The sequence below is a fragment of the Cheilinus undulatus genome, linkage group 1, assembly GCF_018320785.1.
Source record: "Cheilinus undulatus linkage group 1, ASM1832078v1, whole genome shotgun sequence".
Taxonomy (NCBI): Eukaryota; Metazoa; Chordata; class Actinopteri; order Labriformes; family Labridae; genus Cheilinus; species Cheilinus undulatus.
The window spans coordinates 31645964-31934321 of NC_054865.1; the positions used below are offsets into that span (position 1 = coordinate 31645964).

Below are 288358 nucleotides of genomic sequence, written 5' to 3' on the forward strand. Positions count from 1 at the left end.
CAGAAAAAGGATCTACTCTTGATGGGGTACTTCCTTCACAGATATGGGGCCTTGATTGGCATGAGTAATAGGGACTTTTTTATATCTACTTTCATATATTTTTTGATTTTAAAAGAAAAAATGCTAAGGGGCCTCTAATTTGATTTGGACACTTTAAAAAAGTTTAAATGTATTTATCATAGATTTTACAGCAATCCAGCTTCAATGGGTCACATTTTCAATTAGTTAATTCAATCTCCAGACTTTAATTACATTCATTAATATATTTGTTTGACCAAACAAGGTCACAATAGTTGATTAGGTAGAGAATCCATGGCAAAGACAAAAAAAACTCATTAGGAAAGCATTGATGTGGATATTTGCACTCTTGTTTTGCGAGACAGTTTATCTCAATGTCAATGAAGACAGAGCAGTCATAAACTTATTTGTTTTGAGGTGGTCTTTGATTTGTACGTGTCAAAAGAGTGATGATGACCTTGCACAGTTGGCTGCCCCAATGAGGAAGCAGGACACTAATTACCTTTGTCAGTGAAGTGTACTTGGGACAATATACAATCAGATAACAATAATGGAGTCAATAATTTGTATTTACTCTGAAACTTGGACAATGTCATTTCTACCAATTAATACAGCCACCCATGCATTAAATTAGTTTTTTTTTTACCTCACCCAGGAAAAATAATTAGGAGTCATTGTTAAGAAATCAATCAATCAGTAGAGTGAACTGCCAATGAAGCGTGGTCAAAACTAAAGAAACATGTAACACAGATGGCTTGGATGCACCTAACTCTCAAGGGCCTTTTGCTGTGCAGTGCAGCCAAACATTACCATTAAGACAGGGGAAAATGTGTATAATTTTCATGTATATTAAGATGCCCCTTAGTAGCTTTAAGTTGTTCTTTGTTAACTTTAAAACTAACTAGATAATAAAGGATGAAAATATAGCCTATACTGTACATCTTGAGAGACTGAGTTTACATGTAAGGCAGCTCTTCTGAGAAGAAGAGCACATAAACTGAAAGAAAACTGCATTGACTTTTGTGTTATTTCACAATGTTAACATCCAAATTATTGTAAAATATAGATTTTTTTTAATCATTTTTAAATTTAGGACAGCTTAACATGAACAATGATTCTAAAAAAAACAAGGAGTATAAAGGAAGAGATAATATGAACAATGTACAAAAAGCCCAGACATTTGATTTTAATGTAGTCTGTACACAAAATTAAAGGTATAATTAATTTAAATCACAGCTTTTTTGTAAGCCAATTAGCCTACATCACATTTGGATATTAACCTTCTTCATTCATTACTTTATTTTATAACTTTATTTATTTTAATTCACATTTTTAAATGGGATTATGTACAGATGAGAAAAAAATATTAGCCTGCCTATAAAATGTGCAGTTTTTCCCAAGTATTTCCCAAGTGCTGTTAAACAGAGCTAGGAATTTTTAACACAGCTTTTCTGAACATCCTAGTTTTTTGGATGCTTACATTCTTTCATTTTGCACAAAGAAAAAAAAATTTTAAAAAGCAAAAACTACCAGGGTTTAAATAATTAGCCACCCCTGGTGCTAGTAGTCAGTTGTGTCTCGTTTTGCTGGATAACAGCCTGCATTTGTTGTAGCGTTAAACAACTCTCCTGAGGAATCCCAGCCCAATCTTCCTTACCAAACCTTTCCAGCTCCTCCAGATTTGATGGTCATCTGGCATGGACCTTGGTCTTCAGTTCAAGGGGATTCAGGTAAAACCGTGTGCAGGCCAGTCAACAACAGTCACTTTGGTCTTCTGAAGGCAATATTTCATCAGGAACCAGGTGTATTTTGGGTCGTTTTCATGTTGGAAGACAAAGCGACAACCCAGACTCAGTTTTGCGGCTGAATGCTTGAGGCTTTCTTTCAAAATTTTCATGTATCTTCCTTTCTTCATGATTCCTTCCACCTTTACAAGATTCCCAGTTCCAGATGCACTGAAGCATCCCCACACCATACTACCCCACCATGTTTCACTGGGGGGGACGGTATTCTTTGGGTTATACGCCTCGCCCTTCTACTGTATCTCTGAACATAAATGACATCTCTATGGCCAAATAGCTCTAGATTGGTCTCATCTGATCAAAGGACATGCTTCCAGTATGCACAATCTTTCTGAAGGTTGTCTTAGTCTCTGTCTTGGAGGTGTCTCTTCTGTAGAAGTTGAGCTCTTCTTGCCCTGCAACCTCTCAGTTTATTCCTATGCAGGACTCTAGTGATTGTCTTCGTTGAGACTACCATTCCTGACCTGGCTTAGTCATTCACTAGTGTCTTGGCAGTTGTTCTGCAGTCTTTAAACACATCTCTCACTAGTTTTCTTTCCAGAGTCTAGAGAATGTGCAGGTCACAACTTGTCAACGACAGTGTTTTGGAGTTGTTGGATTGTGTATTTGATGAGTTTGATGAGGGAAAGCTGGAATACCGTCTGCTTACATTGAGTTGGCACAGCAGGTCCGAACTCAGCAGCAGCCGATCTAAAAACGGCTAGCACCGACAACTGAAGGTAACAAACCTATTACTAAGACTATAGGGATTATGGCAATGGACGAATTTGCCAAAATGTTGAAGTATCCCTTTAACTTGATTTTACAAGCTTTGATGCTACAAAGTAAATTACATCATTGCACAACAGTGGCTTATGCTATGGCTGAACAAAACGGTCAGTTTTAAATAATTCTGACCCTGGTAGTTTTAGATGTTTGTGAAATATTTTTGTTTTCTATGTGATAAGTAACATAACGTTAGCATCATAGACTGTAGAAAGAATTGGACTTACCCCGTGTGACATCAGTCGTCTGCTTACAATAGGCGGACTCAAACGGCTCTTGAAGCCAATCCGTGGAGGCTTCCACATTGAAATTGCTGTCTCAACTGAACTTTGGATCAACCTAACGCCCACTAACGGAGCCTCTGCCTGCTGAGCTATCTGTCAATCAAATGAGACGGGGCCAATCAGCTTTCATCCTAAATACAATCCAAATGATTGTGGTCCAAAAAAATTCACCCCCATACAGTGGGAGCACAATAAGACACTAGCTAATGAGACACTTTTGGTGTTTTGAACCAGGCTGTAAGCCAGTTTATTTCTAGTGTCAAAACCAGCTGTTTATCATGTGTCCAGACAGGACTTCCGGGGTTCCTGCGGCCAGCCTCAAGTGGACACTCGCGTCACAGCAATTTTTTTGCACTTGGCATTGGCTTCATTTTTTAGGACCAGAGGTTGCCACTTGGTTGGCATCCAAAATACATCTAGGATGTTTGGAAATCTGTGTTAAAAACTTTGCTATTTAACAACATTTGGGGAAAACCTGAAATTTCCATAGGTGGCTATTCATGTACCATTCACTTAGGCTGTTTACTTTTTTGTAGGTGTTTTGTTTCACAAAAGTCGTAAAAAAAAAACTAAAAATATTTTGAAGCAATAGGAAATGAATTTGTGCCTCAGTAATATCAACACTGCAGTGAAATAAAGAAGGAGAGCTCTGCCAATATTCAAAGCAGACATTTTGGCATAAAACACACAGGTGTAACATACAACTCAGAGAGTTCCCTTTACATAGGGCAGTGATAAGACCCGTCTGTTTATTTTTTACATGACAGCTCAGTGTGGTGGTTTAAAATCAACTTGGGATATTTTTACACATGTGCAGTCCTGCTTTGAACAATTAACACGACTTGGGGCTTAATGTTGGAAAGAATAACCTACAAAATACAGACTATATCACTAAGGTACAAGCATTTCTTTCTAAACTAAGAACGGCCGTCTGAGGCGGCAGACCCACGCCTCAGCAGCGCCACCGAGGAACTCACACTCCCATTGATTACTGTGGTGTTCAAAATTAGAAGTCCGAGAAAGACCGAACGGGTGAGCGGATCATCACCAAAATCTAATGGATTCTTCCCTGTCACTATCCCAATATTCCCTGAAAGTTTGGTGAAGATCCGACTTTCCGTTCTGGAGTTATCTTGTACACATACAAACAAACGAACAAACAAAGATACGGAACCCTTTACATAACCCCTGCCGATTTCATCGGCGTGGGTAATTAAAGCGTTTTCATTGCAACTTACCGTTCATATGACAACCACTTCTCCATCAAACACCTTTCGAGGTTGGGCATCGTTTTAATGACAGAAGCGCCAGCGAATCAACAGCGAGGACGTTTGACGCGTACGCCAATGACAATCCTTGTTCAAACTCAGTAACGCCTCTCATTTTTCATCACGGTAGATTGAATTCCGGTTTGTGTGACCGACATTGGTGTCTGTCAAAGTATTTATACAACGCTAGCTGATCCTTTTCTGGATATTTACACCAGGAAACACGTAAAAATCCACGTTAAATAGATTTTAAAGCTTTCGAGCAAACACGGTGAGTAATATTAATGAGCTGTCTTACGTGCTGGTGCTCAAATTAAAGGAATAATCCTGTTGTTAGCACAAACAGGTCAGCATTATAGGGTAACGTTAACGGCAACGTAAAGTAAGTTGATGCAATCCGGCGAAACAACTTTACTGTTGTCAGACATTAACTGCAACCTTAGCTCTGTTAGGGCTTTTCAGAGTATTTAGTCAGATCCGAGCCCTCAATTTAACTAGCTTAACCTAAAGCTGCTCCGTAATGTTTGCTAACGCAGCGTTAGCACAATAACTTAAGATTGTCCACTGACACTATAACTCAGTATCCTATTTCTGTTTAGAGGTGCCATAGTTTTAATAGTAAATTAAATTAGGGGTTAGATTAGGGTCTCTTTTGCTACAACCACACCATAGCTGACAAAGGCTAGTGAAAACTACTTTGAGTGTCGACGGTAGAGAAACATTTAGCATACTTGGTGAAACAGCCAGTATAGCACGAAGCTAAAACGTCTCTTCCTGTCATTTTATAACACTTAATTCAACATTTACATGCCTACCAACTATCTTGGTAACCGTCACATAACTCAATAGGTAGCTTTCGGGTTGCTGACATGTTTGTAGCTTCAGTGTATGAGAAATTAAATAGTTTTAGTTGCAAGTACTTGTGCTTATTGTTTGTGTTTTTTGACCTCATACCTCACTGTCCTCTTTTTTTTTTTTATCACAGCAGCGGATGGCCCGGACAGCACTTGTCGTGGGACCGACATAAAAGGAGGGACATTAGTCTGAACCTCTTAATGAGTAATGAACCTTAACCCTTTCTGGAGCATGTCTGCAAATACAAGTCGTAAGGTAAAGTTAAACACATGGTACCAAATGTGTTCATCTGAACAGAACCGAGAATTAAACATTGGAAACACTTAAAAAGCCAATAACATTAAACTTGATTATATTATGTAGAGAAAGTAAGACCCTTTTCAAACATTATACAACCCAGTACTGATGCTTGAAGCCAATCTGATAGCCAGCTGATTCAAAATAATATCAAGCACTATTAATTCATCCATCAAATGGATCAGAACAGTGTCTTGAAGGTTTTAAAGTTGATAATTCAATTCAGCCAAAATCAAGGCTTTTAAAAAGTCTAAAATTCAAGACTATAAGGTCTTAATTGTTTATTTTAATCATTTTTATAGCCCATTTATCTAAGAGGTTGTAGGATTCTTTTCTGCCTAGGTTTTTTCTATATTTAGATTTAATCACACATAAAATTGTTCAGAACTCTGTTAGATCTGATCTGAATTCTTTCCAGACTTATGGAGACAAATTATTGGAATTTATACAACTCAATTATTGTGACCTATGGCTGGTCAGCTGTAACAGTATAGTGATCATTGACACATAAATGTTTTAAATTCAGAGTAAAGATGGTAAGTATCCTGGAATTGGCAGTCATACCTTCTTTTTTTTTTAAACCTTATTGTTGGCTGTTCAACTTTTTAGTTTTTATCAAAGTGCTTATAAATAGTTTTTTCTAGATTGTATAGTATAGCTACCTATAGGCTATTTGAGTTAAAAATAAGACCTTCTATTTGTCTGCCTTGTGGTATCAGGTTATTTTTCTCATAGTCTATTCTCTAAATGCTCTAAGAAAGGTCTATTTGCAGACCACAGTAAAAATACTGCTGACATTTTCTTTTCTTTTTGTCAATCAGACCAAAACCAAGTAAAAATCATTGTTACTGGTTAGAAATTGAAGATCACAGGTCTTAACTTTACAATGAGGGTATTCTAAAGGTCTTAAAAGGTATTAAATCTTGTGTCAGATTTTCTGTCTATAACCTGCATAAATGTGCACTGCATTTATATACTGACCTGTAAGGATTCTTCAGAGGTTAAAATGACATCAAAGATAAAGTTTCTAATTTATTTGAAAAGTGAAGGGAGATCAACTTGAGAAATGGGACGGGCTTTCTCTGAATTAGGGATAGGGTAGTTTCAAACAAAGCATAAATAGGAAGATAAGGTGTTTGTATTCAGCCTTCACAACATTGTTTCAAGTTCCAAACAATAATTTAGCATTTGTGAAGCCTGGCTGTTAAATAAAGTTTACACCTGTTCTCCTTTTATTTTGTAAACATTCAATGTTTTATTTGTCTTCAGTCTCTTACCTGTTTCCTGGGAATCTCAGTGTACTGGAATTTCAAGGACTCAATTTAAGGGTGTGGTCTTTTGTTTTGGAGGAGAAATTCATCTTTAAAAGAGACAACTTCATTCAAATAATTACTGTTTGTCCTGTAAATTTTGCTATCTGAAAAGTCAGTGCATAGAAAACTAGTTAGTCCAGTGTTGGTGGTTATTCCATTTTGCAAGTGCTGGGCTGACTTTTTACAAAAACAAGAAGGGGGTAAATGTCACATGGTGGTGCAACTCTGATGAGGCAGGGAGGAGGCAAACAATGCATTTTGAGTATGGGTGTGAGTAAATTTTTACCTTCCCAGTCAGAGGAGCACCCCAAAAACATTTTGTAGTCAAGCCTGACTTGAATACACGTGAATGCTAGATCTGTTGCATAACTGCTCTAGTCACTGTAAGCATTCCTGACATACCTGTAGTAGTCATCAGCAACTTTAGCTGAGCTTTCCTGCTGCATTCCTGGCCTCCTGCTGATGTGGTTGGTGTGCGCTGTAACCCTGTACAGTAAATGCTTGTATCAGTCTGTGCAGCATCAAAAGGTAATGATGATAGCTGTGCATATACTTGTCTAGACGCTGCTTCCTGATAAGATGAATACTAGATGGGATGCATAACCTAATAGGTTTGTCTCAGCACATGGTCACTACCCTGGGCTATGGGTCTGCTCTGAGTGCACACGATAGCTAACAAACACTTGGCTCTGTCTGGCTATTAGGGCTTTCTCTATGTCTTCCTTTAAAACAAATGTTTTTTCTTCATTCTTTGCTGATGTGTTGATATTCATTCATGTTACTCTTTCAAATAACAGCAGAGATCTGACAACGAGGAACAAAGCGGGCACGGGGAGCAGAGAGCCAGCCCTGCCCGGCTGCCCTTCGGCAAGAAACAGCTTCCACCTATTCCTAAAAATGCCACACCCATTACCAAGCCTGCAGCAACTGGTACTCCAGTCCAGTCTGCCAATGGCACACATGCCTCCTATGGCCCCTTTTACTTGGAGTACTCACTGCTGGCTGAGTTGTAAGCACTGGTCCAGTTTCAGATTTAAACGTTGTCATATTTTAAGAATTAAGATGGCACACAAGTTAAGTGGTTGTTAATCTATTGTATATTGATTTTTCTTCTGGTGACCTGTAGCACACTGGTGATTAAGCAGAAGCTCCCTGGAATTTATGTCCAGCCATCCCACAAATCAGCACTAAGTAAGGACCCCTTTTGAAAATCAACAATTTTTCTTGTTTGCACTGACAAGTCTATCCATAGATTCCTCCCAGATTTCTAAACATCTGCTTAAAGAAATTACTAAAAAATATGTGCATTTCTAGTGCTTTTGTTCAACATGTGCCACATCTCTGCTGATATGTACTGCTTGTTCCCTACTGTTTAGTGTGGTTTGGGGTCATATTCATCAGACATGGCCTGTACCAGGATGGAGTCTTCAAATTCACTGTGTATATTCCAGATAACTATCCAGATGGAGAATGCCCTGTAAGTATTGTGTACTTGTGTCAAATTCATATAATCAGATCAGTCTTTATGACATGTGCTGTTCACAAAACAGCTCCAAGAGCCTGGGTGTATTTTTCGTCACAAGAAGAAGGGTTATGTCTACAACTGTGAAGCATCCCTGTATTTGCTCAGGGTTGTTAGGGTCTTATTTTGAATTTTATGCAAAAGGTCAGAAAGAAGCAGATGCATATTTTACAAGTTGCATCAACGTTTATCAAATAGACTTAAGTGTGGCTCCCCGGAGCTATCAAGCTGCTCTTTACAGTGATATTGGAAACAAAACCTTATTTACAGAATAGTAATAGTTCCTTATGCTTTGTTTCAGAAATTAGTATTTGACATCCCAGTCTTCCACCCTCTTGTTGATCCTGTGTCAGGAGAGCTTGATGTCAGAAGAGCTTTCACCAAATGGAGGTATCTTTTCTACACTCTGATGCTCATACAATGCACACTCCTATCCCCCTTATTCTTTCTGATACAAATATTAAGCTTGCTTTTTTAACTGCAATGTATGGTTTTCAAATCCAAGAGGGAATAGTGAAAAAAAACATGATAAGACATTAAGTTACACACATTTAATTTTTCAGAACAAGGTTGAGAATGCAATTACAATTCAAAAATGGTATTTTGTTTACTTGTTAGTTTTGATTGTTCTCTCTTCTTTGCTCTATTTACATGAAAGGGGGTCATGTTAGAGTTTCTGTTGGCACAGAGAAATGTTTTATGGTGTGGTCAACTCTTGTTTTCTTTTAGACGGAATCACAACCACATCTGGCAAGTCTTGATGTACGCACGTACAATTTTCTACAAGATAAATACCACAGAACCACTCAACCCAGAAGCTGCAGTGCTGTGAGTGTCTGAGCATCCTTGAACTTACTTTTATTCTAAATGAAGGTATAAACCATAAAAAATGAACATGTAATGCTGTGTGGTGATTACAAAAAACATGTTTAATGGTTTGTTATGGACCAGAAGTTACTTAGCCCTTAGTGCTCTACTTTTCTTGCAATGTATAAATTCAGTTGTCTTCTACTAAATTATATAGGAGGACGATTAACAGGCTTTCAAATCAGCCAGAAAAATTGTTCTAATCTTTTGTAAGAAATTCTGTCTAAAACTGTCTTTTTTTAAACTTTCAGATATGAAAAGGATGTTCAATTGTTCAAAAGCAAAGTGGTGGATAGTGTGAAACTATGCAACAGTCATCTTTTTGACCAGCCTAAGATTGATGATCCCTACGCAATAAGGTTGGTGAACTGTTTCAATTTAACATTGTTTAACCTTCAGGACTACTACACAGACAGTTCTTGACATAAATGCACTCATAAGGGGAAACATTTGTAACTACTCTTTTCTCTGATAGTTTTTCTCCGTGGAACCCTGCCGTTCATGAAGAAGCAAAAGAGCGAATGTTCACATACAAAGTGAGTTTTAAGTTTTTAAAATGGTTTGGGGGTGGGGGGTGGTTACATCTTATATTTTATTTTTTAAACAAGCTACATAAGCAGGAGAGTTCAGTCCTCTGCAGTTCCACCTCTGAGAATTAAAACCCAAAGGGTTTGTCTAAGGCTGATTGGGTACTATCTGCACTTTGATTGGTTTAGCTGTGCCTGTTATGTAACTGCTAATTTGCTTTTCTTGCTCTAGAGACGGCCTGAGGATCACCACAAGGGAACGCAGGTGTCAGGGTTGTCCTGGGTGAAGCCAGGATCGACGCAGCCTTTCAGCAAAGATGACAGTCCTCCCCAGAGCTGAACCTGCAGTGTCCTTAAAGCAGCCACTAGGGGGATCCACATGCATCAGATGCCGAGCCATTGGCTTGCCTCAGCTGTTTATTGGGAACTGGGTCCTTGAAACAGTTGGCAGAACTATGTTAAATCTCCACATTATTGCTCAGCTTTAAAAGCTTTGTAGGCATCTCTTCAAAGAGCTTTAGAATAAGGAAACAAAGTTTGTATCATATGTAAATCAACGACGACAAATGGATGTCTCAGCAACATCATTTAGGCTGTGATGCAGTGCAAAGAGCTTTCTCATTTAGATGATCAGATCCATGCACATTTTGGACAAAGTGACATATAACATGTTGTCCCAAAAGGAGCTGAAAGTATGAGAATAGCAATTTGCAATTGCGTGGCAAGTAAAGTGGACAAAGTAATCAACACTACAAGCTGAAATTGGCTTAGGACTGTTCAATGTTTCAGTTGCAGATATGTGGCTAAAACTTCCAAATCCACTCCACACTCTCCCATCATTCACTTTTATTGGAATATGTTTTATATTTGCTTACGATTGGACTATGATTTCTTTTTAATTCCACCATGTAAACTGTCTTACATAATTCTTAATATATAAAGCAGAGCAGGAAAGTATGGATCTTAATGAGATGCTAAATAAGTAAGCTCCTGTATTTTATTGTCTGATTTTATTTCATTTGAATGTTTTATGTATCATTTGTTATTAAAGGTTGATGTGTAAATACTGGATGCTGTGCTCAGCTTTGACTTAAGATGTGTCTGCATCAATGCTCGGGTTCTTTAGTGAATGGCTTTGGTTACTTAGCTGTCCTTGACATTGTTACCTAAGTTTCTTCAAAGATTTCATTCAGATAAGTTACTGCAGAATTTCTTCATAGGTCTGAATGAAAACCATGTATAAGATTTAGTTTTGAACTACTTAATGGACAGCATAAAACGTGAGTCTTTGTTCAGCCACAGGAATAAACTTTTTTGTTGTGCTGGACTAATGTGCGATATTTTGATTTGTAGCGGGTTCTGGCTTAGACAACATGATGACAATATTTCAGAAGCATATTTGATATTAAACCTGTCTATTTTTAAACGCAATTAAAGGCAAAAACAACCAAATCTCAGCGTACTTCGCACTATTTTTTTGGCATCTTCAACCACGAGTAAAGTGGCTTTGGTTTTGAGCCAATCTTTCTCAAGTTTGTGAAAGACTGCTACTTTTATATAGTTACAGGATTAAATACTTTTCTCTGAAGTCAAAGAAATGAAATAAATGTGCTTAGAGTCTGTAAATATCAAGCTGCACAAGCACATAATGTATGGAAAAGCACAATTTAAAAAAATATATTGGCCATTAACTTTACAAAATTTTACACACATAGCTAGCAATAACTGGAATAATTCTCATAAACTTAATTTTAGAGGGAAACAACGAAGACTTTTATGTAAGTCCTTGTTTCAAATTCGTTTTAAGGTGGCCTTGCAGAATGTCTGGAGTGTTGTCAAAATTAGTATTTTGTAGAACCGTTTGAAAAATACTTTACTGCCACGTAGGATAAAAAAATGTCACGAAGTAGATTACCAACACATTCAGTGATAGCAAGAAAAATTGCAATAACTGGGTTGAGGTCAGTCAACAAGACAGCCAGCAGAGGTCGGCATGTACCCACGGAGCAGAGCAGCTCTTTCACTCCTGTCATGTTTGCATTGAGGAGAGACTCCGGTGCATGTGCGAAAGTAAAACCTCCCTGGATTGGCTCTGGCTCATACGCGGCCATCTTATGCACTCTGTCAACATAAGGACTTTACACACGAATACCTGATTTTATCAGCTACTCTGTCGACCTGGTTCGGGGCGGAGCCTCCCCAAAAGTATTCCTACTTGAGGTGCCCGTTTCTAATTTAACAAGGAGAGGTGAAATTGTTGCAAATTGTCGTCGGTCCAATCACAGAGAGTGTCACTTTTATGCAAATATGGTGTTATCAGAGTCACGTCAGCAGCAGCGGTAGAGCCGCTGTGCCGTGGTCGCCAGCAGGAGTACAACTATCAACACTGTCACAACTTCGCCGATAACACTCTCCCTGTATTCACGTCTGGACTTCAACTCTAGTGTTCCTTTCAGGTAAGGACTAACAATTCTTTCTGTTCCTCTTGACAGATATTTGAGACTCGGAGAGTTAGGTTTTCATTCAGGCGAGGAGCTGTCAAATGTCTGACAGTCGGTGAGTGGGGCTCGCCTCAGCTGTCTGATGACACACCGCCTTGCTGAATGTGTATCTTCCTCGCAGGGATAAGACCGTTGACTTGCCAAACTTGTCCGCACTAGTTTTCCGTACGTTCTCACTTTAAATAGCATTTTTCATTGTTCTTTCGCGAAGTTTGCCGTCCGAATTTAAAACGCGCGTGACTTAATAAGTACTCCTCCTCGGTTCTTGGTACACGGTGGTCCTGAACTGACAGCGACCAGCTGGGCTCAGTCAGAACCGCACTAGGATTTTGCCGCTGTACCTGTGAGCCGGGCCCTCATGGCTACTTTAAATGAAAAGGAAAGTCAGTCAAGCACCAAGTAGTAGTAGCTTATTATCATGGACACCGTCACTGTCGACCTCTCCATCCATCTCCGGCCTCCTCCCCCTCCTCTTCCCCAGTGTTGAAGCGTCACGACACCTCTTGAATCCCGTGGCTTTCCTGAGTGAAGCTCCGGTGAAGAGCGCGTGGAAGACAACCCGACTCGGAGGAATTAATTCTAAAACCAAATGTCCCGCGTACATTTACATTTGTTTCCACTTGGCGAGTAGTTGCGCTCAAAGTAGCGCAACAAATTGCCGCCTCGCTGGCTTATCAAACAACGCGCTGGCAAGAGCTGAAGCCATTGCTGGTTGGAGATGAAGAGGATGCGACTGACTTCTGAGGTGAGCTCGACGTATCCTTGGTGAAGGCGTTATTACAGCTAGAAAAAACACGAAAAACCTGTTGCTGAGTGTTAATTGACACTATTTTAACTACTTTCACCAATAAGGGCGACGTCTACCAAATACAATGCGGCACAGCAACAGTTCAACAACTTTTATGTAAATGTGACATACTTCACGCAATTTATTCTTTAGCTAGACTGCTGATACAACTTTAATTGTCGTTTAGTTTAAACTTGCCGCTTTAAAACCATGAACTAAGGTGCTTAAAATTGGGTGAATGTGTAATTCCTAGGATGCAATGGCGGCCCAGGTACAGTTGAGTTCACAGGTGGTGTTGATATGAGGTTTGTGTTGCACGTGCTTGGATGATGCAGACAACGCCACGATTATGAAGGAAACAGCTGCACAAGTCTGATCCTCAAGGCCAGATTGGGGGGTGTTGTAGAGGTTAGCGGGGGCTTAGCTAGCAAATTCAGGGATATGCCACACTAGTGCATTTTTGTCCTAAAATGTAATATGATGAACGTATTATATCTAACATAATAAACTCTTGTTTTCATATTTTGCATAATACCTTCCCCTAGTTTACCATGTTAGAATAGGTAGCTGGGAGCATCCAACATTCCCTGACTTTGTTACTTCTGTGCAGCTGAGTCTCATACTTTATATAGCTATGATTGAAATTATAATTTCTTTCAAATAAGTCTTCTGAATTATTTAAAATAAAACAAATAAGATGCATTTTTTTTTGTAGATTAATGCATATGAAATTTGCATCATACTTGGTCTTGTTATTGGAACAGATGAAAAATTGACTCAATACAATTGTGAACGCCTTAATTTTGTAAAATACTCATTAGTGATGGTTTTTATCAGCTAAGACAACTTCAAGTGACCATTTTCTATCATACTCAAACTGTATTGGAAATTTCATTCATCATTCATGCACATTTGCTCTCTTAATTCTAATGTAAGACGCATTGTTTGTCTCTCGTTGGGCAGTCGTCACTTTTCTCCTGTTTTCCTTGTCTAATGTAAAACAAATCATTCCTATGAAGATAGCCATTCAAAGAGGGAAACATGACTTGACAGAAAGTCACATTTCAGGAGTGTCATGATTCCCCAGTAAACCAAGCAGTAAACAAGCATGCAAGTCTGGAGAAGACTACTCGCACTAAAAACAGGACAGACTTCATGCCTGTGTGAGATTTTTTTTATTGGTAACTAATGATAATGGTGTTGTAATGGTGCAGTGTGTCAAGTATTGCATGATTGCATGAGATATCTGGAGTTTGGCCCACTATCTGTATTGGCATTTTAACTTTAGAATAATCAATAAAATTAATGATTTACAATTTTCATTACCTTTGTAAAAAAATGTAACAATCAATTCTAGACAAAGCTTGTTGAAATATAGCTTTAATCATATCAAATTAGTATTAAAAGAAGAAAATAAACAACAAAAAAGGGGGTTGAGTAGATATGCATCCAAGTTACTTGATTCAAATAAATTAATTAATCAAAAACTGCTCCAGTCACACAAGTATTAATGTGAAGCCTAAGTACCACTGACAATGTGAATGTACGACATCACTTCCCTTTTTCCTGCTGCGTTGTTGCTCAGTATTGTATCTCATGTTGACTAAGCTAGAGCTGAATTGTTCTTTACTTTTCCTGTTACTTTTGTCATTTATCAAGTGCATTTTATTTATCATTAAAGCATATTGATTCAAAATACAGATTATCTGTCTCATGTACTACTAGTGATAGTGACTCTCAGCCCTAAAAAACATTTCAGTGAACCCAGGCTGATGATACAATAAGAGAAAGCATTTCCATCTCTTTTGTGGAGTTTGTGATCCAGGTTAAGTTGAGGCTTAATTTTTTTAAGAATTGTAAATTACTGAACCACAATCTGAATAAACTGCTGAAAATTAAGTTAGAGTAGTTTACCAGTATGAATAACTTATGAAAAGAATAATGACAGAGAACAGCATATTCCTATCTGAGAAGTGCTTGTCAGCCTTCCTTTGATATTGGTCGCCAATGTTATGTTGTGGATGTCTGTTCATTGGTGCTTCTGTGTGCCTGGGTGCATAGCAAGTCAGCGTAATGACTGACCTGGGTAAGCTCCTGTCATCTTCCGCTGGTTTGTGGTTGGAGAACACACATACACACACTCAACCACACACACTCTGACTAAGGACCTCATCCGCCTGTGTCCCTAGCTGTTGAAATTCTATCAGCTGTCTGCGCCTCCCACACGTTCTGCAGTAGCAGGGCAGCTTCATTGGTTGTGGGGGTGGGGGTTGAATTCAGGGTTTGTGTGTATCTGTTAAATAGGAGGGGGTACAGGAAGAGGCACCTGCTGATGGCTGGCGGTTGGTTTGTACCAGCTGCTTTGCTGCAAACATGAAAGGCAGTGCTGATAGATAATTGACAGTTCCAAATTTCTCTCACATCTTTTTGACCCAGCGTTTACCTGCCATTTGAAAGCTTTTTTTAGCTGACTGGGTGTTCATGCATTAGTTTTAGATAGCAAGCAATAAGGAAATTGATTATTTAGATGCAATTATAATGAAGAAATGTATATTTAATATATGTCATTTAAATGGAAAGGGTTTGTGTATTGTGTGTAATTCTTGATTACAATGACTCATTTGATCGCAGCCTGTGTTCTGATGCTTAATATCTACTAGTACACCAGTGATTATCAACAGGTCAAGTCTCAGGACCCACCACCTCCCCCTTGATAAGAAATGACAACTCATATTTCAAAAAAGTTTCAACCACTCATATTGAAACAAAGTTGTAGTTTGGACCTGGGAAGAACAAAACTTAGAATTAGAAAAGGAGTTGGAGGAAAACAAATGTGTTAAAAAAAAGTACATCATTGCAGATGCTAGGGGGACATGCATGCATTTTAATCTACACAATTTTCCATGATAACAAGCACATTTTGTGTGTTTTCTGGGGACAAAATCAGTGTTGTGATCACAATATAACGAGAAGAATGAGTCTGTCTCAAGAAAACAACCAACTAGTTCTCACAGAAAAAGAATAAAGAAAACACATGGATTATGGTCATTTAGCGCTTTCATGCATCATACACTTTAATCCACATTTTTTATTCAACCACACTTCCCCAACCCACTGAAAATGTTGCTGTGACCCAACTTTGGGCCCTAACCCACCAATTAGAGTCGCTGATCTTGACCACGCCTTGATTTAAACGGAAAACCACACACACTTACAGTAATCATTTTCTCAGATCAAAGCTGTATTTTAATGTTCTCTTTTTCCCTTTTTGCTAGGTGCACAACACAAAGACCATGCTGTAGCTTTGGTATCAGTGAAGCTCATTGGGACCAGCTTGGATCCAGTGGAGTTTCAAAGGTTCCAGCTTACCTCAAAGCTCTGCCATGGACTTCTTTAATGACCCCAACCTCTTTGTTGGAGGTTTGGAAGGGCTGGATGAGGATGGCTTCCCCTTAGCTCCTTCACTTGTGGATGAGCTAAACCTTAGTGCTGAATTTGAGCCCCTCCAAGTGGGGCCTCTAGGTTCAGGAAAGCACCAAGACATAATACCACCAGTGTCAACCCAGCAAACCATGCCCGTTTACAGTGAGCAGATGGGCCACTACGTTGGTGTCAAAGGACAGAATCCTATGGGTCAGCCATTTTCTGGTCCAGGGGACCAGGGTGGTGGTGGTCGGGGTATGATCGCAGATCAGCACGGCCAGTACCACAATGTCATGAGCCAAGTACCTCAATCCAATGGGCTGTACTGCAACAGTAGCAGTCCAATGTGGGGGAACCAAGACCAGAATGGGAATATGTACCACCAATTGTCTCAGCAGCATCAGCAACAACAGCTTTGTCATCAGCAGCAGCAATTGCATGTCCGACAACATCAAACACAGCAGCAACAACATCACCCATGTCATCATCCACAACAGCGACAGCAGCAGCTGCATCATCAGCAAAGTCATCAGCAGCAGCTGTTAAACCAGCGCCAGCACCAAATTAACGCACAGACTTTGTCTTTGCAGCAACAGCAGCATCATAATTTCTCCTTTCACCAGGGAGGTCAGTCTCAAGTTCACCATACTCAACAGGTTCAGCACCAACTGTCTGCAGGTGGACCCAGGTTCCATTCAAGGGCTCTACAGAATAAACCCTATTTGGATCAGCAAAACACCTCTTTAAGTGGGACGTGTATACAGCCACCGCAGCAGCAGGGTAGCTACCAGCTGCCCAGGGGAGGTCAAGCCTTCTCTGGATCAGGACCACAAGACCCTAACCTGCCCTTTCCCATGCATTCATCATCTATGGTCCATTCTCTGCCCACATGTTCTGTCAGTTCTGCCTCTCCTTACCAACCAGCTCAGTACCCAGCCTACCCTGGAGAGCCTGAAATACCAGCTCTCAGTCAGCACTCTTTGTCCAGAGCCTCAGAGTCAAGGCCCACCACCATCAATGCACCTCTCACTTCTACAATGCCTGAGCTACCAGGGACAGCACATCAGTTTCCACCTACAACTGCGGTGAGTCAGCAGCTCACCAGGGCCCCTGTCAGTCAGGCAAAGGAATGTCCTTTCCAGACCCTACGCTGTTCTGGGGAAACACAGGAAAACTGCAAGCAATCTGAGTTGTTTGGAGAATCTATGAGTTGCTACCCAAACACGACCAACCACCTGCCTTCTGAGCAGCCTCAGAGCTGCGGGGCCATCAACACTAATGGATACGAAGCACCGGGAGACAATATCCTGCAATCACAAGAAGGAGACTTGGAAGGCCTAGAGCCTCCTGACCTTCTTCCTGACCTAATGCCCCAGCTGGAGGCTGCTTTCAGCCAACAGGATGAATCCAACTGTTCCTGGGTCGAGTCCAGCCAAGAGGGGAACGATGAGGAAAGGAAACCCCCACCTGTTGAGTTCAAAGATGGGAAGGTAATACAATGCAAAAGATTAATATTTGTTTTATTTTTATAAAATTTGAGGTAATTTTAGCCATACTGCTCAGGGGTATTCATTCAGGGGAACTGTAGGAGACTGAAGTCTAATTCAATCAAGGATTTAGATTTTATCTTAGCATAAAAATCTGCTTAAGTGTTGGAGAGCATTTCTTTGCTGACTTAAAGCTGTTTTATGTGTACTTCTCAGGCTAACATGGCAGAGAATCTGGTCATTTCTGTAATGTTTAACTAACTATCCCAGATAGCACATGTGCCTGTCTGGTCGGAAACCTGCAATCAGTGGTGGAGAGGGGGAAGGAGGAGCAGCAGCACCTAGAGCCATCCCAGAGGTTTCTGAAAATGATAATGGTCTATCTAGACTGGCCTGTATCTGCCCTGTGTGCCGACAGCAGGTCAGGCCTGATTAGGCTGAGAGTGGCAGGAGTGTCTTCAGGACTTAGCTGTAAGCATACTTAGGGCTATATCAAGATGTGGGTCAGGGCAAGCCAGAGGCACTTGCACACTGCCTCGCTGGAGTGTGGGGGAGGTTGTACACTGTTGTGGAAGCTGCCATAGTTTGTGTGTCTGTATATGTGTGTTTCAGTGCACGTGCACATGTGAGAGAGCAGGCGGAAAGAAAAGAGTGTGGTGGAGGAGAGTGGTTAGCACTTCAGGGAGGGGGAGGGGGTTTGGGAGATGGAGAGAGCAGTGGCTCATGGAAAAAGGGAGAGCTTATGAAAGAAAGGGAGAGAAAGAGACAGAGAGGAAGAGCATGAGAGGGAGCAGAGGAGAGGGGGAGGTTGGGAGAATGCATTAGCTGGCTGTAACAGGCTTCAGGCAGTTCCTGGACCTCAGTCGGATAGTAACCTAGCAGCATCCACACAGCCTCCCGGCCCACGAGTGACACATGACCAGCAGCAAAGCAACAGATGATTCTTCACAGTCTGCCCACCAAAAAGGCCTGCAATTTGACAACTCATCATTCTCCTTGTGTATCATAACTAAAATCTTTAATCAATATCATTACTAGAATAGCATTTGTTTACTAACAATAAAGCATTAGCTGAGTCTGAAACGTATTTCAAACTTGATTGATGTTAATTGCTAATGGGTAATTTCTTATTTATTAGTAAGATTTATGGTTTCCAATAGACAAATATTGGAAAAGTGCCAATAGTCATAATTGTCACTAACAACTTAAGGTTGGCACGACACTCAAATTTTAAACTTTGATATGATACAAATAAAAAAAATAGATATTCAATATCTGTTTCAATACCATGGCAAAAAATAAGTCCTAGAAGAAGGATCTTTTTAATTGATTATTTTTAATAACAACCTGAAGTGCTGATACAATGAAAGTAACAGAACATTTATACTTTAGTAGAAAATAGACTTCTAACTATTCTTAAAAGCTTTCACGTTTTATAAAATTAATGATAATTTTTTTTTCCTCTAGCGTTGTTTTTTTAGTTAACACAGGAGAACAGAGCACATGCAGTGCTTTTTAGAATAATATATATTGAGTTTATTCATTGAATAGCTAGGATGGACCCGTAAAAACAAAAGCTCTAAAAGTAAAATTACAGAGAACAGCAAGGCAGCTTAAGATTGTCTATTGATAAGTAATTTTACTGTAAAGTTTTTGCAATCTTGCTTAATCGACACAAGTGCTACCCTCCTTGATTATAATCTAGTGGTGGTAAGTGAGTTTGCTTTTACGGCACAAAACCACCACAGTTCATGTGGAAATGGTCAGTGCCTACCCTCTATCCCACCCATCTCTTGTCTTGGGGTTTTAACCCTGAACCAGACCTTGTTGGCTCCTCATCTGTTACTGCATGTGCCATCTTAACTTCACTATCATCTGTATCATTATTAACCAACGTGAAAGCTAGCTAGCTGGATAACTAACAGCAGCTTTTCCCAGATGCAAAATGACCTCTAACGTTGTTGATTGACCCCCAAAGATGTTTAACCAGTTTTATCATGAGAGACATTTACTGCAAAAATGTTCATTTTATCAGCATGACTTCAATTCAATTCAAAGGCTTTGATGGCATGGAAATGGTGCAATTTCCTCATACTCAAAATATTGCCCCAAAACACTTTTGTCATCATATCCATCGACATTACTTTAGAAGTCAAACTTGTCTTGCCTTATTAGCTTGCTTCTTATTGTCAAGTTTTTAATTTGTCTTTCTGCTTGAATCTTTGAACCCGGTCATATAATGCTGCAGCTAAACATCAACAGGTTGATGATCAGTTAATCTCTTTCCCTTGCATTGATTTTTGCTACCTTGGGATAAGAAATCTGATTGTAGACCTGTGTTTTTTTTGTTTGTTTTGTTTGTTTGGTACTTTTGGTACTATCAAAAGTAAAATTTAGTGTTTTTGTATCATTCCAGTAAGTATTGATGTAGCCTAACTTTTTCTGACAGTGTTACTGACAACAGGGTTTTTTCTTTGGCATCTCCACAAACCCACCTTCTCAGTCAAAATGTATACATGAATATGAGTGCTGCACAATAATATTGGCATGATATCGGTGACGGCAGATAGTCACAATCGTACTATGTAGCCTGAGTAGTAATCATATGATAGTGAACAGTTGACAACCAGGGCTGCTGTAATTTTTTAAGGCCTTTTTATAGGGATGCACAATTATTGGCATACTATCAGTATCAGCATATATCACCTTAAAAAGTTCATTATTGCTATGGGCAGATATTAGCATTTCTGACAATATTTATAACCAGTATATCAGCGGTTAATATCAGGCGATATAACTTGTAAATTTACGCTTCAAGGACAAATAAATTTTTGCAGTTTTAGGCTGGACCAAAAGAATTGTATCAGCTGAAGTTATTTTCTTTGTTTTATCCCTATTTCCTTAACTTTATGTGTGTTCTAAGGACTGATTTTTAAGCTTTTAACTACATTTCTTTATCGGTATCAATACCGATATCAGCTAGAATGAATCTGGAAATATTGGCATGTCCAATATCTCGAAAAATCCAGTGTTGCGATTCCCAATAAGAATCAGCTTGGGTGGTCAAGTATGTGTACACAATTGAGAAATTTGGCTCTGGTTAACCTTGCTCTCTCTGGAAAAGTATTAAAATGTAATATTAAGCTAGGACAAAACTAAATATTGACCATAAACATAATGAATACGCTCACATAAGACAGGGGGTGGTAAGAGGTGCAGAAAATTTACAATATTTTCCATTAGAGGTACTCCTTTACATCTCTCTCAACAGTGTCATCATTTAAGCAACAGACACATTAGTCTCCTCACACATCTGAAATGAAACCTATTCCCATGAGAGAAAACATAAGCTGTGTGGTGAGTACTGCCTATTATCACTCCAGCATGCATCAGGATATAACACAAGTGGTGGTCTGCCTAACAAGAGCTCATCCACACTGGCCATTTGGCCACTGCAGAGGTCCTTGATTGAAATGAGGCCATGAACCAAAGGTGTACGAGCAAGCCTCTCCCTGTCTGTGTCAACATCCAGCCCTCTGTTGATGCTTACTGGCTGACTGTGCTATTCATGTGCACTGATGTGTGAAGAGCCTGCTGATAGTGTGTTTGCTGAACAGGCAAGGCATCAGGGGATCTGCCCACTCCTCACTCCCGTGGTGAATGCAGCTAATTAGGATTTCCAATGGTTTTAATGGTCAGCTGCAGCTGTGATAGGAACACATGGTTCAAGACTGAAAAGCTGTCCCAGGTTGCCATATTTGAAGAATAATTAGGGTAAAAATAATGTTCTTTGCCATGGATCAAATGAAGAGATGTGTGTTGAGCACTAATAATGATTCCAGCAACATGTTGTGAAACCCTAGATGCAGGTTTTTTTATGTTTAAATGAAGGGATGCACTGATTTATGGGTTAAACCCTGGTATCAGCCCTGGTAACTTACATAGGCCATAGGCAATTAATGTGGTATACATAGGTGTCAGAATTTATCTGTGTGGATGTATTTCAGACAGACGCTACTGCAGGATGGATCTCTCACCGTAGTTTGCCGACTACATCTATGTCTTTATCTGTATATAACCACTGTATGAGATTGTTCATGGATAAAAACACCACTCGTTATGGCTGAGGTAGCGAGACTGCTGTCTGCAGCAGACCGCAGATATACAGAGAAGGAAAAGTCTCCAGTGATACACTGATTTTACATGGCCATCTCACATTAGATTTATAATGAAAATACAAGCTGTCCAAACTTAATGTGGTTCAAGCAGGACAGCTGTTCTCTGTACACCCCCCACTCCTCGCTCTTGTTATGAAGCTGCACATCACAGGAGCATCTTTTACAATAGAACTTTGCTCTAGTATTCTGTCTAACCTTTCCATTTATTAAAATCATGGTTGCAATAAATAAAACAATGATAATCATTATATAACATAATATGCCACATATTTTACTTCATTTAAATCTCATAAGGTGAATAAACTACAAAAATAAACTATCTGCCACATTAACAGGCCCCTGTGTAAAGTATGAAGGGCTGATATAGAGCAGAAATATCTGTGAAGTCCACATGTGTGGAAATAAGTTTAAGAAAAAAATCTAAAATGGGAAGACAGGCCAAACATTTTGATCATTATTATAAAGGGTAGCAGAAAAAGTCCATATTGGTGCTTTAGAGTGATCTGGGGATGTGAGGAAATAAAATGTTTGGTACTGAAATGTTTGCTGTTTTAAATCAGTATGTTTTAACACAAATGTGCATAATTGTGTTCCTAATTTAAAGGCACTGAGGGGTAATCGGGTCTTTGTTGTTTTTGTTAAAGAGATATTTTTAGTAAATACAGAGGCCTGTCACTAATTTAATTGCAGAAATTCTTTTTTTCTGTAACTTTGTGAAATTTTTGCATAAAATCACCTGATATCAATCATAGGCCTCTATATCAAATCAAATTGAAATCGTATCATGGCAGATTTCATGATATCAGAAAATATTGTATTGTTGTCCAAAATATCAACATCGTATTGGGACGAAACTGGTGATTTACACCCTTAGTTATTTGTGTATGCTAAAGTAGCGAACAAAAAATAAAATCAGACCATTGTGAAATACATTGAAAATCAATGATTTTTGTGTAAGCAACAGGTAATAAAAGTGCAAAGCTCCTTAAGGTTGTCTATGGACAAAGGTAGAACATTTCTGTGCTTTTGAATATGCCCAGATAAAAATGAGGAGTTTTCTTATTTTTCCCAAAAATGTTCCTTAGATGCCTGGAAGTGGTTTGGTCTGACCTGTGTCAAACAAATTACCATCTACTATAAAGTTTGTTGTAGTTTGTGCAATCTGAAGCAGCAGCACCATTTTTTTTTATTACAGCATCGCTGCAAAGACTGGCAGCCAATAGGGAGAAATGTGTGGCACTGTGGTTTGCACAAGACAGCTGAAGCCTGTAAAAACTTGTTGTAAATCCTATTACATAGCAGCATGACATCAATTCAGACTATTAATCATATGTGTTGTGTAAAATATAACAATTTAAGTTATTATCATCTTTCATTTCTTTATGGATTTTTTTCCATTCAATCTACCCTTTGTTATCTGATTGGAGTTTGTCATCAGTGGCAGATTTGTCTTTCTTACATTTTATCCTTGATCGAAATCCCTCCAGATCTGTTTGAGCTATATAAAGCTGCAAATTAAACTAAGCCCCAAAGGCAAAGAAAGTGGTTCTGGAGATTTGTGGGGCAACAGTTGCTCAGTCAAAACACCTTTTCACATCTTACTCAAAGAGGCATCCTGATATCAGTGAACCTTTTGGTGCTTTGGAACCATCACTTATATTTAAATCTAACATGGGCCATTATGTGTGTTTATGTACACGAGAAACCAGGAAGTTGTTCTAGACTAGACTGTATAACTAGAACCTGTCATATTTAAGGGTGGAGGTCAAAACCTGGAGTATGTTAATAAACAGTTCTGGATTTTCTCAAAATGTGGGAATCATAGCATTAAAGTTTATCAATACTGCTATCAAGTCTTATGGGTTCAGAGACGTAACATTATTTTATCTTACCATGCAAAAACATACATCAGTTTTTGCAGAGGGGAACATAAGCTAAAAGCACATCAGCATTGTGCATCAAATTATCCAGAATGTGGTACCTTTGACTGTTGGCTTTAAGATAGAAGACTGTAGCCGTGCCGGGAATAGCATGTAATCATGACACTGGCTTCAGCTGCTACAGGACAATTTCTTACTCATCTGCTCAGATCAGCGATGAACAGTGTTGCCAGACTTTGCAATAAGTCTCCTCAGTTAATAATGTTTATCCAATGTTGGAGTCTGTGGTAAAGTTAACAGAATAAAGTTTATAAGTGAACTTAATGACTGGACATAGTTATATTCGGATGTGTTAAAGGCCAGATCAGTAAACAAAGTCTGAATGTAAATATAATGCCATGGTGTGTTTACATGTCACATCAAGAAAACAAAAAATTCAATTTTTGATGCAGTACAGTTGTGGAAAGGCGGATTTGTTTTTCTATTTTAGCAGTATAACATCGATGTTTCAGATGGAATCATGGCATTTGTAACTTTATAGTTTAAATCTCTACTCAGGTTAAACCTCTGGTGTTAGAAATATATTGTCATTTTGTCTTCCCAACAAACAACGAAAAAAGAATAATCGTGGTATTGATAAGGACTCTGAGCAATAAGGAGTCATGATAAGGGTATTATTGTAAATAAAAATTAATGGTCCCTGGTCATATGGTCGTTTCTCTTGAATAATTTTACTACCTTCTACTATGCTTTGAAATTTTGTCTTGAGGCAGGTCTAGGTGTGCTGTGGGAATTTGCACAATTGTACCTCATTATTAATACTATGCACCAACTGAAGACAATGTAACATATTAAAGTAGCTTTTTTACATGGATACGAGTAGGGATGCACAATTTTAGGAGCAGGATATCGGTATTAGCAAATATTGGCTAAAAAAGTGAATTATCGTATCATCAGATACCAAAATTTCTAATGTTTTGTCAGTAGAATTCTGCCTGCATCAGCTGTAAATACTGGCTGTGTGATCAAATGAGTTAGTGGAGTTTTAGGCAGACCCATGTCAGTTGAAGTCTTTATCATCATTCTTTGCACTTTAAAGTGTGTTTTAGACACTGAAATATGTTGATCTGTTCATCCTCCTACTTTGAATTCTTTGTTTTAAGGACCTAAGTTTTAGGTCTGGGCTACATTTAAATATCAGTATTGATATCTGCATTGGCTTCATTTGATTGTAAATATCGGCATATTAGATATTGGCAAGTCCAATAATGTGCATCTGTAGATATTACAATGATGTAGCTTGAGCTTTTTTGTGTGATCTTAGGTTGCTTTGGGCAAAGAAGTTTAAAAACCACTGATTTAGTGTGCACTGCAAATAAACAAATGCTGCTTAACAGCGTTGTTGAAATGAATTAATTTCTGTGATGCTGTGACAGAACATAATGGATTATTGTGTACTGCTGTTGTTTTGAGAATTGCCAGCCATGGCTCAGTTTGCACAATTAGCTTATTTTGGTCTTCAGCAGGCGTCATCAACTACATTTGTACGAGGGCCAGATTTTCTCTTGACAGGCACATTGGAGGCCAGACTTTTAAATGACCTTGAACAAAATAAACAATTTGGTCTAAATAGCATTTTATTGCCTTAGTATTTATATTTTATTTCAAAATGTCAGCAATTTGCAAGCATTAACAGAGATCAGTCCCTGTTGCATATGGGCAATGAAAATATTTTAACTACATATTTCTAGACTGCCATGTTGTCCATCACTAGGTTTCTACCCTAATATGCTTTGTCCTGATTGGGGGAACAGATGGAGGAAACAGGTCTTTTTTTTATTGTTCTCATGCAGGACAATCGTACTCTCCAAGGCCCTAAAGTGAAAAGTTGACACAGAAAACTGCAGATTTAGTCAGGACTGATAAGTGCATGTTTATCATACCTAATTTTTACTTATAATAGCCAACAGGTGAATTTCTGTTAAAAAAGAAAAAAAAAGAAAAGAAATCGATCAAGCATAAATTTATTCCTGCTAATACTGGGAGCTTTTGGGGGCCTTATATGGCCCATGGACCACCAGTTGATGATCACTGGTCTACAGTGTAAGACATTTATGTGTTGACATTGATTTAGAAAGTATTTTATATATAATAGAAAAAGGAGGTCATAGATCAAACTGCTTGTCCTCATTGATTTTCTGCAGCAATCTAGGAGAAGGAAGTTGCATCCTATTGTAATGCTATAGGATAATGAATCCAGTGAAATTGTTGACAGGATAATGGTAATTAAATCCAATTGTGAGGCCAGTGAAATTGCACAGCCCCAATGCTTAAATAAATGTTAAGATAAAAGTTTGTCTTTATTGCCAGTTGTCCTTGCTGTCTCAGAGTTAGTTGTTTTATGTGTGATATGGCATTAAATGTTATTCTGTATGTCTTCTGGTAAATTTCTTCATCTTTCTCTAGCCATGCTACTAGCATTCTTAAGAAAGCTTCCTCAATGATTTGTTGTGCAATCCTTTCCTTCACTATTTACCTAAAACTACTGTAATTGTCCTCAGGCTCAGGCTTTGGATAGTGCAAATAGTGCTCTCCCTGAACAGAAGAGAAACAGAGATGGAAGTGGAGCCTGATGGATACTGATGACCAGGGTTGCTCTAGCCACCACAGGCCCCCTGGCAGTGACACTGAGCAGTAGCCTCCTCCCTGTCTGCTTGTGTTGCTGGGTTAGATTTATTATCTGACTGGGTATCACTGCTCACTGCCTGTACCCTGCCTTGGCCTCTGAGCTGTGTCGCCAGTAAAAAAACTTAGGATATATTTGTTTATGTGTGTGCACTTGCAAGTAGGGTCAACAAATTATTGGTGGTTGATATACTAGCTTTGTTGCTTTCTGACCTCTCTGAGGTTTATATAACTCCTAACCAGACTGGGCAGGCAATGCCATAATCAGCCCTGAAACTTGACACCATGCATCACCCCGTCCTCACCCCACCACCCACATGCGCCACACACATACACATTTTGCACACTCAAAAAAAAAAATAAAAGCCTTGGGAAACCTGCTGCTTCAGTAGCCACATGGTGATAGGCTGTGTCATTCACACACTTTCTCTGATCACCTCCCCCAACATCCATACTCTCTCTCTCTCTCTCTCTCTCTCTCTCTCTCTCTCTCTCTCTCTCTCTCTCTTTCTGGTGTGCTCGTTCTGTAAAGTGCGCTGTCTGTTTGCATGCAGCCCCATTGGCCTGTCTGGAAGCCTGCCAAATCAGAGCAGGAGGCGGGGGATAACGAAGGGTCAGAGGTAAACAGGAAGTCAGGCGGTCTCTGCTGTGGGTCGGAAGGGGAGGGCTCAGTGGAGGAGGAGCTGGGGCGAGAAAGAGGGAGGAGGGAGTTGTACTTGGATTGAGTGTGTCAGGAGCATGTGGGAACGCTGCCAGCTTAAAGTGCACAGTAGGTCTGAATTTAAAGTATGCTCTTTTATTCTGCTTTGCTGTCTTTCCTCTTCTCTCTTGCCTTTTTCTCCAGGGATTAGATAGCTTTGAATATATTTAACCAGTGATGGGTGGGTGAGTGTTTGCCCATTAGTCAAATGTGGAGGTTTTTTTTTAAGTATATGTGAATGATATGTAATATTTTATTGGTTGTAACATGCCACAACCTTCTTTTACCTGTGCTAACTAGTAAAGAAGCTGGAGGGTTAGACCATAACAGTGTCTCTTGATTTATAAAAACTTCATATTCTCTTAAGGAAGATAACATGAGAACCAGTTGTACTATAGCCTCTGTCTAGGGTGCAACAGAAGGCTTTAAACTTGAAGAAGTACTCTTATGACCCCTTTGTCCTTGTGGTTTTAACTTGCACAATGGTTTTCATCTTGTTGTGTGAGGAAGGACTCGTCTAAGAAAATTTGTAATTTATAATCTGAAGCTTTATTGAAAGGTGAAATAGGGATGCCAGACTAAAGCTTGTGAAGCCTGCTTTCTGTTCCACTTGATTTGGTTTTCTTTTACACAGTTTGACTTTGACAGAACTTAATGTCACATTGTCAACAGAGACGACGGTTGGCCTACTGGTTACTGATTTCTAAGTTCAGCAAACAGGTTCATGTCAGTAGGAAGTCATTAGCTCGTTGCCATGGACGCCAGGGTTGTAAGTGGAGACTTTGTGTTTTTTGAATGTTGTGCTGGCATTTTTTACAGTCACTTTCTATTTACAGAGTAATTGACTTGCTCACTTCATTGTTAACTTTAGGAAAGAAAGGTTTACTTTCAGGACTGCTGTGTCCATAGGTTTGTCATCACTCTTTTTGACTGAGTCAAGCTACCATTCTGTCAACTGACAAGCAAGGTCCATTTAATAAACAAAGATGATGTGATTTCAGCATTTATTTCCTATTTATCCTAGTCATCACGAACCTTTATTTGAATCTCTAGGATCATTGAGGTTTCTGTTATTTACAGTCAAATGTAATATAGTTTCCTTGTCTTCGCAACCTTTTGGAAAAGAGTGATTGCTTTAAATCTTAACAAAATCTCACCGTATGTCCACACAGAAGTAGTTCTTTTGAAGGGTCCAACTTAATAACCCTATTCATGTGCAGGTCTTCTTTACTTTGTGGAGTAAAATGGGCCTTGGCCTATCATTAGTGTAACCATACACCATTTCTACCAGCACCTGTTAGCTTAATGTGACTTTTGTTTTGTTAGCATGAATCGAACAGAGCAACAGATCTAAAGAGCACCATTCACAGAAGCTACAGTTGCAAGGCGGCAACCAGAGGCTAGTAACTTTAACATCTTCCCGCTCTTACAGTGTTGGAAAATGAAGACCCCACTGCTACTTCTTAAGAAGTAGGCATCTCAGTGGACAGGTATTTTGCACCTTGCCATATCAGGAATTTCGCTGTGTTACCATTCCCTTTAGCTATTATCATTACTTTTTGTTGTCACATTTTTTTTGTGAATAAGCTAATGTTGTTACCACCCAGAGTTATTTATTTGTTATTTGTTTATTTGTTGATTGATTGATTGATTTTTAAATAAAAGCAGGATTTTATCTAAAAATGTATGGAGACTTTCTGAAGTAAAAGTTAAAGACTCCAACATTTTGTCTGTAGAGCACACTACATTAAAGCCGGCTTTGATTTTTGGCCCTATGCAAGATTACGTGCAACATCTCCCCGTCCATAACACTGTATTGCCTTGCTACTCTGAGTGCTGTCTCCTTGATGGGGGCAACGCAGACTGAAGTCCCTTGTGGCTAACATTACTACTATTACCATGTACCTTGTACCACCCATCTTCAACAATGCTGAATTTCTCTTTAAGGCAGTACAATTTCAAAGTAAAAGCATAAAATAAGCTTGAGAAAATTGCTTTGTAGTCCACCTTAACTGAGGTGCTTAAGCAGAGAAAGCAATTAAACTGGAACCAAGCTGTAAGCATGCTGTCATATTAACCAGGGATCATAGGACACCAGTGAGTCATATTGTACTTGCAATTTCTTAATGCATAACAGTGTTTAACACTGTATTCATAGAATAAACCCTTTGAACTTGTCTGCTGCCTCTAAGTCATGGCTTAGTCATGCAGTACTCATTTAAATGATAAATATAAAGATCAAGATCCTAAAATATATCTCTTTGCATTTATTTGAGTCACAGATTAAGATACTGGTGAGAATTGTTTCATTTTGTCAATATGGACTTCAGAAAATTTGTTTCACATTTTAAATTTGTGATTATAACTGCTAAATGCTACATAAATTCATGAAAGCTTAGCCCTTTGTTTTTCTGTCGTTATTGTTTGGCTTCTTTGAACCTCTGACAAAAAATGAGATCTTTATTTAATTGATCTTTGTCTTAGAAATTCATACATCGAAAAGTATTTTCTTATTTTGTCATCAACTGTTGCTTATTATCTTCTATGCGTAACAGTGCAGCAGTCACTCTGATCATCTCCATGATTGGCTGCACTGACATGAGGGGATTTAAAAGTATTAGCAGCTACAATTGGATGAAATGCAGAAACTCAAGGATACTGAATCAATCCAGTCCACCTCTGTCAGCTTTCTCTTTGTTTAAATGATTATAGGCTACAGTGTCTTTATTTGCTGCTGTCTGTAATTACAATAAGACTTCATACTGATTTGGCTCACATCACAAGGGAACATGTGGCCTCCCTCTTCATTCATGAGCCCCATGAGTTAATCTCAAATATCTACATTTTTAACATTGAAAAAACACGGCTTTCAAACTGAATTGCAGTACATCATGCACAAAGACATAAAGCTTTAGAACAGGAAAAAAGGAAGTATGCCTGAAATAACTGATTACTTGTTTGTTTTGGTCTTTGCAAGAAGTTATATATTTTTCTGTTTGATTCTGTAAAACCACTATAAAATGTTGCTATGTATTTTTTCCTTTTGTTGGATTAAACTAAAGGTAACTTTTGTCTACTTTATAGCATCTTACAATTTACAAAAAATTTGCTTCTTTTGGCCATGCTCATAAAAATAAATGTTACCCTCTCAGTAACCACTTTGCCCATCCTTGCTCTGCACCATAATGGGATGGATTGTCTTTGTTTCTGTTTTCATTAATGCAGCAGTTTGCCTAAGAGTTGCATGGCAGAAAGGTCAAATATATAAATAAAATACAGCACAACATTCCTCACACAAGTCATGAAGCTCACAGTTTTATCTTGTGTCACTATTTTTCGTGTAACTTCCCCAAAATATATTTAATAGATGTTTTCTGTTCAGGATTTCCTCTTTTTGTTGTAAGAACCCACTCTAAAGACACCTGCTGCTTGCTAAGCAAGCGACTGAAATCAGTAGAAGAATCCTTACTTCATCATATCCTGAAGGCTGCAGGCTGATTACTGACCAGCTCAGTGTTGCTTGTTTGTGGATGAACGTAGCTGTCTCTGTGTGAGTTCCCTTTTTACGCAGGCATTGGCCCTGCTCTCACTTTGCACTGCTTCAATAATGAAGGAGTTGTAAAGGTCTGGCAGTCAGCCCCTTGCTGAATTCACCCTCCCTCTCATCCCTCCCGCTTCTTTTTCCTCGCTTACGGTCTCTGTCTGGCTCTCTCTCTCCCTCACATCCTAAGGAACCTCCTCTCAGCTCCTCTCTTTAGTTTGCACCAGTGTTCCCATTAATGAATGGCATCATCCGGCTTGCTTGTTTTACAAAATTCAGCATCACTTCACTGCCTGGTGTCTGACCTGCTGTGCCATCTCTGATTCAGAAAGCACTGCATCATTACTCAGATCATCCAGAGCTATATAGAAGAAGGTTTACTGGTACTGTGACACAGCATGATAAATACACAAAAACTGTGAACTGTTAAATATGCAAAACACTGCTTTTCCTCAGAGGAAGATGAATCATACAGCACCTGCACAACTGTCACTACTTTGAAGGCCAGTGGTACTTTCAGTGTCATGTTATCAGGAGAAGAGTCTCATCTGAAAGGAACACTTAAATTCTTTAAATAAGTTTTCTATGGCGTGAAAATGTTTTAATGAATAGAACTTAAGACAAAATTATTACAAGTATTTTTTTTGTACACAATGAGTCAAATTTCATATGTTTCTGCTGTTACTATTATGGTTACTAGAGATGCTCAATACTTTATTTTTGCAGATATCCTATATGCTGATATTTACAATTTCACTTTAGATGATAAGATATATCAGCGTAATACAGGCTTAAAACTTGGGTCCTTCAATGAACAAAGAAACAAAACTGTAGTACATGAAACACACTTTAAAATTCAAGGGACAAGGATGAACAAGATAAAGAAAAATTGATGTAGGTCTGCTGGTCCAGCCTAATCTTCACAAACATATTCATACATACAGACGATATATTGGTGACATACTGATATATAGTAAATTATGGCAAAGATATCCACTGATACCTCCTTTTTAATACTTTAACTATTTGATGATGCCAATATTATATCAGCAATACTGTGCAGTCCTATTGATAACACTTTAATGTTTTTAAAGAATTATTATATCTTCCAAGTTGCACTCTTTAAAATATTACCTCCAATTTCCACATACAATGGCTGAGGTGATCTGGAAGCAAATTGTTCTGTGGAAAAACATTCCCCCTCTAGTCAAGTGGCAAAATTCCACCGCCTGCGCTTCAGTCCGGCTGGGGCACGTCCTAAAGCGTCACTCTGCTTCATTGTAGATACGTTGCCAGTCTACTTTCTGTGCTGGCCACTGCCAAACTGCATCAGTCCACATAGAGCAGATCAATCCAAATAGCAGGAAAAATATGCAAAATATCCAGTATACTTCAAATATAACAAGGGCAGGGATTCCTGATCATAAATCGTCACTGTATCAACATCACCTCTCATCATTTAGCACAAGGATAAGATCATTGGGAGGTCAGTGGGTCACAGAGCTACAATGGCACTACTGACAAGGACACAATAACTTTTTAGGTAAAAAGCCACCAAATTTTACATGAAGTCACAGATTCTTTGTAGCAAACATTGACCGTTTAACTTCACAATGTACTCACCCATGGCAGAAGCAATAAAATCACAGAATCATGTTGAAATGAATGGCAAATTAACTTCAAAAAAGCAACGTAATCCGCTGTTGGCATACTATTCCTGTCTGAACTCTCAGTTCCCTGTTGATCTCTGCCCTCTTGTCTCAAGCTGATAAGCAAAAAGTTTGGTGCTGTGGAGCGCAGCCGGTGTAAGTGGACATTACAGGTTATACTGCCCCTGAAATCTGACTGTATCTTTTACTCATTTTCAACATTTCCTGCTGCCTTCTGACATTGGTTCAGGCAAACTTTATGTGGAAATTTTACTAGCCATGTTTTCAGTAAAGTGAAGGTGAAAATCTGACTGTTTAAAGATGAACAAACAAATTTCAGTCCTTAAAATGCACTTTAAAGTTTCTGAAATGGCTCTAAACAAAGAAAAAGACTTCTGATGATGCAAGCATTGCTCCTGCCTAAAACACAAGAAACGTATTCATACAAATAGCTAATATTTACATTTGGCACTGTCCAATATTCACAGCCGATATATATTGGTTGTAAATATTGGCAGAAATTTTCACATCTGCTGCTACTGATAATTAACTTTTTAAAGATAATATTTGCTGATACTGATATGCTAGTAATACTATGAATCCCTATAAAAAGCCATTGCAAAATTGCAGTACCCCTTGTTTATTGTTATGTGATTGCTACAGAGGCTACATAGCACCATTGTGACTACCTCAGAACATAAGTATGTCTGTGTTTCATTTAACTCCAAAGAGGCAGACAAATGAGTCATTATGGGCTGCCTGCTGATGTGTAACTCAGGAATCACCTTCTAATGTGATGGGGTGCCTCATTAGATGGATGGCCTCTTGCTTTTCACTTTGGCTGATGCTCACTCATTCTTGCACACCGTGCTGACCCCTAAAATATCATCCTAGATCTTGCTGAGTGACTGCCGTCTGAGCTGACACTTAAAGATGCAAGAGGGCAGTTGCCCTAGTTAAAATCACTGCTCCTTCTTCTCAGTCACTGGCCCTGACTGACACAGAACAAGTACAACGCTCAGTATTCTTTACTTTTTTCAATTTAAGTCACTGCTTCTGTTTTGGTGGCCAAATTGAGCTTCATGTTAAATTCCAAACTAAATCACAAGACAGAGATTAGGCTGGATTACTGATTTACAACTTTCCAGATCTTTGTGTCTTTATTTTTCTAACTTCCTTTTTGTGTATTTTGATTTTTATAAACGGTATTGTTCAGTAATGATGGTAGATGTCTTCTCTCCTTCCCATGCAGTCCTGCTGTGTCCTCACAGTCACCCCCTAGTGTTCAATTCTGTCCTTGCCAGATGTCTGGGTACAACATGCTGCACCTGTAAAGCCTCTCAAGGATCTGTCTGCACTAATGAACCTTTTAGTTTACAGTGGGAAAAACTCTGCTGAACTTGATTAACATAAGGGAGTTAATTAGCTACATAAACAATCAGGAGCTCATATGCTGTCTCTATTAAAGCCTGTTGGATTAGAGTTGCTTTAGACTTCAGAAGGGAAGTCATCCCTGCTGAAAGTGTTGTACAAGTGGACTTGTATTTACTATACTGTTTATTTACATACAGTTATTCAGGTGTCAGAATTGTTACTGAGTGTGTGTGAGTGTGTGAAAGAAAGGGGGTAGGATACTTGGTGTTTGAAGTAAATGTGATGCTGTTTGTCTTTGGAATTAAGATCCTTTGAGCTTTAGCTGGAAACACACTTCTGAGATCAAAACATCTCTTTTACTTTTCTTACTTCCTCTTTTTATCTCTACGATTTAATGCATGGTTAACCCTGAAGTCACATAAGTATGTATAATTTCTCTTTTCCCTCACATGAAGTTAAACTAGGCCAATACGTAGGTGCAAGAGGGTAAAAGATCCGAAATGACTACACTGAGAAGTCATCACTTGACTTTTTATTTCATTCAAGTTGTATTTTTATGATTTGGGTTCAAAATCGTATTTTTTTTTAACTCTGTGGTTTAACTAGATTGTGATTTTTTAATTGATTGAACATGTGGACATTTGTTTTTTTTAAATTGCCTAAACTTATATTGTCGAGCTTTTTGTGTTTTACTTATATTTACTTCTTAAATAAATCTCACCTCTCAAAAATTACTTTAAAAGTATTTGGTAGGGCTCAACCAATATTGTTTTTCCAGGGCTGGTTGTCATGAGACTGATAACCGAAATGTTCATTATGATGTACAAAATGTTCTTAAATTGCATGATCAATAAAATGACAAAAAATGAACAATTTAGCCCTAGCCTTATCAGCATTAAAAAAGAGCAACACATAAGCATCAAGAAAACAGGTAGTGATGCCATATTTTCAATGTGTTGGTGGCACCCAACACAACTGAATTTTTATCTCATTTTAAAAAAATCCTCTATGAATGCTGTAGGGCTGCAGTAATTGATTATTTTTGTAATCGAGTCTTCTAACGATTCTTCTGTCGATAACATTCACTTTTCTCAAATGATGGTTTTTGTTAGTTAATCCACCATCTCCTATCCTAGAGGGCATTTTAATGTGTATTTTAATGTGTATTGCTGCTGGTATCTGATATGCCGGTATTTACAAATTCATTCTCATACTGATGAATTCATAATCAATACTGATATACATATAGTTGTAGTTAAGACAGACATAAAACTTGAGTTGTTGAAAATCATTTTAAAGTTGAAGAAATCTGGGTGTACAAATAAAAAGACTTAAGGTATTGTAGATGTCTTGGTCCTACCTTAAACTCCACAATCTTACTTGTACATACAGCTGCTACAGCTGATATTCATAGCCGAAATATTAGTTGTAAATATTGGCAGAAATTTTTGTTTCTGGAAAAACCAATGACTTTCCATGCCATTACCAATATCTGGCTGATAATATGGTGCATCCCTAAAAAAAAAAAGGACCCCTCATCCTGCTATCATAAACACAAGATGATAGTCTTTCCCCCCTTTTTGTGTTGCACATTTCTCCCTACACAGTTTGTCTTTAAAACCAACCTAGTCACAGTGGAGCAGACCAGACATTAGTAATAATACTCTGTTAGACATACAGCAGCTTCTCCGGAGGGCAACATGCTTAACCCAGCTCCCCTTGGCCCTGAATAAAGGATCATTAATGCATGGTGCTGTATTTAATTGGTTGAGGAACCATTGCTGTGCATCATGTCTCCTTTCATTTATCAACCCTGCCACTGCCTTGCACTCCAGTGTGGCTGCACACTGGCCTGTAGTCACAGGCCTAATTAGTAGGGCCTAATACTTTTTTTCTCTGTTTCACACAGTCTTAACAGTTTTATTAATGAAGCCATAGGTATGAGATCTGGTCATGAAGGGGTCTGTGATATTATTGTTTGTTGGAAAGCAAAGTAAAATCTAATGTGGTGTTTGTTGGCAGTTCTGAGAATTATATTGTAAAGTGTGAAGGGTGAGGGATAAGTTCAGCAGAAGTTTAAGGTGAAGATGTAAAAACATACTTACATGACCTACATTTTTGATATATATGTTGTTTTTTGTGGAATTGAGGAAAAAGGCCTTATCTCACGTGAGCTCCAGCTTTGCAGTTTATCATTAAGCTTTTTTACCACTGGTTCAAAGTTATCAGACAACATTCAGGAGGAAAAATCCTTCTGATCGCTTGAAGGCAGCATTGTGAAAAAAAAAAAACAGCAGTGTTAGACATTTGTATTATCTACTGCTTTGACATTCAATTTATAAAGCCAATATTTCCTTTCAAACCTATTGATACTATATTACTATTATTTCCCTCCCTGGTTGGAACAGTAGCAGGTGTAGACTCTGAAACATACAATACAAGCCATCTTGTCATTTTCAGTCACCGCTACAGCTCAAAGCTTTCATTTCCCTAATGGTGAGTTAGTGGAGACGCTCAGAGTGGTACAAGCATGAAACAAGAGCAGTAGTTATTAGCTAATACAGTCCCTTTGATGAGGAACTAATGGCGTGTTCAGAGACAGACACCTGTGTCTCTAACGCCAGCCTACCTCTTTACACATGCACTTCGGTGCATACACGCATATTTTTTTTCCACTTGCTTCCTTTTACCAGCACTGCTTCTCCCCTCCCCTTCCTCCACTCAACTCCCTCCTCTTTTTTCTCCCCTCCCTCATCTATTCTGAAAGGAAGCCACACCCCTTCATACAGAGCTGCCAGACTTGTTTGCATATTAACCGTTTAGTTGCCAAGTGGCTTTATGCCATGTGACTGTTAGAGCATGTGTTGACTGTTATTGTCTTTCTTTTTTCTTTACTTTTTTTTGTTATACAAGCAACCGGACTGTTGTAGAAGAACAGTTTTATTGTCAACAGTAGCAGCAGATGATAAACAACTCAGACTGTTTAAAACTACGTGTCATCAGACTCTTTAAATGTCTATCACTTGCCTGCTTGACCAATCAAATACTGTTAGCAGTCGAGAATGTTTAGTTGGATTTTTGATGGTTCATTATGTGCCCTAAGCAGAGCTATTTCTCCACCTTTACAGTGGAAAATCCATTTTGTTCTGTTGTGATTGAAGAGCTTACATAATCAAGTACACCTAAAAATGGGCCCTGTTTTGTTTTCAGTTAAACTGTTTATGACAGAAGTCCATGTGTGTACCCTGCTGGCCTCTGTCTGTCTGTTGATTTGTTTAGTATAGAGAGGACACTGTTGCTCAGCTCCCTGAAAGCATGTGGTCTACGCTAAAGTCCAAACTCCAAGGCCTGGGCTAGCAGGTGGATCTGATGCCTGCTGCTGCTCACGTTTGGGAAGAGAGGCCAATGTTGTGATCACATGGCAGTCTCCATCTCTGTAGGAGATACAAACCTGTAAATGTAAAACCACACACCTGGAGGTGACGGTTAGAGCGCTTCCAAAGATCACACCTCTATATCTTAAAACAAGCACATTTAAAATGAGGCTGTCCACACCAGTCCAGTTGGTCAGTGACTTCAAACTTTATTAAGGTTGTCTGTGCAGCAGGAAATTTATAGCCATATTGTGTTGTAGCCTACACAGCTCACCCACATATTTCACACCAGCATAGTTTACTTTGGGAATGGAACAAATAATGTTTTACACAAAAAATAAATGAATATGAATAGCACATGTTCCTCTCTGGATGTCAGGCCCTTGTTATAAAAGCAAGACTTGTTTATGTTTTGAAGATATTATGGAAGGATTTTGTGTTGTGTTGCAGTTATTGATCAGCTTTATCTGTCAGAAGCTAAGTATTAATATGTCTTGGTTGAAGATATGGCATCAAAAGCACACGCTTTTCTAAAATCTTGGTGCATGTGCATGTCTTCAGTACTGATCTCTAGGACATACCTTACAACATGTGCATCTGCATGTTAAGTGCACAGCATGGTGAGTGGGAAAGAAGCCTGTATGGCTGATTTTGCAGAGCAAAGTAAGATTAAAAAGCTGATGGGGTATCTGTCAGTAACTCAGGCCTGACCCAGAAGTGCTGTGCTCTGTACCTGGCTTCAGGCCAGCCCTGTGTCTCTGCATACTCCCAATACCATGTGCCAGCCGGTGCACATGGCCCCTGCATCATGGTGTCAGAAGTCCCCTGGGAAGCTGGCTTGCCCCTCCAAGATCTCTTCTGAGGTACATGGAAGAGCTGCATGTCCTGGAAACATCCCAGCGTTTTTTTGGATGACAAAGCCTTGACCTCTTGAGGGCTTGAATCCGAACTTTAGACCCTGGAAAGTGTGTCTGATGGAGTTCAAGGGAAGAAAGTCTCCAATATACTGTTAATTTTCTTCTCTCTTCAGCTCTGTGTGCTGAGAGTGTTGGGATGCCTGTGGGAATTTGTTTATGTATTTGTTTATAGCCTTTCTCTTTTATGCTGTTCCATAAATAAGTCAGAAAATCATTGGCATTGACCTTCATGGGTACGAGAAAAGCATCAGTGTTGACAATCTGTGGTGTGAGAGAAATCCAGTACTTTGGGGGTTAAGTTGTGAAAGTTAATGTAATAACTGCTAGCACCATCTGCTGGCCTACTTCCCTACAAAGAGAGAGAGAGTGAGAGAGCGAGCGAGTGAGCAAGAGAGAGAGTGAAAAACGAGTCTGGGTTTTAACGACATCTCTAATATTCATGCTGATGCATTTTGCTGCTTTGTGCTTTCATTTTCCGCCGCTCTGCCTGCCAGAATCTCGAGCTCGCCATACACGCCCCAGCCAGGGAGAGGGGAGGGCAGCGAGGAAGAAGGAGGAAAAAGACTAGTGGGGAAAAAGGAGGAAAAAACAACCGGCCAAACTAGCGAGCAAGCTAACACAAAAGCCTTTTTGTGTCTAATAAATGGAGTAACCTACCTTATCCTGGCTGGTGGAGAAGACAAGTGAGGCGAAAAGGGGAAACGGCAAAGCAAAAAAGAGCAAGAAAGAGCAAGAAATACAAGGAAACGGCTCAGAGAAAGCAGAGAGCGCTCACGAAAGTCAGGCGGAAAGAGGAATCAATGAGAGGGGAGGAGAGAGGAGGCAGGGGAAGGCAACTCTGACACACACACGCACTGATAAAGTGAGGGAGACTTGGATGAAGCCGGACGACGGCGAAGCAGCACGCAGCAGCAGAATGAGAGCTTCCTGGACTGCCACGCACCTCCTCTACCGCCCACAGCGCTGCTCCCTCATCACCCTGTGAAGAGACAAACCAGGGCGAGAGAGAGAGAGAGAGAGAGAGCTCCCATGCGCTCCTCTTGAGCCCTGCCCGCTGGGGGAGGAGGAGACGCACGGCTCCGGCGCTCTCGCACTGCCTGAGGAGAGAAGCTGACCGGGGAGGAGGAGGGGAGGCAAACCAGGAGAGAGGGAGGGGAGGGGGGGACAGCCACGGCTCTAGGAAGAGTGAGAGAAAGCGACTGTTGAAAGGGGAAAAAGAGTGAGAGTGTTTGGAAAGGGGAAAGCGGGAACAAGCAACTAAGAGAGGAAAAAACCCGGCGAAAGGGCAAGGCTTTTGTTAGCCGGCTGGAGAGGGGGGAGGAAAGAGGAAGAAAAAAAACACCATGTCTACAGTGAAGAGGCCAAGAGGAAGGGTAAGTGAGCTGCTCTGAGAGCTGGGAGGGAGGAGGGACGGAGGGGGAGGAGGGGCCCGGCAGGAACTGAACAACCTCCTCTGCTACTGGCTCATGCTGCACTGCCGCCATCTTGAACTCATTGCTGCTTTATTTTCCTCCCCTTCATACTCATTTGCTCTTCTGTGCTAGACCTTATCAAGGCACGCTTTCTCAACCCCACCCCCACTGTCTGATCATTCCATACATCCCAGTACTGTACTCTTTTGGAGTCCACTCCCAGAGCTGCTCAGCGCTCTAGTTTACGTACTGAATGGTGTGTGTGCCTGAGCGTCTGTGTGTGTCCTCCATGAGTTGAAGCTGTCACTCAGAGAGCTCACTACATGTGGAAATGAAGGGGTGAGAGCATGGCCTGAATGGAGCTTACTCTACCTTTTCATGGGCTGTAATGGTCCCTACTGTTTCCATGGGACTACGTGCTGCTCCAGAGATTGAAATCACTGCAGTGCTGGCAGGCTGTAATTTCAGTTATTTATAGATGTATTACACAGCTGCAGTGCTCTCACATTTGGTGCATTTTATCTTTTCTCTCCCTCTCCCTCCCTCTCTCCATGTGATAGGAGCCTATTTTCATATTTTTTCTTCCTCTCGCTGCTTCTTTCATGTGCTCTCATGTTCTTCCGCTCTTAAGCTTTACTTTCAACCCCTCCCCCTCTCTTTCTCTTTTTTTTTTTTTTTACCTTTTTACTCGAATGGGAACATTCCAGCAAACATCTTCCTAATAGCCTCAGCACTGTTGCACACGTGAAAATCATAATGCAGGTCTTGTGTGAGACTGTTTTTGCCCTTTCCTTCCAAATGAAACACTACTTATTCATCTCCCTCCCCCACTTTGTTGGTGAGGTAAAAAACTAATTCTTTTACTAAGCTAGCAATGTAGGAAAAAAGCAGCCGACTGTGCCTGTGCCGTGTAGGCATACACAACACATTTTTAGATTAGGTCATCCATTTATGGGTTTCCTCTTGCTGGGCTCAAGGCCCACCTCAAGGCGCTTGTGTAGGCATAACTATAGTCACACCATCTATTATTCACGTATTATCATGTATCAGCCAGGCTGGATTATTTATGTCTGCGAGGCTCGCTGTAACCTGCCACACTGAGTTGGTGTTTACCCTACCTTTTGAACAGCTCACACCGAAAAGAATTTCCCTTGTTTCACATCAGACAGCGTCAGAGTTTCCAAGTCTTCCTGATCTGATCTAAATTAATTCTCGCAGGTGCTCTCATACTGAAAGTCAGCCTGTAGTGTTACACAGGAGAGTGAGAGGTGAAATGAGCATCATGTGGAGCTATGCAGGTCCCCCCACCCACAGAATCAGAGATGGGGACAGCTGCGAGCTCTATTGTCTGAGAGGTTGACACAGCCAGCAGTAGTTTCTGAATGACTGATAGTTGTTGTAGTCACATCATCAAATTTTATGGTAATTGCGTGAAATGGAAACAGTGGTTTAAAGGGTGTTTTGCTTTAACAGCGAAGTGGCATCTCAGGACCCTGGCAATATTTCCTCTATTTGCATGTATTACTTACATTATAGCTAAGCTGTATGGCCCTATAGTTGCTTCATATGTTCATAGCAATCATAAATAAACTCTTTTGTCATTATACCTGTCTTTACTGTCTTTACTGGATTTAAATTACTTATTTTGCTCCTCTGTATGTTGAAAATGCACTTACAGACTCAGCCTTGTGCAGCTGGACTGATGAGCTGCATTATTTGGAAATACATCTGGGTAAATTGAGTTCAGTTTCATCGTTTGCACCTATTCGTCAGCTTTTGTAAAACTCTGCTGTAGTGCATCTTCCTACGCTGTGAGCTCCAGTCACTCAGCTTTGCTTCAAAGGGCAAGTGTCAGTTTTCTAGGTCTGTGTGTTACTAGGTCCTTCTGCAGCAGAGCCCTGCATCTTAGTTTGGATTGTGTCAACTACAATAGATGACATCATGTCTGTAGTTTTTATGAGATATTTGCCTTTAAGAGGGCCACGGTTCTAGATGCAAAGTATTATTTTGTCTTTCTCCCTCTTTCCTCAGCCTCGAAAAAATGCTAACGGTCCCAGCAGCCAGGTCCGGGTTCTCAGTCCTCCAATGAAGAGCAGCTCATCATCCTCCTCCTCTTCCTCATCATCTTCGTCCTCATCCAGCTCTCCAGCGGAGAAGAAGACTCAGCGGAGGACGCATCATCAGATGGAGTCAAATCTACAGGACAAGCAGGAGAAGGCCAACAGAATTATATCAGAGGCTATTGCTAAGGCCCGGCAGCGTGGGGAGAAGAACATCCCCAGAGTTATGAGCCCCGAGAGCTTCCCCAGCTCTTCTTCACAGTACAAGAGCCACCGTGACCGCGAGCACAAAGGAAACGGCAAAGCACGGCCAAAAGAGAAGGCCTGCAGGAAGGTCTGCATTGTACCCTCATCCAAGCCCAAGCAGAAGGCCAAGATCGGGTATGTAATCGCAGCTGTTAATTCTGTTCTGTAAAGCTCTGAATGCTTGTTATTTTTAAATATAATCCAGTAAGTAGTGCTTTGATCAGGCCCTTCCCTGCCCAGAGCAGTGTAGAAATTCTTTTAACACAACCAGAACCTAACCACTGTGCTGTTTAATGAGCCTGAATAAAAAAAGTGACATATGGCACTGCAGAGGGTGAACCCCCTGTCACTGTGCTAGCATACCTGAGGTGATTTACTCACATTCAGCCAAACATAGAGCTGCAGTAAAATTTTATTTCTAAATGTTGGAATAAATTGCTTTAAGTTTTTGTCAACCAAATAAGAATAATAATGTGAATATAGCACCAGAAATACACATTAAGGACACAAAATGTAAGCCCTAATTTTAAGGTGAGCAATGTTTTCTGAATGGATTAAAACCTGAACATTAAACAGTAATTATCAATCCACCTTTTTACTGCAGACTTTTTCCCATAAGAATTACAAATTCTCTCAAAGTCTTCAATTCATCTGCATCCATTTTCTGGTTAATGTCTTAAAAAGCATGCTTTAAGTCGTCTCACGTAAAACTGAAATCATAGTTTTATTTTGTTTTGTTCAGTTTTCTAACACCTGATGCATGCACAGTTCCTGCCTTCTGATTTCCTCCGCAGTGTTCTGCTTGATTTTGCTGCTACGTTATTTACATTGGGTACATTTGCTGCCTGTGGTTGTCAAGATGGAAGCTCAAAGTTCAACAGAATTTACTGCACGCAATAACAATAAAGCAGGCTCTGTCACCAGCATAAACATGGGAGGGGCAAACAAAGGCTGCATTTACATGTGAGACACTGCTGTCTAGTATATTCATGCAAGTAGTGCTGATGTAAAGATACCATGATCCACCTCCCATCCCCCTGTTTAAACTGCTATATGCAGCATGTAGCTATAAGCCACACCCAACACAAGCAATTGAAATATCAGCTGGTACAAATGTGAGGCCTGACGCAGGGAGCTAGAGAAAAGGGAGGGATGTTAAGGTGCAAAAATGTCAAGAGTTTTCTGCAGAAAAAGGTACATTTATCAATTTACGTTTTTGGGAGGCCTGTGGCTTTTGTGTTATTTTATTTATTTATTTTTTTTTTTATGTAGCGTGAGCGTGATTGACAACGGTCAGCAATGATAGCTGTCTGGCAGCTGTGTTGATTAATAATTAGATGAGTTAGGCAGAGGGAGACGAGCTGTTGCACATAATGGATTTGGCATGCACTCAATGCGTTTGATAAATGAAAAAGTTGAGGCAGTGTTGATGTTTGAGAGAATATTGAGATGATGGCAGCCAGTCATTGTGATACAGTCCCACAAGCTCCAGCTTTGGCTGGATATTCTTGCTCTGTGATGCTGACAGTAATCCAGGCCTGTTAGCTGTTTGGTTGGAGTTGTTTGGCATCTCTGAGTCCACTTGGTTTTTATTTTTTAAGTAATATGATTTCAGCTTGATAATAGTCTTACCCTTTGGACAGAAAGACTTTTTGAAAGTTTCATCTGTGGCTGTTAGTCCCTATTAGGCTTTCTTAACCACTTTTCAGTGATGGAGACAAAACTATGTGCCCTGAATCAAGTGCAACACTTTAAGTAGTTTTACGTTAAAAGCAGCTGGCAACTGTACTAAATTATGCCTTCAAATTTTAAACTGACAATAGGTAATGTGCTGTGTAACCCATTTTTGTTCACGGTAACCATACTTGGCCCGCTCAGAAAACACCCTAGACCAGGATAAAACATAGCCCTCTTAAGGAGCCTAATATTATCTCAGTCGACCTTTAATAGCTTTCATTACATCATGCATTCCAGACGTTTTGAAACATTTTAATCATTCACTGTGGTCAGATGAGGGACCCCCTGAATCCAACAAAAAGATAAAATTTCAAGAGGCCATGGCCTTTATAATTTACTTGTTTGCTACCTATTTGGCTGTATTATTTTTCTCCAGTACAATTGTAGTTGTGCACAGTCTGTGAAGTTGCAAAAGCTGCTTTATGTACATGACAAGCATAGTGATATGAATTGGATACATTTGAACACCATGTACTTCAGGTGTATTGATTTTTTAAACATGTTAGAGCTGCAGAAAATCTTTTTTAAACACAGAACGGTGAATGTTGGTCTAAAAATGTAGCAAATTGGTACCCATTTACAGGCATAATCCCCAGCCAGCTTGTCCATGGTGACTAATATTTTATGATCAAATGAAGACTGCAGTCTGCAGAAACTGAGGGAAGAGATGCATTGGTATTGCAGTCTGTACAGTATTGTCTGATTTGTATTTGTCCCAATCTGGAGGATTTGTGCCAACTGTGAAAATCTGATATGCTCAAACTTGGCACATTTAAATGTGAACATGTAGTTTGTCCTACATAATGAAACCTGATGCTGTGATGCTGTAACTTACACTTCAGTGATTACGTATGTGTCCTTGAGACTCATGTCACTGTGTTACAGGATGTGGCTGTAGTGATCACACATTTTCTCAGTTTGTTTTAATTGAGAAAAAAAGTTCAGTTTTTTTCAGGCCTTGGTGCAACGTGGCACTGATGTATATCTCTGTATAAGACAAGAGGCTTGTGGGAGTGTGTGAATATTTCATTTGAGGTGTGAAGATTCATAGCTGGCAAATACTCATGCAAACTGAGCTGCTTCTTTTCAGTCAGACACTGAACAATAAAGAAGAGACAATTTGGAACAGAGTTTTGTAAAGAGCTGTGTTCATGGTGAGGCCTCTGGCCTTAAAAATCAAGGAAACATTACTGTTTATGATCATTATATTTATGTAAGTAGTTGAATGACCATTTCTCTTTTATTGTAATTTTTCAATCATATAAAAAGTAGAAAATGACCCTCCCTGTGTTGTGTTCCTTAAATGACAGTAATGTTGGCGTGTCTTTGCACAGAATCCTGAGAAGTAAGAGCCTGAACAGTCACAGGCTAATGGCACTGTAATGTAAACATGAGCACTGAAACATAAATACTACAGATTTTGACACCAAATGAAAATTGCATTCTCCCTCTTTTTTTAACAGTCTTGCAGACTATTCCCAAAAAAGGATGATTTCCAGTAAACAAAGTAGGCAGGTGTGCATTTAAATATCATTAAAATATATAATCACCTCAAAAATGACAATACAAAACAATTTTAAGTGAAAGTGCTCTCTCCAGAAACTGCTGGGACAAACACACCAAGTGATTTTTTTAACATCTTCTGTGGTAGTGATTGCGATTTGACATGTGACGACAAGGAAACGATTGCTAGACTTGCAGAACAAACATTTAAGCAGTAATACAAACCTGAGTCAGTGGATGCAGGTGTAACAATCACACTGTTGTAGCAACTCACTCAAGCCACAGGGAAACATCTGCTGTTGATTTTGATTATAAGATAGCTGTTTATGTTTCACATAATTTCCTAAAAGAGTTTAATTCATTTTCTTACATAGAGGCTGGGGGCTTCATGCAACATATTTTAATTACTATATATGATTGCTTTTCCATGTTTTTGTACCCGTTATGCTCATACCAGTACCTCCAGTTTTTACTTCTCAAGTTGAGACAATGCCATCTAAGTGATGGAGACCTGGTGCTGCTCATATCCATGTCTGTTTTGTCTGACTGTATTTGGCTCTGAACCACCAGATACAATGAGAAATGGTGTGCTTATGTGTTTGTGTAGATTTTTAGTGAAGGATGGCTTCTCAGTTGCTAATGTGAGGTGATGAAGACAGCCTGCCTGCATGATAGATAACAAAAGAGCCCTGGGGAAAGATGTGTACTGCAGGAGAGTCCTGTTCATATGCATGCACCACCCAGGATCTCCCCATACAATATTAATGCAGCTGAGCTGCAGAGGTACTAACCTTCTGCTGGAGTCATTACTTCACTCTGTACAGAAGGTTTTCTGGCCTGTATTCACAAAGCTAGACGGTTTGTGTGTGTACTCGCTGTGTGCTCAGTCTTGCGTTACATCTGACCCGTCCTTAAGCAGAGAATGGGGTCTGAGATAAGACTATTATCCTAATTGTCTCTGTACTTAAGGGTCTGCTTCTCTGAGACCACCATGCTGTCATTACTACCTGTGTTTCTACTCGAATCATCAGCTCCATTTAATTGCTAGTAAATGCCCTCTGGATTACTTTGCTGGTTTACTCTGCCAGTCGCCTGGCAAGCAAGTTAGGGGTCAAAATATTATCATATGGAAAAACTGTCTGATGGATGAAACATCAATGAAAGCAGCTGATTAAAATATGGATGCAGCAGCCGCTTTGACAGGTGGACCAGCAATATGACACATAGCCAAGAAAAGATCACTGACAAAAAATAAATAACATCTTTACTTGGATATTAAAGTGCTTTAATATTGAGCTCCTGATCTGGAGGCCTTTGAGGAAAACACAACTACATAACAAATTAACGTTTCTGTAGTCCCTGCCGATGTTTCATTTTGTTAAAATAAATGAAATGCATTAAAGTCAGCTTGTGTAGAAAACTAGAAACAGCTTTAAATGTGAATTTTAGTTGGTAATATTCTTTATCAAGAAATATATTGCTGGGATGAATTCTTTGTCAAAGCTGACACGGGCTCTGAGATTCAAAAGCCTTCTGAAAAATTAAAACATCAACAAAAGAAGGGGAATGAACCCTGGGGAATCACTCAAAAACATCCTACAAAAATGCACCTGTCTGTCTCCTGAAACTTGTAATCATCTCAATTAGATAATTTGTCACAAAATCCAAGCTACTTTTTAACAGATATGCACTAAAGCAACAGCCTCGGTCATTGTAGACATTTTAAGTTGTTACTAAAGTGTATGTTTTTTAATTGCATGAACAGTATTTGAGGATGATCAAGTAATGAAAGAAAAAGCTTAGTTTTCATGTGTTAGATTGTTTTTTGTACACTATCAACATTAATACAGTGTGCATTGATTTATTATTGACAGAGGAGGGGATGATGCTGCAAACGTCAGCTCATATGTCAGTGACAGTGACCATAGCTCCTGTGTTTTCTTTTGTTCAAATGATGATCTCTAAAGCACGTAGTTTGTGAAAACTGCAACAAAGGCCTGATAGACTTCTCCTTACAGGTACATGCTGTGGATTAATAGATTTGCCAACAAAATCTACCCTTGTGCAAGGCAAAGGGTTATTTAGCAGGCCAGGCTTCACTGATCACATCACTCTGCAGGCTGGAATTTGCTTTTCTAGGCAGCCTACCTGCTGAAAAATAACCTCAATGTAATCATGAGATGAAAGCGCTGTGCCGCTCATTCCCTTTTTTGTTTCTCCCTCCCCCCTCCTCCTGTACATTTTTCTCCCCAACATAAATTTGGATCCAGCCTGCTCAAAGCAAGTGCATCAAATATTTCCTGTAAGCAGGCATGTTCTAAATATGCTGATACTACAAAGCAGCAGGGTTGCAGCAAAATATCAAACAAAATGGTGCTCGTGAGATCAATTACATGATAGAAAATGGAGGTCCAAGTCTGGCGTATATGCTGCAGTATATAGCTGTTCATATTTCAGTGCTGCCTGCTAGCCGTCTAATCTCTTTTCCCCCAGTTTTTCATTAGGCAGGGCTAAAGCTGTTATTTTTAATTGAGTGTTTTCCTTGTTAATCCCTAGCAGGGTGTGTATGCGTGCATGTTCACACGTGCGCCTGTGTGTGACACATTAACATGTTTGTGGTGGTTTGTGTTGCATGTCTTTGTGCTGAAAGTCATGCACATGTGCACACTCTTGTGTGAGAGTGTTTGTATGTTTGTGTGTTCCCTATTTTAAAGTTTTTGCTGTATAAAGCAGCAGTCCCCTGTGTGTCCATGTGCGCTGAGCTGATAGAGTATTTGTCTCTGAGAGGAGGCTTGATGGTGCTTTTACTACTGTCTCCAGTTGTGTGCTGTGTGGCACTGAGATTATAGCCTTCCATTCATAAGAAGGGGGATTTCCTGTCAAGAACCAGCGCTACTGTCTCAATAAGCCCCTCAGGATGAGAAAATACACACAGACACACCACACTTAGTAGCCATTTTCAAGATGACTCAGTAGCACACAATCAGAATTTCTGAGGTGCATACACTTCAAGGCGATGAAGACTGCTCCGAGATGCTGAAGCACCACATTGCAGTCTTGGCCCCCAAAGCACTATCATAACTTGAATCTGTTCAAACCAAACCCTTACACACGTACGCACACACTCCCAGTGGCATCATGCCAAGTAGGGCAGGACAACACTGGGGGGACAAGGGATGGAGGTTATTTGGCACAATAGGAGGATGGGAGCCAAGTGAGCCTCCAGCAGCAACTAGGCTATCACTCTCAGGGAAAAAAGGCTAGCATAAGCCTATCATCGAGAATCGCTCTGTAATGTCAGAGTGGGGGCAGGTGTAGTCTAATTAGAGATGCAAGATTGTGTCTGTAGGATGACCTCTTTAAGTCCTGCTGAGAAGGAAAATAAATCATTTTCCTCTTCATTAGTAACAAACATTAAGGTTCCATCAAGGTAGGAATTCACTGCACAAAGAAGAAACTAGCTGGTGTAGAAGGGTGTGCGGCTGTGAAATCGTCAACATCAAGCGTGCTTCTTAGAGGTCAGTGATGTCAGTGTGAGTGAGAACTAAAAGATGATATTATGCTTATTCATACAATTATAAATTAATTTGTTTCTATAATTTTGTATAGGTTTTAGGCATGTATGGTGCTAAGGATTCATCACTGGCCTGATGTGCCACAACCTCCAATTTCAGAGGAGGGAAGGCTCGACAAATCTCAACACACATATGTGTCAGTCACCAGCCAATGTCAAGCTTGACAGCATTTTTGGGCCTTTTCACACCTGCTAATACAGCCAGAGACTGCCAATGGTTTTACGGCCCTTGGGACATCAACAGCATGACTAGGGGCCTGTGGTAATCCTAACTATTAGGGGTGTAATGGTTCACAGAGGTTAGGGTTCGGTTTGTACCTCGGTTTTTCCGTCACAGTTCAGTACAAGTTTGGTTCATTGATAAAAAAGGAACATAAAGTCCCAGATTTATATTTCTAGAATTCCCTAATTTATCATTATTTTTATTATCTTACTGTTACTTCGAACAACCTGTAATAGTTGATACAGTCTGTGATGTATTAAACATGAGACAAAAAATATGAAAAATAAAAAGCAACACAGAAGTGCACTGCCTTTTATCTCCTGATTTGAAATAAAATGTAAAATGTAAAAAAAATGTGCATTTTAGAGCAGTGTATCTTATTTGTTATTTGATAAAGTGTGGTGTGTGACGCTGTTGTTGGTGAATAGCCAGTGCAGTCGTAGACTGTCTTGGGCAAAATCCTGCTTCATGTTTGCCAGTGAAGGACTACAGACAAGGTGATACAAACCCAGGATAGCAGAGTTTTTAAATACACACTTGTAGTCAGTAGTCTTTACTTACACAGGTCAGTGCATTACCTTTAAAATGTATTAGCATTTTAGAAACAGCAAAGAGATGAAGAGAATGAGCACAAGCTGGCAGGTTGATCTGCAGCTCTATGTACAGGAGCTAACTTTTCTATTTCAGGTGTGTTTTTTTACCCGCTTCTTTTTTGTCGGTTGCTTAATGGCGTTAAGCTAGGGCTTGGCAATTAATTGCAAATTAGATTAAATCATAATATGGCCTACTGCAGTTTTAAAATCGTAGACAGTGCAATATTTTTTTATCCTGAAATATGTCAAAATACCAATTTGATATGATTTTTGCAGCAGAGATTTTATGCTGTGCATATTATGATACAAGTGTCTTTTTCAGAATAGTTTACTAAAATCCTACTTTTCCTGTGCGTGTATATGATTTTCTTAATCATATGAGAATAACATTTAAAAAATTATTATCCCTTATGTATAGCAATCGATATCAAATTTGCTATGTAAGGCAAAATCACAATTCGATTTTTTCTTTAATATTGTGTTGGTTATGATATGGAATGATTTATTGTGTATGTTTGTTGAATAATGCACAAGATGAGGAACATAAAAATAATTGGATATTAAATCGCAGTTGCATTATTGGGGAAAAAATCACAGTAAGATTATTTTCTCAAATCGTTCAGCCCTACGTTTAGCAAACACAAAGAAGATAAAAACTGTGGCACAAAGTCTAAGATCCAAGCAGCATATACATTTTATTTTAAGAGGTTTTCCTTTACACGAGTATATTTTAAATGTTTTCTCAAGATCTAAACTTTTTAAACTACTTTTCTGGTGTTAAGAAAACAGCTTTTCTCATTTAGTGTGTTAATTTATCATAATATCAAGAAACAGCCCAAATGTGTGCCTTACTATGGGGTACGGAATGAAATACCTTGTATTTAAGTTTGTCAGTGTAGGGTTTCTATTATGACATGCTTGCCCTGTCTCTTTGTTAAGTCGTGTTTTGTTCCATGATACAAGCATCACTACTCTCTGTTAAATAAATTTAAATTGTAGAACATTTTCAGGAGTTCAGCTCATGATTGCTTATTTCGTGATGGTGGTGGGTCCTGACGCTAGACCAGTTGAGAACCACTAACCTAGGCCGTACTTATACACCACATCCACCCCTAACTGTGCCCTAAAGTTGTAGACTTGTTGTAGACTATTTTCCCATGCCCCTGATACCATGCAGAGACATCCAGAGCACAACCTGGATTGTGTCAATCCTCTTTCCTGCCTGATGGTGCCCTCAGGCAGCTTGCTCGCCATATCTAGGCCTCATAGCAGCCTCAATTTTTGGCCCAAACATGACTCAAACTTATGCACAGTACTGAACAGGGTAATTTTATCAAGGACCAAAAGATAAAATAATAGCATCTGAAAAGCTTAAAAGAATCTAAAGGACAAGTTTTTAACTCCACAATTTGGTTCCAAAGATACTATTTAAATTAAGATATCATTATATTATACAACATATAACTGATTGTTCACCACGCAGCTTCTCACTGATACTTCAGTGCTGTCAACACTCCAGTCTCCAAGTGTCATTCACTGTTTTAATAATAGAACAACTTGCATTTCTTGGCTTCCTATCATAAAAGACTACTTCAGATGTCCACAGTTGTATCAATGAATCATTAAACATGTGGTACATCATTACACAGAAAATAGTGCATTTCAAACTAAGTATTTCATCCAAGTGTTGCACATAATATAGCTATGGCATGATAAGGATTTAACATAGTTCTTCTCCACCACTTTTAGTCGTGGAAGGTTACATACACTTTGCTTATTAGATCATTTACATGCAGCAGGATTACAGTGGATTTGTATTATAATGATCCATCACCTAATTTTCCTTTTTTCTGCTTTTTATATTTAATGTAAGGATCAATATGCTGTGTTTTCTGTAATGCCTTTGCATTGCATCTCTGACAAGAACTGGATAATAACAATTGTACTCTTTTTGTTTTATTTTGATTCAACAAAAATCACACAGCAGCTGTTGCAAAGCTCCTTGCCAAAAATGGTTTGGCATTAAATAATGTGCCTGGTGTACCCAAAAACAGGTTTTTAGCAGGCTTGCAAGGGACATTAGCCTGTTACAAAGGCAAACTTAAACATTACCCCATACTGTTGTGTAGTATGGGTTGACTGGGGGAACAGTTGAAGATTATGCTGCAAGATATCTGATGCTCTAAATGTGTTGTAATCCAGAATAAGTCCTGAGTATTTTGTGCAGAAATATGGTTGTTGTGTTTACCGGGTACAGGCTAATGACTGTTTTGTACTTCCCACACAGTTTAATTTACAATATGAGACATAACCTCATTTATATAAATAAAAATGACTTCTTGAACAGCAGTATTTTTGGTCTGTTTGCGTGCAGTTAGAAATAGCTGAATTGTTGTACCAGTACGACTAAAACTAGACACCTGAAATATTTGTAAATATTTTAGTCCAACCAGAGGTCCATTAGTAACTAGCTGAAAGAGGGCATATCATAGTAGAGTATGACATATTTCTGTCTGTAAATATTTTTTCTCTGGTGCTTGTTCCTGGGACAAGGGCAGTCGTCCAGTTAAATATCCTAATCGAGCTATAAGTGTAGTTTAACTTCACTGTGAATGTAATATATGTATATCGTTTGATCTTCCTGTGCAGACGCTCTTTATCCAGTTCTTTACATGAAGGAGACTTGACTCTGACCCTGAAGGCTAGAACTGACTGCCTCTTTTTGCAGTAAGAGGATGATCTGAAAGACTGCGTTTCCTCCCTGTCATTTGAGTTAATTTATTCAGCTTGTGGGGAGGCTACCCAGTCGAACGGAGCGTGTGCATTAGCTCTGGCGTTAGTAAACCCCTGGGTGGTCCTGTGTATCAGCCACAGGCGGGTGGAACAGGCTGTAACCATCACTAAGATGTGGCTTATGCCTTGTGAGTTTCTGTGCATGTGTGTATCCAGAATTTATGCTTTTCTTCATATTAAGCTTTGACTGTGCCATGTTGCTCTCATAAACGCCATGCTTACATGCAATTAATCACAGTGCAAAGATCCACCTCTCCATCAATGTTCTATGTCTGTAGTGGCTAAACTGATCATTTCACAGCCTTCAAGTCTCTTGTTTCACAGTCCAGGTTTTCCCATATGTGGATCAGAGAGATGCTGTAGCCCTGTTATATTCTGTTAGCTGCTGAGCTGCTGCCTGGTAATGTGACACTGTTATTCTGCAAGGCCTGTTTCCCAGCCAGCTTTTATTTGGTAGAGGAAGAACATTGTGTTTTGTGCCATTCAGCTGCTTATAATGTGTTTTTTTTACTCTATTCTTCTTAGTGGCACAGCTGGGTTTTTTCTTTCCATTGTGTCACTCTCTGACTTGGCACATTCCTCGGCCATTCATAGTGTGTGGACATATACCGGTGTTGTTTTTCCACAGGAAGTGATGTCACCATGCACATTACCGCCCACATTGCTAAAAACCCTCCCAAGGGCACGTTGCATGGCAACCATAAAGTGTCATTGTCAAGAGGATTTGTGAAATGTAATATCATCCAGAGGGGGAGGGACAGCAGAAGGATTGTACTCTGTTTAGCGCAGTGCTGCTGGAGGAATTCACTGTTTTATGATTGTATTAGATGTGTATGACTTGTGTGTCCAGAAACGTCTTTGATACGGACTGCTTCTCAGCCTGCTTTATGTTTGTTTCTCCCAGTCAAACTCTTTTGCCGATGGAAACTACTTTAATGTGAGGAAATGTTGAAAGCTACAACAGGTGTTGCTACTGATCTGGTAACTGGTTATTTGACAAGCTGGCATGTTTGAAGTATTCCCAACCAAATATCTAGGAAATGTTGGCAAACATATCTCTGTGAATTTCTACAAAACAATCTTTCAAAGAGAATAAAAAATAATCCTGTGCAATTATTTCTAATCTTTCTTTTTTGCTAATGCATGGATCTGGTTCCATCCACATAATTATACTTATCACTTAGTGCATCTAAGGGGTTTTAGATGAAACAACTTCAGCAACATTTGCACAGATTTAAAATTATATATCCCTAAGTCAAGATTATAAGAATGTATGGTATTAGATTTTTAGTTGATATCTGATATATTCAGATTTCTTTGTGCTTATATTGATATCAATACAAATACTTACACATGTAGTTTAGACCTGAAACTTCAAAAACACTTTAATACTTCTTTCTGGGCTGACTCTCAGAAAGAGAATTAGTGTTTTCAGTTATGAGGAATGGTAAAGTTTATCAATAACCATACTTGCTGCATGCTGCATGCTGCAGCATGCACATTTAAAACCATTAATAGTTTTAAAAACCTTTAAATTTATCTTAACCCCTTTTTATGTGAAGTTTAGATGAAGTCAATAGGTGCCTGTTGGTAATTTGAGGCACTTAAGTATTGTTATTTTATAAGCTCCCTGTAAAGTAACCTTGCAGCTTAGGAGAGCTCACCATTGTTGCACAGTGCAGAAATAAATAACATTTAAGGTCCATCTTTATCTGTATAAAGCACACAGAACAATACTTCACATTCCCAGATCCCATGATAATTTTAACCCTGAGAGGGAGGGAGGGAGGGAGAGGGAGGAAAAGAAAGCACGAATGTGTCTTTGACGGAAAGTACAAATCAAACTTCATAAGATCCTTTGTCCTGATGTAATTCAGTTTACGTGAAAAGTGTGCAAACAGTTCTTCAACTATAAATCCCTTCCTGCACTCCTGTAAACATTGCCTTTTGAATGTTGGGGGGGTTTCTGTTGCAGAGGAATTTTGTTAAAGGAATGAATGAAGCACCTGTAGAAGCACATGCTCTGCTTGCTGTGCTTGCGCCTGCATGCTGGCAAGAACCTGTTTAATTTGGTTTCAATACAGTCACACCGTTTATTCCTGTAAAATTTGGTTTGACAGTATTAAAAAATGAATACTGTCCAATCCAACATATGACCAATATTTATAGCCAATGTAGGCTGATATTACACCAATATATCTACAGTAAATATCTGCAGAAATATTCATATTGATATTTACAGTTTTTTTATCTAGTTTACTGATATTGAGCCAATATTAAGCAACCCCACTAAATTACAAAGGGATGGACTATATACAGCAATCAAGTGAGATAAAAAGAGGCCTACACATTTGACATAAGATCACTTTGAATAAATTCTGTGCTTTTTTAAATAAAAATACAATTAATTTATTATGGTTTTATGTATTGCTTTGGTTGTGGCTAGTGCTGAGTGATTAATTGGAAAAAATAATCTGGCACAGCATCATAGTCTTGTCTATCCCCATATAGTCTAATTTGCCCCACTAAAGTCACATTTTCATAAGGCTGGTGGCCTGCTCAGCACTTGTGCATTTTGAGAGCCAAGTACTGGTGTGTGGGTGCTTGTATTTACACTCATGCTTTTTAACAAACACGCTGAAAGACCTGCAGCTCCAGGCATCTGCTCATACAGTCTTCTCTAAAAATACAGAAAGATTCAGAAAGATTTAGTCTGTCATAAAATCTTCAATCTACCTCTAAAAGCTGGTCTGTATCCAAACAGGGGGAGTCAACCATAGTGTAATACAGTAGAAAAATCCAAAAATGTCACAAAAACAATTTAAAATGCAAACCAGTAGACTTTTAAAATTCTGAGATTAATTGCAATTCAAAATTGTTATCTTTTAAAAGCCCAACTTATTAAACATCTGACACAATCTGTTTCACTGGCATCATCATAATGAAACATAAATATTGTCATCACTGGTGCCATTGTCACCATCTTTGGCACCAAACTTTATTAATGTAGAAGATGGATTTTTAACATGGGTGTTGATTTGAAAAATAATTAGTAAAACCTTAATCTTCCAGTGAATTTGGTTTCTGTTGATGTCCTATCTGATAATTGAATTCACTTGTGTCATGCGTAAATCTGGCCATGCAGTGGAGAGACAGAAAGCCTGTAAAACACGTAAAAACTTCTCTCCATCATGTGGCGCTAGTGAGTTGCTGACTTGCACAGGAGGGGGCTGGAGCAACAACAAAGGCTGTGTTTACCAAAAGGCTGCTCATACCTTGTCGAAGCGGAGACAAAAACCTTAGAGTTTCGTTTTGTTTTGAAAAAGTTTTCCATAAATACGGGATCGTTTCAGGAAATGTCCATGTAAGCTCGGAACCACTGAAAACGCTGTAGTACATATGCCAAGCCTGTAAGTGGCGCTGCCACAGAAATACACCAAAAGAGAGAAGAAGATTACAGAAAACTGCCATGAACTTTCTCCTAGTTGCCCTTCTGGTTGTTCTCTGCGTCGGATTTAAGGACATATAGTGTAAGTTGTTCACCGTGGTTGTAAAGGAGCATCAGATTTTGTTGTAAAAGCCATTATATGCTCAATAGCTTCTGCAGCACGAACACAACCCTGTAATCAGCCATTGTTTTGGTTCGACATGCGCATGTGGCATAAGTGGGCTACGCTATGTGTGACGTAATTGTTTCAAGAAAGATACGGTTGGCTGTCTACACGAAGATGAGATGGTAAGCTGTTACAGATTTGTTCACTCTGGGACGCAGTTTCAAAAAGTAGCATTTACGACCCCCCAAAATGCTGTTTCAATGTGGATGAAACACCAATACAACAAAAAACTTTTGTATATACTCCTGAATTCATCTCTGTGTGGACGGGGCCTGAAGCCTGTAGGACTCAAAGAATATATGACAGTTTCAGCTACCATTGACCACCATATGGAGCTGCAGCACCTGACATATTATTCTCCATCTCCTAAAAATGATACACATCACCTAAAAACAAAAGAGTATCTGGGTAGAATTTAAACTGGAAGTTTAGGTCATGTTGGAACCTTCTACAGCATGCAGACTTTATTTAAATCACTAAAATCAGAGACATCCCACCTAGATCTTAGTTTCAGTGATGTTTACAAACCCTTCTCTTTACACTGCAGCTACCATGAAAGTCTACAAAAGTATGGCCAGTTTAATGTGTTTGGGTTGATAATGCTGCTGTCTGGAAAGTGAAGGGCCAAAAAAGCCATCATCCTTAAAGCATAGATGAATGGATGATAGTTGGATGATATTAGCTACTTTCAGTTATTTGTTTACAAATTATAATATATAATGGTTCAATAATTATAATCGAGGTAAAAATTTAAAAAATTGACTTAATGGTGACTTTGATTGTTGCCATTCTCGATGAGCCCTCGTCCTAGCTAGAATTGAATTCCTTTTCTTTATTTTCACAAATGCCAGGCAGGTCTCTAAACTACCCATGTGTAATTTTAGTCTTCTACTACTACTAAAATATGTAGAATTGTAGGAAATAATTACGGTCTGTAATAGTGGCAGGTTATTTAACATTAAACCCTGCACAGTTGGCAGATGCTGATTTTATTTGATGTTATATGTCCATACAGTATGAAGACACATAAGAGAAACATTAAAAATCAGGGAAATATCTCTATCAGTTTTTTCTGCATTTTACTAGGGATGCACAGATGAATCAATTTAACTTCAGTATCAACCAGTATTGGGCCTTTCGACAAACACTGGCCATTGGCAAATGATGCAGGGATGAACTGATGTCAGTAATGGATGTTTATTAGGGATGAGTATCAAAATCCAATACCAACATAGCACTGGTACCAACACATCTGATACCTAGTGTACCTAAGTACATGACAGATTTCAGTTCTTCATGTAACAGCAAATACATTATGTAAGAAAGTACACCTGTTCCCTTTACTTATATATCCATGACATCTTATGTTTGAATCATTCACTATACCTAGAACGCTTTTATTCAGCTGTCGACTATTAGGTTTCCTCTTAAAAGTATTCATTCAGGCACTGTTGAGTAGAGGTGGGAGTAAAAATAGATCCTTGGATGCCTCGTGACATGGAGGTTGAAGATGGTGAATCAATATAGAAATGTCTAATAATCAATAATAATTGGTTATTTAAATATTTAATACTGTGGAATCGTGGGAACAAAAAGACGGAACTCTGACACGCAGTGCGTAACAGCAAGATTTCGATTACCGGTTGTTCAACTGTGAAAAAGGACATTTTATGTTTGTAATTTTAGATAAGTTACTAGGAAAGATGCTGCTGCCTTTGGTTCAGTGCAGTTGTAACTTTCAAATTTACACACATTTCCCATTTGAGGATAGTGGAAATTTAAATGATCTCTCTTTTTTAAAACACAAATGTCATGTTTTTATTGTGTTGGACACAATGAGAACAACAAAAATGTCAGAAAAAAACCAAGTGCATCAAAATGCATCAATAATTGATTAAGAATCGAATCGTAGCCCTATGAATATTAATCTAATCAAATCGTGAGGTGCCTAAAGATTCCCACTTCTACCGTTGAGGCACTGGCACCTTTTAAAAACACTAGCTTTAGCAGCCTCAGGAAGTATTCACACAATACACAACCCTACTCTTTATCTGTTGTGTCATATAGGGCCGGACGATTATGGCAGATCTCATTAATACATGCATAGCTTAGAAAAGGGGGTAAGAATTCTTTTTATGACAGCGGACTTGTAACCTTGCAAAGCAGATGGATCCACCAGTTTCCGTATTTCTCACTGGCGAATCTATCTTGCAACGCTCCCATCTGAACTGTTTGGGTCCAGATAGAAAGTGACAAGACCAATCAGCTTTGAGGGGCAGTACTTTCAGGCGTGGCGAAGTCGTGACGTAAGCGAGCAGCACCAAGAGGCCGGTGCAATTATGGTGGAAGAGATTAGCGTGGATGCTGCTAAAGTGCCAGCTTTATCAGAACTTGACAACATTTCTTCGTTTAAAGAAGAACAAAGAACAGCAGTGAGTTGTTTTCTTTTCAAAAACGACAAAAGTCATGTACTGACATACCTACAGTCACCATGATTCGCATAATGTGGGATGTAATGGAGTTTACTCCTTTCCTCACGGCTACGTCACATGTTTTGTTGCTCTGATTGACCCGTAAAGATGTGACAGACAGAACGTTCATCCAATCACCCTCTGAGTTATTTTTCAAAGGCTCTGCCCTTTCCCAAACGCTGTGTATAAGTGATTTTCCAGATGGATGTGTGAAACATCCATCATTTGTTGTTCTGCGGGCTAACATCCAGACAAGTTGGCCCACTTGGTGTCTAGCATAATGACTTGTTGGCGAACAGAAGAAATATTGGCTAGGGTAAGAATCTTTGTTCTGAGACTCTAATGTTATCTCATGTGAACAAGCCCCACAGGGGCATCTTTCCCACTGGAGACATACCTTTTCATGCACAAGTATGCCTGGGATTTTGTGATCGTATGTGTGTGTGGAGAACAGTGCATGTTTGCCCTTGTGTGTTTGCAAGCACATTGAACAGTGAGAGAAAAAAAGCAGCCTTCATGTGTTGGTATCATAGCGCTGTTTTTATTTTATTTTTTCCCATTAATATCACACCACGCCAGAGACTTGGCACCTATGCCGTCCAAGAGATAATACATGTTGAGAGGCGCAAGATAGGAAATGTGTGCATATGCGGTGAGAAAATATATAGAGAAAGGTCACAGAAATAATATGTGACTGCATGTGAAAGAGAGAGTAAGAGGATGAAACACTGGCAAAAGTATAAGCTCGGGTCTGTTCATGCTGCAATCTGCTGCTATCTGATATCATTACATCCCAGCAGTCTGTCTTTGTACTGCAATTGTACATGGGGCCATGGTGAGTATTTGAAAACTCACAAACTAGCAATGGTGGCTTAAAGTGAAAAATGTTTGCCAAATGACGATCAAATGATGCTGGTCTCAATCCTCAGGCTCTGTGGGAGCTTTAACAAATCACTGAATTCCTTTCCCCATCAACTGAGGCAGCTTCCATAGCGAGCAGGCTAATACCTTTAAGCATTTCCTACCATACTTTCGCGCTTGGAGGTATGATAGGGTCAAAAATGTAATGCCAACAATTTCACAAAGAACTATTCTTAAAGAGCATGGGCTACAGCTGCATATGCAGGTTTTGTTTATAGACTGCAGTGCAGCAGATGCAAATCTATGAGAGCTCCTGCAGGGGGCTGAGAGTTGTATATGTTTGCTTGTGGAGATATTATTTGTGCTTTAAAGCATTTTACCTGTGCATTTATCTTTTTAATGTGTGTATGATTATATGGGCTATCTTTATTGTATTCCCTTTCTTTAGCACATTAACATTAATGAAGACGCAGTGATCAAATATCTCTGCCTCTTTGTTCTTTAATGTTTTGTCAAGTGTTGTGAACAAGCTTAGGTTTGGATTTTAAGTCTTTTTTCAAGGTTTCTTTTGGCTTATAGGTCACTGTGTTTGTTGATCCTGATCTTGCTGGCCACAAAGATGTTTTTCTGTAATGATGGGAGACCATCCACCATCACTGCTTTCATAAAATGTTAGGCTGAAACTTATGAAATACCCCATCTGTTTTTATACCTCCAGAAAAAATGAACTGCTTCCCCTGTGCAGCATGATCATACTGAATTGAGGAAGGATGTCTGCATTGCCTTATTTAGTGTAACATTGTCAATCCAACAGATGTCAACATTCAGCATTGATAAATCTTGTTTGCATTCATAGTAGTTTTATTTTGTTAAAGTTAAGGCTCTGAAACATATACTTTAAAATGAGATCATTACTGTCTTCTTTACCTTATCATATTAATAGTGTGCTTTTCCCTCCTACAGGAAAATTGTCATCAAGATTGGAAAAAAGAAAAAGCGAAAGCCTGAGTCTTCAGAGGAGGAGTCGGATGATGACCCTCCTCATCGACACACTTCTAAAGACGTCGACTCTGTAAGATCCAGCAAACACACACAATCACAGATTATACACAAACAATTAAATAGAAACCCACAGTACAAGTCACTGCTAAGTGGTGTCCTTAGCCTAACTGTTCTTGCAGCTCAGAGGAAGGCTTCCCAGCTTCTCTTTGAGCCTGGGAGGATCGACTCTGCGGTTCACATGGAGGTCATGCAGTGGGTGGCTATCTCAAGTTCTCATTCTTAACTGCATGGATGATTTTTGATTATGAACACAGCACTAATGGAAACTTCTCATGCCCACACCTGAATTTAACAAGATTTTCATTTAAAAGGAAATGTTGTTGCCACAGCAGCCAGGGAAATTAATAACCCGCAGGTTTTTCATATTTAGTTTGATAACACAACACTTATCTAAATTAAATTATCTTTGGAGGGATGATAGCTGCTTTCTACTTAACACAATGTAATGTTGTAGGAATATTAATGATTGCCCTCCTCGGGTTAAGATTTTTCAAAGTACAAAAGAAAACACCAGGGGTAAGACTTCCACTACATCCTGATGAAACTGCAAGATGAACACAATAGTACATGAGAAATTGTTTACCTTACAAGTGAATGTGAAAAATAGATACTGGCAGGTTTTTAATTTTAGGAAATTATATTCAACCGATATCTGCCAAAATTTACTCCTGGGTATTAAATAAGTATTTCTGATTCTGATTCTGAAGTATTAACCATTGGGTGGTGAAAACATAATTAATATAAAATGTGTTAAATATGGTTTGATTTCATCTTCATTTGAAGCTAGCAAGACTTTAGTAAAAGTCATGACTGGGGGGCGAGACTGTGGCTTAATAGGTAGAGGCAGACAAGCTCATTCATCATCATAGGCTACATCCCCAGCTCCTGCAGTCACATGCTGATGTGTCCCTGGCAAGACACGTACCCTTAATTGCTCTCACTGCTGCGTCATTGGCATGTGGATGTGTATGGATGTGTATGAAATGGGTTGTTCAATACTATGCCATCCCTCTGTGAATATGGAGTGAAGGCTAAGTGTGACCAGTATAAAAAGTGCTTTGAGTTGTTAAAGGGACAAGGAAAGTTTTGAACAAACTCAAGTCAGTGCTTTAAGTGGACCAGAGGGCACAGGTCCGCAGTACCAGCACTTCTAAATTTTGCCCCTTGGCGTATACTGGGACTTTCTCTAGCGTACAGGCACTTCCAACCAGTTGCCGGTACGCTCTCTTGTCCTCTCCACAGCCTATTAGCTTTTATGGATGGTTCATGATAGCATCCAATTAGATGTGCTGCTACGACACATGGCACGCCGTGGCCGTGATATTCATTTCTGTATAAGAAATACAGGTGAATTTACCGGCCGTTGTTGGGAGGAAGCAGGAAAATGAAACATTCACCTGTCCCAGATAGTCCAGTGCTGAACTGGACACAGCATAAAAATGGTACCACCTCCATCGAGGAGCATGATGATCCACCAATGCCTATGGCACCCAATAAGACGTCAACGATAAAAATACTAGATAACAATAGCGTTAATCTAAATGAACGACTAGACTGTTGATCAGAGGATTGTGGTCAGTATTTTTGCACTCAGAACAACAGGCACATAGGAAAAGATAAAAAAAAGCCCAGATGTACGGTGGCAAAGTCAGCTCACAAACACAGCAGGTAGTCTACTCTCAGTGAGTGAATGGGCTGTTTAATCTCTACATAAGGTGCAGACAAGACAAAACAACTAAATTCACTGCATGAGATATTTTTATCATTTAAGATCTTTTTTCAGTTATATTATTTTGTTTATTAATTACGGTGTATTTTTTAGATTTATTTAGGATCTTTTTTTCTTTATTTGGAGAGGACAGGGTAGTGGATGGTGTAGGAAATCATGAAGAGAAAGAGGAATACTAGGAGTATGAACCCCTAACAGTAGTAGACTCATTGGCCCCAAAATAATCTATTTCAAATGTTGAGTATAAAAGGGAAATAGCATTTTATTTTCTTATTTACTAAAGGAGTCTTTTGTTTAATATAATGTGCCCCCCCCAAACATGTAGTTTATTTTTATTTAATTTGTCATTTCCATGTTGACACTGATTGATTTGCTGTCAATAGAAGTGCCAGTGTGACATTTGATCCACAAGGATTTGACTTAGAAAGTGACTGCTTTTGTTATTTTTCCATCCATCCATCTTCTTCTGCTTATCCTAGGCCAGGTCGCGGTGGTAGCAGGTTGAGCTGAAGGAGCAGTGGCTCTACTCCTAGCTCCCTCTGGATGTCTGAACTCCTTAACCTATCTCTAAGGCTGAGTCCGGCCACCCTCCTGAGAAAACTCATTTTGGCTGCTTGTATCCGCAATCTCATTCTTTCAGTCATTACCCAGAATTCAAATTCAAAAAGTTTTGCCTTCCAGCTCAGCTCCCTCTTCACCACAACGGCCCAGCACAACTCTCAAAGTACTGTTGACGCTTCACCAATCTGCCTGTCGATCTCACACTCCCTTTGACCCTCATTCATGAACAAGACCCTAAGATATTTTAACTTCTTCACCTAAAGCAGGGCCTCACTCCCCAGCCGGAGAAAGCAATCTACCGTTTTTCAGCAGAGAACAATGGCCTTGGACTTGGAGGTGCTGACCCTCATCCCGAACACTTCACACTCAGCTGAAAACCACCCAAGTGCGTGCTGGAGGTCCCCAGCTGAAGAAGCCAGCAGCACCAAATCATCTGCAAAAAGCAGAGATGGAATTCCGAGGTCCCCAAACCAGAAACCGTCCTTACCTGATGGCTCATTGCAGCGGCCATGGGACCCCATATTCCCGCAGTACCCCCCACATGAACCCCCCCCCTCCAAGTCCACAAAACACATATAGACCGGATGAGTAAACTCCCATGCTCCCTCGAGATAGGGCTGGGTGATTATGGCAAAAGTCAAAATCCTGTTTAATTGAACCTTGATTATGATTAATGAACGATTATTCACCCCCAACCTCCTAATCTGTTTTTTTCTGAAAATACTTGTATAATTTTAAACCAAATAACTGAAAGGAACAGGCACAATTTATGGTTATTTGTTGAAACAATTTAAATTAAAACGCACATCAGCTGAAATGAAAATCTTTTTTGTAAAAAAGTCAAGTTTTCCAAGAAAAGTAGAAAGTAAACAACTTGTGCTTCTTGCTAACAAAATAAATTATTTTTATACTGTTGTATAAAAAGTAGAAAATAACTTTGCTGCTCACATTGCAGAGTCAGCTCCATGTTTGAGTTTTAGTGGACTGGATAGGAATGAGCGCATGACCAGTACTTCTTCTTCTCTTGGGTTTACAGCAGGCTACATGCCTTGCGACACCTGGCTTCCTATCACGTGACTTCACAGCCCGTTTATTTTTAAGGGGGTGGTACATTAGTAGAGAGAGAATTACAAGGGAAAAAATAATTGACACAGCAAGTTTACATAGGTTAGAGGCTCTAAATGTTGGTTTTGATTATTTTTTGATTAATTGCCCAGCTCTACCTTGAGAAGTCCTGCAAGGGTAAAGAGCTGGTCCACTTTCGCATGGTCAGGGTGGAATCTGCATTGACCTCCTGTATCCGAGGCTCAACAATTGGGTATTTTCTACTGTAGAAAAATATATCCAACTATATATCATCTATTGCAGTTAGGCTAATAAATGACTGAGATATGATTTTTGTTCCATATTGGCCAAATTAGTTCCTTGATTGTGTGACACTGATAGCAGGCAATCAAGGCCAGTATCAGCACTTATTATTCCACTTAAAGCACTGCTTAAGTCCCTTTATCATTTCGTCAATGTCATATAATTTCTGTATAAATGAACATTTTCAGATTTTTGTTTGTCTTGCAATATAATCTGGAATGATAAAATTAGACATTACTTCCTCTTTATATTACTACACGATACTGTTTCCAAAGCTCATTTGCTCACTATTAAATCACGATAGATATCTTCAGTGTTCAGTGTAACTTGTCTTCATGAAAGGGGATAAAAAGTTGCTTGTCTCCTTCTTCATGCCTTCACCCTTCCCTCTCCTCTACATCCTATCCGGACTACTACCTCTAATATAATTATGCTGGTTAAGTAGCGCCCCTGGCCTTAATTAAACCAGTCTGTTGATGACTCATTAAGGATGATCCCATTGAAGAAGTCAAGGTAGCATGACCAACAGCTCCAGTAGAAGCATGGTCACCTCAGGGGTTCAGACCGATCATCGTGGCATGTGGCGGCTTTGACTCTGCAGCTTCTGGTCAGCTTGGGCTGGAGGATGTGAGGGCATAAGTCCGTGGAGATATTGTACTCCACATCTAATTAACTTTAGCTCAGTGGCATTTATTCCTAATTAACTACATATTATCATTAGGAGGGGCTCATGTATTGATGCAGGATACAGCAGCCCACGCATGTGATAATTATAAAGGCTTGACAGTAAGGAGCCAAGAGAAGCTGGATTTTAGAGCCTTGTGTGGGTTGCTTTATTACTTATTGAGAAGGTTTTTTCTGAGTTTTTGCCTTTGTGTGCTGAAATCAGGTACTGAGGTTGGTTATGTGTTTTTATGACCTTCAAAAGAAAAGGCAACCCACTTGATATTTTTCAGTATTGGCTGAAGTAATGTGAAATTATTTTGTTGTGAATGTTTTCCTTTCCTCATCAAGAAATATGATACAGATATAACAGAGCTCTTGATACAGATATCTGAGAAATATTTTTAAATGTAGAAAGGTTATTACTCTAATGTCCTTTTTGAAACTTAAGAATATCTACAGGTATGGGTATAAGGCATACCAATAATGTTTAAGGGGAAAGTAAAATATTTAAGAACTTGGGAAGTAGCCTCACACTCAGGGCATAGTAGTAGCTGGGTTATTGCAGTTTAGGGGACAGTGAACTCTCTTTTTTCCCTGGTCACTTTCCCTTTACACTAGCATAAAGTAAAGACATCAATCCTTTTTCTGTTATACATTACAACAGCAGTGGAAATACACAGTGAGGAATGTATTAACAGTGATTTTTTTTCACATCCACTTTACAGAAAGAAACAGCTGTCTGTCCTGTATCCTCAGCTACAGTTCTTATGTATGATATGATTTAGATGAGTTGAATATCTCTGTAAAAATGCTGCTTTTTGCTTCTCTAGAAGAGGCGATCTAATCGTCAGGTGAAAAGGAAGAAATATGCTGAAGAGCTGGAGGCAAGGTTGTCAGATGAAGATGTCAAGGTTATTGTCAAGGCCAAGAAAACCAACACTGCAGCATCCAAGGAGCCTTCAGTCCAACTCTTTGTTGTAAGTAGCTTCACTCAAGACTTGGAGATCAATTTAAATCATTATGTATTTGAAAAAATAGTGCAGAAAGAGAAAAAAGATTATACCTTGAGATAAATCTTAAGATTATTTCTCACAAACTGTCCATAGAAAGGTCTATTAAGGACTGCCTTTAAGGTAATGATCCCTGAGATTAATAGTGAAAAGAACTTGGTGTACCAACAAACACATTTTGTGGAAGAGCACTACATGTTCAGTAAAACGCAGCACAGCTTGTTCTTTTCATAACCAAACTGTGACGTGCAAACTAGGACCCCTGCAGTCTCTCTCAACAAGGAGGGAAAACACTCACAGCGCAGATTTCAGAAATTTGGATACAAAAGAAAAATTAGGAGGACAGTTCTTTTAAACAGACCTCATAAAAGAATCCCTTTTCTTCTAACTTGCTTTTCTTACATTTGTAATTAGGTTTCCATTTGCCTGAATCAGCAAATTTCAGAGGCACTTCTAGTAAATAAAAATGTTAAAATGAACAGAGAACTTACACCATATGACTGCATCTAACCTTAGGTCCTATATTTAAAAAAGGCAGAATATTTGAAAAAAAACAAAAAACAAAACTTAAACATATACATAGGAAGGCTTAGGAAATTCTAGGATTAGTGCCGTTGAATTTGAATTTAAAAGTTTTATCTCAGAATTATGGCTAGTACAAATTTCAGCACTAGGAGAGTATGAATTAAATGTTTTTCATCTTTATTTTAAGGAAAATCCCAGTGAGGAAGATGCTGCTGTCGTTGACAAAATCATGTCTTCTCGTGTCATCAAGAAGGAGGTAATGCTTTTTGGTTTTATCAAAGGATACATTTGTACCTGCAAAAAGTGGAATGAAAAGTTTTATGGGAATTATTTTTGCAAGAAAGTGAGAAGTGAAATATTGATACCACAAATAATTTAACTGAACTTTTATGAAAATCTTAGATGTGAATCACTTTGATTCCAAAAGCATGACTGTAAAAACATAACTGATTTATCTAATTATGTGTTGTTCCTTTATTAAATCTCTCTTCAGGTGTCTCCAGGAGTTGTGGTCGAAGTGGAGGAGTTCTTTGTAAAATACAAGAACTAGTAAGTTTTTGTTTAGCTGTGTCCTTTTAGTTAAGAGCTCAAGTCAGAAACTGTTTTCATGGTTTCATGTTTCAAGTTTACAATGTGGTGTTGAATTTTTTTGCTTTCCCAAAGCCAAAAAACTACAAAAGGGATGTCAAATACAGACTAAACGGCTTGGAGAACCGCATGAACAGTTTTATTCATCTGGCTGTAAGCTGTTCAAACAAAACCACTAAATTCCTAATGTACATTGTTGCAACATACAAGCCAGCATTTAACATGTAAACAACATCACTTAGCTTCACGTTAGCTCTCATTTAGCCTGTTAGCACATAAGCCACTACATAGAACAGCTAAATAACACCCTCTACAGAAAACACCAACAAACCATTAAAACAAATATATAACCAGCAGTCAGATTATGCTAGACACACGAATCAAACTGGAGTCCTGACGTTCAGAACCTTATTAGCTGATGAACTTAGCTGCAGCTGTGTTCAGTGAAAGCTATAAAATCCTACCATTGTGGTTAATTTGGAGTAGTGGAAGAGAGAAAAACGTCCACTATAGATAGTTTGATGCTGTCCTGTAGTTTCTTCTATTTCTCAGCCTGGGGGTTGGGACCCCCTTGGGGTCTGCTAGACACTGAGAGGGTCACCAGATGCCTTATGAAAAATAAAAACCTCTTTTTAAAAATTTTCAAATGGTATGTTTTGACTATTTTCTAAAAAATATGTAAAAAAAATGTAAATAAAATCATGGTCATGGTCATTAGGTGAGATTTACGCTCCAATCCAATTTAAGTCTGCACATGAATATTCTTAAATGTGCACGTGTGTTCAACTATGCTTTAACCACCCTAAAGTATAGTGGGGGTCATTGGTTTGGCACCTTTATTTTTGGGGTTGCAAGCTGAAAAGTTTCAGAATCCCTGCTCTAGTCGATGCGTCGTCCTTCAGCTGAGGTTAGGTTCATGGCTGCTGCTTCCTTTTTATGTTTCTGAGCTGTCTACAGTGCTGCATGTAAATACCAGTTAATGGTTTTCACTCTGCTCTGTCAACAAATGATATTGTGATTGTACCTTTCACAAGCATCTTGTGGACATTCCGTCTACTTCTCTGATATTTTCAGACACTTTTTGTGGAAATTTGATGCTGTTTCCTACAGAATACTCTCCACTTATACAATGAGACACAGTGGCAATCGCAAAAGTTTGACAGATGTAGAAACCATAGCCAAGGGGGTTGGGGCTCAACTAAGAGTCAGTTGTAATTATTTTGGTCCAAATATGTCTGAGAAATAAGCAACTCTATGAACGTCTGTATAAAAACGGGGACCACATGTAGAATCAGTAATGAAAGCTACCAGCCCTAATTGTTACTACAGAAATGCTTTGTTGTTTTGTTTCTTGATTAAAACCTAATATATGTTTTTGTTGTTTTTTTTTCGTGTTTCTGTGTTTGTGTGGCTGGCTATCAGCTCCTACCTACACTGTGAGTGGGCCACAGAGCAGCAGCTGGAGAAGGACAAGAGGATTCAGCAGAAGATCAAACGCTTCAAGATGAAACAGGCGCAGAGGGCACTCTTCTTTGCAGATGTAAGACTATGTGTGTTTGTGTTGTTGTCTGCTGATTCTCTGTCTTCCTGCGACCACACACTCATTTGGGAATTTTAGTATGAGCAGGTGTGTGTGGAGCACCTGTGTGTGTAGTGTACAAGCATATAGATATTGTGTGTGTGTGGATGTTTAATTTATAATTTGTGTTTGTTTGTGTGGGCAGGCACATCTGTGTGCATACATTTGAATTTCTTTACCTGCTCAGTGGTTACAGTAGAGATGCTTGTCTCAGATTGCAGATAGTGAGTGGGCACTCAGGTTCATTATCTCTTCTTTTCATGCTTGTTTCTCTTTCTTTCTCCCTCAGATGGAAGAGGAGCCCTTTAACCCTGACTATGTAGAAGTAGACAGAGTGCTGGAGGTTTCATATTGCGAGGACAAAGACACAGGAGAGGTAAAATAAGTCTTCTTTCATTTGTTAATCATATCTTTTTGCAGTGTGTGTGTTTATTTGTGTCTCCCTACCTGAACATGTTTTACTTTTCATGTTTTTGTGAAATCTCTTCCTTTCACTACATCCTCCACTTCAGCGATGTCTTTGTATACCAGAAGTGCCCAAGGCCATCCTAATGGGCTTCCTTGCAGCCTTTGTTAATATTATGAAAGCAGAGCGTGGCCTCGCTCCAGTCTTTTGCAGTGCTAATTCTAGTCTGCCTGCTACAGGAGGTGGTGTACTACCTGGTGAAGTGGTGCTCTCTGCCTTACGAGGACAGCACTTGGGAGCTGAAAGATGACGTTGATCAGAGCAAGATAGAGGAGTTTGAGCAGCTGCAGGCAGCAAAGCCAGACTCACGCAGGATGGTAAGTCAACCAACAATCACAACTAAACACTGTATTTATAACCCCCGTCACAGCTCTCCTGCTCTTTATTCAAGTAGGTTATATTTTCACATGATTTTAAGGAATGTTTCCCTTTTTTTTTTTTTTTTTTAACATCGCTTATTTTATAAAACTTTGTTATGCAATGAAGGAAAATCTTGACATACAGATGAGGACGAAACTATTAGCCCCTCAATGAAAATGTTAGTTTTTCCGAAGTGCTGTTTAACAGAGCAAGGGTTTTTTTACACAGCTTTTCCAAACAACCTACTTTTAGTTCAGATGCTTACATTATTTTACTTTGCACACAGACACAAATGAATTTCACAGTAACCAAAATCTACCAGAGTCTAAATTATTACTCCCCTTTAGAACTGACCTTTTTCTTAAGCCATAGCACAAACCAGTTAGTGTTATGATGTGTTTTGGCTTTGTAATGCTCAAAGAGGTAGGAGGAGAAAGATTTCAAAGACTCTGGAAAGAAAACTAGCGAGAGATGTGTCTAAAGACTGCAGAACAACTGCAAAGACACTAGTGAATAACTTAGCAAAGTCAGAAATTGTAGACTGAAAGAAGACCATCATTAAAGCCCTGCACAGGAATGGACTGCAGAGTTGCAGTCCAAGAAAAACTCCACTTCTGTAGGAGAGACACCTTCAAGCCAGACTGAAGTATGCTAAGGACAACCAGGAGAAAGATTATGTGTACTGGAAGCATGTCCAAATAACCCAAAGAACACAATCCCCACAGTAATACACAGTGGTGGGAGTATTATACCGTGGGGATGTTTCAGTGCATCAGGAACTGGGAATCTCGTCAAGGTGGAAAGAATAAGGAAGAAAGACGGATACGTGAAGATTTTAAAAGAAAACCTCAAGCAGTCAGCCAAAAAACTTTGTGGAGGTCATTGCTTTGTCCTGCATCATGACAACCCAAAACATACATGGCTCCTGGTGAAGAACTACCTCTCAAAGACTAAAGGGAACGTTATTGGCTGGCCTGCACAAAGCCCTGACTTGCTGCATAACAGCCTGACTGCAGGCATCATAACCTAATGTCAATTAATGGCAAGCAACCTGCTGCCAGCCACTTTAAAAGTGTCCTTTTTGTTGTTTTACAGGAGGTAATTCCTAATGAATAAATAACTTGCAAATAAAGACTTGAGAGGATGGGGAAAAAAGGCTTGAAGAAACCCATTTATAAAGAGAAACCCATAGATTAGGCTCCATGCAGCTAAAAACGTAGCTGTTTCATTATACAGTTTATGTGCAAGACTGCATACAGCAGTATGCAATTTGCACTGCCTGGGATAAGCATCATTTTAACTGTCTGTATTCACTCCCCTGTTTATTAGAAAACCTAACACTTTAAACCATTTTTTTACTCTAGGTTCACTTGTTTTCAAAAAGTGAAAGAAACACATGCATGTGTCAAATTTATGTTTTAGATCAATGCTAGCTACAAACAAAAACATACTGCCTGTTTTTACCTATGTACTTGTGTTTCTTATTAGCACTCTTGCTGCCCATTCTTCAGTTGCTGTAAAAAATACACATTGCATTTTCTCCTCAGAGATGTAGTTGTAGAGAGAATTCCAACAGTTGTTTGAACTATTTCCCAGGAACGACCCCCGGCCAATCATTGGAAGAAGAGGGAGCAGTCGAGGGAATACAGGAACAGCAACTGCCTCAGGGACTACCAGCTCGAAGGGGTCAACTGGCTCCTCTTCAATTGGTACAACAGGTCAGTTTTTGTACTTTTTGTGTACATGCACATAGCACCAGACCATTCACAAAGACACCAAGCTAATTTATTGAGACAGGGACTTGCTGCCACTCTACACAAGTGAGCTTGCCTAAATAGCTTAGACACACAACTCAAATGGAAAGACAAGTCGTAGGTTTAGCATATATCTTAAACCTAAAGCATAAAGGCGTCTCTTTACGTACTGTGATTACTCACAAAGCTTCAGTAATCCCATGTGAATGAAACATTACATTACGTTTATTGATAGAGAACAATGTTTATGCAGGTATTTTGTGTTTCAAGAGGAATCCTCTGGGTGCATTGAGCCTGCAGATAATGAATACTGAATCACTTTTCCTGCATGTGCATGGACCATGCTGTGTTTTGGCTGTATTCACATTATTTGGCCAGGCCTGCAAGGGGAGTCAAATTTCCTGTCAAGGTGCAGAATGCTGCAGCAGCACTTGCTTTTCTTCGCCTACGACTCACAAAAGAAGAGCTGCACAGTGTAGATCCAGAGCACATGGTGTCAGTGTGCTTGCATTAACCCTGAGTATTGGCTTTATGTGTGAGCATGCAAGACTTTGCGTTTGCCTACGCAGAGAGATTAATCAGAAGTAGAGAGCTGCTTAAGAGGCCAGTGGGAATATCTGCACATTGCAATTAGCATCAAGATATAATACCCCCACCCACTGGACAGCTGAAAAAATGGTTCGCTTGAGTATACCACGCTGCACAGGCGGTTGTATTTGCCATTATGTTGAATCTTTTCTCTTTGGTGTCTTATTACTGCTGATTATGTCGTTTTCTCCTCCATTGTTCACTGCTTATATTATAGCATCTTGGGATTATTCTTTTTTGCCTCCCTTTGTGCTTCTTTTTCTTAACTTTTTAACCTCTTTTTGTGCCACAAAACACATTACTTTATGCTTACTGAAACAAATAAGAAACCTAATTGTGTGAGGTTTTTTTTTTTCTTCTACCCTTTTATCTCCACTTGTCAGACGAAACTGCATCCTGGCAGATGAGATGGGCCTGGGAAAAACCATCCAGTCCATCACATTCCTAGAGGAGATCCATCGTGTGGGCATCAAAGGGCCGTTTCTCATCATTGCGCCACTCTCTACCATCGCCAACTGGGAGCGCGAGTTCCGTACCTGGACTTATCTCAATGTCATCGTCTACCATGGAAGCATGGTCAGCAGGCAGATGCTCCAGCAGTACGAGATGTATTTCAGGGATGCACAGGTAAGTCAAATAAGAACAAAACATAATTTTAGTCCTTTTCCCCAGACAGTGATACCTGTTAGAAAATATGGTATTTTGGTTAAAACAAATCTGATAACATAGTAGTACAGCAGCCTACATACATACTGTTGTTTGAGTGTTTCACTATAAGTCTTTGAAACATTTGTGTAATTCAGAAACTAAAGACATATATGTCCCTTCATTACATATAAATTTCTCTTTAACATGGGTATACTTAAAGAAGCTTATTATAGCCTGTCACTTTCAAAGAAGTATGCAAAGATTGTAATACTGAGAATCTTAATCCCTCATAGTGGCAATTAGAGAATGCACTTTTTCGTTGTTCATTATACTTACACTTCTTTTAAGATGCAAACTTCCACTGTGGTGTATACATTTTGGACTGCAGGTGCAGTTGGTTGGTCAAAAAACCCTTTATTTTCCTGCCTACTAATTTCTGTGTATTTTTTGCCACAGTAATTTAACTAAACATACGCTTTGTGGAGGAGCTGCATAAACATAGTTAAAAATATACAGACTTTCAGCTTCATTCAGCATATAACAGTCTTAAAACAAATGAAAATGTGAGTACTGACAGCCACAGAGTTCATCTTGATATACCAATCCTCTGTTTTTCAAAGAGAAGGAAACAGAAAGCAGCACCGCTTTGCTTACCTTCAGTCAGGAAAGCAGTGATTCACTTCAATTAAAATGATCAGAGTGCTTTTTAGAAAATTGCAACAACAGGAACTCCTATGAGTAATATAATGATATGTTTGAAAACAGGAGGCCTGCATACTACAATAGGGGTGGGATATTAAATAAACAGGCAGAACGTGATTACCAAGCAAAGCAGAAGCCTCAGTACACCGGCACTCTGGATGTAATAAAGCAAACTTACTCAGCAAAATGTTGCAGAGGCTAAGATTACCTGGAGAATCAGAAAAGCAGGGAGAAGATAAAGATAGTGAATGCTTTTGTTTGTATATAAAAGGTATGTTTGGATGATGTGTGCTGAAAAATGATTTTATATATATAATTTTTTCAAACCAACACATCTTGAACATATTTAGCCTGAGAACACCTAAAATAATCACAGGTCTTGTTATAGCCGTTCAAATGTGAAAAAATACACAAGTATCCTAAATATTTAAAAAATTTACTGTTAAAAATTGAGTGATTTTTTTTTAGGGCTTTACTTGCTTGCTCTGTAGGGCAAAATAATGCAACATGTAAATATTTGGTTTTTAGTCCATGCAAAGCATTAACTTGATTCCAAGAATGGCACATGTCCAGCTTTAAATGAGGCGCTAGGTAGTTAGTGAGCCATGGGCAGAGGCTCGCCGCGGTTGGTGGGCCATGTGATGTGTCACAACAGGCAGTTAGAAGCTCTTAGTGTTCAGACGAACCGTGGGAGGAATTAAGGCAAGCGGGAGCAGAACAGAGCGATGCCGCCACCAGGCTGTCTCCCAGGCAGCCTGTGATGTCACAGCAGCAGCCCCCAAGGGGAGCTCTCTGTCAGCACAGCTCAGGCATATCAGAGGTAGAGAGGCTCCTCCACAGCAGTCTGCTGGCTGTGGGAGCGGGTTACTGGATAACTGACTGTCCCTAGAGGAGTGTTGTCAAGGCAATAGATACAAATGGAAAGGCGGGGTGAGGCAGAGTCTCCCCAGACATATGAATAAACAAATAAACAAACAAACAGACTCACTACCACATGTGCGCTCATGTCCTGGCTGTGCTATAGATGATTTTCCTAGAGTAAGAGGTGTGGTTTCAAATTGGCAATTAAACATAACAATAAATAAGCCACGTCCTGTTTACCGTTAAAGACTTAAGTTTGTGCTGTAGGTTTGAAAGGTAATATCAACAACTTCAAGACCACATTTAAGAAATATGCAAAAGCTTTAAATGTTCTCACACAAGTAATTACAGTCTATCTTTTTTTAACTACTCTTCCATTATCAATAATGCTTGGAAAAACTTGATCTTTCAGCAGTGATGAGAGGTTTTAATGCAGGCCTGGGATCCATGGGGGGCTGATCTTGGTTGGTCCCATAGACTTCAGTAAAAACTCAAAATGAAAACAATACTTTGATGATGAAGCCTGGTGTTACTCTTTTTAACTTTTAGGACACCAGAGATGTTTATGAAATTCACTGTTGTCCCTGGCAGGCTGAACGTGCATATGAAGATCTGCATGCTATGTTATTGTATTTTATTTTCATTTATTTATATTAGTGACATCAAAATTTTCAATACATTTTGATTGAGTAATCACAGTGTTGAAAAATATGTTTAAAAATGTATGCTTATTAATCTCATTCTTGTACCATCACACAACTGGCTAAAGTAGCTGTTAAACTACGATTAGACCACATAAAAAATGCTTTTAACATTTATAATTTTCTGGGAAAAAAATCCATTTACTACCGATTAACACCATCCTAGACTGACTAGTAGGTGGACAATCTGTCCTTGATCTCCTCGTCTCCTTTTTTAAAAGTTAGTAGAACGTTTTGATGCCACTCAGAAGCATATCTTTTCTGATTGTTTTATTACTGTTAGATTTAAATCTACCAGTAATTCTCTTTCTCATATGACATATGCAGTTGATTCAGATGATTTTATTACAAAGTTTACAATTAATTCAATTTTTTAATGGACTGGCATCACTTATTTATTTATTTTCATTTTTGATATTACAGAAAAAGCTACGGTCCAGACCTTCTCTCCTAAAGTGTCTTCATGGCATTTATTATCAATTGGTGCTATCTAAATAAAAAGTTGGTTTATTGTTAGTAACAGCCTACACCTGCAGCCTCTCTGTTCTTTGTGGTAAACTTTAAACTTTTGATTACAGCACAGCATCGCCACCACATCAGCATAATGCCATAATTATAGTAAGACATTACTAAATCCCTAAGTGTTGTCCTTGTTAAACCATGTTCTCTATGAAAACAACTGTCAGACTTTGACAAGCCACACAGACTACATTAATTACAACTCAAGACATTTAAAGGTATTTTACACACCCTTAAATAAGACCAGATATCTTGTTAAAAAATGATAGATACCATCTCTTGATCCTTTTTTGGTATAAATGCTTTATCTAAAAATGTTTCTCCCTTTTTCCAGGGCCGAGTTATTCGAGGTGCCTACAGGTTTCAGGCTGTTATCACCACTTTCGAGATGATCCTGGGAGGATGTCCCGAACTCAATGCCGTAGAGTGGCGCTGTGTTATCATTGATGAGGCTCACCGCCTCAAGAACAAGAACTGCAAGCTGCTAGAGGGCTTCAAGCTAATGAGCCTGGTACATAAGCCACCAGTTTCTGAAGAAATACAAAAATAAAATGTACAATTTAAATATGCAGTTGGCAACCCTTTGATGCATGGGAACTGCATTAGTTTGGGATTTGCTGCAGAAACTAAATAATCTGATTTTGTTCCTCTTCTTCTCCTTTAGGAGCACAAAGTCCTGCTGACAGGTACTCCTCTCCAGAACACTGTGGAGGAGCTCTTTAGCCTGCTACACTTCTTGGAGCCAGCACGCTTCCCCTCAGAAAACACCTTCATGCAGGAGTTTGGAGACCTCAAGACTGAGGAGCAGGTTAGTCTACTTATACAGAGAGTTTGTTCAGCGTGTTTTTGTTTTTGTTTTTTTTTTTGCAGGGGGTGGGGGGGGCTTTTTATGCCCTTTATTGAAAGTGATGGATAGAATCAGAGAAAGGGATGAGAGATTGGGGGACAGACATGCAGGAGAGGAGCCACAGACCAAACTTGAGTGTTTTTACATCTCAGTATTTCCCACTGATTATTTCATTATGCAGAGTTAAAAGTCTGAAATCTACTCAACCACACTCAGATAAGAAAACTATGATAGTGTTTTATTTATTAAAGGAAATACATGTTTAAAGTGTTGGTAAGTTATAAAAAGGTTGCTTTAATTATTGCTTCATAGCTCACTCCACACTCATCTTTTAATAAGTCCCTTTGGTATGGAGAGGACTCTTGAAGCAGAGCTTTTTGTAATCAGGCTGCAGTGACATTTTTGTATTCTTGTATACACACCCATCATATGGTGGTTAGTGATAACAGATAATGGGTTTTAATGCAGCTCTTTGTTAAATTTTTGTATTGACACAGTTGCTTAGAAGGAAAAGGCTCTTTACCTTTCCTCGTCACATTGCTGCTTGGCATTTAATTTGTAGGCAGAGGAGATGCCCAAGAAAAGAGCATTAAAACATGCTGTGAGATTGGTACTCAGGCTGAAAGTTAAAATATTTGAAACATGTAGTACTCACCACGCGCTACTAAATCTAGCAGCTTATTGTGCCAGGGGGAATGTAAAATCCTTTTCATAGTAAAAGTTGCCGATGCTTTTATGTTGAACTTTGTCAAAACATGTTAGACAAGGGCCTGTGTGTGCATAATAAAAAAAGAACTGTGTTGGGAAAAGCTGGTCTGCCTCTGGGGATCTAGTGGTTACAAGGCTGTGATGCTGTAATGGAAGCAAAAACTCTTGATTTTAGGATATGTGGGTGTTAATCCAATGCAAAAGAAGCTGCTGAGGACTGGTTTTAAAACTTATCTAAAATATACAAAGTCCACACAGTAAACACAGACGTAAAGGGTTTAATTTTACAAGAGTTCTATAGCAAATGGTGTGTGTGATGAATCCTGCTCCTACAGTGTGCTTTTGTGGTACCTCTTCAAGTTGCTGTTCATAAATATAACAAAGGTTAACTGCTATCAAACTGAATTAGATTCAGGTTTATCTTAAGGTGGTCAGTATTTACAGAATCCATGTTGTTGAGCATTTGTATGGAAAATTATTTAAGGAAAAATAAATCTCTGCTATTCCATTGCCACCAGATATTGATCAAATCTATGAAACATACTATTTAATTTCACTGTAATAATGCAAAACTCACTGTAGACCAAACAAATAATTCAAAGACAAATATTGCATGTATTTTTTCTTGTTATCGCCCACAGGTACAAAAGCTACAGGGCATACTGAAGCCCATGATGCTGCGACGATTGAAAGAGGATGTGGAGAAGAAGTTGGCTCCGAAAGAGGAGACGATCATTGAGGTTGAGCTCACAAATATTCAGAAGAAATACTACAGAGCAATCCTTGAGAAGAACTTCTCTTTCCTGGCTAAAGGAGCTGGCCAGGCAAACATGCCCAACCTGGTCAACACCATGATGGAGCTGCGAAAGTGCTGCAACCACCCCTACCTCATCAAAGGTAGGATGGGGATTATTTTACCTTAAATACAAGCTCATGTTGGTAAAAATCCTCAAAAATAATCTTCACAGATATAGCAGTTCAACTATTTCCTGTTTAGTCTTCAAAAGGTGTTAGCAGTAAAAAAAATCTCAATTTTATGGCAAATATTCCTAAGTATGTACTATATACAGTGCTTAACAAATTTATTAGACCACCCTAACCCTAACCAAAGTAAGGTTTATACCACAGCTGCCCTGAATTAACAGCAATGGTAATTACCAAAATCATTTTTTGTTCTTCTGCAATGGTTAATACACCAATATGTAGAAGCTCTTTAACCCCAATGATATTTTTACTGCTAAAATATAATTATTGTTGTTATCCATGAATTTTCAAATTTACTGATTTACAAAAACACTGAAAAAATTGTCAAGTACATTATTATTTCTTGATTAATATGTCAAATTATAGTTCTTTACTAGCATTCCTGAAGAGAAAAATTCGTTTTAGTGCTTGAATGTTATGCTTGATCAATTTCTGACTTCTCAGAGAAGCCCAGTGAGCCGGCTCAAATTTGGGTGAATTCAGTTTGAAATCCCTCATTCCTGTTCAAAACGGTGAAGCGTGGAGAGCTGACTGAAAATGAAAGAGTCTGCATTAAAGCACTTCATGATGCTTGATGGTCTTTGAGACAAATATGACAGGTGGTCTAATAATCAAATGAAATCAAATTCTTTATTTCAGACCCAGGGGGATCCATAGTTCAGGGTAAAAAAAAAATATAAGAAGAAGAAAGAAAAAGTAACACAAAGGAATAGTACAAAGCCTTCCACATGTTCAATGTCTAGCATACAGATATGTTCGCCAATGTAAATAATACATTTGTTAAGCACTGTATATTTGTTATATATAGCAAAAGCTTTCGTTACAGTTGTTATCATGACTTTTATGTGTTCATCAAAAGTCATGAAGAAGCAGAAAGAGGGTATTACTGAGTTTTACATGTCTTTTCTGCATCAGGGGCAGAAGAAAAGATCTTGGAGGACTTCAGGGAGGTGTACAGCCCTACTGCCATGGACTTTCACCTACAGGCTATGGTGCAGTCTGCAGGGAAGCTGGTCCTTATTGATAAGCTGCTGCCCAAGATGAAGGCTGGAGGACACAGGGTGCTCATCTTCTCCCAAATGGTGCGCTGCCTGGACATCTTGGAAGACTACCTCATTCAGAGAAGGTAACAAAGATGGTGATAGATTTGTTCTTAAAGCTCGGACTGAAAATCTCTCTCTCCGAATTTAAAATCATGATTTTTTTTAAGGAAGTTTACATTGCAAAAAGCAGCTGTAGCTGTCATTTCAACTTTTTTTTTTTTTTTTTTTAAGAATTAACTTTTAAACAGGATTGACAAAATTCACAATGAAGCTAAAATGTTTATTTCCATAGACTGTTAGCATGCTGTTTTATCTTTTTGTGCAACTTTCTAGTGGCAAACATCTCCCAGCGTTAACATGTTGCCTGTTGTCTTTAGGATTTTATTAATTGAATCTGCCCTTTTCATGTTACAGTGCAAAATGTTTGATGGACCTTTAATAGATGTGAATATCAAGACAAAAAATGCAACTGTTCAAAAGAGGAAAGAAGCAGAGTGTTGGAGGGATAGGCATCTATCAGGTTCATAAAGATATTTCATACATTCTGAGGAGACAGGGAAATAGTTAACTCTCTCCTTGCTTCCCTTTGTGTGTTTGCATCGCCACTATGTATGCCGTGTCTTGGTTAATCCTGAAAGTCTTAGAAAAAGCTTAATTGGAGTGAGTGGTTTGCAACGACCAATAAGAGGTTTACAACTAGCCTTTAGGTTATGAATGCAACAACAGATATAATGATAGAAACACAATAATAATGTTTAAACAGTCTGACCTCAGCACATCCCTGCCTATATTTTCATTCTAAATTCTGCCGTCTCTCAGTCTTTTCCATTATCAAATCTTTACTTTTACTTTTTCTCTGTCTCTCTTTTCTTCTGGCTTCCCACCAGCAGCCGACACAAACCCTTAACTATTGTAAACATGTGAGGTGCTGTGCAGCACAGACCTCAGACAGGGTTCAGCAGCAGGTTATTTAAGCCCTCGGGGCTCCACTACATGAGACAAGCGGTGGTTTCTGTGAATCTTCTCCTGACTGGAAGTGGATTACCCTGGAGGAGGGCAGGGGGTCAGATTGTGGGAGGGGATGAGAATGGACACAAGATGAAAGCGAATAACAACTACACAGTTTTATCTTTGAGCACACCGTTTTCATTTGTGGGAGGAAAGGAAAATAAAAGCTATTGTGAGACTTTAGGGCCTGGGTGCTGTAGCTATTGAGTAACACTAGATATCTTCAGATATTTTTGAATAATTCTCTTCAGGAAAACAAAACCTGTTACATTTCATTTCCCATTATGCCCATAACATATTCCAGGATACTGTGCACAACTTTCATGGCTTAACTTCTCTGTGTTGCAGGTACTTGTATGAGCGGATAGATGGACGTGTTCGTGGCAACCTGCGACAGGCAGCCATTGACCGCTTCAGTAAGCCTGACTCAGAGCGCTTTGTTTTCCTCCTCTGCACGAGAGCTGGAGGACTGGGAATCAACCTCACAGCTGCAGACACCTGTATCATCTTTGACTCTGACTGGAACCCTCAGAACGACCTGCAGGTACAACATTAATGTATACACCGACTCACTCAACAAATCGCCATTATTGTTTCAGCTTTTAATCATTTTGGCACTCTGTCTCTTGCCTTACATCTGCTTGTGAAAACACTTGCCAAAAAACAGTGTTTTACATGCCAGGTATCAGAACAACTGAAGATTTGAGTCATTTTAAACCAAACGTACTTTTAAACAACCAAAGATGTAGTTTCTTTAATCAGTTTTTCCGTGTTGTTCAGGCCCAGGCTCGCTGCCATCGGATCGGTCAGGACAAGGCGGTCAAGGTGTATCGGCTCATCACCAGGAACTCGTACGAGAGAGAAATGTTTGATAGAGCCAGCCTCAAGCTGGGCTTGGACAAAGCAGTACTGCAGAGCATGAGTGGACGAGATAACAGCCTGGGGGGAGGCACAGGGGGAGGGGTAAGATTAAAAATTTTCCAGATTATCTGATCTAGAAATAGTAAATTAAATCCATTTGTCATATTGATTATATTCAGTTAATTTTCAAACAGAAAGTTTGTTTGTGATCCTTTCTGGCAGGGCAGTAATATTTTTTTCCTCATCGTTGAATGGTTACAGTTAATAGCAGGAAACCACTTAAATGTGATCTTATTTGTCTTATTTTATTGTTTTGATACATACATGTTTCCTTCTTGGCTTAGCATCAGCTTTCAAATAATACAATCTTAAATCCAAGTGGATCTTAAATGCTTAGTTTGCTAAAGCTCATCTTCTACATTTAGCTCCAATTTTTAACTCACTGCATCATTACTGTGAAAATCGTAACAGTAAATTAAACTGTGTCTCACTGTCACAACCATTCCTGTTGCACTTGCTTTATTTCAAATATTTCTTCTAGTTTTCTCTCCAACAATAACAAAAATCAACAGTTTCCCATATTATCAGCCCTGAGTAATATCGGAGAAACACTGTGACAGATGGCAGAAAACAAGATGCCAAACAGTGAAAAACAAATGTGTACAAACCCGCAAACTTGGATCTTGCTCTTGAAATTTCTACTTAAAGTGTAACCAATCCTATTAGAGTCTAATCTCTTTGTGAGGGAGTGTGTCAACAACATGTGAAGTGTGTAGGAGGATGTTTAGCTGAGGTTGGTGTCCTCTGAGAATTATCTAAAGTACAAAGAGGTTGAGCTATTAGCAGGCCTCCACATCCGGTCTGACTTTATAAACAGCTGCTGGGATGGTTTGAAATTATATACAACAGATACATTACAACAGGTGTCATATGTTTGTTTGTTTGTTTTAGTTGTTTTTTTTTGGGTGGGGGGGTGCTGTGAGGTTTCTGCGCTGTTTCTTTATCCTGCATATTTAATTTTACAATTTACTTGGCCTTACTTAATTTGTCTCATGTATACCTTTGATACCTTCAGGCTGTGCAGCAGCAGCTATCTAAGAAAGAAATCGAGGATCTGTTGCGACGTGGTGCATATGGGGCGATCATGGATGAGGAGGATGAAGGGGCAAAATTCTGTGAAGAGGACATTGACCAGATTCTCCAGCGCAGGACCAAGACCATCACCATCGAGTCTGAGGGACGAGGATCTACCTTTGCTAAGGTGACTTTTGAGATGCATAAAGTGCTCTAAAAGTGAATTAAAATGAATTTTTAATAAATGCTTATCTGTTCATATGCTACTTAAGCAGTATTATTTTTGATGACTTGATGCTGTGTTCATTTAGCACTGTTATGTAATTTTTAATGAGCAGCAGCATCTGATAGATTGCAGATTTGATGATGTTGCTTATTTGTGACTCTGATGTCTGCTTTCAGGCGAGTTTTGTGGCGTCCGGAAACCGCACAGACATTTCACTGGATGACCCTAACTTTTGGGACAAATGGGCTAAAAAGGCTGACATTGACATGGAACTGGTCAATGGAAGAGTAAGTTCTGCAAATAATTGTTTATACAGACCTAAGCAGGATTTATATCAAATATGTTATGTATGGACATCCAGTAGAGTTGAGGCCTGTCTTAAGCTGTGTCATGGAGAATTTTATCCCTGAAATCTTGTTGTTTGCCCTCCTTCCCCCCTCTGCAGAACAGCCTGGTGATCGACACCCCTCGTGTCAGAAAGCAGACAAGGCCATTTAGCTCAACAAAGGATGAGTTAGCTGAGCTCTCAGAGGGTGATAGCGATGACGACGAGACCAAACCTAAGCTCAGGCGAAACTACGACCGTCTCAACAGCTATGGACGCACAGAGTGCTTCAGAGTGGAAAAGAACCTCCTTGTTTATGGGTAAGATGATCACAGCAGCCATATATTTTACAGTGCCTATAAAAAGTATTCACCCCTTTTGATGTTTTACCTTTTAATTAATTTTAGAAATCAATAATGGGCAATATAATTTGTCTTTTTGACAGAAAAACCCTAAAAACCTATTTAATGTCAAAGTGAAAACAGATTTCTACAAAGTAATGTCAATTACCAAAGAAAACATTTCATGTAAATTAAGTTACTGCATAAATATTCACCCCCTTTAAGTCAGCATTTAGCAGATGCACCTTTGGCTACACATCTGGACTTTGTAATTTTACTTCATTCTTCTTTGCAAAACTGCTCAAGATCTGTCAGGTTACACAGGGATAGGGAGTGGGCTTTGACTTGGCCACTCCAGAAGAACCACCTGTCTTTAAACCATTTTTCTGTAGCTGTATGCTTCGGGTCATTGTCTTACTAGAAAATAATTCATCTCTCAAGCTGTAGTTCTCTTGCAGACAGAATAAGATTGTTCTCAAGGATTTTCCTGCATTTTGCTGCGTTAATCTTACCCTCTACCTTTACAAGTCTTCCACAGACTGAGAAGTATCCCCACAGCATGATGCTGCCACCCCCATGCTTCGCAGTGGGGATGGTGTGTTTGTGGTGATGTGCAGTGTTTAGTGCTGCCAAACATAGCATACTGTCTGATGGTCAAAAAGCCCCATTTTCATCTCATCAGACCAAACAACTTTCTTCTGCTTGACAACGGAGTCTCCCACATGTCTTTTGGTGAACTCTAGTCAAGATTTAATGTGAGTTTTCTTCAACAGTGGCTTTCTCTCTGCCACTCTCCCATAAAGCTTTGACTGGTGAAGAACCCATTCAACAGTTGTTATATGCAGAGACTCTTCCATCTCAGCTGCTCAAGCTTGTAAATCCTTCAGAGCAGTCATAGGTGTCTTGGTGGCCTCTCTCACTAGTCTCCTTCTTGCACCGTCACTCAGTTTTCATATTCCTTTCATTTCTTGATGATGAATTTAAATGAACTCCAAGGGATGTTAAGTGTCTTGGATTTCTTTAGTATCCATCCCCTGACTTGTACTTTTCAATAGTCTTTTCTCTGAGTTGCTCTGTGTTCTTTTTTCTTTGTGGTGTAATGATAGCCAGGAATATTGTTTAACCAGTGACTAGACCTTCCAGACACATGTGTCTTCATACTACATTCATTTGAGACACATTCACTGTACTCAGGTGATCCCAATTTATACAATAGCTTATTTTACATTGCATATTTTTATTTAATTTACATTAGTTTGTAGAAAACTGACTCCAGTTTGACATTTAAGAGGTTTTTCAAATTTTTGTCAAAAAAGCCAAATTATAATGGCCATGGTTGATTTATAAAACCAATATAAGGGTAAAAAATCCAAGTGGGTGAATACTTTTTATAGGCACTTTAGACTGGCATCTCTTAAAAATTAAGCAAAACTTTCCCATGAAGATGATTTTTCTTAAATCCTGCTTCCGTTCCTCAGTTGGGGTCGTTGGAAGGATATTCTGAACCATGGGCGTTTTAAGAAGCAGCTTACAGAGTGGGATGTGGAGTCCATCTGCAGGGCCCTGCTGGCTTACTGCCTGGTCCATTATCGGGGAGACGACAAAATCAAAAGCTTCATGTGGGACCTGATTGCTCCTACTGAGGATGGACAAACCAAAGAGCTGCAGAATCACCTGGGTGAGCCTCAGCACTTGCAGCATATATCTGACTAGCTTTTTATAACTAGTATAGGGAAATAGTGCGTTAAGACCATGTGTTTCTTAAGATTTTATTACTTATGCTGCCCCCTTTCACCCTTAACCTCTTTGTGTCCTGTAGGTTTATCTGCCCCAGTCCCTCGGGGCAGGAAGGGGAAGAAGATGAAGACACAGTCTAGCTCTTTTGACATCCACAAAGCTGAGTGGCTCAGGAAGCACAACCCAGAGCACATGCTTCAGGATGATGGCTACAAGAAACACCTTAAACACCACTGCAACAAGTAGGCGGGAAATATTCTTGATTACTTAAAACAGGATTATTAAATTAAAGAGACAGTTGTTGTTTTGCGTATTTATAGTATTTTAACTTGCTTGCAGCACACAAGGCGACTAATAGTCTGGGTTTTGGTTGTTTTATTGCCTGTAGGAGAGTGTGAGTGTGTGTGCTTGTGTCTGTGTTCAAACCTTTGTGCTATTATAGCTACTGGCAGGTGGTCATTATTCTCTTCCAGCACAGATTGTATCAGTTTATTTTTAATACAATGAAGCCTGAGTGAAAAATGAAAATACAATTTGCACGTGTCTCAAATTCTAACTCTGGCACCTCCAAGCCATAGTAATTAGGAGGCACTAAAACATCTATTGGAGCCGACAGCAGACCGATTCATTAACGGACGCGTATCACTTTGAGACCCGCTGACTGATATGATTGTTAATGAGACTTCAGCCCAGCTAATGGCCATCATAGATCTCTCTTATTTACAACAGAGGAAAAAAGATGGCTGCTATTAAAATACAGACCACAGAGATATAAAGCTGAATAGATGGCTGCTGTTTTGTTCTAAGAGGGGGCTCATGTTTATTGGGCCATGGGCACAGAGCAGTGTAGCTTCCATAGAAAGTTCTCCATTGTTTTCTGGTCCAGTTGTGTTGAATCCAGGGATTGTCTGATACGTGACATGCTGGGCGAATGGGGACACACAGCCAGCTGAGTTTGCTGACTTTTGCGTTTTTCACTTTGAGGACCTGGAATGTGATGTGGTGCAAAGAGGGGTGGAGAGGTGGTGCTGATTGGCCTCCTTAACAGGACAGCTAAAGAAGGAACAAACTCTTAGATTGACATGGTTAATATTGGTGGAAAGTTTGGGTCAGAACCAACAGGTTATCCCTCTTGCAGTTTCACTGTATACATATCAAATATGAAGCTAGCATATAGTTTTGGGCTGAAGCACTAAAGTTTAACAGAATCAGAATTTTCACACTGCCTCAGTATCTCCCTGTTTCTGATTTTTTGGTAGCTCTATTAGAACCGATCATGAGGGATTCTTTGCATACCATTCATGTCATGCATACTTGACTTATTCACCGCTGAAAGACAGCGTATGACTGTGCTGAAATTGTCTGCAGCCTCCGAGTGAACCACATTGCACACATAAGCACACACACAATGACTAACAAAAGCTTAGATGGAGAGCAATGAATGGCTGTGCTGACAGGCAGAGGAAGCAGCAGCTGCTCCTGGGCGGGTCCACTCACACAGGAAGATGGAGGGTGGAGGAGTAGTGAGGAAGTTCAAGACTTTGATTTAGCTGAGCCACAAGTGCAGACAGGTCACCACAGACATCCATCACCCTGACAGACATATAAGCCCTGAAAATTTTACTGTCTGTAGATCAGGGATGGATTTGGGCTCATTTGGAGTAATATTTAGTTAGATTACACCTTATTAGCAAAAGGAATGCCTCCTATGAATTGTTTTCTTTGTGAGGTAGTGGACACTTTTTCAGTCCTGGCTTTGAGTGTTATGGAGTCTTATGAGAATTCTTTTCACATCTAATTTGCTTTGTGAAAACAGTTCTTTTAATCAGGGTTGTAGGGTGCTCCATTCATACATTTCTCTGATCATTTGACGGTGTCAGGAGCACACTGTATCCTCTGAGATGACACCATACTGAGGAGAACAATTGTAAGACAGCTAATAACTACATAGCCATGCTAATCCTCCACAGAGGGCTCTGCTCTCATGCCAGAAACCCTTAAAACCCCCGCGCCGAATTTTTCCAACAGCAGACATTACACGACAGAATTTAATAATCATTATGTGTTCAGACAAAATACAAAATCTCAAGGCATACCAGACGTTCCAGCCTGGCACACCAGCACAAACACATTTCCCACCACTTGACTGTGTCTTCGCTCAAAGCCCTGCTGGCTGTGATGTGTGATCATGCATCACAGAGCTAATGTCTCCCCTGTGAGTCAGCCTCCCTCTACCTTGTCAGCCTCGGCTTCCCAGCCTTCATCTACTGCCAGAGCACGACCACATGACGACTGGAGAGAGACTGCCGAATGTTCATTCAGTCCTCAGATACGCTCATGACTCCCTGTGAGGTCTATACACTAACGTCGACATCACTCGAACCATAATACACATTAATTGATCTGGCTTAGTCTGTGTTGTGGCAAGCACTTTGGAGGCAAGCTTATGATTAGTATTTGAACACACACAAAAAATCCAAGATCACTATATATATATATATATATATATATATATATATATATATATATATATATATATATATATATATAAAATGTATGTATGCTTTTATTTAATGTGCCAGTAAAGCAATGAAACAACCAGGTTTGATTGTAGGTTCACAGCTGAATTGTTGCACATTTCTCTCATTTGCATTGTGTTCATCAGTTTGCAGCTGAGGTCTGTGTGTGTGTTGGTACTGCTCACTCAGCGTTTGTTCGTGGTCAGGGCTTTGTTGTGACCAGTGGGTTTTCTCTGTGCAGGGTGCTGCTCAGGGTCAGAATGCTTTACTACCTGAAACAAGAGGTGATAGGGAGCCAGGCCCAGAAGGTGCTGGACGGTGCAGACTCCAGGTGAGCTCAACTTTGACCTACTCATTACTTACAACTTCCTGTCCTTTGGTTTCTTATTTGTGGGATTTGTCTTCTGTTTTAGATGCTTAAAGCATGATTACTTTATTCTACAAATACAATGAATGTCCAAAAACACAGCTGATGTCTGCTAACAATGTGTCTAATAAAAAATCTGACTGGATTTGTGATAATCACCGAGTGCCAGATTTAACAGCTTCAAACAGAATGAGCTAGAACTCTATATAAGCTTGTACCAAAATCAAGGGTAAAAAGCAAATTTTTATCTTTGAGTGACAAATGTGGTCGTTAGTATCTGTTATCAACCTGTTGAGGAAAGAAACAACAGATCAGCTAAATTAGCAAGACAGTTGTAGAGCTCCACCTACTGGTGAGCATTGGGTTGGTTTTTATAAGATTCCTTCCTGCCAGTGTTATTGCAGATGGTTAATAAAAATGACTGCTTACAATAAAATCACTATAGAGCCTAGGAAGGTTGCTACTTTTCAAATAATTTTATCATTTCTTTTTTTTTTTGTACTTTTATTAAGCTTGTGGGGATAAATGTTTGACCTTTGAATTTCATTAACAGCAGTGTAGTTTTTGTAAAATGGAAGCAGATTTAAATATAGAAAGGCCTCTGTCTAAATTATAAAACTTCAAATATGAGCAATTATCACACATAAATATTTACAATATAATAATTAAAAAAACAATACAAATTATTTTGCAAATTTGATAAGAAAATAAGTATTTGAAGACCTTCTTTTCCTTTAGCTAAAGGCTACTTAAAACAGTCCAAGTGCATGGATTTACTCTTCCTCGTATATTACAATATTGGAACTCATCTAATGTCATACTGCTGTTTTTGCAGAAATCATTAAAATGCAATTATCAAACCATATGATGCTAATTTAACTATCCTCCTCCTCTTCATCAGTGAGATTAAGATCTGGGTACCAGATCCGGACCATTCAGAGCTGCCAGCTTTGTGGTGGGATGCCATTGCTGACAAGTGTTTGCTACTGGGCATCTTCAAGCATGGTAAGAAACCTCAACTCTTTGCATTTTCACACCCCCAATATGTTTGCTGTGGTCCCAATCATGGCCCAGTTTGTTACATTGTTGCATAGTTTTATCAGGTTTGGTCTGTGTTCACAAGGAGAGCATTTACAGTAGACCAAAATGTGTGATGCACTTAATGAATAAATTTAAAAAGTATATGAGAATGCAGTTTGATACTTTGCCCTGAGATAAATTCATATAAAATTTATTAGGGATGCATTAATATTGGATATTTGCTGATATCTTGAATTCCAATTATTTACCAAATAATTTTATCCAAAACCGATATTGATACCCATATTTAAATGTAGTTTAAACATATACATTTTAAGTCCTTAAAACACACAATTTAAAGTGTGAGGATGAACAAATTAACTAATTTTCATCCTTAAAACTAAAGTTAAAGTGTAGGCAATGAAGATCCTCCAGTTCTGCCTGTGGTGGATTTACGTTCACGTTCTCACTTCAAATGGACTGCACCAGAGTCCAAATAAAAGCAGACAGAGACCCACCTTTTCAAGCATACACAGTCAGGTTAGCTGGTCCGCATCAGAGTCCAGCGGACAGCTTTCATCATAACCTATAAAGCGAACCAACTTCACAATGAGCTCAAGTTCATTTCAACCATGCCAAAAAGGTCTGGTATGAAAGCACTCTTACTTGTTGTGGTTTAATTCATCTGCTGGTTTTTGCTCTACTGTTCAAGTGTGTGCACTCAGTTTATTAAGGGGAGGGAATGTCTCAAACTTTGAACATTACTATGCCACTGTTCCTTTTTTTAAAGCTTTTTTTTCAGACTAATTGTGTTAAAATTATTTTTTGTGTTCCAAAATTATATGGCCTGATAATAACAAAGCATCCAGGCTGTGTATATGCCTATCCTAGAGTTTCCGTGTTTCATCCATAGCATGCTAACTTTATTTGCTTACCCCTGTGTGCACTCTCAGGTTATGAGAAGTACAACACTATTCGTGCAGACCCGACTTTGTGCTTCATAGAGCGCGTGGGACGACCAGATGAGAAGGCCATCGCTGCTGAACAGAGAGGCAATGATTTCATGGATGGGTGTGTTCATCATACTGGTCCTGACTTTTAAAAACACACTGTTTCAATGTGCTGGGCTCAAGTTTAGAAGTTTTTAAGACTGTTGCAGCTTGGTTGTAAGCTACATAAAAATATGCTTTTTTTGTTCATGTGTAGGGATGTGGATGATCCAGAATACAAGCCAGCCCCAGCCCTGCTGAAGGACGATATGGAAGTAAGTCATATATCATTTCATTTATTTCAGCTTGTTGATTTTTTTTGTCCTGTAAGCTATCACAGTCTGGAAACCTTAAAAATGGTTAAATTTGGACACTGATGCCCAAGCTGTTAGACTCTGTCCATGTACAGAGACTATAGTCGTCAGAGCAGGTTACCTGGGTTCAAATCTCACCCAAGGCTCCTTTCCCTCCTCCCTCTCTCCCTGATTTTGTACTCTATCTATTGTTGGACAAAATAAATTCATAAATGCCCCCAAAATTGTTTTAAAATGTTTAAGTGTGTTTTTTAAACCTGCCATGACCTTCTCCTGCAGGATGATGCCTCTTCCCCTGGAGACTTGGTGGTCACTGACAACGCTGGAGGTGAGTTTTAGATACTTTAATTCCCAACACCCAATACCCAAACTTATAGAAATAACTTCTCTAATAAACATTAATCGAATGTCTCCCACACTGTGTAATACTCTGATATAGATGCAGTTCCAGTGACTGGAGGTGAAACTGTCTACTGGCCCTCCTCATCTGTGCTTACAGCAAGGCTGAGACGCCTCATCACTGCCTCACAGCGCTTCACCAAGAGCCGGCAGATCCTCCAAATCCACCAGACTCAGTCACAGTCCCAGCCCACAATGATACTGGCTGCTCCACTCTGCCCACTACCCCCCACTCTTAATGACACCTTGAACCCCAAGATGGCTGCCAAGATTGAACGCCAGCAAAGGTAAGATCATGAAATAGTTCACTGCTTGATATAAAGATTCAATGGAACTTATAGGAAGTGATATGTGACTGAAAGGATATTTGATTGTTACAAAGATTATTTAGCATGTAAATTTTGAAATCGATGTGTATTTCTTTATCTCACTCAGATGGACCAGGCGAGAAGAGGCAGACTTCTACCGTGTGGTCTCCACATTTGGTGTTGTTTTTGACCCGAACCTCGGCCGATTCGACTGGACCAAGTTCAGGGCGATGGCTCGGCTGCACAAGAAGACTGACGAGAGCCTGCAGAAATACTTGTGTGCTTTTACTGCCATGTGCCGAAGGGTGTGTCGCCTGCCACCCAAAGAGGGAGGTCAGTAGTCTGCCAGCTTATTTACAAACACCTGTCACCTGCTTTTACAGAAAGTCACTCAAAGTTTCTTTAATTATTTCTAGTGTGAGGTAAGTAGGATGTCTGATCTAAACTCAGCACAAAAACTAAGGAAATTTGTGTTTGGTAGATTATTTCTTGTAACAATGCTTCTTGGCAATAAATCTTATACTATTGGAAAGCCTGTTTATTTCCCTTTTAATTTGTAAGGAACATGAGTTTGTGGGATGAGCAGCAAAGCTGAGTATGTGGGTTGCGCCCATGAAAAATTTGCCTGATCTTCTCTGCCAATGCCAAACAGCTTATTCTGCCATTGACGCTTTTTGGTGTTGTTTGGGGGATTGTATGACTGAAGTCTGAAGAAACAAGACATATTGACAATTTAACAATGTATTCATTGAACAAACAAGAGCCTCGGTAGCCTGTGGAAAAAAAACATTCACAGCCATAACAGCCTGGCTCCTCCTCCTCATGCTGGCCACCAGCCTGGTTACACACTGCTGTGGGACAGCATCCCATTCTTTAACCAGCATTTCTCACAAGTCAGCCAGTGTGGTTGTGTTGGTCACTCTGGCAAGAACAGAATGCCCTAGCTGATCCCACAATGGGGTTGAGGTCAGGATTGCTGGCAGGCCATTCCATCCTCTCCAAACCACCAGATTCTGGAGGTAGTCACTGATAAACCCTGCTCTGTGGGGGGCGAGTGTTACCATCTTGGAGGGTAGAGTTTGATCCCAGACTGTGGAGAAATGGGGTTGCCACAGGTTGCAGAATCTCATCTGAATATCTTTCTGCATTGAGACTGCCTCCTGTGATAAAAATCAGGCACTTGATTCTCATCACTTGAGGGTACCAGAAGCTCAAAACAAGAGTCAATAGCAACAGCAGAATGAGCTGTTTGGCACTGGCAGAGATGATCTGGCAAATTTTTCATGGGCGCAATCCACAGACTCAGCTCTTCTTCTCATCCCACAAAAGCATGTTCCTTACAAATTAAAAGGGAAATAAACAGGCTTTCCAATAGTATAAGATTATTGCCAAGAAGCATTGTTAAAACAAAGAATAATCTATAAAACACAAATTTCCTTACTTTTTTATTACATTTATTTACCTGTCTGTCAAGTGGGGTTGTATTCAGATCCTTTATGTTTGTACATCAGGCTGTTTTTTCTCTCAGTAGCTTATGTCAGATCAACTCTTTCCCAGTTCAATGTTTTAAAGATCGCTTAATGTTTGTGTTACATTTTCTATCCCAAAGAGAGATTGGTTTTATAATGAAATCAAACGTTAGCTTGACAATTCAGAGTCAAAGGGGTTGATAAAGTTAATCATTAATAAAAGGCAAATGGTCTGATGTTTAAACTCCAGACTCAAACAGGTCATTGGGTTGTTCCTGTAGGGAAGCCTCTGTTTCCTCTCACTCACCCTTTTTCATTTTTTGTCTTTGTTCCAGACTCTGCGGTGGACCCATCTCTAACCATCCAGCCCATCACAGAGGAGCGAGCATCTCGTACGCTGTACAGAGTGGAGCTTCTCCGCCAGGTGAGGGAGCAGGTCCTCCGTCATCCCTTACTGTACGAGCGCCTGCCACTGTGTCAGATGAGCTCCGACTTACCTGTGTGGTGGGAAGCAGGTACTCATGACCGCGATCTGCTGATCGGTGCTGCCAAACATGGAGTGAGCCGCACAGACTATCACATCCTGAGGGACCCTGAGCTCAGTTTCATGGCTGCCCAACGCAACTACAGCCAAACAAAAGCTACAGCACAGCAGCAATCCCACACATCCACCCCACTTCCAAACCCTCAGTGCCAGGCTGCCAGCTCAGTGTTAACAGGCTCTCCTCTGCCTCCACCAACTCAGAGAGGCACTGAGCCTGGCACAGTAGTGCCCAAAGTGGAACCAACCTCAGAGGGGGAGGAGAGCAAGGAGAAGCCTGGGGAAAGGTGGAGCCCTCCTCCAGCACCAGCCACTCCCACAGGTCTGGAGGAAAAGCCAGTGATCGAGGCCCGGGACAGCGAGAAGAAGATGGTGGCAGCAAGAACCAAACCACTCACACCCAACTCCTCCGAGAGGAAACCCAAGAAGGCCAGCAAGAGAGGGCGCAGAGAGGCACGGCGAGGCTCAGAGTCTGACTCTGATGGCTCTTCCTCCAGCTCCTCATCACGCTCTTCTTCCTCTTCCTCATCCTCCTCTTCTTCCTCATCACATTCCGGGTCCAGCTCTTCCTCCTCTTCTTCTTCTTGCTCTTCTGGGTCTTCATCATCATCATCATCCTCCTCATCTTCTTCTGATGATAGCGACAGTGAGGGAGAGGAAGGGAAGAAGAAAGGTGAGCACATCTTATTCATTAATTTTATACTGTATATGTGAAAAGTTGTGTCAGAATGTAAACATGTAGACATATTACTGATAGTGTGCTGCAATGATATACAATCTGATACTGCTCCAGTCATTTATCTGCATTTGTAAGAGTATTAATAAATAAAACAAACAACAATCCACACGTAAACACAGAGGTATAATTCACTGAAAACAATAAACATATGTATACTGCATATTACCCATATTGTAAATATTTCATTTTGAATACAAAAGTAAAAGTAAAAAAGATAAAAACGCCATGATGCAATTTAACAACCCCTGATTGCCTTTTTTAAATGACATTTTTACATTTTTGATTGAAATAAGCACAAATGAATAATGTATATTGAGGTTTAAGCATACCACCTTTGCATTTTTATGCTGATTAGTTTTATTGCAATCAGTAGCTATAAGGAATTGCACCAATTTTTATGTTTGTCTCTCTTCATGTCATTCTCAGTGCCTGCTGCAAGTGTAAAGGGCTTCGATGAGGACAGCGTGGCATCTCTGAGCACGACACAGGATGAAACACAAGACACCCATGTGGCTGAAAATGGCATCAACAACAACTCTTCGCATCCTTTCCAGGGAGGAGGGTACATGCTCGCTGCATCCTACTGGCCAAAGGTAAACAACTGTTTTCACAATAGCACTGATTGCCTTACAAATAATATTTACTCTAATCCATTTTAAATTTGGTGTGCTGAGTTATCCCTGTTGGTTTTGAAATTAAGTTTGAGAGTGCTGATGTTCTTTTATTGTATCTTTAGGATCGAGTGATTATCAACCGCCTGGATAGTATTTGCCAGGCAGTTCTCAAGGGCAAGTGGCCAGGAACACGTCGAGTGTACGAGCCTGGAGGTGCAGTAGCCTCCTTTTACACCACCAAGCTGCTGGATAATGCCAACAGCCTGTGCGAGGACCCCTCTGCCTCACCACAGGGGTCTAAGGTGACCAAGCATGTTGCAGAAAACAAGGAGTTCTCAGTAAAACTCAATGATGTATGTTGATTTCTCCTTTACTCCCGTCCTCCTCCTCCCTCCTCTGCTTCGCCCTAATCGTAGGACCCTACCACTTCTGCTGCCATGGCTGGTGTTAGCTGCCGTGTTCAGCATGTTTCTCTGTTTTTTTCTTTCTTCTTCCCCTTTGGGTATGGTTAGTGGTTTTGACTGCCTGGCAGGAGGAAAGATTAATTTAATAACAGCCTTCCTCTCTTTTCCCACACACTCAATTTGAATTGGGCTCTGAGGCTGTGATTACATGAGCACAAATCACTCAGTCATGAGGACATAATGAGTTCAGTTTGAAGCCTCTCTGTACTGAAGGGTCGTGCTTATAATCTGATTGAAATGGAGACATCCGCTGTGGGTGTTTTGGAGTATGCATCGAGGCATGTGGCCATTAACTTGACAGGCTTCTAACTTGCTTTCATTTTTTTTTCTTGGCATTGGTGTTTCTTTTTTAAAAGGATCTCTTCCCAAATCACACTTAAAAAACCCTGCCGCTTGTTAACTTTGAAATCTTAAATGCTGATAGCAGCTATCTCTTTGGCATGGCTTCCCAATTCAGTCCAGATTATGACTGACTTTGCCCACTGCCCTGCTAGCCACTCCCCCTCCTGTGTCCATGTGTCCCAGTACTACTAACAATGAAATAACTGGAAATGTTCTATCAATACAAGACATTATTTTATAAACTACAATACCTTGTAGCAAAAATATCCTTAATGATTGTTAGTAAAATAAAAAAAAAACTGAACTAGACATGTTGACTCTATAATCCTTAAATCTCTGAAATCTCCTATATACAGTCCCAAAAAACAACATAAGAAGGAATAAAAATAAAAATAGCAATAGTTTCTCCTTGTTGACATCTTGATTTGTTTTCTCCCTGACGTTTTACCCCTTCAGACTTGTTTGACATCTTTGTTATCTGTGTGCAGCAAGAGGGAGGTCTTAAACTGACCTTCCAGAAACAAGGTCTACCTCTAAAGAGGCCCCTTGAGTCAGAAGAGGGTCCCCAGGCCCAGCAGCAGTACCTGGCAAGGCTTCATGAGCTTCAGAGCGCCTCAGACACAGGCCTGGCTGACATCACCAAGCCGCAGTGCAGCTTCCAAACTGGTATGTTTATCAAAAACTCAGAGAAATCCTCATTCCCTTGATATACTTTGTAGATGGATGACTGAAACTTTTCTCAAACAGCAGAAATTTCTGAATGAATCTGAAAAATTCAGTATCTTATAATCTTCATTATTTTCTCTTTCATTTCATCTCTTAATTAAGCAAAAAAATGAAACTAGATCAAAGCTTACAGGGTGATTTTTTTTTAGCACCTCCAGATCTGACCAGTCAGATGAGGCTAAACGGAGTGCTGGATGGCCAGCCAGTAGTGAAGAGACGGAGGGGGCGGAGGAAGAACGTGGAGGGAATGGACCTGCTCTTTATGAATAGGAGCAGAGTTCCTGCTGTTCCTGATCAGGTAAACAGCCATCTTTTCTCCATTCCTTTGCAGAAGGAGTTTTATAACTCAGGCTTATGGATCTGACAATGTTTTGGCTTAATGCTCAGAGTTTTACCAGTATTTATATGTTAAGTAATTGTTTACTCCAGTTTTATGAATCTAATGAGCTGTGTTGTGAAAAAGTGATAAACTCTGGTGTTTCCATGTTTCTCCAGGTGCCTCCAGGGTGGGGTGGTATTGGCCAGGTGGGCATGGCTGTGGCCCCCATGCCAGGATTCAGCCAGAGCTCTAGTCAGGTCCCAGGAGACACTGACAACAGAGTCCCTGTCATCAATCTGAAAGATGGAACCCGGCTCGCAGGGGACGACGCTCCGAAGAGGAAAGATCTAGATCTATGGCTAAGAGAGCACCCTGGTTTTGTGGCAGACACAGGGGCCTTCATCCCTGTAAGTACTGTTTTTTCAGTCACCACTTTGGCCTTTAAGTTTCTGTGGCAAAAGTGACATTTTTTTCAAAGGCTCTATCAATGTAAGGAATAAGGTTTATCCTGATTAACAAAGGTTTTAAAAAGGTCCTCTGCTAGTTTAATGTAAATCCTGTCCACAGTTTGGATTTGTGTACAGATGTACAAAATGCAATGATGTAAAATTCAAACGGTCAAGGCACAGTTAAAATATGGAAAAGCTAGTGATGTAATCAATAGTTTGCACAGAAAATTCACACTACTCAGACATTTTCGAAAACATGACTATTCTTTTATGTCTGGTCCAGGGGGTAAATAAGATGCAGATGCAGTTCCACTTCCAGGACGGACGGCCGAAACAAAAGAGGCACCGCTGCAGAAACCCAAACAAGATTGATGTAAACAGCCTGACAGGAGAAGAGAGGGTCCAGATCATCAATAGGAGAAATGCACGCAAGGTTGTTTTTTGTTTTGAACATGTAGAAATGTAGAAAAAGCAGCCTTTGCTTTTTGACTTTTGAACTAATAAAAAATGGTCATCTCTTACTGTAATGAAAGCACACATTTCTGATTAGTTAGTTAATGTGCTTCAACTATGCATATTTGCTGTTTGGTCATGTTGTCTGTAATCTGTCTTATAGGTGGGTGGTGCCTTTGCTCCTCCTCTGAAGGATCTGTGCCGATTCCTTCAGGAGAACCCTGAGTATGGAGTCCCTCCTGAATGGGCTGATGTTGTCAAACAGTCGGTGAGTCAATAGAAGCACATCTATCCGATCAAAACTCCTATGGGAACTATTTTATGAAACAAGGCCATTTTGGCTTTGGCAATCAGCAGAAAGTTAATTGCTTATCAAAGCCATAACTTTTTTTTTTACCTTTTTTACAGTGTTGCTATTCTTCTTTTGAATTGATCAATAAGCAAACATTTAAAGTTTAATAAAACTGATTGTAACCTGGTAGAATTAAGTAAAAGGCAGCTTGCAAAACTAGCCCAAGCTTAGATGAGCTTATAAACTGGCCCTGAATATGTATGAGCATACTGCAATTTACTGATGTTTGCATTAAAGTCTTCTCTTTAGCTCTTTCACACTGCTTACCCCTGTGACATCATGTTTCTCCAGGGTTACCTCCCAGAGAGCATGTTCGACAGGATCCTAACAGGACCCATCGTTCCTGAGGAGGTGAGCCGACGTGGACGCCGACCTAAAAATCCCCTGGCCAAGGCAGCAGCTGCAGCCGCGGCAGCAGCAACAGCACCCAACCCAGCAGCCTCGGCTCTGGCTCTGAACCCTCTGCTAGCCAACGGCCTTCTGACTGGAATGGACCTGACCAGCCTGCAGGCCTTCCAGCAAAACCTCCAGAGCTTACAGTCCCTACAGCTCACGGCGGGCTTGATGGGGCTGCCATCTGATGCTAGCAATCTGGCTGCAAGTAACCTGGCTGCCATGTTTCCAATGATGCTCTCTGGTATGGCTGGAATCCCAAACCTCCTCAGCATGAGCAGTTTGCTCGGGAACCCTGCTAAAGAGGGCTCAGGAGGCTCTGAAGAGAAGACAAAGGGAACCTTCAGCAGTGTTACAGGAGAGCCTTCAGCTTCTAAAGCCCCTTCTCACACCTCAGACACCAAAGGAGAAAGGACAGAGGGCTCAAACACGACTCCTTCCTCCACTTCCAGCTCCTCTTCCTCTGCCGCAGCCCCACAAAGTGCTTCAGCTGCCTCTGCAGCCTCCAGTCACCAACTGTCTCTTAACCCCTTGTTACTCTCCAGTATGCTTTACCCAGGGATGCTTCTCACTCCAGGCCTTAACCTTCCTGTGTCTGCCACACAGCCGCAGAGCTCCAACAGTGACCCTGCCCCTCCTCCTGCTCCTCTTCCTCCTCAGCCTGCAGCCTCCCAGTCATTGGCACAGGAGACGGAGGTGCCAGCAGCAGAGAAGGACGGAGAGGAGGAGGAGGAGGAGTTAGAGGAGGCTTTGGATGAAGATGAAGGAGAGGAGTCAGCAGAACAAAAGGAGAACAGTGGTCCTGATGGTTCAGGGAAAGCCGAGTCGTCTTCATCAGAGTCTGGGAGCTCTTCTTCCTCATCAGACGATTCAGACTCCAGTGATGAGGACTGATCCTCTGAATATATAATTATAGATTTATTTATGTATTGCCTAGAAATGTATACATATATTCACATATATATGGATTTTCCAGCACTTATGTTGCGATTTCTGTACATGTAAATACAAGAACTAACTAAAATGTTGTGTAATAAAGATTACAAAAGCATAAAAAAAAAACGAACAACTGACTTAAAGACACTGAAATGAGATTTCAGTTCTTGTTAAATGGTACAGTCTTGTTTGAGACATTTTGCATGTCACACTTTAGTAGATTTCTGAACTCTGTGAACTTGTACCACACCATAATGTACAATTGCAACAAAAAAAGGCATTATTGTAATTATGTCAGGATTTAATTTTATTAAAAAGGTGAAACTACATCAACATGCTCGTTGAGCTGTACTATTAATATATTTTGATTGTCAGGGGTTGGGAGAACAAGACTTGACAAACACTTTGGTTTCTCTTGTAAATAGTAAGAACTTTTACAGGTTTGTTGACACTTATGCTTTGCAGATCATACATTGGATATGTCAGCAATAACTTGGGCAGCTAATGAATGTCACTGAAGCTGTAGATTCTCTGTCTGCCATGTTCCAACCCAGTGCACAACCCAACCTCACTTTCTTTCATATCACATTAAGTAGTTTATTTCTGCATTTGTTCACGTCTTTTTCTTGGAAACAGACTTGCCCGATGCTCCCTCTTTAATGTCACTTCAACATAGAGGAGGATCTGCACAAGTATTACCTACTTCAAACAAACTAGATAAGCTCAAGTCCTTCAAAATGGATCAAAATTCAACTATCTGCTGTGATTTAAGTGTTTCATATCTTCACATTGATATCTCATAGAAACTCCTTATTTTCACCATCACCTTAAGAACATGTCCAAGGCGCACTTTAGCTTCTCACAGTAAGCTTACACCATTCACTTGCACATTTGTTAATTCTGACTACAATGTCTCATAAACTCCTCAAACTGTGGAGACAGGAAAGAACAAACTTCTACTGTGTGCCAAAACCTGCCCTTTGACCATTTATGGTCCTGACAGAGTTTAGAGGAAACATTCAGGAGTGTTGTTGACATGTATACTTTTTCTACAGCCCCGCCGTATTTGACTGCATCTTACCTCAACTGTGCTAAAATGATTGGCTTCACTGTGCAGATTTACATGTGCATGAGTGTACATGTGTAAAGTCTTAGTCTCTTCTAAAAATGTATGTCTCAGAGGCCATTTTTTTTTCTTTCTTTTTTTTTGAATAAGAGCTTCCACTGTGCTGACTTCTTTGGCTAGACTGCTCCTCTCACTTGGTATCTACTGCTTCCATATCTCTTCAGTCTGAATGTTGACTTTAAAGGAGAGCGCCTTGCAAACTAGTAGGGATTACAACACCAATGATGGAAAGCTGAAACACCTTTTGCTAGAAATTTTAAGGAAAAATGTAATTTCTGGATTCTTTGTGGCATGGTCGCCTGTCAACCAAAGTCTTATAAAACATGGCACACATGCACAAAATAGTTCAAATATTGCCTAAGACTGTAGTGATTGTCACAGGTTGAGCATTAAATTTTACACAATGCCAGACAGGCTAATTTCAGGAGTCGCAAAATGATTGCAGCTCTTCTTGCTGTGAGTTTGCAGCTTATTGTGTTTGTTTCACTTTGTGCTCGACTGTGTTTTTGGAAATGAATGGAGCTTCAGCTAGGTGTAGAAGTGCCCTTATCCTGTACCTCGCTCTATCGTTCCTCTTCCGTCTGACAAACTAAACAGCGCAGATCTTTGCTAATGTCCATACTCGTGCATTTTGTTCATCACCTCTGCTCACGTCAATGTTCAGCTGTAACCAGGAAACACACAAACACTCAAGCCGAAGTACCTTTTGTAACCTTTTCTAGCACAACAGTGCTTGTTCTAGGACTGCTGTTGCACAGTGGACTGTTAGATACACTTCAGAATAATTTCCCAGGTTCAGGTTTCTGTTTGGCCTCACAGAGTGCCCCTCCAATGTTTGAAAAACCCCTCTGACTTAAACTCAGTCTTTTCAGTTCCTTAAGTACTGCTGTAGCATCCTTCTGGAGTGGCTGAAGGTCTCTAATGTTGCTTTAACAGTTTTCTTGTATGCCTGTTATTTAGACCTCTTCATGGGTTTTGCTTGCAATGCAATTGCATTTTTTATATTATTACTAACAGTACAGTATTTTTCTATGTCTGAATAATGTACTTAAACATGCCACTGTCATTTTTGTATATCTGCACCCCTGCTCTCTTTAAACTTGTAGTGCCCTTATGCAAACACCCCAGCCATCGCTTCTTCTGCTGTAGGTGATCTGAGGACTTTTGCTTCTTTTTGTTGCTCCGCAGCGATGTATTGATGGATTCATGACAGTGCTAAACCTCCATAGGACACAAATGGAAATGATGGTAGACACAAGATTGGACTTTTTGCTTTCATTTTGCTGACTTTTTTCTTCTACTGTACTGTATAAGGACTCTCAGAACGTCAGAGAGGCGATGTTGAATCAGACAAAAGTAAACGATGACCAATATGCAAGAGGAAAGACAAAACACACTACTGCTGTACAGGGAGGTTTTCTTTCAGTTTGCATACATGTAATCACTGAGATGACAAGACTAGCAACATTGGTTTGTATTTTATTTCAGGCTTGATAATATCCTATAAATGTCACCTTGGTCAGTTTTTGTCTTGTTTTTTTTTTTTTGTCATTGGACAGTTGTAATATTTGCAAGTTGTGGTCTGTGTAGTCAAAATAATTCTTTATGTAGTGCAGGACAATTGTCTTAAAAAGTCATTTGTAATTTATTGGATTACTTTCTATGAAGTTCTATAGAGGAAATTGAGGTTTAATTATTTTTATTAAACATATTCTTCTGACTATCATTGAAGTGTGCTTGTTGTTTTATATGGGTGGATGGAACCTTAACTGTTTGATTATTAAGATGAGTTTTTTCTTTTTTTCTTCAAGTGCAGGAGTTAAAATTCCTAAACAGTACTTTTTCATTTCAAATAAGCATCCAAAATGAAAAAGTACTGTTTATTTTTTTTAATTTAACCAGATAAAGACCCCATGAGGTCAAGATGTCTTTCAAAAGGGTGACCTGGCCTAGAGGTCAGGAGCACACATCCTGACTGTAACTCAGCATTCAGCTGAAAATCTACTAATAAGAATTATAATAAAGGTACTTTCAAATTAAAAAAGGAACCTTTCCCAAATTAACTAATTCTTTTATTAGCCTTGGGTTTTTAGTTTAGGTAAAGCTCTATTAGAAGCCACTATGTATTTAGTTTTGAAAAAGTTTGCGTATCAAAAAGTGGAGACAAAAAAGCAGAAAGACACAATACTGAGAGTTAAAAGAGAACAAGTCTTCCAGATAGCTATTGCTGTGCACAGGTTTTGTATGAAAATAATCTAACAGTTTCATAGTGATGATAAAGGCTTTTGTTTGGAAAATATTTAAAAAATTTCCCACCTATTTGGGATAGGTAGCATCTGATAAATAAAAACATCAGCCTTTTCTTTGGACAGGAATATCTTGGAAATTTTCCTTTCCAAAATCCTTAAAAATTCCTTATAATTACAAAGAAATTATCTGATCTTTCTGGGAAATATTACACATAGTTTAAAGTGTCTCATTAACAGTACCCCATTATTTCTTTAAATAGTCCTCAAATCTTACTGTGGAACTTTATCATAAAGCCTTAACATTCCAGTCAAAAATTCCTATCAAATTCCTGAAGATTTTCAAGCAAACTCCACAATCTGCCCTAAATTTCCCTTGCAAATTCTAAAGAGAAATACAAATACATTCTCCAAAATTCCATGAAAATGTCAGAAACATCCAATCTTAACAGCAAATGATCCCAACATTTCAGACAAATTACTTAAACTTCAATGGAGATCTATCTGAAAAGCCTGAGTCTAGAAATGATAACTATGTCGTAGGGAAGCCAGAATGTTATGTCCTCGTTTGTCCCAGCGTTGCTCGCGCCTCCTGTGATACGTCACTTCCCTACACACTTCCTCTCCTTAAAGCGCGGGAAGCTTGTCCGCTTGACGCGAGTGACTTGAACTTGTATATTTGACAGCTAGGAGATTTAATGCCCTTTTCCTCAGCCATCTGCTGGGAGTAGCAGACATTAAGGGGGGTTCCATACTTAAAGACCCTTTAATCTTGATCCTGAACTCAACAGAGACGCTCAGCAGCACCAGTAAGTAACTATGAGCTGATTTTAACTTACGTTTTCTTGTTCCTAAACTGAAGCTGTTCTTTAAAGATGGAGTGGCTGAATGACACGGTGGTGTTACCTAACTGTTATCTAATACATATTAACTACTAGTTTATAAATGCAAACCTTTCCTTTCATGTCTCTGAATGTCAAAATGTTAACTAGGAAGTGGCTAAATGCTAATGTCAGCTTCTGTCTAATGAATGCTAACGGGTTCGTAAACATGTTTTTCTAATGCATGCTCTGTGGTCTGTGGATTTGACAAGGGATAGTGGGACCAATTTTCCAATGTCTGCTTTCTCCTCATGCATTCAAAGAAAAGTGTAAAGAAGTTCAACACATGATATTTCTGTTACACTAAAGCTGTTGTGTATCCATTTTGGAGGAAGAATGGTTTTTAACATGTGCTGTGGAGAAATGGCGGACTGTAATGTTTAACTATGTCAGTAAGGAGGTCCGCTGAACTACACTGGACCCCCAACTCCAGCTAAAGGTTTTAAATGCTTCCAGCATGTGACTAAAAGTGAAAGTGAAAGTTTTAAAGGCATCTACTTCTCTGAATTTGGCCAACCTCCAAATTAAAGACTTTAAAGTTTAAATTTAAGGAAACCACCATGCTGACTTTTAAAAATCACCAGAAATAGTCCTATTTGCATTACAATACAAACAGAAAATGTATCATTTACCATTTATTTCAAAAGAAATTGTTTTCAAGTTCCATTGACATCAACTGTGAGGAAACGATAAGGGGAAGTTATTTAATAAAATGCTGTAATATGGTTGCCTTTCTAGACCTTTAGGTAGTTTGACTCTGTTGTTTTGGACTTGAGTTCTCTGAAATAACAGCCCTGATAATGCTCAACATTTTCTTTCTGTTAAACATATCCTCCTCTGCATGTGTTATAACTAAATGCTGTAGCATGTACTGAGAGTTTATAGCTATGGTTTTACTCTCATAGACTAAAGAGTGTAGTTTAATTCAACCCAATGAGTGTAAAACTATTCAATGGTAGGAAGTAAAGCTTCAGCCACCAGCAGGAAGCAATCAATAGTAAATCTAACAATTAGATGAAGATATGACTCTCGGGTATTTGGATGACTTGTGGTTGTTGTCTTGCAACTCTATGTTATGACAATTATTTTGCTCTTAAAGATCTTAAATTGTCAATAAACAACAGATGTATCATTCTGTTTTATAACTTGTTAAGAATTCAGCTGGAGCTTCAAAGTGTCTGAATCATGTGTCCATCTCTTTAAGAAACTAAATCTTCAAGAAAACAGACCTGACCCAGGTTTATCATTGTAGAAAGGAAGAAGCAGTGCAACTTGCAATTAATCAAAAAAGGGATAATTTGGGAAAATCCCCTTTTTCCTCATTTATAACATCTCTATTGAAGTTTAAAATAATAATAATTAAAAGGCAGTAGCTGGGTCATAGTGTCTCGAATTTTAGCTTTTGTATGGCAAAGGTGTAGTACAATTGTAAGTCCTTTCTGGGCCTTTAATGTAAAAAAAAAATCTTACTGTCCAACAGCCTTTTCGCTGAAAAGGGAAACATTAACCTGACACGCCAGATGGGTTTGTTTCACACGTCCATCTGGAAAACCTTTGATAGACAGCGTTTGGGAAAGGGCAGAGCCTTAGAAAAAAAACTCGGAGGGTGATTGGATGAACGTTCTGTCTGTCACAACTTTATGGGGCAATCAGAGCAACAAAATACATGACGTTGTCGCAGCTACAGAGGAATAAAATCCATAGAGAACAGCAAAACGCAATCCATGGCAACTATAGACATGTCAGTACATGACTTTTGTCGTTTATGAAAAGAAAACAACTCAATGCTGTTCTTTGTTCTTCTTTTAACAAATAAATATCTTCAAGTTCTGATAAAACTGGTGCTTTAGCAGCATCCACACTAATGTCTTCCACCATAGATGCACTGGCCTCTTGTCACTGCTTGCTTACATCACGACTCTGTCGCGCCCAAAAGCACTGCCCCTCTACGCTGATCGGTCCTGTCAATTTCTAACCGGACCCAAACAGTTCAGATGGGAGCTTTGTAAGATGGATTCGCCAGTGAGAAACATGGAAACGGGTGAATCCATCTGCTGTGCAAGGTTAGGGAAACATAAGTTGCAATAAAGATCATGACTGAGAACCATTAGTACCACAATTTGGAAAAGGACTGTGACAATGTGCTGAGATAATGAATGACCCAAGAGTCCTCAGTGAGGTGGACTTGTTCTTGAAGTTTCACAATTCACATTGTTCAATAAAGTTACGTAATGAGTCCTGTAGTGTCCTGCTCACATGTAGCACAGCTGGTAACTTTTGCATACCACTGGGCTGATTTCAAGGTGAAGCATGGTGTTGGAATTAAAAATACTTTTAAGTTGCTTGTTTGCTTAATCACATGCTTGTTCTTGCTCTGACTCTCATCCTTTTTATGTTTTTGTGTGTATTTGTGTTTATTGTTGTGCATCTGTGTACAGGTCAACATGACGACTGACCCTGAAGGCAACCTAGGAAGTAGCAGGTTGGGCCCCAGTGATAACCTAGCTGCTATTTTCAGGTTAGCACTACATCATCACTGTACTTTTCTCATGTAGTTGTCTGTTTTATAGGATCATTGAATATGAATAACAAGGTGAGGGTTATACTTGAATACAACAGCTTCACTGATTCAGCCAGCTATAGAAAACCACAACATAATGACATGTTGCAGAGCGGGGCTGAAAAGTATGTATCGTTTTTCAAATGCAGTTATGATGTATGCATACAGAATCGTCACACTGCAGGACGATCAGTGTTAGTCACATGACCTGAAACATGTTATGTTGCCACATTTATGTGACTTGTTGAAAAAAAAACACGAATACAAAAAAGTATACAATTTTGTTTGAAAATGTGATTAATGCAGTTAAAACACTGTTTATCTGGTACAGTTTCATTCTTTCCTTCAATGAATCCCAGTATATGTTGCAGAATGAAAATGCCATTTTCTCCAGTATTGTTCAGCCCTGTTGCAGAGGTCTCTGTCCTATACTATTATTTTTAATTCTTGTCTTTAAAACCTCATGAGGGTTTTTGTTTTGTTATTTCATATTTTTTCTGACACTACACTCTTGTGATTCTTCTAAATTAGGGAATGCAGCAGAGATCCAACTGAACCAATAAAGACCCGACTGAGAAGCATGCTGAACACATTTCAGAATTACCAAAGGGACACTGCAGGAAATGAGACTTATGGTACGCTGATGATCAGGTGGTATACATGATCAAGCTGCTGTGAAATTTGTACCTCAGAATTTTATTATGTTAGTCATTAAAGACACACACTCACAAAGTATTCCCTCAATTCATCAGAGGTGACATAGCTCTCCTGCTCACATCAAGCATTTCAGGCCCCTTAATGCCTGGAGGTCTGCTTTTTTATGTGAACTAAATTCTTGTTATATTTATTTCTATTACATATGCTGTATGTTGTGTGTGGTATTATTCAGAGTTGGCTAAAAGGTGCTGCCTCCAAGCTAGGACACGGTATTACAGTATCCTGGAGAAACACGCTGTTCAGGAGAGGAAAAGGCTGGGCGTCAATGATATCTCAGTGAGTGTTGTGACCTCTTGTGGCTAAAACTGGCACTGTAGCAGTCACTAAAGACATGTACACACTACAAGCCTTTGTCCTCAGATCAGATTTGATTAACCCTATTCAGTATCCTAAATAGTGCAGGTAGTCTTATAAATAAAAGGACACAAGTCCAAGATCTGTTTCTTATTTGCATTATGCTACTGATGCAGTTGTTTTATATTGCTTAGAAAACAAATGTTTTTCTTCCAAAAAAAAAAAAGGTTTTTGCTTGGGTTTAAAAAACTGAATTTTCTTTTTTGTTTAAAATTCCATCTGAACACATTTTGATGTTTTATTTGCCTTTGCTTAATAGTCATACAAACAATCGGACTTCAAACATATCATAATGTAACCACAAGTCATGGCATCTTATAAGGCAGTTATCATCCTGTCAGATCACTCGATTAATATTTTGGGATCTCACCATGGCTTCTTAAATAGAATTGCTGATCCACGGCAGCAGATTAATTCACAGATTTTATATTAACTTCAACCAAAATGTAGATGTGCGTAATACTATGTTTTTGTCCCAGAATAATTACCTTGTACTGTTTGGTCCCGAAGAGATAGGAGAAGAAGTCTGTGCATAAAAAAAAAAATCTTTGAGCTCTAATTTTCATTTAGTTTTTTATTTTGTCTTTGTAGTACCATAACTTTTTAAAAAATTCTATAGACATTACTGCAGCACACATACTCTTAACATCGTGGTTGTTCTAAAGAAAAGGATGTTGAGAGCCTGACTGTGGACCACAAGATTTTTAAGACAGTAAGTCCAGGTGAGACAAAATGTTTAAAAATAGCTTAGAGCTTTAAAGGTTAAACTCTACCAATCCAGCATTTTATTGAAAACCTGTCTAATGATTAGTGGGGGTATTCTTAGTTTGTGGTGTAAGCCCCTGTCCCTCTTATACCGTTAGCACTGGGCGATAACACAGAGTGATATTAAAGCCTCATCTTGTCTATTAAAATTGAAGTTCCATTGAAAAGATCTGAATTGTCTCTGATCTAGGGCAAAACTCAGAAATGTGACAACTCTGATGAGATCCAAGTTCTTATGATTTGTCCTGTTCAAACTGTCATTAAAAAATCAGTTGAGTCATATACTGTACTGTATGAGCAACAACATCTCATAGGAGTTACTTTTGCCTGCAGTGTGAACATAGCTTTTATGATTCAAATCATATCATGTATTGTTAAATTGTCATTCTTTTTTTAAAATCAAACCCTTGTAAAACTTTAATCTTTGTTGTTAATGTGTGTGCATGTGTGTGACTTGTTTTTGCCACAGTCCACCTTGAACAATGAACTTTATCAGCGCTGTCTGGTGGCCTGCTGTCTTGAGATGGCCATATCTTCCAACAAGCTACCGTGTGACTTCCCTCTTCTCCTTCAGATCCTCAAACTAGCACCATATCACTTTGTAAAGGTCTGATCTCAAATTATTTCAACATGAACATATGCTTATTGTAGTTGTGTACCTATGTATGTGACATTTAGTGATAAAACAGTGTATTAAACCCATTTACACATAAATATTTCAGTTTATCCTTCTTAGATTTTGACATTCACACAATGTTCAGTCTCAGTTAACTGCTCAGTAATACAAAAACATAAACTGTTGTCTTGTGAAAAGTATACAGGATAGAATAGGTTTAAACAAACACTATTGAGAATAGTTCGGGGAGAAAGCATAGATATAAGGTTTTAATCCAAGAGCAACATCCCTGACCACTCAAACTTTAAGCATACCTCACTTTGCTGTGTTTTTCCCTGTGGTGTGACAGGTGATTGAGCCGGTGTTGCGGTTAAGAGAGGGCCTACCTTGTACTTTGTTCAGAGACCTCGCTAAGGTGGAGGAGAAAATTCTGGAGAGTTTGGCCTGGACCAGTGACTCACCCCTGTGGGAGGATATTAGAGCCAATGAGGGCCAACTGCCTACCTGCCAACAGGTTCCTAAAAAAAACCCACAGAAACTCTTGACCCAACACTAGTAGGAAAAACGTTTTAGATGTGTCCTTCTACAGGAACAAATCATTAATCATTATTGAATGCACTTCTGCAGCTTTTAACAGGCATTTTGTGTCAAATACAGGTGATGCCTCCTAACATGCTTGACGACCCAAGTAGGACTGATTTAGCTCCTGATGGAAGCCTACCAGGAGGTACAATGCAGTTATCGTGTGTTGCCTTGTTCTGATTACCTTCTCTTAATTGTATACTCCTCTACTGTATGCCAAAGTGTCCTCTGATCTGTTTTGTTTTGGGCAGCGCCTGCAGACCACGACCAGCAGCCTTCCACGTCAGATCAAAACAGGCAAAGAAGAAGCAAGGGTTTCATTATATTTGCTCGTAAGGTCAGTGAATCCACCCAAATTGAATAATCTCATGCTTGCACAGCTAAAGGCAATTCTCCATGGCAAGCTTCTTTTAACTTTTGCCCCAAGAGAGAAGAGCTAACTGATCATGCATGCAGAGACTCTTTGATACTTTTGCACCATACACTGATTTAAAATGATACAGTCCACTTTGTAAAATGTGGTCAGATAAGCTCTAGTCCAGATGATTTAGTATGACATTAGGACTTTGAACATCCATTATTTATTGAATTTTACTTGTCTGTTTGTGTCCTATATCACTTTGAAACACACATACAACATTTTCTCTATGCATGGATGCAATGCTTGACGTGTTTTTTATTCAGGTACATTGTGCATGATTGTTACAATAAGTTTATAGATGTTATCTCAGCAGTTGATGAGAACAATTGAATGTCTCTTTGTTCACTTTTTCATGATGGTGCCAAATAATGTTAATCAGATTTTAAAAAAAAGAAAAAACATAATTAATGCAAACACATGTATACTGCATCTCATGTCTGTGTCATGCAATGCACAGGACACGTGGTGGTCATCATTTGTCTGCAGTCACATAATAACAAGAAGTAGATCTCCAACTTTAGGCTGCCCCCTTAGGTGTGTGGCCAAGGCTTGAGTGAGTCGTTTGGTTTGTGCACACAGAAGATTATGAAATTCAAAAATCAGTGGAAACTGTCCTTATAACCTCTCATATTTTTTATAATGTTTAAGATCTGAAAGTCATCCAGTGTGGCCAGTCTGAGGCAGATTTATAAAACTTTTTTTTTTTTTTTTAATTAACTGTTGAATTGTTTGCACCTGTTTTCTTAACTTGATGAATGCCGTGTCCTACTTTACTGGAAGCTGATTCATGCTTCTGTGAATTATCATAACAAAATGCCCATGATATGCCTGTATAAAGGCATTGTACTGCAGGACCATATGTACATGGCATACAAAAGTCACACTTGATTGAAAGGGATTTATGCTGCAATCATACAGCAGGCCAAAGTGACCTGATCTGATTTTGTGCTTCTATGTGACTTACATCTGATTTGATCATGACAGTTGAAACAGCACAAGTGACATAGAATCTGATATTAATCAGATTTAGGCCACCTTTATTTTATGTGGATCTATCAGGTTCGCTCAGGAGTCTAATGCAAGACAATCTTAAAAAGTTATATGAACAGCGCACACACACACTCACAAGATAAAAACAGATCTGATCCAAAAATCTAAGTTGTACAAGGCTTGAAGTGTAAATGCAGCCTTGGAGAGTCAAAGAGATTAAGTAATACATTAAAAAATAAATGAAGATTCCTTGCTGGACTCCTAGTACAAGAAATAAAGTAGCTGCTCAACTGTTCAAGATGAAACCCAATAAAGCTGATGATATTTAGTAGCAGCAGTAGTAGATATAAACAATAAAAATAAATATACTGAATAATACGCTGCTTAGACAGGGCGTAAATTAGGAATTATGTACATCACAGTTATAAGAACATATTTGCAGATTTGGAACTAGTTAGATCAAGGACGAGGATAACTGGAAATATAAGATATGGGGACCATTTCCCCTTTTCCCTCAGAATAATCACATTTTGATATTACATTTATTCCTAAAGCTCTAATGCTGTGAGATGTTGGAACTTACGGGCCTAGTGTATGTTGTTTGTTCGTTTTTCAACATTTTCCACTTTAAAGAAACATTGCTTTACTAAAAAAGAAAGTGTGAAACTCAGTAACTGATAATTTTGCGCAAGCATGTCATTTAAGTTTTGCTCTTAGCTAAGAAAATTGAGAAAAATGTTGGTGAATGTTAGTATCAACCAAAATATTTGCGCTCTACAAATGTTTTTGTCATAGTAATATATTTCCTATACTCACATCAGGTCTTGACCATCTCATCAATGTAATGTATAATTGTCAATGAGCTGTGTATTTTTCTTCCTTACTCCAGGTGTACATGCTGATGAGCTTGCGTCTGAAGGACTTGTGTTACAAACTGAAGATTTCTGAAGAGCTGCGAATGAAGATTTGGACCTGTTTCAAACACTCCCTGGTCCACTTCACTGATCTCATGATGGATCGTCACCTTGACCAGCTGCTCATGTGCGCCATTTACATCATACCACAGGTAGGCTGAGATATCTCTGAGGGATGTATTTATTTTCTCACATAGTGATACACACTGGAGTGTATGCTGATATAAATCCTTAAATCTGTGAAAAGTCAAACTGAACAGGATTCTCACACATCCTGAAACATAGAAAGCAGTTGACTATTTTTTCATTTATGAAAAATGTACTCACACAAAAGAGACAAGGCTAAGAGTCCTGGAAATGTTGTGCTGTCCTGGAAAATTATTTACACACTCTCATAAGTTCACATTAGGATTCTCCAAAACAGACGGCACTGTCATCTAAATGATGTCAAGGATGGTATCAAACGGTGATGAGAGAATGAACAGTGGTATTAAAAATAGGTTACACACTGCAGACACCCCAAAGTAACATCACACAGCAGGACCTACAGGCTGGACGACATAAAATAATGTTACAAACCTCACATAGTGTAAGAAATATCACATTTCTAAAGTACAGATGTATATATTTTTTATAAGGTTCTGCCCTTCCCAAACAGTGTAGGGTGTAGGGGTTGTGTGACTTGAGAATTTTTAAATTCGACTTTCATGTGACAAAAGTTGAGCCGACACTGACTAAACATTGATGAAATCATGATTGAATCTACAGGAGAAGATAATCTATATTTTGCAAATCATAATCCAAATTTACCAAAAAAGAATCCTGATGTGCTATCTCTAGATTTCTAAAGCGGCACATAACATACCTGCCATCTTCTTGGTGTCCATTGTTTAATTTTATGTTAATTTAGCCTTTATTTAACCCATTGACACCTAAGGCCACCCATAAAATACCCTCTAAAAATCTTAGTATTGCTCAGATCACTAAGAAAATGAATATTTATAGTTTTGAAACTAGCTCAGTCGGTGAGCTTTGTGTAGTTAAAATTGATGGGATGTTCCCTGGTAACTTGTATTTGAACTTGTATTGACCATTAGTTTGGTTTATCGGCATTTACAACCAAATAAATATCTGATCTTCTGATGAGTGACTAGTTGACTTCAAGCAAAGAGTCATCACACAGCAGTAAAGTCAACTAGTCTATGCAGCCCCTAGTGGGGTGTTTCCTAAAGGTGTGTATAAAATATCCAATTAAGTACAGTTTATGTAACAGTCTACTAACATGTCAGGTTTGAACAGGAATCCGTAGTTCAGTTTTATTCTGCAAAAGGAGGGTAGAGTAACATAGCACAGATGCATTACAATGTAATGTCTTCATTACCTTTTCATCAAAGTAATTCACTACTGAAAAAAATGTTTCATAATTGATGTTTATATTTCCTTTTAACCATAAATGGGCTGGGACTAAAGACTTGCTATTTGGGATTTTTAATCAGGTGTGGTACCTTTGCTTCGTCAATTCTGAAGAACAAAGAAAATGATTACAAAGGGTTTTTGCATTTACAGATCACCGGCATGGATTTAACCTTCAAGCGCATAATGGAGGCCTACATGGATCAGCAGCCTGCCAGAGAAAGTGTATGTTTTTACTTTAAGCATTACTCTTTATTTCTCTGGACATTACCCCTGACTTTAAAACAAAAACAGTTAAAACTGACACTTATTCACCTCAAAATCAATGTTGTCATGTTTCACTCAATACAGATCCATGTAGATGAGACATACACTTTCAGGTTTAATCCCAGGAAGTTAGTTAGCCTTGAATATGGATAGTTTAAATCTAATCAATGTTAGTTTGTTCAAATGTAAATGGACATTTTTGTTTTGTGTGAATAACAAGATTGAAAGTTTATTAACAGAGTTTAATATGTTTGTTATGGAAATATTAGTTCTGTATGGGAAGTAACAAATACACTTTCTGTTCACAGGTTTACCAAAAAGTCCTGATATCTGGAAGAAACTCCAAAAATTCTTCCCCTGCAAGCAACAGTAAGAAAGTCTTCAATAAATATGTTTGTAAATCTAAAGGCTGTGCATCTGAGGAAAAAGCATAGGTTGCCATATAGGTCTGATAAAAAAAATGATATACAGTATTTATAAGGCAAGGGCATTCAAATGTAAAATTAAGAATATGCTTAAAATTTCTGCTCATGGCCTCATTTATTTTTATGAAAAAGACTATTTCAACTCTGCTCACAGAAAAAGTCCATATGTAAGCAGCAAATACCAGTCATGTACTCTCCAACATCAGAGCAGCAGCTTTCTGATAGTAGGCAGAAGAAGACTCCAGCTCTGCAACATTTTTCCTGTATTAAAGCCCTTTCAAAACATCATATTCTTGTTTGTAGTTCTGAGAACTACAGTATAGGGGGGCTTATGGAACAAAATACTAGATAACATGTCAAGTTACCGCAATATATCACAATTTATAATCTGCTTTCTACCAGTGATGAAGGAACAGTGTTCCTTAAATTCACATTTTATTATTGGTTACAGATATTTCAGACCACAGCACCCATTTTCTGACCCCTGATACGCCATCAGCACATTATCCAGCACCTTGTCAGGAGGAAAGGGGAAACCTGAATACATTTTACGACCAAGTCTACCATAAAAAGATGGAAAATTTTGCCAAGCAGTTTGCACCACCTCCTGGGGTACGTGAACCATTTGAAATTTGAATTTTGTTGGATAAACTGAGTAAGAGAAAAATAATAAAAGCTGATGTTTCAGAAACAAATAGTAAAGGAAATTGAATTGTAGTACTAGAATTTCTAGATTCATTTCTTGAGATGGGTTTTGTGTGATTCTGTGCAGGTTGGCACTCCCCGTACGACTCCATATCCTGTGCAGAACAGAGCATCTCCTCGCAGAAACCGTCTTCCCAGCAACCTGAACATTTCTCTGTACAACAGGGAAAGCACTCGCCAAAGGACACCCATATACACGTACTACTTCAGCTCAAGCAGCTCAGAGGTCTGTGCTCAAGCTTAAGTCTACAAATGTCTACCTGTAAATTGCACTTTATTTGCATTCTGTGCAGATGAAATGTGTTCATTAAAAAGCTAAATTGTTGGTCAAGAGATTAATTCATTGTCAAATATTGCTTCAAATATACTTTTTTTCCACAGCGTCTGCGTGAGATCAATAATATGATCTCAGGCAGGATCCCCAACAAGCGATCCTATGCTTCATCAATGAATGGAGCAGAGGAAGAGGAGGGAGATGGGTGTCCTCTTGTGAGAAGGCGTCGTTTGGATGGTCCTTCAGCTTTGAACAGGAGACTGAGGGAAGTGGAGAATGATCGAGCAGCAGCGAGGGATCGAGCCACCTGCAGGTCCAGCCTAAGAGCATGAAGTTTCACTCTGCTTTTATGAAGGTGTTTGAAGAAAGCAATATGTAGCTTTGTTTTCATTTTATTTTATCTTATAAATTTTATTTAGGCTATCTCAAAAATGAGTGTTTTCAGTAGCCAAGAGCTTTAATTATGCACAGTTTTTTTTCTCTTTTCCCCTGCACTTTCTGTGACACCGACTCCCTTGGTGTTTTTAATCAGACACTTTAGACTCTTAGCTCAGTGGTCAGTGCTATTTTATAGGTTGGGTTTGAAACTAAAGAGCCCACTCAAAAAAACAAAAGCTTCTCAGGTGTACAACAAAAAAAGACTTGTAAGCAAACTGAACAGTCAGCACACAGAAATGTCTTTTTAGGGTCTTTATTCATAGCAGTACGATACGATATACGATATAGTTCAATACGATACAATACACTTTATTGTCCCCTTGGGAAAATTTGACTCCAAGTGCTGCATAAGTTTTTTAAATAAATATGTTAACAAACATATCATGCACAAGAAAGACATAGCATTAATCATTAAGACTCACACAAACCTGTCACTGGTACAAAGCAGGAGAGGTCTATGTGCAGTAAATCAGCGATGTCACAAAGACTACTTCACAAAAAAAAAACTATCACAGAAAAACATCTCAACAAGCTCCTCATTTAGCACTCCTGGATGCCCAGTCTTAATCTAAAAGGCTTCTCTCTAAAGGAAGTTATCATCAGATTTCTCATTCTTAATCCTGAAGTTGCTTTTGGTTTTAGAAATTGGGTATTTCTTAGTTTTACCAACACAACATAAGCCACAGTGCATTTCATGGTTGTGCCTGGCTGCTCCTCCTTACAAGTATATGAAGATGTTTAAATCAATGTTAGAAATTGCTTTTTTTCTATTCTTTGCATAAAATCTGGTTGCCACTGAGATACAAGGAAACCATTGAACTGCTTTATGTTGTGAAAGATAGACTTGTCTGCTCCCCTAAAGCATGCACAATGATTTAATGTCAAGCTTCACACATATCCATGTTTCTGTTCAATGGTATATTTTACTAGAGGATCCTGATGAACTTTGAGATGCTTTTATGAACTTTTCAGTGCAATGTTTTTCTTTTTTTTTTATTTACCCTGAAATTACATTTTTAGTTATATATATTTCTAAAAGAAAAGAAGTGTGTTGGCATTGTTTGACATATATGAGAAATTAGCTGAATAAGTTTGATACTGACATTCGGTCATATCATTAGCTTCTGTCTTAATACAACCCAAACATCAAGGTATGTCAGCTTGTTTGAACTATTTAAAGGAAAAATGACTAACCTGTGGTGCAATATTTATTTATATAAATGTGTATTTGTCTCTCAAATATGCCCAGTTTTTACAAGAAATCAGTGTTTTGGATAAATAAATAAACATGCTTTTATTTAATACTACCATGTAGTCGTGACTTGAATATTTTTATCTCTGAATATTGAGTCTCTGTTCCTCCTGTCTGTGTTGTTCATCTTGATCTCTTTAACAGCAGTCATTAATTTACTGTGAGTGCTTATTTAAAACTTTGTGTGATGATGTGGTTTTTGAACTTTGCACATTGCCTGAAATTTTGGATGTCATGTAAAGTTTTTATCTGATTAAACAGACTTTTGAGTCTGTTCTTCCTGTCTCTTGAGTGTTGCCTTTGGGTCCGTGGCTTGTTTCACTGTGCCTGTAAAGGTATTGCCACAATATCCTCATTTATTTAAATTTTCTTTGTGTGCATTCTCATCAAAGGATTTAACCCCAAATACTGTTTAGATTTAACCTTGCAAAGCAGATGGATACGCCCGTTTCCGTGTTTCTCACTGGTGAGACAAATCCATCTGGCATTTAAGGTTAGTTTGGATTTGGTTGGTTTCCATAGTTTTCTGGAGACGTGTTGTTTGGCCCAGTTTTGCTTTGGTTCTATTTATAGGGCAGTGCCTTATCTGAAGGCCTGTCTCTACTAATCAGATCTATTTGCATTTTCTTTGAGATCGTTTATGACTTCAAAGAAGTTTATCAGTGTGTTTGGGCAACATTTCGCTTGAACTCACAACCAGTTAGATATTTCTGACAGATTAGTTGCCTGCTCTATAAACTGTGAAAAGGTGCAAACCTTTCTTCACCCATCACCTCGGACCAGAACTAATACTGTTTAGTTCAAAAAGCTCTACCTATCTCAGCAGCTTTGGTGCCTTGAGTGCAAACAGAAAATATCACATCACTCCAATTTGAGCTTCCCTACATTTGCCTTCTGTTGGTTTTAGAATTTATTTTAAGGTTTTACTTGTTTCAAAGTATGCAAGACTCTGAAACCAGTCAGATCAGAACTACTGACCCCTTGCGAGCCAGCTTCAGTCTCAGATCTTCACATGTAGGCCTTCTGCTTGTTCCAAAGTCAGGTTTAAAACCAAAGATGTGCTTCTACCATCAGGGCCCCGACTTTGGAACAGCCTACCTCAGAAGATTAGGAGCAGTATCTTTTAAATCACTGCTAACAGACTTTTTAAAACTTTTTTGAGGTCTATTCTATTTCTTGTTATATTCTACCTTCAGTTTACTTATCTGATTTCTTATTATTCTTTCATAAAAATGATAATATGATAACTTATTTCTATAGCACTTTTACAAACAAGGGCTTACAAAGTGCGTTGACATGCAGAAAAACAAAGCAGCAGAACCCAAATGAGATGAAGACAGCAAAGCAATATAAGGCACCCAAACAAACTCAAGAGAACAGTCAAGGTAGAAGAACCTAACCATGAAAAATCCCAAGCTATAAAACCCAAGCAACATTATTACCCAGACAATGTGATGTGTCATTACGACTAAAACACTCTCAGACATCACATGAACTGAGACATCCTACGATATTGTAAGAACTAAAACATCCCAGGGAGTTATATGACCTGGGACATCCAAAAACATAGTAAGATCTAAGATGTCTCATGACACCACAGAACCCAAAGATTCAAAAAGTAATGAATAGATAATAAAAACTAAGAAGAATAAGAAAGCTAAGGTAAAAAAAAGGGAAATGAAAAGTAAAAGCATAAATATGAGGAAGGGAAAGACTGAAAGCAAACAAAAGCATTAAAAGAAAAATGCAAAACTAGTAAGATCAGGTAAAATTAAAACAATAAGTGAATTAAAACATATTTAAACATGTAATAAATGAGTAAATAGTATAAACAATAATGATAATAATCATAATAACAGAAGGGAGATAAAAAGGAGGGGAAATTAATGAAAGAATAAGGAATAAGAAGACGGCATCACATAAAAGCAAGTCTATAACCGTGCAAAAGATATCACTGATTCTGCATGCCTTATCTTCTCAGGCAGGTTGTTCCAAAGTTGAGGGGCCCTGATGGAAAAAGCCCTATCACCTTTGGTTTTAAGTCTCGAATTTGAATTGACCAGGAGGACCTCACTGGAAAATCTAAGGCTGTGGGCTGGCTCATAGGGAGTTAATAATTCTGATATATAGCTTGAAGCCAGACCCTTTAGTGCCTTAAAAGTAGAGTAAAATCTTAAAAACCAATTCAAAAATGAATAGGAAGCCAATGTACAGTATAAATGCTGAAATTATGGTTATGTGATATTGTCTGGTAAAGAAGTCTACATGCTGCATTTTAGTCGGAGGTGAGAGAGGGGTTTTTGGCTTACACCAGAAAAAAGAGAGTTGCAATAATTGAGACGGGAAAAAGTAAGAGCTTGAATGACTTTTTCCATGTCTGACTGGGGTTGTATCAGTTTTAATATGGGGATGCTGCATAAATGAAAGAAGCAAGACTGTACTTTTCTGACGTGTGCTGCAAAGGTTAGGTTTAATTCAAATTGAACTCCCAGATTTCTGGCTGTTAATTTTATATTTGTTGAAAGTGAAACAAGTCTATGTTTGATTGTCTTGAAGGGATGTGGACTTTTTTTTTTTTTTTTAATTGGGAATTGTCAAGTTGTTAAAAGTTCAGTGCCACCCAGCAGTTGATCTGAACAGTCACTGACTGCAGCTAGGTTTCCAGGGTTCTCAGGTCTCAAGGCTAGTTTATCTGTGCATTGTCTGCAGGGCAATGAAATGAGACCATGTAATTCTGAATAATCTGGCCAAGGGACAGCATAAATAGACAATAAAATCAGTCCTAAAACTAAACTTTGAGGCACACCACGTGAAATTACCTGTGGTACTTTCATTCTTCAATACCTTAATAACCTCATTTTTTTGTTTGATCTTTTACAGATTTTGTTGAATTTTTTGCTTTCATTATCTCTTTATTCATGATTTTAGATATCTCTTTCATTGTTTCAATGCAGTTTCTTGTTGCTACCTATTTATTACTTTTATCATAAAAATGAAAGAAAAAAGAAAAGAAAGAAGGAAAGAGCCAAAAACTACAGGACATGCCAAAATCTTTGAAATAAATAACAAATAGTATTATCTTGTCAGCTCTGCATTATAACTTAATCTCACATATGTAAATACTATTAACATGTCTTTAGGCCTGGAACAAATCTAATTATACGCTTTATATATGCTTTATATGCTTACTTATGGTTTAATATCCATTCATCTACCTCATCATACATCTTCAGCAGGTCATCACTTGACATTGTCTGAGCAAATATGAAAACAGCTTTGCTTGTTATGACTGAAAGAATGCAGGAACTCCATCACATCAAATGTTGTAAAGGTGGCGACCATGGCTCTCCTCTGATTAACACTAAATCCCCTACTGTGTTTATCAGTAACCATGCTCTGAGTTAATACTCCACCACTGTTGCTTAGGAGGTAATAATAGCCTACAGACAAAGAGCTGTGAAGGAAAACCAAACACACACGGCGTCAGGTACCCAAACTCGACAGGAAGTCTTGGGGTTGCCATTGGAAACAAAAGTATTAAGTCCAAAACATGTATACAGGTTTAAAGGTTAAGACCAGTGTTTGAACACTCTATTCATCCATCGGCAGAGCAGAAAGCTGTGGGCTCTTGTATTTTGTCAAAATCATGGGCTGCAACACAAGTCGGGGTGACAAGGTAGTGGATCCTTCTGAGAAGCCAGAGGAGAGGCCGAAGACCGCTGCTTCAACTAAGGAGGCGTCTACAGAGGGAAGTAATGGAACAACAGACCAGGACAAGGATGAGAAAACAGAAAGTTCCACCTGAGTGCCGAATTATCTCAAAGTAAGGAACATCACCTGCAAAAAAAATCTGTTTTAACAGGTTCACTTCTCAAACATTGTCAAATAACCAAAATCTACATTTACTGCATCCTTTTTCAGTTTTTATTTCTATCAGAGGAGCAAAGTTAAAGTACCTCAACACAAAGCAAGCAATTTATGACCAGTGCATTGGGGTCACTTTGATACAATCACCTCTATAACTTGACCGCCATGTCTTTTCTTAGGCTATTTGACATGACAAATGGGCTGTGTGGTGACTGAGATGGGCTGTGTGTGTCTGTGTTGCAGTGGGTACAGATTGGCCTGTCCAGGGTGAAGGAGGGCCTGTCAGGAGGAGGGGGCAACGCCGCACTACTGTCCATCAACCTTTGTGTCATTCTACACACAAATTCAGACACACTTCTGGAGACAAATGTGTTCATTATGCAGGAAATATTTTGTGATAAAACATTGAATCAAATATTATGTAGTGTTTTTGTGCACCTGTGCTTCATTTTCATTCTTCTTAAGCATTCATTTAGATCTCTGTAAATCCCCTTGTGGCACATTCTGCTTGGTCTTTGTTTCTTGTTACAGCTGTTAAGTGATCCTCCTGTGAAGCTCACACACACCTCTGGTCAGTGCTGATAGTTACAGTCACACTCTTTCAAAAGCTTCCATTTCTGCTCCAGGCTAGAGCAGCAACCCTTTAAGATAGTCGGCTTATGTTCCAGCTGAGGATTTCTCACAGCTCTTCAACATGTTCTACATATCAGAGGCTCCTCATTTAAACAGACAGCGAGTGCTTTATACAGCAAAATAATGACACGTTGCCAAGAGTTGGGGGAAAAAATCTTCAGGCACTCTCCTGTTTTTGCCACCAGATGGCATGCATGATCATGCTGGAGTATTCTCAGTCACCACCAGAGGGCAGAAGTGATCTTCCACATCACTCCTAGACATCTGAGACTGGCTCCATTTGCTGAAGACATTTAATCTGAAATATAGGTTGTAAGTTTATTACCTGCCGGTGAATGGAGCTGGAATGGAATAGCTATTTCACAAAGCCATATCAAAAATACCCATCTCAGAGGCAGTGGAAAATTACATGAAAATATTACCATTATACAAATGGAAAGTGTGATTGAATAATGTGCTGGAGAAGATAAATGAAAAGCACTTTGTTGGAAAATGTGGTTCTAAATAGGTTTTTAATTTCAGTCGTGGGATAAAAGAAGCGCATTTTTAGCCCATTTCACTGCCAATTGATTAGTGGTTCCACATCTGCAGATAGAGAAGAGGCCTTATCGTCTCATTATCAGTTAATTAATATGCATGCACACATGCCAATTATCTTTTCCTCTGCCATTTAGCAAAAATGAGACATTGATGTTTAAATGGTGCCAGAATGGATGACTCCTCTGCTTTAAAGACAAGGCGCACACATTGATTGACAAAGCTTGGAAATGTTAACAGAAACAATTGAATTAAGAGCAACCTGAGACACTTGATTATTATATTAAGCAGCTTAGCCATTTCTTTTTCTATTCAGGAGCTGTAATCCTGAGATCTAGTTGAATTATCTTTGGGTGAACTCTCTTTCAAAGTATAGAGAAAGGGCAACTCTTACAGTGCGGTTTAAGTACATACAGAGCTACTAGTAAGGGTCCATTATGGAAACGTTTTATTTGAAGGACATGCAGAGTAGTAAGCTATTAAATTTTCCACTGTGCTGTGACTATTAAAGGACCCAAGGCCACACTAAGTGAGGCAAACCCCATGATGAAAGTTATATTAATCATTATTCCGTTTACTGTAGTGTGCGCACTGAATTTATGTTCATGAGTCACAGGCCTGTGTTATGTGCCAGTGAAATAGGCAATATTATGGAAGGGAGCACTATTGACATTTTTCATTTCTGCATAAATGCTTCTGGTTGCACATTACGCCCAAGGCTGTTAGTTTTTTTCTCTCTCTCTTTTTTTTTTTTTATCAGTGTGCTTAGAGTTCAATGCCACTATGCCATAATGTTGGAGTGATTCCGTACAACCCAAAAGAAAAAGAAGATAAAGCTCCCCCGGCCAAATCCAAACCTCGGATCCATGAAGTTCCCACACATAAAACATCACAGAGGACAAACTCATGCCACTGGAGGCAGCTGCTCACAGGACTGTGCCAAAAAAAAGAGGGCAAATAGAAAAAGAGAAGGGTAACTAAAAAAACTCTCCAGGGTGTAATCTCCTTACTCAGTAATGGACCATTTATATGATATGTATAATGGGCTGCCACAAATATTCACAAGTAGTGGTCTTATTTTCAGCCAGCTTCTCTTTAAAGATATGTTCTTCACAGGGTATCTTTTGTGAATATATGATCAGAGGACCGACAGCCTGGGTCTTTAATCTTACACTGGCCTTGAAGAATGTCACTGATTCCAACACCCCCCCTCTCCACTCCTCCTCCCCCTCCTCCTCCTCCTTCCCCACCACCTCCACAACTGCAACTACAGACACCATCCTGTTCATACTGGGGTGCAAAAACACATCTCTGGATGTTCAAAAGCTATGGCTTTCTTTATTTTCAGAGTAAAAAATGTCCAGATTTATAGAAAAACTTACATCTGATCCTGGACCGTCTGGTATGACACAAACAGCAAAGGTTTTCATGACTCCACTGTCCAGGTTATTTGTACACAGATATCTTTTCATTCAGTTCACTTTAGATATAAGGTCATTTAAAAGGTTTTTGCTTTTTTAAATTAACTGAAACTGATAAGTACATGCTGCTGATCTGCAGGTTTGATTATGTTATAGGCATGCCTTTCAATGGAAGGAATCACAGTTATGTAACTTACATTAACAGAATCAAAACTTTGCAGGGATAAAGGTTTTATTTTTCAACTTAACTTTGATTTTGACTATAGCTTAAAGAAATTATAATAATAATAATTACAAGAAATTTAATTATAACTGGTTTAAGGGCCAGTTCTGGTCATTGTGTGGTTGAAACTATGCAGCTCGACCATAACGCATAAACATTTGGATAAAATTTTCCCCAAAAAATCCACTTATATTCCTTAAAATATTCAAGTAAATTCCCTAAATTACATTTTTTTAATCAAAATTCCTCTCAAATTATCAATGCATTTTCCAAAATTCCATGAAACGATGGGGAATTCCACCAAACATCTGAACAAAAATTCCAAGTCCGGTTTGAAACAAAAATAAGTACTAATAAATTTCCCAAGCTCCAAAAAAAGAAAAAAAAGAAAAAGAGAAAAATTAAATTCCTCTAAATATCCAAGCAAATTCCTTAAAATTTCCTTGAAAATTTTGTTACAAATTCTCCCAACATTTCAAGCATGCCGGTTTGGCACTTTGATCCTGTACTGCACAGGCAACTTGATGGCCATCCTCCAGGCCCATGCCCCATGTCTCCAGGTATCCTCACAGCTCCACTGGCCCCCAGTCATCCCAAGTGTCTGGACCAGCCCACCGGGTCCTAGGCACCCAGTATGCAGGGAGCTGGATCAGGCCTGGGAAAGTGTACCAGATGCCCATTGAAGAGCAGCTGCCATTCCCGTATCAAGGAGCTGACCCTTCCCATCGCTGCTCTTTTGAGCACGTCAGCATTAGACACACAGTTGCTTACAGCCAACGATTCGCAAAGATGCACCGAAGAGAAGTTGTCACAAAGGACACCAGTTAGCATCTCTGGTCATCAGTCAACCTCAGGGCCTGTAAAGAGCATAGCGGAAGGACCAAGGACTGAAAGACACTGACTTTCGCTTGGGTCCAAGTCTGTGGTTGATCTCAGCCTTGCAGTCAGCAGATTGATGGATTAAGCTGCCAAGATAGGTGAACTGCTCTACAACTTCTACGCTCTCACCATTGACAGACACGGATTTGACGGCAGCATCCAAGGCATTCCCAAATGCCTGGATCTTTGTTTTGGCCCAGGAGACGTGCATTCCCAACACTTCAGCCATCTCACTCAACAAGTTAAGAGTCCCTACAAGGTCATCTACAGTCTCCAGAAGGTTGAGGTTGAAAAATGAGTTCGTTTCAAAAAATTCTACACAACCCAAAACACTAAAGCAAGGCTCTAGCATAGCCCGCTTATATCAGACTGAGCAAGTGATTAGCCAAAGAATCTGGCATGTCAACAATACTGGCCACAGTTACTTCAGCTGAAGTGAAATTTTCTTGAAATATTGCAGGCCTCTGGGCACATTTTTGACTATGTAAGTTGGTGAAGGCATTGAAAGGCCTACTTCAGGCTTGTGTCACTGACATCACATAGCATTGGGTGTGAAAGTACAATGATGGAAATAAAACAAAAAAAGATTAGCACTAATACACTCCATGAAAAATCAAGTGTGAAATAGTATAGCAATCCCAGTGAAATATTTTACTCTGTGTTTATCTAACTGTTTCCATTTACCTAGAATCATTGAAATAGTTGTGGGTCACGGTCAGCCCTCTCTGCACTGAAATAAAAAGTCCACATATCATTTTGTTGGAGTGTCAAGCAGAAAACACATGATTCATTGGTTTGGTACATCTTCTATTTGACTTTCCCTTTAGAAGACAGCGAACAAAAACAGCTCCTGAAAGTTTTTGGGGGACTAGAGTATTTTTAGGGTTTTAGGAGCTGCTTAATGGAGCATACATCCAAACAAAAAGGTAATCTCCTTGAACTATTGGCACAATGCACCTGGGGCAAAGCTGCACACAATCCATCTACTCACTGCTTCCAAAAGGATTCACTCAAAGTCCACTGCAAATAAATGCAGGGACTGAAATATCTTTCCATGATAATTTTTTTTTTGTCAAATGTCATAGCAATGAAAAGTCTGTAGGACATTGCAAATAGATTATGAACGAGTGGAAGACCCTATAAAGTCCTGAAGGCAAATAAGATTTAGCTGAAGATAAAGGTCAGGGCACTGGAGGAGTGATAGAGGGAGGCATGTGGACCAGGATGACTTGATTATCCTGGATGGGAGCACAAAGAGACATGTCCTTTTGGAACAGGGTAAGAAGAAATAAAATCTTGTAATAACAAGAACATATCTACCAGGTAGAAATGGTTGAAAATGCAGATAATTAAGTCTTCTCCTTAAAAGAATTCAGCTGTGTTGGGGCGGTCCATAAAAATCTAATAAATACTAATACAAAGATATTGAGTAGATACTGAGCAGTTCCATATTAGCAGACTACAGGTTTCAGATCAGGTTTTTCAGGTAAAGTCACAGCTCTATAACAACGTAAAACACAGCAGCTTTTTTGGGATGTGACATAGAATCATTCTCTAACAACTAGGGATGCAGAATACTGGATTGTTAACAATATCTGATATACCAATGTTGAAAATTAATTTTAAGTCATACTGATATCAATACCTACATTTAAATTAAGTCTAGGCCTTAAACTTTGGTAATTCAAACACACAATTAAAGGTTTGAAGATTAAAAAAATAACAAATTTCAGTCCGTAAAACACACTTTACAGTGTATGGATATAATGACGAGTGAAGAAAAAGGCTTGACTTGATGTAGATCAGTAAATCCAGTATAAAACTCCAAACTTATTTGTTCGTACAGGCAATATTTACAGATGACAAAGGCAGATTTTTAAAGCCAAAACTTTGATTGTAAATATAGGCCGAAATTTCTTATATCTATCCATACCATTATCAAATATCATGCATCACTCTGTGCAATGAGGAGAAAAAAGTAAAGTTGCAGTATCTATCTATCTATCTATCTATCTATGTAGCAGTATTGACATTACATCACTGGGAGTGATGATGACGTTGAAATTGCTGTTTGATTGGTTGATTTTGTTTCTTTGGACTCCAATTGAGTGTGTAACACAAAACAAAAAAGTATTTATTTCTTTTTTTTTTTCCAAACAATGCTTGGTTGGGGGTTAAAGACAGAGACGAATGAGCTTAGTGAAATATAATTAATTTTGTGCGCTCATGTCGGTTGAAAACGTTCAGCTGAATAAGGACCGCACTGGTTTTCTATCAGTTAGCCAGGGGGGAGCGCGTGAGCCTGCCACTACCACGAAGTAATGGCTAACGGTAACCAGTAATGCTAACCATCCGGAGGACACGGAGATGCTTCACAAGACTGAAAACGGGGAAATTATGTGAATAGCAAGGAAGGGGGCTGTCTGAAGGAGCTGCATTCATACTGTAAGTAATTGTGCGCTTAAAGGAAGGTGTTTCTGTCATGTGCCTGTGCCTCGGGCCAGGGTAGCCAAGATGGAGGCTGCCGCTAGCATGCTAGCAGGAGTTGAACATTGCATTTTCCATTCTGATTGTTTGTTTGTTTGTTGTTTGTTTTTGTTTTTTAGCAAGGCTTACAACACAGGTACTACTGATTGTTATTTTTTGCAGCCTGTTTGTGTTAACTATGATCTGGATTGTGAGTGTGGTGATTATTATTTTTTTTCTTTGATAGTCCTTAATGCAAGGATTGTATGACATAGGCTCATATGCGTATCAGTTGTATTTGTAGGCAATTTAACTATTTTTTTCCTCTTTCTGATAATCATGTTATTGTGGTTCAAAAGTCTTTGTGGGAAACCTTATGCACAGGGCAGTTTTGCCATTTAAATCAGTTATGTTTTTCCATTTAGATTCAGCCACTTAATTTACAAGCTACTTTGGAGATAGTACTTTATTTGTTTTAAAAGTAATATAACTGTAATGTTTTACTATCCTGATCTTTTAATTTTTGATTTTCATATTAGAAACCACAGTTCATTTTTGTAATATGGATCAATAATAGTAAAGCCATCCTGATTATATGGTATTTTTGTATTAGAGTGGGAAGAAAGTGACTCGGGTGCCCATCAAGTCTTCTTGTTGCAGAAGAGACTTGCTGCATAAGATTGTAGAGGCAGCTAAAAGCCTTCTTTATGATTGTGTGCATTAATGTGGGCTGGGGTAGCTGTGTATGGCACATAGATATAGAAAGAAAAATGTCTTTGAAAGGGATTGGTAAAAAATAGGAAATGTACTCTAAATGTCATTCATTCAGCGTGGATGTGGAGGTGACCTTCTACAGAATCAACTCCCTTCTTTTGTGAATGTGGAGAAGTCCGCTCTGTAAAATATCAGATTTGATAAGAGAAAAGTTGGTGTTAAAGCAAATGTGTGAAGGTAGTAGTCTGTATGGGCTCAGTTTAGCTTCCTTGCAGTTAACATCCATGGAATAATATTACTTTGCCATCTGATTTTGCTTTGGTTTTATGCATTAGATAAGGAATTAGCTCATCTGCGATTTAACAGCTAAATAAGGGAAGCAAGCAACAAACTTTTTCTCTGTACTTCCATATGAATTAATTACAGTAGAAGTATTGAACATTTGCCACCAATGTTACCATAAACTCCATAGTTAACTAGGGATGGGACCGATCTGATCCAATATCGGTATTGGGTCCGATATGGACGTAATTAACAGATCGGATATCTGACTGATGGCGCCGATCCAAGTGACCGATCCAAATCCACAGTCCTACAGTTTGCGGTAGACCATAAATGCACTGCAGTCTAACACAAGACAGTCTGTGTGTAACTGAGCTAGTTTTAGTTAGGATGTTCTTAGTGGTATAATTACCTGGTCATTAAACATTAATCTATATTTAGAATAGTCAAAACTAGTATAAAGATGAGAGAACACAAAGAAGAGTGGGTGTGACATTAGCCTGATAATACAGTGTGGCTAGTGCCGCTAGCGCCTTCGTTCCTCTTTGCAGATTAATATCGTGCTTTGATATCTGGCCTCTTTTCACTTCGGGTGAGTAGTCATACGTGAGCCCACATACCACTTTATTTCCATTTACTACTTTGGAAAACTGTCATACCACGGTCTTCCTACGCTAACCGCTTAGCCGTTAGCCTCCCACCATAGATATCTATAGAACGCTTGATACGCCAGCGTGCTATAGCAGCCCGCAAAGCGACATGCCTACGTGGCAGCCATCTTGGTGGGGGCAACGTTCTCATTAAAGGCAATGCATGTACATTGAAAATAAATCATAACTTGCTCATTTCTCAACCGATTTCCATGTGGTTTGCTTTATTGTCAATGTCAAAACGTGCTATTAATACAGAACATTTGATTTGCAAAAACAAAACAAAACAAAAAAAAACGGAAAGGGCTTTCTACCAATGTAGCCTACAATTTTAGTTATTTTACTCTCTAAGTCCAGGTCTGGGAATCTTTTATGTTCAGCCATTATATATTTACAAATGTATATACATAGACATATAGTTGTATGTATAGAAATAGAAAGATAAAGATATACATATATAGAAAATATGTTTTTAGATTGAAAGATTTAATTGTAAAGGTGATCAAATAATCATTTATATTAATTTATTTGTCTCTCCCCCTCCTTATCTCTCTCTCTCTAGATATATGTTAATAGAAACAAACACACTGTGGAGATAGAATAGAATAGAGTTTATTGCCATTTGTACAAGTTAGAAACAAGTACATTGAAATTGTTGTGCATGTCACTGATTAAATAGTAACACTTCACTTCACCTTGGACTCAAATAACGTATATAACTATAACGTATACAACTTAACTACTACTAATAGTAGTGGTAGTACACCAACTACTACTGCAGGTACTGGCACTGCTATCACAACTGGTAATACTATTACAAATGCTGATACTACTTCTGTGACTCTAAAGGCTTTTTTATACTACTACTGCTGCTTGTACAGGTATACAACAACTACTATTTATCGTCTGGCATTTGGCTGTCAAGATTTAATAATGAAAAAAGAGCCAAAAACTATTTTTACTTATGAAAGGTTATTTCCAGTTTCCTTGTTTAAACTGTACGGTGTAGTGTGCAACCGTATGTAGCGCAATGTGCAGGCATCCTAGTTGTTTTAGTTTTTGTGCCATCTACAACCATGGAATGCCCTGACACTTTTGCCCCCACTAGCTTAGCCTCGCCGTAGGCACGCAGCTCAAAGGGGCGTGTCGTATCTACTCTTCTATATATATCTATGCCTCCAAAGACTTTCTGATTGTTTACATCCAGGGAAAGGGTCAGAGAGAAAGGCTGCGGCCATTAACTGAAGCTACAGTGGTCTCTAGTGGCAGGAGGTTCATTAAAGAGTATTATAGACAGGGATTTCAAGCCCGTGTTCATAAAAAATGATAGGTAATTAGTTTAACCGACTAGTAAATCAGTATTTAGTAGTAGTTCAAATAAATTTGTTTGGAATACATTTAAATTCAATACGTTTTTGTATTTTTTTTGCTTTGTAATAAGAGGAGCTGCGTGGTTTACTACAGCCTCATGTAACCTCACACATTATACCAACAACAATTATAATTGTTAATATATATATATATATATATATATATATCAGAATCAGTATCGGTAATGGCACATGTTTATTAGAATCGGATCGGATCTGAAAAAAAGTGGATCGGTGCATCCCTATAATTAATAGAGTCTAATGTAAATCCTTGCAGACATACACAGGTAAAGAGCTACAGTAGCTTTTAATTGTTTTGAGAAATCCATTTAAAATGAACTCTTACTTATTCTTACTGAGATGTGTTTAAGCAAAACATGTAATCCAAAAGCCTGACAAGGATTGATGTTCTATGATAGACCTGTTGTCTAAGCTCCCTGGAAAGTAGAAAAAGAAAAAGACATCTGTCCTTTGAGGACAGTTACATAAAGACCAGACATGCTGCATACACACCAGATATCATAGAAAACATTAAACAAATGTGTGCATTTGAACGCCTGTTTGTTTTGTGGATTGGATTTTTGGCTTCAGCATTTAACAATACGAGAAACAAATCCATTAGGAAAAGAAATGCTAATTATCACAATCATTTTCCCCGACAGAGCCTTTGTGTTCACCATGACAACAAGCTTAATACCCCTGAACATTACTAAACCATCTGCAGAAGGGCTGCTTAATGCACATCAAATAACAGTAATAGTCTGCTAATGGTGTTATTGCACGCTGTGTCATCATTCCACAGTCCTGCATGCCTCCAGGGAAAAAGAGAAAAATCAGTTGTATTGTTCTAAGCTAAGGCAAGGATAGCCAAAAATATGAAGATTATTTTTCTCCAGTTGTTTACTGTTCTGTGTCTACATTTGTTTGTTTGAATTTGATCATTACGACCAGAGCTCTGTTGCTGAATGGATGCCTTTTAGCCGACGTGTTTGTTTGTCTGCAGATTGTTAATAAGCTCTCCTCTCTCCATGATTGGGCTGCGAGGAATGTGACCTCATCTCTGGGAAAAAAATAATTAGGACGGGCATCCAGAGCATACTGAGAACCCCCCCTCCCGTCTCTAACAGAAACAAGACTGCACAATGCCAGTCTTATGTTCTCCATTCTGGTCTTGATGTTTCTGTCTTGGCTTTTGTTAAATAATCTTACCTCTGGTGCTAAATAGTACCAAATTTGTGGTGTATAAAAGAGAAGCTGCATTTAAGGCTAGTTTTACCAGAAGAGATTTATTACATACTTCGCAGAAATAAAGCCTGCATGTCAGGTTTGATCTCTTGTCTGCTCTTAACAGCATGTCTTGTTGTTGCAGCATGCTGTTAGTGTCCAATCATAAATAAATACTACAAGCTGCTGAACGACTGTCATAAAGCATAAAAATGAGGTCAAAGAGAGGGAAAACATTTGTATTTGATCATGAAAAGACTAAAAGTACTCTGAATTTACAGCATGTCAATTCTAAGAGTGCTGGAGTACTAAGGAAAGAATTACATTTATTACACTGAAGCTATATTACTGGAAAATAATGAGATATACACCACTGTTTTTTCATGTAACGCCATTTAGTCACATAATTACTTTTTGCATCATGGCTCCTTTAGGCCTGTTTAAGTTATGACCTATTCATAAAAAAACTGCTTGCCCTTGAGATCAGACCATTAGCAGGACATCTTTGATGTTTCCTGAGCAGTTGAACAATTTGATTAGCATGTAAACATAGGTAAAGGTTCCTCTGAGGAAAAAAGGTTTGCACACAGAAACGACATATTTGATGTCCCCTGCTTTCATCTCCCACTCATTTCATGATGAGATATACATCTCTGCCTTTTTTGCACACAAGCCAAATGAATCCTAATGGCAGTTTGGAGGCTACGTTAGTCTTTTAATTAGCTGGAAAGCCTTTAGCTAAACTACTCTCATCCTTTACCATGCTTCAATCTCTACATGCGAGCTGTTGCCTGTTGTAAATGGTGTAATTGCCAGTTTTCTTCAAGCTTTCCTCTGCAAGGCGGCTGCACTGATGGGCTATGTGCTTGGAGTTGTGCGAGAGCACGTATGCCTGTTGGTGCATCCGTGTTTATGGGCAGGAATACATTTAAAAATGAATACTTGTGTAATTCTGTCAGTGACATTTACAGAATATCAACATTTTCTACAATAGGGCAACCCAAGATGAAACATTTTCCTATGAGTTCAAACCATCAGTCATGTCAATGTAAGCTACGCCCTTTTCATGGTCTATTATAATGAATTCATAACACTCATACAAATGTAGATGCACTGTGCACATGCAGTGCTGTCAGTCTGTTTAACTTGGTGCAGGCGATAGCAGGAAACATCAAACTTGACAGAAAAATATGAATTCACTGCACACAAGAGGGCTAAATTACTTTTTTATATTATTAATCTTCATTTTAAAGCTAAAGTAAAAGCAGTTCAATAGTGTGAAGTGAACCAATAATACTATTCTTAAATGCTTATAGCTTTAGCCAAACAACATGTAATGATGGTTACTTTCACTGTACCCATACTGAAAATATCAATATATTAAATGCAGTGATTCCCATACATTCATTTATTTGTGGCGGACCGCCACGAATAGATTTTGGTGCTACCTGTTCGCCCTTGCTCCGTGAATGTAGAGTGTTGTTAAAATGACTATATTGTGAATATCCGAGTATAAATTATGTGGAAGTTTTGGGCCGCCAGTGTGCATTTCTCGCTGGAGTTTAGCTTTTCCCATTGTTTCTGAATGCATCTCTCACAGCAGAGGGCTGTCTTTCTCTCTGCCTATCCAGAAAACTCTGCACATGCGGGTTTTTGTATCAGCGGTGAGAGAAGCAAGGGAGAGGAAGGTAAACAGAGCAGCGTGGCGAGTTAGCTGCTAGTTAGATGCCTTTTAAGACGGACAATGAGAAACAGCGCTGGATCTGTAGCGTTGAGCAGGCGTTCAACTTTGAAAAGGAGGAGGTCTAACTCGCGCGGTAATCGTTAAAATACGCCACAAGATGACTCTGAGATGACGGCGGCAGTAACACAACACGTCACTAACAACGTGAGCCCAGTGTTGTTGAAAAGCCAGGATTTAAAAAATCTCATAAAGACACTTAACCCAGAATACAAGATTTGCCTTGGTGTGAAGATTTTGCTGAAAACTCCCTGCCAGAGACGTACACGTCAGAGAGAAGAAGGCCCAGCAGCGAACAAATGTGATCCACTTCTCCACAACAATGGAGACTTATCTCAGCCTTACAGTTGAAAACACCGACAAGTAGTTAAAATGTTCCTGCCTCCAGACAAGCCCCGTAAAATAAAATGCCCCAATAAAGAGTGCAGACTCTGCAAGAACAAAATTGATACTCCTTTTGATTTAAGTTACCTGCTTTATTTACTCAACCTGATGTCTTAGTTATTTATTAAGAAAGCTATTGTATTTTATATTTAAATGTATTTATTTTAAGTTAAGTTTATTTGGTGTTTGTTTACATTTTACATTTAATGAAAGTTTATATTCAAATCCAAATCAAACTCCATGTTTTTTTTTTTTTTCTTGCATTTCAAAGTTTTCTTCTTGGCTTGCAGTCAAAGTTACATATGATCATGCTTGAGTTACAATACACAGTGGTGGTTGTGGGGATGTTATCACTTTGATTGTAATGGTTTTAATGGTCACCTCAATCAGGGTTTAGGACAGGCCCCTTCTGTACTCACACTGTTTGTTTTACTGTTACCACTTTTCTTTTGTCTAAAGGCTGACAGAATAATCTTCCAAGTGACCGCTAATTATTTGTACTGGTAGATGTGTCTGTGTGAAGATGTGTCCCCTCGTTATATTTGTGTGTGGCATCTGTTCAATGTCTGCTGAGTAGTGCAGTGTGCATGCAGCTAAGGTGCAGCTGCTCTTGTCTCCTGTTGCTGTGATCTCTGAGCTGAGAGGCATTATTAGCAGCCTGCAGCTCTCATAGCCTTTTCCACCCTAATTACATACCCATCATTAAAATGCTAATTCATACTGTTAAAGGGGCAATTAAAAGGGTAATTAAAAAGGCTTTGTTCCACTAGTCTACCTGCATGAACAGTGTGACCGTTGCTGGTCCTCTTTTGATCTGTACTATTTCCATAATGCCCGAGGTCTAATCCCCTTATCCACGTTCAACTGGGTGTGACCTGCTACTGGAGGAGGCAGCTTCAGAGGCTAGCAGATTACAATGTAAAGGACCCAAAATAGTAAGAGAAATGATCTGAATACAGTTAGAAAGCATTGAAAGAGCACTGCCTCATGGCACAAAAATAAAGGATCTTAGCATCCATTTGAGTAGAATTAGAAGACACAGAATACTAGTATACACAAAGTTTCTATTTTCTAGCATTCAGATAGTTATTCATTTAAAGATATGCTTATATTACACATGCCTATTTTGCACAACATCCCATTACAATCTATCTTTTGACTCCCCTGTTTGAAAATGGTCTGCATTACAGAGCGCCGATTTATTTTTAACAAAGATCCCAACCTTAACAACAAGCATGAACACAATTTTCCTGGTATGAAGAGCATTGAATGATTTCAAGGATGTGGATTAAAAAATGTGAATGAGTCATGTGGTCCATTATTTTATCCAGCAGTACCATCCAGAACCTGAAATATGTGATTTTAACTGACACAGAAAAACATCCAGAGCAAAGTTTTGTCTGGCAAGACAGAGTCTGACTAATCGTGGCACACTCTAATATAAATAATCAAAGCTGTTTTGTATGTAATGAAATCAGACAATGTTAGCTTTTTCTTCCACATGGGGATTTCCTAATCCTTCAATACACTCTGTATGTTTTTCTGTGATATCAAGCACAATGGACCCATCTGAATAAGTAGTGTGGTGTTTATCTATTATAAAGCAGTTCACTGCAGATACAGCCAGTGTTAATGAAAGTTAGCACAGATGGAACCCTCTAAAAATGAGAAATGATGGATTCGCTCCAGCCTGCTGATGCTGCAGGCCCTATTTGGTTTCAGGGCCGGTGAAGTGTCAGTGGTTTAATTTTATAGTGTGTAGTTTTTCCTGATTTCCCCCCGGATCCGAGCGCTGTTGGAGAATGCGGAACATCTGCCGCCACTCAGAAAGCGATACATATAAAAACCATCATTCCTATCAGTGCTAGTTGCAGCCGAGTCAAGGAAGAGAGCCAAACACACATTAGAATAGCTGGTCCTTTTTTTTCCCCTTGTCTCGTGTTGGCTCCTGGGGATTGGCAGTCAGAAACCTATTAAATTATCCTCTGTTGCTACAGCATTTGTAGCATTTCAAATATGAACCCAGAGGCAACCACTAAAGGTAAAGTATCAAACACAAGAAAGATAGGCTGAAAACTCCACAGCATGATCTTATTGAATTTGAGACAGAGTAATACTATTATCTAACATTTCTGTTTTAGATAACATTAAAGAAGCACTCCATCTTAGTGGAAGTGTAAGAAATTATATTTAATGTTACGGGGTAAACACTTGCGGGGTAGACACTTTGTTGCAGACTTTACTCTTCTTCTTAAAATACTATTATATTTTCAGTGAAGAAGATCAAAACACATCCCTCAAAGTCCCAATTTGTATATTATAGAGTGGTTTCTAAAATGTTAAAAAATGTATTCTGTGAAATGTTTCAAGTTTTATATTTCCTATATAAAGCCTTACTTCCAAACCAGTAGTTTTAAAATAGACCCTACTACCCCCGTTTCTCTAACCATTATGAATCTGTAAAGCTCTGAAAAAACCCTGAACTAGAAAAGCACTCAGAGAGTGCAGACCTCCACCATTAGCCCTATCTCCCAATAGTAAAGATCCAGATCACTCCCAAAATCCAATCAGTTCTTCCTTATGCCATTTCTGACGTTTCCTGAAAATTAAATCAAAATCCGTCTGTAGCTTTTTGAGTTATGTTGCTAACAAACTAACTAACTAACTAACAAACCCTGCCGATCACAGAACCTCCTTGGCGGAGGTAATTATGGGATTAGTTGGTCACCTCTTTTCTAAAGGTGATTCAAATTGCTAACTTAAGCAGTAAAAACTAATCAAGGTTCTGTCTGCTACAGTAAAGAAACACATGGCTAAATGTAATACGCCAATGTAAAACCCATCTGTATGTAGGAGATAACATAGCACAGACATAATAATCATGGAAAGTTCTTTGCAAAACCCACCTGGGGGCACACATTTTGTGAAAGCACAATTTATCTATAAGATAATTTCATTTTACCTCCATAAACAACTTTAATCATGTGAAGTCTGCTGTTTTACAGCTTTATTGCATCAAGACTGAATTTCTTGATAGTTTTGCCGGCTGTTTTATTTGTTTTTTATCCTCTATGTATTTTCCACTGATGACATGCATCTCAACACCGCTGTAGAATTGAAGTCATTTAGTCTGTCATGTCTGCTTTCATTTCTGGAAAATCAGACAGAGGAGCCTCCATGTCGTTAGATGAAAATGAAGCAACAGACTGTGAAATGTGATGTAAACAGAGAGAGGAAAGTAAACAGTGACCTTCACAAGGGAAACGGAATGAAAGTGAAGGCTAGTGTGGCCGTGAGGAATATCTTTGCCAGAGAAGTAAACACTCTATATGCCACCAATAATAAGATCCTCTGTGTCAAAACATATCCACTGGTTAAATTGTATGTTATAAATTTCCATCTAATTTCAAGATGCACAAAGAATAATAAAGGATTATCTTAGTTTCTCTGAAACCATAAACGTATCCTTGTTTAGAGAAATGTCACAAATCTGAAAAGGGTTATGAATCTATCTTAAAACTGGGGCATGTACTAAAGCTGTGTCAAACATGCCAATCATAAGACTACCCTGTTTTCTCTAAGAAGTTTGTATCTCGCATTTTAGATTACATTGTAAATAGAGCGATGAATAAAACTCTGAATTTTTTTTGTTAGTTTTAATGATAGCAAGCAAGCATGTCTTGGTTACAAAGTCAGCACAAAGCAAACATTTCTTGACCAGAAAAAACTCCAATATCTCCCTGCCAGACCTCATTTTTACTTGTTTTGTTTTCTTCTTCACTGTTTATTTTTCAGTAACCTTTACTTTTCCCTTCAAAGATGACCATGCACTGGTCTGATTATTTATTTCACCCTTCTTTTTTGGGCCAGGTTATTGTACATCTGGACCTCATTCATCGACTAACAACTGCAGTGTGGGATCATGGGACATTTGAGCAGAGGTTGCCATATTGATAGTGCTCCCTCCCCTCTGGCTCATGGTTCTGGACTAATGTAATCTGGACACAATTGTCTCAACTTGTTATAAAAACAGGCTCAATTGGAGGTCCAGAGATGCGTTTGCAAATGTCAAATTGGTCATGGTGCAGACTGGGAGAGAAAAGGACAAAACAAATAGACATCTGGTTCCAATTATGGTTTTACTAGGCGCTGATGGGCCAGTAATTACAGGATTAGAGATGTGTAACTGCACACAGCTTTGGGTGCTGCTCTCCAAGTTTGAAGCAGAGAGATCAGTGCAGGCTGAAGCCAGAGCTGCTCCAACAGTAATGTTTGCACATTACAGCAGCAAATACTCTGTATGTCACCCTTTGTGTCCTTTGGCTGGTGATCTGCTGAGGCTGTGGCTGTGACATTTGAGGGTACTCTGTGTGTTGGTTATTCTATGCTGCAAAACAGTCATCTGAGGTCTTCTACCCTTTCCTCTTTCATGGCCAAGAAAGTTAACTTCAGTGCAACTTGATTGTGTAAGAATTTTGTCAAATTAAATGCATGAATTTATTTCTTTATTTAAATGGTTTTAAAATTTGAATTTCATTATCACGTTGTCAGAAATGAATAGTAGACACTGGATAATCTGAGAATTTGTCCTCCATACACTTATCTATTTCCATGTTCATGTGCCTTTAAGGAACACAGTGCTTCATATTGAGATCCTACAAGGAATTTATGGTAGGGCAGAACCAATTCACAAAACTGATTTTTTTGTTTTCCTTCTGCGATATATATTGTACACAACAAGAAATGACACAGGATAATAGAAATTTAATAACTTTTGAACCACAAATTGTAGCCCATTCATTTTTGTTCCCCTTGAAGCTTGCCATTGCGCTGTTTGATTGATGCTAATCATGAGCATTTCTTGCAAGCCTAAAACTCGGGTGACTTTTTGGGGACTTTAAAGATGAAATCAATTCATGTAGGGCTGATATAGAAACCTTTTTATCCATTTTTAATCATTTATTGCTACTGGCTTGAATGATAATGGCCATGTTGTTTGGCCTCGGCTGCTAAAAGTGCAGCCGAGGTTTTATAGCTGCATTTCGACAGCTTTTCTACCTTATTGTGTAAAAATGAAGTATTAAAAAAAGTGGGTCTAAGGATGAGAGTGAGTTGACAGGATGCTATGTTCACATGTAATTCAGTTCAACAGTGATATGTGAGAACAACACTGCAGGCTGCAGTCTGTTTGCTAACTGTTTACTATCCAAACAGCTTAATTGGGGAATACATGTGGATGGCTGGTTGTCTCCTTGGCACCCTCACTGTGCTTTTTTAATACTAAATTATAAGCTTAAATTACATGTAGACTGGTCAAAGAGCACATTCATGTTAGCTTTGTTTATTAAAGATTTATTTTTGGGCTTTTTGTGCCTTTATTGATAGAGGAAGACGGTGGATTGAGTCGGAAACACACATACACGAACTATATGAACACTGTGTTCTCCTCACAAAGACTGCACAGGTTTCCAGCTGCATCATTTAACCATTTTGCACTGTTATGATGAACTTATTATGTGTTTGCGGATCATGTGCCCCAAGTGGCGTACACGGAGGAGGGGGTGGGGGCTGTAGCGGTGATCTGAATGGGTCACGGATCAGCTCCATGTCTTCATTAGCTGTCAAATGAATAATTCTAAAGTGTCTGGGACATCTTAATGATCTTTTATCAGGGGTGTGAATCTCTCCTTCTCAAGATGATTTGATTTGAATCCTGATTCACAAGCCATGATTCGATTCACTGACCATTCATGAAAATACAGAACGATTCGGTCTGATCCATTTCGATTAATTTTTGTAACTTCCTTAGCATTATTAATCCTGATAACAGTAAACACTTAATATCAAATTTTCCCAAGAAGCACAAAATAAAACTAATTTAAAATCATAACGAGATTTGGATGGACAGAGTTCTGTGTCTGCTGGTACAGGAGACAAAATAATAATGAAAACAGTCAAAGAAAAACAGCTTTCTATACATCTAATTTTCTTCTTTCATAGTTCCTCTTAATGTAAGTATTCAGTCTACATGTTGCCAAAACATTATCTCGTCTCTCTCTGTATCTAGGGCCCTTTGAAATTTTTTGCCAAATTCTGTTTAATTTTTTCCCAAATTCGTTTTAAGTTTTTGGAATTAATTTTTTAAACTTTCCACTAATTTTACCATGAAAACAAGTGTCCTGTTTATGTAAATTAATAAAATCTTCACTAATTAAATGAAATCACCTTAAATGTATTAATAAAGGGACATGGTTGGCCCAGGAGCCATGTTTGGATAACCCTGATATAAAATAATATAGCCAGATTAACAGTCAGATATTTCCAACATTTTAAGACACATCAACATGTATAAGTCCCTCCATCCTCGCTGTCTGCCTGTCTGCCTGTCTGCCTCATATCTGACCGCTACATTAATACAAACACTTGCTGGCTTGTTAAGCAACCAAAGTGAATGACAGTATCTATGAAATCTAAGGAATTATTAAGCTAATTGTTACTCGAATGTAACATCATTTAGACTACAGGACTCCGTAAAATCTCGAGTCTGTCCGACTCAGGATTGAAGCCTCCGAGGGGGGAGCAGGTCTTGAAGTTGTGACTTCAGCTGTGTGCCTCGCGCACAGACACACCTCTCTCTATCCGTGACTCTCTGGTGAGGTAAAATAACTCAAAGCATGGATGAGTTTTCTTAAAGGTGCAACATTATATCGCACGGTACTGCCCTGTGTTGAGCTACGTGATGTTTGCCAGTGTTTCGTGCAGCTGTTCTGACATGCTTTGTATTGTTTAGGAGGGGGTGAGTTGTTTGTGAAGTGAGGCACCAGTTGTGCCACACTTTAGTGAATCCGTGGAACATATTCATCACATATACGTTCCTCTCTCTAACAGCATTTCAGTCAAATTCATTTAATTTCTGAGATTTCTGCATTAAATAGTAGTTTCCATTAATGTAGAAATCATAGAGCCCTATGTATCTGACCGTTATTGATTGCTTTTGTTCTTGCTAATTCACTGGAGACCAATTGATCTTTAGCTTGATAAAGTCCTCTCTATTTAATATCAATCAGTGGGCTCAGACATATTGATTATGTCACCAAATCAACATGTTACGGCTGTAAAACTGTGTGAATAAAATGTGTTGTTTTACAGTCATAGCTGAGGACTCCCCCAACAGAAAAGTGCTTATTTTTGGGTCTGTTTGTGCTACGTTTAGTGTAAGCATCTTAGCTAAACTTTAGCTTCGCCTTCTCAACAGGTGAGATTTATGAGCTGCTGTAGTTCTTAATCACTTCACTCCAAAGCATACAGACAGGCAGATATTTTGAAAATCATCCTTCCTCCATATTAAGTCCACATGACTTGATCTCCGAGGTACAGAACTGTAACTGAAAGACGTTTTAGCGATGACTGGTGCAACACATCCAGCTACCTAGGGAGCACCTACCTAGTGAATGGAACTCTTGTTTAAAGGTAAAAGGTCACTGCAGGTTGCGCAAGATTAAAGATGCTGAGCCAAAGCATGGCACAACAGGCTATGAAAACAAGCAGCAGAGCCTCAGTAAACTGATCTCTAATGTTAAAACCGGTCCAAAGACCGATTCGTGCCAAATTTTTACCGATCGAGGGCTCTGCGAACCAATGCACTCGGAACTTTGATGTTAAGATTGGTTAACCGATCCATATCGGATTATCTTTACACCATTATCTTTTATCTTTTCCAGTTTGGTATTGTTTTCTGGAGGGCTGCTGCTCCTGGTGTCTGCTCAGTATTGATCTTGTGAGATGATTTTCACCTCTACGAGAAATCTTGTGACGTTTTATCTCCCCTAGTCATTAGTGACAGTGAATTACTATTGACCAATTTATCAATGGAACAAATTACACAGATGACTGTATTGCATCTAATTACATGTGTATGTACAGAGTGTATGTGCAGATTGTTTTTTGTGTTTGGATGCAAGCAAACCCTCACTTGAATTTGGAAACATTGATTTTAATTTCTCTTTGTGTGCAGATATGCATACCTGAAGAGAATGCACTTGTCATGGATGTTGAGGAAACAAACTCAGACAACTCCTATTGAAAACTTAAATTTCCATTTAAAAGATGTGTTATGAAAGCATTGTACTCAGTCTCTAATCAGTAATTTGAGTATAGACTCACTTTGGCAAATGTTCTGTTTTGTGCACATGCTCGATGTTTACATGTCTGTTTTTTAATATGTTGGAGGAAATACAGTATGTTTGTTGCAGTCCAGTATCCTGCTCACTCATCCACACGGACAGTGACAGTTAGTCCACAAACAGACTTCTAGTCTCCTCCAAGCCTCGGGCTGAGACCCTTGCCCCTGGGACCATACTCGGTGTTGTCCCCCTAGATCATGTCATGGAGAGTCCCACTGTGTGCTGCTGCTCAGCCTCCCTCCAAAGGCAAGACTGTTGGGGAGCATATGTTGGATGTGACACACAGTTGCACTGACACTCGTGCGTGGCCATGCATGTATACAAACAAGCTGCTATCCCTGGAATAATTCTCCACAAACACACACACTTTAAAATACCTGAAAAACAAACAAACACTAACAGACACACTAGCATGCATGCATGCAGACAAAGCTAAACTTTTACCAGCCTCCATGCATGCAGAGTCACTCACTCTCATCTCTCCGGCCAGTAAATCAGTGTTTCTTCAGCCCAGCCCCCAAACTGCAGGCAACAATGCCATGGCAACCAGCTGGATTACATCCAGCATAATATGTATTAGATTTGATGGAGTCAAAGTGCTGGCCACGATCTAATTAAAGCTAATGTGTTTATATTTGTGTAGTGTGCTGCTGATTGCGGTCTCTGTGGACTGGAGTGGGGCTAACGCTGACATGCTGAGGCCAATGTTTTGGCTGCTCAGATGTTCCCTGTAATTGAGGCCGCTGAATTACTTTGCTTTGATTGGTTGGCTATTGGTTCTTCTTGTGTAACAGACGCTGGGTAAATTTAAAGGGCTGTGTCTACCAGGCGCGTTTTGGATCCAGTATTTGACGTGCATATGTTGGAGTCGACATGGAGTCATTTTGTTCATCTGTGCCTTGTTCACCAGGCGTGGATGTGGCATGACAGCCAGACTGGAGCCTCACAGAATTCTCTGCTGTTCTTTTTAATCACTTTTTCTTGTAGTTTATTCTATTTGTTAGGCTGTGTCATGAATAAGCATTTTGATTTGTGTGTTATTATGTACAGTATATATCATATTTTACAAATATGTGATACAGCATTACATTCAAATGGCTAGCCCACCAGTAGGAAGATGACAGACTACTAAATTATGTTATGATAAACGTAGCACAAATCACGTCACTTCACTGTTCTCCCCACACAGTTATAGAAAAAGCCTGACAGGATTGCAGGAGGCTGAGCTTGATGAAAACAAATTGATGAAGCTAAAGTTATTTAGTGTGTCCTATACAGGACCTGTAGCACAATATTTGTTACATCTCTAAAACCAACATGTAGCCAAAATATATGCATAGTAAATGAATGTGCTTAAAATATAAAACCAAAACAGCCTAAATTATAGCTCTCAATTGATGTCTAACAAAGCAAACAGCCAATCATTGTTAAGAAGTTTGGGGTGCAGCAGAGAAGAGCGACACTGATGGTTCATCTCCACATTCAGGAACAAAAACAAGAGCCAACTGCTGGAAGCTGACTAACTTTATAGAAGCTTTGGTGCTTGAAGGTGATTAGAGCAGTATGATTTGAAAATCAGACCTTGGGATCAGACAGAGGAGCAAATGAGCTCCATTCAGGCTGCTACTTGCTGCTATAATCCTTTTGTTTGTATTCATCATCTTTTTTAACTTTAGGCAGGACCAACAGACAGCTGAAGTCTTTTCTGGGTCATCTTAATTACTTAAACTTTAATGTGGTCTCAATTTAATTTTTATATATCATCATACTATATAAACCCCAATATTGTACATTCTTGGACAAACTAAGAAATAGAGTAAAGTACATGTTTTAGGTTCTTACGTGGGCCTTTCTAATGGATTTCTTGCAGGCTGATTCAAAAAGACCTAGGGTACAGTTGGCCCACGGTCCATAGTTTGGACACTCCATATATATATTTACTGATACTCAAAGTAATAAGACAAATATTTCTGACATTATTAGAAATTGGTCCATATTGTACACACTGGATTCTGATGCTTAAAGAGCTAATGTAAATGAATAGATCCCTCTTTTCTATCCAACAGTGTAATAGTAACATCAGTTCTATTGGAGTTCAATGGTAAATAAAACAAAAAAAAATCTATCATCAAAACGTGTCTTTACCCTAACAATAAACATAAAATTTACACAGTGTGTAAACTGTATTGATCTACTCCTCCGTGCTCCTCTCTCTCTCTCCCTCATTTCTCCGTCATACACTGCTGTCTGTCTGTCCGTGTCATATCGGACCTGCTACATCCAGACGCGTATTGGCTTATTAACATAACAACAGCGGCTACAATTTTAGTGAAGGGAAAATGCATTTTTTTTTTCCTTAACCTTCAGTCAGAAGTTAGCACAGACTGAGCGATCTGTCCTCTCACCAACAGTTCACTCACTGTGACCATGATCCGTGCGTAATTGGAGAGGACGAGGAGAAGGAGAAGTAAGCTAGTAGATACTCATTTTTAGCATTGTCTAGCCTACGTGCCCTAATAAAAACTTGGGATTAAAGCAGCGCTCCTCTTAAACATTACTATCACCTGTGCTGTGTATGCCCTGAGCCTGCCTCGTTTGAGCTGCTGCAGGTCACTTTCTCACCATCGTATTAGCTGCAGAGCGTGGCCGTGGAGGATTACGCATGACAAGAGGAAATAACATTATGCTTGAACTTAAACTGTGCCTTAAATATAAAATAAATGGACTGGGCATGAATTTCAGATCTCAAATCAAAGTGGAGCGAGGTTTTTTGGCAGCAAGTAAACCTAAAGTCGCCTGGCATTCACACACCTCTCTCACTTTGTTATAGCACCTGTGCGATGAGGAGGGAAAACCTCTTAGCACAGACCAATTTTCTTGTAGCATGTGCGACATATATGTCGCACTGTACAGCCCTGCTATAGGTGCTTTTAAAACCACTGTTAGCTTACAATAACGCCACTAACTTCTGTTACATGTCATAGTGGCTCTATAGTGTGAGATTAAAGGATCAGTAAAAAGATAAAGGTCACGTTCCATCTTTGAATCTGTCAGTGTCCAGAGTGAACATAAAGCCCTGCATAAATGAAACTTGATTTGGTCACTGAAGCAATGTTTTAGTGTTAAAGGACTCCTCATAGATCTGTAGTATCTGTAGAATCTGTTTTATTTATAGAACAGCATGAGCATTGTTCCGGGCAGGCCTGAAACATGTATTTTATGTATTAAATGTCATCAAATCGAACCATTTATGAAGAATCACATTTATATCAATAAATAAATCTAACTGCATATTAGCTACTAACCTTGATTTATAAGAAATAAAGCATTAAAGATATCTTTTAAAATGTACTTTGTGAACTCTTGAGTCTCCTTAGTTTATAGATAAAGGGGTTACGGAAATAAATTAAATAAGCAAAACTTAATTTAAATATATTATTTATACTTTAGTTTGTTAATAAACTATCATTTCCAAAATGTGACCATCCCTTGTAAACATCTTGTTTCTGATCCGTCAGGTATTGAGTATTGAAGCAGCGTCGTTTCAAGTCTCAGGTATCGTTTTAGTATTGAGTATCGTAATACTCAACTTGGTATTGATATGAAACTTAAAATTTTGGTATTGTGACTACACTAACTGGCACCTGTGCATGTTTCTCCTGCCCTGTCCTTCCAGCACACACAGAGCTCACCTTTTTTCTGCAAGCGTGGATCCAGTAATGTTAAATATTAGGGATGTAAGGATCCATATATCCTAACACCCCTTAAAATTATAATATTTTGTACAGTGTTAAAAGTGTTTTGTAATGAAGTGTGAATACGCTCTTTAAATCCAAAACGTATCTTCCAAGTTTTTTTTTTACAGTTTGGTGATGAGACAGAAATTTCAATGTTGTGATAAGCAGGGACCATTTGTTCATGGTTTTCTATTTTTCTTTTTTGTTGGCATTTAACCATCATGACACTCAGCAGCAACATACTTTTTATCAGACTGATAGATGTGGGAAATTCATGGAAACTTCTCATCCCTAGCCATTAAGCCACCTTTCACATTTTTGTCCCATTTCATCAACTGAACATGACAAGTCTTATGTTCAGACCATCCATTATTTTCAAGGATCTTTTTTTTATCTCAGCTTAATGTCTTCTTTGTGTCATCAGTGGACATTTATCATCTCTTTTTTGTTAATCACTGAATTTTTACCATCATAGTAATAATAAGTGAAAGATATTTTTGTGTCCTACAGAAATACAGCTGCCTGATTGCAGTACAATACACTGTTTTACTGTCTGTGGGGATGTAACCAGCTCTATGTCATGACATGATCTATTAATCGTGTAACACAGCAGGTTAAGCCAAAATTTTCAGCTAGGATACCCCTATTTATTGGCAACTGGTCAATCAACCAGTCATTGGTGATCAGTGCCAACTGCAAAGAAGCCTGATGGGGGCAACCATGGGGGTATTGATTTTTGAGTTTCATCAAATTTATCAATGTGTTGCAGCCCAGTTACAGTTCTTGTGTTACTGCTTAGTGCATACCTATCATCTTGTGTTATTCTCTCTGTATCATTGAAGTGAGATGCCCTGAATACATATGCATCAAAGATTATTTAAAGGTTGAATGAATTAGTCCTATAATTGTTTTGAATATATGAATTGTATATTGCAGTCAAAAACATAAAAATATGTGTATTTTTGTCGATTGAGTAAAAGCAACCTATAATTAAGATGTTCGAATATTTTTCAAACTCTGCTGTATATATTGCAGCATAGAGATGGCTCAAGTCCACAGTGTAAACATGATAAGTCACTCTGTGACACTCCTAGATTTTCATATCATGATGAAGAGCGTCAATCTGCTGCAGAGTTCAGTATTAGATGGAGTCACACACTCCTCTCAGCCTTGTAAAGTACAGAGCTGCCTGGCTCCCACAAGGTAACCATCTTTCTGGGCCGTCCGTCTCATTCACTTGTAAAACATAGCTATACTTTACAGGCTTGTTACTGCCACAGGGTTGCTCTTTTATTTATTAGCCTGTCCGCGGTGAATGGATGTGTTTCTGTCTGTGATGTGAACCCCTTGAAGTGAGCCTGATTCCTGTGTTGCTTCTATCAGGGTCGGACAGGAATGCTAATGCTATCAGACAATCAGTCCCCTGCCTGTGGGTGGATAAGACTTGTGTGTATGTGTGCAAGTGTGAATATGTGTGCATGATTGCATGCATGTATGAGAGATGTGATAAAGACACCAACAACCCTTGCATGTAATTTTTGCCTTCTTGCATCTCTGCAGGTTAAAGAGTCACATAAAAGAAAAAAGGTTGCACAGGTTTTATTTAAGATCAGAGGTGATGTTCAATCTTCAAACAAACTGATTCACAGATTGAGTTGTTTGAATTTTATGTTTTTGCTGTATCCTTCCAGAGGGCTTTTGTGGGGTTGAGGAATTGCCTACTATGTAAGGTGACTCTCTGGATCTTGGACCAGTGAGCATCAGTGCATTGAACTCTGAGATAAATGATAAAAGAGAGCTAATCTTCAATGGCATGCCATCATAGCTCATTTCCATAGCAGCCTCTCTCATTGTAGTGGGATCAAATCGGAGCTGGCACAGAACAGTTGTTTGCATTTGATATGCCCCTCTGCCCACTGCACCATAATAGCCGCCCTGCAATAAGGATATACTTTTTATTGCCTGTGAATATCCTGCAGCGATTCCCTGCTTTTTCTCCTCTGATGCTGAGTTTGGAGCCCATTCTGTTTCTGCAGCAGAGTTCATCTCGATTTGGACAGTGAGGCAGAGGATGGAGGGGAGAAGAAAAGAGAAGAGATTTTAGTGCACTCTCTGTTCTCTGCGATAATGAATGCTTTGTCAGGGAGAATCCATCAATGGTCACTGTGGGGGGAGGAAATGTCAGGGAAAGTTATGGTTTGTTGGCTTTTAACCCACGTGGCCCAGCCCCACAAAGTAATTGAAGTACAGAAAATGTCATGTTGTTGCACTTCATCTATTTGTGTAGCTGTCTCACAGGATAAATAGAAATATTGCTGTGGCAACACGACCAACAACAAGCGCAGTGTCTGTTTAGATCTGCAAAGTGTGGGTGGAAGGTTGATGTAGCGAACAATACACCACATCACACAGCCCCAATGTTGTAAAAAGAGAATCTCTATTGATTCTTGTTCTCCTCTGCTTTTTATGCTCTTGTGCCTCTTTCAGAAATAGCTTCTTCTTTGTCAATTTGATAGTGTGGAGACCTGAGTCAAAAATCAGGGCTTGATGATTGCAGCCTTCTTGAAAGCAGGCAGGTATCTGTGTGATATGGACAGGGAAAGGATGAGGAGTTCACAAAGCATGAGAGAAGGAAATCAGGACAAAATCTGGGTTTCCGTGTGCGCACAAGGTGTTCCTCTCTGACAAAGGAATGACATGATGATAAAACAGATCATTTTTGCAAGGAGTAGGACAATCATTGGCTCCCAGCTTGATCTCAGAAATCATTGCTTTGTAGGCTTTTGCAGGTAATGTAAAATATAATAACATTTTATTTCAGTTTTTAAAGCGCTGCGTCTAATATACAGCAGAAAGTAGACATGCACCAATGGATCATGAGGGGATTGGGATCCACTTATTTTTTGGCTCACTTTTGACCAACTGGTCCCTATAAATATATACACGGTACCTATAAAAAGTGTTCTGCCCCTTGGATGTTTAGCTGTTGATTTGATTTATAAATCAATCCTGGTCAGTACAAACAGATTTTTACAAAGTAATGTCATTGTCAATTGAATAAAATTTGTGAGGTAAAATAAGTGACTGCATAGATATTCACCCCCTTCAATTCAATATTTAGTAGATCTACATTTGGCTGCAGTCACAACACTGAGTCTGTGTGGATAGGTCCCAATCAGGCTTGTACAACAGGACATTGCAATTTTTCTCCATTCTTCTTTGCAAAACTGCTCAAGCTCTGTCAGGTAGCATGGGGATCGGGCGTAAACAGCCCTGTTCAAGTCCAGCCGCAAATTCTTTCTTGGAATGAGGTCTGGGTTTTGACTCGGCCACTCTGGAACATTAAACTTGTCGTCTGTAATCTCTTTCTGTGTAGCTTTCACTGTATGCTTCAGGTTATGGTCTTGCCCAAAAATAAGTCTTCTTCCAAGCCATGGTTCTCTTGCAGACTGAATAAGATTGTCCTCTAGGATCTTCCTATATTTTGCCACATTCTTTTAACCTCTACTTTGGAAAGCCTTTGAGGGCCAGCTGTCGAGAAGCATTCCCACAGCATGATGCTGCCACTGCTGTGCTTCACAGTGGGGATCTGCAGTGTTTGTTGTCCGCCAAACATAGCATCTTGTCAGATGGCCAAAAAACAACACTTTTGTCTCATCAGACCAAAGAACTTTCTTCTGCTTGACCATGGAGTCTCCAACATGCCTTTTGGTGAACTCTAATTAAGATTTGATATTAGTTATCTTCATTAGTGGCTAAATCTTAGTCACTCTAACATAAAGCTTTGACTAGGGAAGAACCTGGCCAACAGTTGTTGTATGCAGAGTCTCTCCCATCTCAGCTGCTGAAGCTTGTAATTCATTCAGGGTAGTCATAGGTGTCTTTGTTGCCTTTCGCAGTTGTCTCCTTGCACAGTCACTCAGTTTGTGAGGATGGCCTGATGTGGGCAGATTTACACATGTGCCATATTCCTTCCCTTTCTTGATCATGGGTTAAAATGACCTCTAGGGATGTTCAGTGCCTTCAGACTTTTTTTTGTATACATCCCCTGACTTATACTTTTCAATAACCTTTTCTCAGAGTTGCTTTGTTCTTTTGTCTTCATAGTGTAATGGTAGCCAGGAATACTTAATAACTGATGACTGGACCGTCCAGACACGTGTCTTTATACTACAATTATTTGAGACATATTCACTGCTCTCAGGTGATCCCCATTTATATAATTGTGAGAGTGCTAGCACCAACGGGCTGAAACTCTGTTTAAATATGTCAGTCAGTTTAAAGAGAGTCAATATTTATGAAGTCACTTTTTTTAGTCAAAAAAGCCAAATCTTTTATAGAAAACTTAAAATCATTTTGATACTTTTTTCATTTCTACATACAATATAAATATAAATGTAACACTTAACCATAGACAACACATCAACTTAACAGTACAGAAAGCCAGAAAGCAGTCACTACAGAACACAAATACAAACAAATATTCCAATTCACGTCAGCCTTCTGTGTGTAGCAGCTGATGGTCATCTCCTTCGTGTTTGTATGAACATGCCCATCGTGAGCAAGCGATAGAAAAATAGTGCAGTTTACTTAATGGCCACACCACTGCGTTGCTGCTGGCGTGTGATATTTTGGAAAGATAAGGCTAGCCCCCCTTAAAACAGTGGCATAAAAATATAGAAGAAAACAGAAAATAAAGGTTTTACACATTCAGATGTTCTTGGGGAGAGTTGAGTAAGGCTGCGTGACCATAGCTGGCCTTTTTTTGCCCTGGCAGCGATCAATACCTCATTTCCACGGAGCTTCTCACCAGCGCTTATTGTTGGAATAGATTTTTTATATGGAAAAAAAATGTAATATCAAATGCAGAAGAAGCTTGTTTCCCTTTTTCTTCTGTTTGCCCAAAATTAGTATGGACAGGTCAGACCAGGAGAAAGTAAGAAAATGGAATCGGCCAACAAAAATGGAATTAGTGCATCTTCAGTAGAAAGCACTTATTAATAAAGCTCCACTATTGATGCTACCAACCTTTTATATTGATCATAAAGTTTCAGAGAAAAAATCATACATGTTTATAGTGATAAAGTAACACTCATATATTAAACCTTTTTTTGCTTTTGTCTTGTAATTGATCTCTTTCGTGTTGCCTTACATAACCTGCCCTCTTTTTAAGGACTACCTGAGGCTGATGTCTCAGAGAGTGCATGGTGAACTGCCATGACAGAAGAAGAGTCATTGTCTCTCAGTCAAAGACAAAGTCTTCTTGAAGCTTATGACAAACTGCCAGAAACAAGCCAATGAGATGTCATTGGGATGTCAGATAGTCACTGCTGCCAGAGACAAACACAAAAGCTCGAGGGTATCATGATGTTGGAAAAAGGATGACTTGACTGTTTTTCTTTCAGTAGCATTCATACTACAATATAAAATGCATGGGAAATTATACCAGATAAGTTTAATGTTAAATAAAATAAGGTCACTTTTTCACTACCTGGCAATGTTTCACCAAAATTTATCCCGCTTTGGGTTTTGTGTGAAGTAGCTCATTGTTATTCCTAACAGTCTATAAACAAAGCTAAAGTAACTCTGTCTTATAATACTGCATATGGACAGACTCATTTTTAAAGCTGCAGCTATATGAATTTTCATGATAAAATCAAGATTGTCATCCAGCCATTAAAAATCGTGATATGATTTTTTTTTCCCTCGCCCACCCTTAATAGTAATAAGTGCTCCATTAGCCTGTGTTCACAGCAATTTAAATCCCAGGAAATGTGATCACTATATCAGGTTTCCACCAAAACATACTATGTATTGGTATTTGTATTATAGTCTAATGTAATATTTAACTCAGTGTATGTCATTAGCAGAGTCTGCCTTAGAAGTTTAATATTCACCTACATTTGACATCCCATGTTAAAACACACACAAACCAAACTTTTGAGTTTCAACAGCTGTGCCCTTAAAGATTTGTTGGTTTAAGTATATTCACCTTGATCGTAACCCTCAGCAGTATTTCCGACCATGTCTAACTAAAAGCTAGGGGAAGACAGGACAGATACATTGCAGCCGGTTCTAATTGGAGTGCGCCTGTCTGTCTGTGTTGGTTAGTGATCCATGGATGGACCTTTTCCTCCAGTTAGAGGTAGCTGGGCTTGAATGACACCTCCACGTTAGTGAAGGTGCACAACCTCAATCTGATCAGCCTCTTTAACTGTTGAAGCATGGCTCCTCTCGTAGACTTCCTAACTTCCAGCCTGCCTCATTCCCATTCTGAGGCCAGAAATAACTGTCAGTGTTAGCCCAACAAGGCTCCAGGAATCCAGGCTGTGTGTCCATCGCTGAGGGGCCGACATTCTTTATGTGAGTAATGGGAGAATGTGTGAGACTTTATCTCCAATCCATCCAGCATATCGTTTGACAGTCCTGCCCCAACAATGTAAACGCTCTGAGACAGAGTTCAACAAGGTCATGTGTGGAATTTATTGACCCAAAGAGAAGATAGGACAAAAGAGGAGAGATATTTTTCTGTGGTTTTAAATTAAGTTGAAATTGAGACAAACATGGCGGTTTGCAAACAAGTGGTTTTCTGTCAGAAACAGCCTGTCATACTAACATGATAACAGCACTGAGCTGCTGATGTGTTTTCATTCTGGCACTGTATGTTGAGCAGCGCGTAATGATTTGATTCAAATGTTATGATTGGAAGGATGGGGAAAAAAATCTGCAATCTTGGGTAATTGTTCCCTGGAATGAAATTGATTCACACCCAACTGAGCATGAAATAACATTGGCAGATGACACTGCTGTTACGGTGCCTGAAACACAACACGCTTCTAATAGGAATAATCAGCACCTTTTTGCAGAGCAGACACACACGCTCACATCCATATCATCAGGCGATTAGTTGATGCAGACTGTTTTACCAGGTTTGGTTTTTATAGTATAAATTAATCCCCAAAAGACTTAAAAGAAAGATTTATAGATTGAAATCTTTAACCTGAACTTTAGTCACATTTTTTCAGCCGAAAGAGTCAGTAAGGCTGCATGACCATGTTCTTAATAAGGCATAGAATGCATTAAGGTGGAAAATAACTGCCATTAACCACAGCAATTCCTTATCATGAAAATTACAAAGAATTACTGAAAATCGAGGATAAAAATGTCGAGTAATTTGAATACAGAAAGGCCAAAATAGATGTACAATTAAGAATGGAGTGATGAATTTTCAAGAGCTTTGATTAAATCATATTCAATGTAATTATTGCAGTTATGATGAAATCTGAGCCATGCTTCATCTTTTCCAAATCCTAAATTCTTTATCATCAACAGCACAGTAATGGGAGTAACAAAAATCATCAGATGAAATCACAGCACTAAAAATACTTTATACAAGCAATTAAAATACAAGAAGCAAAAAAAATCCAGGGATCAGTAGGACCTTATGACTTCCGCATTAACAGAATTGTGGAATTGGCCAATAAAAACGGAATCTACTATTTATCGCGGAAATTGAATGAATTTGACTGAAATGCTGTGGTGGTTTTTAGAAAGAGGAACATATATCTGGGGAATATGTTCCGGGGGAACACTAAAGCGTGGCACAACTTGTGTCTCACTTCACAAACACCCCGCCCCCTCCTAAAAAAATTCAAAGCATGTCAGAGCAGCTGCAAGAAACACCAGCAAACATCACGTAGCTCAACACGGGGCAGTACCGTGTGACATAATGTTGCACCTTCAAGAAAACTCATCCATGCTACGAGTTATTTTACCACACCAGAGAGTCATGGAGACAGAGAGGTGTGTCTGTGCGTCAGGCACACAGCTGAAGTCACAACTATAAGACCTGCTCCCCCCTCGGAGGCTTCAATCTCGAGTTAGACATACTCAAGATTATCTGAAGTCCTGTAGTCTAAATGATGTTACATTCGAGTAACAATTAGCTTAATAATTCCTCTGGTGTATACTGTAGTTCCCTTTGGTTGCCTAACAAACCAACTCGTGTCTGCATCAATGTAGCGGTCTGATATGGGCAGACGGACAGACAGCAATGTATGGAGGGAGATGAGGAGAGAACCATTACAGTCAGGAGTAGAACAATGCAGCATCAAACTGCATGGACTGTTACAGAGTGTGAGAGTAAAGACAAGTTTAGATAACAGCTTTACTTTTAACCATTTAACTTTAATGTTACTTTTTTATTAAGTTACTGTCACTCTCTGTTTGAGAGAACATTTACATTATAAACATAAGATAGGATGTGATTATACACATGGAAGTGGCGTAAAAGGTTGGAAATATCTGACTGTTTCACTGGTTATAATTATTTTATATCGGGGTTATCCAAATAATGGCTCCATGGCCACCTGTGGCCCTTTTTCAATAAATTTAAGGTTATTTCTATTTAATTAGTTAAGATTTTATTCATTTACATAAAGAAGACACTCTTTTCATGGTAAAATGAGTGGAAAGATTGAAAAACGGAATTCCAAAAAATTCAACGGAGTAAACAGAATTTGGAAAAAAATAAAACTGAATTCGACAAAAAATAAGACAGATCTCATAGGGCTTTAGATCAGTTATCAATCGAACTGATTTTCAAGAAGTGCAATGACTAACATTAATACACAGTACAAATACCTCACATTGCTACTTTGGCCATGATGGACAGCCACTGTAATGTCACCCACTAGCTTCTTGACCTCTTATTTGAAGCCTGAGTCAGGCAACTGGGGAATGCCATGTTGCTTTCAGGAGTTCTAAGTTTGCCAAGAGTTGCAAACACTAACCTCCAAATTCCACATACTCTGCCTGCTCTGATTCCAGGCACACAGCACTTTGCTCCATCCAGCTTCATGTTGGCATGATGTGTAGCCCACTGGAAGAGTTCATGAAGTGCAGTGCAGATTTCCTTTTGATTATTCCATGTTTTTTATTTGCTTCTGCCATGGATGAGTACATTAGAAAGTTAAACAGTTCATGTTAACTACACAGGATGTGGAGTTTCATATAAAATTGTGGCAACTGTGGCAAGAAGTTTGGTCCCTTAAATGAACTACCTCTATATTAAAGATTGGTATTAACAGATTCTCTAAAGAAAATATATTTTACAAAGTGCAATGAAGTTGTGATGACAGTTTACATTTCTTAAAGTTACGAGGAAAGGAAGTTAAATAATAACATAAGTTTATGCCATATTTGGGGTTTCAGGGATCCTTTACCAGGATCCAAATTTTTGGTGCAAACACTTGATTTCTTTCATTGTAGTTCATATTTATTTTCCAGTTTGTCATTGAAGTAAAGGGACACTTAATCATTTTAACATCCTCTAGTTTATGCATGACTGTAACATTTCACATTCTAGCAAGAATGAAGCTCCATCATTCACACAGCGGTCTGATGATGGCCAAAGGGTGAACCTTTAGATTACAGGAATATGGTCTATTTTTCAAAGGGTATTCACTTTTAATTTTTGTACATTTTTGTTTGTGAGTTCATCCACCATAAAATAAAAATATGACCTTTTAAGACCATCAACTGACATGGAGAACACATTTTAAGGGATAACGCTGCTTATATGACCTGTTGAATCCTGACTGTATGATGATGAACTTTAACCTATTTGATCTCTCTCTCAGTCACTGTCTGTGGCAATAGCATGTTTCTATTTAATTGGTGTCAATCCATAATCAATATAAGTCTTGTCAAATTGTTCTTGATGCTGAAACTATTTGAAAAATACGCTGGCATCAGTGCTCTGAATTTTAGATAATTTACAATTCAATGTATAACGTGCGCTCCTTTGAGGAGGGAGTCACTACCAAAACACTACCAAAACATGGCGGCATCCTGGTGAGTTTATAAGCTCAAATTTACTCAAAATGCAGATATCTAATGAGTTTCTTAGTTCAATATACATTTGAGAGATACAAATATCTATCCAACAAGATGAACTTGTCTGATCATGCAGGATTCCTTTTAAAAAATTAAGTAATCATTCAGACACTGCATTTTCTATTTACTTGGGCTGTCTTTGTGAAATATAAAAAAATATAAATTGGTTTGATGATCCGAAACATTTAAGTGTGATAAATATGCAAAAAACTCAGGAATCAGAAAGGGGGCAAGTTCTTTTTCACGGCACTTTAGCCAGCATTTTTTCCTCTCTGTCACCAAAAAGTGTCAGTCAGAAACAAAGCCCACAGTTATTTGATTGAGTTTTGGTTCTCTGCTTCTGGTTATACATGTAGTGAACCAGCCCAGTTAAAGTGCATGACAATGCACATATAGTGTGTGTTTTGTTTTAAGAGGGTTTAGAAAAACGTGCCAACTTGACCATAAAGTTGTCTGAATCTGAATACTATTTGAAACAGAAAAATAAATCTTTATAGCCACTTTAAAAACATTGCAGTCAGCAGTTTGAAAAAGTGTCATAACATTTTCTTGGGTTCAGTTTATTGTGAATCTTGGCTGTATTAACAAAGCATAACGACTTGAGTCCATATCCTATGAATGTTTTTTTTTTTTTTTTAAAGATTTATTTTTGGCCTTTTTGCCTTTATTTGATAGGACAGTGGATAGAGTCGGAAACAGGGGAGAGAGCAGGGAAAGACATGCAGGAAATAGTGCCACAGGCCGGATTCGAACCCGGGTCGCCTGCGTATATGGCATGCGCCTTAACCACTCGACTACTGGCGTGCCATGTTTTTTTTTTTTGAATGACGGACCCATAACATGTTTCACAATACAGAAAGAAAAGAAATGATTTAAGGTGGATATATAATGTGTCATCATGTGCAATTGTCCCTGAATGGTATGGTATTTTTTTCTAGGAATACACATGAAAAATGTTTAAATTCCATTGAACTTTCAGCCCATACTGAATAAGCAATGCAGCCAAAGTGCATGCTTTTAATCTCTCATTTGTATTAAATAATGTACAAGTAATTTATTTGCATGTGCATAAAATGTTTTTTAAAAAAGCAAGGCTGGATGAGGAGTAGCCTAAAGCGCTGACACACTGAAAGTGTGAGCACTACTCATACTAATGCATACATGAATACTTACAGCACTGCCAGTTGTATCCATGAATTTCAACTTTACTGACTTATGGTTATTGCATTTAGAAATTATGCTGCACAGTTTGGCCCAGGGCGGTGAGTACCTCCATGGGTTTTCTGAAAACACTCCCCACTCTGCTGCTCAGCACTGTTAGCCCATGTTGCTCTCTGGAGGCTCAGGACTGATCAGCAAACAGAATGACCTGATTCTGATGCCCTGCCTCCAGCTATTCAGTCCACAATCATTGAGCACAGAACTCCTCTCATGAACAGACAGCTACTACATGGTCTTGGTATTTAACTGGCCACTCCCCCTCCATTTTTCTCCCATTCAGCCAACCGCCACAGCTAAGATAAATGTTATTTGGAACGAGAGACTGAGAGTTGGTGTATATTAAGCAAGCAGAGATTACTATACCACTTTAGTGAAAATCAATAGAACCAATCGACTTTGCCTAGGAAAAAGAATAGGGGGCCAGGTCTTTTACAAATAGACCCACATCTAGATAAGCATAGAGCTCCATGGTTACACATATAATGTAAACAGTCAACACAACTAAACTTTGAAGTGCATTATTGAGAGTGGCAGTGGAAAAATGATGACTTTCAACAAAAATAGGAGTTGAAATTCTTCTGTTGACAAGGTTTTTTACAACTCAATAAACACACCTACTCCATACTGCTTATTATCCAGAGCTGTTGCTATGTTTCCTACAAATTCCATCACTGCTAAAGATGTTGAGCAATTAGCTGCTCCTAAACCCATACTGATGGTCATTCAATAAATCATATTTCTCAAAAAAGCATCCAGTTTGTTTACAAATATTTTTCAGGAATTTTAGAAAACTGAGGCAGTAAAGAAACCGCTCTATGATTTTTACAGAAATTGGCTATCACCATTTTTAAAGATTAGCATCACTTTGGCATTTTCATCTCATCTGGAAAAATACGCATTAGAAATGATCTATACGTTAGTGGATCACAAAAAATAATATATAAGTGTCATATCTACAGATCATTGCAATCAGTAGATTTTTTGCTCTTCAATTTTCTGACAACTTTGAAAATGTCACTTTCACAAACTCCTCAAAGACAAATTGAGCTTTATTTATTGAAAGTTAAATCAAAAGTTTCATCTTTACACAAGGGAGAGGAATCTCTGTTGCCAAATTAGGACTAACATTAACAGAGTAAACACTGAACTCATTAACCATGTTCTCAATATCCTCAGTCACTGAATCGTCATTTTTAACAATGTGTGTTGGAAAAAACCTATTATTAAAATTTTAATCACCTTATTAAGAACACTCCAGGTAGCCTTAATATTCTTTTTATATTTTAGGAGCACCTGTTCATAAAACATTTTCTTTTGGCATCATGTAATAGATTTCAATCTGTTTCTATAGTTTTGATACTTATCCTTCTTTTCCTTTGTTCGATGCATTAAAAATCCATGTATAGCCAGTTTGTCTTTTTACAAGCTTCTCCAGGCCCTTTGTTAACCATAATTTTCCCCTCTTTTTGAAAGTTTGTGCAAACTGTTTTAGTGGACAATATCTGTCATAAATAGTCAAAAATGTATCAAAAATGCATGTATGCGTCATTAGAGCAGCAATTGCTTGTGGTGTTTTCACTCTAACTGAATAATGAATCTGCCTTTACTCTCGAAAAATAAACTGATTCTTCATTTCAAAGCACTGCAAAAACAGGCAAATGATCACTTACATCTGTCACTAATAGTCCTCTATTTATCTTCCCATCAGTTTTATTTACAAAAATATTATCAATCAAAGTTGCACTGTCCTTAGTTATAAATAAATTCAGCTGTTTTCTTATGATCATTTGTCTTCAGTAGATCAATGTTGAAGTCACCACAAACAAAAGTCACCTTCTCTTTTTGTTTGTCAAATATTTTAGAAATCTTCATGTTAAATTGATCACTGCAGATTCCTGGTGTATGATGAATGCAGCTAATTGATATGTTGTACTGCATTATAAGTGTCAGACTTGTAGGAATTCAATTTGTGCACAGTTCTTGCAATCTCACACCGCAATTCAGGCCTTATTTGACTATCTTGGACTTTAGCAGATAGACCAGCTGCAGTACTACTCGTGATAATGAGTCAAACCATCCCAGCACACAGCCAACTATAAACAAGAGGAGGGGAGGTGGGGCTCTTTGTACAGAGGGCTTTAAGGTCTGTTCAGTTCTCATCATAAAACTGGTATGAATACTAGGGCTGAACGATTTGCAAAAATAATAAAATTGTGATTTTTTTTCCCCCAAATGCAGGCAATGAATTATTCTATATTATAACCAGCACAATGTTAGATTAATTAAACTAGGGATGAAAGATTTGAAAAGATATCTAATTGCAATTTGGCTTATAGCAAATTCGGCATCAATTGCAATACTGAGGGGGAACGATATATTTTTTTTTGTTATACTCATTTTGATAAAGAAAATAATCTACATGAACAGGAAAGGTAGGATTTTTGTGAACTATTCCAAAAACAGTCAGTTGAATGTATGCATAACATGTAAAGTATAAAACCTCTGCTGCTGAAAAATGGTATCAAACTGGTATTTGGACAATTTTAGGTCAAGGAAATATTGTAATGTCTGCGATTTGAAAATTGCAGCAGGCCACATTATAATTTAATCTAATTTGCGATTAATTGCCCAGCCCTAATGAATGATGGGACTTGATTTGCTGTAGGATGTTTACTATCAAAATCATTTTATTACATTACTTTTATTCACCTTCCCCAGTGGCTGGTAAGTTGAGCAAATTCACCTAACACTGCTCAAAAATACCAGCATTTGGCTTGTGGGTGTTAATTTCACACCCTTCATCACAGCATAGAGAATTTAAAACATTAGATATTATTCAATTGTTCAATACTTATGTCATCAAACTATTTTAATGGGATTCACAGGCAACTTTGATGCACTTCTGATAGTGATTTAAAAAAATCCCTTACATGTGTATTTAAATCAACTAGCGGTGGCCGCGATTAGCTGGCTAAACAGAGTCAGATACCTTGGTTGTCTGCATTGGGACTATAAGTGGGCCAAGCAAGTTACAAATATTTTTGATGTTTATGCTCCCAATCCTGGTCAAACTCTCTGTCTATACTGTAATGCAACTGCCTGCCACCAAGATCTCCTGTAGCTGTTCTTATTGACTATACAGTTTAGCGCTATTTTGTTCCAGAAAATGAGGATGAATTTGTACATCGGCAGTGTCAGGATTTTTCCACATATAACCGAAGCAATGAGATAGAAAAATGGACACTTTATCAATCCTGAGGAAAATTCAAGGTATCCAGGAGCAGCTTACAGACACAGACACGTGACACGAGACATCTCTTACATTTACACCCCACCACCACCATATCAACCAAAACAAAATTTAACAAACTATGACTTATACCTAAATCCAAAAAGGGAAATTATACTCTAACCAAAGGTTAAATAGAAATTAAAAACAGAAAAATTTAAAGCCTTTGCAGAAGAACACAAATTAACTTCAAAAAAACAAAAACCTTTTGGCCTGTAAAAGAACAAAAACTGTGTAAAAAGTTACAGCAAAGTACAGCTTTGTTTTATAGACAGAAAATAAGATTTGAATAATTACAAGCTATTGTTACATTTTTTAGTACATGCAAGTCTGTACACATTGATAGTATGGTTGCAAGATGTGCAAATGGTACAAGAATGCTGACTAGACATGATCAGAAGTAAATAACGAAATATGCAAAGATGTGGGCAGATTTACATGAGGTGCATAAAATAATTTAAGATAGTTGGTTAGTGCAGATGTGCATATGAAGTGAGACATTTTACCACAGAGAGCCTTCTTACAGTACTTGAGTTACAGTAGGAGGTGAGGTACTTTGCCACAGTGATTTAAGTTACAGTTGATAGTAGGGCTGGGCAATTATTCGCAAATTAGATTAAATTGCATTATGGACCGCTGCAATTTTCGAATCGCAGAAGGTGCAATATTTCTTTGACCTGAAAATACCAGAATAAAACCTTTTGCAGCAGCAGCAGCAGAGGTGTTATGCATTACATGTCATGCAATCATTCAAATACCATTTTAAAAGAATAGTCTACAAAGACTCCTACTTATTGCATTTTTGTACATTTTTCTTATTGATTATGAGAATGACATCACTCCCTTCATTACAAGAATTCATGTCCCATTTGCAATATGAGTCAAAATTGTCACAATTAGGTATTTGTTCAACATTGTTTAGCCCTTGTTTTATCTTAAATTGTGTTGGTTATCATAGAATGATTTATTGCTTGTGCTTGTTGGAAAATACATAAGATGAGGAACTTCAGAAATAATTGCATATCAAATCGCAATTGCAATATTGGGGGGAAAAAATCGCAATTAGATTCTTTTCTTAAATCGTTCAGCCCTAGTTGATAGATTAAGTAGGGCCAATGTGCATAAAAGGTGAGCTTTTTACCACAGGGAGCTTCCTTACAGTGTTTAAGATACAGTAATGCAGTAAGAGACAGTGCAGGATATTTGACATTAAACATGGATAAGGTACTTGCTAAATGAAAGTTGTATTTTCTGGTACTCAGTGAATGATGACATTCAGCCCATGAATGTGGATGCAACCCACATTCGTAATACTCGTAATACTCGTAATATTCGTAATACTCCACCTTGTCCCTGGCTCACTGAGGTCATCAGAACCCAAAGGGCAGGGCTCAGAGCGGCAGAGAGAAAATGGCGTAAATCCAAACAAACCACTGACTTGAGTGCTTATCAGCAAAAACTGTCCTGTTTTACCTCTGCTCTAAAATCTGCTAAGAAGGCGTTCTATCAATCAAAGATCTGTGCTGCCACTGATGCACGCAAACTCTTCTCTGCTTTTAACTCGCTCCTCTCTCCTTCAAACCCACAACCCTCCAGTATGTTGACTCCAGACATGTTCGCCTCCTACTTCACTGACAAGGTTTCTGCCATCAGCAACCAATTCTCTGAGCCTGTCCAACTCAGTTTTCTGCCACCAGCTAGTGATGCATCACTTAGCTCATTCTCTCCACTAAGTGAGAGCGAGGTCACCAGGCTTCTGCTTGACTCTAAGCCCACAACCTGTCCCCTCGATCCGATACCATCACATCTCTTGCAGGCGATTGAGCCCACAATCAGCCCTGCTGTGAGTTGTATCATTAACTCCTCTCTGTCCACAGGTGTTTTCCCAGCTGCTTTCAAGCGCGGGTTACACCACTGCTCAAAACCCACTCTCAACCCAGCCCTGGTTGAAAATTACAGGCCGGTCTCACTTCTCCCATTCCTATCAAAAATACTGGAGCGCACAGTCTTCAACCAGCTCTCAGAACACTTGCAGAACAATGATCTACTTGATCAGAATCAGTCTGGCTTTAGGCGGGCCACTCTACTGAAACTGCACTTTTGTCGGTGCGGAATCACTTCGCTTGGCCAGAGCAGCTGGTCAGTCCTCAGTTCTCTTACTGCTGGATCTGTCTGCTGCCTTTGACACAGTAAACCACCAAATCCTCCTCTCCACACTCTCTTCACTTGGTATCTCAGGATCTGCCCTACAGTGGTTTAAGTCCTACCTCACAGGGAGATCTTTTAGAGTATCATGGAAGGGAGGAGTGTCTAAACTGCATGGCTTATCAACAGGGGTGCCTCAAGGGTCTGTGCTTGGTCCCCTACTTTTCTCAATATACACCACCTCACTTGGTGCAATCATCCGCTCCCATGGCTTTTCTTATCACTGCTATGCAGGCGACACACAGCTATTCCTGTCCTTTCCACCAGATGACACAACTGTCTCAGCTCGGATCTCATCCTGCCTTGCTGATATTTCTAAATGGATGAGGGAACGTCACCTTCAGCTCAACCTGCCCAAAACTGAGCTCATTATCATCCCAGCCAGTCCCACTATTGAACCGCAGATCAGTATCCAGCTTGGATCAAATAATCTCTTGCCCACTAAGTCAGCCCGGAATCTGGGTGTCATGATTGATGACCAGCTAACCTTCAAGCTCCATGTGGCCTCGATTGCTCGGTCCTGCCGTTTCGCCCTCTACAACATCAAGAGGATCAGACCCTACTTGACAGAGCATGCTACACAACTCCTAGTACAGGCTCTTATAATATCACGTATTGACTACTGTAACTCATTACTGGCAGGCCTACCTGCATGCACAGTTATACCTCTGCAGTTGATCCAGAACGCAGCAGCACGTCTGGTCTTCAACCAACCCAAGAGAGCTCATGTCACGCCTCTTTTAATCTCTCTACACTGGCTTCCAGTTGCAGCTCGCATTAAATTCAAAACTCTAATCATTGCTTACAAAGCAGTAACTAAAACTGCTCCTGTTTACCTGGAGTCCCTCATCCAGGTCTACACCCCTTCTCGCCCACTACGCTCAGCCAGCGAAAGGCGCCTGGTACTTCCAGCACATCATGCTCCTAAGTCACTAGCTCGACTCTTCTCCTCTGTTGTCCCTAAATGGTGGAATGAATTACCCAACTCCATTCGATCTACAGACTCCCTGTCTACTTTCAAGAGAAGGCTAAAGACCCAGCTCTTCAGAGAACACTTTGCACTTAGCTAGGCAATTCTCCACTGCTGTCCCCAGTGGTTGAATGAGTTTCCCAACTATAGTTAGCTCGCACTGTCCTGCTCTACTTCTGGGATTTCTTTGCCCAGCTCTTTGGGAATGATCCAGCACTTGGTACTTGGTAAATAGTTGTTGTGAAGCCTAATGAATGGCAATTAGTGATCCCACATTTTCCTTTATTCATTGTTGCTGTCTAAAAACAAACAAACAAAAAAAAAAACAACAAACAAAAAAAAAAAAAAAAACCAAAACAAAAAACAAAAAAAACCCCCCAAAAAAACCAAAAAAAAACAAAAAACAAAACAAAACAAAAAAAAAAAACTACATAAACAACGTATATTTTGGTACTCTGCCTTAAACTCTACACGGCAGCACTTGCGTCCAATTGAACCTGAAGCACTTGATGGCACTTACTGATGTTGTTTCTTCTTGTCTAGATCATTGCTTGTGTTGTTCTTGCTCTCAAATGTACGTCGCTTTGGAGAAAAGCGTCTGCTAAATGACATTGTAACATTGTAACATTGTAGCAACCCTACAAAGAGGATTAAAGACCGGCACTGCTAACTTTAGCAACAATCTGTGAACAAGCATTGCACTGTTACAGTGTGAAGTTGGTTTACAGAATGTGTTTTCTTGACTTCAGTCTAGTTGACTACGCACAAGTATAATTTGCATTTAACCGTCTGTGGAATTATAGGCGCATCTTTAAAATTAACCAATGGTAGCTACACAGGTTTATCTGGTGAAAGACTATATTAAGGATGTGTTTCAACCTCTTTTGAGTGAAGCATAACTGTTGCCAAGTGGAAATTACTCTGTTTTCCATTTCTTTCAGTTTCCTTTTTGCCAACATTACGTGAAAACAGCTGTCTCTTTACCGTTACAGTAACCAGCGTGTTTAACCTGGCCCCAAACAACCATTAAGATCTTTTGGGCGATGTTAACAACATCACCCATTTTCCATCATTACCTCTTAGAGATAACATGAATTCAGTGAGAAACAAGTTAATATTTTTTCCCTCCTCAACTACAATGCTGGGATTTTATTCAGTGTAGGACCAATATAAAGTGAACTTAGTATATATTTTTGTTTATTTTGGGGCTTTTCATGACTTTATTGAGAGGAAGGGTTTGTTGATAGGGTCAGAAACAGGAATAAGAAAGTGGTGGATAATGTGTGAGGGTGGGAGTCAAACTTGTTTCACCGTTTAACCGCTAAGATGAACTGCCTCTTATATTGGTTGTAATTCTTTACAAAGAAGGAAAAAGCCTTAAAATACTGGAACATGGTACCAGGGGTCTACAAAGAACCAGGGACCCACTATATTAACTGAGATTAATGATTAAAAATTATCATCTCCATCTATCTCGTATTGACTTGGTTAATGTGCACACGGTGAGATACACCATATCTCTATCACCCTGTTGTCGTAATGGGCTCAGTCCCATGAGCACCAAGCGCATGGTCTCCATTGTCTCGCTTGGAAATTAGTGGGGGAGGGAATTAAAGAACAAGGTTAATTAAGGAAGAGCTTAAATCACAGCTGCTAATCACTGCAACTTACACAACGATAGAGCAATATCTTCACTCATTTTTTTTTTTTTTGAGAGGGAGGAATGGAGATGCCGTTCCCCAGAAAAGTGCTGGAAACAATAGGTGAGAGGCTCATTAAACTGCTGACAGCACCTTAATTCTGTTTCTATAACCAGCAGCAGCACAGGAATGAAGTGAGGGAGACGGTTCCTCCTCAGAGTTGCTCTTCATAGTTTAATTAGAGGTCACGATGTACGATGATTATGCACCAGCACAATTCTGTAAAGACTGACAACTGTATGAGCACAATTAGGCAGATCTCCTATCAGGATGTGTAATGAATTTATTACAGAACCAGAATTAATTTCACTACTGCTTATAAAGAAATGTGTGTGTCTGTATGTGTGTGTGTGTGTGCTTACCTCTTTTTCTTTCTGAACTCCTTGACCTGTTCTTTGAGGCAAAAATAATGTGGATTTTATGTGACATGTTTACAGTAAGACAAAATGACCTTTATAGCAACAATGACAGCAAGTCACATGAGATCTAAAACAAAGTATCTTTCCTGGTTCATGTACTTAAATGCTACTCAGAAAACTGGCTCTTAAAATACAAACATTGACATATTTCTTAGAATAATTGAAAGCTGCTTGTGTGACTTCCCTTTTTGGTGCACACCTGATTTTCTCTGAGCTGAGTAAGTTGCATCTGGATCTTGTTGTTGCCAGCAGCCAGTATTTTCAAGAAAAAGCCATCACGCAGCTTGCATTTGCAGGTGGGAACGAGAAATGTTTGGGAACAAAAAACCTGCAGCTCTGTTCTCAAAGCTGGTCGGGTCGGCCTGTACCAGCTGCTCGAGAAAACCCCCAGTGTGGGAAAGTCTCTGCTCGGCTAATGGAAGACAAACACCTCAGAGAGCGGAGGAGATAGCATGAAAACGATTAAAGCGTGACCCAGATTCTGTTGTGTCTCTGGCCTTTCACTGCAGTTGACAAATACAGGAGGGGACCTTTGCTAATGAAAACAGTGCAGAAAACACTGGATGCTAATGAAGACAAACAGCCTCATCTCAAGGTGCAGCTGGCACTGGCGCTGACATGATGCCCGTCAGAAGAACTTAGTGGTGCTGTTTTTTTTTACAAAAAGAAATTGTCATAGCAATCACTGAAAAAGTTATTAGAAAGCATGTCTAACACTTTCTCTTTGAAGTGAACAAGCAGCCTCTAAGATGCCTTTTTGTATTATGAATGTGATGAGTTTGGCTGCACTTGGAAACATTTTTCAGTTCTTAGTCTTTCCTGAACTTTTTCTGACATTTCACTGGTTGGCATATACTTTCAGATGAAATGCTTTAAGTTAACTTGTTCTTTCACAGCAAACAATGCAATTTCTTTAAAAGCTTGACTGGCATTTCTATGTGTTCATTAGTGTCAAATCTTAAAATGACATTCCCTCTAATAAATCAAGCTCATTCATAATACAAGAGACATATTTTATTTTGTGACATAAGCTGTTTGCCACACTGTTGAGCTGGCTGCATATGATACTATTTATGTCTTCAGCAATCACAGCTGAGTGCGTGCAGAGCTTTCTCCTTCTGTTTTTTGTCTTTGTCAGTGTCTATTTGTCAGAGGGGAATGTAGCAAATTTCTTTGCATTAATCTCTAAACATGGCTTCAGCTGACCTCTGCAGTTAAGCAATCCGCCTCACTAACTGACCTCTGCCTTAATGCTAATAGGCTAACAAGGCAATGTTTTTGTATTCTGTGCACCCTTGTGCTTCTCACTTTTTTTTACTGTTGTGCAAGGAGAAACAGGAAGAGAATCAAAGAGCAAAAGGCGCTTGATGGTTGTTGGTGTGCACAGCTTAGAATGGGACTCAAGGGAGAGATGCTCACATCCCAGCCGCTCTATGCCTTTAGTTGCAAACTTGCCCCTTTATTCTGCTGGGTTAGGGGTTAGAGCATTCACATCAGTGGAAGGCATGAATGATGCACGGCCGATAAAGCTTTTGCTTTGTGGACAGTTGAGCCCTCAGCCCTGCTGTACATGTGTGTAATGTAGCATTTAGCATGTAGCATCAAAACACAGATAAACCATCCCTTTGCTATCTTCATCCCCATTCAACCCTCCTCCTTTTCCTCTGGGGGTTGTCTTTCTTCTAAATACTCATCTCTTTATAGATGTCAGCCCCTCCCTTTGATTCATATCTTCCATTGCCGTATGTCAGATTTCAAAGACCTATTTTATTCTATTTTTTTCAGGTCACAGAAACATCATAAAAAGCATTGAGCTTGTTAAAAATTCCCATCTCTTTTTGAGAATGTGTGTTATGTAGTGATTTTGGAGATGAAGCCAGCTGAACTCTGTAAACTGAGAACTGAGTAAGCTAAATGCAGATAATGTGAATGTAAATTGGATTCACTCCTGGTATGCACACATAGCAGAGGAATCCCAGTCATGAGGGATTCATTTAGCAAATATTCCTGCAGCCCAGCAAAGAATCCAGGAGACCATTCCTCTGTGTTTCCAGCAGCCCCGCTACCATACGTGCTTGGACTAAACAATAGTGCATTCCTGCTGTTGGCCAGTAGGGGGCACTGATATAATACAGGACCCTGCCAATCTGTTATGCCTGGCTGGCCCACAGAGATGTTTGCAGTAATTTAGTTCCACTGCCAATATATAAATAGGAATTCTGCTGTTAGCACAAAAGAGCGGGGGGAAAAACATACTGCCGAATGAATGTGAATTGCTCCCCTGCTCCCATTTCAACATCAAAGTAATCAAGGAAAACAAGCTTTTTTAATCGAAAGTATGCAATTAGAATAAAGCAGAACTGTCCAGGCTGTGCACACTGCCAGAATGAAGAGATTAAATGGGTAAGGAGAGGAATGGAGGAGCACAATCAGTGTAGCAACAGCTATCGGACTGCAGTCAGAGCAGATAATCTAACACCTTTCATTTCTGTCCTGTACTGTTACACCAAACACTGGGTGGTTTCTGGAAGATTGAAGGACAGAGGACATGCCACTCATTCAAGACATCAGAGTGACCTACTTCATAGGAGAAGAAACAAGAAACTAGCATGTATTTGAAAAACTTAACAACACTGAAACACCTTGGTTTTATTCCACTGCATGTTACCACTGAATATCTACTCCTTTCCCAAGATGAATTACATAGAAAAAAACACAAGGGCTTGTGTTACAAGGAAGTGTCAAAGAGTATAGTAAATAGCCTGTTACAACAGTCATTTGTTTCCAGCATTAATGCATTGTACAACCTCTCTCTCCCTCTGCAAACATACACAGGCACACACACTCAGCACGGCTATCCATAGGCAGACCCCATGCTGTCCTATCCTATGCAGTGTCAAAACAATGATAAACATTTGGCCGCTATAGGAGTGCTCTGGAAACCAGCCAAGCTGAATGGGCTGTTTTGTTTCACTGAACAATAGCTCTGCTTAAAGTACTTAACAGCTGTGCTCTGCTCTGGGTTCCCCACAGACACACAACAGTACAACATAGTAGGAAGTGTTGCTTTGTGTAGTTCATTTTGCTATCTAAGTGGTTTCTTTAAATGCTCTCAAAATGTAGTATTTACTTTTATGAATGAAGAGGGTACAACAATTGGGATTTCAAGCATGTGATCAATGATGGAGTCAATAAGGTCTGAACTTCTGAAAGTTTACAATTTAAACATGAAGAACATAAAAAAACTATTTTCCCAATGAAAGCTATATCCAATCAGTAATTTCTTACAAAGCATCATCAACCAATAGAATAATTTCATTTTAATCTACGTTTCTGTTTCTGTGCACTGCCTTATGTTAAGCTTACAACGTATTTCTGCTAGTATGCTAGAGTACACTGTTTTGTATATTTAGTGAAAAATGCCCTTGCCTTTATTCTTAATTAAAACTACTTACCATAGGGGAATTATGGCGCTACAGTTAAAGACCCTGTGATGTGAAATCCAATCTTTGCGTCTTAAAACGTTGGATAAGTTGGAATAAGGTTACTGCAAACTTGAAAACACTGAGATCTACGTATGACTGAATTTGTTATGTAGACCGTTGGAAAGTCTCTTGCCTGGCTTGGTTTTATATGAGAGGAGCAAATATTTGAGCCCGTGACATCACCAGTCTTGATGGGGAATTACCCCGCCCCCCTAAAAGTACATCGATGTAAAATCACTGAGCAGTTCATCTCAATACAGTCTGTTTTTAGCTGATGTCACTGCCTTCATTGAAAGTGAACAGCCAGCTACATGCTTTATTTTTGTTCATTGTGAGGTAAATTTCACAAATCTATCAGCCACGGTGGTGTAAGGGTCATTAAATGCAGCATAACTGATCAATTTGTACCAGAAAACAGTAAATTGAACCCCCAACTTCTGTTTCTCTGCTCTGGCTCAGAGCCAGACAGCTGTGCTCTGATCTGAATCATTTTTTAAAATTTGAGAGGGACTATATTTCTAATGAGTGGGCGTGGCTTCAGCTCATTCATGGTTCACAACACAGTGGTCTGTCATACAATAAACCTAAAATAAAGATTTTTAAAATTACTTTACAGGGATTTTAAGATTATCAAAACGTTCAGTATGTACATACTTTTGATAGCATGTATTTCAAAATTATTAAATCTTTGATATTTCAATATTCAATTGTATTGAAGAGTATCATACTTCAAGAAAACACTCCGGATCTTTAGTCAGTCTAAGCCTGGTGTGTATTAAGGCTAAAGTATTGAAACATTTGTGATGTTTTTTTGTTTTTTTTTCAGAAAATGTGCATGAGTTTACCAGCATTTTTGGTATTCAAAAGAAGAAGTAAGTCAATAATGGCTTCATAGGACAGCATGATATCCATATAAATATAGATTAAAATTTCAGCTGATATTTACTACCAATACATAATATTGTAATCAGCCTATATTGGATATAAATATAAGTTATATGTAACAGTGACTTTGTGTAGTTTTAGGCTGTACCAAGAGACCTACATAAGTCTGAGCTACATTTATAGATCTGTATCAAGATCAGCATCATCTTAAATTTCAGCATTTCAGATATTGGCAAAAATCCAATTCCATGTATCTCTAATTTTAACTAGTACAGCAGGTAGTTAAAAAGTTTGGTATCATGACAACCCTGATGACAGTTGCTCAGTATAAGACAGGGAGAAAAACAGCAGAGAAAGGAATTAATGTGAAATATTATGTTATATGTCAAGTCTTTTAGAAGCATATGTGGTGTAACAACAATAAAAAATGATCATAATACATTAAACAACCAAAAAGTGTGCTGTTGTATAGCTTTTTATGTGTGACTGATGAAATCATTTTGCTTTTAAATCAGTCTTGTCTGGCAGTCTTAATTTGTAAAATGCAATCAGCAAAAGCCATCATGTAACCAAATGACAAAACGACAAATACATCCTCTGATAGCATCACAGCCTAGATAGATAAACACAAAGACCAGCCGAGGCGTCACTGTGTGCAGGTCAGCTTCTCTCTCCACAGGAGTGGACCTAACAGCTGTCATTTTAGATCGATCTCTCCCTGAAGCCCAGTGTAATAAACACTAGAGAGAGTCTCTGCTTCGGTGATGTGTGAGTCTAATGAAGCTTTGTCACATGACTGACAAGTAATGTTCCTGCCTCTTCTTCTGTTCTGATCCAGATGATCCCTGTGGAAACCATGTCCATCTTCTGACCTGCAAAACAGCCGTTACCACTGAGCTACTCAGCCCACCGGTAAACATTTACAATATTAGAAGACGATTTCTTTGTGTCTATAAGTGTCTGCTTTTTTGTTAACGGCTGTTTTATTCTCTTTTTCTCCTGGCTTAGTTTTGTGTTTTCATAATAGTGGGCACATTTTTATGCAATGCTTACTGTCAATCACCTGACACCCTTGGGAAGAAATTGAAGTCTCAGCTAGAAAACAATACCTCAAACAATAATAATACTTCAACATGTCACCTTGCACACTTGTCATATCCATGTCTTTTTATTCAGATTTTTTTTTCTCAAAGACAGGCAGCATTTAATTTCCAGATCAGTTTCACACAGAAAAGTTTTCCTTTCAAGGTAACACGGAATGAGAGCATGGCCTGCATTGCAGCATAAATGAAGCAAATGGGGGCAGATAAAGGCAGCAAGGAACATAAGATAAGATTGTAGTTTTCCTGTTACATACTGCAGTGGTTTTCTCAGTCTTCTGATGTTTGCATTTGTTGTGTCCACAAGTCACACAAATGCTTACAATCAGTTTATCTTATGCATTCACTTATGCTTGGAAATAAACAATGCACAACCAGACTAATCCATGTAATTCATCTTTTAACCCCCCCTCTGTCAGCCATCTGTCATACATGTTGATGTGACCAGTTGTTGATCTATTGTTTTGATTCATCTTTAAGTCCCCTTTCCCCCCACCCTCCAGAGTGCCCCCATAATTTAGCCTGAGCTGTAACAATCAGCTACTCTTCTTGAAATTAATTTGCCTCACTTAATTAGCTTTATGACTGAATGTTTAAAACATTGCGTCATTTAAGTAGCTTGACCTGCTTTGAAAGGGGCCCTCACATCCTGTTTTAGAGCTTTAGGAAACTTGCACGATGTTAAATAGGATGTTTTGTACATTAATTTGATAGAAAGGGTATGTGTTAATGGACTCAAAGATTGCTATCATGTTGTGTTTTTACTCATTTTTCACGTTTCTCAATGTTACACTTTATTCCATGTCTCATTATTCCTAAGTAACAAGTAGGCATGTCTGTAAATATTGACCCCCACTGTACCGGTGTTATGTTGCAGCCTGAAATCAAACTGTTCAGTTATTTTGGTTGCACAAAATCCAATGTGGATGAGCTCCTTTTAACAAAGCCATATTTCACTGTATTTGGATGATTTTGTGTATGCCCATTAAATTAGTTGATTATTTAACACTTTATCAAATGCAGGCTTATTAATACTCATATATAAGTGTCTCCAATGTGCTCTTATTGACTGAATGTAGCAGTCTTCTCTCTACAGGTTCTATAGTGGAGGTCTGGAGTGCTGGAAGTGAGAAAAAATACTAAAACGATAGTTTTAGTATTGTTCTCAGGTTAACTGAGTTAAAGGTGCAGTAGGTAACTTTTTGGCAAACATCCAAGGGGAGGGATTTTGAAAAATCAACACAGCCCCTCCCAACCTGATTCTCTCTCAGTTCACTCCCCACACTTCTGTGAGCCCCTCCCACAAGCTCGTGCACAATCTTGTTTTAACCAACAGAAGATGTGAGGATTACTGCCATATCTGACTCTAAGGTAAGAAAGCTTGTGCTGTCTGAAAATAATTCAAATTTAAGCTCAGGGATTTACATCCTGCTATTTCACATTTGAATATTTGTCAGAAACGAAGCTCAGATAGCTTATACCAGCCAAACAAGTGAGCATCACTTATACTTAGACGATGCTAGCCAGCTAGTTAGCATTGAACTAACACAGTATAGGTTTACAAACGCTAGTGAGCATCAAATAAAGAAACACACTTTTATTTTCAGTATGATAAAAAAGAAAGCCTCGACTCCAGCGGTGGCTAAAAGTCAGGACCATCCACAGCTGGAAGGCGAGGTGTAGAAGGAGCCAGGCTGGTGCGACCAAAGCTGCAGAGCCGAGGGAGAAGCGGCCATGGCCAGACGTGGACATGGAGGAGCAACAGCGTACGGTTCGATAAACAAAGATCTTGTAGAGGTAAAGCCTCTACAAGCTCAAATAATGGCAGAAGAGTGGGTCTGTCATTTGAAGGCATATTTTCCACATTGTAAAACTGATGTAGTTGACCCCTCTTGTATTAATTTGTAATGAGGCTGTTTATTTTACTTTACCAGGTTAGAATTAGAAGCTTCACCCTGGAGCAGCTGCAGAGATGACTGAAAGAGGTCTCCATCACCATCCAGGGGTTCACAGCCATCATCATACATGTTTGTTGTTAATATGCTTATTACTCTGTGGGCATTTACATATGTTTCACTTTTTAGGTTCCAGGTTATAATGTTTAAATTTTAGTTTTTTACTATATAAATTAATCTTGTCACTTTTTAATGTGATTCTGCTTTATACCTTAGTTTTACCTAGAGCAACTTCAACACTTGCTATATTTTTACTTTGTTCTCTTAGACTTGTAAACTACTTGTAGATATGCAGTTAAAATGTGTTTACTTTAGAGTAAAATTAAATCAGAAATGTGCAATTATTTGTTTCAAGCCACTACTCAAATAAATCTGTAAAACATACTTGACATCCTCTCTCATGTAAGAAATCAGTCACTTTGTTTAATACATCACCAAGTACAATGCTGCATAAATATAATATAATATTTTATTAGATAAAATAAATAGCCTTTTTGTGCATAAGATCTTGTACTCAGCTAGCTGTTTGAGACAGTTGAAATAAACAATGTTTGCTTGTCCATTTAGATCTTCAGTGCAGCAGACTGGGACATGGTCTGGAGGTGGGTGTACATCTTCAGGAGTTTAATCCCACCCATGGTTTCATACAGTTCCAAAGCTGGAAGTGCACCCCACCATTGCTCCTTCTGAAGATCACCACCTGTCCTGATTAAACAGAAATGAAAATCACAAAAGAAATCAGAATACACATCCACAGTCCAATGCCTGTAAATTCAACAGTGTTGCTGTAGAATATCTGTGCTGTATTTCAAAGGCCTTGCTGTTGCCTTGTTGAGCACTCTGACATACAGTGCTTAACAAATTTATTAGCCCACCTGTCATATTTGTCTCAAAGACCATCCAGCATCATGAAGTGCTTTAATGCGGACTCTTTCATTTTCAGTGAGCTCTCCACGTTATACCATTTTGAACAGGAATGAGGAATTTCAAACTGAATTCACTCAAATTTGAGCCGGCTCACTGGGAAATGAATAAAGCATAACATTCAATCACTAAAATGAATTTTTCTGTTCAGGAATGCAAGTAAATAACTATAATTTGATATATTAATCAAGAAATATTAATGTGCTTTACTTTTTTCAGTTTTTTTGTAAATCAGTAAATTTGAAATTCATGGATAATAATAATAATTATATTTTAGCATTAAAAATATCATTTGGGTTAAAGAGCTTCTACATATTGGTGTATTCACCATTGGAGAAACATAAAAAATGATTTTGGTAATTACCAATGCTGTTAATTTAGGGCAGCTGTGCGTAAATCTTACTTTGGTTGGGGTTAGGGTGGTATAATAAATTTGTTAAGCACTGTATGTATAACTTAGATGTAGCTGCCCTCTTTATTCAGGGTCACAAGTGTTTTCTGCAGATGGAGTCAGACCAGAGATGGAGTCTCTGTTTTTTTAACTTAATGGGGGTAATAATGTATGCAAATTATTGCTGGAATGAACTTAAGGCATCTGTAAATAGAACAAAGGGGCTTATAACCTCCAGTGAGCGCATGCTATGAAGACAACAATTTAATCATTTATGAAAATTAAAATCTCTTGTCTCTAACTCAATATCTAATATGATGCCATATATTCGCTGTCATTTATTCTATATCACAAAATAATGATACTTATAATTAAGGGAAAAGGGAAATAACTAAAACTGACTCCTCTTTCTGGTAAGTGTTATGTTTCCACATAATTACTTTAAAACCACGTCCATGCTAAGCAAGATACCAAGGTAAGTACAGGATATGAGCAGGAGAATGTTACCTTCTCTGATTAGCAGCTAGAATGACTGAAACGGAGTAAATCATCCTCCCTGCTGTCAATGTGAATTAATTTGAAAATGTCAACTAGGACCTGTAAACTCTACCAGAAGCCTCTCCAGGCAGCAACTATGCTAAAACGCTGGCCCCCAGCAATGTCGCCACTTTGCTTGGTGTAGTGTGTATACAATAAGTCCTGGTTTTCACCGAGCTAAGAAGCGTTCCCGGTTTCTGGGACAACGCTTCATAATGGGAGTAATATATGCACAGAAAGCCCTGAATTTCCCCAATAAATCCTCCTAACTCGGGGTAATGAGCTCTCAACGGCAGTGACATTTCCCCGGTCAACAAGGCTATGCTACACTGTGGGCTAGTAGGCCTCAGCAAAGCTACATCACACAGCAGGTGACATTAATACAAATAGTTATATTTCTTGTTGTGACACAACATAGCAAAATAAAGAAAAAGGCCGGTTACCTATCCAGGAGTGAAATAGTCAGCCACGCATCTGAAATTAAACTTTTCAGCTCCCAGGCCTCCTCAGATAGCATGCTGCGCTGATATTTACTCTCGTTTTATTTCCTGCTCAGTCTTCTTCTCTCCAAGTGTTTGCAGTGTGTTAAACGTGTTGGTTCTGGTATACTGATAGCTTTGTTAGCAAAAGAAAAACTAGAATATTGTCTTGGTTACCACTGTCAGCCATTTTCAGCCATTATCAACGCTGTTTACTTCTTCAGCGTGCTAATGCAGCAAGAGCTCCTCGACGAATCAGGGTGAGGGAGTAAGCCCTGCCCCTCAACCAATCAGGGTAGAGAAGTCAAAGGCGAATCTGATTGGTTGGTGATACCTGGAGCGGTGGAGAATTTTTGACTGCTGATTACGGAAGCATATGGAATTGCAGAGGTCTCGCAATAGTGTCATTTTACTCCTCTAATTAAGAGCTCTCTATGGGTGTACAAACATTTGATCCAAATAGAACAGGAAAAAAATTAGCTTTGGTTAGCAAAAAGTTACCTACTGCAGCTTTAAATTAATACAGATTATCTAATGAAGTGTTCTTTTTCCCCCTCTGACTTTGTGTGCAAAGGCATACGTATGTTTCTCTCTCTTGCATAGAAATAGTTTAAAAAATGATTGTAAAAGAGTATTTTCACATAGTGTCTCATAATGTTTATCAATGTTCTGGGATTTTATATCAGATAATTATATGCTGCAAATATTTAGTAACATAGTGATGTTTCTTGATCACAATGGCAGCATTTTTTTTTTTACCTTCATTAACACACTAATGTTCTGGACATTGGACTGTTCCCAGCCCTTTTCTATTAATATCCATCAGCCCTATTGAGAGGAATTATTAATAATAATAATAATAATAATAATAATAATAATATCTTTAGTTTATATAGCGCCTTTCAAGAAACCCAAGGACGCTTTACAGGAGCACATAGACATGGACAAACTACGTGAGGGATAGGATGAGTGTAAGGGGTGGTTTAGTGAAGACTGTAGGCTGTGGTGAACAGGTGGTAAATTACAGTGTTTAAAACTGTGCATTGCCGTAGATTGCTTCCAACAAGTAGTGTACATTATAGTTTGACTTAGGGAAGACCATAGTACAGAGCCATCATGTGATTCGTGAGTCTAATCAGGTGAAATAAGTCCTTGTGTTTTAGGCCTTACAGGACGTCTGTCATCCCTTGAATAGCATCTCCTAACACAAGCAGTGGGGCTGCTGCTGGAAATGGATGCACACTCCTAGGGCATTTTTAAAAATAAGTGTCCTGGGCCTAGATGACCTAGTGGTCTAAGGTGCTACCCATGTACACGGCAGCCTGTGGCCCTTTGCCGCATGTCTCTCCCCACTCTCTCTCCTGTTTCCAACTCTATCCACTGTCCTCCTCTATTGAATAAAGGCAGGAAATGCCTAAAAAAAATAAATAAATAAAATAAATGTGCTCATTACACTGATTTTTTTCATTGCACTACTTAAAAGGATACTGGGACTATTTTTCAAAAACCCTGGTGAAATCTTATCCTTTACAGACATACCTTACATGACACTGATCAGTTATGTAAATGTAAAGCAAGCTTTAAGGACATAGGACCTGGATGACCAGTGATTTTCTGCTACTTGATTCAGGATGAGTGAAGTTATTGTGCTAGGCTCCAACATCTAAGAGAGACTTTTTTTAATGATGAAACTGCCCAAGATGGCATCCGCCTGGCATCCAGCACCATTGATAGAAATCTGCTATCTGATCAAGATGTGTCTTCAACTCCCACAGAAAACAAATTTCAGGGACAGTTTTTTTTTCATCTTTGTAACTTTGCAAAAATCAGGCCTACCCTGTCTCTACCCTGTAGATCAATGCAGAGAAGCTAGTGCATATGTTAATTCTCAGTTGGATTATTTTAATTTTCTTTTACCAGGCTGCCTTAATATGTCTCTAAAAAGTCTTCAGCTGGTCAGAAATGCTGAAACGTGTACTGACAAAGTACCGTAAACAAAATCTGGTCTGATTCATTTGGAGTGGTCTGAAAGCTCATTCGAACTCTGGTCCGCTTAAAAACGGGGTGCTTGGTTCGCTTCCAACTCAGGTGCGGTTTTTTTGAGGTATGAAAGCAAAGCTGACGAACTTAAGAACCAAAGGCAGGAAGTGGCATAGAACATAATGACTCATGGATTTAAACATGTGATTTAATACACTTAAACACCTGTCAGTACCTCTCTCGGCATCTGTGTAGCCATAGCAACGTGTCTTAGTGTCTCGTTCCCATGTTGCCTCGCCTTTTCCTTCGGTACTGATTCATTTGTCTCATGGGAAGAATGACATGCTGGACAGCTTACTGCCTCACTCGCTGCCCGTAATTCGCCATGCAAAAGCAGACGGCATAGATTCGGTGTTGTTTCATTGGTTATGTTGAAAAAAAAGACCAACGGAAGGAGATGAATTTCATGTTTCTTCTTCTTCTTCTAAATCTTCTTTTCTTCCTCACCGATCTTTTTTTGGGACAACAGCACCACAAATGTATAACGGCTTGACATTATCCAGACGCTTTGGTTCATTTGAGCAAGTGCAGTGTGAAAGCGAACAGAACTGTAGGAAAGTGCAGCAATGTTGCAAATTGTGCCCTGAACCAAACTGAGTCCCTCCGAACTATCAGATGTGAAAATGACCTTCGTCTTTAAAAGTAGTATGAGGTAAATCTCTGGATCTATCAGCCAGTGTTAAGCATTTAAGAGTAGGCTTAAAACTTTAGTGTTTGCTAAAGCTGAAGTTAAGGGCTGGTTCAGTCTTGGATTAGCCCATGCTGCCATACCATGATACCATGCTGCTTTTTCTCTCTCCCTCCTAATCTCTCTCTTTCTCTTCATTCATATATTAGTGTGTGGCACCAACTAAGAACCTTCAAGTACCATTTAGGTCACTCATAATTTATCCTGAACTCCCTTGTCTTGTAGGTTCCTCTGGGTCATTGGCATAGATGGTCTGCTGTTGACTCCATCTCTGGCCTGACTCCATCTGCAGAACAGGTTTTTTTAGCTTTACATCTTGTCATTATTATTAATGTTAAAGTGAATCTAGGAGCTTCTCAACAAGTGCTATTATAACCTTCCCATTTCATTATCACTATTATTCTTCACTATAAGTCCTGCATATCCATACCATACACCCTACCTACACAGATGGCCTACTGCTGTTGTCCCATCTCAGTCCTATTGCTACATTATCAATATCATCTTTGCATTATTACAGATATTGAAGTGAATCTCAGAGCTGCTCAACTACATCTGCTGTATAACCAATATCAGTCCTCTCCATGTCATTATCATGATAAATGTCAATTTCAGTATTCGAATGATGACTCTAGTATCATACATGGTTGTCCCTGTTAATATCACACATACTTTTACCATAGTAACCACAAATTTACCTAATTTTATTGTTTTCTTTTTATTTATTTATTTTTGTAATTGTTATAGTGGTCCAGTTGAGTTTTCCAGCTAATACCACCCAGCTACAATAATCTACAGGCCTCTGTTTCCCAATACAAATTCGTACAGGATATAAAATATTTTGTATTTGATGTATTACTCGTTACCAGTAGCTGCTACAGTGAGTCTGAGAGTTTGGGAAGAAACTTCACAATGTAACCTCTCTAAAGACACCTTGTATGTGCTTGCACCTCTAATAGTTCAAAAACAACATTCAGTTTAATTTGGGTGTTTCTGGACAGGTGTTTTTGACTAATTTTACTTGGAATTCTAAGGGGTTAAATCCACATAAATGCCATGACTAAATTCTAATGCTTTTTATTATCTTATTCATCATTCAAGCACTGAATGTTCCAGTTCCATGGTTTTTTGTATATTCATGCACTAAATTTGAGTTTTTATATCTCTTATTTCAATTAGAATAAAGCAAGAACAAAATACTTATGTACACAACATACGTATGTCAGTGATCAAAGTAGAAGCTTTTTCCTAAATAAAAAAACACATAAATTATTAGCAGAATCTGAGCGACCACTCACCTCCCTGCATGTTCTCCAACCTTAGCTCCTGTTCTCTCTTTATCGTATGCAACAATCGTCCCTTTCTCTCCCAGAGCAGGGAGACCTCATTAAGGCAGGTTAAGGCAACCCACTAATGGTTCCTCTCAGTGCTAATAACACGGGGTCACCTAATATTACACACTGCTTTGTTCTATTCATCCAGCTATTTATCATGCATTATTAAGAGCCAGGTATCATGAAATCACTGCTATAATCATAATGATGTTCCTGTGGCCTGGGTTAAGACAGGCAGCACTCAGCATGTTAGCAGGTGACTTATTATGAGCGAAGAAGGGCACTCCCTCCACCTGATGAATATTTCACTGCCAACTGAGTTACATGCAATAACAAATCAGTGTCAAGCTGTGTTGGACATTTTTTGGAGTTGTTGTGTGTAGTCGGAAATACACAGTAGTGTGTACATGCTGCTTTTTTTAACCATTGAGAAGAGGTACAATTATTGCCTGTGAATGCTTTCATGTCTGATATGTATCTCAACAACAAAATTCAGTCAGTCATGGATGATTAAAACAGGAGTCATTTAACATTTTTATTTTCTTTCTATAATTTTTAAAATCTTAAGGATTACAACTGAATACATTTCCATTTTTTAAATAACAGAGACCTAGGAAGCCTACCAGTATAATTCAGTTTACACTTCTTTAACCCAATTTTAAAACAATATCTTAGATAACTGTCTGAATAAAGAAAAGATTTGTGTCAGTATTCCTATTCTCCATCTTCCAATATTCAGAGGCCAAGGGCTAGTAGTTTTCAGCATCTGTTTGGAATATGAAGCATGCTGTTAGATCACATGCACACCCTTTCTAGACTTTGGGAATCTTGCCTTGGTCATTGTAATGGGCAACGTTGCATTGCCAAGCAGGCAAGCTGATGTGATTTAGCATAATTTGAATAATGTCATTCATAGAAATGTGCAAGGGTGATGAAATTTTAATGGAGGCTGGAATAACACAACTGCTCCTCAATTACAATAGCTTTCTCCAAGACTCTGAGGCCTCAATTGGAACATGGCTTATTTCATTACTGTACTATCACTGTTTTTTATTGAACTTACCTAATTACTATGGATATCTCTATTGTTGCAGAGTAAGAAGAATCTGCAAAGCTTCTTTTTCTCCTCGCTGTGAATCAGCTTTGCAAGTTCATCCTGTGTGCTGCCACTGGGTAATGTAGCCTTTCTTTGCTGTTTGTGAAGTCATTTCAGTCATTCAAAGACACACAAATGGATTTATATGAACACCATGGAATACAGCATTTTAGATTATGAAGGCAAAGTGTTGCTTTGGTTTCAAAATGCTGGAAAAGCCCCTTCCAGAAATTAGTGCACATCAAAGGGCACTTGGAAATTATGTAAAAAAAAATGCTTTATAGAATATAAGTTTTATTTTTTTAATGGTTGCCACAACAACAGCAACATGACATTTACATGAAATCCCAGATAAAGCCAGAATCATTCACTACTCTACTCTGGTTTGCATCACCCATGTTTGAAACTTCTGTGCAGACCGGTAAAGTAGCTAGCAGACCACGCCTGCACCATGTATGAGGGATTATGGTTAAATTACATAACAGGGTTCACTCAGCCAGGCACTTTTACTGGTCTAAACATATTCCAGCAGTGCAGATGATACCCATAAAGCAGGACAAGCTGTACTTAATTACTACGCTGTCTCTTGTTTCCAGTGGTCTACCTGCTGCTTTGATGTCTTATGTAACTACTACATTTACTCAAAGTTGTATGTAATACTCAACTTGCTTGTGGACAAGGGATGCAGAAAACTTCACACTAGTTTTACTGTTCCTTCCAACTATTTTGATGACTTTTTTTATCCAAAGCGGGTCTCCTTTTTTCTTGGTTAAATTAATGGCATTGTCTAGCAAAATGTTCTTATTTCTTTAAAATCTAAAGCAGGTTTTTATCCTAACAAGGAGTAAAGCATTTTTGGCAAATTCGTACAAACTACAAAGTAGGGGTGGGAATCACTAGTGGCCCCACGATATGATATTATCACGATACTTGGGTCACGATTCGATATTATACAGTGAGTATTGCGATACCAAATATTGCAATATATTGCGATCTTTGCCATTTCTTCAACTGTTTAGCTGATTTAGCATTAGTCTTGCCCTCATGTTTTGTCGTTTTTCCGCAGTATTTTATTTTCATGCGGCACTCCTTGCAAACCTCATGTGCCATGTCCATTTCATTTACACCCTGATTGCATTCCTAATGTCCCTCCCCTGGTGCTGCCATGTTCGTTGTACTAACTTTCTCCCGCTCTATGACCATCACCTCTGCCGATCTCACTGGACAAACAATTATCTAAACAATTAATTTTATTTTTCCATTATCATAGACTTCAATTCATATTGGCAATTAATTTGAAAAAATCGATACTTGGTGGACAAGATGATACGACATATCACCAGACAAAATATTGCGATACTATGCTGTATCGATTTTTTCCCCCACCCCTACTACAAAGTAAAAGCATAACAAAGAATGATTTTTCTGCAGGTACGGTGTTAACAAGCCAGTTTTAGCTGAAGACGATATTTAAATGTAATACAGACATAAAAGTTCTGTCCTTAAACACACAATTAAAGTTTGGGGATGAACAAATTATCGCATTTCAGTTCTAAAATCATTTTAAAGTGTAAGGAAAGATGATGAATTAGGGCTGGGTGATAGGGCATTAAACTTGTATTTTAGGCTAAATTAGGGTACACAATATATTGTGTTATTTTTACATTTTCTCTGAATGATTGAATACATTTTTTAATTCAACCCTTTGATGCATATAATGACACCAGTATGATTATTGAAGTAGACCCTTCTATTGGTAAAACCATTTTTAAGTTAAATTTAGCACACTTTTATTTTGAAAAGGACTTCACTCACAAGCTTTTACAAATTAAAATACATAGTGGCATGACAGGCCTTCTCCTCAAATCATGAAATTTCCTCTCAGTCTTTCATTGTCTGTGGAAAGTTCTAAAATATTTTCTCTGATATGTTTACTATTGTTTCTAAAAGATATTATTATATTCCTCATTAACCGTGAAGCCAACACAAAAACTCACCAATCATAAGATGCAGCTGATGGCCAAAACACTGCAGTCTTGTCCATCCATTAATGCTCACAGCTTTGACTACATTAGTCCCATTATCTGCACTGATGCACACTGGATGAGTTTCTGACAAGTTCCATGACATGAGAGCATCTTTCAGACCTTGTGCAAAGAGCTCTCCTGTGTGATGATTAGGAAAAGTGCTTGTTTGGAGGCACGCACAACAACAACTCCTACTTGTTGATGTAATGTACTGTTAGGCTGAGAAAAGCCTAACATGTTCTGCTGGATACTAGATTTGTAGTTATGGACTTGGTCAGTAGACTTTTCCAGTCATCTGACAAGGTGCTTTTACACTGCAGGTCACACCTACCCATTCACATCTGTTACACTCTGATGTCAAAGGCTGCTATGGAGAATTGGCCACCAGTATTAGCAATTCAAACACATCCATACACATTTACAGGCCACCGGCGAAGCAGTGGGAGCAAATTTGGGTTAAGGGCCTTAATGACATGGACAACTCTGTTAGGGAGTTGCCAGCAAAAAAAAAAAAAAAAAAACTGCACCCAGGCAAATCATACTTTGGGCTGAGTTTCTAAATGACACTTTTAAATCCTGGCTTTTTAACAACACTTACTGGGACCATGTCTTGAGTGTTGTGTTGTGTTACTGCAGCTGTAATCTTAAGGCACATTTTACAGATTACTTCTTCCATTTGAAATTTTAACCACTGCTGGATGAGAGATCAGTGCTGTTTTTCTACGGAGCCAACTCGTCCATCTCCATCTCTTAACATCGCTCAACAGTCTTGGCTGTGTATTTACACTTTACCAAATGTGCTGTGTGCTGTGAGAGAGGCATTTAGGGGAGACTGTGGGAGAAGCAAAACTGCAGAGAGAATTGTGTGCTGATGATTTAAAACTTCTAATTAATTCATACATGACGGTTGCAATATAGCCATTTTATACATCTCACGTGGCAAAAGCCGCGATCCTCGATATAATGCCAACCCCATGATGAATCAACAAAAACGACTTCAGCTGATGTACTGTAGGTGTGAGAATTAGAACTACATTGAAGTTTGTACATTATTTTACTTTTCATATTCTATGGGTACTGCAACACAAACGGTGTGCACAAAGAATAGTTTTTTTTTTGGTAAATTTCTTGTTACCCTCAGCTGAATTACTCACACCAAGTAAACAACTTCTCTAAAATTCCTGAATATACATTGGACACAGTTGTGAAGCAGTGCAGCAATTATGTGGAAAATTTCATAAAACCAACAATCAATAATGGCTAACTACTGAAATTCAGTGATTGTTTTCTTTTAAAAAGTTTGCATTCAACAGCCCTTATCATATCCTATCATGTACAATATCACGTGTTGCTTTTTTCAACCATACCTTTCATATTTCTCATTGTATAGCTCATTATATTAAAATGAAATGAGAGATACTCTAGAATTCCCAGCCCTAAATCAGACTTGAGTCAGTAGAAGTATGAGACTAAATGGTTAGCATTTAGCTTGTGTGTATTTTAACCCGATCATCCATCTCAGAAGGCCACAAAGCCTCATTTTTACCCTTTTACCCTCACTTCCACAGAGATTACACCACCAATTAGACTGCTGTTTCCTGACATTCTCCCATCAAAGCTGTGAAGCAGTTTGTTTTATTTCTCACATCAAAGCCTTTTATTCTTTTTTTCTCCTTTCAAATCAACATCTACCCCGAGGTTGTTTGAGTTTTCTCTCTCATTTTCCCTTTTCTACTGAGAGTCAAAATCTTGTCTGAACCCAGCTGTAATGGAAATGGCAATGCAGACCAAAGACAACACGGCGAGTGTTCCCAGCAGCTCTCCAGAGATATCAAATTGTTTATTGCATTCCTTCATCTCTCTGTCTATCTTCCTTTTGTGTATTATTGCTTATTATTTTGGTACAATGTCTGAGAGGTGTGAAATGCAAGCACCTAGTTCTTACACAGAGGGTATATCTACAGAGCACCCTGACAATGTGTTTGAAGGGAGACTTTAAAAATGTATGATCCCTGTACATTATGTATAATGATGTTTTAAATATAAGATCTCCTTTGTTCCCCTGAGATGTGTGTCTGTATGGCCCTGGTTTATCAGGAGTGATTGATCTCAGCAGGATTCTGCATTAACATACCTGTAGAGAAAATAATGAGGAGAGAGGATAAACTTAGCTTGACACAAAATGAGAGTTCAATTGCAGGATAGTAGGGATGAGTATGTACTTTCCATCACATCTACAGCTGGTCAATGTAAAATCCATTTAAAGGTATTAAACCACTTGTGTCTGTTGGTGTTGTAGAATCAGAAATCCAGAATCATGTCAAAGAATTTAAACGTATGAATGTGTTACTCTTACCATATCACAATCACAAGATCACAGCATTACTTCTGTTACTTGGGGTAAGACAGAAAGACATATAAAATATTTTATTTGAAAAAATCTGCATAATGTCTATTTTTTATATAAAACCAGCTTTTTGCTTTCAACAAAAACTATAATATATTACAGAGGCACTGTACAAAACTGTACCTTATAAGCTCCAGAGACGCTCTACAATATGTAGTGACAATAACAGAGATATTGTTCCTAAATTTAACATAAGAAGGAAATTGTTGCTTATTATTTTAATGTTACAGCCATGTAACATAAACTGACAAGGGTTGGAAATAGTCTGTGTCACATTTTGAAAATAATCCTTAACTGTGAGATTGCAAGGCTCTGATTCCTCTTTTCTTTGGTCTTGCTTTTTTTTAAAGGGATGCAAGGGATCCAGTATTTCATTGATCTTGTGCTTGTGTAGACTAAGGATGTTCCTAAGTGTCTTATTTCCCTATTCGGCTAAACATTCATTTAGATTTCGTTAAGCCAACTAGTCTAAAGAGGAGGAAATCCCTAGGAAATAGTCAAATTCCTCACAGGGTCATTGTGTCAGCAGGTGTGATGTTAGCCTGATGTACCCTCTACAGTGTGGCTAATATTAGCAGCTAGCACCGTCAGCCTTCGTTCCCTCTTGGCAGCTTAATGCTGTGCTTCGATATGTGGCCTCACTTCAGGTGAGTAGTTACATGTGAGTTAAACACTTGACAAGCCTACATACCACTTTATTTCCATTTACTACTTTAAAAAACTGTCATACCTGGCTATTCCTACAACACGCTAACTGCTAAGCCACCGCCGAGCTTCTCATATTTACATCCGGTTAAGTGCCAGACAGGAAGGCAGTGGTCATTAACTGAAGCTACATTGGTTTCTAGTGGCGGGAGGTTCATTACAATTTAAAAGAGCATTATAGACCGGGTTTTCAAGCCCGTGTTTATAACAAATGATTGGTAATTAGTTTAACAGACTTGTAAATCCTGGGTCGGCTAATTTGATAATCAAATTTAACCGTTTTACCAATTAACCACGCACATCCCTAGTGTAGACAAAGGCACACTCACATACAGTATTAAGGATGTAACTAACGACTGTTTTGATGGTTGACTAGCTGTTGGCTGTTCAAGTGATTAATTGACAAATCAGGTTGTGTTTTGAACTATTACTTATTTGCTCTTACTGAGGTAATATGCCATTAAAAAAAAAAACTTAAATCAAGCAATATTTTTGTTTTGGCATCAAACATAACTAGTGATAATCTCAGTTTGATGATTGGATTTATGTGTATTCTGTTGACATTGTTAATATGCTTCTATGAATAAAATTACATGTACGCTAAATATCAGTAGAGTTTGCTCCATTGTTTACTGTGAAGGTGGAAGAGGAAAAAAAGTGGGATGTCTTATTCCTTTTCAATCATCACTCCAGAAACATTTTCATGTATATGCACAACATAAATAATATGTTGTAAAGTAATATGAATACTTTGGAGGCTAATTTTCTCAATGTCTTTTCCATAACATCAATGAATTGTTTCATTCTTTAAAACCATGTGTTTATGCTGTTTTTCTTACACTTAAAAGATCTCGCAGTCACAACCTCTGTAAACCTGATCTTTACTTCTGCATCACATCTATGCCAAAGTATTAGCTGTTGGTCTGTGAATCCTAAATCAGCGCAGAAGCCAGCACATGTAGTCCGACGTACCCCTCCTCAAAAATGTGACCATTTGTTACGATGATTCAGACCACAGCCCCTGTGATTGGTCTGCTTGGTAGTATTGGGTGTCTGCCACAGGCATGTTTTTGTGTTCTCTGGTGTGAGATACATGCTACAGATGACAATGGAGTTAGTCAGATCTACTCAGGAGCATCCAAAAATATCAGTTGTGCATTTCCTCATTGTGGCCCTCACTGGCAGAAGAAGAATAAAAACATGTCATCTCCAACACTACAATTTTGCTTGGTTTCAATTGCTATGGCTTTACTGTAGACAAAAAAGCAGAAAATGCAGCAGTTAACAGGGAAAAAGCTCAAATTTACACTGCATACCACTGTTTAGGGTAAGCGTGGCAGAGAAACACAGACAAACCATTGCACACTGTTTGTAGTAATCATAATGTCACAGGTCACTAAAGGTATAAATCAGGCTTAGCTTGTGAGCTTCAGCTGTTTGATTAATCATTTTTAGATTTCCACTGCAAAAAGTTTCTGTGAAGCTTCCTCTTCTTTAAAACTTTAACTTTCCTCAAATGTGTAAGCCAAAATAAACAACTCTAATGATTGAGATCTAACACTTGTTTTAACATTGAAGTATAACAAAAGGTCAGACCCTCTGTTTGCCTCAACATAATGAGAATGTTTATGTCTTACAGGGGGAAAAGCTTTTTAACAATGTGTTAAACTGTAGGTGGTGTCTGTTCACAGAACTGAAGCTAGTGAGTTAAATGCATTAATCATCAGCAGAAACAAAACACAGGTTGTAACAAAAGCTAAAAGAATTTTCCATCACTGAGTGCCAATAGCCTTTGAAGCCTTGTGTCCTAATTGAAGTATTGAAAAACTTTAATCAGAGCATACTTTGAAATAAACCCTCTTAGATTGTGGGTAATTACTTCAATACTGCTTGCAGAGTGCTTGATTATTCCAGAGATGCAGCTCTCTTTTTGTACTGAGCAAAACAGTAACACTTTGTCCTCTTATATCATGTTTTTAAGCAATGACTGTAGGGTTAAAGATAACATCAGTGCTGTCAAATAGAAGCCAATTTAAAAGAAAAATGACCTATCAACATCAAATGATTGCCTGGGTTTTGTCATTAGATCCACAATATGTATATGTATAGTAATATTCCATCTGTCCATCCATTCGTCTGTCCTTCCATCATTTACTTTATACACAATGACCCCCCAAATCAGTCCACATGGTTCCAATTGAAATGTTTACATGAGACTGATGTGTCTATTCATAAACCCCACCCTAAAAGAGAATGTAATGATACACCATTTATACCACTCTAAGTTAAATGAAGAGGCTGTGCAGGCTGTGCTTTCCATCCTTGACACCCAACTAGTGGAGGGTGTCACTGTTGACAGCTCCCATACTACATGACAGAAGGATGAGCCAGTGGTGCAGGGGTGAAAAACTGAGCAGAGTGTGTGCTGTGTTGGTATATGACCTCTGGAAAGAAAACATTTCATTTTAAAAGGACCAGATTCTTTTACATACTTTCAGCTGCATACATTAAATGTACATATTTCAGACACCTACTCAGTCTGCTCAAGTAAATCTGGAATGAAAGAGTGATGATTCAAAGCATCTTATATTTTGAAGATTAAAGAAAGAGATTTCTGTTTTGCTCAGTCCAATTAGAAAATAATCAGGCACCATTCACTTTACATATAAAATGCACAAAATGGTGCACATTGTCTGCACAGGAGCAGAATGTATGGACAAATCCTGTCATCAAGACTGATTTTATGGGTCTGATGATTGTATAAAATAAAGCATCCTTTCCCCATGACTGATGATACAGCTATAAAACTAATGGACAAAAATTCAATCCAAACAGCTGCTAACATTTACCCACTAAATTCCATCAGAAAGAGAACATGTTTTCCTACTTGCCACCACAAATCCCTACCTTGGTCTTAATTTTCATAAAAGGCCTGACCTTTATGGAAACGGCTCCAAAACTGAACTTCAATTTCAAAATATACATATTAATGGCAATCTTAAGGTCAAAATGGATAATGTTTTAGTAGAGACCTGCAGTGAAGTTAAAGTAAAAACTCTTGGGGCATTTGTGATCTCTTTGGGGACGTGGTTTTAGCTAATGGAAGTCAGAGGTTATAGGATGTTCTCCTTTCTGAATTTAAATGTTGAATATATCAAATGGGGAGGAGAACATTTTATATGTGGTATGTAAGAGGGAATAATCTCATCTTATTTATGTAAAGTAGCAAATATGACCAGCAGCATCATGCTAATACATAAAGCAGAAGCTCATGTATCTTTTGCATAGTACTTCTATGGTTCTTCATGTGATTTACATTTTTGTATAATAAATTAAGAAAACACTAGAGGGGCACTCAGAGGGCAACAAGTCAAAGTCAAGTCCTCATCGATCCGGAAATTTGCATGCTAAACTACTGAAGGCCTGGTACTTAAAAACTTTTAGAATACTGTCGAATGTAAATAGTTCACAAAATTATCATGCATACATGATTATCATTTTGGGCTGACACTACATCATGAAGATAGTGGGTTGTTTGTCTTTGCCTGAGGTCTGCAAAAGCTACTGCAAGGCTGGAAAAATTGACTGCAGCTCACAAAAGTTGTCTCCTAAAAGAAGAAGATCGGAGACTTGATAAGACATAATGGATAAAGCTTAATGCTCTGTTTTTGTGCAGTTAGTTTGTCAGCAGAGCTAATATCCTTCATGTGCAGTAAGAATCGTGCAAATCTTTCTGAAAATCATATTATGGGACCATCCTTTTACATTGAAACCTCACAGTAAATAGGTGCTCTGCTGCTGAAACAGATTGCCATTAGGAGATAATTAGTTATCATTAATAGGTGGTGTTTAGAGGTTTGATTTGCCCCTCAAGAACAATGGCATTTAGTCAAAAATACAAACTGCTACTAACCTTCTGATCATGCCAAGGCTCGTGAGAACACCCCCAATTTACATTAAGTCTGAAGACATGAACTAAAACTAATATGATCAATTCACCAGGATCCTGACACAATAATTTAATACCCAACAACATGCCAACAATGTTCCCTTGAATTTACACAGATTTAGTCAACATCCTAATCATCTTACAAGTTAGACGTTTTTGTTCCAGATGTTTCTGTGTGGAAAATCTCTGAAACCTGACTTACCTTTGATATTGTAGCAGTATAGTTTCTAAAATGTTTGCTTTCAACAGAAAAATGGACTGTAATACTTCACAGAAATAGATAATTTGACTGAAGGCCTATTGTCAAATAAGAGTTTCACAGTTAATTAGATTAATTCTGATATTGATTTCTAAATAATAAAAAAGGGAGTTACTATTTTTCTGCCCATTTGTCTTCATTGCTGAAAAAATACAAATGTTCAGCAACTCATAGCTTTCAGTCTTTTGACTGTTGGGGGAAAACCTAGGAAAGTAGCTACTATTGACTGTTACATGACATTTCTTCTTCTCATTATGATGGTTACATCACCTGACAACCAGAGGAAAACAGATATATTATTTTTTTACAGCTAAGTTTTTGTCAGTCTACATCCTCACTAGGGATGTTCCGATACTGTTTTTTCCTTCCCGATTCATTTCCAGTACCAAGGTGATGGGTTTTGGCTGATTCCGAGTACTGATCCGATACCAGTGTGAACTTTCTGGACTGCAGTAGCAAATTATTTTAGACCTCCACTTGACTCAGAACATGGCTCAACAAATAGAATCATAATAAACCTGTTTTTCTGCTGATTATTGAGTTTTACTGCGAAATATTAAGATAACGACAATACAGGGGGCTGCATCACAGGCTCTCTCCCTCTCTCTCCATTATGCTCTATTCAGGCAGCATGGCGTGATTATGGAACAGCCTGCAGCTGGCTGACAGACCCTCACAAAGGACAAACAATATGGTGGTTAGCATTCAAGCTAGCGGTAATGAATGATCGTAATTCAATTAAAATGGATAAGACGTTTTTATCATTGTGAAGCCAACATGTTGAAGATCAGTTAATGATTTCTGTGGCCTTTAAAGGGCAGAAAGTGTCTGAGATTATTTTGAATTACTTAACACAATGGTAGAATAAAGTATAAACAATTTTAATTGGCACTGTTTTTTGTCAAAAAGCGTATAGAGCAGACACAGGTGATCAGGCTCCTCCTCTGCTCCTCTGGTTAAACAGCATCTTTGTTTATTAAAAGATAAATACGTTAAAATAAAACTGGCTATAATCCATAGATTGCAACCAAGACCATAGACCAGTGTTACTCAAACCTGCTCAACCAAAGAGCCAAATTGTTGAAAAATATCTTTGCAAGAGCCTCAATCTAATTGGTGAAAAATGGCAAAAATGGGTTAAAGTGGCAATGAAAATAAGTTAAAGTGGGCAAAACGGTCAAAACGTGGCAAAAAAAGGGTGAAAAGGGGCAAAGCAGGTATACAATGCCAAAAACTGGGTCAAAAGTGACAAAAATGGGAAAAAAGGGGCATTGGGACAGAAATTTGGGTGAGAAGTGATATAAAAATGAGTTACAAGTGACAAAAATGGTCAAAAGTTACAAAAACATGACAAAAATGAGTGAAAAGTGACTACAATGTGCAAAAAGCAGCAAAGACTAGCAAAAATTGGAAAAAAGTGGCATTTAAAGGCAAAAGGCAGCTAAAATGAGTGAAAGGGGCAAAAATAGAAAAGGCAGGATAATAGAGTCAAAAACTGAGGAAAAAGGGGCAAAACTGGATAATAGTGGCAAAAAGTAGCAAAAAACGTGGCAAAAGTGGGCTTAAAGCAGTAAAAAAGGATTAATGGTGGCAAAAAACTGGGCCAAAAATTGCAAATAAGGACAATGGAAATCTACAGACAGATAAGAGAGGTTGGCAATTAAAGCCAACTGTATAAGAGTGGGAAACAAACTGATCAATGTGACTTGCAATAGATAATTTCTGAGGTCAAAGTTTCCCTTTTTTTAAGTTTTTCTGGGGAATAATATTTCAAATTAGGACATAAAAGGGCCACAAATCCTCACAAAAGAGCCACACATTTTAGTATCACTGCCATAGACCATTGTCGTCAACTTCTCTACAGCAGTAGGAAGGTTTTCTCCTGTCAGAGAGCAGGTTCATGAATGTGTTACATCGTGTGCTGTGAATGTAAAATTGAGAATGTAATCCATTGTGATGCATTGGATCAATAAATTAAATCGAATCTGGTTGATTAAATTGTTATATAATAATAGTAATCATAATAGTAACAAATAGTTAGACCAGTGAAGAAGCCTGAGTAGCACCATTATCAAAAAGACTTTGAGTCTGTTTAGATTTTTTTTGCCAAAGGGCAACGTTTCACTCAAATTAAACTGATAAGATAAAACCAGTGATATAAATGATTAACTGGGATATGAAGATATGTCTGTTTTTCTATATAGGTTTAAATAAACATCCCAGGTCTTATTAGGACAGCTGTGTCTATGGTATGAGTTCCCAATTATAGATAAAATCAGATTAAATCATTTATGATCATAAAACCTTCCCTGCAGTGGTACAAAATGATGTCAAAGGCAATTTGTTCAGCGGTTCAACCAATTACTCTGTTTTTAGGAAGCTATCTGTTATGAAAAAGGTGCTCCAGGGATGTTTGACACATGGTGGAGGGGTTGAGTCCTGCTCAGCGCTGAGAGAGTCCCCCTTGTTAAGTAAATGGAAGGGTCCCCGGTTCCTCTCCCTAATGGCGTGGCGTCACTATTGGGAGCACAAAGCAGAACCCTGAATACCAATGGGAGGCTGTTGGGTCCTTGAAGGAACACAACTAGCAGCAGACAAACACTGCCAATTAGCAGAGGGCCTCCACTCATCAGCCATGTGTTCACATCTGATTAACAGAACACATTCACCGCACCAGGTCCAGGCAAACACAAAACCTTTCCCTTGGGCACTTGGTTTTCTCTTCATATCCTTATCTATGTCAATTAAAAAGGCTTTATTATGATGCTAACTGTGAGACCACTCTGAGGAGCGCTGTGGAAAAGGGAGGGGGCAAACTGGTTACTGTATTGCTCCTTTGTTTCCCTCCGTAAGAGATCTCTCTCCCAAAAGCCTCAACAAAAGTCATGCGCTTGGTTTGGCCTTCTTGAACACATTGTGAGGAGGGCAGGAACTGGGAATCAACCAGTTTTTAATGACTGCATACTTTTTTTTTGCTTTTCTTGAGTGGCTGCTGCAAAGTGTGTGGATGAATAACAGTCTGTTGTGTTGCGGTAAAGGTGTGGCATTGTGCTGCTGGTGGCACAGCTGCCTCTCTCAGGAAACGTCACCTGGCAGACGTGTCATCATAGCATCCTTCACTCTACATTATAAGAAGTTTTATTTACTGCAGCCTGTGTTTGAGTTTTGGGGCTTTGTTGCAGTGCAGCATTTAGCTTAGGCCTAAAGACTGTGAACACTGATTTCTTTGTTTTTCTTCTTTTTACATGTCACTTAGGACAATTTACAACAATAGCTTTATGCATGCTCAGATTTAAATCATCATTTAAATAGCTTTAATGTAATGAAAATCCCACAGTAAAACTGCTACTGTCACTATGGATGATACACGAAAAGATTAGGTATCAGAATGCTAGAAAAAACTAAAAGTAAAGCTACTTATAATGCAATTGCAAAGTGTGCAACGTGTATAAATACATTTAATGGTGTCTACCAATGACTGTAGGAATAAAGGTTAATCTACCGATGACTACAGGAATGCCTTTAAGTTAATGTAATATACCATTTACTAACAACCTTCAAGGGAAGAGATAATCTTTGTTTTTGAGCTCTGAAGGCAATCAGTACAATTACATGAACAGTGAAGTTGAGCTAGCATCATAGCTCAATTAGGCTATTTAACTGGGCTACTGTCTTTGTTCCAGTTTACAGGGAATGGACAAATCTATGGAGGAACAGAGGAATCCCTTGCTTGTGTATCAGATCCATCTGTTGGTGGAGGCATGTCTGATTCCTATATGGCAGGTGGCGATACATCCCTTCTCAGCTACTGGTGGCCTTCTCACTGTTGGCCATGCTAGCAAGTTAAGCCCGGTACACCCTAATCATTACAATTTTCAGCCTGATCCCTCCCTCTCCAACAAAGGCGGCAATATCGGATGGTTCTTGACAGGTTTTCCTGTGGTGTGTGATAAGAGTGATCTGTCCCTCTTTGATCTTCTGGGAACACAATCGGAGCCACTCTGGATGTAGACCCTACACCTTAAAAATGTTCAGTATTGATGATTAGGAATCCTTTTGTGTGGGGGAACACCAAGGACTAAGGGTCAGCTGATATTGTTTTTTTTTCTGGGGTGATACCAAGACTGATTATTAGTTCATTTGACCAATATTCAATATTTAGAACTGATATGCATTTATTATGACATACAAAATGTACTTTATGTAGCAAAAGGAAAACCGCATAATCAAAAAAATTTGTGCAAGGTCTATCTGCATGAGAAATGGCACAAAGCAACCTAATAGCAGCAGGAAAACAGGAATAGTGATAACATACACTTACTGTGTCATGTGGCTGACTCGTGTGACATTTTGTCGATCAGATTGTGTGAGCCATTCAGAGGTGGACTTACTGGGATGTTTCGGGTTGTTGTTCTGCTGCATAACCCAGGAGTGCTTGAGCTTGAAGACACAAACTGATGGCCAGACGTTCACCTTCAGGAGTTCCTGGTAGACAGCAGAATTCATTGTTCCATCAACCACAGCAAGTGGTCCAGGTCCTGAAGCAGCAAAGCAGCCCAGGACCATCACACTGCCCCCACCATGTTTGACTGTTGGCATGTTCTTTTTATCAAATACTGTGTTATTTTTACACCGGATGTAATTCTTTTTTCTGCATTGTACAATGTCTTTGAGTTTTTTGAAAGTGCTTTATAAATAAAATAAATTATTATTATTTTTATTATTAGATATACCAGGCTGCACACCTTCCAAAAAGTTCAACTTTTATCTCATCAGTCCACAGAATATTTCTCCAAAGGTGTTGGGGATCATCAAGATGTTTCTTTGCAAATGTGAGACGAGCCTTGGTGTTCTTTTTTGTCAGCAGGGATTTTGACCTTGGAACTGTCCCATGATGCCATTTTTGCCCGTTATCTTTCTTATGTTTGAGTCATGAACTCTGATCTGAACTGGGGCCAGTGAGGCCTGCAGTTCTTTGGATGTGGTTCTGGGTTCTTTTGTGACCCCCTTACAGACACAGGTCAGATAGCGTTTGTTTATGCCACAAATAATTAGATGACTCCTTTTCACATGGACTATTTAAATGAAAGCTTTAATGATGAACAGAATACAAAGGACTGGGTCACATATTCACTACAATAGCAGATTTATTTAAAAATCAGCTCTCTCCACCTTATTCCTTTATTAATGGAACCAACAGCATGTGTGCCTCAAGAAAGACATCTGTTTTAAACTTCTTAAGAATAATGAAGGTTAACGGCAGTATTAGAACTTTGAAGTGTCCAACTTGATTTTCTTTCTCATGAGAACAATATGTCCCAGCTTCGCAATTGATAAATACATTCATTTCTGTCTTTTTTTTTATCAAATAAACTATTTTTGCAATCTCCACTCAAGGTCAGAACTGAGAGAAGCTTAAAACGTTTCATTCACATTGCTGTCCTATGTTTTTCATTATAATTACAAAAGAAGTTCAAAATGAAAAGAACTCACCACTCATTGTAGTTGTTAAATTAATCTGAAAAATAAATTTCCAAACTCAATACAAAGTAGTTATTGCTGTTTTTAGTTCAGACCTTGATCCTCCTGCAGTGCTACTGGAACAGTCTTTTCAGCAGTTTTTCAGAGAAGCTGCATGACCCTTTGCGTACTGTGCAATGTTATTGTGTTTCTTTTAATGCTTTGCTGCTATTTATATGTTTCAAGAAAACAGTTTTTCTTGTTGTCGTTTTAAACAATTCAAGGTTAATTATTTTTATTATCATATACCAACAAAACACAGGCATATTTCATGCTAATGCTCCCCGCACATCTTCAAAGCCATAGTAAATCAATTCTTAAGCCATTAAGCTGTGGTCATAATCATCCATTTGTGATAGAGAGAGATGATGTTGTGGGAGGGGGGGCACTCTAAGATAGTCATGTAGTTCATAAAGAGCAATTAGCCCAATCTGACTGAGCTAATTAAAGAAGAAGAGTGATGACAAGGGGAGAAACATAAGATTATTGTGTTTACGGTGGTGTGGAGAGAAGATGTATTCACTGAAAACCATGCCTTATAAACAGCTTGATTATTTACAGTGATGAAAGAGGGAAATATGCATGTTGGCCTTCGATGTTTTCTGTTTTGATAATTATAAAAATGCATTGCTAGTGAATTAATGTGGAATAATCTGGGAACAAAGGTGAAAACAGATGGTTGTGCTCCTTTTTTGGGATCTGTTTCAGCTTAGACACTGAGGTTGTTGGTTTCAATAAATTTTGATGGAAATCATACTCATTCCTCGTAGGAAAGATTTTCTTTTCTTTTTGTTGGAAATGGAAAATTAGATCTTGATTCTCTGATAGGGTTGTAACTATAGCTGGAGCAATATATCCTCATCCTAACCTATACAATACAATTCTCACATCACAGGTGCCAAATATTGATATTTAATAGGAATAATAAAATATTTCCCAGCTCATTTGAGAACTCTGTGACTTCTGATATGTGTTTATGATATGAAAGGTTAGGTGACTAGAAGTCAGTTGGCAAAAAAGAAGAAAACTGTACCAAGCATCAGTGAAAAGAAGAGGGATACTTGATAAGGGGGGGGACTGACACCACTGTATTAAGAAACACATTTATCCTGCACTTTGCTGTATAATACTGCTACAATATCCCTGTATCATGATGGTAGATATCCTGACCAGTTTCGATACTCATTCTTAATTGGGGTTACCAGGTTGCCCACTGAGAAATCTAAGAATCTGGTCAGCATACCTGATAAAATGTGTTATGCATGGTATATTGTTAGAACAGAGGCATTAAATGTGCCAGAAATCATCAAATTTGGGCATTTACGACCAAAATATGTCTTTGTCCAGTACTCTTATGTATTTCATAAACGGAACGTTAAATCAGAAAATGCAGTCCTGGTCCAGTATACTGAGAAATTTCACATGCCTTTCAATTTTGACCATTTAGCAAAAAGTGGTATCAATTTTTCTTTGTACAGGTCTTTAAAAGGTCTTAAAAAAATAAGAAAATTTATTTTCAAAAGCATTTAGGAACCCTAAAGTTCATTGGGCTTCATAATCTCCCTTTCTTGTGAGGTTTTACACTACCTCAGAAACCAGACCACCTTCTGTACCCATACTATACTTCCACTGTCCAATAATTGTATGCCTTGTGGGACGATATATCCTCAAGGTGGTAGTTCTAATGAACCCATACAAGTTAAAGATTGTTACCTGCAGAAATAAGAGCGATGAGGTGACATCGCTGTCTCTTTGTGTGATGCCACTTATGGTAAAAGGAGTTCAGACTAACTGTTAAACATTTTCTGTGCAGTGGCAGAGACACAATTGATCAGGCAAAATCCAGCTTCTTTCTGCATGTTTAATTTTTATATCAAATGACCACCGCTGCCTTTTTTGTCGTTTGTGCCAGGGGTTGTAATTACAATTATTTATCTGTTTATTCAATTATCTTGTTGTTTTTGGTGTTATTGGATATGTTAGTAATATGCATTGTATTGGTTCAAAGCACATGGTATTAGAAAGTATGAAAAATGAATGAATTTGGTCATCTTGTGTTGTATCGTGAGTCACTCTGCTTATTCCAGTCAAACCTTTAACATATTAATATCTAATATGATGTTGTATTGGCAATAACACAGTATAACCCTCTACAGGACAATATGTCGCGTTGTGTTTTCATAGCATGCGGTGTCATCACCTTATTTACATATTATTTTGACCTCTATAGTGATCCTCAAGAGGCACAAACATGCAGCACAATGGCTGATGACATTCAGTCCCATGTCTTATATTACACTTTTTTACTGATGCCTGCAGCACAATGATGCAATCTGTCATCACACAAAGAGCTCCGTGGCTCTTCTGACCTCATGATTTTGCATTAAAGGTGATTCTACTGCATTGCACTAATCTGGTGAAACGTGTTAAATATTGTTTGTGCACTTTTCAAAAACGTAGTGGCTTTATTGCAGGTGAAAGCCAACAGAAGGCATGGCAAAAGAGTGCTGACAGGAATATTAAGTGAGGCAGCTCCAGCAATATAGAATATAAATGAGGTTATTTTACACTGCAGAGCTCTGCAAACCGTCACACAGACTTCTCTCTTTGTAATAAATCATTCCCATTCAGACAGCCTCTACTCTTAGGGCATTGTTTAATACAATCTCCAATAGAGGGGAAGAAATAGATTGGTTTACATTGCCAAAAAAAGGTGCTAGGGTTGAGATGCATGATATGATGATAAAAGATAGAATATACTTGACTTATTGATGATAATGAACTTGCAGATAGCAGAATGTTGCATTAAGCGTGCCATGTGGGAGCAATATTAAGAGGCAGTACTGGAGAGAAATCCCATGTAAGCAGTAAATGTAGCAGAGTAAGATTTTCTGAAATAGCATTTTAGTCCCTACCCACCCTTTTCAATAGATCGACATAAAAATGCAATTTATGTCTAAGCCTGAGCTCACAATACTGCTTGAGATAAATGTTTTGTCAGAAATGCCAAAAGCTAGAAGATGAAGTGACAATTACTCCTCTCAAGAATTGCTTCTTGCTTCTTTTCTTGTTGTGGTATAAAAAACCTCCAGTCGATCACTTTTCTCTGATTTGCAGATACAAAAGAGCTGCTGTGGTGTGATATACATTGGCTTTTAAACACAAAACGTTCTGCTTATTTTGCTCAGATTGAAATCTGTGATTGAGTAGGCAAACCTTTGCTCTGTGGCATGTCTGCAATAAAGGTCCAAGATCAACAACGGAGGGGAGTGCAACACTAGAGAGAAAAGTGTGTTTTGCTTCACTGCTTCCACTCGTCAGAATGCCGAGAACTCAATGACATTGAGAATTATACCTCCACGTCAAATGTGTTGCAAAATGAGAGCAACGTGCCAAAGCTATTCCCAGCAGAACGCTTACATAAGAGAGACAGCTACTGAGCACAAAGATGTGAGCACTTCAAAGGTGAATTTAAGAACTGCTCACTTTCATTGCATTACCCATACATGACAGCAGTTTGATGAATAGAGCTGTGTGGAATCTAGTCCTACTTTCTCCGCAGACATTGCTTCAACTTCACATTGTAGAATATGACATTTGAGGCTATTTATCAAACAAATATGGATTTTTTTGTTGTTGTTGTCCAAAATAGGTTAAAAACACCCTTTATCTTTAACCATGAACGTGCAGATCAAACTTCTTGCTCTCTGGATTTAGTATAAGCATTTTTCCTGTTGTGTTTTGACTGACTCAGAAGGTGTATGTGGGGTTCAGTGCAGAGTGTGATACCTGTAATTCTTTACAAGACGAGATTCACACCATTCCATAGCAGGAAATGAAAGTTTGCTTCAAGTGGGCCTTTCTCCTTTGAATTTGAGCTAGAACCATTAGGATTTACTAAACTCAAGCAGGAGGCTTATTATTCTCCTGTTGCCTCTTCCCATATCTCTGCATGCACAGTGTTGCCCTCCAACACCTTTATGTTCAGAGATAGGAAGGCATGCGGTCCTCTCTGATCAGATACATAATCAGGCTACTTGCTTACAGATTGGACTATATGTGGCACTGTACCTGCTCTGTGGATGATATATGATTTTAGTGGCTCGGGTGCTTCTTCCTGGTCTTATTACATCATTATCTCATGCTGTAACATTTTTCATATATAGTGTAGCAAATAACACTGAAAAACATGGGTGCAGTCTAGTGGTGGTATCCTAAAACTCACTGAGTTGTGCAGAGTACTCTGATTAAGGATAAATGTCTTGAAAAAGCACTGATATTTGTGCGCTAAGGGTTGCGTCTTTCAAAGGGGCAAAATAGCTGCCTCCAATTAGTACGTTTGTCGCAATGAATATGCAATATTGGGTTTTTACATTCAAATGTGCGTTTGCTGGGAGGAGAAAATGTAAGTATATTATTTTAGCGCACGCAAACCGATTTATCAAACCTGAAAGCAATTTTGCTCATAGAAACTGTGTCTATATTTAACACGTCTCAAAGGGAGGTGCAAACTGTTTGTATGCATAATTGCACACATATGGCTGTGGTTGTTGTGGCAAGAAGGAGACATTGAAACAAAAGAAGATGCAGAGGACATATTTTTCACCCTCGTGTGAACATTTTTGGAATGAATGAGGAAACAGTCATTAAATCATATCGCCTATCCAGCCTTGCCATTTTGGAGCTGTTGGAGGAACTCAGAGCAGATTTGGAGCCAGCTACGAGAAGGACTCATGCAATACCTTGTGACAGTGTCACCAAAAAAGTAAATTAAAATTAGATTATTTGTACTAATGGTAATAAATGAAATGATTGGAAACAGCAGGTTTTCTTTGTACAGTTAAAGAGAAAATATACCCTGTATATTTAATGGTATGATATGTGGGTACCCGCTGTCATTCTGGTATGTTGATGTCATTTTTGTGTATTGATATGTGGTTAAAAGAATGTATAAAATAAGACAAGATAATATAAGGAGGATGTGTCGTGGAGGAAGAGGTGGAGAAGGAGAGAACCGGGAAAAGGAGCAGGCAGACCTAGAAAATTAGAGCCTTAAAATAAAATAAAAAGAAACAAGCTGAACATGTCGAAAACAAGACTGAAAAATAAAAGTAAGTGGCAGTTACAACAGAAGACAGTAAAAAGTGTGCTGGTTGGATTCTCTGCGTGGAGGCTGGAGCGTGCATCAGGGAGCAGGAAAAGGATTACTTCCCTGGTGGATTATGCTGTGGACCTTGGTGAGATCATCTCTTTTTTTGTTACTTTTTACCTGGTATACCAGTAATTAGCGATCGATCGCATATTTTTGTTTTTGGGGGTTTTGCTGTGTGGATTTATCATGTTTTTCCTTCGTTTCCTTGTGGATTATAGACTATTTTGAGTTTACGTGCATCACTGATTTCAAAAGACTTAAAAGACACTTAAAAGTGCTTGGAGAGGGACAAGGTTGCTTTTATCGTTAGATTGGGACTTTAAGTTTATTTTGATTTTGGCCAGGTGGGACCCTTTCCAACTTTCCACACATGCTGTACTGCTCGTTGACACAACGTCAGGGTACTGGACACTATTTTTTCCTAGACCTATACAGTTAGACAGTGTCAGGTGTATAAACTAGGGATGGGCGTTTGGAAGAAACCTGCTAACTCAAGCATCTATAACGTTAACGATCAATTAATTGATTAATCGTTACGTATGTATAAAAACATACATACATTGGCATATATATACAGTGCTTAACAAATGTATTAGACCACCTGTCATATTTGTCTCAGAGATCATCCAGCAACATGAAGTGCTTTAATGCAGACTCTTTCATTTTCAGTGAGCTCTCCATGTTTTACCATTTTGAACAGGAATGAGGGATTTCAAACTGAATTCACCCAAATTTGAGCTGGCTCACTGGGCTTCTCTGAGAAGTCAGAAATTAATCAAGCATAACATTCAAGCACTAAAACTCATTTTTCTGTTCAGGAATGCAAGTAAATAACTATAATTTGACATATTAATCAAGAAATATTAACGTGCTTTATTATTTTTTCAGTTTTTTTGTAAATCAGTAAATTTGAAAATTCATGGATAACAATAATAATTATATTTTTTGCATTAAAAATATCATTTGGGTTAAGAGCTTCTACATATTGGTGTATTAACCATTGCAGAAACATAAAAATGATTTTGGTAATTACCAATGCTGTTAACTTAGGGCAGCTGTGGCATAAACCTTACTTTGGTTAGGGTTAGGGTGGTCTAATAAATTTGTTAAGCACTGCATATGTAAAAAATTTCCCTATGTAACAAAAACGGGTAACTAATGAGTGTGTTTCTCAATGATTTATTTATTTTCACCCTTCAAAAGCCTAGGGCTCTTAAACATAAACAAGGCATGGTCTATTGTATTACCTATTGCGGGGATGCGCAAAAAACTAAGCAGGCATCTCAAAAAACTATTCAAACCCCAAAACAACCACAACAAACAATAGCCTTAGTTGGCTGCCATTTTTTTCACAAAATCAAGTTAGAAGGAATCCAAAGTCAATAGCTCATCATATAACAGAGAACGGGCCTCATAAAAAAACAACAACAACAAAAAAACCAACAAAAACAAAACCCACTCACAATGTCATGACAGTAGATACTGTTGTGCAGAGTAAGATGTGTTTAGTCTCTTTATTAAATGCCAACATCAGATCGACTTAATTCCCCGTGATCAAACAAATTCTTAATGACCAATTAACCGATCATCGATTTATTGTTCCCATCCCTAGTATAAACATTGAAGAAGACAGTAGAGCTTGGTTTGGAGGATCCTACTATGCAAGAGGACTTCATACTTAACAGGAAAATCGATCCTACTAAATGCTGAAAGCGTGAAAGGATGATTGTGGTGTAAAGCATTAAGAACAGCAGATAGAAACTATGAGTTACAGCTAAAATGCACTCTGTAATTGCAGTGAATTAATCACTCCTCATATCCTTATTGCAGTATTGAACAGTGTAATAGAACTTCTCATAATTTAGTCATACGCAGGAATAGATGATGATGTGTTTCCTGGTCATCACAGGCTTCATTCTTTTAACTGCTGCCACACCCATCCAAAGGCAAATATATAATAGACTGTTACAGGATTTTAAATATCTAGTGAATAGCCTGAGTCCTGCGTTCAGTTTTTGAATAACCAAACACAACTAAGAACCATACACTGCAAAATAAAAGATGGGTGTATAAATTACTCATGAACTGAATAACAACTTGCTGCACAGTGCAGTCAAATTCTCTACCATATAAAACACTGAACATCTTTAAAATCTTCCTTTTGAGGGCTGTTTCTCTCAATTTAAAATTCCCATGTAATCAATATGAAATTGCTCCCTTTCTCATGACAGGCAAAGCTGTGGTGCAATATATATGGCTATATCTTTTGCTAAGGGAGTAAAACCCCTAATTTAGTCTGCAATAAAGCAGCTTAGAGAAACTGATTCTTTCCAGAACATTAATCATAAAAATTTAATGGATATCAAATATTTAATACAGTAGAATGTACTACTTGTATTACTATGGCTTTCTCCAAATCGATCATGTAGAGGAAAATCCATAATTAAAATTATGGTAGCAAGGGCAAATCATTAAGATTTCTATTCGCCTTCATGCTTCAAGAAAATGAAATATACACCCTGCCAGTGATGTATAGGCTATTAGAGGCAGGAATAAATTATTGCTGTCTCTTATGAGAATGAGGGCTTGATTATATTAGAAAAATAAGTGTGTGATAATTCTTTTGTAACTGAATCCGAGATATTGCTTCTCTTTTAATGAAAATAGAGAAATAAACTACATCAGAAATGCATACCAATGTAGAATGTAATGTTGGTTTGAATATTACATCCGTAATGGTGTCAACATTAATATGTTCAGTGTTTTTGTTAGAAAAACTGTAGTGAGTTTGTGATGAAGCTGCCAGCATTCACACTGACATACAACAGAAGATCACAGATGGTATGTTTTTATCATATCTCAGATTGCAAAACAAGGCTACTATATGTTGAAGTAATTTAACAGAGCCAGTCAACATCGAAAAAGTTAGAACAAAAATGCCCTGGATCAGTAAATCCAAACTAGCAATGATATAAATCAACCATGTAGTCAAGGTTAGTTTTATACAGCTCCATATTATCTCCAAACTCAGACCGATTCTCTGCACCTCTGACTCAGAAAAAATAATCCACGCGCTCATTTCATCCTGTCTCGATTACTGTAATTCCCTTTATTTTGGTATCACGTACTCCTGTCTATCCCGGCTTCAACTCGTCCAAAACCCAGCAGCAAGAATCCTCACAAGGTCAAAAAAGTCAGACCACATTACACCCGTTCTTTCTTCTCTGCACTGGCTACCTGTCACCTACAGAATCAACTTCAAAATCCTTCTGTCTGTCTTTAAAGCACTAACTAGCTTGGCCCCCTCCTACATCACTGAGCTCCTGTCCCCATACCACACCATTAGAGAACTGAGTGTCATCCAACAAACAACTCCTGTTTGTCCAGAGAACTAAGACAAAAAGTTATGGAGACAGGGCCTTTTCAATCTGTGCCCCAAAACTCTGGAACACCCCCCCACCCCCACCCCCATCCCCCATTCCGATTCTCTGCGGATATTGAGACTTTCAAGAGCCTTCTGAAAACTCATTTTACTCATTGGCTTTGAACTGTCCCTGACTGAATCACTCCCTGGCTTTTTTCCTAAGCACTTTGGCTCAACCGTGTTGTGTGTAAAGTGCTATATGAATAAAGATGATTTGATTTGATATAAATAATGGTGATATTATAACAATTAAAGTCCAGGGTTTATGTGTGAAGAAGAAAATTGTTTGTCATGACCAGATGGAACCACATTGTAAGAATAACCCTTAAAACAACAATTCTAAGAAATTTAAAATGATGTAAACTATGTAAAACAATGGAGCCCCCTTTAAAGTTAAGTCAGATTGTTTAGGGCTCCCCCTTCTGACTGGTTGCAGCGAAGGCCGCAGACTCCATGTTACCGGATAGTACATGGGTCAAACTATAAAATCAAGATAGACAGCCAATATTTCCCCCAAACATCATTCATGTCCAAGTTTTCCTTTTTCTTGTAAGTTTTACTGTTATTGATGCTAAAAGAGCAGATGTAATGTCATCATGGACAGCCCTGTCGGCTGCGCAGATTACTGGATTAGCTGGAGCAATGATAAGAGGAAACATAACGAAGCCAAAGTTCATTACTGTGAGCCTCTACTTAAACCAATACAATAATCCCATCAGCTGTAGACTGTGCTCAACTGTGGGATCTTTGAGCTGTTGTTTTAGCTGTCTCCTGCCTCTCCAAAAACTTCTGAGCTGTAGTAGATGTGGGAGTTTGAATAGCATCATTGGGGGTCTTAAAAATAACCCCATAATACCTTTTAGGATGCACTATGTTGTCTACATAGGGCATGAAAAGTCTACTTGAGTGGGTTCTATGGTTGTCTTTTCTTCTTTCTTCTTTTTGGTTGATACTTAGGAAATAATTTCCCTCTTTCTCCTTAAATGTCTTGTGGGTCAGATGGCTCCTGCTGGCAGGCCTTAAGTGGTCCGCGAGCTGTGAATTTGACAACCCCCGTCTTTAGCAAATAATAAAGGTTGTTTTAATTTTAAATATATTAGGTTTTCTTTTGTGTTCATATTATACTAATTCTTGGTTGTAAGTATTTACCTTGTACTCTGCACTTCAGATTCTTCTGCACCCTAAAAGACTTACCATCAGCTAAAGGTAAGTTGCTCCATTGCTTGATATCCCCCAGTTAATGCCCCTCCCCCAGATCCTTCTTGAAATTTGTAGGTCTTCTATAGCTATGGATTGCCATCATCCATTTGCAAACATGTCTCCTGAATACAAGTGCATCACCTGGTTACTATATCATCAAAGTCTGAATTTGTTTGAAGACAGCTCATTGAAATGTTGCATACATAACAGAAAAGAACTGCTAAATGAAAAGTAAGTACAGTGAGCTTCTACACATCCCCCCTCTGGCTCTGTGATAAGGACTGAGGCCATTCCCTTTTGGAGGAATTCCTCCATTCACCCACACACACACACACACCTCCCCCTCTATCTCAGCAGCTCTGGTTCCTCTTTGATCTGCTTATGTTCTCTTGAAAGGCTGAAACACTTCAAACAGAAAGGGCCGTGAGCCGAGCGTGACTTTCATACGAGTAGCTGTTTTTTTTCCTGCCATCTCATCGATTTGATAAAAGTAATCAATAGTCTTAAATTATGTATCATATCTTGTTCTTCTGTTTTGGGATCTGAGCATCAGTTGCCTCTTCATGATTGGAGAGAAGAGGAGCTTTTTTGCTTTAATGAGTGTGGACAGTCCTCTCAGAACATATACTACGGTACAGAAGGGATGAATTATGGATTAAGACTACAAAGGGTGGGTATAGAAAGCACCTGATCAGATTATCAAACACTTGCCATCAGAAGCATGTTTGACCATGACCACAGAAGAGGCCATCATAACTTTGGAAGTCTTTCTACACCTAATGGCTTATAAAGTGCAGTTCAGTTTTATAATACCCTGCGGCTTAGACTCTGCTCCAATTATTCTACTACCATTATTCCAAAGATAGAAGTTAGATTCAAAGAGTATATTCAGCTTTCTTCTAAGGTTTTGCAACAAAAAAATATTTTTTGCTTCAGTCGAACACCAAATTTGGTAATGCCTTTACAGTAAAAAATGAGGAAACACAAGGATTACTAATGTGACAGCTACTAATCCCCCAAACAGCTGCTGATATCCATCCAGAGAATCAGAATAAGAATGAATTTAATTGTCCAGGTGTGCTTATGCAACTAGGAGTGTGACTCTGGTTAGCTTTTCTCTCAATGTAGAGGAATTAAACACTCTATATAAAAATGATTAAAACTGAAATAAGTATACAAATTAAGATTTAAATATGTACAAGCTTTTGTACTTTTTTCCCAGGATAAACAAGTCTGTGTGCATTCATAGTGTGGTTGCAAGATATGCAAAGGGTGCAAGAATGCTGACTAGACATGATAAAAAGTATAAAGTATTCTTAGTCATCAATCAGGGTGTTGAAAACAAGTTGTATTTTGAGCAAGACAGATGAATTCACAAAGATAATGAGAACACTGCAAATAGCAAAGATTTATAATTTGATGTCTAACAGTTTTTTTCTCTTCTCTAATATAAGCTTTTACATCCTTGTAATTAAAATGTTATCATTCAGCACAGTTCCACAGAAGTAATTTAAAACACCCCTGTACCACAGAAATAATTTCATTGCTATATTAACTCAGATGGACACTGGCTGTCTGACACAGAGCAATGCTTACTGAAGTTTCTTTAAAGACCCCCTGAAGCACAAATCAGAGCTGAGGTCATAAGCTGTGGTTATGATACAAAGGAAATATGAAAGCAAGCTGAGAGGGAAACTGTGGAGAGGTCCATCTCATATGAGGTAAAGCAACTGCAGTATTTCTGCAGGTAGCAATAAAAACAAACAGAGAGATGAAATACAGTTGTGTTGGAACACTTTTTTATATCAAAGTATTACGTTCATGCACCAATATTACTGCCCCTTCCAGGTGTCTCAGAGCTTGGGAAATACAACAGTTTATGTGCAAAACTATAGGAAAGACAGAACAATACTTTAACACGGTGTAGCTGTCTTCTTTAATAACTTCTAACTCGTGCTGTCAAACAATTAAAATTTTGAATGAGATTAATCACAGGATTTCTGTGGATTAATTGTGATTAATCATGATTAAATATTCATTTTTAATCTATATTAATCACGTTTCATTTTGCATAAGCAAACAGACTCAATCACCGACAAACATATGCTTTGTGTTAATGTTGTATTTTAAGCTTGAAGTGCTTCGTTGAAAAGAAAACTCCTTCCTGCAGAATGTGCATGATACTTTATGTAGGTCGACTGTTCTGTCTTGTTTTTTTTTTTTTGTACTCAAATTTCCCATCGAGAGGGCCAACGTGCTGTTTAGCGTCTTCCATATCGAGTTGGTTGGTCACTACCAGATCAATGGCCCATTTGCGCATGCGGCGGCGTGCTCAACGGTAACCCTACTTGGACAAACTGCCCAAAATGCGTTGGCAGAGATGTTTCAGGGATTTTGAGTCATTCTGTGCTGTAGATGGGTTAATTGCGTTAAAAATTTGAATCGCATTAATCATGATGATGGATTAATCTGCATTAACGCGTCAATTTTGACAGCCCTACTTCTAACGCATGCTCTGTTGGATATATATAATACATTAACACTATGGAATTGCCATTTTGGTGAAAGTGTATCAGGATTTTTTGTTAATTGTTGTTTTGAAGTTCAGAGGTCAAACTTCATTCCTCTGTAATTCCTCTCATGCACTCTCATACCTACTTATATGATTGACGTTTTACATCAAGTAGTATCAATTAATTGAAAGTCAGAACATCGATCTAAATCGATGCTTCAAGTTACGCTTTTATTTTGAAATTCCCCCAGCATGCCTGTTGACAGTTCACCCCCCCAGGCAGCCTCCGCAACAAGCTATCTGCAAGCTAGCCCACCAGCGGCAGTGGTTAAAGTTCTGCAGTTGAGGGAAAGAGGATATCCTCTCCTCTCTCGGCAGTGTGGACATATTTCAGATGGACACTACTGCTGGATGGGCCTCTCCCCTTAGTTTGCCAACAGTGTCTTCATCTTATCTATATACAACCGCTGTATGAGATCGTTCACCGACACAAAAAAACCACTCAACTTGTAGGTTGCGCAAGTGTTGTCTGATGCTGCAGACTCCAGATAAACAGAGACGGGGGTCTGCTGCTGCTTGTCTCCTTTGATACACTGATTTTATTTCGCCATCTCACGTTAGATTTATAATGAAATTATAAGCTGTCCATATGTGGTTCAAGCAGGAGAACTGTTCTCTTGATAATAGAATGGGCAGGCCAATCCATAGCATCAATGCATTCGTCATGCAGGAACTGTTGACACGCTCGAGCCACATGACGCAGAGCACTGTCATGCATCAGAAGGAACCCAGGGCCCACTGCACCAGCATATATTCTGACAATGGGTTTGAGGACCTCATCTCGGTACCTAATGGCAGTCAGAGTACCTCTGGCTAGCACATGGAGGTCTGTGCAGCCCTCTAAGGACATGCCTCCCCAGACCATCACTGACCCACCGCCAAACCGGTCATGCTGGAGGATGCTGCAGGCAGCAGAGCATTCTCATTTTTTTAGCAGTGTATGCAACTCCATGAAAACGTCCGACTGCTGAAAAAGTCAAGGAGCTTTCATGTTGTTGTTGAAATTCAGAAATTCATTGGAGTATCAAAGAATCCAAAATTAGGGGAAACATTCTTAAATTCATGTTCAACTGCAGTTTCAAAACGTAAAAACACACCAAGTAGTTGCCTGGTTAGAAATTGACTGGACCAATCAGCGGTGAGGGGCAGTACTTTCAGGCAGGCCAGGCGTACATATTTTTTCATAGAAAAGCTGAAAAGTGTATTTGCATTATATGTGACCCTATAAATTTGTTGTAACCACAGCAGTCACAGGTACAGACAGCTAAGTTAACATGGTCATTTTTTCAACTGTAACACCTGTTGGCACTATCAGTAGAAAAGTTGTTGATTGCAGTATGTAAAAGTAGAGATCAGCATGCCAAAAGTGAAAGTTCAAGTGATGAAAATTAATCCTTTTCCTTGATTCAATGGGCTTTATGAAATTCTAAAAATTAATTTGTTCCTGATTCAGTAGATGGTGTTGAAATGTGTGGTGTTCTGCTGCTGAGAGTGTGAGTCATTTCAGCTCATCTCTGTTTTATGCCGATTGGTGCCTGAGCACCAAAAGCAGTGTGAACACAATAGTAGGTTGTGAATATACTTTTAAACCTTTTTTGTTATTTTATTATCCATTATAAATGAGGGAGTATGGGGAGGTCGAGCAGCAGCCTAGTCAGGTAGGGCTAGCCCTGATTAGGCCACTTCACTCTCATACTGCTTCCCCTGTCCTATGTCCAAGCTCTCGCCTCGGTCTCTCTATTTTGTCTTGTGTTCTCATTGCAGTTCCGTTTCATGCATGACATCAATAACAGGAACAGTTTTTTTTTTGTTTCAAGGGTTAGTTAGGGACCATGGACTTGGGTAGTTAGTACCACAATTGTCACTCCCTGGAGCTTGCATGTGCTGAGTCAGGGTCTGTTGAATGTGGTAATGCGGTGGCAGCTAAGGGCCATGTAGGAGGTTGTGTAACATATCAGTTCCAGGTACTCTGGCTTCCTCCCACCAAAAACATGGTTGTTAGGTTAATTGATCAATCTAAATTGGCCATAGGTGTGAATGTGAGCGCGCCTGGTTGTCTGTCTCTGTATGTCAGCCCTGTGATTGGCAAACAGTCCAGGGTGTACCCTGCCTCTTGCCAATGACAGCTGGGATAGGCTCCAGCCCCCCCACGACCCCCATCGGGATAAGCAATATAGAAAATGGTTGGATGAATGGATCCAAACTAATCAGGCCAAAAAAGAAATGCCCACTTGTCTTGGAGCAACCTCTCCAAATGAGGCTGGGGTGAAAACATCATAAAACCACGTATGCATCATGAATGTAGTGTACTGTCTGAATATTATTAAAGTGTGGCTATTATATTTGGTTTAAAATAACTTGAGAAAAATCATCTTTCAATATTATGTGTTAAAATGTGTGTGCTTTATAGCTCTTGAGTAAAGCTGTAGCAGTATCACACCAACATGCTGAGACTTACAATATTTATAACAGATAATGTATCTGAAATACACTGCCATCTTTGCTTTAAAAAAAAAATCAAAGTTTATACTTTTCTCCACTGCTCCTTTGAGAAGGAAGATTCAAGCACAGAAATATTGCTGTAGCACCCTTTTGTGATTTTTTTTCTTCCTTCAGGCAATTCTCTCTTGAATGTTGTACAGTCAGTTAAAATCTGTTCAGTTAGAATCCAAACTTTACTGCCTCTCAATCAGCCATCCACTAGACGTCTCGTCATTTGCCTTCTAGCAGTTCAAGTAAAATAAGGGCCTCTGTTTGAAATATATTGTTATGCACAAACAGCCAAAGCCAAATATATCACTCAGTTACTGTATTTGTGGGAAAACATCTCTTTGTCATGTTTTTTCAGTATCAGCTGATATAACTGTACAGTTATAGTGGAAAATACACAGGCTTTTACTGTATGTTCTAGCAGATGACATAATGTAGTGTTTAAAAATATCACAGGTATATTTGGGGCCGACTTCTTTCGATTCTGCAGGATGAGGATCAAGAAGTCTACAGAAGGCTCTCTGCACCTGCTGAAGTGGTATATTTATGTAGGCTTCATGGTGGAGAATATTGTTGAGGTGTAAAAGCATCCGGTGAACAGCTGTGAGCTCCATGATGCAGCTGCAGAGATTTAGTGATTCACCCTGCACTCTTAAATCATTCATAAATGTTTACCCAGCACTGTATATGGAAAATTTGCTCCAGCTTTTCCGGTTAGATGCCTAAAATTTCCTGAGAAAGATTCAAGCTTATATGATAGCATGAAGCATACTTCAGTGCTGTATTAATAATGAAAATCTACAAACAGGAGGTTAAGGACTTTCTTGATGTATGGGCAGAGATCTGAGTCCATCACTGAGTGCTTCATAAGAATGCCCTGCTCCTGGATCCCCTTTGGACATCATAGGGTAGTATGAACAATGAACACAAATACAAATGGCACACAAGCACCGATTGACTGTCTCCACTTAAGATAACATAAAATTGTATTAATCCTGAGAAGGGATCAATAAAACCTTAAACATGACAGAAAGTCCTGAGAAGTAAGGAAGAATGATATGATTTTAATATAATACTGTAAATGGAGCCAAAGTACATGTACAACCAAAAAGTTCGTCCTGCTGTCTTGTAGGCAAAAGTATCAGTCATTAAAAACCTATGCACCGTAAATTGCAAGCAAGGCCATTTCAGCAGAGTACAGCTAATTGTTAAGTTTGACACCTACCTCATCACATGCATTTAAAAACAGCTGTTTGTTTACATGCAGTTAGAAGAAGTCGACTTATTGTGTCAGTCTAGACTATAACTGGACTTTTAAAATGTCTATAAACATGTTAGTCCAGCAGATATTGTACCAAATCATTTGTTTGAAGCCAGACTAACACATCTAGATTATAAATTTGGAGATCTATTCACTCTTGCATTTAAACACCTCAGTCAGATCACACTGGTCTACAAGGTGTTCTTCTAATGCTCCACAGTTTCCATACCAGGCTTTAATCCTGAAGTTCCAGAAGTTTAATAGCATTAATGCTAACCACAGGAGGAGTCATACTGTGATCTGCCTTAAGTTATCCCCGTAGGCCATTGGTTCCCATCCTGAGGTTTGGAACCCCCTTGGGGAGGAGGGGAGATTTCAGGGGGGTGCAAGGCTCTGTCTGCTTTGAGGTCGCCAAAATTAGATTCAGTGGTACTCACTAAAATCATAAACTCTTATGAATAGTTCATGCAAAGGGGGGAGGGTTGGGGGCTCATATCAGAGTCTGCTTAGGGCCTCAGTTTGGCCAGGGGCGGCCCTGATGACACGTGACTGCAGTAGTAGGATATCAAACCCCTGAACTTCCAGTTGAGAGATGACTGACTCTTTTTATTGATCCTCAGTCACCACATTGCATATGCCTAATTCATTTTGTGCCAAAAGTAAAACATAGGGCATGTAAGAAATGTACAGAATTGTAAAATTGTTAATGTTTTCACTATTTGATGTCCAAGTGGTAAGCTGCTTGCTAACTTGTTAGCTTCTACAACTGGCATTAGATCCAAGATACACCAGCTGAAAGGGGCATATAGCTGCCTAGCATAGTGGAATTGTATGTACTTTCATTAATATTGATTCCCCCGAAGGCTTGTATACTGGGACAAGGGCATAACCAGTTGTATCCTAATCGAGGTTAACTCAGCTGTGCGTACTGAGTGTAGGGGTGGGGGATATAGAAAAGATAAAATATTAAGATTTTTTTTTTTTTTAATAGCTGGATCACAATTTTGATTTTATCAAGATTCTTTTTCATTTTGATTTGTAAGGCAAATTTTTATGTTAATGGCCAAAAACAAACTTATTGCCCATATATTTTTAAATGTTTAAAAGTAAACTATATCTATTTTATATATTTCTTCAGCAACAACCTTTTGGTCAATGCAAGAAATATTTGAGTATTTGACATTTTATAGTTGGCACCACAGGGTTAAGGGGGTCTGGAGGTCTTCTACTGAATATTTTAAGCACCCAACATCTTTTCCTGCATTCATCACAATGACATTATGATTTAGGTGTGTGTCATCCTTTGTGTTTTTAAATCTGTATTAGTGTTCATCAAGCACAGTTTTACACAATGATATTTACTGAAAACTGACAGATTTTGTTTTAAACAGGTAACCTGCTATTATATTTATAATATTATAATATTATATGACAGTTACATTAGCTTTGTTTTTAGATCAGAAAGAAATCTAAAATGAGCTAATTAAAACATGACCCAAAATTAGATTTATTACTGTTATACCTGATCACACAGAAGTGGCTTTATTTTTTATGTTTTCTGATTTTTTACTCATAACGGGTCAGGGAATGATTTATTAATGGACACAGAGCAACGACATCAGTGTCTCACACCTACCTGCTGGAGTCTGAAGCAGAGACTGAGAACTGCACACATCTTTTATGTACAGTGCCGTGAAAAAGTATGTGCCCCCTTTCTGAGTCCTGATTTTTTTTTTCATATTTATTGCACTTAAATGTTTCGCATCACCAAACCAATTTTTATATTTCACAAAGACAACCCAAGTAAATACAAATTGCAGTGTCTGAAGGATTGTTAAATTTTTTAAGGGGGGAGGGGGAATCAAAACCTATCTGCCCCCTGAATCTAATAATTGGTTGTGCCACCCTTGGCAGCAATAACTGAAATCAAGCATTTGTGATAACTGGACATGAGTCTTTTGCATCACTGTGGAGGAATTTTGGTCCGCTCTTCTTTGCAGAATTGTTTTAACTCAGCCATATTGGAGGGGTTTCCAGCATGAACTGCCCGTTTAAGGTCACACCACAGCATCTCAATTGGATTTAAGTCTGGACTTTGACTTGGCCACTCCAAACCTTCATTTTGTTTGTTTTTTTAGCCATTCGGGGTGGACTTGCTGGTATATTTCAGGTTGTTGTCCTGTGTTTAAACCAAGAGCCCGTGAGCTTGAGGCTATGAACTGATGGCCAGACATTCGCCTTCAGGAGTTTCTGGTAGACAGCAGAATTCATTGTTCCATCAATCACAGCAAATGGTCCAGGTCCTGAAGCAGCAAAACAGCCCCTGACCATCACACTGCCACCACCATGTTTGACTGTTGGTATGATGTTCTTTTTATCAAATGATGTGTTATTTTTCACCAGATGTAAAGGACAGCACACCTTCCAAAAAGTTCAACTTTTGTCGCGTCAGTCCACAGAATATTTTTCCAAAAGTCTTGGGGATCATGAAGATGTTTTTTGGCAAATATGAGATGAGCCTTTGTGTTCTTTTTTGTCAGCAGTGGTTTTGGCCTTGGAACTCTCCCATGATGCCGTTTATGCCCAGTGTCTTTCTCATGTTTGAGTCATGAACTCTGATCTTAACTGAGGCCAGTGAGGCCTGCAGTTCTTTGGATGCTGTTCTGGGTTCTTCTAATGAGCTCCTGGATGAGTTGTCGCTGCACTCTTGGAGTCATTTTGTTGGCCAACCACTCCGGGGAAGGTTCATCACTGTTCCCAGTTTTCTCTGTTTGTGGATAATGGCTCTGACTGTGGTTCGCTGGAGTCCCAAAGCCTTGGAAATGGCTTTGTAACCTTTTCCAGACTGATAGATTTCAATTACTTTGTTTCTCATCTGTTCTTGAATTTCTTTGGGTCATGGCATGATGTTTTTTTTTTTTGTTTTTTTTTTTGAGATCTTGTAGCCTACTTCACTTTGCCTGACATGAGCCATGCGTCCCCACTCTGCTGAAGCAGAAGCGGAGGGGGTGAGTGAACATACATCTAGTCAAGTAGAATGTGATTTTTCTGATCTCTCAGCTTTAGCAGATCGCTAATTAATTCTATTTCTTCATGATATAAGATCCTCCTACCATGCACCCCTAACTGAGTATTGTTACTGATTGGTCTAGTTTACTTTTGTTGGTCATAAAGAGGCAGATGTATTTATTTCAGTATGTTTCCTAAACAAATAAAAACTCAAAGGAGCTTGAATGTGTTATACTGTGGTTATTTATACATTTTAAATACAGCAAAATATTGGTAGCATCTTCAATCTCTCGTGCTAATTTTTTACTTGAAAAGGTGTCTCGAAACTTGACTGTTCAAATCAAACCAAATAAAAGGAAAATGTGCTCAGTGATATGCTGCTGAAGTCATCAGCAACCTGTTGATACACAAATCAACAAGATGTGTTAAATTCCACCATATGCCCTATCATACTTGAAGATTACAGGGTGGCATCGTGGTATGCAGATCCACTTTACAGGGCCTCTAAGCCAACCCCAGACCTGCCTCTGCCTCTATGCACTGGCATAACTGAATGAAAAAGGATTGCAACAAATGGGAAAAGCTACCTGCAGTCTCTCAGGACGGCTTTCCCTAGTGACCAGATTTCATCTCCTTAAAAGGAGCCATTAACTCGCAGTGACAGAGAAATGAATTCGCTTGGTGCTGAGAACTGCCTCTCATTGGCAATCATTAGTTTAGCACTCCATAATCACCCCTCGGTGCTGCGTGTTCATCAGTAGGCCTGCTCTGCTGCTGCTAACAGAGATTGAGGCCACTATCATCAAGGGCAGGATGTGGAAATTGCTCCATAAAACAAAAGTACTACCTAATAAAATAAGGACGCAACTGGCACTTGGAACATAAAACTGAAAGATTACTGAGGAAGTACATGGTAAACACGTTGTTATTCTTCAGATGTAATCCAAATTGCAACCTTGTGGTGCTGCTTTACCTTAAGACTTAGAGGCCTCATCTGTGTATTAACATGAGGAATGGGGCTCGTAGATGAAATGCTGTTCAATAAAGCACATTTTCCTGTTAAGGTTGCAGGGGAATAATTCAAAAAGGATGCTAAGATTAGAAAAAGAGCCAATGTGGTGTTTGCGGCTTTAAAGGTTCTGTGGGAATGGGAACAATCCGTCTTCATTGAAGCTCTGACTTGATGAGGCAACCTGAAAGGTAATTAAGTTTGATATGTTGCCTGAGCTCCTCGGCCCACGCTCTTACACAGTAACAAGCTCCAACAGCAAAAGCTATGTTAAACTTATGGCCTGTCATCTTATATTTTCTGTCCCTTATGATTTTTCTCTGTCACATGAACCAACTCACACATTCTGTTTAAGCCAGAAATAATCTAACATTAAGGATGAATTCCTCTCCCAAGCATGGACACTAAAATGTTGTTGGATACTCTCTTTTTTCTAAATGTAAAACAGCCTTGACATCTCCTATGTAGATTTTTTGTAATTTTATTAACATGATGAGCATCATTGTTAATCACAAAATGTAACCTGATTGTAAGAGAATAGGTAAAAATAAGTGGGGGTCCAACAACTGCGCTAGGTCAGTGTACTGAAAGGTTTTTATGATCATATTTCATAAACAGACATTTTTTGATAAGCTTTTTTTATGAAAGACTTCAATACATACTTAATGTACGCACATAGCATTTCTTATACAGTAGGAGATTGTCAGTGCTATCTGATGGAAGACATTACTACACATAGCGGACATACTTAATTTGGTACCCTGCCACCCTGATATGACCCTCTGCAACTCTAAATAGAAGGCACCAAATGTGTTATGTTTGAGCCTCTCTCTAGAAGAAGTTACACCTTTACTTATATGCTCTATTGGCAACTTTTGAAGATATTTGTTTGAATTATTTAGGATTACCAGACAGGTTTGACACACTCACAGCCTTTTACCATACTTTTTTCTCTGAAAAGTTTCAGGCACCATCTAGGCGAGGACACTGTTTAAAAACATATAGATTCAGCACTGGTATTGGAAAAAAACCCAAACAATGCCCAGCTCTAATCCCAGGGTATTTAAGAATAGCCAGTACTCTTTTGATTACTGTCTGCAGCACTAGCTGTGTTTGAAAATGCTATAAAAGTGAGAATAATACTCCTGCAACCTGGTATGCCAAATAAATAATCCTGTTACAAAAGGATTCAGATGTGTTCACACTTGCACATCATATGGGGGCACCATGCCATGGCCTTTTCTCTAGTCAAACTGTAAAACGTGACTCTAATTAATAAAAATATAGTCAACCTGATGTTAATCCTTTTTTGTGGGATAGGTAAAGTCAGATGGTATATGTCTGTTACTTTGAGTGCTAAAGTAGATGATCTAAGCATTGTTGTGCAACATTTAATTAAATATAACATAGGCAGAAATATAACAGCCTATATTTATCTGATTTAAAGCACACAGTGCATTATTTTACTTACCAGATCCTGTCTAAAACATCTAATTTATTTTATATTAATAAGAAAAAACAAATATCCTGTCCATCAATTCAGTTTTCTCCCCCTAGACTTACATTTTCTTTTCCTTAAAGTTGCATTTGGACATATCATGATGACACTTCGTCTACTTTCATCTAACAGTCATTTTAGCAGCCAGAGTTGGCAAAGATTTTTTTTTAGATATAACATTACGCTATATAACTCAGATCATTGAATAGAGCCCAAGATGTGGGATAAACAGTGATTTGTTGGTTAATACAGCTGAGGATAGAGGGGTAACACAGTGATGGGATTTGTAATAAGTCATTTCTGCTGATAATGCTTCTCTTTAAGCATGTATGCTTTTTAGAATTAGGACTGAAAACTAGTCACAGAAGAGCCGCATGCTGAACAAGAGCCATGTGTTGACTATCACAGTCCAGGGGTACTAAAGTTTAAAGACTTTGTTCACAGTCTTGACATGCTGACAGGGAAAAGAGAAGATAATGAAGACAATGAAGATGTCACATCATTGGAAGCGTGACCGTTGCTGCTTTGTGTGTTTTCATCAATTGAAATAACAGCAGCACACTGACTGTCAGCCAATTAAATCAGGAACAGTTATGTGGAATGGGGAAGATTTGTTTACAGGCCAGACAGGAATTTTATTTTTACCTTTTTTTTTTTTTTTTTTTTATTTGAGATGCATTAGGTTGGAATCAGAAAACCTATAATCTAGTGAAATTAATATATAACGTACAGTTTATTGCACAAAGAAATGAAATGCAGGGATACAAAAGAGAGCTTGAAGATGCTATAGGCTATCCAGAGTTAAATGACTCACACGCCCACACTGCATAATGCACTGAATATAAAAGATCTCCACAGTTTTGCAGCCATACTGTATCATTGCATGTGGAGTCAAGAGTTAAGGTTTTTTAAAATAAAGGATACTATACAGAGAAATCTACAAATTAGATTGATTAATTGATTTACTACAACAAATGAAAAGTTTTCTTTTAAAAATGAACTCCATTTTAAAATTCATCGGAGACTGTTGTGTGTGAAGAAATCTGTATGTAAGAAGTCTTCTGTTTATCTTCTGTTTGACTAATAATAAAAGCCACAGCAGCTTTAATGATACAACAATGTTTTCTTTGAGGTTGGTGAGCCAAAGCTACATCAGAGTGTTTTTCCCGCCAAGTCTAGCTTGTACTTAATCACAGAAAATGTATTGGGCTTTCAGGGCTGGTGCCCATGGGCCACCAGCTGCTCAATTTTCAAACACAGGTCTACACATGGACAGCATTTTTAATTCCTTTGTGAAAACTTTGCTCCCCAAAGAGGAAATTGGTTGGCCTGTGCAAGTTAAGCTTACAGTAGGTATTGCACCCGAATCAGCCATCCATGTCCATCCATCACACAAGGAAGGACAGCATCAGAAGCAGAAATGAAAAGAAACAGTTCTAGCAGAGAAAGCATATGATGCTCTTAATTCTTAGTTATGGCTCATCCTGATTGCGGCTGGACGGTATGAAAAAAACAAAAACTTTTTCAGTTAAAAGGGGCTTGGTATATGTATTATTTCAAGTTCTATGATCAAGTCATTGTTACATTTTGTTTCACTATTAACTGTTAGTTTGCTGTCATCTGGTTGTGTCTTTATTGAATGTTTAAATTTGATAGCTAAAAGATGTTATTCTCCAAAATACATGGTGTAAAGACAGGTTGTCCTCAAGGATTTTCCTATAATATGTTACTCTTTTTTTTTTTTACCCTTTACCTTTCATAGCCTTCTAGTGCCAGTGGCTGAGAAGTTTCCCCACAGCATGATGCTACCACCATGCCTCAGCTGGGATGGTGTGTTTGTGGTGATATGAAGTGTTTGGTATCCCCCCAAACATGCCCGTGGTCTGTTTGCAAAAATGCACCATTTTGGTGAAGAACCTGAATGACAGTTGCTGCATGCAGTCTCTCCAATCTCAGCACCTGAAGCTTGTAACTCATAGTAGTCATAGGTGTCTTGGTGGCTTCTCTCATTAGTCTCCTTTTGCACGGTCACTCAGTTTGTGAGGACGGCCTGATCTAGGCAGATTTACACCTGCCGAATTCCTTCCATTTCTTAATGATGGATTTAACTGAAGTCTGGGGATGTTCAGTGCCTTGGAATTTTTTTGTATCTAACTTCGGACTTATACTTTTTAATATCCTTTTTTTCTAAATTGCTTGGAGTGTTCTTTGGTCTTCATAGTGTAATGGTAGCCAGGAATACTGATTAACCAGCGACAGAACCTTCCAGACACAGGTGTCACACTCATTCAGTGCACTCAGATGATCCCTATTTCACTAATTGTGAGACTTCTGGCACCAATTGACTGGACCTCTGTTGATTTAGGTCAGTCACTTTCATCAGGGATGGATATTCATGCAGTCACATATTTTCCCTTACCTTATTCTGTTTAATGGCGGCCTTTTGTAGAAGTTGTTCTCACTTTTACATTAAAGAGGGGTTTTGATTTATAAAAATCAATGAAAGGGTAAAACATCCAAGGGTGTGAATACTCTTTATAGACACTGTAGATATACATACGCACATGAACTGTGTAGTTATAGTTATAAACACATACATACAGGGACTACAATGATGATGACTTGCCTCTTAAACATCCTGTTTTTAAGTGCTTTGAATGAATTGAAATAGCATTGTGGTGCATGTGTGTGAGACATGAGTGATGCTGTATTAAAGTCAAGGCCTCAATCTATTCAAGAGCCTTCACTGCTCTATCTTCACAATTGAGTTAGCTCAGTGCAATTGCTGCCTATTCAAAGGCTGAGGAATTGAGTTTCAAGCCTGAAGCGCTACTAGCATCATGAAATGAGGAGCGACAGAGAGAGGGAGAGGAGAGAGGGAGAGAGAGAAAATACTGAGCAGTAAATGAGTGTATCTCCATCCTCCTGTGCCCACATTGCAATGAGTGCACATGTATGTATTTAAAATGTGACACTTGAGAAAGTTTCTGACAGCCACGTCAAACCTCCGAGGTCTCTTGCCTGTCTGTCCACCATTGGTCTACAGTCATTAAGTCCTAGCATCATAACCAAAGGCTTATGCAGCCCATCCCTCCCTCCTCTATATGCAAAGCAGTGATTACTGGGCAGGTTATAAATTGTGTTATTTTCTCCATCTCACCAAGAATTGCTCATTCGTGGAAAGGTGATTTGAGCAGCCCCCAATTACAGAGCTTGAGGGAGAAAATTGTGCACTTGACTCTGCCAGGGTCCAATTGGTTCCAACTTGTAGATGATGGGCAATCAAAGCTGTATTTATTTGGTCGTGTTTAGGTCCAGGAGCTGATTGAATTTTGGTACCAGTCCCTATCACTATTTTCTACTTGATTGTGTATGCAGAGTATTTTGATGAGTGCTTGTGTTGTTTATTTGCCTTAGTCGGAGCAATGTGCATGCCAAGCATCCCTACTGTATGGCATCTCTCCCCTCTGTGACTCACGCTTGTCATTGTTCTGTCGCTTTGATCAGCCTGACTCAATCTTCTTTGCGTTCGCTGCCAGCCATCACAGATTGGCTAGACTGTGTCACACAGAGCCAAATTCAGAGCCCGTCTCTCCTTCAGAAGAAAATACACTCAGAAATGACCCTAAATTCAGTTGTGTTGTCATTATGTCTGGAATGACAACCATATGGGTCCATATGGCAGTGCTTGTCTGAAGCACCATATGTTATCAGTGCAAGCAGGCTGTAGCACTCATTTGAATAATATTGGTATCCCAATCCAGGCCTTATGTTGCTGAATTCCATCACTCTGCTAAAATAAAGGCCTGCTCATTCTTCTGAAATTAGAGGTAACTGAACTGAAGGATTTTATGATTGGGCCTGATTTAAAGAAGAATAGCTCAGGCTATAACTGTGATTGTTTTCTATTTGCTTCATATTTCATTTCAAACATGGTTTAATGAAACTGATTGGTTTCATACATCCAAATATGTAGCATTCATTTAGACAAAGAATTTAATGAAATTTCGCCAAATGCCTTTCAAAAGCATCAAAAGACAGCTGCTCCATGCTGCTCTCACGTTGCTTATTTGACTGACTGGGCACACTGCTTCAGTTTAAACATTACAGGTTGATGAAAATTGCTTGCAGATCTGGCATCTCCTCAGATTTACTCCACCCCTTCCTGTCCTCTCTCTGTCAGTCTGGGTTAAAGATGGCTACCATCAGCTTTGTAGCCCCCCCCCGTCAGAAAACAAGACTTCTTTTTAAAGCAAATACACCAGGATGCTTTCAACTCCCTCCAGGCAGTAAAAGGACACAGAGTGCATTTTATATAGAGGTTGCAAGGTTGCACTTCATTACAGTGTGGACAGGTAGACATGCTGATGGTGTGTGTATCTGTGTGTGTGTGGTTTATTTGGCTGTGCAAAGCCTCTGAAATGGTAATAATAAAAAAAGGGAATGAATGCAGGATGTCCGATTCAAAGCTTGTAAGATTCTGTTTACACAGCAGGGAGATGTTGCCCATGTAGATAAAACATTTACTCCATAGGGCCTGTAACTTACTACATGCTTGGAAAAATTCATAGTACATGATGCAGGGAATCCACAAAAATGGTATCAGCGTTCAGACTATACATGTGTAAAACATGGATGTAGTTTTAGTGATGTCACTGGTTTTAAGTGGACTTTTGAAGCCAAGCGATGGCTGCCCCCATGTTGGAAATGCTGTCTCAAAATTTATTTTCAGTCTAGCAGCAGACAATACATGAAGTTGAGGTGAGCCGACAGCCTACTGAAAAACAGACACAACTCGCCCATCAACTCAGCTACACCTTAAATATGCAGGGCCCTATTTTGATAGTCTTGAGAGCTGCATGCAAAGGGATTTGTGGCAGGTCTGACTATATTTTGCTATTTACAATTAGCTGCACACAATCCAGGTGCAAAGAGGAGCTCAGAATGGAAAGAGGTTGGATTAATTTGCCTGATTATACCTGTGTGTGTTTTGGGTTTAATATGATGTAAACCAGTCAGAGCGTCAGAGCTCATTCCTTAATGTCATGTTGTTATATATCAGTGGTTTTAATTTTTTTTCTCAAATAGATGAACTCTGGTGCATTCAGTTAACCTCTCTCCTTTCGCTGAGTCACTGAACTTACTAGATACATTCAGTACACTGTATGAAATATGCTGATAATCAGATTCAAGTTAGATTTAACTGAAGCATTCCCACAACATCAGAAACAATCCAAAAGAAGCCCCATGAGCATTTCAGCATGAGACACAAAAACGTAACTTAACGTAACGCAAAATAAGGGTAGGCTATAAACATATATTTACTTAATTTCTCTGAATCAACGGCATTTTTTTTCACTGTACTAAAAGAACCCTTGAAGGTCTCTGTTGATATCTGTGACAATGGTTATTACCGACACTACTAGTTATGTTTTCAAGTGATCCTAAATCCAATTCAGTGTTCAGTGACAGCAATTAAGAGCTTGTGTATGTTTCTGGGTGTATTAGACAGATGCACACTGGGGTTGGGGCAGAGGAGAGCTTGGAAAAAACTGAGGCATGTCAACTCTTAGCACTCTACCTCATGAAAAACTTTATGGTATTCTTCAGGAAATAAACTAAAATTAAACTACAGAATAAGTGTGCTCTTGTGCATTCTGTGTGTGATGAACAAGCTTAGTAGGGAAAGTGTACGGGGAACTCCTCGATGTCTGCCCTTCTTTGTAATGCATCCTCATGGAGCTCTGGTCTTTTGGTGAGAAGGGAGTTTTATGCAGATGACTAAAAAACCTTATTTCCAATGACTGATCAATCCTTGGAACAAACACACACTGTAGTATTTCACAGGTATATGCTCACCAAAATTTGGCAGGAACAAAGAGAAACAAAAGAAAAAAATCAACTTGGGAAAATCTAAAGCCACCCTTTCCCTACAAACTTTGCTTTTGAAAAAAATGTTCTACAGACAAAGTTGTAGCAGGTCAAGATGTATTTTTTTGGGCACTGAGGCAGTCCCACACTAGAGGTGAAATTAAAGGGCAAACCAGCAGAGCATTAAAGAAGCGCTTTGAAAACCAAACTCTGGGTATTGCTTTACAGCTGTCATATGATGGGACATACAGTACACACTCTCAGTCCGCTTCAAAGGGGCTGCTGAAGGTAAATAATTCAGAAAGCATGGCCAGGTATACGATGCTGGGAGTTTTGCTCTATCTGACTCTGGGTATGTTTTGTTCCTGCCGTGTCTCAAATATTATATTTTAAAAGAAAAAAAAAAAGTGAACCATTCTTCTGTGGAGAATTGGATATTTCTCTCTGTCTGCTAACAGAATTCATAAACAGTGCTGCAAAGTTTCATGAGGTCTTGCTGAGGTAAGTCCACAGGCCTTCAGGTAAAATGGATAGGAATAAGAACATAGAAGCAACACGGCAGAGGCGTGTTCTTCCTCTCTTATATGGAGGAAGTGGCGAGTGGTTAAACCAGACCTGTCAAAAATGATATATACTCATAACCTGTGAAAAAGAGACTGCAGTGGCTTCAAGTTGTCTACCTTTCGAAAACTTTATTTGTTGAATTTACAGTGGTTTTAAAGTAGCAATACATATTTTAGTTAATAATATCTTAGTTAATAAGAAAATACAAATAATGGGGCTCAATAAAATTACAACGATCAAATGTTGCATTTGATTTTTTGGCAGAACAAAAAGGGTTTAATCTTGAGCTAGAAATATGTAAGACAGGAGCACACTCAAAATGACAAAAAGTCTTTAGGTACAAAACTAAAAATGACCCAGAATGGCCCAGAATTAAAGATGCTAGAAGGATATTTTGTATGCTGCCTGTTCAGATTTCTTTCATACCAAGCTGATCACTTTTAGCATGCTCATATATCATTTTATTAAATCCTGTCATTCATCAAAACTTGCGTAAATAGCCATGGATGTGGCAGTAACCATTCAGCTTAGCTAACATGGCTTAAGAGATCAGTCTTCGGTCAAGTCCAGTGTATCTCACAACATGGCAACAGTCATCCAGATCACTGCGGATCATCAGGCAGTCATGAAAGTACAAGAGAAAAAATGTTTTGCAAAATGGAATTTTCAACACATTTAGTCATTTCCACCACATCATGTCTTTTCCGTCACAACGCATAAATTATATTCAAGTAAAAATAGAAAAATGACTGCTTATTTATGCATTTATCCATGACTGTTATACTTGAAAACAAACACCTTCTTAATAAATTAAAACACCTTATTTTATGGTCACCATACAAGCTGCTACCATTTCAACAAAGATTCAATAACAGCATTGAAAGTCATTTTCCCATCCAAAAATAAGAATCTGTAATCTTAAGAATAATTGAAATAATATATTCATACACTAGGAAGAAGCTTAATGTCCATAAAATTCTTAAATGTTTTGAAAACACAAGATATGATTATATTTTTTTTAAGATTCGTTTTGTGTTGGGATGGAAATGAAGATTACCTCTTTTCTTGGAACAAAATGCAAAAAATGAAATTTTGCTGAAAAAGAAAGGTATCATTGTAGCCAGTTTTAGTAAGTTTTTTTTTTTTTTTAAACAAAGTGGAGAACAATAAAATGTCCGTTTTTCTCCACATATGAGTTGGATTTTCCGAAAGTTTCATGGTCCAGATGTCCCGTAGTTGAAGAATTGATCATGGCAGCAATACAGTAGATTTTAACCGGGGCCAAAGCTCCAGGTAATGGTGGGAGCCTCACTGCGGTGTAGACCTGCAGTCTCCAACGTTTTACACTATGTGAGCTACTTTGACAAAATGAAAGCAGCTGAGAGCAACTCGTGTGGTATATGATTGATAACATTTATTCACACAGCAGATCTTCATTCAAACAAACTGAATGCAATGTAACAGAAAACAAAAAAAAAACCCATGTTATTACTTTTTTTGTGTGTCTTTGCACATATCACTGTGTCAAATAACTTCCCCTGACATAACATCTGTGTTCATATGCGTGTTTTGTGCCCTTAAACTGTGGGATTATAGGAAAACAATGAGGTACCACTTTTGATTGTTCAGGACTTTAAGCTATTCTCTACTTTGCTAAAAAACTACAGGATACAATGAGAAGAAGGTCAAATGCCTTCTTATACAACCTGAGAAACCCAGGACAGCATTTTTCACTAAACATGGAAAGATCCTACACAGGAGTGAGACAGTAATGTCATTAAAAAAACATGGGACAACACAGCAACAACTCAAATAACAAGGGGAATTAAATCAAGCCAAGGATCCCATCAAAGCAATTGTCCATGTCTGCAACATACAGCCTGTTATGCATTCAGTCTTTGCTGCAGTTAGTGAGATGACTGGAGTGTATCCACTTAGGTTCACTCTTATGGAGTCATTTAAATGTTCATCTGTCAGTCTGGTTCTGAACTTGGATTTTATGACATTCATGTCAGAAAAAGCAGCTTCACAAAGATATCTAGAGCCAAACAAAGCAGACATTTTCAGAGCTGCTAGGTGAAGGTTCTTGTAGTTTTCTGGCTCAACTAGGTCCCCGAAATGATGTGAATGTTGTTGAGATTTAAGCTGGACATCATTTTTGAGGCTTTTAACCTCCATCTCCATCTCCACAGGATCAACACAGAACAGTTCAGCCATCAGTCCTGAAATCTCACTTATGTCCACCTCCATGAAGGGGTTGGCAATAAATGTCACACAGGGCTCCAGTTTCTCAAAGTCATTGAATCTGTCATCAAACTCCTGCTGAAGCTTTTGCAGTAGGTCACAGTCCTTGTGTACATTCAAAGAGGCTGCCCCTTTGTGGCTTTCCAACATTTTTTGAGATTGAGGGGACGTGCTGAAACCTTTTGTTTTTGACTTGTTGAATGTAAAACGACAGCTTTGCTTTAAAAGTCTTAACAGCACTGATCATATCACATATGTTTTATATCTTTGCCTTGCAACTGTAGGTTCAAGTTATTCAGTTTCTCAGTTACATCAGTCAGAAAGGCAAGATCAAGCAGCCACTCAGGATCAGACAACTGGATGGTGTCCTCCTCCCTTGATTCCATGAAAGTCTTGATTTCGCTCAGTAAGGGGAAAGAAAGCGCCGTAGGATCTTACCTTTGCTTAGCCACCAGATCTCAGTGTGGACTTTGTGTATTTATGTACATATTCTTTGAACCTTTGGCGAGCTACTCTGAAACCAGTGGTGAGCTACTGGTAGTTTTCGAGCAACCTGTTGAAGACCCCTGGTGTAGACACAGCATTTGACTTGCATTTTAGCCCTGAATTGATGAGTATCAATAATTTGCTTTGCTAACTAATGTTTTTAATGCCCAACGAGGATGTTATTGTTTGATCATGTTGTTGACAATACTTCCAAAACTTAATAGTACACACCAAAGACTCAAGAGACATCAGTATTTAAGTTCTAACAAAAATCATTTAAATAATGACCTGTGAAGTTTGACTGCTCAGAGGCAGTTTAATACTCAGTCCATTTACATGCATAGGCGAGTCAAGCTATGTTTATAGGTTGATGAGGCACTTTAACTAGACTGCTGTCTTAGTACTAGTTTATGTGCTCCGCAGGAGAATCAGTTCATTGACCAGAGCATGACTATCTCTGCTATGGTAGGTGGTGAAATAGTGTATGGTTTTGACAGTGTGGCTCTTTAGCATTTATGCTGTTCAACTTCAGGTCAAAGCCTGGCACAGAGACTGTGAAGCATTTGCAGTCTGTCCAGTTTGGTCCAATTAAGGTGTACACATGCAAAAGAGAACTGATCTCCAGCCTCATTATCTAGTTGTGTTTGTCCAGCTGAGTAATTTGATTTAGTAGGATTCAGTGGGACTAACTTTTTTACATGCATTTTAAAGTCCAGTTTTACTAGAATAATACAATAATTTGACCTCATCAAACTGTGTGCATTTGTACTATGCGTTGATTTTGACGAGTGATTGATGTCAGATGACATATCACTGGATCAGTATGTATTAGCTTTAAAACAGAGAGCAGACCTCATCCAGGAGCTCAGGACTGCAGCCAACAGAAGAAAACCCAGTCCAGGGTGACCTCTGTATGCAACAACTCTCCTGTTCCATTAGACCAAAAACACTTGAAACTACTCTGCTGAATCAAAATTGAATTTTCTCTGCTCTCATACTCTCCATATCAGCAACAACACATTATCCCTGCAAGGTCAGCTGGGGCATGTAGCTCAGGCCTACAATTTACTTCACACTCACTACCTTATTTTGACGGAGCTGACTGGTTGATAGGAGCGACTGTGCAGTTACGCTAACACTATTAAACTCTTGTTAGTAGAACTCTGCATGTCCATCACTTGTTCCATTCAATTTGCTGAATATTTAGCTGAATATACAGTTCTGCCGATCTAAATTTAAAGCCTGGTTGGTTTCAGAAACAAAGAAATTTAAAGCAAATGTGCAGCCATAATTGATAGTCTGCCTTGTCTTAAGTACAGTTATGTGGCACAGATTCATTTCTTCTGGGTAAAGTGACATTTTACCAGAGGTAGAAACAGTACATGATTGTTGTACTCAAGTTTAAGTACCGTTACTCTGGTTAAAATTCACTCAAGTAAAAGTACTGGTCTATAAATCTACTCAAGTAAAAAGTGTTTGATTTAAAGTTTACTTTACGTACTGAGTAGAGTCTGCTAAAATTTTTAACTGTATCCATTCGGTACGGGCCTCTCGGTATGATACTGACGTGTACCGAACGGATACATGAGTGCAATTCACTGTCACACTATCCTGGTAACCACATAACCACAGCAAACAACAGCAACAGCCTGAATGTTACAGGATAAAAGTGTCCTATTTAGGAACACTTTGTTGTGCACTTTATTTGTTACAACCATGGACAAAAACAACAACAGTAGCACTGACATCATACAGCAGGTGTGTCACTTACAGCACGTTGTCCACCGGACCAATCAAAGCATTTGAAAACACATCACTCAAACAAGAACATCACTGTAACGAGGAGGAACAACAAAAAGTTTCATCAGCCAGTTATGAATTTCCCATGATTTAAGATCTTTTTATTACAACAATGGTGCTCTGGTTCTGTGATTCAAATTAATTCTAAATGCGTACCTTCAACTGTCAGCCTCAGAGGAGGTGGAGAGGGGACTCTGTCATGTCTGCAGCTTCGTCAAAGATAAAGCTATCCTCAGATTTCAATGGGCTCTAACCTCTTTAACCGCCCAAACTTTTTAGTGGGTCCTATTGGTTAGAGGACATATTATGCAAAAATCACATTTTCAGGCTTTTGTAATCAAAATATGTGCCCCTGGCCTGTCTACAATCCCCTCGAATACCAGAAAAATCCTTTCCCTTCCTCCCTCTCTTTCTCCACTTTTCAGAAAATGTGTATGTATGTTTTCCCCTCATGACCTCATGTGGCGAGTAAACACTGCCCCCAGGTTTAGTTGGCCCTCCCTGCTTGGGAGAAAGTTCCACTCTCTGGGAGATTGATGGTTCGAATCCCAGTCGGGTCCCTAACTTTGGATAAAAGTGTCTGTAACATTGTAACATCAGGAGTGCCACATCCATTTCTTGAGAGGGGTGTGGTCAGGGGCAGAATCAGTCAGCTCATTAACATTTAACCAAACAGAAAATTTACCAAAAGTTTTATATATATATTAGGGCTGTCAAAATTAACGAGTTAATGTGGATTAATCCATCATCATGATTAATCTGATTAAAAATTTAAACGCAAATAACCCATCTACAGCGCAGATTGACTCAAAATTCCTGAAACGTCTCTGGCAATGCATTTCAGGCAGTTTGTCTAAGTAGGGTTACCGTCGAGCATGCCGCCGTACATAGGCAAATGGGCTGTTGATCTGGTAGTGACCAACCAACTCGATATGGAAGACTCTAAACAGCACATTGGTCCTCTCGATGGGAAATCTGAGTACAAAAAAAACAACGACGGAACAGCCGACCAACATACCGAAAGGTATTATGCACATTATGCAGGACGGAGTTTTCTTTTCAACGAACCACATTAGCGCGAATCATATGTTCGTGGGGGATTCTGCTAGCACTTTGGCTAACATGTCGCCAAGCTTGCAAAATGAAACGCGATTAATATAGATGAAAAATGAATGATATTTAATAAGGATTAATTGAAATTAATCCACAGCAACTCTGTGATTAATCTGATTAAAAATTTTAATTGTTTCACAGCAATAATATATATATGTATGTATATATATGTGTGTATGTATATATATATATATATATATATATGTATGTATATATACATACATATTTATATATATGTATGTATATATATACATACATATATATGTATGTATATATATATGCATATATATATATATATATATATGCATATATATATATATATATACATATATATATATATATATATGAGAATATCAACCTGTCAGTCTCTGTGGAATGTAATAGATGTATTCTAATTCAGCTTTTATAGTACATAAATTTCTTTACCTTATTTTAAAATACAACTTCACTTCACATAACACATGACAGATGTATTGACTAGTAATAACTAGTAATAACTTCTCGTGATATACATATACACTAAGCCCCGTCTTGTAACAGCCCCTCTTGTGTTGATATCTCCCACTTATCCTTATGCATTTACTTGATGAAATAGTACCATTACATTATTATTATTATATTACAGTAATATAGGAATATGTAAGGTTTAATGTTTTACATTTACACAGGCAGTTAAGTTCCAGATAATCTCAGATGACTTGGATTAGTGACAAAGTAATGTAACTAGCGGTGTAACTACTTAGTTTTTGCTGTAACCAAGTAATGTAACTCTTACTTTTTTTTTAGAAAAGTAACTTGTAATGAGTATTGGATTATTTTTTGAGTAACTACCCCAACACTGGAGATGATTCACTCCTGATCAATCTCTTCAAAATAGCATGAAAAAAAAAAATCATGCATAATGGCATAAACAGTGACTCATAAATTGTTCTGGGATCAATTTTGTTTCTGAATTTTGTAGATAATATCAACACATCATTTCATCCCTGGTCCTTGGTCATGTAATATATAATATTTAAGTTTAAACAGCAGATATTTCTGTGGCCTTACCTGATCAATTGGCCCACTTTTAGTCCCTAATTGAACCTTGTTCTTGGGAACTTCCAAGGTGCTCAGAGTATGTCTGTGTTTAAACAACATGATCTGGATGCTGCACAGGCCCACAGCTATATAAGCAGCAATTGAGATTAATGTTCTAGAGTTTTTTAAAGGAATAGTTAATTAAACCATAGAATCAAAAGAGAGCATTGACATAAAAGTTCAATTTCATTCTCTGTCCTACAGTAGTTGTACTGTTCTTCAGTGTTATAAGCAAAAAACATACCTTAGCATTTCCCATTCTTACAAAAATCCTGTCCACACAATGCTCAAAGCGTGAGAGAAACATTTGATAGGTAAACATTTTATCATCTTCATTATTTATACAGATATTACATATTAATAACAAATCAGGGGCTTGTTGCATCAACATAAAATATACATTCACCATATAATTGTGCTTTGATGTAAAGTAATTAAAAAAACTTGAGGGAATTGTTTGTTGAATAAATAATGACAAAATAAAGCGAATGATAAATGGCAGTGTGTGTACAGGGGGGAGGAGGAGGATCCCTTTCATGCTTGACCATGTGCGGCCTGTGTGTCTTTAATTAGGGGAGGGGGGATTTAACCGATAATGACCAGAGCAGGATAAGACATTGGTGTCATTAGGATAATCAGAGCTCTAAGTGAGCTTTTGATGCAGTGTGTCCGACAGGTGTAGTGGCAAGATATGGGAGGGAAAGGTTCCTCTAGCATGCTCCAGCTGTGTTTACACTCTTTGTTTGGAACAAAGGGGGCCTTGTCATATCGGCCATGATTGATGCGGCTGCAGAAGAATAGTTAGAGCATATTTACATGAGACACTGGTGGGAGGACCGACACACACAGGCCGGTTTTTTAACTGCTATTATTTGTCCTGCATGCTCCATGGCAGAGTGGTTGCCAAGATGACAACACCATCTTGAGCACTTCTCCCTGTGTGATGAAATCAGTTTACATTTGTGGAAATGCTTCACCACATGGCCCAGGTTTTCTGGACACTGCTCCTTACATACCTCTGAATATCATTCTCCATCTTCCAGCAACGTTTCAGCTTTGCCTCAGGGAAATCACACTACTGGAAACATCTCAGTAAGACATCTCCCCCTTATGTTTGTGTCATCCTCCTATCATATTGAATTGCTAATGACAGCCGATGTTTCTAAAGAGAAATCACATCATCACACTTGACAATGAAGAGCATTTTAAAAAAGGCAATAAAGGCACTCTTGACTGATCATTCTGGAGATCTCATCTGCAGCTTCCTTCTTTTTTTTTTTTTTTTGAAAACATAAAGCAGCTCTGTTTTTATTCGGAGGGCTTTGGGATGAGCCCAGTGAGTTTGGGCTGATTTGAAGAACAATGAAGTGGATGTGCTGTTCTATAGACTGAATAATGAGGTTGTGTGCTTCAGAGAGCAGCCCTCCCCCCTCTCCCTCTCTCTCTTACAAAGACACCATCCCCCCATCCTCCCCTCCTCTTTGATGGAGCTGATATATGCATAAGCAACACTTTCATGGAGTGCCAAGTATTGCTGGGTTACAAGCTCAGTGTCCTATCTTTTTCAAATGCTTTGATTACTTCTATCATATTACTTCCACCTGAAATGCAAAGGGCATGTCACCTATTTGGTTAAAACCAGCTCGCTGTAATTGCTGATGAAATCGCCCCTGAGCTGTTCCTGTTTTAGTCTACCTGATTTTATGCTAGCACAGTTTGTGTTGATCAGACACACACACAAAAAATGTTAACCTTTCTGGTGCAATAGATGTACACTAGCCCATGGCTTCTGACTGAGAAAGGGCATTCTTTCTGTTTTTAATGGCTGCCAAACCACATAGGGAATATGATTCATGTAGAGCGAGCATAGTTACAACAGAATGTTGTCTCTGTGCAGCCCTGAAATACCACGGCCTTGACTAGATTCCCATGGCTATAATTAGATACTGTGGTTTTGAACCCAAGGTGAATCAATGTCTTAAACATCTCCTTCTCCTGCTGGGTACCAAACGCTTTATACTCCGTCCCCTCCCCTCCCCCATTCACTTCATTTGGTCTGGATCAAAATGAGCATCGCAAAATAGTCCTGCTGTGTTATTGTTGTGCAACGCTCGCAGGCTCAGTGAATGCAAGCTTTTTGAGTTCTTCTTCACTTGTCCAACACAGAACGTGTTCGCTATATGCTTTTGTGGTGATCACAGATAAACCTCAAGGGGGTTGGGGCGGGGTGGGGGGGGCACCACACTCTTAATCAAACTAATGATTGGCCAATAATGAGGACAGTTTGTGCAGATCTGTTTATGCCAGCATCAATAAACTAAAGGCTTTAGTATTGAACTCCAGCCAAATGTTAGTGCTCATTGGATGGCTATTGTGGTATGTTTTTAAAGGGAAGGTCAATGTCAAAGCCCCATTGCACACAAATGAAAATATCTCCATGCATTCATGCCTCAGTGCATCTGAATACTCACAAAAAATGAATCCAAACAGAGAGACTGTTTGTGTCGTGTTGATTGCATTCCTTTTAACGTACACTTTTTGTATTTAAAGAGTAACTGAAGTCCAGAGTTTCAGCCGAGGTGGATCTACCCGAGAAGGAAAAAAAAGCCTGATAAATGACCATGTTGCAAGAGGTGAGGCATCAGACATGCCTGCGTATTCCTTCATGCTATTCCCAAGAGCCACAACATAATTTTATACAAAAGTATAATCGAACAGATTTTAATATCAGACAAAGATCACCTGAGTAAATAAAAATGAAGGGGACAGATAAGTTTGATGCCTTTTTCTCCTTAATAAATGAAATCATAATTTAAAAACTGCATTTTGTTTGATTATAATCTTATCAAAACATCAGTTATCCAGGTCATTTAATCCAAAGCTTGATCCAAATGGTGCAGATGGACTTGCTTACAAACCTTGAGGATGTTCTGCCTCTACTCTAAAAGGCTTTCTCAGCTCTAAGGTGTCCACACTTGTCCGAACTGCAGCCCAAACCCCTATAGTTCGTGGGCCTCTGGAAAGTACTACCTTCTGAGCAAGGACTTATCAAGGGGTACTGTTTGAACCCCAGACCTAAATCTAGAACCCTGTTCCTGCTGTAAGCAGGGTTACTCAAAAGGCTCATGTTTTAACTCCAGACAACTCAAATGTGGTTATGATGGTATATGACCCTGTAGAATACACAAGTGTGTGTGTTATCTGCCTTCTTCGAAGAAAATCATGCCTTATTCACAATCTCTGGGGAATAGAACTACACTACCCACAATCCTACAGTGCCTCTGATTGGTGGAGCCCACCGTAATTTTGGCTAGAGGTTGCTACTACTGATGTTAATGATCGTGGAGAATGTGGATGTTAATTGTTGAACTCTGTAGTGACAAAAGCTGCCACCACATGAGCAAATAGAAAACTTGAGTTGCAGTTGGGTTTCAACCTGTAGAATCCTGTATGCATATTTGTAATATTTCCAACACTTAATGTAGAATTTGAATAGTGTGCAGATGTCAAGATTAGGACTCAAATAGATCAACAGTACTACCCATATATAAAGAGTTTCATCTGAGAAAATGAGCTGAGGGTTTAATTACTTTAACAGTTAAAGCCCTGAATACTGTTTTCAGTGCTATGACAGTTCTCAGCAGTTGTGTGTGATATTCTTCAGACCACATCGCTGCTTTGCATGTGTGAGTTAAAAAATCACTGTGTATGAATGATGCACACATTCGGCTGCCTGGAGATTTAAAAGAGGATTACAAGGTTTCTCTCTAGGGATGAATTTGCTCCTTTTAAACAAAACTCAGCTCAAATCCATGAGGTAAAAAAAACTGCTCTGTGTTGATCAGCTGTTTAAGGTGCAGTTTATGGAGGCTTAAAACTCTTTAATTGACCCTTTCTCCAAAAGTTGAATAGCAGGTCTCAGGAGTAATCAGTATGCATTAAATCTCATCTCTCTGTGAATATTAGCCTCCTCTATAGAAAGCAGGAGAACAAAAAGAGATTCAGGTCCCTATTCACAATCACTGTGTTTTAGAAATAAGAGAAAAGAGATTAATTACAACACAGGCTTTGTGCTGCTTCTATACCATGTTTGTCAAATAGCAAGCTGTGATTCTAACATTTCTATAACACGTTTCTTTTTAGCAGGCTGACATCACTTCCATAAATGAAACATTTCAAATACCCTCACTAGTTTCTTTCTCTGCCCCTGTATGCACATGAATACTGCATAAGCGTGTTTTACTTGGAGAGCGCCGAGAGAATGAATCTGTGATTAATAGAAGAATAATGGAAGTGTAATAGAAATTACATTTGGAACATTCATAATCTGCTTCCCTCTCTTTGTTCAAATACAAATGCTTCAGGCTCCAATTTTCATTTTCACTTGGAATAATGAGACGGCAAATTGAAGTGTGCGGCAGGCTAAGAGAGAGGGAGAACTTTCAAGTTCAGCTCAAATGTGTTCTGACCTTGGTTTGGGTATTTTTTTTTCCTTTCTATCCCCTCCTCTTTGTCAAAAAGTCATCTGATGCAATCAAAGAGTGATTCAAATGTAAATCAGAAAGTAGTGTGATCAAAGTTAAATTGACGTTTGACTTCTGTAAGCTATTGCATCTCTGTCATTGGTAAGTGATACCCACAGCACATACTGCTGTTGGCAAGATAAGGAGAATAAATGTGTGATCCATTACATTGTGCACATAATGATCAGGCCCTTTTATGATGTAGCTCTTAAAGAAAGTGAAATTCTACCCCTGGCTTCATATGTGAACCTTCAGATGGAGTCCTGCCTGTCAATTCTGTCACATTTGATGGATTATTTTTAGGGTTAATGTTCCAAGATGAACATATTGACCATGACCATATTGAATTTTAAAAGAGGGATCAAGATCAAGTGGACACCATCCTTGACATACACACTAGCCCTCTGGCCTTTAGAGTCCAGGCATATCACAGAAGTAATTCCATTTAATTATTTCATTTCCAAGCTCTTCCCTGTGAATATTATTCCACACTGAATATTATCTGGAACCGTATAGAAGGGGAATTCCACCATTCTGCAAAACATTTGCATAACCCTCAGCCCCTCTGCCCTCTGAGCTCACAACTGCAGCCAGCATTCATTTGATCTTTTTCACACACACACATGCACACACACACACACACACACTGTTCCCTTCAATTTCTCTTCAGTTATTTAAAGCTGCTCTAAGTGGCTTGCTTTAAAACAGAAGGATGTGTTAACTCATTGAGTGCCAGCCCTTTTATAAAATGGAAAGTGGCTTGTGCCAGCGTTTTTGGCCATTTTGAGTCATCTTTCAAGACCCACAAAATATTTTGTACTATGACTCTGAAAACACCGAATAGCTCAAATGAAAGAAGAAACTCTCTATTTCATCATGGAAAAAAACGTATGTTTGCACCTTGTTCCGTTCTTGATTTATCTGAAGTTGAATAGAGGCTAGTTTCACCAAAAAGACCACTTTTTTTCTAGAAAGCTTAGAAAAATGCATTTTTGTGAAAGAGAGTCTGTCAAGCAAAACAGTGATTTGAATGTTATAATTTTGCCTTCAATGACATAAAAGACATCTGAAAATTGTATTACAAATGTTATTTTATTGTAAAATAAATAACAATGCTTCCAGTCACTGTCATGCCATTCACACTCTGGAACTGGACAGCCTCCACAGGACCCCCCTATACGCCCACGTCCTCTCTTGCTTGTGTGTCCCCTGGCACTACCTGTATATTAAAGAAGTAATATAATAGCTATATAATATGTTTTATATATAATATATAATCTATAATATAGAATTTTTTTGTTCTTACCTCTTTTTCTGCCAGCAGACGGTGTTGTAGAACTACGTGGGGCTTGCTCTTCTCTCAAGTCTGCTTCTGAAATCACAGGAGCACATGAGTGATGGTTTCATTTGATAAATTTGGCTGAATAATCGGTGGGTTCCTAATGTTAACTTACCTCCATTGCTCTGGGATGGAGAACAAGATCTGCTCCGCTCACTCGGCAGCCATTCCTCAGAGTCTGGGTCGGAAAAGTCCGTCTCTGAAGTGTCATCGCTGTATGCATCCAGCTAGCGAAAGGCTGCCTTATTTCTCCGACGCACGGGGGAGACCTCACAGTATTCTTTAGCCTCTTGGCCGGCCGAGGCAGATCAATGAACGCGCCGATCTCTGGATTCGCTGTCGTTCATTTCAGTGTCAGTTTCAGTAAGTAAGTATTTCTCAGGCAAAAGTTTCTTCCGGTGTCTATTTTCAGAACTTTTAGCTTAGATTACCTCCATAACGATCGCTCTGCTCTTTGACCCCAGGGTCTCCACCTCTGATCTCTGTGGCTTTGATCTACCGTCTCTTCTGACTGTAGTGTTCCGACTATGTATCCCAGAAGTCCCAAAATTACTCACGGGGGGGTGAGAGCGCCACCTTGTGCCAGCTGCCGAAAAAACACTTTGACGTATATATATATATACATATATATGTCAATGGCACTCAATGAGTTAAAAGCTCAAGGGCAATACCAGTTGAGGGAGACAGATGATAGGAGTTTTTACTCTGACACTGTTGATTTTACATTTAATTTTATTGGGATAAAAGGTATCTCTCTGACACACTAGATTTGCTGACAGGCTTATGAATAAATGACAGGTTGTGAGTGTATTTGGAAATAAACATTGTTTTTCCATTCATGTCACAATAACACAAGTATGGTAGCTCATTCATAGGAAAACGAATATAACTGATATGTCTCACAGTCCCTTCAAACAACTCTCTTACTATGCACAGCCAATCACAGGTTATAGCAGATGAGTAACAGCGCAATTAATTAGAGGAGGAGGGGAGGGTAAGAATTCAGCCTCTGCTATATCTTCTCTAAGGGTTGATTGATAACCTAATATGCATGTCTTCATTGATATGGGTTTTGTTTTTTAACTTCAGTGACTATTTCATTCACTTTATCCATAAATGTATATTCTGAGAGTCTATTTTAATGAATAAATAAGTTCACTACTATAAATGATATTATAATCAGGCCTACTGAGACTCATACCACTAGTAGATTTTCTACTACTTCAACTAAAACTACCAGTAATAACCTGCTACTACTTACAACAACAACCAACTTAAGGTAAACAAACTGCAAAAAATATGCAACTTGAGTCAGTAAATTTTTCATATTAAAGCTTTTAAGTCAAGAGAAATACCTTGTTAATTATTAACATCCCCCAAAGGCAAGTTAAGATTACAGATAGATTGTGGACCGTGTCACTTTGACGTTACTAGCTTATTAGGTTGCAATCACGCTCTGCTCAAAAGGCTAGAAGGATTTTTACATTTACACTATCTTACAAGCATTAGTGAAGACCAAGTGGAAAATATTTCTTACAGATCTACTCAAACTCAACAGCTAGTATCACATGTCTAATAATACTTGTAATACTTTCCTGTAACCTCGAATAAAATTGCATAATGTATTTTCAAGCTGTTTTCAGTATTACTTATCAAAACTATCAGAGACTTGACTTGGATTCATGGCTGCCCTATAAGATTGGAGATTTGACTTGGAGTTGCCCTCAAAGACTTTCCATCTCAACCTGCTACTAGCCAACACTGTGTCCACACTTCTGGGCTTTTATTTGGGCATATGAGCTACCTAGAGTATGTTATCACCATAGACTGTATGAAGTATTAGACAATGTCTGGCTGACGTCACCCATTTGGTTACTGACGCCGCATTTTGAAGCCAATTTTTGGTTGCCATATTGAAAAATTCAGTCTTAGATGAACTTTCAGTCAACCTAGAAAACAGACAAAAAGGGAAGCCTCTTGATAAACATCCACAAAGCACCAGCTTGCAATCCTACTAGCCATTTCCCTGATGATGCATACTCATATCCTAATTGAAACCAAAGTGGATACATTTTTATCTTGTCCCTTTAGTTTGATTAACTCAGTTTGAAAAGTTTTATCATGGAAGTATCAAGTAAAGAAAATCAAGTGAAGAAGCTCAAACTAAGCTTTTTATTGTTGAAGTAAATACAGTGTTACTATGTCAGCCAGGATAAAAAACCAGTTTAGTGCTAGTGTGCACTTTATGAATAGGTTGGTTTGCCTTCACTAAGTGTATGTAATCAACCTCACTTACATATTGTTTAGTTCAAAGCCATATTGGGTAAACTCCCCTAACGTTTTAGTAATCTTTGGAAACCTCCAGTATTCTTCTGATTCAATTCTCAGGTGGTTTTCTCACCAGGTTCTAAGGGTTTGCTTTGAGCTGGATAAAAATGCTTTGCTTATTTTGCTCATTGGACCTGGAACAATTTGCAGAAATCTGAAAATCTGAAAGATATAACTCCACTGGATAATTTTAAAGTGTCAACACAAATTATATGTCTTCGCTCATTTGTATTCATGTTGAAATTGTTTGCTGTCTTGTTTTTTGTTATTCTTTTTTCCTTAATGAAAACTTGAATGGTGTTTTTCTGTCCTACATTGTTTGTCCTGCCTTCAATCAGTTTTACCTGGATTATTGTGAAGTGATGTTAACTTCCCTCTTGGTAGCTGGTTTTATTCTTTACTTTGTGTCTCATATTTGCATATCATGTTTTTGGTATTCTTACCCTCTTCTAAGGTGAGTGGTCTGCTGTCTTGGCCAGGTCTCTCTTGAAGAAGATATCCTAATCTCAGGGGACTACCTGGTTATATAAATGTGTATTATCTAAGTAAATATGAGATACTGCAAAGTCAGTTTCATCCCTTCTACTAATTCATCACTGCTACCCAAACCTGCTGAAAAACTGAAATCTGTAGATGACCTGTATCCCTGAAATGTATTAGAAGAGCTTTGAACCAGCTGTAATGCTGTTTTACAGACTTCATTTATGAAGTGAAATGGTATTATCTGCAGGATTTATTGTATATACAACACATACTTTAATCTCCCACGCTTGCACTGAGTCATTTTATTTAGATTCTGTTGTGATATAAATTGCCTTTACTGGCACATTCCTACTTTTATGTTGGATGTATTTTTCAGATAGACTAAATCAAGCAACAAAAGAGCTTTCGGCCAAAGAACATTGGATTTACTGAAGTGGTAATAGGTACCATAAATAGCGACTTTCATGCAGCGGTGACAAATGGTACATCAGATATGAAATTTCCTCTGGGACTTTCATTCTCTGCCAGAGATGGTTTCTACATGAAACAGGTATTTATCCTGCTAAGTGAAAAAGTAGGTTGAAAGTGAAAAAGATACAGTGCAGTGCATTCTTTATTACAAATCATATTATTAAAGCTTCAGCCAGGATGTGGGTGGATTTACTTGTGGAAAATGTTGGTGATGAAATGCTAAAATAACAGTTGAGGAGGGTTTGTCTGGAATGTGGAAACAATGATGTTAAAAGAGGAAGATTATGTATTGAATTTTAGAACATAAAGTTTATGTTTTAGGTATATTGTTGACCAAACTTTGATTGCTTGGAATAAATGAGATTTACTTGCAAGTAAAAACTGTGGCCCATATAAACTGTTATAGATAATAGAGAAATTTTATTTGTAGATAGATTACAACATAAAGAAAGTAATAAAGCAGATGTTTCTGCCAATATTTTGCAAACCCACTTTATGATTTTAGCCATGAGCCCTTCATTTCTTCACCAAGTGTATGCACTTCACAGCTTTATTGTTCACACTTTTTTTAAGGATTTTTTGAGTCCCTTGCTTTTGAACAGAGACAAAAGCAGTCATCCTACTTTCAGCTCAAGTGAAATTACAAGTTTGGAAAGAATCTCTTACTGGCTTAACATGAATTTCTTTTGTTTTATCCATTTATTTATTCGTTGTCAGTTCTTTATGTATTGGAAACAAAAAATGTATTGTCATTAGGGATGGTGATATTTTTATTGATAATGACAGCCTCATTGATCTCTGTCATGATTCCATCTGTTGAATCTACACTGGTGATAAAAGAACAGCTGCTTTTGTTCAAGTTTCTCATCAAATTAACTTTCTCACATTTGAGCACATCATGACATTTTATTTACATCCATTTACAGAGCCTGTATAAGTATTCACACACTTGAAAGTTTTACCCTCTTATTGATATTATAAATCAATCTTGGTCAATACAATTTGGAATTTTTGGCCAAAAAAATTACAAAAATACCCTCCTAAATCTGAAAGTGAAAACAGATTCCTACAAAATAATGTCAATTAAACAAAATAATGTGAGGTAAAATTAGTGATTGCATAAATATTCAGCCCCTTTAAAGTGACTGACCTTATTCAACATAGGTCCAGCCAATTGGTGCTGGTAGTCTCACAGTTAGTGAAATGAGGATCATCTGAGTGCAGTAAATATGTCTCAAATGATTGTAGTATAAAGACATCTGTGTCTGGGAGGTCCAGTCACTGGGTCCTCTGTATTCCTGGCTACTATTACACCGTGAAGACCAAAAAACACTTCAAGCAACTCAGAAAGAAGGTTATTGAAAAGTAGTTGTTGTAGTAGTTGGAAGTCAGGGGATGATACAAATAATATTTTCACGGCACTGAACATTCCCTGGAGTTCAGTTAAATCCATTATCATACATTTAAGGAGTATGGAAAATGTGAATCTGCCAAGATCAGGCCGTCCTCACAAACTGAACAAGTATAAAGCTAGTGAGAGAGTCCACCAAGACAACTATGACTACTCTGAAGGAGTTACATGCTTTAGCTGCTGAGATTGGAGAGATTATGTTAATCATCTGTTGTCCGAATTCTTCACCAGTCGAAGCTTTATGGGAAAGTGGCAAAGGAAAAGCCCATGTTGAAGAAAACTCAGATTTTGACCAGATAAGATAACCAGCAGAGAGTAAATGTCAGGGAAAAAAATCCATACATCATCCATTTAAAGCCTGGATGGTCCTGGATGTTTCCACAAAGTGGTCTGGTTTGATTCAGTACAGTTTTCTCATGGTTTAGCTCATTAAACCTTTATACGACTTGTGTTTCTTCTGCTGATGTCTGTCCAGCCTCACTCGTTGTGATGGGAAATCCGCCCATTTTTAGCAATCCAGATCATTTGGTTTAGTTCAGTAGAGCTGGTTGTTTAGCTCCCAAACTGCTCTTCATTTGGTGCTAGTGGAGGAGGATTGTGGATTAAATAATGACCAAGGGACAAGGAAAGAAAACTGGCACTCAAACGGGAAATAGTTTACACAGCTAACGTCAAAGAGCCGTTTTGTACAACACGCTTGTTCGTTAATGGCACATCTAGTTTATGATCTTTGGCCCATTTAACCCTCAGTTCAGTATTTAATGATATCAAACCATGATACTTGCAGAGCCACAGCACTTTCGAATAGAATAATAAATCGAATCAGCATCCAAGGATCATGACAAAATCAGATTTTGACAAAGGCATATAACCCAGTCCTGCAATCTAGTGAACCTCTGGAAAAGCGAGAAAGAACTGGATGTTGGATGTGACTTTAAATCTCCAAAGTAGTCACTTAATGTGATCTGTGGAACTGAAACTAACAGTGTAACTGGTGAACTAGCATACAAAAACATTACTGTTCACTTTTCTGATTGTGTATTATGGCTAAACAAACACCAATCTCAGTGTTGTTTCTTTTAGAGCCCAGTGTAAAAATGTAGACCTGCACTTCCTAGACATGATAGCTAAGCTATGATTGGACAATTGGTGTGTGTGTGGGGGGGTAGTTTATGATCATTTGCTACATTTAACCCTTTACAGTGAATCTGTCATTTATAATTGATAAAATGCTCTCTCTAACCGCACACTACAGCATCTGCCATTGACCCAGTTCCTTTATAGCCTGTAATGCTACAACCAATCCATAACTGTAATCCTTCCTTTTTACATTTGCTCTTTCCTTCTCTATGCTTGCAGTGTTATTAACATCTGAGCAAATCCTTTCTAAACTAAGACTCTGAACTTTACTTTGGAGCTGGTGTATCAGGGTGAGCATGCTGACCTATATCCCTGCATCTCAGATGCATTATTTTTGGAAGGATGACAGAACATTAACCATGCATCCTCATAGCCAAAAATAGGTCTGTCTAAGGGGACAGGAAGTGATTATTATTTTACTCATAGAGTTTACATTTTTCTTGCTTTTGTTGTCTTTACATAAACAAAAACCAGAGCGAAGTCAGCCTGAAATGATAATTCCTTTAGAATATGTCTGAGATTTCTCTCTCATAGTGCGTCACTGCAGGAGGACAGTTGATAGAACCAAAACTGAAAGGGCTTCATTTGAAAAAGTTACATTAAAGTTTGTTTCGCTTCAAATGCTCCTGAAGCAACGTAGAAAATGTGTTTGCAACAAACTCACTTCACTATTACCGTCTTCATAATGTTATTCCACTTTTTTTATGAGACTGTTGACCTGACAGAGCCATGGCGGAAAATGTGAAGCCTCCAGGGTGAGATCGCCTTGCATAAGCACATTTTCCATTAGAACAGCACTGAAGGGCAAGTGAAAATTTAACATGTCTCTTGTCCATACACAATACAAGTACTTCTGGAAAAATATGGAAATATACACAAGTAGAAGGGTCAGCGAGGTATCAAAACAAACAGAGCCAACATGAATACATAAACACAAAAAAAAAAAAAAAGAAAGAAACAAACCATATTCTTAATAACTGCATTAATGCTTTTATGTTTAAATAAAGGCTTGAACACTGTGCATCCTTTCTCCTTCCCTCCCACTCTCCATCCATTCCCTCATGGTTAATTGAACAGAATAGTTTAGTGTGCAATTAATTATGATGTGCTGAGATGATGTATGGACCTGACAGAGCATTGTGGGTAATAATAGGAGAGATTTATTTACTGGCTCTGCGTAGGCTTCTCTCACCCCTGCAAAATTAATACATTTTCTCTGATTCAAATTACTGAAGAAAATAGGAAGGAAATTGTGTCAGACGCACACATACACAATCCACTCGGGAACACACTGAAATGCAAACAAATGCCTGAATGTGCACACACAACCACACTCTGCTACACACACTCAGGGAATCAATGTTGTTCTTGTAGCAAAATTGTAAATGTAAAACGGCAGAAATGAATCATGCTAATGGCACGGCTGACAGTTGTGTTCAATATTATGATTTTAAGCCCCCAAAAGATTGATTACATAACCTTGTCTTTATTTACTCGGCGGAAGAAAATATATTGCTCCCCAGTCCTGTGGGATAAACATAAAGTTAGGGGAAATAACACGGTTCTGATCTGAGCTGAGATGCATCAAAGCAGCGATGTATGGCTTTGGTAAGTGGAAAGGACTGACAAGAATTTATTCACACTTGAACACAACCCCATATGACCAAAAAATAACCTTACTGATGCAATGTGAAACTTTGATGCAATGTTTTTCCAAAAAGTACTCTAAATGTATACTTTGGATCATCCCAGATAAAACACTAGCCTCAAATCTTTCCTTAAATGCAGTCTCACTCACTGAAAATGTTTACAGAGTGATAAATCTTTTTTACCGTGGTTTTACACATCAGATCTTCAAAAGCAGCTTTTTACAATGGTGGTCCATAATACTAGACACAATTGTTTACATAGCACAAGCAGAAATACACCATGCTGTCAGTTAAAGTACATGTTATCTAGAGCAGCCAGCCTTTGGCTGATTTATGTCAAACAGAGAGGTATAAAATGTAAGTCAGCGAGACCTGCTGTTTCTGCACAGTGCCTCACAATACAATTATAAAACAATACAAATATTTACTTAACTTGAATCATTTGGACCAAAACATATCCAGCAATTGTCTTTTGAAAATTAGCAGAGTGTATATGAGTTTTGCTTATCCTGCTCACTATCAGTAGCAAAAAATAGAGGCATATTGGCCTTTTATTTTTAACAATAGTTTCAAAAATGTCTTTCAGATATTATAAGTGTCGCTTTTTTTATATAAAAATATATGCTGTATCATTAGTAACTGTGCAGACTCAAAATGTAAATGTACCAGTTGCATTTATAAGGAAACACTAGGGAAGTGTAATAAACTGGAAAATTGGCTTCAACCTCATATTATGATAAAAACAAATCGTATGATGAAACCCATTATTGATATTTGGATCATATTTTGAGTAGAGTGTATTGTTACATCATTTCTTCTGTGTTTTGATTGTATTTGCTAACTGAGTACGGTAGCTCACAGGGAACTGTTTTGACAGCATAAAGCATAATGCATGGAGCTAGTGGTGCAAAGTAATTTGGGGCATGCCCAGCTACATTTTGCTAGTTATTAAAATTTGTTTACACAAGGGGTCAAGATTAAGGGTTTCCCAGGGGACTCTAGGAGGAAAAAGATATTTGTAATCATGTATGTAAGCTGTGTGTTTATTTGTAAAAACTATAGAGTGTGAATTACAAAATGAACCCAGCACTCATTACAATGACAGATCTTCTCATACTCTTACTTTAGATAATATAAATTATTGTTCATTTTAACATATTGTTTAGAATCTGTCTCTTGAATTTGTAATATTTGTTATGACGTGTGCTGCTGACCTCTTGGTCAGGCCACTCTTGTGAAAGAGATCTCGATCTCAGTGGGTGTTTATCTGGTTAAATAAAGATTAAATAAAATTAAATAAAATCTAAAGTCTGATGGTTGCTATAGTTTGCTGTGGTCTTTAGAGTCCCTTTATTCAACTGTATAGAAAACAAAAAATGTGTTAAATGTGTAAACTGAATTAAAACAGAACCTAATCAAAGGAATGGCCAAGATTTGCAAATAATGGTCGCATCATAAAGCAAAACCGGATGATTTTCCTCCACAGGGCTATAATTAATGAAAGACCATTCACATTAATTGTCTTAATGATTGATTGGGATAGTACCATAGCATAGCTATAACTTAATGTTTGATGGTGATCTTATGGCAGTGTTGGTTTACCTTTCAAGTAAACAAGAAATTCCATTGTACAAGTGATTTAGATTAACTTCAGGATGGCTAAAAATGTTTATTTCAGGGTGGGGCATCTACACCGCCAGTGCCGTGGTAAATAACGAAGCAAAGCAGCAACAAAGCTGTTGTAATTTTAGCATTCATATGTCATAGAAATACATCCGAGATCAAGATTTTCCCCCTTGTTTGAATCACACAAACTTCTGGGTTTTGGCATTGTCTTCTTTCTAATGTTACCTTGTTTGTTTGGTAGCGCCAGTGTCATGTTCATTGTCATTTATTGCTGCTTTCCTATTGGTTGGTTAATTAACGTAGGTTGTAGCAACACTCACACTGTGAGATGGCCTTCCTAAATTTCTGATACTGTCAGAAATTTATCCCACGCTGTCTTTGGTTGCAAGACTATGACAACGACCGCCTGTCAACCTGTCTCACAGTGCGACTTTAGGGCCACAACCAAAGAAATCACCATGATTGATCTGGGACAACCCAAAATCACGCAGTGTATACCAGGCTTAATGCATGTGTAATGGAAACTGGAAATTCTGCATTCCTTATATAAGCAACAGAGTTACCAACATCTTTTTTGATGCAGTATCTCGATTAAAATCCATCCCTGTTGCATGAGAGCTTGTGAGTGCGTGTTCCTCTGCATGTATTTCTGCATGTATTATACAGAATGTGCATTAGATTCATAGCACGTGGAGGAGACTTGGAAACGAACTGAAACAAAGGCTTTCCTCCTTCCAGCCCTCCATTAACATCTCTGTTCAAATATCTCAGTAAATGCACTAATATTATGGGATAGATGCGCTGTTGGGCATCTTGTTGGTGTTGAACAAGCTCAGTTAAAATGCTTTGTAACCTTGCTGTTGTACCCTCACCTTTGTAATGAATCCTCTTATTATGCAGATTATACTGCACCACAGACTTTAAATCAAGTTTTGTGTAGTCTAAGGCGTAGCTGTTTTCAGCATCCTCAAGACATGTACGCACCAGTGTTGCACCTGACCAGTCTTTGTTTTGATGCAAATGAACCCTGGGTGAGTTGATTTACTATTGAAACTAGTGCTGGGTGTGACAAGACTAGGTTAAAACCTAGTATATGGCTGACTGCAACTATCTTGGATGCCTGTTGGAATCCCTGAGTGAAATGTGTGTTCTGGCAGAGTGAATTTGTCATGACAGTTATTTGTTCATTATTTTTAGCCAAAGTTTTAGTAAGTGGTTACTGAAATGTAGAAAGCTACATGTTGCCTTCTCTCTCTGTCTGTCTCCTGTGTGTGTGGAGCTGAACCCTGAGCAGTGTCATCCCCTCAACACTCCTGCTTTTCTTCTACCGCATGTGATTGGTTAAACACAGACAGACACACGCATCGACTCAGCTGCAGTTAGAGAACAGAGGGAAAAGACACTCTCTGTATTCTTTGCTATAAGTTTGCGAAGGGAAGGCAGTACTACAAGAAAAGGGCAAAAACCTCCCATCTGCACAAGACATGCTGTCGGTGTGGCTCTGTACTCTGGTTTTAACAAGAACAGCAGTCCAGGTCGGAGTAAACTGCAGCAGTCCTACTGCAACGTCCAAGCTAACAGCTAACGGTGGAGAATACTAGACAAGCCCACTGCTACGATCGGAGAGCCATGCCGAAACAGACTGGGAGTAGAGCGAGAACTTTTTTTCTGTCAGAAAGCTTTCAGTGTTTCTCTCAGCGCTTGTTTGGATAAGAGACGTTGTCTGGTTCAGACAAAAGCACTGCTGCAGCTCAGTCCCAGCTAATGACTAGCGGGCCTGCTAGTGGAGTCATTAGCTGGGACACAACAACTCATTAGCTTTATACAACAACTAACCCTTTTCCCGTAACTATCACATAATCATGCCAAAGCGGGGCGACAACATTGTTTTCTGCCGCAGAAAGCTTTCCGTGTTGCTCTCAGCACTAACTGTGATGAAGAAATGTGTTGGTTTGGCTAAGGCCGAGCTAACGTTCAGCTGGCAGGCTGTAAATATAAGTAAAACTACTAACCCTTTCCCCCTTTAACTCTCACACTCATGCTGAAGCCATTTGGCAGAAGAGCAAAAACACCCTGTCTGCTACAGAAAGCTTTCAGTGTTGCTGTCTTCGCTTGTTTTAATCAAGAAATGTCCAGTTTTGACTAAAGTGCTGTTGTGACTAATTCAGAGCTAATCGCTCCACGAGCAGCCAGCATACACGAGCATTCACATGAGAAGTTACCTTTACCCCTCAACTATCACATAATCATGTCAAAGCAGGTCAGCAGAGGAGTGAAAACATCTTTCCCAACATGAAAAGCTTATAGGGTTGTTTTATTCTTTGTCATACAGAAATATGCCCCAGTTCTATTGAAACAGAGGCTAAAGCTATATCTGAGTATTTACAACAGCAGCCATTAGAGGGCTTTCAGCACAAGTTAACCCCACCCATAGTGCAACTCTGTATGTATGGCTCTAGTTCACACAGTAGAGGTAGCCATTACCGACACCATTTAGTACAAGCAAACACAACTCTGTTATGGTAGGGTTTTGGAAGTATGGTCACTCACTCAGTCAGATAGTTACTTACTCAGACACAGACATTGCCATGTGTAGGGCTGACCTCAGCAGTCAGCCAAAACTGGCAACTGCATGAGGTTGAAAATGAGAAAGAAACTGTCATTGCATGCCAAGTGTACAATGCAGAGATGTGTTTTTTTAAATGAATAAAACCTTTTCAATGCAGCTTCAGGTTAACTGTGTCTTTTTTGACACAAGGAGGTGCTCCTTTTACTCAGTCCAACAGGTGTATTTCTGCAGAGGTCGACACTTTCCACTCCCACAGCCAAACAGCATGCAATCACATCACATACCCATCTGCAGAGCATAATGATCACAATGTTCCTAAAGTATCTGGATGTTTAAGTGAGGGCAGATGTTGCTGAAACACATACATGTAAATGAGTGAGCCAGTATGGGTGTGGTGTTTATTTTGCCAAGGCGTGTACAGTTTCAAACAGCTGCGAGGTTTGGTGTAGAGCACAGCACTGATGTCTTGCTTGATCGATTGTCTCCAACTGAACCACTGACTGCTACTGCATCCTGTTACTCTGACTTACTACAGTTAAACTTGATTCATGTATTTTTCTTCACAAATGCTCCTAGCCGAAGAGCTATTGGGTAAAAGTTGCACACAGCACAAAGCGACATTGATTGCTTTCTATTCTGCCATCCGATTCTTTCATTCTTCCCCACAAGCGCTCTCTGGTGTCTCTCCATCGTCTCCGTTTAAAAAAGCACCTTGCTTCTTGGCACTGGTGTTCCATTTAGCAACATGTGGGCAGCCTGCCAGATGCTTTCATTGTTACATAAATGAAACAAATCCCTGCTGTGTAAGAAACGATGTGGACATGGAAAAGGATGATATTACCTCTCCATCAGGAGTTGGTCCAAATAGCAGGAAGCTTGTAAAGGCTGGTATGTTTGGACCATAAGGAGGCTGTTGTCAAAGAGTGGGGCAAAGGGAGGAAATTAAATCTAGAAGCCTCTGGAGCCTAATAACACTTTCCCATTTTCTCACAAAGGAAACCAAGCAGCTAAAGGATTATATAATACTAATGCAACGGTAAACAGCCATTTATGAGAACAGTTTACGCCGCTTTTCCATGGAGAATTGTCTGCAATATAATCCAAACATCACACAATATGTAAACAGACTTGGTCGAAATTGAAAACGCTTAGCTGACGAGTGTTTTTGATCCATGGCAGTGATTGAGGTCAGCACTTTAGTGTTCATAATCTCCTCTGTTTATATCAGGGGTATTAACCTTGTACAATTACATTTCTCTGTACTTAAGGACTGCTGGGTAAACGCATGACGGGTATATGTGAATGAACATGTGTTGGTGTGAGTGTGCCTGAGGGTTTCTTTGGATATGAACGCACACATAGGCAGCCTGGGGATCTGGAATATCTGCTGCAGCCAGAGCTGTGAAACAACAGAAGTCTTTCAGGGATTTTATACTTTTCAAGTGTAAAACACAACTTATTTTTGAGAAATATTCTGCTACACTTCTTTTGAATGGTTGTCTATTATTATTATTGTTATTATTCATTTTTAAAACATTTTGCTTTAAAGCTTACTCAAAGCACTTATTAAAGAATAATGTCTGGAGATTTTTTTCAGCAAATCTCATGAAACTAAAAACAAAAGATCAACATCCTATTGAAAATGAGCCTATTTTTCTCTATCTAAAACATTAATTATCTAATCCCCTGTGCCACACACTGTCTGAAACTTGCTCCATTGTCGGTCTGTTCAATACATATTTTCATCAGTTTATTATAGTGACTGTTTTGAGTTCCTCTGGCAATGAGATGAAGTAAGGTCTACTGTTGTCACTGCTTTTAGCTCTGTTTACCTCAGTGTTTAGCCTCTATATCTGATGGTGCTGACTGTGTGGTAAGGTTGCCAGTGTCTGTTATCTTATGTGCAACAGTACTGAAAGCACCAAAGTTCTGAAGAAATAACAAACATTTTCCATATTCTAACCCAAAGATGTTTTGACTGGAGAAAGAGAGAGAGACAGTGCCCAGCAGTGGACGATCAAAGGAGAGTGCCTGTGTCCTGTTGCTAAACCAAAGCTGGGATACAGAGAAAAAGGGTTGTTTTTCTCAATGTTTCACAGTAATTACGCTGTAAATAAAACACATCACCAGCTCTTCACTGAAATGAAGGAGGATTCTAAATATTTGTTTTCTTGATATGAAGATGTGCCTTTCCCTGCTCTGACCTCCATCAGAGCCTCTGGTTTTGTTCACTGTTTAAATCACTGGTCAGTTAGTGTGTTTTATTATGTCCCTTTAAGGTTAGCATTATGGCTGTAACACACAAACAGATAGAGAGCAGAGTAGAGAGACAGCCATGTCTCCTGGTCCCTAAAAGTTTGGAGCATTTGACTTGGATTGTAAAAAAAATATATTGATTTAACAATCTGTTAACTGGTGCCAGTTGTGTTGTGGGCTAATTGTGTGCATCTCCACTTACAATAGAAATTCTGCAGGATTTAAGTGCATGCAATGCATAAAAAAAAACTGAATCCTAATGCTTGCACATTTAGATTATTAACCCATTAAAGCTTGAAAACACAAATTATAGCTTTTTGGGACTGAAATGTTTATTTCACTTTCTACTGAAATCCAAAAAAATCCAAATTTTCATAAACATTTAACATATGTATTTTTTGTATCTCATTTGATACATTAGGTGTTTTTGGTAACTAATAATCCACTTGAGGGCACTTTTATAATTTTCCAGATAGTATTCAGTTTTTTTTTTCTTCTAGTAATTTATGATCATATTGATTAGATAGAGGTATCATAAAAGTATGTATTAAATGTGATACAACAGGCTTTAGGGGGTTAACTGTGGAATACACTTTAATTTTAAAACAAAAACATTGGTACAACCACCATATGTGAGCATATTTACATGTACTGTACATACTGTATATATTCTCAAACGGCCTAATAAAAGTATATGTAAATAGCCTGTTTTTCAGATGTTATATTTATTTTGTCTCTCTTAGCACTTCTCACAGATACTCTAATATCTTATCATCTGTTTCTGTCTGTGTATAAAACCCTGTACACCAGGCTACCAGTATGAGAAAACAGATGTTAGAGAGCAATGCTCAGTCTTGCAGTAACACTATGAAGTGCTATAAATAAGCATGAATTAAAGAGTCAATATTAGTTCTAACTTACTGTTTCCATTTCTGTTTTTTTGTTGGCTGTTTTGTTTAATACTTACATTTACAGCACATTCCTTCTAAATCTAAAAAAATATAAGTATATATATTTTTTTACGACCACATTAGCTTTAGCTTCATCTGGCTGCATCTTGACAGTGTGTAAGCACAGTCTATATATTCAGGCCTGTAGTCAATAGTTATAAAGTATGTATGCTGAGTTAAAAAGCACTGCATGTTTTATAGCATAATGTTTTTCTTATCTATTATAAATTCCAACTGTTGTGATGTGTTTTTTGTGAATCAGGATAAGGATGAAATTAGTTGTGCATCCTTTTGTAACCCTGAGTCAGATGCTGACAAAGCAGATTCTGATTCCAGTTAGTTTCTCTAAGTTGTACAATTTAATTTTTCCACCAGGGTGATTCAAAGTTCCCTTGTGCACATCATAAGAAAACTGCTGATCAGAATTAAAACAGTGAAAGTGTAATGAATGGTGAGACCATTCAAAGCTAGCACTGTTTCCTGAAAAACGGGTCCATGTGTGTTTAGTGAGGATTTCTTGCTCTGACCGTGCATGCACTGGGCTTGAACAGACACCTCACATCAGTGGCCGTTTTTTCATTTCCTCAGTGTGAGTGAGTCAGTAGAAGACAGATTAAATTCTACACAACACCAGTGACAACTTCTAAGTGTTTGACTCACTCCATCTGCTCTAAATGCATAAAACATCAGAGTGTTGACTTGCCATGAAGGCTGCATTGTGAGCAGTAGATTAGGGTGAGGCTCCTTGCCATGTCTTTAAGTAAGCTTATTCTGAAGTGAAGGAGGCACAAATCATCAGATACAGTGTGTACTCGTCCAGGCTATTTGTATGCAGCCAAAGATGCTCTCTTCTTGCCACAGGCATCTCTGTATCATTCTTCATTTAAGAAGTGCTTTGAAGAGTCCAGTCAAGTGTAGTGAGAGATACGAGTGAAAACAGCTGCCTGTCATACTCACTGTTTACTCTTTTCCAGTGGGCTTTGAAAAACCCTCTTTAAGGGCTATTTATAATCAAATTCATTACATGCAGCTTAGAATGAACCAAAAACCCTTTAGAAAAGTTGTTTTTCTTCCTTTTTGTAGCTAAAATCCCCTAACTTTAGGGAAGCAGTCTGACCATGCATTTTCAAAAACTTTGTTGCTTTGACGTTTGTTTTGCAAACTAAAATTCTTTCAGTTCCCTCCAATTAGTTACCAATCAATATTTTGCTCAGAAATGCCTGCTGAACAAATTTTATTTTCTTATTGGCCAAAGGATTCAACTGATTAGGGTTGTGCCGTACATTGTAGTTTCATTGTAAATAAAAATTAACATTTGCAGCAAGCACATTACATTAGTCTTCATTTATGATAACAAAAAGGAGCAATTATTCAGTGCTTTCTCATTTAGGAAGAGTCCATTTGACCTTTTACTGTCATGGGTATGTATTTTTTTCATCTTTTCAGTCCATAGAGGATTAATTTAAGCATTTACAAAGGTACAACTCAATTACAATTCTTCTGATGGATTAAACTCAGACAGAACCAAAATAGTTAATTTAGTTTGAGACGTCAAGAATATCAGATAATTATAGATGCTTAAGGGCCTGTGTTCAAGGCTGCAGTTTCTGTGCCCACAACCTTTGTTTCAGAGCCCTTCGTACCAGTGTTTATTGTTGCTAGGATACAGAAGCTGACCTTTGTTTTCTCCGGTAGTAACAGTCATGTTGTGTTTTATAGAGCTCTGCGCTTTTGATATTTCCTTTGTTTATGGAAATATCACAAAGAAAACAAAAACATTGCAGATGAATCCTGTCCTGGCATTATAAAGCAGCTTTAGCCCTGAAAACATGAGTCAGATCAGTTTCTCCTCTGACACACCTGGTATCATGAGTCCTATCTTGGTCTTGATTGGTCAGTGAGGGAGAATAGCAGTCCTAATAGTTGAACTGTTTTCAAATTAAGTCTCATTTATGCTCTACATTTGAAACACATACGGATACAGAAGGGTCTCTGTCCGTACTCTGCATTCATTGAAAGCCGGCTCAGACTACACAAATTCAGACTTTGACCCGACTGCAACGTCATAGCTCATCGCCAAAACTCGGGCCCAATTTTTAGTGTTGGGAATAGCAAATGATCTTGCAGTGTAACATGCTCAACAATGCATCTAAGATGTCCTGTGACCACAATTCAACAAGACAAGCATGTCAGAATTTTTCTTACATCATTGTCTAGTTTGACACCCTGACCTGACGTCATCATCGATCGTGACGCCTAACAGCAGGAGAGCATTTTCTCCTCATCTTTGTGTCATAATTTCCAAGAGTTTCAACACTTCTCCCTCCAGGGAACCGATGTGCACATTTTATTTTATTTACATGCATACCTCACAAGTTCCATCTGAAGGAGTCCATATTGTCCTCCTCCTGATACATCCAGAATTGTTGTCCTTAATCCATAATCCAATCCATAACTGATTCTTACTTGTTTTTTTCTCTTTTTACGAGCAAAAGACCACTACAGTCAGATAGAGTGCTTCTGTTGTGGCTTGATTGACACTCTCAGTGGTGACGTCAGCATACGATGAGCAGTTGGGATCACTCTTGTAGTGCAGCCAGACTGATGGGCCAAAATTTTTGTTCCATAGTCTGACATGAGGAACGACCAAAGAGTTTGTGTAGTCTGAGCCAGCCTTGAATCAATTCTCTCGAAGCTCATTGATACTGACCAAACGAAGCAATACCACTGCCAGTCGGGGAAGGGGGCTGGCCAGTGTTGAGCAATGAAGCCAACTTCAATCCTGAGCAGCAAAACCCAATGAAGAATCAGTTGGAAAAAGGCAGAACTTAATCCAGTTCTCTGAGCAAATTTTACATACTTTTGAGTAAGTTGTTTAAAAATACAAACATGTCAATGATGTTAGCTCACCTGGGCACAAAGACAGACAATTACAAAAGCACAGCTGGGCAAGGTATGGATATTTCTTCGGATGGAACAGCATCAAAGAAGTTGTCTATAGCTCCATGAGAGACAGCGACCTCTAGTAGGTGAGTTTTTCAGTGTCCACTCCAGCATATCAGTCACACAAAAGTTTGAGAGCAGTGGAGGTGATAATGTTTAAGCCCATTTCAGACTGGCTGTGTGTTTTGATGCGTGCATTTGCCGCTCTGGCTCCTGCCGGTGCAGCTTTCACAATCAGTGCGAGTTTACTGCGTGTTGGCCACATCTCCTTGCTGTCAAAGTCCTGTCATTCTTCTAAACCTCCCTACAAGTGACTTCATTAAGTGTACAGAGGACCCGGGAATTGGGAACTATCAAAATAAAAAACACTGTACAAATAAAGAGAGTTTCTCCAAAGAAATGCTAAATGGGGCTTTTAAAAAACACAAACGACAAGTGTGCTCAATACTGTTTTCATTTATCCTGTGACATATTGATTGGAAACAGAAAGCTTCACTAACAGAGTACTACTGTAGTAATAAAGTAATACAGCTTTCATCAGGAGCATCAAGAAACAGATTACAAATATATTCTGCCAATGTGGACAGACATATTTGCTACAACAAAGTAAATATAGCTCTCTCTCCATTATTTTCTTGTCTGTTTTGGCCTATAACCAAATAGGAGAGACCTCAATTCTCTAAATTCCGCACCTGACCAGCCAGTATCAGGCAGGTAACTCATGGCACACTTGCTGGCGGTCTGAAAGCCCTGACTTGTTCACATGCAAACAAACTGAAATTCAAGTTGTGTCACGGCCAAGACGTCTTGTGCATCCAGTCTGGAATGGGCTTTAAAATGCACAGATCTATCTTCATACATTCGTAGAGCATATATGAGCCTTTAGAGCACAATGAACATGGTGACATAAAAACACCTGATACTGAGAACATTTTCCTCTCAGGATGCTGAGCACTAAAAATGCTTAACTACATTGATTTTATATTGAAAACATTACCATGACAAAAAGGTGGCTGTGTACACCGGCCCTTAAAATCTAACTGCAGTAGACTCCTTCCCATGAGCTCTATCTAACAGCATCTCTGCTTTGCTTTGTTTAGTTGCAGCTTTCCATCAGAACTGGTAACAAGCCTTTTTGCCATTTTTAAGGATTTTGTTCCTGATTCTGAACTCAATTTCTCTGCTGTTTCACGGAAGATTAATGAGCTGCTGCTTTGTGTGGCCTCCTGATATCCCCTCTGCAATGGAACTTAACAACCAATCACAAGCATAAAAGGTGACTCAGACTCAGTCGTCGGGTGGAATTGATACACTCTGTGGCCGGACTTTCCATTTCCCAGTGACAGAGATTAGACTAATTGTGAATCAAACCCAATGATTAACTTGAGCACATTTTAAAGGTTCTAAGGCATTTCAATTAACATGCAGGACACCAGTGAATGGAGAGAGTTTAATGAGATCCAATTGTACTATTTGCCAAAGAAATGTCATTAGTTGATTTATGTGTGTTTATGATGGATGTTTTATTCTTATTAAATGGGTCCGGCTCATTATTAATCAAATACAAATGGAATACTGATACAGCACTGTGGTTAATGAATCTGCTTATTAAACCAAACCCATGCCGTTAACATTCCCAGCATACAATTTAATTATCTTTTCTCATCCCCACTCTAATTATCTTTGATATTTTTCATCTTCACAAGGTCTGATGGCTATCTTATCTTAAAGGCACACAGCCAAGACTTTTATTATGCCTTCTGAGATCAAAAAAAGGAGACTTGTCTGAGAACAGTGTTTTTCTCTTATAAGAGACAGAAAGATCAAAAGCAGAGCTGAAGAATACTCTCATCATGATGTTCTATTTGACTTCAATCTCTCTCTGTGCTGTGGGATCACACAGTGACTCAGGGAGGGGGTGCAGCACAATTCCAATAATACAGAGCAGGCCAGTTTATGTATATATGCATGCTTGAATGCATGCACACACATGAATAATAAAAGCATGGACTCAAGCAGTCACAAACACACACAAGCCTGAGTTCTTAAATGCATTTCATGCTTATTTTCCATCCTGCAGTCCAATGATCTCTCTCTTTTTAAAAGCCAAAGCTAAGCACAGGCACCATTTAACTGTAGAGGAAATCTGCTACTCTGAGAGAATGTTAAATGAAATAACTTTCATCACAAAACCAAAATGTTTTACAGCTTGCAGTGGAGGGAAAACATCCTCAGAGTATATAAACAGAGTTTAATCAAACCAAAGGTCACTCACTGAAAACACAGACGGAGGGATTCTTGGACTGTGCAGTGGTTAATTTCTGTAAATCATCATTTACTGTAAACCTATCAGAACTTCTGAGTAAGCACCAGAATGGCTTTAATGGCACCATAATGATATCTATGATTGGGACAGCAATTAGGTAGTGAAACTGGTGCATTCTGCAGATCAAAGACGCACATTCACAGTGATTTAGATACAGTTGTCACAGACAGCTGCCGGCATAATCACACTGCCATATTCGTCCGTTGATGGGTGCTGACGAGCAGCCTGAGCTTAGCCAAATCATTATTAGATCCCCATTGTGATAAATGTTATTTATTGCTGTCAGGCAGCATTAATGTTTAATTCAGAGGTGGAAAATGAGCCGCATGGTTCGGCCCATTCACTGTCAGTTTGTGACAAAGAGAATGACTGAACACTGGCCAGACAAACTTCATCACTCAGGAGAATAAAGGGAAAGTGTATGTGTGTGAGGAAGAGAGAGAAAGGGTGTGTGCGTTGGGAGGGTTAATGGCTGTAATTTGCATGTGTTTTAAAAGGCTAATGAAGTAATATGATGTTTATCTTTTCTGAAGAGTTTAATTTCTGCTGGCAGAGACCCAGAGCACACCGTGACACCATATAATGAACGGCTACATGAATATGGGCCAGAGTGTGTAATGGTAGCAGATGTGCAAGGGTCCAAGGGTAGACAGAGAGAAAGAGAGAGGGGGTATGTAGCTTCTGTTGTGATGGGCAATGGATTGATGTGTGTGGGTGTTGGAGGGAGGGAAGAGGGGGGGTCATGCTCAATGATTTATTCATTTAGTTCACTAACCAGAAGCTGCATGTTTGTTTGTTGACCCTTGGTAGTAAGCTAGAAAGACACTTAAATCTCCCCCTGATCATCCCATCATCTCTCTCATCACTGATAGCATCATAATGCAAGTGTAAGAGCTGCACCATTACATGAGACATCTCATAATAATCATGTTTATTTCATTTAAGGATGAAAGCACCAACATTTTTCTTTCCCTTCAACCTGGGTATACATAAAGTGGAGGCTGAAACAGAAATACAGCAGAGATATCGCCATGCCCGAGAGGTTCTGGTTCCTCAAATAAGATGATGATGTAAAAGGGGTCAGCTGCTAATCTTTATTCCCAGAGTAAAGCGCTCATTCATTATGTAACAGTTTGCATTTGTATTCAGGCCAAAGACCCAGGGTGCTGAAACATCCACAGAGCCACACATAAGAAAAAACATCCATTTATATTTACTTCTATACCACTCCCTTCTTTTCTTACTCTCTAATCTAATGACGAAGAACTGCTACTATTAATAGAGAAAAGCCCACGTTGCTTCACAAAGACATGCAGAAAGAATAAGTAGGCACAAAAGCATGTTGTATCAATAATGAGATCCTTTTGTTCAGAGGAAAAATCAAATATTGTCTTGATGATGAGATGGACGCATTCTTTATTTCTCTTGTAGAGAGCCCAGATCGAACCTTGATGTTCAAATTAATTTGAAATTAAAATCAACATGGACTGTTATTATAAGGCAGACCCCTGATAAATATTTGTAGTAGTCTTTGAAGTTAATTTCAGAGGATCTTGAACAATGTCAACATCTTGAAAAATCTCTTGAAATGTTGAAGCACATGGTGAAAAATGAAGACAAAATAAATCCGAACACCAAGATACTTACACAAGCAAGTAGTATTGTTAAAAGAGCTGTATCAGTCCTATAGTGGTGTTCAATGGGCTCTAGATGTGATTAAAAACTATGTATGTCAGGGCCAAAATGGAAAAGACAGCTGAATGTCAAAATACCAGGAAAGTTGTGTTTTGACATGAGAAAAAAAAAATCTCAAACCACAACACATTTACAGAGATGGGGTGGGTGGGTGGGGGGGCGATGGGGGGGTTCATTTGGAAGAACTAAATTAGGCATGGTATTACATCCTGAATTAGAAGTAAACAGATGCATGTTCAACAACCATGCTGGCGACTTTGCAACCACATGGAACCAAACCTCATATAAGTTTTCTGGAATTGCTCTCAGATAAAATCTTTCTGGGATGGTATGCATTCTGTTCTCTCTCTGGAAAGTAAGTGATGAGTGATGTTATTCCTCAATCATGTCTTATTTTATACCTTAATCATTTTCAAGGATCTGCAGGAGACAAATATCTATGAGAGATTCCCCTTGCAGCTGTGAATAAAGCCATCACTAAGAATTTGAATTTAAAGACTGGCGCACCAAACTACAGACAGCAGCTGCCCATCAAGGCCAATATCTTTTGATGGATAATCTTACCTACAGGATAAAATACAGGAGGAACATTTTTCAAAAGGCAGAGGAAAATGGTTAACATTTAAAACAAGAAAGAGGGGCATAAAAACTTTTCACCCCCTTGGATGTTTTACTCTTTTATTGATTTTAAAATCAATCATAGTTAATGTAATTAAGCTTTTTTGAAGAAAAACCCCCATAACAATCTCTTTAATGTCAATGTGAAAATAGATATGCACAAAGTAATATCAATTAAATAAGAAAATGTAGAATAGAATAAGTGACTGCATAAATATTCACCCCTTTCAAGTCAGTATTTAGTAGCTGCACCTTTGGCTACAATCAAAAACACTGAGTCTGTGTGGATAGGTCTTAGTCAGGTTTGCACATCTGTACACTGCAGTTTTACTCCATTCATCTTTGCAAAACTGCTCATAAACTGTCAGGTTGCATGGGGATCTGTTGTGAACAGCCCTTATCCAGCCACTAATTCTCTTTTATATGGAGGTCTGGGTGTTGACTCAGCCACTCCAGAACATTCACCTCGTTGTCTTTAAACCATTTCTGTGTCGATTTCACTGTAGGCCTCTGGTCATTGCCTTGGTGGAAAATAAATCTTCTCCCAATCTGTAGTTCTCTTGCAGCCTGAATAAGATAGTGCTCCAGGATTTTCCTATATTTGCTCCATTCACTTCACCCTACACCTTTACAAGCCCTCCAGGGCCAGCCACCAAGAAGCATCCCCACAGCATGATGCTGCCAACACTGTGTTTCACAGCGAGGGTGGTGTGTTGGTGGTGATGTGCAGTGTTGGGTATCAACCAAACAAAGTGTCTTGTCTGATGGCCATTTCGGCCTCATCAAAGAACTTTCTTCCAGTTGACTATGGAATCTCTCATTTCTTGATAATGGATTTAACTGAACATTGTGAGATGTTCAGTGCATTGGAGATGTTTCGTTTCCATCCCCTGACTAAAATTTTTCAATTACCTTTTCTATTATTTGCTTGGAGTGTTCTTTTATCTTCACAGTGCAATGGTAGCCAAGAATTCTGATTAACCAGTGACTGGACCTTCCAGACACAGCTGTCTTTAAACTACAATAGCTTGAGACACATTGACTGCATTCAGGTGATCCTCAGGTGATCTGCCGTATGTGGTCATATAGCATGTTGTACTCAGTCATATCATATTGTATTATAGTGATCATATTGTATTGTACTGTGTATTATCTTCTACCATGTAGTATTGTGTTGTGTCGCATTGTATCGTTTAGTAGCTCTCCTTGTAATGTTTTGAATTGAAGCGTTTAATGTCATACCTTACCATATGGTGCTGTGTTGTATCAAGGTGTTTCATTTCATGGTGTACTGCCTCATGTCATAGTGTATCATGCTGTATTGAAACCCATGATTTCATGCCATGTTCTACTGTATTGTTTTTGTCATTGTCATATTGCTTCATATTATATCAGTGTCTTTAATTATCCTGTATCATATCATACAATACTTCCCAAAAAAATTTGGCAATGTGATTTTTTAAAAATATGTATCATAATAAGGGTAAATATCTTCTGTAATGCTCTCATGATGGTTTTTACAGTTACAAAACTAAGCTGTGGAGAATATCCCAGATAAGTGGTGTCAGTGTCTCCGTTGAGAAGCGTTGTGAATGCAAACAAATAATTATCACTTAGCTCAGATTGAAATGGCGCTAAGCCAACCTGGATGTGCAGTTCACCGTTTCTTTACAGGAGGATAACATCGGCACTGGAAGAAGAAAAAGGGGTCCACAGACAGCCCCCTTTTCTATTTTCATCCTAGTTTGATAAAGGTGCCTGACATCATCTAAACAGTGAAGCCTATTTGTAACTAGGTTACCAGCTATCTTTCATCTGTAATTGAGAGCATACAGCTCCAGTCAGGAGTGTATCAACAATATAAAATGTTGTTAGCCTTCCATCAAGCAGTCTCTGAGGGGAATTAATAGCTATCTGCTCAGTGGAAAAAAGGGGCCTCAGACAGACTGGAATCAGGCTTCTGGTGAAGATTAAAGACGTTTGTCTGGAGTTATTGTTATTATTGGAAATGATATTGAGACAATTAAATGGGAAAGTATATGTTAAAACTCTGTTACTTGTGTGTAGTTGCACTGCATGAAATTAATTTGTGATTGCAAACATCAAAAACACACCAATGGTTCAACAACACACTCATCCCATGTCCTCCAAGACCTATGCTTTACCACACCTTTTGGGCATCTTGTCTAAGACGGAGCCTTTATTTATTTTTCCTGTGTCATATATGCTAACATGGTAGTGCCTTGTCCTGTCTAACATGAATATTGGACTGTTTTGAGGTTTGGACACATTGGGGATATGACAACATATCATTGTCTTAGCCCTAGGAGCCCCAAGCGATTTTGTAACCATTTTGTCTCGACTGCACTTATTGTCTAAAAAAGACTGTAAAACATCAACCCTGGGGTGCACAGTCAAGATCTAAACATCCTTTATTTTAGGATTACCTGGGCTTTTAGAATATATGTGCTGCAGTAATGTCACTTTTTGTAAGGTTATGGGACCATAAAGACAAAAGAAAAAACTAGACAAAAATTGGAACTCAAAGATTTTTATGTGCAACACAGAGTGAGCAATAATGACTAAGACCCTTTTAAAAAAAAAAAAACAAAACAAAAAAACAAATTTGTTCTTTTCCTCTCTTGTGGACCAAGAGGCTGTCTCCTGCATTGTCTAAGTGTAAAGACATGCACAGTTTGATACAGCAATGGAACAGCCTGCCATTGGTGGACACAGCTAGTCACGGCATTGTGGGATACAAAATGGTGGATAGCATTAGCAGAAGAATGATTGGGAAATTGTTTAAAAAATGGAAAAAAAAAGATGCTCAGTGTCTGAGTTACTGGTGTGGGTTTAATCTCTAAATATCCTAGAAAGTCACCCAGGTTCCATGCTCACGAGAATGCATAGATAGCATCATTAGGGCAGCACAATGGCAGGCTGCAAGAGGGAAAAAAGTAAGTGGCTGCGATTTATGGTTCAAAAGTTATTGTACTTTATGTAACCTGTGTCTCTTCTTGAAGTATACAACATCAATCTCAGAGGGTATATCGTATAATGATGAACTGTTGACCCCAAATATCAATATTTTAAATGAAAGAATAGAACTAGTCAACAGCGGATTATTTTGCTTATACAGTGATGTTTTATGATGGGGAGTCTATGCAGTATGTTATATTTTGAAAATACCGGATACTCTACACTTTTGACTTCCTGTTTTGAGCTTTCTGATCAACAGAAATTGAGGTAGTTTTGCAGTGGCTGGCACTAAAAATAGACCTGCTGGAGTATTGCATTGCAGCCACTGTTTGTGGAAATTGGAGGTCAAGGCTCATACATTGGGTATCATATTGTATCTTATGGTATTGTATTGTATTCTTTCATATTATGAGTTGCCCTGTCCTGATTCCATTTCTTTTTTTCTTTTTGGTAAGATGTGGACGAAAAACCCCAAGCCTACATGGGTGATGAGGACCTTTAATGCTCATTTTCTGCTTTCCTAGTGTCACTCTTGAATATCAATGAATAGCTTTACATGGTTTGCAGCTCAAAAAACTCCATATTTATCTTGAAAGGATGTCCATGACATTCAGCCTGTGCCTAAAATGTGTTGTTTCAAATGCTGGCTTTAAGAGTCTCCTCCCAGAGTGAATACTTTCCTCTGATTGGCTAACAGTCAATATGCTGTGCCAGACAGACTGTTCCGTACATCCATTGCATTGGATATATTTTTTAAAAATCTCTGAAGTTTCTCTGAGCGTCTTCTGCTGCTGCAGAAGAGATAGTATTAAAGCTTAAAGCCTGGTATTGCTGTGTCTGTAGACCATGAAGGGTAATGTTTGCATCTGTGTGAGCATGCAAGGTCCTCAACAAAGTGTTGGTACTTGACTCTTGGAAATGCATATAGGCTGGGTTCAAAATCTGTTGATGGATTGCAAGCTTTTAGAGAAGACTTGTGTGATGGCTCCACACTTTGCCCTGGATACACTAACTGTAAACCTCCTTATTTTTCAGTGCAGTTTGCTTAAGTTATCAGAGCAGCGTCTGATGTAACAACTTCAGGCAAACATCTTTGACATGAACTTTGCTTGTGAGAGGAGACTCCACTTGGATACACATCTTCCTTCTTATCAGACGGTTTGCCCATTAGATCTAAACAGCTGGGTCAATAATGTTATCATGAAGGCAGAGGTCTTAAAAATACTTGCATTGTACCTTATTGCACCTGTGAGGGTTTGGCAGCTGAAATTTAAAAAAGCATGTTATATGACATAAAATCGGTGGTTTCATATTGCCGCCTTCCAAGTGTTGATCTCAGCCTTCAACATTCAGCCCTTAAATTCAGTAAGCGCACACAGGTTGGGCCTGACTTAGTTTTATGATAATGATAGCCCTGTTTGTGTCTGCTTGATGTGCACTCTGCAGCTCATATTGACATAGATGTTATGATCTAAAATCAACCTTTTTTCAGCATGAATAAACACAACATGTACCTATACTACCTGTTGGTGCTGCAGTGCAACATTATGAAATATTTTTCCAATTTCATTTCATTTGGCTTTATTTTCACACAGAGGGTGAAATGAGAACCTGCCACATCAGTGCGAGAGCATTGTAAAGCTAAACAAATGGATTACAATGTACAAAATGTTTGCACTGAAGGCAGGCGAGAGAGTGTGTGTTTGTGTGTGCGTGTGCCGCCGGCAGTCAGCAGTTTGTTATAATGGGAATTTCAGTCTTGTCTTGTTTGCCTTGGAGCTGAACAACTCCAGTGCTCTGCTTGTGTGTGCTCTAATTACAGACAAGATTAGAGCAGGCAAATTAAACTGCTACCAGCCACTGTTTGTAATTGCCACAAGCAAATGTTTGTAATTATGAACAGATTGCTTTACTATCGATAATTAAAACAACAACACAACTTATTTAATGACTATCTGGAGATGGCACTCTGAAATTGACAAAGCAGAGAAGAGAAACTTATATTCACCCTTTTTCTTGTTCCTTTTCCTGTATCTACTGCTGCTCTTTTGTTTTTTTCTTCTGATGCCTTTTTGCCAATGCTCCCTCTCTAGATCAAATAAAAACAAAGATGCTTGCTTTCCCCTTCAGCAGTGATTGTCCATTGTCTACATGGTAACTGATACACTAAGCAGTTGGTATTATTAGTTGTGCAACCACAATTATAATCCCCCACCTGTTGTCAGCCATTTGATACTGACACACAATATCAAGCTTAAGCAACTGACCCTGTCGCTCTGCTGTCTAATGAGCTGCTTCATGAGGTCACTGCCAGTAAGCTTCATGCTAGCACTGCAGCACCAACAACACCATTAGTATGACTATGGTCCATGTGTTTTTGATGTTCTGCCTCTACTAGAAGTACTACGATTACATTTGCACACTGATATGACCTGAACTACTTACGAGTAGGAAATCCTCTAAATGGAACAGTAAGCCACATCTGCATTATTTACTCTTGCCTCTCTCCTCTCTTATAGCATATTCGATGTTTAGAAGGCTAAGAAAACTATACAAAAGTTTTTTTAAAGAATGTATTTCCTTTTTGAGATGGAAAATAATATGCTTTAAGCAACTTTCAAACTATCCTCTATTTGATTTTTAAAGCTATCTTGATAATAAAGGTAACAAAACTCCATGATGTCATTAAAATATGTTATTGTTAATAAATTAGCAACCTTTTCCAGATGGCTTGATTAAAACTTAAAGCATGTGAGTGTAGTTTAATAAGAACTTAATGTTTTGACGGATGATTTAATGCTGAAAGACTGATGCTTAACTTGTTTGCTAAGCTATGATTGGAAAATTTCCATTCAAACTGAGCTACAATCACTGGAGTCGTCATGATACCAGAATTTTGAATGTCAATATGATACCAATTGAAAAAAAAAAAAAAAAAAAAAGATAGATAGATAGATAGATAGATAGATAGATAGATAGATAGATAGATAGATACCTGTTTTGACACCTATGCCATGAAAACACCTGGACACCCAAAGCTGGTGACTTTTGTGATTGTCTTAATTTCAACCTGTACATAAGAAAGGTTCACTAAACAGTAAACACATACCAACATTTGAAATACTGTTCATTGAAGTAAAAGACGGTACAGGACAAAATTAGTAGGATTGTCCTCAAAAAAAAAAAAGGAGCAGGCCTACTTAAATTAAATTCCTCTAAATCAGTGGTTCTCAAGGGGAGGGTCTGAGAAGGGGTTGTGAGATGCCCTCTAAAAAACAGAATATTTTAGAATGATTTCAAATTGTATATTTTACCCATTTATATGAAATATCTGCTTAAAAATTGTTAAATGTAAATTAAAACATTGGTCATATTGTAAGTTTTTGCTAGAATTAAAGTAATGTTTAAAATAATCTTTAAAAACAAGTCTGCAGATGACTAATCTGGAATTTGTATGGCTGTGTTCAACTAGGCTCAAACCACATTCAGGTACAGTGGGGGTCCCCGGTCTCTGGCAACTTTATTTTGGGGATGCCGGGCTGAAAAATTTGAGAACCCCTGCTCTAAATGATCACTAATTAACTAGTAGGAAAAATGTATGAAATGATTCTGCCCACTGTGATTTCTCTAATTATCTAAATTTAGCTCATTTTATGTTTGAGTAGGTGAAGTTGTCATCAGTCCACTGGTTGAGATGTAAAGGAAAATGTTTAGGGACCAGGAGACATCGGTTTCTCATTCCTCTGTCTGTAAAAGACACTAACACTAATGTGTGCATCTGTATGAGATGCTAAAGAAACTTCATAAAACATATTTGCCTATTGCTGGATTAAAGTGTTTGCAAGGATAAAGGCTGTGATGGAGGCATGAATGGGTAGAGAAGGCATCAGTCAAAAAAAATCCTGAATATTCTTTCATGTCTGTGCAGATTTGTTGGTTTGTTTCTAATTTCTTTAGAGTGTAACGGCTCAAGAAATAACATCCTCTCTCTCAGGCATCTTTGGGTATGAATATGTCCTGTATACATGCTTTTCTTCAGAACTTAGGTACTTTCAGAAATATATCTGCGTTTAAAAAATATTGTATAACTCAAAGCATGTGTTATTGAAAAAGTATTTAAGTATCAAATTTGAAATCTTACTATTAAGTGTTTTAGTATAGATTAGAGGTGTCCTTCTACATTAAGTGATCTTTTAAAGTCACATTGTTAATTTGTATGCTTTTTTCAGCATTTAATAATTATAGCATTAACCTTCTGGCTAACATATGCTCTAATGTGACTGGCCTCTGACTATTTTTTGAGTGGACTGAAACAACCTTACCATCAACCTAAGTTTAGACCAACTCCAACTCAACATCGCTTAGTATGGGTAAGTTTGGTTTGAATTTGCTGATGAGCCAAACAAAGCTTTTCCTTTTTTCATTCATCATGAGAGGCCTTGGATTATGCAGAATAAAGAGTAAGGAATCTCACTGCAGGTTAAGAATAATTTCCTGTTAACAGATTTTACATAAAGATGCACAATCTGTGCACATATTGCCTAATATTTGTTGACTAATTGCATATAAGTTAGCTACAGTGTAAACAGGTAAAGCACATGGCATATAACAACAAATATGCAAAACTTTGTCTGTGCTTTGGACTGACCAGCTCCCATGGATGGCACTCTTGTGATGTTTTATTCATCTCTGGAAAACAGATGTTTGCATAAATGTGCAGCGAAGAATACATTATTAATCAGACATTGAAACTTGAGCCTCATATCTTCTTGACACTGACTGGAACACATCAGAAGTGATTGGACCAACCTTCGTTAAAAAGCAAACATTTGAAAAGTTGTTTCCTCTTCTTTTGACAGATGACAGATCTGACTAAGCTAGACTTCTCTATTAATCTGCATCATCATGCTGTTTTCCAGCAAACTTAATTTCCCTTATTTGTGAGTTCTTCACATTGATATTAATTTCTCTTTTTGACTCATACAGCTTAAGTGAGCACAAACAAAGGGGCTTGGAAAAAGGAAGTCCTTTAAAACGAACCACTGGCTTCACTGGAATTATGAAGGGAAATTCACATACATCCATTCCTAGAGACATGTACCATTTATCAGACGATGACAGACAATTATTTCCATGGGTGCCAAGATAGGGGTAAGATAAACTTGGTGGAATTAAAAATTTAAAAACAACCTCATAAATCATAGGCATGATTTTTATTTCTGTGTTCATGAACCACAAGCATATCTTAAATATGTAAAAGCTTGATAGGTTAATGATGTCTTGGTCCAAAGTCATGAAATGGTACAAGAATCTAATCTTGTTTTTGAACTGGTCAAACATATCCATTAGTTGTAACTCAGGAAGTTACAACTTATTTTCATTTGAAGTTAAAACACAGAAATGCACAGTCTGATGTGTTTTGATTGTTTTCTGAGTTGGTGGTTTCCACCTGAGTGAGCTGTTCCTGTGTGTGTAAAGACAATCTCAGCATGTGACGCTACTGTTTGCCTTTAATGTATAGTATACTTACTGCACTTAAGGAATAAAGTGCTTCTGATTCAGAAGGACCGTCTTCTACCTTTAAGCCCTGTCCTTACATCACATCCCATTACCTGCTATATTCATTATGCTCATTGTTATTCCTTGGGTGTGTTTGATTTTTATGTTCTAATAAGCCGGTCTTGATACGATAACAGATGGTGTTTCATTTTGTCATGGAGCTGTAGCAAAGTGCCAGGAGTTGTGATGTGTTTGATTTTATTAGAGATGAGATTTAGCACATACATGCTACATTACTGCAACAGAACTCCCATTTCTCATCTGCAGGAGAAAATGAAACTGTGATGAAATGTAATATAGTCCCCCTCAGGCAGAACTGGAGGGACTGGGAATTGCACCACAATAAATCTAATGGATATTACTGCACTCAGTTCTCTCTCTCTCTCTCTCGCTCTCCTCAATGTTTCTCTCACCCCATTTTTTCGTCTCTCCACCTTTTATTCTCTTGCTGTGCAAGCAGGCACGGCTTACACACATGCACACAGGCTGGCCTTTACAAATTTACATTTGCTTGAAGAGCCTGCCACTTCTTCCACAACAATTCATTTTATATTTAACATCAGATCTATTTTGGATCGTCCTAATGGATTTCAATTACCAGGCCCAAACTTGAAAGCTAATGAAGTAGATGTCTTTCTCTGCCCCTCACTGCATAAAAGCATTACAGTTCTGAGAACAGAGGGTTATATACACACTTTATTATTAAAGCATTATATAAAGAGACAGCTGTATAAAGAAGCTTTATATAATAAAGACAGGAAATTTGAGACAAAAGAGTGGGTATTGTGTGTTGTGATTTTGAAAAACAGTAAACAATAGCTAAATATGTTGGATAGCAGAGTACTACTTTAGTAACTGTTCTTGTCTCATTTGAACACTTAACCCCACATAAACTCTCATGCTCTGGAGCAGCCATTTTTAATAAAATATGTATTGGATTTTTATTGAACACATCTTTCAGTATTTGTTGCCAGAACATTTGGTACAAAGAGCAGCATGATATGAACATGTTGTTATCCAGGGATATCCAGTACCAAAAGAGGAAAACCTATTTTTTTAGTGGCATCCAAAATAAGATATATCTGCACTTCTGGTGTGCCATATTTATCTGTCATTTCTGATTTGATATAGTTAATAAAGTTATTTGAAGAATTTCAAGAAACTCAGGGGACCTTATTTTATGTTTTGGTCCCATCAGCACTCATTCATAGTTTGTATTACAAAGTATATATAAAATAAATTATGATGGCCATGACTCCATTTTGGCAAACATGTATTTTAGTTGGGTTTTTTTGGACTGAATGTTAAGTGATGTTCTCATTGCAATTGCCTTGAAGCTTGCTGAAGATGACCTAGATCTAATTGGAAATGGCCTACTTCAGTCTAATTAGGCACCTGTAGATATCAGCATGTTTGTATATTTTTTCTGCCAGATCTCTTTTTTTCCTAAATAATCTCTCCATTTTCAAAATGTTGCTTTAAAACATAGCCTTATAACATACTTCAAGGGCTTTGGATATTTCTCTGTAGGAAAAACATTGATTTTTAGACTAATATTAGCATGCATCGGGACAAAACTTGATAGTGAAGCACTTTTTATTTGGTTGAATTTATGTATAAAAAAGACAATTAAAACTTCAGTGACACAAGAAAGGTGCTCAAGAAAGATCAACATATGCATCAAGATCAGTCAAGTTTCTTTGAGAATTTTTTAACTGGTTAAAAACATGTTGAATTGCATACAGATGCATGTGAAAGACCTACAAAGCAAATGAGAGCATCATTGACAAGACTGATCAGTTCTGTGCTATAATTTTTAATTAATGTCAAAGCTAGCACAGAGTCGGTATCAGACAATAATAATAATCCACCCATCCATTATCTACAACGCTTATTTCATATGAGGTCGTTGGGGACAGGATCCCAGCTGTCATAGGGCAAGAGGCAGGATACATCCTGGACCAGTGGCCAGTCAATCACAGAGCTGATAGACAGAGACAAACAGGGCAGGCTCGCACTCACACCTGCAGGTACTTTAGAGTCTCCAATTAGCCTAATGAGCATGTGTTTTGGACTGTGGGAGGAAACCAGAGTACCTGGAAAGAACCTACGCATGCACAAAGAGAACATGGAAATGTATCAAATGAATGAACAAACAAACATTTCTCTGCATAGTTAGACTGATTAAATATCAATTTCTTGTTGTTTTAAATTTAAGAAAATGCTGATAAATTCATAATAGCCAAGAAATGTACAGTGCCTATAAAAAAGTATTTGTCCCCTCAGATATTTTACCATTTATTGATTTTGTAAATAAGTTATGGTCAATATATTTGGCTATCTTTAACCAAAAAAAAAAAAAAAATTCTTTAATGTCAAAGTGAAAACCGTTATCTAAAATGTAATGTAAATTAAAAAAAATGTAAAATGAGAGACTGCATAAGTATTCAACCCCTTCAAGTTAGTATTTAGTGGACGCACATTTGGCTTCAACCACAGCACTGAGTCTGTGTGGATAGGTCTCAATCAGGCTTGCACACCTGGATACTGCAGTTTCACTCCACTCTTCTTTGCAAAACTGCTCAAGCTCTGTCAGGTTGCACAGGGGCCCGGCGTGAACAAGTCCAGCTACAAATTCTCTACTAGATTAAGGTCTGAGCTTTGACTTAAGTATTTTGTCATTCAGGGAAGATGCACTTGCAGAATGATGGCACAGCTAGCAAAATAATTTGAGATGGTAATGCTGAAACTTGTAGTAACTTGAAATTGAGCTCTATAATTGAAGATATATTGTTATAAGTGCTTTGGGACCTCAGTGTGTCAGTGAACCCTCATTTAGTCCTGCCAAAAATAATCCTAAACCTAGAAGCACTGAAAAAAAATGTAGTTAATGTAGTAATGTGTCGAGTAGTTATCAGGCTTTTTCCATATGGAAAAACTTTTTTTTTTCATTTTTGCAAATATATTTGGTTATGGAGAATATCTGCCAACCAAATATGTGTGAAATGAGCTCATACAGTCTATTGTTTTTTGGTTTGCCTATGTCTAAAATTATGCTGACTGTCTATTTCACTCACTGTGCCATCACAATGAGATATTTAGGAAATATCTGGCCCTCAGCTGGTATCTCTACCTGCAGCCATAGAAGCACACAGCTGTATTTGGAAAGACACACCAAAACCAAGTGTTCTGAAACAGGCTGTTTAGAGCTGGTTCATACAGGGTCAAAGTCCTCCTCTGGTACTCTGTATTATATTTTACCTAATATAGAACACAGATGTTTTTTTAGAACACAGGGGACCTTGTTAACAGGTGGCAAAGGAGTCAGATATGTCACATTTAAAGCAATCAACTTATACAGCATCCGTGGAATCAGTTTCTGATTTTACTTTACAAAACTTCAGAAACATCTGGTCCATTTCGAACCATTTTGAGTAACCATTGAATTTGTGGCCAAACTTGAGACTCAAATGTTTGAAAGACTAAGGAGTTCAATATGCTGTTCTATCTGAAGTCTGTGACACTATGTACTTCTTTGACCCTTAAAACATTACTTGAGGTCGCTTTTGTCCTTGTACCACATGTCAGTATTATGTATGGTGTTAATCAAGTTGTCAATATGCCTCCAGAGCAATGTCACCTAGACACATTGTGGTATATAGTGCACTCAGCCATTAAAGGAATTCTGATTAGCATTGCAATAGTAAGTCCTTGCAGCTTCAGCTTCAAGAAGCTCTTCTGTCAAACATTGTCGAATGTCAAAAACTAGTAAGAGGCCACAGCTAGTTTTACTCTGGTCCTATAAATCTGGTTATTAAAAAGCCATTAAGCCTGATGGGAAATTTCATTAAACTTTTCAATCCTAGTCTCACAGTAAAACATTTAGAGACATGTAGTCAGATCTAATACACCTTCTGCCTGTGTGTTTCAGTTTTTCCTCCTGTTCGTCTGTGGATTTAGAATCAGAGGTCAAAGTTTGTGTCTCAGCTGATCAAATAAGCACAAGGATAAAGCAGGTGTGTGTTTAATATCTCATGTGATTACAAAGAATCCAGAAGGTAGAATCGCTGTTGTCTTAACAGATGGTGTAACACCTACACTGCAGCAGTCAATTGCTCTTTTGTTCTCCTGAGTATTTATAGCTAACTCACCCAACCCTGCCAGATTTTTACTGCCTTGTGCAGAGAAAACTCTGTTCAGTCATTTTAACAACAACATTAATTCTTGATGATTGCAACCAAGCTAATGAAAAGCAGATTCTTTTTAATTGTTATTTTCACAGCTTTCACAGTTTCTACTGCCAGTCAAGGTAAATATTTCAGATCTGGTAAAAAGAAAGAGAAACTGGGATGTAATTTTGAATTGATCTCGTATCCTCATAGATGTAAACTAACTTTAAACTTACATGGCTCAATCATCTATATGTGTATCTTTCAGTGTGTTAATCAGTGTTTATGTTGAACTAACTCCTGCACTGGAAGTGATGAAGAAAAAATGAAAGGATTTAAGTTACTTGATGATTTTTGACACTGCATTTTTTTTTTAACATCAATCCTAAATCTTTTACACATCCATCTTAAATCTTCAAAACAGCAGTCACTCAGCAATCAGTCTTTTTCCAAACAGGAAAACAGTAAAATTTTATATGGTACATTTAAGATACCACTCGGTATAACGAAATTTCAGTACTTTAGCGGTATGTTTTATTCAAAACAGTGCACTACCAGAATCTCATGACAGTCAGTAACAATCATTAATTGATGGTTAAATATGGCTTTGCTACAAATAGAGTATTAACAAGGCTGGAAGAATTTGAAAGTTTTACGAGGATCTCCAAAAGATGGCGATGTGGGAAATGTAGGCAGGCACAGTGTCAACAGTGAAGTAGGCAATTGTCTGCTGACTCCAAGCATCCATTCAGTTTTATACAGCACAAGTCTTAGGCATGACAGGAAACATGTCTGCTACTATCAACAACAGCAGCAAGTCATCCATGATAGGCCCTGTCCACACAGAGATGAATTTAAGAGTATACGCAAAAGTTTTTTTGTCATATCAGCGTTTCATCCACATGGAAACAGAGTTTTGGGGGGCCATAAACACTACTTTTTGAAACCGGGTCCCAGAGTGAACAAATCCGTTAACGCTTACCGTTTCGTCTCCGTGTGGACGGCCAATCGCATCCTTCTTGAAATGAGCACATAGCGTAACTCACCTTCGCCGCATGCGCTGTAGAACCAAAACAACAATGGCGGATTACAGGGCTGTGTTCGTGCTGCAGAAGCTACTGAGAGTATTATGCTTTTTACAGCAAAATCTGATGCTCCTTTACAGCCACCGAGAGCAGCATACACCATATGTTCTTAAATCCACCATGGAGAACAACCAAAGGGCAACTAGGAGAATGTCTGTGGCAGTTTTCTGTAACCTTCTTCTCTCTTGGAGCATTTTTGTGGCAGTGTTACAGCGCCACTTACAGGCTTGGCATATATACTACAGTGTTTTCAGTCATTTTAAGTGGTTCCGTAACCTGACACACCAAATGGATTTGTTTCATACATCCATCTGGGAAAGCTTCAATAGGAAACATTTGAGAAAAGGCAGAGGCTTTGAAAAAAACTCAGAGTGTGATTGGATGAACGTTCTGTCTGTCACATCTCTATGGGCCAATAAGAGCAACCAAACGTGATGTAGCAGTTATAGAGCTGTGCGTGCGCAGCTACAGGGAATAACGTGAAACATGGCAACTATAGACATGTAAGTATTCGACTTGTGTCATTTTTGAAAAGAAAACAACTCACTGCTGTCCTTTGTTCTTCTTTTAACAAAGAATTGTTGTCAAGTTCTGATAAAACTTCTGCTTTAGCAGCATCCACGCTAAGCTCTTCCGCCATCATTGCACCAGCCTCTTGCTGCTGCTTGTTTATGTCACGACTCTGCCGTGCCTGAAAGTACTGCCCCTCGTCGCTGATTGGTCCTGTCACTTTCTAACTTTCTTTCGTTTTTCAATGAAAAACAAGGAAATGGGCGTATCCATCTCATTTGCAAGGTTAGTGGTTCCGTGCTTCTGCGGATATTTCCTGACACGGTCCTGTATTTACGGAAAACTTTTTCAAATGAAACGGCAATATATCCTTTTTGTCCGTGTGGATAAGGCCATAGTCCCCTGTACAGGTAAACAGAATGGGCTACCGACATCTGCCATGTACCTTACCTCCCACAGAGCCAACATTGATGTCAAACCTCTGGACTTATAGAACCTGCCTGCTGCTACAAAACAGTGTCATAATAATAAAAGCAAGCAAACACAGAGCATGTCAGTTATGAACTCACAGACTTCTCTAAAGAGTACAAACCACAATAGGTTAGCAAATGAGCTAGCTGGCTAGCCCACTAGGAAGATGATGGGCTGCTAAATAATTATATGCCATAAACACAGTGTTAGAAAAACCTGTGGCAAGTTGCTATCACCCCACCATGCAGTGTAAGAAGACTGACATACTGGAAAATGCAAGTACTAAAATAAAAAAAAAAAATGGATGTTGCTAATATACCAACAGAAGGGCTGACATTTGGAAAGTTTTCCTTCTTCCCCAGTAAGTCCACATGACTGCGTTACTGAGGGAAAGAACTGTAACTGTAAGACACTTCAGTGATGCTCTCTGTAACATGCTGGCTACTTAGCAAGCACCCACCGCTAACATAACTCTTATGTAAAGATGGAACATCAACAAGGGACACTGAGCCAACTCATGGCAGAATGAGCTAGGTTAACAAGCAGCAGAGCCCCAGTGAACCGATTTCTAACATTAAAGCTCGCCTTGGCAGTCTGTTTACTTGCTTCACCATCCCATGCTTCTCTCTCCTCTGCTGATACAAAACTGCGCATGTGCGGAGGAGAGTTTTCTGGATGGGTGGCTGGGTAAGCTCTCTGCTGTTAGAGAGAGGCGTTCAGAGACTATGGAAGAAGAGAAACTCCAGATAGTTTCACGCTGCCGGCACAAATCTTGCATGTAATTTATACTCGATGTTTGTGATATATATCTTACACATTGCACGTGGCAAAGGCTGTGAAAGATCAAGTATACTCAATATATCATCCTCCCCTACTGCTGTGAAATCAGTAAAAGTTTAATGTTAAGTTAACTTGTAGACAATTCAGTAATACCATGCTGTTTAAATTCCATTTTTTGTTAGTTTTGTTTCTATACATAAGTATTTTTAAAACCTTTCAAAATCTATGACAAACAGAAAAAAAGCTTTTGTTAAAGGTTTGTTAAGTATGGAAATGCAAGTGAATAAAAAGGATTTAAATAGTCTTTGTTGCAGACACCTTTGAAGGACATGTACACAAACAAAATGAATACTGAAGGTCTAAACACCCTTTTGTATTTCAGGAGATGATGTGGTGAATAATGCCTTTTCCAGTGAAATGTATTTCTGTTTACTGCCTAAACACAATAGGCCTCTGTGATTGAGGTCTCACTTTGCACAGTGTCCATATTTCCACAGCAACAGCAATTTGACAGATCCATATTGAAAACATGTCTTCAGTGTGAAGAAAGGAAGTAAGAAAAAGAAATGAAAGGTCTGATGTTTTAATCCCTGGAGACATACATAATAAATAGTTAAGATAAACTGAACAGAGAGATGATGTTTGGATTTAAACAGTTAGAGCAAATCTGTAGCAGCAATGCTGCGTTTAATAATTCCTTCCTGTTTCTACCTGTCCATCCTGTGCCTTCATCTTAGCCTTTGTTTCCATTTTCAAAGGGTCCATGGAGCACTTACCGAGATGCTTCTAAGTGCGCTCATTTGAATTTAACAAGACATCAGGAGTAAGTGGCAGACTCCTTTTGAAATCTATCTAATTTGATTCATAAAACTATAGCAACCGTGTAGCACATCCCATATTTCCATTGTGAGATGAGGAGCTGTGTTGGCTTTGACTAATTCAGTCCATTTCAGGTCATATAATCAGTGAGATCATTCGATTATTGATCCCTCTGATGAATGTGCATCAAAGGAGGAATGAATTAAGTAGCTGCTCAATAAATTACCTTTTCAAGCTGTTAACTTTAAAGGCGTTTTCAATCAAAGTCTAATGTCGTTTGTGGCATAATGAAGCAGTGTCTGGAAGGCAATTCAAATTAATACTAGCTGTTATACTCCATGTTAAGGTACTGTAGCCTCCACAATATTCAATACAGCATAATGATGGTTTATTTTCTTCTTGTACTGTAATTGATTTATTTCAGTTGAATGTTCTGCCTTTTTTACAGTTTGAATTATAATCAAGCATGTTATCTTCTATGGTTAATATGTAGTTTAAAAAGCTTAAAAGCAGACCTTTAGATATGTAAATGTAACATTGTTGATTGCTGCCCATTCTATTCAGTGATTCAATTCCAGTGTATAGCTTTTTTTATAATCTTGATTTAAAGGCAGGATTTATCACACATGGGTATCACTGGCATCTCCGTTTTTTGTTGTTGTTGTTGTTTTATGAATCAGTGCTTTTAGTCACCTTTGACATCTGTCAGTAGGTTTTACATAATTTAAACCAATAAAAGTGTTTAAAATGATGACTACCACTATTCAGAGTTGAAATTAATTTTGTCAGGTTTTTTTTTTTCCTTGCTAACTGGTCATTTTGGAGATAGGAGGTTAATGCCCAACAGCAGCATAGCCTACATCCACAATCAGTGAAATTCCAAGGAGTTGAAGGTTGTCTGGGACTGGTTTTATAGGGTATTTAACCCAAAATTGCCCCCTAAAAGAAAAATAAATAAAAGTAAGAATAAAAGATAATAATTGTAATAATTACAATAAATGTATCTGTAATTCTGTCCATTAATATGCATGTAGATTCCAAATACTACACACATTTAGGTTCAGGACTACAGGGCTTTCAGTTATATCCTGACAGTTGGCCTGGCCACAGAGTTGGCTTGTGAATGAGCCAGCTGTAATTTATTAATGATACCAATGCATGTGTTGGATCAGCAACTTTGGTGCTAGCATCCTGACAAGCTGCTACTTCATTTTGGAGTTGAAAAGTGTGTAAAGCTAGCTTTGGGTTCTGATGTTCAAATTATTTATCCAGGCCACTTTATACCTCTTTTCAACATTGTTTCCACCTATTTTGCCATATTTTTTTCCATATCAAATCCATTTAGCAACATTATGCCAATTTTATGCAACTTTTAACCCATTTCTGTGTCTTTATAGATGCTTTTCACTATTTTTACTGCCCATTTTTGCAACTTTTAGCCAAACTTTGCCACTTTCAACTGTTTGTGTCACTTTTTAACCATTTTTCAACAGTTTCTATCCCTTTAATCCTCTTCCAACCTTCCACTTTGTTCTAATATCCTGATGTTTGTGCACATCATGGCTTTGTTATGAAGTCTGATGTTACTTTCCAAATAGTGTCCTTCAGTATGCATATTGACATTGTTAATGTTACCAATTAAAAAGGTAATTATGTTTAAAGAAAATGGGTTTACATGTTGAAAAGGCTATATTGTAATACAACAGAAAGAAATACAATTCCTTATTTGTTTTATCTTTGATATGAGTGGCTATAATTAAGGATAAATTCAAAATATGGTTATGACAGCTTGACTTTACACTTGATCATGATTTTACTGACCTCCATGGGCCCCCCATTTGGCTGGGCCCCAGAAAGCTTGGGTGGCCTTGCCTGATAGTCATGATAATTTATATAATTTCATTCATACAAAACAACAACAAAAAACTGCCTATTGTGCATAGAAGTACTTGATGTTTGAGCAATGTCAAATTGAGGCAGGCTAATGTCAGACTAGTCTTTGGATCTGGGGGAGTCACTTTCCTCTGGGATAGACACGTTCTGGACTGGACATTCACATCCAGATGGCCAGGTCTTATTACCATCTGTAGCTGTAGGAATTTAAAAAAGCAAAAGACAAACAGAAAACCAGTTTATGATCATTGACCCTGTGCCAAACAGCCTGTGTTCAGAGAAATTTTCAATTTAAACATTGATACAAAGGCACTAACTAATTTAAAATGCTCTCTTTAAAGGCCAGTTGAGCAAAATACTTCAATAATGCTTCATAGCTACAAAGAAAAGAGTTTAAAAAAATTTTATTCAATAATGCCCATGGTTTCTTTGACAATGCCAAGAATAATGACAATAAATTAATATCTAAGAGCCCAAGAGGTAATCTGGAAACTGGAGCATTACTACATCAATGCAGCGTGGCATGGAGGCAATCAGCCTGTGGCACTGCTCAGGTGTAATGGAAGCCCAGGTTGCTTTGATAGCAGCCTTCAGGTCATCTGCATTGGGTCTGGTGTCTCTCATCTGCCTCTTGACAATACTCCATAGATTCTCTATGGGGTTCAGGTCAGGCCAGTTCGCTAGCCAATCAAACACAGTAACACCATGGTCATTGAACCAGTTTTTGGTGCCTTTGGCAGTTTGGGCAGGTGCCAAGTCCTGTTGGAAAATGAAATCAGCATCTCCATAAAGCTTGTCAGCAGGAGGAAGAATGAAGTGCTCTAAAATGTCCTGGTAGATGGCTGCATTGACTGTGGACTTCAGAGAACACAGTGCACCAACACCTACAGATGCCATGGCAGCCCAAATCATCACTGACTGTGGAAACTTCACTCTGGACTTCAAGCAACATGGATTCTGTGCCTCTTCAATCTTCCTCCAGACTCTGGGACCTTGATTTCCAAATGACATGCAAAATGGACTTCATCTGAAAAGAGGACTTTGGACTGAGCAACAGTCCAGTTCTTTTTCTCCACAGCCCAGGTAAGACGTTTCTGACTCTGTCTCTGGTTCAGGAGTGGCTTGACATGAGGAATGCCACATTTGTAACCCATGTCTAGGGCCCCATCCAGGGAGAAGAATTCAGGAGTATACGCAAAAGTTTTTTGTCTTATAGGCGTGTCATCCACACAGAAACGGGTTTTGGGTGACTGTAAACACTACTTTTTGAAACCGGGTACCAGAGTGCACAAATTCTTAAACGACTACCGTTTCCTCTCTGTGTGGATGGCCAACTGTATCTTTCTTAAAACAATTACATCACACATAGCTTAATTCACCTTCACCGCATGCGCTGTTGAACCAAAACAACAATGGCAGAATACAGGGCTGTGTTAGTGCTGCAGAAGCTACTGAGCTTGTTATGGCTTTTACAGCAAAATCTGATGCTCCTTTACCACAACTGCAAAACACGCACACCAGGTGTTCTTAAATCCAACGCGGAGAACAACCAGAGGGGCAACTAGAATAAACTTTGTGTCAGTTTTCTGTCATCTTCTTCTCTATTGGTGCATTACAGCGCCACGTACAGGCTTGGCATATGTACTACAGCATTTTCAGTCGTTTTAAGCGGTTCTGTGCTTACGCAGATGTTTCCTGAAATTATCCCATCTCTACGGAAAACTTTTTCAAAACGAAACAGCATTATATCGTTTTCATCTCCATGTGGATGGGGCCTAGGATTTGTCTGTATGTAGTGGCTCTTGATGTGCTGACTCCAGCCTCTGTCCACTCCTTGTGAAGCTCCCCCAAATTCTTGAATGGATTTTGCTTGACAATCCTCTCAAGGCTGCGGTTATCCCTTATGCTGGTGCACCTTTTCCTACCATCCTTTTTTCTTCCACTCAGCTTTCTGTGAATATGCTTGGATACAGCACTCTGTGAACAACCAGTTTCTTTAGCAATGACCTTTTGTAGCTTACCCTGCTTGTGGAGGATGTCAACGACTGTCTTCTGGACATCTGTCAAGTCTGCAGTCTTCCCAATGATTGCGTAGCCTACTGACCCAGACTGAGAGACCATTTAAAGGCTCAGGAAACCTTTGCAGGTGTTTGGAGTTAATTAGCTGATTAGGGTGTGACACCATGACTTTCCAATATTGAACTTTTTCACAATATTCTAATTTTCTGAGACACTAAATTTTGGGTTTTCATTTTCTGTAAGCCATAATCATCAACATTTCAAGAAATAAAGGCTCAAAATATTTCACTCTATGTGTAATGAGTCTATATATGTGTTTCACTTTCCGAAATGAGTGACAAAAAATATTGAACTTTTTCATGATATCCTAATTTTTTGAGATGTACCTGTATAAGAAAAAAAAGACGTAAAGCAGCTCTCTTTCTTTGTATTTTAGTGATTTCAGAGAAAGTGCTCAGTATGCACTGAAATGGCTCATTCAGCATCTGATGTCTGCCTGTGTTTTTTAGATATTTTCCTACATGCCCAATATAAAAGTTTGGCCTGTAAATTATCATTAATTGAAAAACACTCATGACATGTTAAAAATGGTCAGTATAACAAAAAATCACTTGACGTAAGGCCTGATCACAGTTTCTAGACTCTACAGGGGTTTGACATGTATATGTATGTGTATTTGTGTGTGTTTGCGTGCATGGGGGTGGGGTGGTAAAAAGGGGTTAATCACCCTTGTGAAAAAAAGGAAAACCTACAAACAAAAGCGTTCAAAGGCCCTTTCATATGTTTTCCATTGAGTTTTGGTGAATATTCTGTCACCGTGCTTTTGAAGTGATTGCTGAGCATACAGTTCAGAGAAACACTGCCTCCCCAGTCTTTGTTGTCATCTTCATTGTGCTCTGCTGACCCCGCGCTTTTCTAAAGAGCAACATCCCACACCTCCGATTAATGCCTCATTAGGCCTGATACTGACTGTGAGCATGGGCGGCGTGCACGTTTCACGTCTATTTAGGCACAACTCCCACACCCCAACTTTCGCCACCAAGGAAAATTATTAAGAAGCACCCCCCAAACTGGGTTCTGTTTAACTCCCCTTTTCTCACACCCTCCACTGTGCAGCAGGGCCAGAGTGCACCTTTGGCTCTTTTTTAATGTCAGGGCTTATCCCCAATCTCTTCATGCAATTGTCCAGCAATTCTATACTGCTTTCAATCACATCAGACACCATAATACAACAAATTTGACTCTAATGTGACCAGAAAATGTGAGGCTTAACTTCATGTATTATTCCATAGCCATTAACATGCATGAAATATAGTGTAAACTTGAATGAATAGGCATCTTTTTCTTTTTGCCAAATAAAAAATTCTCAGTTGTCAATCTCAAGAGAAGATTAGGTTTTACAAAAGGGTTGGTTTTAAGGTTTCATTAAATGGGGATACTTTTGACCGTCAGTTAAAACCTGAAATTCAGAACTGGTGGATTTTCCCTTTTAAATAAACCAAACATGTATTCCCCAACTCCCAACTTTTAATAACCTCTTAGAACTGTCTGAATGCATTATGCCAAAGCTGAAAACACTTTTATTTTCAGCTGATTAAAAAACTTGAGATGAGATTTTCTCAGCTAAAGAAGAGTCAACATTTTCAATAAAAAATGTTTAATGAGACAGATCCAAGGGGAATAAAATGAAACAATAAAATTCCACTGATATTGAGTTGGTAAAAAGAGATTTAAGGGATCCTTTATTATGCTTTAGGGACTTTGTTCCAATCTGCAGCCCATTTGAAGCCTCCCGACTCTGCTACAAGACTGCAGCATAACCCTCTTTCCATTTGAAACTGCAGAAAGACTATCTGGTAACATAAAAAGTAAAATTTTCTTGGGGTACAGGTGGCCTAGTGGTTAAAGGCGCGCCCCATGTATGCGAATGGCCTGGGTTCGAGTCTGGCCTGAGGCCCTTTACCGCATGTCCCTCCACTGCTCTTGTCCCTTTTTCCGACTCTACCCACTGTCCTCCTCTATCAAATAAAGCCACAAATATGCCCAAAAATAAATCTTTAAAAAAAAAAGGACAATTTTCTCAAAACCAGAATTTTCACTTTAATAAGACACTAGATGCTGGTGTTTTTGAGCAATTAAGACAGACGTAACCATAATTCTTGCAACAACTTCATGTGATGCTACAGGCATTGGCAGCCTGTCTCTGAGTGACGGTGGCAGACCACGTGTTCAGCCAAGTGCGATCATACATGCATTTTTCCAACAATTCACTGCCTCAGTGCCTACTAAAATCAAAACTTTGTGCAAAATTAGTATAATTATTGGTTGGTAATGATAACACCAATAAGGGGGCCTTCTGGCAGGCCCCTCAAAGTGGTCCAATCTCCACATATCACATTCTGATTGGTTCATTTTGTTGTCATTCCACATTTATGTCAAGTACACTTTCTACCAGCAAAGTCTACAACCAGGCCCACTGTTTAGTCCTGTAGCTTATGAATTCTATGTTTTTGATAAATCTTTACCTAACCATTTTATTTTATTTTTTAATTGTTCTCTTTAATTTATCATTCAAAATTAACATTTGAAATAGCAAATTTGTAATATTTCCTCAGCTCAAACCTTACACTTTTCAATAATAGTAGGGCCTGCAGAGAAGGTCTCAAAGATCCTGACAGACTTCCGCTGGCAAAAGGACTTGAGAAACATCACTGCTGACTATGAATGTGGACAGAATGCTGCATCTTATTTGAGATGCACGGTTTGGTAAAAGCACATGCAATAATGCACTCAAATGTGTTGTCTTTTTAGCCTCCTATACATTATTCATAAATACAGTGAATTCAGGAAGTATTATGACCCCCTTTACTTTTTTCAGTTTTGTTATGTTGCAGACTGATGCTACAAAATATATTTTTTTCATCTCAGTCTACATCCAGAACCCCACAATGACAAAATGTAAACAGAATTTAAGATAATTTTTTAAATGTAGAAATAAAACCCCTGAAATATCACATAGACCCAAGTATTCACACCCTTCACTCACTCCTTAGTTGAAGCACTTTTAGCAGCAATTACAGCCTCTAGTCTATTTGAATATGACACAAGCTTTACACACCTGGATTGGGGAATTTTCTGCCATTCCTCCTTGCTAATCCTCTCAAACTCAGTCAGGTTTGATGGGGACTGTCAGTGGCTAGTCATTTTTGGGTCTCCAGGGATGCTTGACAGGGTTCAAGTCAAGGCTCTGGCTGGGACACTCAAGGACATTCACTTGTTGTAGCACTCCTGTGTAGTCATGTCTACTAAGGGTCAGTGTAGTGTTGAAAGGTGAACCTTCAGAGGTCCTGAGAGCTTCAGATCAGGGTTTTTTATTGATGATATCTCTGTACTTTGCTCCATTTAACTTTCCCTGAACCCTGACCATTCTCCCAGTCCCTTCTGCTGAAAACCACCCCAACAGCACGATGCTGCCACCACCATGCCTCACTGTTAATATGGTACTGGGCTGGTGATGACCAGTGCCTGGTTTCCTCCAGACATAACATTAAGAATTGAGGCCAAACAGTTCAGTCTTGGTTTCATCAGATCAGAAATCTTGTTTCTCACAGTCTGAGAGTCCTTCAGGTGCTTTTTTGCAAGCTCCAAGTGGGCTTTTATGCGTTTTGCACTGAGAGGCTCCCATCTAGCCACTCTGAAACAGACTTTTTCCTGTCATTACGTCACATCATGTTTGAAGAAAACAGTGGCAAACTCTAATGTTGATAAACCAATAGAGATGGGCAGTGTAGTTTACTGCAGCTTGCTCACAACTGTCAGCATCATTGTTGTACTAGTTGCCAGCAGGTTTGTAAACTCTATATGGTGAAAACAGAAGGTTCTAGAGAGAGCTACACAGCTGAACAGAAACCGCACATTGTGGACTTTGATAAATGCAGCACCAGTCATTGGGCAGATGGTTCAAACCTTTCCTTCCTCTGGGAGACCCCAAAACATAAACCACTTCTATACTAGTCAAAAAACAGTAGCGGGAGAAAGCCAGAGAGTATAAATCCGGGAGGGAGAGGAAGTCTGACACAAACAAGAAGCAACTGAAAATGTAGTCTTTTGCCAAATGTGCAATTCATCGCAAACGTATGTAGACAAGTACGCAAAATGTAGAAAATGGCTGATTCCACTGGGGTATTGTAGGAATGAGAAATTTGAGAAGTTATAAAGAAATAAGTTTTTCCTTGAATGAGCTCAATTTCTTCATTTCAAGAGTTCTGAAGACTTAGAACTTAAGGTAATTTTCCTGGGCCAGCGGTTTCAATGGGTGGGCATTACTTTATGTCAACCCCTGGGCTTATGTTCTGGATTTTACGGTAAGTATGGGTACTTTGAGCATCCTTATATGGAGTATGCTCTAGAAAAGTTGGGGAAAAGACATTCCATGATAACAAAAGCTTTCCATCCTTTTCTTTCACAAACAATTAATCAATATTTCATCTTCACACCTCTTTTTAATGGAAGAGTGATTTTAAGCATACTCCTTGTTCCTTTTGCTTCTCAGTTTGCAGGTATACTTTACTGACTATTGTTAGACTATTTGATTGTGTGTATCAGTTTCATTTTTAATAAAACAGAGTAGAGTTCTCATTTATTCACCTCCCCTGCTCCTGCTCTGGCATTTGGCTGTTGTGTGAATGGCTGTGAGCTGCAGATGATCTATGAGGAGTCTCATTTAATGGTATTACATGTTAGTACAGCCCAATTTCTGCTCCATCTCAGGGGAAAACTGAGCATGCAGGTTGTAATGGTGTCAGTAGAAGTTGTACAAGCATGTGCAACAATAAATAATGAGAGGGCTGAAGGAAAGAAAAAAACAGCAATACGATAAAACCAAAAAAGTTGTGTTATTACTGTGGCTGTAAGTATGAGCTACACTAAAGTGGTATTTTTAGAAAATTGCACAGTGAATTTGGGTGTACAAACTGTCAAGTTAACACAGCAGAAGAGCAGACCAAATAAAATCTGCAATGAACTGGCAACAACACAGATTTATACACTGCTCAATACCATATATTATCTCCACTGATGTATATTGATTGGGCCCTGACAGGTGATTGGTTGGAGCAGCGGTGATGTTGTGTTGAGAGATGGTTTGCTTCAGCTTTACAGCCGCCCTCAGGAGAAGAATCTGCAGACACACTAAAACACTTCTCTCCACATGTGCACAGCTGGGAGAGCAGCTTGATCAGTGGCACAACAATGGAAAAAGGCATATAATTTGCCAAAAACAACACAATTTCTTAGTTTCAAAGTGTTATCTTTGTGCTATTTTTGATCAGATACAAGCCTTAAATGTTTGCATACCTTTACATTCTAGTTTTATTTGGATTTGAAGTAGCACCTTACCTTTTTTAATGTGGTTTTAATGAATGCTTGGAAATATAGTTGTAGATGCTTTCAAAAAGCATTTTAAAAGTTGTATCTACTTAAAATGGGCAATAGGAACTACAAAATCAAAGATAAGTAGAATATATTTCTGTTTTATTTCTGTTTTTGTCCTGGGAACAAGTGCAACAAAACTGTCAGTCAACTCTGAGACATTTGTGAGTCATGTTAACAGTCAGAAGTCTGCATTGATTATTAACTAGAAGAGGAAATGTGCTTTGCAAGGCTCTCATTGTTCACCAAAACAAAGAGCAATTTGCTGGTTACAAAACTGCTGAAATAACTGAAAGAAATCTGTTAAAAAAGGGTAAGGACAATGAAGCTAACACGAGTTTGAAAGCAGCGTACAACAATCCAACAACCTCCGCACAAGCTTAGCATCCAGCACAGAAGCTTTCCAGAGGGGAAATACTCAAGCAATGCCAATCAGCAGCAACTGTGGAGCATGTTGGAAAAGATTACAGGAGTCAAATGGCCTTTTCTCCCATTGTGGCTGGTAAACTGATCTTGACAGCCAGTCATAGACGTTGAATCCGTGCTGCCTTCACTGCCCACCAAATCTACAAACCAAAGCTGCAAAATCTTTGAGATGTTTTGGGCTTAGAAGTGGGGGTCCTGAATTTCTCCCTAATCCCGTAGCCCCCACCTATTCCTATTCATAAGAATCATAAAAGCCATGCCTCAGTACTGCACTGCATTATCCCCTTCTTTTTCTTAGCCCTGGTGGTCATTTGTCGTGTGATTAGCGCTGAAAAAAACAGCCCGATGTGAATTAAAGAGAAATAACAGCGTGGTGAATGACCTGGATGTCGGTCAGAGGCAAAGAGAGGGGGCCGGGGCTGTTCCAGGCAACCATGCTCACCAGGACTCAGACAATGGACCCTGTCGGCCCTGATGCGGCTTGACAAGTGAATGACATGCTGAATGGTTGCCATGGGAACAAATGTGTTGAATTTTATGCATGCATATTCTGTTTTGATTTTTCCCCCTCCCCCCTTCATTTTTTTCATGGCTGAGGAGATTTGACTAATGGTGCGCTGACTCTAAACAGCACTGTGCAGGGAGCCCTCTTTTCCAACAACTCCAGCGGACATTGTAGCCCAGCTTAATGTTAATGCCTCAGAGAGTATTAGCTTAGCACAGCTAGAGCTCAGAGGGAGATGGGTCCGTGTGAAAAGACGTCCATGCATGAGCTCCAAGAGGAAAAGGGGGCTTCCAATGTTAATGATCTAATGACAATACTGAAGCCCACTTTGTTGGACTTCACACCCTGTGGATTTGAGTGGATCTTTGCTACAAACGGCTGTGATGCTGCATGCAACATAAGCACCACTGCGGGGACTTTACTATATATTTCATCTTTACTGCGTAGAACATCAGCTCACTTGTCAAAAAGTGTTGTTCTGAAGGATCAGCCATGCTGTGGTGTTTTCTCTACTGTATGGCCTATTAACCAACTATCAGTCTGAGTATATGCAGTGCTGTGAAACGTTACATCATTCTAATAGTTGGATAGAATTTCTGTTGGTGGTGCTTATGCCACTTTCTGCACCACGGTGATACAGGGCAATTCTTGAGCTACCGGTCCATTTCCCCAAAAATCAAGTCAAACTTAATTTATACGTCATATATCATAATGTGACCCGCATTCAACTGACCAATCAATTAATCAGTATTTATTTGTACAGCAACAGTTTCATAAAGAATTAATAGCTGTGTTTTTAAATCCATATCAGTTAGTTAATAATGTTTTATAAATCTGAATTTAGTGTTTACTAATGATTTCATTACATATCAATAATGCATATACAGTTGTGTGCATGAATATTAAAGTGAACATTGCTTTATAAATGATCAGTTAAGTGTTAACTTACTATCTATCGGCAGGTACTTAAATTTTTACTGATATTTGCAGGCAATGTATCAGCCGTATATTCTAATCTAACCCATCATCCTCTGGACAACAAGCTGAATGTCATCAGAACTCTACAACATAGGGCTGAGAAGATACCAACAAAGATGGAAGGTAAGACGAAGAAACGCCAAAATCTCAGAGAAGCCTCTAAGACGTGTGGATACCCTAAATGTGCCTTCATTAAGTCCTCAAAGAAATGGGATACCAACAGGGAAAAAGAAAACAGCAAGCACCCCAGCATTGTTACTCCCTACTTCCCTACGCAGGAGGATCTTTCAGTAACACAACATTCTAGTTCACTATAAACCCGCCAACACCCTGAGACAGAGGCTGCTTCATCTAAGGACTAAACACCCAGACAAAAACAGAGTAATGTAGTGCATGCCTTCGAATGCAAGGACTCTGATATCAGAGAAAAGAAACAACACTTGCACAAATACATGGCCAAACACAGGAGAGCTGAATCATCTGGTCAGGACTCGGCTGTTCACTCACATCTAGAGGATACAAGACATTCCTTTGAGGACATTAATGTTAGGATACTGGCCAGAGAAGATCGCTGGTTTGAGAGAGGTGTTAAGGAAGCCATCTTTGTCAAGCTTGAAAAAACATGTTTGAACAGGGGTGGCGTACTAAGACACTTCTTATCCCCTGCATACAATTCCTGGATTCCTTTTGGGAGCAATACAAACAACTCTTTCACACTGGATCACAGATCCCAAAATCATGCAGCCCTGATAAACCTGAAGAGTCCCAGGAGGACACGCCCTCAGGTGAACAACTCTGCCAGTGGCTCTCAGTCGGCCCAGGTGGCTCAGCTGTGAACAACTCCCAGGTGACAACCTAGATCATTAGCATGTGGATGGTCGACAGAGGCTATGAATTCCAACATTGTTCCCAGTCATATTAGAACTGAAGAAGACTTTTGGAGAGGCTGTCTTCAAGAACCTCAAGTAAAATCCAGTTGCTCCTTTCAAAAGATTTGACAGCACTCGTCAAGTTTTATGACCTTAACAGTATACTGCTGATCTCTTTAAAAAGAGGGTGATGACCTTATGAGGGAGAAAAGCTGTTAAAAAGATGCATCATCAGCCTGGTCTGCGTCACTATGTATCCTATAGCACACTTTGTACAGTTAAGTTGCTGCTTTCAGTACAAAATGAATAGGAATGAATAAATGCTCAGTAATAGTTTTGGATGCATGCAGTCAGGTCAGCACATGTCTAAGCTTACAGTATGTACTAGTGAACTGCATACAGGGTACAACCCTCTAGATCGAAATAAAGGTGTATCTTATACAGCATATTTTATGGTAAGTCATGACTTAAACAAGTGTAACTAGTTTATTTATTAGTATAAGTTTAATGAGATGGCTTTGGTCTGCTAGCACCTAATTAAGTGCTGGCACCTAATGCTAAATTAGGTGCTAAAATTCAATTTGCAGGAGGTTTAATCAAAAAAGTACTGACAGAATTACAGGGGGATTGGTTAATATCTAGCATATGGTCTGTTTGGCTGGTTTTTTTTATATGAAAGCTTTATGGGGTTATTTTCTTCTTTGTCATATCCTTTGACTGTATGTTTACAACACTGTGCTGTTCATGCTTTGAGAATAATAAAGGGAAAAACATAAAAAGAGAGCATTTTTGTAGTAATGGAGGAAGGAACATAAGAGATCCATGGCCAGAGTAGAATAAAAGAGAAATCATTACACACAATCAGAATTTCTTACATTTAACTCTTTGTTGGTTTTGATGTTTCCTGGTTTGAACATAACTAAACATCAAAAGAATATGTTAAAGATGCATCATCACACCAGGCTAGATAAATCTAGCTTGCTTACATTAATCTTTAAGTCCATTTAAACTCCTGTAAAGTGATTTTTTTTCCACAAGTCAGTGCTAATTAATTTTTCATTAAAAATAACAGACACCAAGTGTGTTCCCTGAGACCGGGCTCTGTTTTGTGTTAACACTGACGGCTTCTCTGTCATCTTGTGCTGCACACAAGTGTTGAAACCTCAGAGTGTGAATGTTGGTTAATATGTAATGTATTGTGCAGCCAGCTATCAGGAGTAAGATAACCTATCTTAATGCTGCGATATTTTTAGTGTCTGACTTTGTTTCCGGTTTGCATTTCAGTAAAGGAGAAGAGCAGCTACGTTTGTGTAGGAGTATAATGTTAAAGCAGAAGAATAAGAAACCTACCTGAGCTGACTGAGGTTTTACTCATTCAGAGTAAAGATAGTCTGCTTTGGTCTTTACAAAACCCTATTGATGAGAGAGGAGAACCATCACAATCTCCAACAATACTTCGATCAGACACCTAATACAATGACTCAGAGCACATGTGGAAAATAGCCCCACAATGAAACTGACATCTGAAACGTTTTTTTCTCCTCCCCAGCATCAATTTATCATTTTCAATCCTGGGTAATAGAAAGCAATCTTCCAACCCATGATTACACTCCTCCAGAAATCATATTTCATGTGAGGTAAGACATGCTCTGTGGACAGGATGAATATCTAAAGTGCCAATCATGGAGTGTATACACTCAGACAGCTAGAATGCAAAGGGATACATGACTGTGCATCTGCTATCTTATAGAATAAATATTTTCTATCAGCAGTCAGAGTGCACATATCACAACATGGCAGTGACCTGTAGAAAATACATTTCTATTGTTGCAGCACACACACCTCATCACATTATGTGCAGCCCAGTTCACAGATAAAGCTACAGCATGATTATTTTAGCATGCTGCTGGAGCTCAAGTACGTTTATTAATAATGCATGTTCAGATTACTGGGTTCATCAATTCAAAAATAAGACACATAGAATTTAGTTAGTAAATGACAAATTATTGTAAGATTTGATGTAGTGTATAACAGTTTAAGCTGGTGATTCCTTACTATGTAGATGATAAATAATGGCTATGTCTACAGCTCCAGCATCTGTGCAGACAACACTATGACCTCTTGTTTTTTTCAGTTTAAATACCATTCCTGTTCAAATGGTAGCTGGTAGGTTAAATATGCTGGTGTACAATGAATCTAAACCTCGAGGCTGTGAGGAAGCTAATGTATTCACTCTATAAAGCTATCGTACATCTTAGCTCAAACCAGCTTTTGATCAGCACCATACAGCGGCACATTTATCCTGGCTAATGAAAACCTGAAACGTCCTCAGGCTGGTTTAATTAAACAACCAAACATCAGGAATTGGTTGAAACTTGCAGCTAACACTGTGAGAGACAATCAATCTTGAAATGCAGCTAAGATGCATTTTCCACTACAGGAATAAATAACTGCAGCAAAATGTGTTTAGTCAAAATGACTGCCTGTAGTCTTTCTAGCTAAAAGTTTCTTTGCTTTACAGGCAATATGTAAAACAACACTTTAAATTCACATACAGGCACTGTTCTGTCCTTAATATATGTGCCCTATATATATTGACTTTGCTAAAGTCAAAACTCTGAAGACCTTGTCAGCTTGGTCACAGATTTATTGAAGATGTAGTAAGGTGTGAAACTCATACAGATAGCACAAATCAGTCTTTTGTTCACATGTACACAAGCACAACAGAAATTCACACGACAGTATGAATGACATCTGTTTTTAAACTTACTGTATTTATTGCACTTTTAATCCCTTTGAAAATTTTTTTTAATCTCCTTACCCAAAATGAACGGAAGTATTTTTGTTTTTATCGTCATGTACTCCTGATAGCTTATCGAACATTAAACTACTGAGCAAAGGCTGTATTAAACAGTCATAGCGTCACACTCACAAAATAAGACATTCCTCCTAAAAATATACACCTGAGTATAGAGAGAAAGAAAGTACTAATTCTACATACCCGTGCTTTCAAAAGCATAAGACAAACGGCATATGCTACAGATTCTCTCACATTCCATGATACATCTGCATGTTGTAATTTTCCCACTACTTCCTGGTACAAGTCACATGACATCATTACCTGGGGCTGATTTCCAGAGCTTCTTAAAGCCAAAGTGCAAACAGAAATGTAACTTAAAACAGTCTAGAATAGAACTTAATATAGATAAGTTAACTGTGTATCAGCACAGACACTTTTAGGGCAAGCGGTGGATCAGCAGGATTTTAGAATTTAATTCAGCAAAGTTTAAATTAATATTAAAAGTAAAAACAGTCAGAAATGGCTGCAGTGGTCTTTCTAGTGCTAATATCCTACTTAATCCATCTTATTCCTTGCCCCATGATACTTTGCATGAAATGAGGGCGTGACTGGACTTTGCTTAGAGAGATGCAAATCCTGATTTTTACAGTGATTTGGAGATTAGAAGATGTAAATGTCCTCTGGTGTCCCTAAAACTGGATGATATTATTGTGTCTTTGCCTTCTACTGGAGAGGACAAACTGAGGAAATTGCCTCTGATAAGGAACACTTGTATGTTTAGCTAACTTTAGTAGCTTCACATCAGTATTTGTGTGGTAATAAGGAAGATCACATTTTGTTATAGGAGTTGAGACACTGCCTGATATACTTAAGAATAAGGGTCAATCATCAGGGCCAATACCAATAATTAGTACTTGAGACTGATGATATCTGGAATTAATATGGATTTGTTGTGACAAACAAAATGTACTTAATGTGACAAAAGTGAACATGCAGGCTAAAGATGAGTATAAATGTAAATATCACTAGCTCTGTCAACATAAACAGCACTTAACAACCCAATATTTACTTATTTGTTTGTTTGCACATGTGATACGCAATTTGAGGTGATGTTGATACCGCTTTCATAAAGAGTAAAGGGGAGAATGTGCAGGTGAAGTAGGAAACCTGTAGGGCTTATAATCAGACCTCACCACATTATAACTGGACTTTATAACTAAGAATATAATCTAAAAGACATAACAAAGCCAGAGGGGAGGACAGACCTTGCACTGGAGCCAAAGTAACTTTTGAATTAATTGATTTCATCAACTATCAGTGAAATAAAATGCTGATTCTGATAATCATCTAAATATCAGCATCAATAATCATCCAGGCTGATAATCAGTCTACCCTTACCTAAAAGAAGATGTAGAGCCCAGTCAGAGCTTTAACATTTCTCTCTGTGGTTTGTGGGTTTGCTGAAATTCTTATTTCACCTAATATTTATTTTTGAATGTGTGAACTATAGTAATATCCATGATTTACGTGGTCAACTCTTTAGTTCAGTAAATCTTGAATTATGAAAAAAAT

General features: G+C 38.6%; 3 protein-coding genes and 1 long non-coding RNA gene across 10 annotated transcripts; 3 read left to right on the top strand and 1 right to left on the bottom strand.

Moving 5' to 3' along the window:
• The first annotated feature begins 4273 nt into the window (after window positions 1–4273).
• On the top strand, window positions 4274–10584 carry LOC121514598 (akt interacting protein). 3 transcript variants are annotated; one of them, XM_041794787.1, is made up of 10 exons: window positions 4274–4408; window positions 5123–5247; window positions 7400–7611; window positions 7729–7793; window positions 7979–8079; window positions 8426–8514; window positions 8854–8952; window positions 9243–9350; window positions 9467–9527; window positions 9751–10584. In XM_041794787.1, the coding sequence occupies exons 2-10, from the start codon at window positions 5200–5202 to the stop codon at window positions 9856–9858; spliced, it is 891 nt and encodes a 296-aa protein (XP_041650721.1). In that variant the 5' UTR covers window positions 4274–4408; window positions 5123–5199; the 3' UTR covers window positions 9859–10584. The 3 variants fall into 3 exon arrangements, with proteins under 3 accessions (XP_041650721.1, XP_041650737.1, XP_041650730.1); XM_041794803.1 differs by having other exon boundaries at window positions 7403–7611; XM_041794796.1 differs by having other exon boundaries at window positions 5126–5247.
• A 1281-nt stretch (window positions 10585–11865) lies between these two features.
• On the top strand, window positions 11866–100507 carry chd9 (chromodomain helicase DNA binding protein 9). 4 transcript variants are annotated; one of them, XM_041792982.1, is made up of 39 exons: window positions 11866–11974; window positions 16082–17719; window positions 41458–41867; window positions 60065–60173; window positions 65318–65464; window positions 66210–66278; window positions 66516–66571; window positions 68033–68150; window positions 68479–68565; window positions 68835–68972; window positions 70612–70733; window positions 71741–71984; window positions 75123–75299; window positions 75453–75596; window positions 76985–77240; window positions 78243–78453; window positions 79727–79922; window positions 80159–80341; window positions 81315–81500; window positions 81716–81826; window positions 81985–82184; window positions 83684–83883; window positions 84025–84184; window positions 86703–86792; window positions 87730–87833; window positions 88802–88919; window positions 89055–89112; window positions 89431–89479; window positions 89591–89837; window positions 89986–90191; window positions 91663–92541; window positions 93034–93200; window positions 93344–93574; window positions 94516–94693; window positions 94903–95051; window positions 95249–95479; window positions 95805–95954; window positions 96138–96242; window positions 96618–100507. In XM_041792982.1, the coding sequence occupies exons 2-39, from the start codon at window positions 16190–16192 to the stop codon at window positions 97611–97613; spliced, it is 9012 nt and encodes a 3003-aa protein (XP_041648916.1). In that variant the 5' UTR covers window positions 11866–11974; window positions 16082–16189; the 3' UTR covers window positions 97614–100507. The 4 variants fall into 4 exon arrangements, with proteins under 4 accessions (XP_041648916.1, XP_041648907.1, XP_041648923.1 ...); XM_041792973.1 differs by lacking the exon at window positions 11866–11974 and adding an exon at window positions 12589–12764; XM_041792989.1 differs by lacking the exon at window positions 11866–11974 and adding an exon at window positions 12589–12764 and having other exon boundaries at window positions 93344–93523.
• A 1193-nt stretch (window positions 100508–101700) lies between these two features.
• Window positions 101701–114609, top strand: LOC121512301 (retinoblastoma-like protein 2). 2 transcript variants are annotated; one of them, XM_041791501.1, is made up of 14 exons: window positions 101701–101836; window positions 104347–104426; window positions 105000–105103; window positions 105358–105461; window positions 106774–106911; window positions 107270–107434; window positions 107578–107647; window positions 107754–107839; window positions 109803–109979; window positions 111394–111465; window positions 111816–111876; window positions 112384–112544; window positions 112705–112863; window positions 113019–114609. In XM_041791501.1, the coding sequence occupies exons 2-14, from the start codon at window positions 104353–104355 to the stop codon at window positions 113241–113243; spliced, it is 1596 nt and encodes a 531-aa protein (XP_041647435.1). In that variant the 5' UTR covers window positions 101701–101836; window positions 104347–104352; the 3' UTR covers window positions 113244–114609. The 2 variants fall into 2 exon arrangements, with proteins under 2 accessions (XP_041647435.1, XP_041647444.1); XM_041791510.1 differs by lacking the exons at window positions 101701–101836; window positions 104347–104426; window positions 105358–105461 and having other exon boundaries at window positions 105041–105103.
• Window positions 114610–170489: 55880 nt separating this feature from the next.
• LOC121514271 lies at window positions 170490–172606 on the bottom strand. Its single transcript, XR_005992274.1, has 2 exons — window positions 172334–172606; window positions 170490–170743 (listed from the first exon to the last, which is right to left on the bottom strand). It is a non-coding gene; the product is annotated as an uncharacterized LOC121514271 (long non-coding RNA).
• Window positions 172607–288358: the final 115752 nt, after the last annotated feature.

Excerpts from the sequence above, each read along its gene's own strand:
- chd9 (XM_041792982.1), top strand. The coding sequence starts at position 16,190 with ATGGACTTCTTTAATGACCCCAACCTCTTTGTTGGAGGTTTGGAAGGG. Across the intron at positions 17,720-41,457 it reads TTGAGTTCAAAGATGGGAAG|CCTCGAAAAAATGCTAACGG; the intron begins GTAATACAATGC and ends CTCTTTCCTCAG. Across the intron at positions 84,185-86,702 it reads CTTAAACACCACTGCAACAA|GGTGCTGCTCAGGGTCAGAA; the intron begins GTAGGCGGGAAA and ends TTCTCTGTGCAG.
- LOC121512301 (XM_041791501.1), top strand. The coding sequence starts at position 104,353 with ATGACGACTGACCCTGAAGGCAACCTAGGAAGTAGCAGGTTGGGCCCC. Across the intron at positions 104,427-104,999 it reads AACCTAGCTGCTATTTTCAG|GGAATGCAGCAGAGATCCAA; the intron begins GTTAGCACTACA and ends CTTCTAAATTAG. Across the intron at positions 111,466-111,815 it reads AGCAGCCTGCCAGAGAAAGT|GTTTACCAAAAAGTCCTGAT; the intron begins GTATGTTTTTAC and ends TTCTGTTCACAG.
- LOC121514598 (XM_041794787.1), top strand. The coding sequence starts at position 5,200 with ATGAACCTTAACCCTTTCTGGAGCATGTCTGCAAATACAAGTCGTAAG. Across the intron at positions 8,080-8,425 it reads ATCCAGATGGAGAATGCCCT|AAATTAGTATTTGACATCCC; the intron begins GTAAGTATTGTG and ends GCTTTGTTTCAG. Across the intron at positions 8,515-8,853 it reads AGAGCTTTCACCAAATGGAG|ACGGAATCACAACCACATCT; the intron begins GTATCTTTTCTA and ends GTTTTCTTTTAG.